The sequence below is a fragment of the Ochotona princeps genome, chromosome 26 (genome assembly GCF_030435755.1).
Source record: "Ochotona princeps isolate mOchPri1 chromosome 26, mOchPri1.hap1, whole genome shotgun sequence".
Classification (NCBI taxonomy): Eukaryota; Metazoa; Chordata; class Mammalia; order Lagomorpha; family Ochotonidae; genus Ochotona; species Ochotona princeps.
This window is the reverse complement of record NC_080857.1, coordinates 30,069,905-30,358,262: the sequence shown is the minus strand read 5'-3', so window position 1 is coordinate 30,358,262 and position 288,358 is coordinate 30,069,905. Positions and strand designations below refer to the sequence as shown.

At 44.8% G+C, this 288,358-nt stretch overlaps 2 protein-coding genes across 3 annotated transcripts; both read left to right on the top strand.

Moving 5' to 3' along the window:
- Positions 1 to 10,060: 10,060 nt before the first annotated feature.
- LOC101531770 (outer dynein arm-docking complex subunit 2-like) lies at positions 10,061 to 46,878 on the top strand. Its single transcript, XM_058655361.1, has 15 exons — positions 10,061 to 10,160; positions 10,318 to 10,434; positions 17,335 to 17,540; positions 19,060 to 19,158; positions 23,915 to 24,062; positions 28,686 to 28,832; positions 29,146 to 29,355; positions 32,609 to 32,851; positions 33,170 to 33,280; positions 34,927 to 35,081; positions 37,268 to 37,510; positions 38,975 to 39,089; positions 41,556 to 41,744; positions 43,244 to 43,465; positions 46,667 to 46,878. Exons 2-15 carry the CDS (start codon positions 10,423 to 10,425, stop codon positions 46,778 to 46,780), a joined length of 2,214 nt encoding a protein of 737 aa, XP_058511344.1. The 5' UTR covers positions 10,061 to 10,160; positions 10,318 to 10,422; the 3' UTR covers positions 46,781 to 46,878.
- A 68,073-nt stretch (positions 46,879 to 114,951) lies between these two features.
- On the top strand, positions 114,952 to 283,447 carry DAAM1 (dishevelled associated activator of morphogenesis 1). 2 transcript variants are annotated; one of them, XM_058655625.1, is made up of 26 exons: positions 114,952 to 115,082; positions 115,533 to 115,654; positions 178,102 to 178,321; positions 204,543 to 204,632; positions 228,221 to 228,292; positions 238,363 to 238,457; positions 240,213 to 240,546; positions 241,441 to 241,551; positions 241,661 to 241,764; positions 242,583 to 242,649; positions 242,880 to 242,997; positions 243,324 to 243,462; positions 244,127 to 244,185; positions 247,449 to 247,636; positions 248,061 to 248,363; positions 248,580 to 248,687; positions 255,469 to 255,575; positions 262,448 to 262,532; positions 266,376 to 266,482; positions 268,105 to 268,193; positions 269,270 to 269,438; positions 273,606 to 273,713; positions 275,341 to 275,401; positions 277,640 to 277,771; positions 281,896 to 282,066; positions 282,549 to 283,447. In XM_058655625.1, the coding sequence occupies exons 3-26, from the start codon at positions 178,139 to 178,141 to the stop codon at positions 282,756 to 282,758; spliced, it is 3,210 nt and encodes a 1,069-aa protein (XP_058511608.1). In that variant the 5' UTR covers positions 114,952 to 115,082; positions 115,533 to 115,654; positions 178,102 to 178,138; the 3' UTR covers positions 282,759 to 283,447. The 2 variants fall into 2 exon arrangements, with proteins under 2 accessions (XP_058511608.1, XP_058511607.1); XM_058655624.1 differs by lacking the exon at positions 114,952 to 115,082 and having other exon boundaries at positions 115,158 to 115,654.
- Positions 283,448 to 288,358: the final 4,911 nt, after the last annotated feature.

Below are 288,358 nucleotides of genomic sequence, written 5' to 3'. Positions count from 1 at the left end.
ATCTAATCAAATGGCTGTCAGATGCAAAAGCTCCTTTGAAATGTATTGCATAGGTCATGGGGGACACACCTTTGGGGATTCTAATGGGGAAACCAAATTTGTATCCTTGCCCCATCTCTGACCCCTTAAAAACCTTGACACACAGGTTGGAAGCGTTCTCTGTAGGCGTCATGGTAGGAGACAAGTCACACAGGGTCATGAGAGAACTTACCAGCTACTCCCAAACATGATGAGTTGACACCTTAACTACATTCAGGGGAACCAATGTGAGCCTACAGCAGCAGTAGGAGCTGCTTTACATTGCCCTACGCACATCACAGGACTCCCCATAGCCAAGCTGTTAACAGACCCGATGTGAGAAGTGACTCCAACGGCAGCCTCAAGATTGGTAAGACCAGCGCCCTTTTGAACTCAGTGCCATTTTCCTCACAACCGTGTGCTCCACCGATCTTCTGTAACCTCATGGCACCGTATTTGACGGCCCCCTCCACCAAACCCCTGTGGCCCCTCCGCCCTAGTGCCTGCCTACGGCTGCATCTGCCAATCTCCCATGACCCACCTATGTCCCTATCCACCAATCCCTCATGGCTCCATGTTACCTGCCCCCGGCCATAAAAGCATGACGTTGTATGTGCCCCCTTCTTCCAGAGTGCACACTCTCTTCACTTGAAGACCCCTGATGCCAATATGGCAAGAGACCTCTCTCCCTCTCTCTGCCTTCTGTCCCTTCCTGTGGCCTGCTTTCTCTCCCATTCCCCATGGCCGCCTCTCCCGCGGGAATAAAGTCCTTTCTGCGTGACTAGCAGTGTCTGGCATCTTGGATTAATGGCGAAAATTCCTAACACCAGGCAGGGTGGGTTAGTATGGGATATTGACAAATCATTAGCCACAAGAGGATGTCATGGGAAGGGTCTATTTACTCATGACCAGAAAAAGAGACCCCGAAAGACTGAAATCCCTAAAGAGCCTGCAGGAAGTGCCCAGAATGTAGAAAAGGGGGCGTGAACGGTTCTCTCTGGGGCACATCTTCATACCTTGCAAGTTCAAAACTGCCTCAGACTGGTTTCTAGCAGCTTCCCTCGGTGAAACCAAACCCCTCTTATAAAAAGCTTGGCCCCATCCACGCCTTTCCCCCTATCTCCAGGGGTCCTTGTCTGCTTTTATTCACGCAAGTTTTCCTTGCCTGCTCTTTTCCAAAAGTAGTTCACTAAACTGAGAAAAAAGAAAGCTGAGCCTATAATGCTCTCATCACAGGGAGTCTCCTGTTTGCAGAAAACAGCCTCAGTGGTCAGCATCTTGTCTCTGGGAAATCCTGGAGGAAATGGAACTACATTCAAGTACCCTGCGCCCTCCCCTCCCAGAAGGGCTGGAGCCCACCAGACCATCATAAATTCCCTGAAGATCACGTCATCACTGACCAATCAAGAACCTCGAACGTGCAGACCCCACAGCCCCCAATTTCTGTCTGTGAGAACTTGGGGAGCCCAGGAACTAAGCATTTCATAGCTGTTCAGCTGCTTGCCCTGCACGTTGCAATAAGGCCTGCGTTCTACCGCCATTGCATGTCAGTGAGGGACTTGCTGCACAGTGGGTGAGCAGACGCGGTTTGGAGGTTCTGCTAGGTTTGGGGGAGTAGGCTGTTGGCCTGAGCAAAGTGAATCCTGACCTCCTCAGGAGTGTCTGGGATGTCCTACAGGAACCCTTCAGACCTGGTGTCAGCCCAGCACCACGAGCCGCCCTGTGCTGCAGGCCACTTGCTACAGGTCACAAGCTTGGGCAAACCAACTTCTCCCATCCCCCACACCTCAGACGGTATTAAGGCCCCATGTTGTCCACCGTGGATGGCCATTTCCCTCAAGTGGTCACCATGTCATGTGCAAGTCGTGGACTGTCTCCCGCCAGGGTGCTCACCTGACTGTCAGATTCTCTCCCCTGATTAATAAAACCTTTTGCCTACACTTGAGCCTCTCTCTCCATCAGCTCTTAACGGAACAGGCTCTCCTTCGGTGCCTCCGACTGTTCGGGGCTGTTGCTCAGCAATAGTGGGGGTTCCGCACCCCGAGCACAGTGCTGCTGCTGTCGCCCCTGGAACATGCTTGACACACGAGTGGCAGCTTCTGATTCCCTGTCCCCGGGCCTCCCATTCCCACCACCCCGCCCCCCACGTCAGGGGTAAAAACAGCACCACAATGACCCCGGTTCTTATCTCAGATGAAGGAATGACTTCTACACAGGCAAAGCTCTGAGCAAAGCAAGATTTATTCAATTCAAATACCAGGAAGCAGGTCCCAAAATGGCAAAAACAACAACAAAAATTCAGAAGGGTGGAATCGCTACTGCTTTGCTATCCTCTGAATGCAAACTTGCTTAAGGTGGCTTTGGAGATCTTTTTTTTTTTTTTAAGTAAGTATAACAGTGGTGTGTTTTATTGTTTTATTTTTTTCCTTTTATTTATTTATTTATTATTTTTAATTCATTAATTACATTGTATTATGTGACACAGTTTCATAGGTACTTGGATTCTCCCCACCCCTCCCCAAACCCTCCCACCATGGTGGATTCCTCCACCTTGTTGCATAACCACAGTTTGCTGATGGTATGTTGGAGCTTTTAATTGATCGGGATGATACTCTGCTGGCTCTGTCTTCAGACCAGAGAGGGGTATACCTAAGAAGCCGTTGAACTTGACTGGACAATAAGATGCTGGACTCTATGTTTGGTATACGCTTGCAATGGGGGAATCTCGGCTTTTGGAGATCTTGCACCCTCTAAAACAGAGTCTTCCTCTTTGTTCCAACAGGGACCGTGTCAGATGGGGCAGAGCAGAAGTGATTCCACCGCACTGCCGAAGTCCAGCGGACACTCTCATGCAGGAGTGCTTGGAATGTCCAGTCGCACTAACGTTGTCTCTGCGCAGAAGGTCAACACCATGGAGCATCCCACAGACACCTGCGAGCGCAGCGGAGTCTCCTCCTCCCGTGCCCGGTGGCTAAGAGGTATAAAAGCTCGCTGCTGTAAACCCTGGGCAGCCATTTCCCTCATGCAGTCACCTGGCCAAGAAAGTGACTCTCTCCCCACTAATAAAACTCTTTGCCAAAACTGAAAGTCCCTGTTTCTCACCCGCAATAGCCTCCGAACCCAACAGACCTGACCCTAACTACCCATTAGTTCATCTTAACAGTACGTTCTTGTTTATAAAGGGAGGGTCCCTAGCAGGCTGCAGCACAGGTGGAGTACCCTGACCCCTGGGGTGGCAGCCCCAGCAATGTCCACCTGCTCCTGGGGTGGAATGTGGGGGCGGCGCCACAGCTCGGCACAGAGGTCTGTTGTTCCCAGGAGGAGGAGAACGGAGTGCGCCAGGGACGGAGGAGGAGGATGTTTACCGGTGTCCTGGCAACAGCGGTGTGGACAGGAGTGGCGCCCGGCGCGGCGTTGGTGCACACAGGTGAGCGCAGGTGCGGGGTTATGCTGCCTTGAGGCAAGAGTTTTGCAGCCTTTTGTCTGCTCGCGAACAGCCTCGGTTCTTCTCGCCGCCTTGCATTGCCGAAGAAAGGGATCTACCCGCTGCCCTTCTCCCTTGCGCCCCCATTTACCTGCTACTACCCCTGTCCGGTCTCCGGGAGTCTCGGCTGCCGCTCCTACCCTGTTTACTTTCTCAGTCACCTTTGCAGCGTTTCCTGCCGCTGCCAGGGTGGTCTTCCCTGCCTCTTCCCCACCCCTCTACTGCCCACCCTCACTGCCCGTGTCCCTGGGCGCTCAAGGGACCAGTGTGCGGGGGAGGGGGTGGATCGTTTATAGAATTTCATTTGCAAATCGATCGCATTGAGTCTGGTTTTGCTGTTTGCTTGTTTTGTTTTAAGAAAACACTACTTAGGATTTTTAAAAAATTCAGCTTGCATCTGCTTGGGTGTTATGGGTTTTATTTTACTGACGGTAGGGGGAACGCGAAGCTGACCCTCAGAAAGGGAAATAAATTCTTTTCGGATTTGTAGAGAAAATGAATAGTGAGTCCTTGTTTATGTAAACAAATAAATGCAAAAGACACCTTTTTTCCCCCCCTTATGCTTTAATCTTAATTTTAGTTGGAAGCTCTGTCCCGTGCAATTTTTTGTGTTAATGGCAATCCTTGTTCTTGGAAAAAAAATAACGGACTGGCAACAAGGAGAAAAGTGGAAACGTATCTTGATAAAAGACTTAGTTTTCTTATTTTTACTAGCTCAGGTTAAAACAAGTGCTAACAAATGAGCAGAGCAAATCTACATACGAATTGTAGGTACCTTATTTTTCTGCCCAAACATTTGTAGACCAATTCTTAATCCTATTTAATCTAACACATGATTTTTATGACATTTTATAATGCTGATTTAATATCAAGATGGAATCAAGATAGCAATTAATACTCCTACACGTACCATAAAGTCTTTTTGATGATTTTTAAAAAAACATTTATTGGGCCTGGTGCAACAGCCTAGTAGCTGGAGTCCTCACATTGCATGTGCCGGGATCCCATGTGGATGCTGGTTCTGATCCCAGCAGTCCCACTTCCCATCCAGCTCCCTGCTTGTGATCTGGGAAAGCAGGAGAGGATGGTTCAAAGCCTTGGAACCCTGCATTAGCATGGGAGACCTGGAGGCTCCTGACTTCGGATTGCCTCAGTTCCGGGCTTTATGATCACATTGGGGAGTGAATCAGTAGATGGAAGGTCTTCCTCTCTGTCTCTACTCCTCTCTGTATGTCTAACTTTGCAACAAAAATAGATAAATCTTTTAAAAACTATTTATTTTTATTGGAAAGTCAGATTTACAGAGAGAAGGAGAGACAGAAAGAGTCTCCATCTGCTGGTTCCCTCCCCAAGTGGCCGCAATGACCACACCTGAGCCCATCCAAAGCCAGGAGCCAGAAACTTCTCCCTGGACTCCCACGCAGGTGCAGGATCCCAAGGCCTTGGGCCGTCCTCGACTGCTTTCCCAGGCCACAGGCAGGGAGCTGGAAGGGGAGTGGAGCTGCCGGGACTGGAACCGGCGCCCATATGGGATCCCAGCGGATGCAAGGTGAGGACTCCAGTCACTAGGCTACTGCACTGTGCCTGCCCATATCCTCTTAAACACCAGTAATGTTTGAGTTGTAAAATGAACGGAAGATAATATACATAAAGTGAGATGTCAGCGGGTAGACCAGCCAGGGTTCCATGCTTCTCACCTCACGTAAGACTCAGATTCGTAAATCGCCATACATGAAAGCAAAGCTGTGTTCTTGATAAAGTTTCATACGAACTTAAATACCTACCACTTTTATTTTGCATATGTGACAGTTACAATCCTAGGAAATTCAATGTATATTAAATTGGTGGAGGAAAAAAATTTTTTGTGATTTTTTTTTTAGGACTTAGAAATGAACTCTGGCGCAGTGTGACTTGCCTGCCGGAAGGTCACAGCACAGTGCTTCCTTCCGGGGAAAGTTCCTTTCAAATGGACACCTTGCACTCTTAGTGGTTCTTGTGGCTAAATTCCAGTAATTCCAGTGATGTCCCCTTCTTATAATTTTTTTAAAGATTTATTTATTTTTGTTGCAAAGTCAGATATGCAGAGAGGAGGATATACAGAGAAAGATCTCTGTCCATTGATCCAACTCCAGCTATTACAGAGGGCTGGTGCCGTTGCATAGCAAGTCAAGTCACCACCTGTGATGCCAGAGTGCATTATGGGCACCGGTTTGAGTCCTGGATGCTCCACTTTCCATCCATCGCCCTGTCAATGCACCCAGGGAAGCAGCAGAAGACCCCAATGCTTGAATTCTTGCATCCATGGGGGAGACCTGGAAGAAACCCCTTGTACCTGGTTTGGAGTCAGCCCATTTCTGGCCTTTGCGCCATTTGGGGGAGTTAACCAGTAGATGGAAGATTTCCCTCTCCCTCTCTCTCTCTCTCTCCTCCTCCTCTCTCTCTCAAGTCTTCCTTTCAAATACATAACTTTTTGTTTTTATTATTATTATTGTATTTTGGCAATCTTTAGTTAATTGGGGTAAAAAGGTTGAAGGGCTATAGGAAAGTGGGTAAGACTATTATTTCCATATTGTTTCCTTTATGTATCTGAGGTAAAGGGGGATATTGAGGAAGAAGCCCCACCCAGTTTCCCAGTCACCCAGGTCCCAGATGTGGGGCATGCTCCAAGATTCTTGCTCAAGTGGTTTTGATAGTTCACCAATCAAATAACTTTTTCAAACAAGCAACAACATTAAAAGAAAACAATAACTTTTAAACTATAAAAACTGCTTTCAGTCTCAGAGGAAAACATAAGAAATTATGAAAATTACTGCTATTGACAATATGGAACAAAATCTTACTTTTTCCCCATATTATTTCAATAGTATAGTGCTCCATGAGCAGTCATATGTCCATCAGTCTGTTATTTAAGTGTGTCCTGACATTGCTGGTACAGACAATGCCAGATAGTGCAGCATCCTATTGTCAAGATAGAGTAAACAGATTCATTGGGAGTCCATCTTTATCTGGAAGTAGAGATGTATACTGCATTGTATCTTCACATCTGGATATGATAGTCTCCATTACACTGTCACTATACTTTCCTTCAAACAAGAAGCCATGAAACAAATTCAACATCAGAAATAAAGTTAAAAGAAAAAAAATTACAGCGCCATGGAGCTAAACAGCATGCTGCTGAATAACCAACGTGTCGATGAAGAAATGAAAGAGAAAACACAAAAGCTTCTTGGGTAAAATAATGCTATTGTGTGATCTATGGGTGAGTGGAGAATTTGATAAAAAAAAAAAAGTATTTGGAAGAAACAAAAATAAAAATAAAAAATAAAAACCCATGAATTGCAGTGAAAACAGTATGGAAAGCGTTATTGATCTTACAATTCACATGAAGGCTGCCTTATATCAGTGAGAACATATGTAATTTTTCCTTTTGGGATTGATTTATTTCTTATCATACTTCTAAAACTTAATTGAAGAATGCTAAGACTATAACAGAGCTCCATTCCAATTCTGAACAAATTAAGCAGCCTGTTTTCAAAGACTGTTAAGACTATTGCATGAATTACTGAGTTATAAGGCACATATCATATAAGATTTTGCATAGTTCAAAACTTTTAAATACCAAGATAACACTTTAATATTATTATTAGGAGATGAGGTTAACTTTTAACTTATGTTTAATGTTAATTTAACACGAATCACTGCTTCCTTGATATCTTGACAGTGTTGTTAAAAAAGTATACCATGACCGTGTTGAAATTTTAATTACCAAAAATTCTTTCTTAAACAGTGGGATGCTCGTGTGTCTTCTGTAGATTCTGTTTTTGATGTATTTACACTGAATTGTTACACATTGATTCCAGAGACATACGTTTAAATCCATGGCCTATGAAGAAGGCTTCTCAAACTGTTTTCAGGAAAAGGAGCGCAAAACAGTTTTGGAATCCATTGAATTCACTTTAGGCTTATGTCTCTTCAAGTTCAGTTTGTACCACATTTTCATAATTTTATTTTTGACATGAACTGAATGGCTACATTTAGAACTGGATACCTAGGAAATGAAACTTTAGAATTTCAATAGTATTTGTTTTGTGGAAGCCAGCATGGTTTTGCAAAACTGTGGTGCAGAAGTTCCTATTAATTTCTTGACCATTGGTTTCAGATTATGAATTTTCAAATGGCTGTCAAGCCCCACCTCGGAGACAAATTCATGGGGAAATGTGTTCTATCCTGGGGAAACCTCATGATGTGGAGACTTTGTGCGTTACGTGTAGTCTGGAAGGAGTGTTTTTAAATGGTGTAAGTAGTTGTTGAATAAATAACTGAGCCAGTTGACAGGTGATTAGCTAGACATGCATGAACGCTGGCGTGGAGCAGGTGTCGAATCCCCCAGGTGGCGAGACACTGTTTGATGGGTTATAAAAGGTGTGCATTTTCCAAGCAAATCCAAAATTGAATTAGTCAATTTCATTGTTGTGATCATTAAACTTGTCTTTTAAGAAAGGTGCTTTGGAATGACCCACTCATCTTTAATCGAGTCTTATGCAGGCATTAAAGAGAAGAAAAGGCAAGAAAGGAACCCAGAGGTAACAGAAAAATAGCAGCTGCAGAATTCATGTGCAAGTTGGAGGAAGGCTGAATGGGGAACAGGAACAGTTACACCGCTGCGGAGCTGGGATTCAGCTCTCTGGGGAGGGGGCCGGCGAGTGCTGGGGCCTCAGGAGCTTAGACCAGGTATCAGAATCTTTGAAAATGGAGCACTGGCCTATTCCATTTTCTGAGGGGATGTGAAGAGTTGAGTCTAAGATTATACAGAGGAAAAAATACCTGAAAACTAAAATCGACTGTTGATGTTGAAAGTAGTTTCAGCACCAGGGAATCCACTACTGGGATGATTCTTACAGAGCAGCAGGCAAACAGGAACACCCATGTGCCTTCTTCCTCTTGCAACCTGTTTTTTGGCAGATTTATGGAGGGGAGGACATACAGAAAGAAAGATCCTCTATCTGTTGATTCACTTCCCAAGTAGCCGCAGTGGCCTGAGCTGAGGCGATCAGAAGCCTAGAGCCAGGAGCTTCCTCTGGGTCTCCCATGCAGGTGCAGGGTCTCAAGGCTTGGGGCTGTCCTCAACTACTGTCCCAGGCCACAAGCAGGGAGCTGGATGGGAAATGGAGCAGCCAGGACACAAACCTGGAATCCTGGCATGTGTAACCGAAGGACTATAGCCACTAGACTACTGCACTGGGCCCCAGATTGTTGGTTTTGAACTTTCTGCTGATAGTTCCCCAATCCAATGCAACGTCACAATGTATCACAATGCAACGCCTAGCTAGAGCAGCTTCCTTCTCTATGCTGTTGTGCCCTCAGTGTCTTAATCCTTGATTTGAGTTGAGATAAAAATGCTAGTTGCCTGTTGCTGTCTCTTATGACGTACTTCTCATGCTTTTCTTAGTGGCATTATATTTCACTGATTTTTGCATATATGAGGGTTTTTTTCCTTTGGTTTGCTTTCATATTTTAAAAGAATGCACTCTTTAATTAGAAAAATGAAAAGTATCAGAAAGAATGATTTTCTTTGATATTTCAGGCATGTATGAAGACTCTGTTTCTAGCAAAGGCTATTGATTCTTGTACAAATGTCTATGTAGGTATAAAAACACCTAGATATTCCTCTCAGTTTTAGAAATAAAAGGGCAATAAACACTTTCATTGAGCAAATCCTAAAAACACACTGCAATTTATGTACATATATGTTAAATATACAAAAAATATAGATGCATGCACACTCCCTAGAGTTTTAATGGTTTCAAATGGTTTGTGGAACAATGGTATTATAATGTTACGTTTACAGGTGGGTACTGGGTGGAGCAGTTACAGTGATGTTGGTAAGGCCTATGGCACATATTTGAGTGACTATTTTCAAGTTTCTGCTCCTGTACGCTATGGCTGCTTGGGGTGTGTGTTGGGGGAGGGAGGAGGCTGCTCAATGGCCCACGCTGTGGAGTTTCTGCCACCTGCCCTGGAGACCTGTCGTGTGTTCCCAACTTCAGCTTGGCCCATCTGGGGAATGAAGATGTGGATGCAAGCTCTCTCAGTTTGACTTTCTCTCTCTCTCTCTCTCTCTCTCTCTCTCTCTCTCTGCGCCTCTATTTCTCTCTGCCTTTCACATACATAAAATATATTTTTTAAGCTCATGTTTTGGTGCAAAACAATTTGAAATCCATGCATGAGGTGTGCTCGAAGTTTATGAAAAATGTGTATAATGAAGAAATGGTGCTTGAATTTCAGATTTTGCACCAAAAGAAACTTATCTTTTATTTCATTGTATATGATCTTTTTGTAATACATTTGCGTGTTTATCTATACCACGGTATGACATAGATACATACTAAGTTAAGGATAATTAGCCTGCAGAACAAGCCAAAGAAAGAGACAAGAAGGAAGGGATTGGAGTGGGGAGGGATGGTCATACTGAGGTGACCCAGCCTTAGTGAGCATGAACCCTGCAGGGACAAAGGCCTTCTGTGACTTCATCAGGTCAGCCTTTTGAAGTCATAGTGCATTTCATAGAGAGGGGAGCAGGAAGAAGGAAACTCCCACTGTTTGCTGAATAGCTGGAGGAGCGTCTCAGCAAGTGCTTTCTGAAAGAGAGAAGGACAGAGTGAGTGAGTGGACAGCAGGAAGCTGGAGGGGAAGGGTTTGGCCTGCGCATGCATGGACACGGGCCACTGCAGGAGTCCCGAAGAAAAGCCAAAGCAAAAAGAAGATCTGTGTGCTTTTCACTTTGTTGTTAATCATGGCATCTGTTTCTCCCAAAGGGCAAAACAAATGATGAAGATGAAATTAATTATGAAAGAAAAGGAGCGATTTACGAAGACATTGTCACATGTTTAAGAGAAAACTTGGCAAAATTTTCAGAAAATATGTCTAAACGTGTAAGTTCTAACAGCCTCTTTTGCATTTTCATAATATTGTGTTAATTGCAGCTTTCTCAAGAGGAAATTGCATTCGACAACTGCAGAGTCATATTTATTTTTGAAACCTGATTTAATTTTTCACCATGTAATAGAGAAAAATATTGTAACTGTTGAGCTTTGAAATATTTCTGGTTTTATTTAGATTGTAGGTATAATTCTTGAAATGTTTTTAAGAGGACTTTTTCATCTTTGCTTCGGTATTAAAATCTACAATAAAAGAGTTAGCTCTGATCAGAAAGCCTAGAGATTTAATGCTTTTTATCATTATGGGCTTCCCGTAATTACTACCTTATTTATGTATTTATTTACATTGCTTACATAGTTGAAAGGAACTCATGCCCATGTGGCTCTCCAATTAGGGTTGGGGAGGGTTGAGTTATGGGGGAAGGTGGGAAGGACAAAAGTCTCCATTTCTTTGTCCTTGTCTATAGGGAGGGAGGTGGAGGGGCCACTCCTTGCTGTCAAACTACATCAGCAACCAGGAATAGGGGATAGTTTTTGACGATGACTTAGAAACTACAATGTGGGGAGAGTGTCCTGCGGGTCTGGCCTGGGACTTTGATGTGGGGAGCGTATCCAGTGGGTGTTACATGAGTGATTTGATAGTTCTGAGACATTGTTGGCTTTGTTGCACCAGGGTTGAAAAAATCCAACTCCAGACCTGGCGCGATAGCCTAGTGACTAAAGTCCTCGCCTTGTATGTGCTGGGATCCCCATTGGGTGCCAGTTCTAATTCCAGCCCCACTTCTCATCCAGCTCCCTGCCTGTGGCCTGGGAAAGCAGGTGAGGACAACCCAAAGTCTTGGGACCCTGCACCTGTGTGGGAGACCCAAAAGAAGCTCTAGGCTCCTGGCTTGGGATGGGCTCAACACCAGCCATTGCGGCACCTTGGAGAGGGAATAAGCAGATGGAAGATCTTCCTCTCTGTGTCACAACTCTCTGTATATCTGGCTTTCCAATAAAAATAAATAAATCTATAAAAAAGAAAAAAATCCAAGTCCACTTTAGTGCATCCACAGGCCCAGGAACATGTTGCAAAGCTTGGCTAAGGGAGTGGTCCAACCTGCTCTTCTCTTCATTCCCTGATAAGGAACCTCGACGTCCTCTGCTGACCTGGATGAGCTGGCAATTTGTCCCTGTGTGTATCTTGGGCATGCTGACCACTGCACAGACATCAGCAATTGAGAAGGTCCAGTCCCAACCCAAGCACTCCAAAATCAGGCCACATATCTTGTGATTTTCTCTGTGGCCACAGTTTGAGTGCAGTCATCTAGCTGGGGAGTACCCCAAGAATCTTCACATGGGGTCACCTCACACTTGACTCTTGTATGCACCAGCCAGTGCAGGGTGAGGTTTGATCCATCACCTGCACCAGTCAATTCTCACCATGGTGGATGCATCTGCCTGATCGGTTCTGCCCCAGCCCCATCTGTCATGTGAACTGATGGGTACTGCAGCCTAGCCCATCCCAGCCCAGCCAGCCACAGACCCAGACTTCATGCATTCCACTGTGTGCCACAGCCTAGCCAAGGAAATTCCCCAATAAACCCCACCAGGCCTGCTCAGTCCATTTTTGAAAAGATTTATTTTAATTTAGCTTCAATTTTTCTGGAAGAATTTGTAAATATTGGCTTTGTTTCTGTATTAAATATTTGGTGGAATTCCCCAGTTAGCTCTCTGTTACTTAAGTGACCTTTACACAAAAGTTTTAATTATAAATTAAATGTCTTTTTCTTCTTTGTTTAAATGCAAGACGTAGAGTGAAACAGACATTACTTTCATCTGTTGGCCCATTTTTCAGATGCCTCAATAGCCAGGAACTGGGCTGGGCCAAAGTCAAGAGATGATAAGTTAGTAATCCAGGACCCAATCCTTGGAGACATCCACTGCCTGCTGCCTCCCGGGGTGTGCACTGGCAGGAAGCAGGAAGTTGGAATCAGAATCAGGCATCCTAATATGGGATGTGGGTAGGCCAACTAACTGTCCCTGTGTTGTAGATTGTCATTGAAGGAATTTGTGGACTTCATGTATAAACATGTTAACAGTATTATCTTATGGAACTTTTAATACTAACAGATTTGTTGCCAATGTTATTATCATTCTTAATATTGGTCATTTGTATTGTATCTGGTTTTGAGCCATCTAAATAGAGGTCTGTCAGTTTTCTGAATTTTCTCAAAGAATGAGCTTTGGGGTTCATCGATTTTCTTTATTGTTTTTCTTTCTTTTTTTTTTTTGTTTTACTTTGATTTTTGTTATTTATTCTTCTTACTCAGACTTGCACTTGCTCCTTTTCCCCTAGCTTGAAAAATTAATGCATTTAATGTAATCTAGTCACATTTTCATGTAAATGAATTGTAAGGATTTCAGCTATGAATACCATTTTGTTTAGAGTACTATAGATTAAGGAAGCACCCAGTAGAATATTCAAATTTTTCAAAGAAATTTACTGTAATCTATATTCAGTATAAGGAATTAGGTTGATCTATTTTAACAGATCATCTCTATGTTCATTATATTTATACAGTCGAATAATTCAATTTCTTTCACAGATATGAAACTATTCCAATTTCATTTCCTGAACATTGGTCTTTCAATTATTTTTTATGTTTCTGTGTAGCTTATCTAATTTACTTGTATAGCAAGTGCAATATTTCATTACTGTCCTTCAATAGCTAGAGCGTCTGTTGTGAAGATTCCTCTTTCATTTTTAATATTTGTGTGGTTTTTTTCATTTTTATTTCTGATGATGTTTACATAGTTGATCAGGGTGGGAAGGTTAGGGGAAGTGGGTGAGGCCATTATTTCCAAATTTTCTTTTTCTTTTTCCTGTATTTGGGGAAAAGGTAACATAAGGGGAGAAGTCACACCCAGTCACCCCAGTACCCAGCGATTGGGAATGGCTATGTTAACCCAGGGTTCATGATATGGGCATGTTGCAAGGGTTCTGCTTAAGTGGTTTTAATAGTTCTGAAATGCTGTCAATCTCGCTGATCCAAGGATTAGGAAATCCTACCAACGTCTACTGGTTGACATTCTCCACCGTAGAGTCTCCCATTTGCCCAGATACTTGCTGTCATCACTGGGCTGGGGTAGTTGTCCAATTTATTCCGCCCTCCTTCCTCTGCTATTGTACTAGATGTCCCCTGCAGGCTCCAATGGGCTGCCATATCCTCCATGGGCATCTGTCCCTGCCGTCCACTGCTCTGTCTTTTCCAATGAGGAGGCCCAGTAGTGACACATGCACTCCACAGTCAGATCACCAGTCCTGGATGTGGGTCCTAATGTACCTGCATGCCCCAACTCTGCCATCCCCCAGACTCCCTAAGCTCAGTAAAGAGTTCTGCTAGGCAGCCAATGGACTTCTCCTGGTGCCATTGGCACCCCAGGCTGCCCAATCCAGACCCTACTAGACTCCCTGCTCCCATGGCTCACAGACCAGGTACTCATTGCACCAACAGGCATAATGACCCAGACCAGGTGACCTGGGTTCCCCTGGAACCCCCACCCCCAGGGATCACAAACCTGGTCACCTCTCCACCACCCAACATATCCTTAGGAAAAAGAAATAGAATAGGCTAGGCCACTATGCTGGCACACTGGTGTGGTTAGCACAGGTTTGGCATTAACCAGGTCAGGATGCCCACCAGCTATGAGCTGCTTTTCTCCCAGCAGTGTAACACCTGCCCAGGTACAAGGCAAGCTGGGCCACTGCCAACAGCTGGGGGTCATTCCTAATATTTATTATTCATGTCTTCTCTTTTTACTTTACCACTGTGGATTTTTTTAAAAAGATTGATTTCTTTTTATTCCAAATCCCAAGGCTCTGGGCCGTCCTCGAATGTTTTCCCAGGCCACAGGCAGGGAGCTGGATGGGAAACGGGGCTGCCGGGATTAGAACCGGCATCCATATGGGATCCCAGCACTTTTAAGGCAAGGACTTTAGCCGCTAGGCCACTGCGCTGGGCCCCACTGTGGAATGTTTTAATTTTATGGATATTTTCCAAAGATTCAGATAATTATTGTATTGATTTGGTCTTTTATTTGTTTGCTTTCTAGTTTTTTTTCTGCCCTTATTGATTTTTCTCATTTTGTTTTCTTTGTATTTAATTCTTCCCGTACCCACTTTTCTTAAATTTCTTGCATTAGAAGCTTAGAGGAATGATTTTTTTAAATTCCTTATTTAAAAAAATTAACTTATTTAATCTTGTCATGATATGCATCTATAGGCTCAGAGATTTCCAATTTCACCCTTCCTGTTCCCCCTCCCTTCCGCTTTCTCCCCTGTATTATTATAGCAATATAGTCCTTCAGTAACCGTCGTAAGTCCATCATTCTGCAATTAAAGTATGTCATGATAGTGTAGATATAAACAGTGATGGAAAGTCCAGCATCCTATTGTCAAGATATATTTAGCAGTCTTATTGGAAGTCTGCATTTCATTCAGGAGTAGAGATGCATTCTGGAATACATCTTCATGTCTCAGTATGTTGGTCTCCATTATACAGTTTGTCTAGTGAATATATGTATATACACGTTTACTTACCTTGCCCACACCCAGTCCTGGATCTGTGTGTTGATAGGTATTTCAACTCAGCCTGGCATGCCCTGTGCCCACCCAGCTTCAGCTGTTGCTGGTGGGTGTTGCAGCCTAGCTCAGCCGAACTTGGCCAACACCTTGTTCTGACTCTTGTGGGTGCCACTGAGTGCTAAGACTTGACTTATCCTGGCCTGCCCCTCAAAACCGGTCCATACACATGCAGACTAGTGCTGCAGCTTGCCTGGCCTGACCCAACCCTTGCCCCAGCTCTTGGGCTCCCCAGTGGGAGCTGTGGCTAAGCAGGGGGAGTTCTCCAAGTTCCCCAATAGGCCTTCTCCCAGCCATGATTCATGTACATGCCGGAGGGAGCCATGGCCCTGCTTGGCATGGTCTGTACTCAGCCCCAGCTTTGCATGTGCTGGTGGGTATTACAGCCCGGTTTAGCCCAGCCTCATTCCAGCCCTAATCCCCCCTCTTCCATACCACCCCACCCCACACCAATCTGGCTCTCTCATATTATGGTGGATTCTGTAGCCAACCTGACATGGCCTACCCACTGCACTGACACTTACTGGTGGATAGTGCCACTTAGTTCAGCCAGGCATGTCCCCAGCCTTAGCTTTTTATGTGCCAGTGGGCAGCAGGTGATGCCACTTAGCCCAGCCCAAGTCTCCCATATGGGCAGGTGCACTCTGTTCTTCACTGATCTAAACCACCCCATCAGCTCCCTCACTGACTGTGAGTGCATTGGCCCAATCCGTGGAAGCTCTCAGAAGGTCACTCCTTACCTGTTAAACATACGCTCAGCATTCTCCACTCCCAACAAACCCCCAGATGCCCTCCCCCAGGCAATATGCAGTTCCTCCCCTGGGCCAAGTGGCAGCAGGCAACATGCCTGTGGTCCAGGGTGACATGCCTTGGCTCGGTACCCCCACCTCCATCTGTGGTGATGTGTGGAGTTCTTACGATATCTTGAAGAAGGGTGAGGAAGAGTAAGAGAAGGAGGAGGAGCAAGAAGAAAAGGGGAAGGAGAAGCCACCACTCTACTGGCACACTGGTGTAGTTAACAGAGATGTGGCACTGATGAAGCCAGAATGCCCACCAGCTTCTGAATGATTTTCTCCCAGTACTGTAACCTTGGGTAGGTACAAGGCCTAAGCAGTTATGTTATAGTTGGGGCATAACTTTTTAAATTAAGGTTTTCTTTTAACAGTTTTCATTTGATGTAACTACTGATATAACTTAATTTTACTTCCTTTCTAGTTGTTTTTCATTTTTCTTATACTTCATTCTGTTTTCCACGTTTTTGCCCACTTTGGCAAAAAAAAAAAAAAAAAAAAACCCTCAATTGAGCTTTTAAAAATAGTTCTGCTTTATTCCCATCTGTATTCATGCATTAGTTTGTATTCACATCAACATTCCTTTCTTGTTTTTATTTTTCCAAACATGTTTTGTTACCTCAGTAAACCCGTTTGACATTTTTCCCCCACTAGTTTAAATATATAACATTTTAAATTATCTGGCATCTTGGGCCTGTCACGATAGTGTAGTGGTTAAGGTCCTCACCTTGCATGCCCGGGATCCCATATGGGTGCCGGTTCATATCCCAACAGCCATGCTTCGCATTCAGCATCCTGCTTGTGGCCTGGGAAAGCAGTCGAGGACAGCCCAAAGCCTTGGGACCCTGCACCCGGGTGGGAGACCCGGAAGAGGCCTCTGGCTCCTGGCTTCGGATTGGCTCAGCTCCAGCCATTGCGGCTCACTTGGGGAGTGAATCCTCGGACGGAAGATCTTCCTCTCTTTCTCTCCTCCTCTCTGTATATCTGACTTTCCAATAAACATAAATAAATCTTTAAAAAAAATTTTTCTGGCATCTTTTCTCTTGAGAAGTCTCTTGAGATCCTTAATGTTTCTTCCTCTGTAGGAATGCGACCTTCGTCTCTGGCTACTTTCAAGATGTTTCCTTTGTCCTTGTTTTAAGCAACTTGCACACATGGTGCCTCATGAACATAGACCTGGAGTGTAGTTTTCTCTAGTGGTGGTAAGGAATGCATACATTCACCCCTGCTGTTACGTCTCTACGTGTTGCAGCAGAGCCAGCAGTCAAGAAACACTGAGAACATCTCATTATCACCTGCTTAACTCAAGCAGAGGCTGTGGCTTGGAAGTGGCCTTAGGCATCTTTGCTATAAACTATAGAAATTAGATGTGTAAGAGATGTTTCTTTTCCTGAAAAGTGATCATCTTTAGGTAGCAATAGATAATTCAAAGGTATATCGATGTAAAAATGTTTTTTTCTTCATTTTTGCTTTATGAAGGCAACTAAATTCAAAGAACAAAAATCAATGGGAAGAAATGAACTTGAGGAGGCACTAAAGAAAGAGGAGACAGCTACATTCCCTAAAGCTGTAACTGGTTTGCGAAAGAGTACACTGGAGAAGAATCAAAATAATTTCATGAAGAATCAAATGAGCAGGAGACTACAGCCAAGCTTAAACTGGAGGTCTTCTATGGACATCAAAGCGTATGTAGATACTTGCCACACTTCAAAAAGCTTGTGGGGAAAATGGGATTAAAAGAAAAGCTTGCTTCGGTATGAGTAGCATGGGAAATCCACATATAACTTTTGTCGTTAACTTTTGTCTTAACATTCTTTTCCATCAATGCTTTTACGATCTCTCTTAAGCACAGATTTCAAAGCTTTTGGCATCAATTTTTCTTTTTTGCATAAAACTTTTGAAGGATGTTCATTGTATAAAAAGACTCGACATTTTCAAAAATATTAGTGGTACTGTGTAAATTGGTCATGTGTTCGATCTATATTATATGAAACTCATCCTATTTGGGATTCTCTACAAATAGGTGCGGAAACAAGGACAAAGTCCATGCTGCCTAAATATGAAGGCAGTCAAAAGCCCCTAAAGCACTCAGTTACATTTGGCCAGTAGCTCTCATGTTTTAACTTCGATTTAATATTTGCTTTGCCACATAGTTGGGTTGGGCACTATCTTCTGGGATCTGCATCTGCTGGAATTCTGACAACCACAGGATGGTTGTGTTTTATTTTGGTTTTTAAGATGTGTTGACTTATTTGAAAGGTAAAGTGTCAAAGAGAGAGAGAGGGGAGGGGTTCATGGTTCACTCTCCAAATGGCCGCAACAACCAGTACTGAGCCAGGCCAAAAGCTTCATCCAGATCTCCCTTTGTGTGGCAAAGACCCAGAGAAGAACCTAAGACATTTGCTGCTGCTGCATTAATGAGAGCAGGCCAAGCAAGGAGGAGCTGGGGCTGGGTTAACTCACTGTGCCACAACCCTGTCCCCCCACCCCCGACAGTAAATCATGGAGTTGTCCAGACAAAGTGCTGTGGGAAAGGAAGACACTCTTGCTCCTCAGGTTCCTGTTTGTTTTGGCCAGGCTGGCTGGGTTGGGCAATTCTGGTTTTCACCTTCTTTACTCTGCCAGTGCAGTGTTTTGGACACTGACTTTCCTGTACAGTTAACTACCAATGGGCAACACTTAGTAATTAACAGTCTGGCAATGAAGATGATGTTTGCAGAGCTGTTCACTGGAAAGTGCATTTCAAAATATGTCTTTGTGCAGATACTTCCTTAGATGATGAATTTCCTTAACAAATTCCAAATGAGAGCCCAGTATGTGCTAAAGCCTATCTCAGGAAAGACAGATGTCTTAACTGTTACATGTGGGAGATAAAATTGGACAGCCATCATATGGGGAGCTAAGTCCCTAGCATAGAAGGCAAAGGAAGGATTCACACAGCACAGTCAGCCTGAGAGGGCCTGTGTCTAGTGCAAAGAAGCCCCAGACAAGGTATTTCTTTAATAAACAAAATACAATGCTGTGCTTGAAGAGCAAAAGGAACATCTCCAAGTGACAGGTGAGGCTGGACCTTGTCATTCTCTGCATGAAGAAAATGTATTTTGTGGATGTGAGAATTAGAGAAAATCTATCTACAGTTCCATCTTTTACTTCCCATTCGTTATCGTAAGGCCATAAGCCTGATAGAAAATGTTTTATTTGCAGCCACAAAAGTCCTGCAAAAGACAGCCAAGAAGAAAAACGTGGCAAAAGATTTGAAAAAACAATGTCATCTGCTTCACATGGAAGAGCTCAGTTACTGAGGTATGCATCTTTCATGTGACCAGTTAAAGCCACCATCATCTATGGCTAAGTAGAGTGTTAACAACGGCAGTCATACTATAATAGTAAGATCCTAAGATTCTTATATTGAAGATGTGATAATATTAGTAGATGTGGATAATACTGGATAAAGATCTTCTGTCTTCTGGTTCACTCCCCAAGTGGCTGCAACAGCTGGAGCTGAGACCATCCAAAGCCAGGAGCCAGGAGCTTCTTCCGGGTCTCCCACGCAGAGGCAGGGGCAGGGGCAGGGTCCCAAAGCTTTGGATCATCCTCTACTGCTTTCCCAGGCTACAAACAGGGCTCTGGATGGGGAGTGGAGCAGCTGGGATACAAACAGGTGCCCATATGAGATCCTGGCAGATGCAAGCTGAGGATTTAGTAACTAGGCTATCACTCTGGGTTCAATATTATAATTTTTAAAACCAGCTGTTTAATGCACTATAGTCACTTGAAGTGTTGGAAAGTGCTGGCACTGGCCAGCTAAGAGAACGTATGTGTTCAGTACAGTGAGTTGTTAAGGACTCTGAGCACCATACTGATCCCTTAAGGGGTGAACATTCATGGCCCTGCAATGTTCTGTCTGGGCCTCGCTTTGCTCATAAACAACAACTCTGCCAATTCTAAAGTAATCCGTGCTATTCCCAGTTAAAATGAAGTGACCGTTCAGAACCCAGCTGGGTAACTTCTTACTTGATTCTCAGATTGATAGCTCCCCCATTTTCTGCTGCAAGATGGGGCTCTGCCCCACGTTCATTCCACGTACGCGCTGGTGGACAGCCGTCCACAGCCCCTGCACCTGCCGCTTCTGCCTGCACGTGGGTGGCTGGCTACCTCTGTGGATTCATCTTTGGTGAACCTGACTCGGCTGTGACTTGGCTTCGTTTCCTCTCTGTTCTGTGTCTCTGTTCCTGAACTTGATATCCTGTTTCTGTGTCTCTTCCCCAACAGTTTCCTGCTTAAACAACTTTCTTCACTCTTTCTGCTGTCGCTAATAGATCCTTATCTTTTCAGAATAGATTAATTTCTCCTGATAACAAAAAGATAATTTTGCTGGTATAGGATTTTGCATTATTGTTCCCCAGAACTTGAAAAACGTCGAGTATTTCATGTTCTATGATCACAAATTGCTGTTATTTGAATTGTTTTTTTCCTACACATAGTAATTTTTCTGGCTAGTTTCAAGATAATTCTTCATAGGATTTAAAAGTTGATTGTAATTTGTGTTGACTTGGGCTTGTCAATTTGGGTTATTAATTTGGCTTCTTGAATAGGGAAGTTTTAACTATTATTTTTTCAGACAACTTTTCAATTCCGTCTTTCTCTGTTCCTGGGATGCTAGAAACAGATGTTATACCTGTCCTTGACACTCCATTCATTTTCCTTTCTCAATTTATTTCCTCTAAGCTGTCCAGGTTGGTCTGTCCTCAAGTTCATTGCTTTTTCTGATCTGTTGATTCTATCCAGTGGGTTATTTATTTCACTATTGTAATTTTCTGTTCTAAAATTTCCAGTTGACTTCTTCATAGCTGCTGCTTCTTTGCTGAAACATTCTATTTTTTTTTAGTTTATTTCAAGCGTGTTTGTGTTACATGTTAAATTATTTTTCTACTGGAGGCTTCGTGTCTTCATCAGATAATTCAAGCATCTCGATCAGCTTGATTTTTAAGAAAGATTAAACTCATTTGAGTTACTAAGAGAGGATGAAACGAAGAAAGAGCTTGAACTCCCAACTGTTTCACTCCCCACATGGGCGCAACAACTTGTTTGGCTCAACTGAAGCCAGAAGCCATATTTTGCACTTGGGTCCCACTTGGGCCATCTTCCACTGCTTTTGCCAGGCACATTGACGGGAAGGCAGGGGCTTAAGCCACTGCACCACAGTGCTGGCCCGCTATCATCTTGCTCTTGACATCCAAATTTTTCTTTTCTCATTCAAGATGAAATCTTCCTGGTTCTTTGCACGGCAAGTAATTTTCAATAGAAACTGGTGCGTTTTGGTGATTGGGTTCATGAAACTGTTGATCTTGCTTAAATCTGTGTATAAGAAGACCTTCTCTGGCAGGCCTTCTTGGGCTGAAGAATTACAAGATGAGTTTTAAAGTATAGGCCATCATGGACCCTTGTCTTGGGATGGGGAGGTATGGGAGAATCAGGGCTCCACTACTTCCAGTTTTGTAGTGGGAGTTGAAGCTGTTACTGTCAGTGGCTGCCATGACACTGTAGCTGGGGAAAAGGATGGGGCAGACCTACTTTCTGTGGAGAACTTGTGAAAAACCTGACTCTTACTAGGTTTCAAACTAACAAGGAAGTTGCCGTGCTCGGCTACGGTATGGTAAGAGCAAGGCTTCGGATGTGACCTTTGCCGTAAAGGTGGAGGTAGACCCAGCATATTCTGTGGTGTGGATCACAGTAGATTATACACTGCCTGCAAGTTTTATGTCTTACAAGGCTCTTCCTTTCCTGGATCTTTAGTTGGAAGGAGCAGGCTTTTCTTGGGTGTGTTTTTTGCTGTACCAACTGGAGTTTCTACCTTGTTGATTCTCTCATACCCAGCGTAGGATAGATGAGGCAGAAAGAATCCATCATTGGATTCCAACAGAACCCATCATTGCGTTACTCTTGAAATCAACATATCCACAGCGACTTTTCATTTTCTTGTCTTCCTTTCAGAGACATGTTTGTCTTACTAAAATATCCACGTTTGAAAGTATTCTTAGTGGGAACAATAAGGAAAAACATATACGCTTCACCTTTCCTAAGTGAATATTTAGCCTAAAACAAAGTTTTCCAATTTCTTTTTTTTTAAAGATTTATTTTATTTTATTACAAAGTCAGATATACAGAGAGGAGGAGAGACAGAGAGGAAGATCTTCCATCCGATGATTCACTCCCCAAGTGAGCCGCAATGGCCGGTGCGCGCTGATCCGAAGTCAGGAGCCAGGAGTTTCTTCCGGGTCTCCCACGCGGGTGCAGGGTCCCAATGCATTGGGCCGTCCTCGACTGGTTTCCCAGGCCACAAGCAGGGAGCTGGATGGGAAGTGGAGCTGCCGGGATTAGAACCAGCGCCCATATGGGATCCCGGGGCATCCAAGGCAAGGACTTTAGCAGCTAGGCCACGCCACCGGGCCCAAAGTTTTCCAATTTCAAAGAAAATTTTAATGAGTTAGAGAACTTCAAGACAAAATTGTTATTTTCCTCGGCAACAACTCTTACTCATGAATAGAAGTTATAATAACTTCACAGGTTGGGTATTTAGCACAGTAATTAAGATGCTACTTGGGATAATGATGTCTCATATTGGAGTGCCTGGGTTCCAAAACCCTGCTCTGCTCCAAACTGCAGATTTCTGCTAATAAGCACCCTGAGAGGCAGCAGGTGGTTGCTTCGGTTTGAGTTCCCAGCTCAGAGCTCCCAGGCATTTAGGGAGCAAAACAACAGATAGCTAAGGCCTTATTTCTCTTTCCTTCTTCCTCCCTCTATATCTTCCCATCCCTCTCTTACTTTCCCCTGCTTGTTCTGTCTGTCAAAAAGAAATTTTGATTTTCAAAGTTATAGCTTCCCTGTGTCTAATTCTGCCTGAGTGGATACAGTAATGTAGTATGACTAGTCTTCTTCAAATTCAGGGAAAGAGCAGGTGGGTTGATGTGCTGCCTTTAGTCATGACACTGTTTTAAACACACACCTGAATACTGATCTTTTCCAGAACTGCTGTTTCTAGTGTTCTAAATACCTCCATCTGGACAATCAGACTTTTTCTTTCCTCTAGTCTACTCCTTCTACAAGAAAATGAATTGTATCTGTGACCTGTATGTCAGAAGTTTCCACTCCTCTTCCTTGTATTTACTAAAATTCTTTGGCGAGGGCAGAAGTTCTCTGTTCGGTATTCTTTTCTCCATGTCCTGCCTAACTACAGGACACAGGAACAGTGAGAAGCATTCTCTGTTCATCCTCTGCTCACCGCTTTGAAGTGCTTTGCTTTTTGTTATGCATGAGCTGCTTTCATTGAATGATGCAACCCTCTTTCCGCCTGGTTGCTGTCTTCTATGAATCCATGATCACTGGGGGTTTTAATAATGATTCATCATTGATCCCACTGTACTTACTTCTCATTGTTATCACGCTTTGACACCCCACATGAGAGATGAAGATGGATTGGCCTGGCCCAGTCCCAGTTTTTACAACCATTTTGGGAATGAGCCAGTTGATGCAAGGTTTTACTCTCTAGTGTCTCTCTCTCTCTCTCTCTCTCTGTAAATGTGCCTTTTAAATAAATACATATTAAGGAAAAAAAAAATAGGTGGTCAGAATCCGGGCTGGCTTGTATTACGGTAGCCAGTAGTCACGTGAGATTGTTGAACACTTGAAATATGGCTGGTGTGACTTCAAAACTGAATTTTTCATTTTCTTCGATTTTAAGTGTATAAACTCTAGTTTACACACAAATACCTGAAATTAGTTGTTAACATATAATACAACCTTAGGATGTTTAGTTCATTTGTTTGCTTATGTCTCACTACTTCTGTTGTTATTAGTCATGTACACATAACAATAACACTAAACCTTAACTGCTGAAGAGCAGTGGGTTATTTTCTTCCCCATGTAGATCAGAATAAACTTCTCAGAAAGTGTTAGTATCTGACCTGTTGCTTCTATACCTGGTGCTAAAATATTATTTGTATAGCTATGTCTATGTTGTAGCCTCTTGGTATAAACTAATGCTTGTTGTTGTCCTTAGTAAAAATGTGGATAAATTTGAAGAAATATCAAGCGAGAGCCCCTCAGAGAGTGAGGAAGATGAAGAACCAAGCGACCACCGTCAGGAGGCAAATGTGGATTTGCCATCAGAGTACTGGCAAATTCAGAAGCTGGTGAGATATTTAAAGGTAAGCAAAACTATTTTTAATTTTTATTTTTCATGATACAGTCCTATAGGCTCAGGGGTTACCCATCTCTTTCATTCCCCCAGACCCCCCTCCACGCCCGTAAGAAAAACTTTTTGTACTATGTAAGATCCATTTTAAATCCTCTCCCAAAGTTATACATTCTACTTCCAGGCTTACTGCATATATGTATTTTTTTTTTTCAATAGGGTTGGTAAGCATCCCTCCAGCTATTTAAGTGGCTATTTGGGGGAGGTGTTTCAAGAAGAAGCTTCATAAAGAAGCCAGGCTGCTTGGTAGCAGCCCTGTCTCCTGCCTGAGAAGTGGGACTGAGCATGGCAGATAGGAAATACTTTCTTTTGATACCGTCTTATGAGTAACAGTGTTGTGTAGTAGAATGAATATGAATTTTTGAAGATGAACGGCAATGCTATGCTGCTAGCAGTACAACTGCTGAAAGCTTGCCTGTATGAATTTGAGTCTTCCTCAACCATGAATGAAATTAATGATACCTATACAATGAGAATGCCTTGAAAATTAAAAAGAAAAAACACACATGTAGTATGGGCTTTGATGAATTGTACATGCTTCAGGGGCTGGCATGGTGGCACATCGTGCTAATCTTCCACCTGTGACCGTGGCATCCCATATGGGCACTGGTTCATATCCTGGCTGCTCTGTTTTTTATCCAGCTCCCTGCTTGTGACCTGGAAAAGCAGCAGAGGATAGTCAAAGTTCTCAGGTCCCTGTGTTCACGTGAGAAGCCCAGAGGAAGCTCCTGGTTTCTGGCTTTGAATTGGCTCAGCTCTGACCATTGTGGCCAGTAGGGGAGTGAATCACCTGGTGGAGGATCTCTGTCTCTCCTTCTCTCTGTCTATCGGCCTTTTGAACAAATATAAATATTTGTTTTAAAGTGTAGGTGCTTCAAATATGTGTTGTCCCAAATCCTTAAATTATTCTCAAATCAGGTAACAGGTATGAAAATATTTTACATGATAACAGTGTACTTGGATTGCGGGAATGCAAGAACAACAAGTCGTCAACCTAGATCATTTTTTCAAAAATTATTTGCTTGAAGGGCCAAGTTACAGAGAGAGCGGGGGGAGGTGGGAGAACGAGACAGAGAGACAGAGATCATCCATACTCTGATTCAGTCCCCATATAGCTGCAGTGGCCAGGGCTGGGCCGGAAGGCAGAAGCTTGGTTTGGTTCTCCCACATGAGTATAGGAGCCCAAGTCCTTGAACCATCTTCCACTACTTCATGAGACACATTGACAGGAGCTGGATTGCAAGTGGAACAGCCAGTTTTCAAGTCAACACTCACATAGGGCTCGAGGCACACAGGTCAAGCCCTCCTCTAAGATCACCAGTGACCCACACAAGTGTGAATCCATCTCCCCGAAGAGGCACATCCACCCTAAGGCTTCATCAGCTGTTTAGATCTCACAGCACGAGGCAAGAAAAGCTGGAATACTGCTTCTGTTTTCCAGTGGAGGTTGGGCAAGGGGTGGAAGAGACTATAGATGGTCCAAACAGCGTGGGCTTGGGCTAGTGGGGCAGAGCCATGAGATCCCGGCTGAGTTATAGTGCAGTGGGTCTGCCACCTATATTCAATTCCAACCCACTTCCCCAGGCCTACTTGGAACTCAAGCAAGAGTGACAGAGAAACTTTTCCCTTCCTACTTTCGTATTATGTTAAAAGCAGGAACTGTAGTCTTCCACTTGGCTGTTGAAAGGTTGCTTGGTGTGTGAATAGCTTTTCAGTTCTCTGTGGATGGGAAGTCAACTAACTTGGTCCCCTCTGTCATTTTAAAAAAGACTTATTTATTTTTATTGAAAAGACAGATTTACAGAGAGGGAGATACAGAGGAAAAACTCTTCTGCATATTGGTTTACTCCCCAAGTAGCTACAATGGTGAGAACTGAGCCAATCCGAAGCTAGGAACCAGGAGCTTCTTCCGGGTCTCCCACACAGGTGCAAGGTTCCAAGGCTTTGGGCCGTCCTCTACTGCTTCCCCAGGCCACTAGCAGGGAGCTGGATGGGAAATAGAGAAACTGGGAAGTGAACCGGTGCCCATATGGGATCCCAGCACATGCAAGCTGAGAATTTAGCCACTGAGCCTTTGTGCCAGTCCCTCCTCTGTCATGATGCCAGTCGCAATCAGTTACGTTTTTTTAAAAAAGATTTTTTATTTAAAGATTTACAGAGAGGAGACACAGAGAGGAAGATCTTCCATCTGTGGATTCACTCCCTAAGTGGTCGCAATGGCCAAAGCTGAGCTGATCTGAAGCCAGAAGCCAGGAGCAACCAGGGCACAAACCAGTGCCCATATGGGGTCCCAGGGAATAAGGCAAGGACTTCAGCTGCTAGGCTACCACACTGGGCCCATCAGTTGCTTCTTAGGATAATTGTTTTGCTCTTCTGCATGTCTTCAGGAATATAAATATATTTGCCAGAGTCTTTTTGTAACCAAAGCGACTAAGACATTTTAGTAACTGACTATTTTTTATAGCCATTTCATGGATGTTTTTTTAAAAATGAGTAGGATTCTTGCATTATTCCTTAATTCTTTCCTGATAAAAATTCTCCCCAACTGTCTACAACAATAACAAGATGTCAGATTTCTTTCTGCAAATAAACACACGTGCATATGAGCAGGTGCATGAAGCAGAATTAGCAGAAAGCTTTTTGGTGCAAAAAGTTTTTGAAATCTGTGCATTTTCACAGGTCTTTTAGAGCGTTTCTGTCTCTGAAACTATGTCCATTTTTATCTGTGGAATTACTGTTTTCCAATTTAAAATGCTCATTTCTGTCATGGGGTTACAAAAGCTGAAAGCAATCTCACCTGAACTGCAAGCCTCACGAAGGCTGGGATGGTGGGCACTGTTGGATGGTATGCTTCTCCCCTGGGCTGCTGTGCCACCTTCTGCCCTTCCTGTGGCCACCCTTCCTGTAACCTGTCATCCGCCAGGTAGCAAACCTGGCATTTTTTTTTTCTTCACAATATCATGGATGGAAAATGCTTCTCACTATAGAATTTAGCAACCTCAGGACGCCATTTTTTTCCCCTCTCCTATTTAAGAATTCTCACTTTTCTGCTAATGGAAAGTATGTTACAACTCGCGTTTGCCAAATGTGAACTGTCATCATCACTACTCTTTACTAGGTTAAAAGGCACTGGAGAGGGCGAGAGAGACTTTTGGTTCAGGCGAAGGGTTTTATTAACCATTGGAGAGAGTCTGAAGGACCACTTCCTGGCTAGACATGGCCCAGGACCACTCCCAAGTGACTAGGTGACCCAGAGGGAAATGACCACCTAAGGGATACAGCACTGGGCTTCTCTACGTCTTAGGTATAGGAGAATGGGAAAAGACAGCAGGTCCTCAGTAGGGCATTCCAGACATTTCTGACAAGATAAGACCAGATGACCCATAATGGACGCACTGTCACTCTGCCTCAGACCAGTAACCAGCTCTTCCCAACCTGAAACTCTTGAGTTCTGGGACCTTTAAGTACCACAAGTCCACCATCCTCCAGGATCCTCTATGTGTCCGGAAGCCCTCCCAACCATGTCCTCTTGGGCTTTTATGGGGTTTCATCACACAGGCATAATTAATTAAATCATTGTTATCTGTGTTCAACTAGATTTTCATCCCTTTTCAGAAGGTTGAGAAGGGTAGGATGGGATTAGAAAAATCCTAGATTCAATTCTGTCTGGGTCTTTTTTATAACCACCCCTAAACCTAAAGCTACGTAGAAGTGGCCAGCTTGTCAACTACCTCATTAGCATATGAGAATCACCTGGAGGGTTCTAAGGCTCTCTGTCTCAAGAGTTGAATACTAAGAAACCTGTTGGTCCAAGACCACATACACCTATTTCATAGTACCATAGTGTGTAAGATTAATACTTCAGATATCGTTTATCTTACTCTCACACATTGTTTGAGAACCACTCATTATTTCACATAAAATTTCCTGTTGGAAGGCCAAGGCTGTAGTTTAGCAGGTGAAGCTGCCACCCGGGCTCCGACATCCCATGTGAATCCCTGTTGCTCCATTTCCAATCCAACTCCTTGCTAACCCACCTTGAAAAGCAGCAGAGGGTGGCCCAACTGCTTGGGCCTTTGTACGTGCGTGGGAGACTCAGAAGAAGATCCTGGCTCCTGGCTTCAGCCCCACTAAGTTCCGGCTCTGGTGGCCATTTGGGGAGTAAACCAGTGGATGGAAGCGATCTGTGTATGTGTGAGTGTGTCTCCCTCTTTCTGTAACTATGCCTTTGAAAATTTTATTGAACAAATATCTTTTTTAGAAAAGAAACTTGCCATGCTCACTCACTATCCCAAGGCTTGCCCCTTCATGTATTAGCTGTTTAAAGGAGACAGAACACCTATTACTGTTGATTCTTCACTGGAACAGTGTTTAATGGTTTTCTGCCCAGCACTTCTGTTTTCCCTCTGTACCATTCATTGAATAAGTAACAATCCAATCAGAAAACTTAAAAATTTAATATGATGTGAATTGGGAGATCCATTTCCCAGTTCATCAATTCATAACCATTCAGTACATTTCTATGAAAAAAAAAAATGGTTTGACCTAACGTTTCTATGGCATTGCATCTTTGTAGGGAGGAAATCAAACAGCTACAGTGATTGCACTGTGTTTGATACGGGATTTCAACCTAGCCCATGAGACCTGCCAACTGGCAATCAGAGAAGTGGGAGGCCTTGAGGTTTTAATCAACTTACTTGATACCGATGAAATCAAGTGTAAGGTGAGTGGATTTGTCACAGTGGGCACAGTCTTCTCTCCACCTTGCCGAGGTGCTAGGGTATCTGAATCCCTGGCTGTCTGGGTCTGGCCTTTCTCTGCTATTATTGCTGCTAGTCAGCCTGCTCCTTTTATTCGCTGCACTCTTTCTATGCCCACCCCCCGGCCGCTTTTGTTTTCTCTTGCTAGTTTGCATTGGTTCCTAGTGATTTTTGTTTAAAAGAAAAGGGAGGAGAATTTTAGGTGCTCTCGGAGTTGTAAAAGCATGACACTTTCTATGTACGAAGCACTCATTCATAACTGCTTTCCTCGTGTAGATCGGTTCATTAAAAATCATGAAGGAGATCAGCCATAACCCTCAAGTCAGACGTAACATAGTTGACCTCGGGGGATTGTCTATCATAGTCAATATACTTGACTCTCCACACAAGATTCTGAAGTGCTTGGCAGCAGAGACGATTGCGAATATTGCCAAGTTCAGACGAGCCCGACGGGTGGTGAGACGGCACGGTGGTATTCCCAGGCTGGTGAGTAGCACAGACATGGAAGGTTCCCTCCTTCCTTCCCAGCCACTGGGGGCCAGGGAGTGTGTTCTGGAAGGCTTCTTTGTGTATCGCTTGTTTCCAAGGATTATTTGTGTGTACCCACATCAATGAGTGACCCCCAAAAAACTTTCAATCAAAACTCTCAAAAAGCATCAAATATTTGTAAGTGGTTAGTTGTCAATAACAGCATTGGTGTGCATGGCCAGTGGTGAGAAGAGGGGATTGTGGGTTAGGGACATCTAGAGTCTTAATTCCAGAAGCATTCTAAAGAGAGGCACAATACAATGTATTCTGTGAGATAGCTTGAAAAGTGAGGAAAACACACATATGCTTACGTGATGCTGAACCCCGGTTTTCAGGAGAGAGAGGTGCATCCTGGGAAAGGGTCATGTGAACGGCACACAGACATAGGGTGAGAGAAGTGTACACTCCTTAGTCCGGATGGCTGAGAACTCTGCTTCATGGAGAGATAGGAAACAGACCTGCAAACAGGCTAGTAGTTATTAAATTTGTTCAGTAAGATAGTTCACATGTCTTTCAAATACATCATGTTTTTATGGATTACCTTTTTTGTTTATTAAACCTTTTTTTCATCAGTTTTCATGTGACTCCAATACTAATACGAAGCGAACAGATTCAGCTCACCTGTTGAGCCACCACGTTGGTCCCCGCTCACCTATTGTATATCCAAGACACAGAAATACTAATACACTAAAGATTCCCGTGTGGCATAATCATTTTGGTTTTTTTTTTTTTTTTAAAGATTTTTTTATTTATTTTATTACAAAGTCAGATATACAGAGAGGAGAGACAGAGAGGAAGATCTTCCGTCCGATGATTCACTCCCCAAGTGAGCCGTAACGGGCCGGTGCGCGCCGATCCAAAGCCGGGAACCAGGAACCTCTTCCAGGTCTCCCATTTTGGGTGCAGTGTCCCAATGCATTGGGCCGTCCTCGACTGCTTTCCCAGGTCACAAGCAGGGAGCTGGATGGGAAGTGGAGCTGCCGGGATTAGAACCGGCACCCATATGGGATCCCGGTGCGTTCAAGGTGAGGACTTTAGCCGCTAGGCCACGCTGCCGGGCCCAAGGTATTTTTTTCTAAAAACAGAAAAAAAGATGAACAACTTAATAATTATGAACCCAAATTTTAATTTTTTAATTTGAAAATGCATTACATTTATTTGAAAGCCAAAACTACAGCAAGAGGACTTGCAAGAAAATCTTTCGTCAATGTTTCACTCCCCATGTGGCCACAACAGCCAGGGGGAGCTATGCACCAGGAGCCAAGAGCTTCTTCCAGTTTTCCCATGTGCGTTCAGGGACCCAAACACTTGGGGTATCTTTGGCTGCTGTCTCAGTGCACTAGCAGGGAGCTGGATGGGTAGTGGAGCAGCTGGGTCTGGAGCTGGTGCCCATCTGGATGCTGCTGCTGCTGCAGACAGCAGGTTAGCCTACTGTGCCACAAGATGGACCCCAATCCGAATTTTTAAAGACCATCTTACCGGTATAGCTTTTTTAAAATTAGAAATAAATATACAGAATTATTTATAGGGATTTTCTCTGAAGTGATTCTTGATTTTTCTTCTTATTCTTCTACATTTTCTGATTTGTCTACTATTTACATCTTACCTTCATAATCAGAAAAAAATTTTTACTTCATCACTGTTACCAAAAGAAACAATTAGCGTTCTTGTCCCCACTTTTGCCACATCAGGCAGGATCTTAAAAATATGGATGCAATATAGAAATGTGTTTTTATTCTCTGTAGTAGGGGTCAATAGACTTGTTCCTCCTACAGCCTGTTATCTGACTGGGTTGTCTCATTTCTAACCTTTAAATTCCTGAACATGGGGGAATTTGGTTGTTTTTTTTTTTCTCTTTGCTGTCTTCCACAGCACGTAGCCCAGTGCCTTGCAGTTATAAAGGATTAATAAACATGTATTGGGTTAGTGTGTATTTTACTGTGAATGTATGAACTGAGAAATGTATTCAGAAATTCGCGTTGGTGGCATAGTGGTGAGCATAGCTGCCTTCCAGAAATTCAACAAGAAATCCTGCTTCCACTTATCAGTGGGGACAAACATTGTGTCACAGTAGGTTAAAACAACACTGCAGGACCTGAAACTGGAGTGCCAGTTCTAGTGCCAGAGCCTCCACTTCCCATCCAGCTCCCCCACTTCCCATCCAGCTTCTCCACTTCCCATCCAGCTCCTCCACTTTCCCATCCAGCTCCCCCACTTTCCATACAGCTCCCCCACTTCCCATCCAGCTCCCCCACTTCCCATACAGCTCCCCCACTTCCCATCCAGCTTCTCCACTTCCCATACAGCTCCCCCACTTCCCATCCAGCTTCTCCACTTCCCATCCAGCTCCTCCACTTTCCATCCAGCTCCCCCACTTCCCATCCAGCTCCTCCACTTTCCATCCAGCTCCCCCACTTCCCATCCAGCTCCTCCACTTTCCATCCAGCTCCTCCACTTTCCATCCAGCTCCCAGCTACTGCCTCCTGAGATACAGCAGATGAGAACAGTAAACAAGTCTCTTAGGATGTATACATTCCATACCAGAGAATCGGAATCAAGCCAGGTTGTAGTATCCTCTCCACACTGTGGGAAGCAGCAGTGATGGCTTGAGAGGTTGGGACAAGCCACCACCTGAGCGCTACGATGGATTTCCTGGGTCCCAGCTTCATTCTAGTCCAGACCGTTTCCACAAACCAGTAACTGAAAGCCTCTCTCTCTCTATGTATTTATATACATATATATGTATTTATATGTGTGTATACACATATATGCATATATGTGTATATATATGCAAACATATATATATATATGCAAACACACACACACCTGTTTCTACATTTATCTCTGCCTTTCAAACAAATGAGAGTGGGTAGGGCATTCAGCTATCATTAGAAAATTCCTTTACAAGTATTATTACTGCAAGTATTGCAGCCATACTAAGAAATGATGAATACTATCTTAGTGAGATTAAATTTCTTAAAAGGAGGAAATGTAAGGAAAAAAAAAAAAAACCTCCCAAATTGAGAGGATCGTGTTTCAAGTGTTTTGTTTGCTTCTTCTCTTTCATTGACTTCTGTGGAGTGTAAAACTTGGTTTTTTAGAAAAGTATTGTTAGTTATGACAGAGGCAAGCTTGATAACCATCGGGTAGCTACTGCAGGATGCATTGATTTTGGAGAGCCCAGGTTTGTTGCCATCATGTATTTTTGTAGGTTGCTCTCCTCGACTGCACACAGAGTACCACAGAACCTGCATACTTAAGTCTCTATGACACCAGAGATGTGGAAGTGGCTCGCTGTGGGGCCCTGGCGTTGTGGAGTTGCAGCAAGAGTTATGCCAATAAAGAAGCCATCCGCAAAGCCGGGGGCATTCCTCTATTGGCCCAGTTACTGAAGACTTCCCATGAGGACATGCTCATTCCGGTGGTGGGAACGTTACAGGAATGTGCATCGGAGGTACCTGCATCAATTGTCCATCGCTTCCTTCCTTTCCTTCATTTCCGTTAGCCAAAAATAATTATTACCGTTAATGCTATTTTTCATCAAGAAGTCATCATTCTCTTAGAGAAGAACAAACTGACAACATATAAAACCAGTGCCTGAGGATATAATTCTTTTCATGTTGACTAATTCTCACCGTCAGATTCTCTGTCATAGGCTATGTTTGGTGTTGATTTGCTAAGATATTCCATCCAATCCGTTGATTAATAAATGCAAAAGTTTATTTTTATCTATGCATAATGCTCGTATAAATATTCAAGTTTACTTGTCTAGGAAAACTACCGGGCTGCAATCAAAGCAGAAAGGATCATTGAAAATCTGGTGAAGAACCTAAACAGTGAGAATGAGCAACTGCAGGAACACTGTGCCATGGCCATTTACCAGGTCAGTGAGCGCCTCCAGCGGATGCTGTTGCTCCTGTCACCTAGTGTGGTTTTTGTACTTTAAAAAAATGATAAATGCATTGTGGTTGATGTTTCCGTAGTTGAGAGGGATCCATGCCCATCTGGATCACCGGTTGGGGTGGGAAGGGTGGAGGAATGGGGAAAGTGAATGAGACAATTGTTTCCAACCTTCTTTTTTCTTTCTGTATCTGGAGAAAGCAGGAGGAAAAGAGGAGAGGGCTGTTTCCAGCAGCAGAACCGCATTAGTACCAGGGACTGGGGAGGGACACCCGATGTCATCCCAGGGTCCCCCATATACAGCATGCTCCAAAGGCTCTGCCTGAGTGGTTTAGATAATTCTGAAATGTTATTGATCTCACCACGCCAAGGATGAAGAAATCCTTCCAAGGTCCATTAGCTGATATAATCCACCTTAGAGTCTCCATTGGCCTAGATACTCACTGTCAAAGCTTGACCAGGAGATCCATCCAATTTATTCTTCTTTCCAGGTATCAGACATCCTCTGCAGGCCTCAATGAACTGGCTGCCATGTTTCCCATGACTCAGTATGCCAGTCAGTGTGGGGTCTGGCTCAGTTCATTACCTACAACAACCTACACACACACTGGTGGTTGCAGTCACTTCCCAAATGGCTGCAATAGCTGAAATTATGGCAATCCGAAGATAGGAGTTGGTATTTTCTTCTGGGTCTCCCAAGTGGGTGCAGGATCCCAAGGCTTTGGGCCATTCTCTGTTGCCTTCCCAGATCACCGACAGGAAGTTGGATCAGAAGTGAAGTGGCCAGGACTTGAACTGGCAGCCATACAGGGATGCTGGTGCCCTAGGCAAGGACTTTGCTATGCCATGATGCTGGTCCCCAAACATGTATCTTCCTTTGTAGAAAATTGCATGTAGTTATAATTAAAGTTATGTTACTCTGAAAAAAAGAACTGAATCTTTTTTTTTTATTCACCTCTGATCAATATCAGAAGATAAACATAGCAGACGCTTTCGTGGTTTAAATCATGAGGATTGCTCTGACTCTCCAGGTTGGCACGTGGCATCTCTGAGCCACATGGCAGCAGCAAATAGTCTGCCTGGGAAACTAACAAATCTACACTGAGAAATAATGGTTGTGAACATCCCTGCAACAAATATTACAGAGGGTGGTACAAACACAAACAAACATGTTTCAATAAATGCACGTGCCATCGTTAAGCCACTGCTCTGGGTCGAGCAATCCCTTGGTGAGATCCATCTTTAGAGTTCAGGCGTCTTTGACAAACTAATTCCCAACCACTCATCTATTTTGTCTACTAAATATGCCCGCAAGATCCCACACCGCATCACTACAGATTCATTCTCCATTCTTGCATGGAGTTTTCTGGGTTTCTTTCTGACCTCTACTGCTGTTTCCGAAGCAGCCCAGGCCACTCAAACTAGGCTTCAGAGAAGTGCCAAGAATATAGAAACGTTGGTCACTCCTAAAATTTTTTAAGGGAACAGAAGTATTGTTAGCTAGCTGCCAGTCTAGAGAAGAGTTTTATTGTACTTGCAGGTGACCTCAAAAATATCAACCTCTTGAGCGATCACTGAGGGCTTGGTACTCCTTGGTCCTTGACAGCTGTGCTTTGACCTCTTGTGTAGTGTGCTGAAGACGAGGAAACTCGTGACCTGGTTAGGCTGCATGGAGGCCTGAGACCCCTGGCCAGTCTGCTGAGTAACACCGACAACAAAGAACGCCTAGCTGCTGTCACGGGGGCAATATGGAAGTGCTCCATCAGCAAGGAGAATGTGACCAAGTAAGAGAATACCCTGCACTGAAAATACGGCCACCAAAACACAGCCTTGTTATTGAGTTCTGTTTTAGGAGAGAACGCATCCTAATGTTACAGTATACCGTTTTGGATGAGGTTGGCAGAATGAAGGGATATCTGAAAGAAAAAGACCCCTCTCCCTTCCCACCAATCCTAAAGGCAGTGATGTTACGTGCCTTGGTAGGTTCAGGGGCCAATAGGCTCTTTAATATAGAGCAGTCAGTTAAATCAGGTATGTCATTGGAAAGGGGATGAATTTTCCATGGAATCTTCTGAGATGGAGATGATTTCATTCTTTGCCTTTTTCTAAGAACAAATGAACCAGCTGAACGACAACATGTAAGAGTACCTTAGAGATAGTCATTTTCAAGCCATTTCCACTGAGTTGCATTTTAAAGTATTTACAAAATTTTATGTTTCATCTTATAAATACATAAGCTGGCTCTTTCTCTCATTATAGACTTCACCCTGATGACTTCCTTTAATACGAAATTCATTCATCCTAACACAAGCGAAACCTATACTCCTAAGATCAAAAAATGAAATAAAAGAATTTTTTGAGCCATTGCAGACCTAGCCAGAAAGGAGGAACTAATCTAAGGAGAAGTTCTCTGTTCTTTTCCATTCCTCCTTACCTCAACCGTTGGTAATAAAATTTAGGACATCTCTATTTTTTGTAATTATTTTACTTAGTTTATTTTACTTAAGAACATTTTTAAAATAATAGCTAAAATAAAAGTAACCTCAACTAATTAAACGTTTCTTTCAAAAGTAAAAGCCTTCTATATTACAGTACTTGAAAATAGTACTGAAACTTATTGGAAAGGTTAAAAAAATACCTTCCATGCAGAAATTCCCAAATATTTATTTTTTTTTCTTGAAAGGATAGCCATGGTTGCACTGTCATGCCTTCTTCCATTTCTTCAACTTGTTTTTAATAAACATTTGATTATTTATTTGAAAAGTAGAGTTACAGAGAGGGAGTGACAGAGTAAGCGATTATCCACTGGCTCACTAATGATTGTAGTGACTGCAGCTGGGCCAAAAAGCCAGGAGACTAGAACTCTGTCCAGGTATCCCATGGAGGTGGCAGGAGCCCAAGCACTTAGGCCATCTCCACTGCTTTCCCAGGTGCTTTGGCAGGAAGGTGGGTTGAAAGTAGGGCAGCTGGGGCATGAATGAGCATCCACATGGGATGTCAGCGTTGAAGGCATCCCAAAGACTGCCCCCAACACTGCCCTCCTTTTAAAATACCTAGTATATGATTTGAAAGACAGATGGAGGAAAGCAAACGGAGGGTAGCAGAAGATCTCCCATCCGCTGGTTCACTTCCCAAATGTCCGCAACAGCTGAGCCTGGGAATTCAAAATGGGTCCTGGGCCGTGGCCTAGTGGCTGAAGTCCTCGCCCTGAAAGCGCCTGGATCCCATATGGGTGCTGGTTCTAATCCCAGCAGCTCCACTTCCCATCCAGCTCCCTGCTTGTGGCCTGGGAAAGCAGTCGAGGATGGCCCAAAGCTTTGGGACCCTGCACCCACATGGGAGACCTGGAAGAGGTTCCTGGTTCCCGGCTTCAGATCGGAGCAGCACCGGCCATTGCGGCTCACTTGGGGAGTGAATCAATGGACAGAAGATCTTCCTCTCTGTCTCTCTTCTCTGTATATCTGACTTTGTAATAAAAATAAATAAATAAATATTTTAAAAAAGGGGGTCCTTCATGTGGGTGGCAGGAAAGCGAGTTCTTTCTTGTCTGTAAGATAAGTCTATAAGCTAAGGGAAAGAACTTACCAGATTGGAACCGTGGAAGCTCAGCTTCGGAAGAGGCCTTAATTTTCTTGAGGTTGCGCAGCATGGAACCTGAAGACCCAGGTCTGGAGCAAGCTACTAGGGGTAGATGCCATCCTCGCTACTCACCTATCTTCAGATTACCCACTGGATGATGATTAGATAACATTGATTTCATTGGGTGATTGTTTATAGCTGATTGAACTTGGTTTTGGCAGTAAAATTTTTAGCTATTGTTATTGCAATTAATATTTTATTAATATATTAATACTAACATTATACTAAAAATAATTGCTCTCTCTCTCCCTCCTTCCCCCCCCTCTCTACTCCCTTCTCTCTCTCTCTCTCTCTCTCTCTCTCTCTGCACACACACATGTAATGAACTTAGGTTTCGGGAATACAAAGCCATTGAAGCTTTGGTGGAACTTTTAACCGATCAGCCTGAAGAAGTACTCATCAACGTGGTTGGGGCCTTAGGGGAATGCTGCCAAGATTATGAAAGCAGGGTCATCGTCCGGAGATGTGGTGGCATCCAACAGCTGGTGAACCTTCTTGTTGGAGTAAACCAAGCACTGCTTGTGAACGTCACGAAGACGGTGGGTGCCTGTGCCCTGGAGCCCGAGAGCATGGTGTAAGTGACTCTGTGCATACTATGACTCCCTACGAGGGTGACAGGGAAACCCTGGAGTGGTCACGGGAGAGGGGCATCATTTAGAATTAGGTGCACAAATCATGAAAAATAAAACGTGAGACTGCCAAATCATGACTCAGTTAACCAAATGCTACTTAGGATGTAATGGGGGCTAATCTGGGCCTGGTGGGAGAATTTATGCTAGCCAATCATCAGTTTCTCATGTGGAAACATTAATATCCTCAAAAAAGAGCCATCTGTCTGTCAACTGGAAAAAGTAGGTCATCGATAGTTCTAGGGGTGTCCTCAGTGTTACCTTCCTGCTTATTTCATACCAATTCATTAAATCTATTTCGAGTACTCAACAGGATCTGTGAACTGATAAAGGGAAAACTAAGTTTTTTTTAAGATTTATTTATTTCTATTGGAAAGTCAGATATACAGAGAGGAGGAGAAACAGAGAGGAAGATCTTCTGTCCATTGATTCACTCCCCAAGTGACTGCAATGACCGGTGCTGTGCTGATCTGAAGCCAAGAGCCAGGAACCTCCTCCAGGTCTCCCATGTGGGTGCAGGATCCCAAGGCTTTGAGCCGTCCTCGACTGCTTTCCCAGGCCACAAACAGGGAGCTGGATGGGAAGTGGAGGTGCCGGGATTAGAACCAGCACCCATATGGGATTGCGGCATGTTCAGGGTGAGGACTTTAGCCACTAGGCCATAGCGCTGGGTGGCTGGTATTGTGAACTAGCAGATAAAGTTTTCGCCTGTAGTGCCAGTATCACATATGGGCACCAGCTAAGGTTCCAATTGTTCCACTTCCCATCCAGCTCCCTGCTGTGGCCTCGGAAAGCAATAATGAGTGGCCCAAATCCTTGGGACCCTGCATCCGCACAGGAGACCCAGAAGATGCTCCTGGCTCTTGGCTTCACATCAGCTTAGCTCTGGCCATTGCAGTCACTTGGGGAGTGAATCAACAAACGAAGAATCTTTCTCTCTGCCTCTTTTTCTCTCTGTAGATCTTTAAACAGAAGTCACTCTTCCTTTAAAAAAAAGTTAGATTAAGGACAGAAATAGGCTAAATAAGTCACGTGCTAAAATAAACATAGCCCAAATAAAAAAACCAGAATAAAAGTAATGGCACAAGTTTGAAGCAGATATTTATTTTGACAGTAGGCATTATTCTATGAAAGAAATCAGTGTTCTCACGTTTAGTTAACACTCTATGCAGAGTTAATATGTGACTTTTAAGTTTATGTGGACCCATAATTATAAGGCAGCTAGCTTCCTGGATCATGAATTTAAAACTGTAATTACAGTGCCAACAATTCAATATCATATATGATCCTGCTACTGGTGGTAATTTGCAAAAAAAATTAATTAAAATATGTAGCTAGATTAGCTATTGAAGTTTTCAGGTCTAACTTACTAATTACAGTTTATACCACTACTTTTGATTTCCCCATAGAATAATTGATCGCTTAGATGGAGTCCGTTTGCTGTGGTCGCTCCTGAAAAATCCTCACCCAGAAGTGCAGGCCAGTGCAGCATGGGCCCTCTGTCCATGCATCAAAAACGCTAAGGTAGGTATAGACTGAAAATCCAGCATTCTGGAATCTCCAGTGCTATATTCAATGATGTCACCACAGGCCACTAATTACTTTTTTGTTTATTCTTAGTCAGATTTACCTGCTAGAAAACAATGCTGATCAATGTTATGCCAGAATAATTTTTGACCAATGCCTGTCCTACTATTATACTGAGAGGAATGCGTGTCCATGTGGGCCTCTGATTAGGATTGGGAAGATCAGGCACAGAGGAAGGTGGGCAGGACAAATGTTCAGTTCCTTTTTGTTTGCTCCCTGTGTCTATAGGGGAGAAAAGGGAGGAGGCCACTCCTTCCTGCTGAACTACATCAGTACCTGGGGATAAGGGATGCTCATTTGATGATGCTTTAGAGACCTCAACGGGGGAAGAGTATTCCAGGGGTGTTACCTGAGTGATATTGAGAGTTCTGAGAAGTTGTTGGTTTCATCGCTCTAGGGTCTATTCGTTGACAAAGCCTACCTTAGTGCATCCACAGACCCAGGAACATGCTGCAAAGCTTGACAGAACCGTCCAACCTGTTCTGCTTTCCATCCTCTGCTGGCCTAGATGAGCTGGCTACAGTGTCCCTTCATGTGCAGCTGGGCATGCTGTCCACTGCACAGGCAGCAGCAACTGAGGAGGCCCAGTGGCTATACATGCACTCCAAGGTTGAGTCACACACCCTGTGATTTTTTCCTGTTTCCAGGATCCGAGTCCAGATGTATTAGTTGCTGAGTCCTTCAATAAACCTCACCAGGAGTGACCTCAGACTTGACTTGTGTGCCCGAGCCAGCGTAGGGTCAGGTGCGATCTGTCACCTGCACCAGCCAGTGCACATATTGGCAGATGCAGTTCTGCGTCAGCCACATCTCAAGTAAACCGATGAGTGCTGCAGCTCTGCCCAGCCAGCCCACACCAGACCCAGTATTCATGCATAGCAGTGGGTGCCATGGCCTAGTCAGGGCTTCCCCCAATTATCCCCACCAGACATGACTCCAGCTGCTGCTTCTGCCTAACCCAGCCCAGCTCACATTCTATCTGGCTCTTGTGGACACACATGGGTGCTGCAGTTTAGCTCAGCCCAACATGTCCCTCTCACCCGACCCTGCCTGGCCTGCCCCGAGTCCTGGTTCTCATTCTCACCGGTGGTAGGTACAGCCTAGCAAGTGGGTACCCACAGTTCCTGTGGGAACTTGGAACTGAATGGATAGCAGGCCAGGTACCTGAGCCAATACTTGCTACTTCCCAGGGTGCAATTTGGTATGAAGCTGAAATCAAAAGCAGAGCCAAGATAAAAACCCACACTAACTGTTATGGCAAACATCCACTGTACTTAACAGTTTTAATATATTTCAAGATTCTTGTCACTAAAGCTACTATCTCTTTTTCCGAAAACCAATAACTTTACAATAGTTCCCAGCAACACAAAAGATCTTCATAAAGGAAATAACATGACTTATAAGATTTGAATATCTTTAGTTAAGGACTTGAAGTTTTACTCTAATATGGCATGTTGATATGTAGCTTTCAAATTTGATTATATTATTAAATTTTTTTACAAGTAGGGGCATCAAATAAAAAGTGTTACCAAAGCAACAGTCCGTCCCCAAAGTAATTTATTTCTGTGATGCCAATTATGTCTCCTTCTACAGTCACTGAGCACAAACAGGAAAAAAAATCAAATGTTATTTACATGTATACATTCACATAAATGTGCATGTGAGAGCATGTAAAAATATGTACTTTTTACAATACACATAGATTTGCTTTATTAGCTATTTCATGCTAACAGGACTTATACCTTTACACGTTTTTATAGACTTCACCCTAGACTTAGTGGATCACATTCTCAGTGAATTAGTCCCAGGGTCCTGGTTATTTGCTCATGTTAGGATCCACTGATTCGAGAGGGATAGGTACAGGAAGTTGTAGCCCAAGCAGTGAGCCACATGTGTACCTTCCGGAAAGGTCTATGAGCCACATCTTGATATGAGGATGAGATCGCCAAATGAATGGCTTAGAAAGATCACTGAACTAAGATGTGGCCTCTGTTTTCACAAAGGATAGAATCTAATTTGTATTTGTGATGACTTGATAGAGCAAACTGCCACAAATAGTAAGAATGTCCTCCATTTTTATTGACTTCTCTATCCTCCATGGCAAGCAAAATGACACTCACATAATATTTGCTGAAGCTGAATTTTATGTATATGCGCTATATGTATAAATGTTATCATTCATATATATACATATATGTATATGTACATACAAATATATATATACATATTTATATTACATATAAATTAAGCTGGACTTTCTTTCATGCCAAAGGTATATCTCACAGTCTTATTGTTTGTTACTCTTTACCTAATTGTTACTTTCAACTTAATTGTTACTTTTAAAAGTAACTTTTCTTACTTTTTTTCATACTTGTTTTTGATACCGCCTCTATTTTCACCTAGGATGCTGGTGAAATGGTTCGCTCCTTTGTTGGTGGTTTGGAACTTGTCGTTAATTTGCTGAAATCAGATAACAAAGAAGTTTTGGCAGGTATATGTGCTGTGATTACCAATATCGCAAAAGATCAAGAAAATTTAGCTGTCATTACAGATCATGGAGTTGTTCCTTTATTGTCCAAACTGACCAACACAGTAAGTAGCATCTTTTTACTTTAAATTCCTACTGTATTAAGATAGCATGGGGTAGTGGCAAAAACAGTGAGCTTGAAATTGAGAGACATGGATTCAATTTTCGTTAACATCCATCCATCATTGAGGTATGGGATTTTTTTTAAACAGGCAAGATTCGTATACAAGAGAGTTTTTTAAATGTGTCATAGCAAAGAAAATACTACATTTTGAAGTGCCATTATGTATTAACTATCTTCACTGCCACCACTGTCATCATCATCTTCATGCCAGTGAGTGCTCCAACTTGACAAGTTTGAGTTGGTGCATTCTTGAGCTAGAAGACTAGCAATCGCTATATTATTTATAGAGTTGGGCTATTTAGAACAGCCTTGAGGGACGACTCCCCTGTGACAAGAAGTCATGTGATAGGCACGTGGACTAACAGGTGACAGCAGAGCAACCCAGCAGAAACTCAAACACCAGAAGAATGTTGTGTCTAGAAGATTTTGAGTTCAGGAAACTAAGTGTGGCCTTATCAAAGTAACAATACCATTACAGCAAAACATATCCTATTCAGTTATATAATACTTATTGGAGGTAGTCGCACGCAAAAAAACAAAGGAGCTAAGCTTGTCTTTTGCAACTAAATAGGTACAATGGCAAATATGCTTAGTGATCTAAGTCATTATCTTAAAGAAAAATATTGTGTGTGTTGCCTGATCTGTGGTAAGTAATACACGGAGAAAAAGAAATCTATACTCTATATGAGCAAAGATATCAATCTTTGGGACTTGATTATTGTTCACATTCTTTATCTATACTCCTGATGTTTTTTGTTTGCTGGTTTTTTTTCCAATGTGCTAAATATTGATATCTTTACTTAATGGATTGTTAAGCCTATAATTGTACAGTAAAAGGAAAATATGCCATTGTAAAAATAAACAAGGAAGAAGGCGGTTGGGGAATGCAGGCATCAGGAAGGACAGGGTTGAAATTATTGCTCCGATTCTAGATTTGTATCATGAAATATGTGAGATTCGTTCACGTTTTATAAATAAAAAATCAACACAAAAAGAATAGGAAAACTAAAGTAGAAAGCCCAAAAGAGGTCATTGTATTTGGTGCACTGCCTTCCTTTTGGAAGGGTGAAAATATAGAGCTAATCCACTTCTCCAGTAACCTGAAATATTTTAAGAAATTATCTAAATATTTGTATTACTTAGTGGTTAATTGCTCCATAATTTTGTGTTGTCCTTGGGTACATGACTGATGTCAACACCTGGTCACCCTTGAGTATATTAACTGCATTCATTTCATTTAAAAAAAAAAGGCAAACTCAAGGTTGAATCTTAGTCTGTTGTACCATCAAAATTCTAGTTGCATCAAAACATAAATGTAGTTATTGAGCTGTCCCTTCTCGCTAGACCCATGAGCGTCTTGGTAAAAAACATAAAGTGCAGAAAACTGATCTCACAGGAACATCTTAGCACATATCCCACGATTCATTTTCCTCTGCGCAGAACAACGAGAAATTGAAGCGACATCTAGCAGAAGCTATCTCACACTGCTGCGTGTGGGGCAGGAATAAAGTGACCTTCGGTGAACACAAAGCAGTGGCCCCACTCGTGCGTTATCTGAAATCCAGTGACATCAGTGTGCACCGAGCAACAGCTCAGGCGCTGTACCAACTCTCAGAAGACATCAACAACTGCATCACGATGCATGAGAACGGCGCAGTCAAGGTACATCCGAGTCACTGTATCGTTTAGTCCAAGTGTGGTACACGTGGACTGGAAAGAAATGGCGAACGCTGGTGTGCTACTACAGGGGGGCGTTTGAACTCACAAAACTGCCTCCCTCCTGGATGGGTGATGACTGCATTTGAGACATGCATTATCATACTTCATGCTTCAGGAAGTTTGAATAGAGATAGAATTTTAAAAAGCAAAGTAAATGCACTTAGTAAAATAAGCCATCGGCTCATCACTTGAATTTGATTAAGGAGAATGCAAAGCACATGCGCATTACGGTAGTGGTCACCAATGTATCTGACACAGCGCTTAACTAAAGCATTAACAAACTAAAAGCATTTTCTTCATTTTTTAAAGATTTATTTATTTTTATTTGAAAGACAGAGGTACAGAGCGAGAGAGAGATTTTTTTCCAGCTACGAAATTATACCCTAAATGGTTGCAACATCCAGGTATAGGCCAGTCCAAAACCAGGAGCCAGGAGCCTATTATGGGTCTCCAAAATGAATGCAGGGCTCCAGGGTCGTGGGCTATACTCCTTGGCCCTTCCATGCCATAAGCAGACAGGCAGATGGGAAGTGGAGCAGCTGGGAGAGGAACCAGCGCCCAATGGCATGCTGTCACCAGAGGGTGGAGGATTAACGTATTGAGCCATGGCACCAGCTAAAGACCAAGCCTTGACAGTCTTTTTTCTATTTTTTTCTATATCTTTTTAGTTGATACATGGTTATCATACATATTCCTGGGTGCACACTACAGTGTAATGTTTAAATGCATGTATCCAATATGTAGTTTATGGTATCAGCATATCTGTCACTTCAGAAATTTATCATTTCTTTGTGTTGTGATTATTCAAAATTCCCTATTTTGAAATGTCCAATTCTTATCAACTGTAGTTATCCTACTGTGCCGTACCCTTGTTCCAGACTCCCTCACAGCTTTCCTGAACTCTAGCAACCACTGTTCCTTTTCATACTCTATGAGTGCCATGTCTTAGCTTCTAAACATGAATGAGAACACATGATATTTGTGTTGCTGTGTCTGATCTGTTTCCTTTAACCTAATGGCCTCCAATTCCATCCATGTTGCTGAAAATGACAAAAAATGATTGGTTTGTGCCCACAAGACTTCCCAGGGCCTGTTGACTAGAGACCCAGATGTGCCTCACCTGGTGCCTGGCTGTGCAGATGAGCAGCTGGCTCTATCATTCACCCTCGCCTACAGTCTTGGACTGTTTTGGGACTCAGTGCCAGGCTGACACACCCCAGCATACAACCCTTGTTGCCAGGGCCATGCCTGCAGACAGAGTGTCTCGACCTGCTGCAGTGCCTTGTAAAGTTTCATGGTTCTAGTTGATCCTTTTAGATACCATCCAGCATCGCCAGGGGCTGGCAGGTGAGGCAGCAGAGAGAAGGCCATAGCCTTGAACACCTGCCTTCATGGAGAGGACCAATGTGAGTAGTCCTGTGACCATCCAGACTGCTCGGTACAGTGTGGTCAGCAAGTCTCATGTATGTGCTCAGAAAGTCCACTCATCCAATAAGTAACTGACATTTGGACAATGTCTTAAATGTACAAGATAGAGACCCAGACAAACAGTAGCAAATAAATAAACCCTTGGGGAGGGGAACAGAGTATAGCAAGGAGCATTTCATTATCACCATTAATATTCACAGTGTTATCAGAAATGTTATTGCATTCATGAAACCAGAACAAGATTTTAGTTTAAAAAATAATATTTAGAAAACACTCACTCAATAGAAGAATTTTCTAAATATAGGGAAAAATAGATGAAACCACAAAAATGTAATCTCTAGGTGAGATTAGCATGCTGGGAATTAACTGCTATATCATGAATAATAATAGGATTTCCTTTTTAATTTTAGTTTAATTTTTCCCCTTTCCTCTACTTGCTGTGTCTTGATATCTTTAAATACCCAAAGTTAAGCCTGTTACTGTGAAGTGAATGAATATGTTAGTGTAAATATTTAGGAGAACATAGTAAGTGGAGGAGATAGGAATGGAAGAGGGAAGTGGATTTCTTATGCTCCTTAATCTGTGCTGTGAAAACTGTGAAATCTCATCCTTTTATCAATTAAAAATCAGGATAGGAAAGATAAGTGGAAAAACAGTGTTGGAGATACAGCATCAGAATGTCACTCCCGAAAGGAGAATATGAGAAGATAGAAAGGAAATCTGAAAATTCAACAAAATCTTTCAGAACTGAAGTGCATGACGGGTCAGATTAAAAAAGTGCGATCAAAAAAAAAAATAGGTTCCATCAAGTAACCCACATACAATGGAGAAAAGCAGATCCATGAACATATACAACATCATGGCATGTTAAGCACAAAGAAATCCATAATCCCCAAGAGACAAATAGATACAGATGTATCTATATGGAAAGAGAAATGGTAGCTCCACCACACAGCTGGAATAAAAACTACTTTGTACTTCTTTCTGGTGGTAAGAAGTAAATTGTAGTAAGAAGACGATAGAACAATGCCTTCAAAACTCCTAAGTGAAACTGTGTTCAAACTAGAACTCTATACTCAAGCAAACTTCGTCATCATAGGCAACAGATAAATGATGATAAGTTACTTCCTTGCACATATTTCAAGAAGATAATGGTGGGTATGATTATCCTAACAGCTTTTAACCCTTCAAGTTAGGTTGGTAAGTCCAACTCATGTTGATGTAGTTCCGAATATAATCTAGGTGTTACATAGGTGATAGACTGCATTGCTTCTGAAGACAAGGGAAGGAAGTCTGTCCACCTTCCAGTGCGTGTGCAATGTTCCCCAATGTTTTCCTTCCACACCTGATTGCATCAGAGATATGGAAGCCAGAGAAGTAGAGAACCAACAATATTATCTTCTGTTACATTTCAGAAGATTGAGAGTACCTTTTTATGTCTTTAGAATTTTTCCTCTTACTGGTGAATTTCACAATGTAGAAAATTTCTCTGAATGCAGTACGAATGATTGCCTGTTAGAAGGGGACACATGAGAAGGCAAGGAAAAGAAGCTATTTTAACCTTACATGGGTGGTGGCAATAGCAATCATTTGAGAGATACAGAGGCAGTTGAAAGCGAACACTTTTGCACGTATTTACCTTTTAAAATTATTTTAACCACCTAATTTTGTGTCTTTAAAATCTTGTTTCCCTTGTCCTCCTGTCCCTTATGACAGCTTCTACTGGATATGGTTGGATCCCCAGACCAAGACCTCCAGGAAGCCGCAGCTGGTTGCATAGCCAACATCCGTAGGTTGGCTCTTGCCACAGAAAAGGCAAGATACACTTGAAACTCAAACAGGTGCTGCAAGCTACTGAATGTCACATGGTATGGGACGTGTCACTCCCAAATCCAGGAAACCTAAGTTGAGAAACTTTAATTGCTTAAACTCAAAAGAAAAGAGCAAAGGATGTTTTTCTTCTAAAATTTGAATGTATATATTTTTGTCCTATTTGAGTTTTAGAGTGCACAGGAAAACCAAATTTATGCAATGTAAGCGATCTCTCTTCATGAGGAAGTTGCTGCAAATAAGGCACAGTGGCTGCGTACCACTTCTGGGCCTTCCTTTTAGAAGATAAGGGATGGTGGCCTAATTGAATATTAAAATGGGGTGGAACTGGATGAGGACTTGAGTATTCATCATGGTTAAGTGTTGGGAACACATTGATTCAAAAGGATGGTTCAGCCATTGAATGAAAACATGTTTTAGAAAAACGGTTGATAATGTAGATGGGGGGTGAGCATTGTGGTGCAGCAAGTTAAGACACTGCTTGAGATGGCTGCATTCCATGCTGGAGTACCGGTTCAAATCCCACCTACTAGTTGCTTCTCATCCGGCTTTCTGCTAATGTATCTGCAAGGCAGCAGATGATGTTCAAAGTGCCTGGGTTCCTGTCCCCCACATGGAAGACACAGATGGAGTTGCTATCTCCTGGTTTTGACCTCGCTTAGTCCAAGCTTAGGGGGGCGCTTAAAGAACAAAACTATGGGTGAAAACTTTCTCTTTCTGTCTATATTTCCCTGTCTGTCACTCTGCCTTTCAAATAGCTAATTAATATGGCATTAATACTTAAAGGCATAGAAATCTTTTTAGGATATATTAGCTTGCAAAACGTGTTCTACAGCGGTATACTCGCAATGTCAACACATTTAAAATACTGTGTTTTGTCAACTACAATGACAAAAAGGTTGTAACATATATATCAAATTATAAACAGGTGATTTTTCCTGAGTAGGGAAAAACTGTTTTTGTTAACTCTTGCTCATCTAAGGTTTTTAATCTAATTTGCACATGAATTGCTCTTAAAAATGATTGCTAACAAGGGTTGTACGTATTTATAGTATTCAGTGCAACACACATATATAATACAACAATCAAATCATGGGTATAAACATTTCCCCTTGGCACTATTTTATGATTGAAACCTTGGAACTGCTGCCTTCTATTTGCTTATATTATGTTTTATAGATTATTGTGAATTAAAGTCACCTTACACTCTATCATGTTTACTGAATTACTTTTTTAACAATGAAAACATTCCTACTCGATTGGATGTTTTTCTCATTTGGAAAGTTCTAGGAAAGATAGTCTTCCTACTTCCTAACATGAACACACATATAAAATACATTTTTTAATATGAGGAAAATAGTGTTAAACATTAAGAGGTCCACCTGTTTGGTGGACCAGATCAAACAAGGCTACAATAGCTGTTGGCCTGCACGAAGCTGGGTCAAGGAAAAGCCAGGCTGAGTGAACTGTACCTACTGGTACATGTATAAGCAAGAAGGGATGAGGATTGGTTGGGCTTTGCCACAGCATCAGCTAGCAAATGCTGGCACAGGGGGAAAGCTCTGTCAAGCTAAACTGCAGTACCACCTGGAGATTGCAACATCCGGGAGTTGGAGTGAACCCAGTAGGGAAACAATTGGCACCTCCCACTTGTGTTGCCACTCCCACTGGTGAGCATGAGAAGCAGGAGTGGGACAGGCATGGCTAGACAGAGAGTGGCACCTGTCGGCACCTGTTCGGGCTTGATAACCAGTCTGGTTGGGTTGAACTAGGCTTCAATGCCCATTGACATGTATGAGAGCTGAATGGGATGCGGGATAGACAGAACCAGTCTGCTGTACATACTGGCAAGCACGGGAAGCAGGGCAGGCAGCAGGTATGGTGGGGGTTATTGTGAGTCACTTCTACTAGGCTCTAGCGCCCACTGGTTTGCATGGGGCCCGAGTATGTGGTGGGCAGGATCGGGCTGGACTGCAACATTCATTGGTTTGCTGGGGTGGAGACAACTGACCCAGCAATTGCAACTAACATCGCACATAGGTTGATTTGAGTGATGCACTGCGCCAGACGTTGTATTGGCATGAAAATACAAGAATCAGGTCTGGGATCACCTCAAATGAACTTTGTTTAGGAATCCCTACAACTGAACTACTGGACTCAGAAATCCAACCATGGAGAGAATTGCAGGTTCCCTGGTATGACCATGGAGTGCCTGTGTCAGGGCTGGGCCTCTTCAGTGGCTTAGATGGAGCAGGGGATAGCATGCCCAGGTGCGTACAGAGGATATGGCAATACACTGGAGCCTGCAGAGGACACCTGGTACCATAACAGAGGACAGAGGATGCAACCAATTGATCAGCTACCCCAGCCAAGTGTTGGCAGTGAATACCTGAGCAAACAGGAACTCTGAGGTGGAATTTGGAGAGATTTCATTGTGATTGGAGTGGTAAGATCGGCAGCAATACAAAACTTTTGAACTATCAAAACCACTTGAGCAGTGCCCTTGGGGCATGCCCCACACTGGGGGACCTGGGATGGTTGAGAGGCTGGGTGTGGCTTCTCCCCTTATCTCTCTCCTTCCCCTCAGATACAGGAAGAGAAAAAGAGAATGTGGAAACAATGGTCTCACCCACTTTCCTCTAGCCCTTGACCCTTTGCACCCTAATCAAATATGTAAAAATTATCAGAAATAAATTTATACAATAGAAAAAATCCCCAAGGCTGTTATCCTTAGCCCTCAATTCCATTTCTGTGCTCATTACGTATGTCATGACATTGCCAATACAAGCGATGGTTGAGTCTAGTATTTTGTTGCCAAGGTACCTTGAACAGTTTTATTGGTAGCCTTCGTCTCCCAGTACTCTGGTCTCCATTACACTGTTTATAAGATTACATGTGTATACTTATTTACCGTTACTTAATTTTGTCTTGTATTTCAGAAGAAAGTTGCCTTACATCAGAGGGAATGTATGATATTTCTTCTCTGGGGACTGGCTTATTTCACTGAGCACAATGATCTCCCATGGGAACCACTTTGATGCAAATGGTAGAATGTCATTCTTTTTCATCGCTGAAAAATATCCCATTGAGTATATGTACTAGTTTCTTCTGTGATCTGATTTCAACGGGCTCTAGGTTGTTTATGTTTAGTATTGTGGATTGTGTTTCTATGAATATAGCAATGCAGCTTACGTTCCCATATGTAGGTATCACTCCTGTCTGATATATTCCCAGGAGTGGGATTGCTGGGTCACAGGGTAGATACATTTTCAGTTGTCTAAGTAGTCTTGATGCTGACTTCTATGGTGGCTGAACCAGTCCACAAACAAGCAGTGGAGTGGAGAGTACCTTTTTCCCCTCCACAACCACTCCAGCTGGTGTTACTAATAGGTTCTGCATAATTGGCAGTTCTCATTGGAGTTAAGTGGAAATTCAATGTGATTTATATTTGTATTTCCCCATTCCTAGGGAGCCTAAGCATTTTTTCATATGTCTATTAACTACTTGAATTCGTTCCTTTGAAAAATGTCTACTGGATCTGGCACTGTTTCCCAGGGGCTAAATCCTCAACTTGCACATGCTGGGACCCCATACAGGTGCTGGTTTGTGTCCCAGCTGCTCCACTTCCCATCCAGCTCCCTGCTTGTGGCCTGGGAAAGCAGTCAAGGATGGCGCAAAGCCTTGGGACCCTGCACCCATGTGGGAGACCTGGAAGAGGCTCTGGGATCCTGGCTTTGGATTGGCTCAGCTGCAACCGTTGTGGCCACTTGGGGACTGACTCAGTGGATGGAAGACCTTTCTGTCTGTCTCTCCCTCTCTGTATATCTGATTTTCTAATAAAATAAATAAATAAATCTTTGTTTAAAAGAACTAGAATTGTGATTCTTCCACCTTATTTTTATCCTTGAAGTTATCTTTGGCTATTCGTGATCTCTTGTGCTTCCAAATGAATTTATGTATCATTTTTTTAAGCTCTCTAAAGAATGTTGTTGAGATTTTGACTGGGATAGCTTTGAATCTGTAGGTCACTTTTGATCATATGGATGTTTTTGATGATGTTGGTTCTACCAGTCCAGAAACATGGCAAGTTTCTCCATTTTTTAAAGTCTTTATTTCCCTTTTTAATGTTATGTAATTTTCCTCATAGAGATCTGTCACATTTGGTTAGATTTATGTCAAGGTTTTCAAGGTACTCAAAGTTCTTGATTATTTTGAATGGGACTGTTCTGACTAGCTGTCTTTCAGCCCTGCTATCGTTTGTGTATATTAAAGTCATTGATTTATTTTCATTTCTTTTGTACCCTGCCACATTGCTGAACTCCCTTATGAGCTCTAGTGGGCTCTGTATAAAGTCCACTGGTTCTCCTATTTGTAGAATCATGTCATCTGCAAACAGAGATAATTTGATTTCCTCTTTTTCAATCTCAATTCCTTTGATCTCTTTTTCTTTCTTATTCTAATAGCGAAGGCTTCCAGTACTATGGTGAATAACAATGGAGATAATGGACACCCTTGTCTAGTTCCAGATCTTAGTGAGGGAGCCTTCTAGCCTTTCCCCATTCAGGATGTTGCTAGCATTGGACTTATTATAAATCGTTTCGATTATGTTGTAGAATGTTCCTTCTACACCTATCTTGCTTAGGGTTTTATCATGAAGTGATATTTTATTTTATTAAATGATTTATCTGCATCTATTGAGGCAATTATGTGGTTCTGCTCTTCATTTTATTATTGTACCATGTCTATTGATTTGTGTATGTTAAACCATCCCCGCGTGCCAGGCGTAAATCCCACCTGCTGTGGGCGAATGAGACATCCAAGGTATTGTTGGGTTCTGTTAGCTACTATTTTGTTGAGGATTTGAGCATGTATGTGCATCAGGGATATATCAGTCTGTTATTCACTTTCTCTGTTGTGTCTCTGGTTTTGGTATTAAGGGGATGTGGCTTCATAGAAGGAGTTTGGAAGGACTGCCTCCCTTTCTATTATTTTAAATAGATTGTGCAAGATTTGAGTCAGTTGTTCTTGGAATGTTTGGTATAATTCAGCACTGAAGCCATCTAGTCCTGTGTGTTTTGTTGGGAGGAGTTAAATTACCGATTCAACCTCCATCTCAGTTTACAGGTTTAATTAGACTTTCTGTTACCTCGTGACCCAGTTTCGGCAAATGGTACATGTCCAGGAATCTATCCATTTCTTAAAGGTCTTCTGATTTGTTGGCATATAGTTGCCTATGTAGTTTCTGATTTTTCTGTTTCTGTCCAAAGTATCTGTTGTGTATTTCCTTTTTGTCTCTATTGATTTGTGTCCTCCTCTCTTTCTCTCTCTCTCTCTCTCTCTCTCTCTCTCTCTCTCTCTCTCTCTCTCTTTCTCTCTCTCTCTATTAGTTGGGCTAGAGGAATATTTATTCGGTTTATTTTCTCGAAGAACCAACTCTGACTCACTGATTTAACACATTGTTCTTTTGCTAGATATGTTACTCTGGATTGTTTTTGTTGTTGTTGTTGCTTTAGGATCTGAAATATGTCACTCCATTCTCTTCTGGCCGGAAGGATTTCTTCTGAGAAATCAGCAGTGAGTCTGGTTGATGTTCCCCTATAAATTATCTGATCTTTCTTATGTGCCTGTTTCATTGTATTTTCTTTGAAGGGGGTTTGATAATGATAGGTCCAAGTGAAGGTCATTTTGTATCAAATCTGTTTGGGGTTCTCTGTCCTTCCTGTGTTTGGATTTACCCTATGTTCCCCATGTTTGGCAAGTTCCCTCTTATTATTTCATCATATATTCCCTGCAGTCCCACTTCCATGCCTCAGGAACTCCTGTCATCCATATATTTAATTTTTTGATGGTGTCATTCAATTCTCATTAGTTTTCTTAGCTGTATTCAGTTCCTCTTCCACATTTCTGTCTGTGTGTCTTCAAATGCAGCATCTTCTAGCTCTGAAATTCTTTCTTCTAACTTGCTCATTCTATTGGTGAGGATTTCTGGGTTTCTTTTTCTCTATTGTATATTTCAGTTCAAGTATTTCAATTTGATTCTCTTTCATAGCCTAAATCTCCTTTGTGATATATTCATTCAATTCTTTATTTCCCACTGTCTCCTAAAAGCTTTTTTATAATAAATTTATTTCATTTTTGATTATGTATATTCATCCTCTTGAGAAGAGTGTGTACACCCAGGTGGACAACTGATCAAGGTGAGCAGGGCTGAGTTTTGAGTCCTGGGGCTCACAGACCTGGCACCCACCACCTGCAGACTGGCATGCTCATCTCTTCCAACCATCCACCAGTGGGTGTTTCAGTCTAGTTTGATTCAACTTGTCCACAGTTCCAGCTTCTGCTAGTTGGTGCTACAGCCTAGCCTTGCCCAATCAACCCCCATTCCTGGCTCCAGTGTGAACTGGCTGGTGATGTGGCCTGACTCAGACCCTCCTGCACCCCATCTTAGTTCTCAGATCTGCCAGTGGATGTAATGAACTGGCCCGCCCTGGTCCACTCTCTGACCTGACCAACATGTATGCCAGCAGGTACTGTAATCTGGTCTGGTTTGGGTTGCTCCTTGCTTTGGATCTTGATCTTGCCTGCAGGGACTGCAACCTGACAAAGGAGTTCACCAAGCTCCTCTATCCAGTCTCCTCCCAATAACAGACCCTGCACACACTGGTGAGTCCTTGGCCCAGGTAGACTTTGTCCACATCTTGTCCTGGCAGGAACAGTATCCTTGCCCAATTGGCACACACTCTTTCCAGTTCTTACTGTTGGGCGCTGCAGCCCAGTCACACCTGATTCATGCCAAGAAACAGTTCATCAGGAGCCAAAACCTAGCCCAGCCTGTTCTACATCCACCCTGACCCTCACAAGTACCAGTGGGTGTTAGAGTCTAGCCCAGTCTGGCCTTCCCCAAACCCAGGCCACACCCATGCCAGGGGAGATTGCAGCCATGGTCTGCTCAGCATATTGCACCTCTTCCAGCTATCACATTCACCAATAAGAATTCCTAACCAGCTAGACCATCTCCTTAACTCCCCAACCAGGCCTATTCCCAGCCACAGTTCTTGCATGTGCCAACAGAGATCGCTGTTCCACATGGGTGAGCCCACATACTCCTTCACAAATTCCACCCCAGAACTGATTCACTCACGTATTTGTTGACTTCATGTCCCAGCTTCACAGTACCTGTTCCCTTTGCTGATGCCCATGTTGTATCCCTTCATGATCTTGTCCATGGAAGTTCCAAAGAAGTCATTCCTCACCTGGACATGAGCCATTAGGTCCCTGCTCGTCCCCATCTATGCCATCTCCCAGACTCCCTGTAACCACACATCCCCAAGTTCCCACAACACACAGCTGGGGCCTGGGCCACACAACACACAGCTGGGGCCTGGGTCACACAGCCGGAATTCCCCCGGCTGCAGCCACGCATCTGGGAGAGCCAAGTACCTACAGCCTCAGCCCAGTCCACACTGTTTCTACATGTTATGGTGATGAGCCGTTTCCAAGACCTAAGAAACTCTGTTTCCAGAGACTTGAATTAGTTTCAAACTAGGGACTCTATAATGAAGCTTTTATCCACAGTGTTTTTCAACCGTTTCTAAGCAATGAGCATGTAGTCCTACTTTGAACACTACAAAGAAACTTCCTGGAAACAAACAATAGAAAGAGCTTGAGAAAGCATGATGCATTGTGTTTCCTAGTGAGTTACCTAATTAACCAGCCTAGGAAGTCTGTAATTACATCTTTGTCCATGGTGTTTGTTATTTCACAGCCTTGCACTGGCAGCCTCACAGTATCATGAAATGTTTTCTTAGAAGATGCATTGTATCCTACTTTCTGTTAGTGTGTTGAGCTCTACTCAAACACACTAACTAATAATATAGCAATGAAACATCTTACATTTTATTTGTTCATTTGAGACAGAGTCCAAATGCCTATAACAGCTGAGATGCAAAGCCAGGAGCCAAGAACTCAATGGAGGTCATTCACAGATACCCAGCTGCTTGAGCCATTGCCACTGCTTTCCAGAGTCCATCTTAGTAAGAAGTTGCAATCACCAGTCAACCTCGAAGACACCAGTGTAGGATGTAGGCATCCTAAATTGCATCTTAAACACTGGATAAACACTTGCCCCATGATAAAATCTTATTTCATGGTACTTTCCAGCCATTTTGAACAATGTCCATCTATGCCCATTATAAGCCCTATTCAGAGGCTTGGGAACACGAATCAAAAAGGCTTCTTAAAAGATGCTTTCTTCCCAGTGAAGTGATGTCTATAAAGCAGAGAACACTGTAATGCAATTTTGTACCATGGACTTTTGAGGCATTTCTGAGCATTAAGCATGGGTAATACAGATACTGCTGCTTAAGATATGTGGTGTGCACTGAGTTTTCATAGTGAATTGAGCTCTTTAGCAAGGTGGGAATTCTGGGATGAAGTCCTTCCAGCCAGTTTTGCACACACAGGCCCATTCTAAGCGGAACCCAGAGGACACAAGCAGGCATGAATGAGTGCACATTCATTCAAAGTTGCATTGTGTATCCTGTTGTCCCAGTACACTGAAGTCCACTCCATCTGGGCACAAGGTAATGAAATCATTTTCCAAGAGAATGACATGTATATACTTATCAGAAGAAGGATCCAGACACCTTCCAAAGCGTGGATCACAGGATGAATCTCAAAAGACGCGCTGTAAAGTGTGTTTTCCCCATGAATGGAACTCTTTACGCAGCAGTAAGCCTTTTTTTACATGTTCTTTTTCAGCTACTGCCAAGCATGCGCACGTCGGCCCAGCACAAGCACCCTAGAGAGCCCCCTCAGAAACATGAGTCAAATCATGTGTAAGACGTGTGTGTGTGCTGCTCTGTGCTTTCCGAGGAATTCACCTGTAGCAAACAAGTGCTACAGACTCTTCAGGATGTTTCTCAGCTATTTCTGAACATTGCACATACAAATCCATCGTAAGCAGAATCCAGAAAACATGAAAAACAAATCACAGTGTTGTTCTTAAAAGGTTACTCTGTGCCAGTTACATATTTTCCAGTCTGGGAGCCGTGTAATGAGTAATTGCTCCATGCCACTTTTTTAATATTAATGAGCATTTTATATATTAGCCCATTATAAACTATTGTTTATATATTTATGGAAGCATGGTGGAATATTGCACCAGAGCGTCTGTTTTCAAAGACGTGCTATGCATTGGGTTTTGCTAGTCAATTGTGCTCTTTATTAATCTGGAACTCTGTTATGAAGTAATTTTCCTTGGGATACAACAGCCAATTCCGAGCCATTAGGCCGGTTATAAGGAAACTCCAGAGACATGTGGAAACAAATAACCAGAGTATACTTCATTAAAAATGCATTGATTCGGGCCCGGTGCCGTGGCCTAGTGGCTAAAGTCCTCACCTTGAACGCGCCGGGATCCCATATGGGCGCTGGTTCTAATCCCGGCAGCTCCACTTCCCAGCCAGCTCCCTGCTTGTGGCCTGGGAAAGCAGTGGAGGACGGCCCAATGCTTTGGGACCCTGCACCCGCGTGGGAGGCCTGGAAGAGGTTCCTGGTTCCCAGCATCGGATCGGCACAGCACTGGCCGTTGTGGTCACTTGGGGAGTGAATCATCGGACGGAAGATCTTCCTCTCTGTCTGTCCTCCTCTCTGTATATCTGACTTTGTAATAAAAATAAATCTTTTAAAAAATGCATTGATTCGTTGTGTTTCCACAATAAAATCATTTTCTTGATGGTTTTGAGCATTCTGTGTATTTTCCAACAAAAATCAGAACCTGGAGACCTATCAAAAATAAGAGTATGCTTCCTTAAGAAGCATGTTACGTATTCTGCTTCTCCAGGGCATGCAACTCTTCACCAGGCTGGGAACTCCGCAATAAAGTCTTCTCCATTGCTCCTCACACCAATGTTTGAACAGTGGACGCATTGGCTACTTCCAGGAGCATATGCAGACCTCTTAGAAACATGGATCACTGCATCGCTCACTGTGCTTTCCCAATTAGCTGCACTCTTGCTCAACCTAGGAGTCCAGGGGTGAAGACATCTTCTCACTGTGGTGTGGACTTAGGGAGGGAATGGTGGTCCTGGAGACCCAAGCCAAGCCAAGTGCACTATCTCTGAAATGGAGATACCACATAGTCAGTGTCCAGTAAATTCTGTGACCTAGGAAACATCTGCTATACTTTAAGTACGAAGTTCTTCATCTTAGGACGATTGCATGACAAACCACTAAGAGCCCCATTGCTCACCTCGTCCTGTGTGTTGGTGACATTGGAATGTGGGAATGTACCGTAAGGTCTTTGTTAGTATCTCAGTCTGTAACTGTTAACACATAGCCCTCGTTGGGGGTTAACGTTGATGTGATTGGAAATCACAATACACATTTGTCTTGTTTAAACCTGACTCCAGGAGCAAAGCACCCTGTAAGAAATAAAACCTGTAACCAAATAAAAAGTATTAAGCAATCAATCCCAGTGGCTTGCAGGCTTATGCTCTTTCTTTGTTTGTTTGCTTTATTTAAGAAACAGAGAAACAGAAATCCCATCTTCCTGTTCTCTCCTATACTCACACAATAGTTATTAACAGGCCAAGCTGAAGCCAGAAATCGGAAATGCAATACAGATCTCCCAAATGGGTGGCAGGGACAAGGTGCATACTAGCTACAAGTTGGAATAAGGAGCTGAAAACAGGTACCAAACTCAGGTATGTGACATAGGACTTATAAGTTTAACAATCTTTGACAATTTGCAAAATTCATTCTATATTTAATATTATGCGTGTGTGTGCATATATACATAAACATACTAATTTTGGAAGACAAGGGTAGCTATAGTGATATCATAAAACATGGAATTCATGGCAATGAGTATAAAAGCAGAGAAGAAGATGTGTTTTTGTGTAAAGGTGTCATTCAGGGAAGACAACCTCTACAAATCTCTATATCCCAAATAATATGACACTCATACATTTTTGTATATAATAAAATATATTAAAATACAGCATATATATTAGCTTCCACATATGACAAGAAGAATATGGTATTTGTCTTTCTGCGTCTGCTTTATTTCACTTAGTATAATGCTCTTCAATTTCATCCATTTCATTGCAAACACCAGATGTTCATCTGTTTTGTGGGTAAAGTGATATTCCACTGCACACACATAGGCACACATACATATACCAAACTTTATTTATCCATTAACCCACTGATGAACACGTAGAATAATTTCATATAATTTGATATTGTGAAAAAACATGATAAAGCAGGTATCTATCTTCATTTTTTAATGTATTCCTACAGTGTAATAGCTGAACCACACGGTACATCCACTTTTGATTTTTTGAAGAATATTCATGCTGCAATAAACAGGGGACACTGCAGGTATTCTCTCATGTGCTGACTTAATTCCCCTTAGATACATTCCCAGAAGTGAGCGGTTTCGCTTATCTACAATATAGGGTAGACATGCACCCGCGTGGGAGACCTGGAAGAAGTTCCTGACTCTTAGCTTCAAATTGGCTCAGCTCTGGCCAATTGTGGCCACTTAGGGAGTGAACCAGCGGATGAAAGATCTTCCTCTCTGTCTCTCTTCCTGTGAATCAGACTTTCCAATAAAAAATAAGTAAATCTTTAAAGATATATATATATATTGAAGCATCAATAGCACTACAGAACAGTGTACATAAAGTTCAAAACCTTCATTTTCAACTTTTTAAAATTTTTACTTTTGTTTTATGACACAGTTTAATGCACACTGGGATTCCCCATCTTTCTCCCCAAGTTCCCTCCCCTCCCGACTGATTTTCCCTCTAGTTTTACAGTGGGTGTCTTTCATGAACAGTCATAAGTCCATCATGCTGTTATTGAAGTATTTCCCAACAATGTAGGCATGGATAACGTCGGAGAGTCCAGCATCCTACTGTCAGGACATCTTCAGCATTTCACTGGAAGTCCATCCTTGTTCTGAATGCATAGCGACACACTGCTCTCTGTCTCCACATCTAAACGTATCAGTTTCCACTACACTTCCATTATGCATCCCTTTAAATGCAGAGCCAGTGTGCACAGTCCACACCGAAGAAAAATAGTAAACTTCATCAATACGAAGTTAACAGACATGCAACGATCTACAACTTTTAAAATCAAAATTCAGATGTATTAATCCGTTGCTGTCAGAATTCCTTTCTCTCTCCATAATATGCAAATTTCAGAGTCAACTTTTCTTATCACATAGAAACTATTGGTAGAGGAGTGGGAAGTAGATGTGGCTTTTGTCGTTACCACCTTGCGGCAGAGGAGATGCTGAGATCTTTTGCTGGTCTAGTTCAATGGTGACATCTACCAGCAGTTCAGCGCCATGTGGAGAGTGTGGTGGCAGAGCCAACCTTATCCTGAAGGGATTCTCCGTGTCATCTCACACATCAGAAGGAGGCCAGAGTCGTGTGTTTGACCGCCTGGTGGCTTACAGGCATTCTATCTGTATCTGGAAACATGCCCTTCCCAAATTCAGCTCAGCTCTTCTCTCCTGGAGCCGCATCAAACCAGTTATTCAAGCTGAAATGCTTCTGTGTGCTACCACAGGCCACTCACCACGCTTTGGTTTCTGCAAACCACCTTGGAACGCCTTTGACCTCCCCAAAATCCAGGAATTGAAAGGACACAGCTCATCTACGCACTCCAGGAAACTGCCTGATCCCCGCTGTAGATCCTTCAGACAAAATGCACGTCTCTTGGGAGCAGTCTTCTCTAACGTAATCGTGAATTCAAAATATAGGGTGACTGCATAAGTGCAAATCAGTAGGACCCAAAAGAAAACGGGGCTCCCAGCTCCACGTGTTTGTCTTTACATAACAACATGTGCAGCTCATGGGGCGCTGATGTATCAGGTATGTTAGGGATTATCTCATCCTCTCTTCACAATAGCTGTATTTTACAGATGAGTAAATACCTAGCAATCTCCACACGGCCCTGCAGCTCGTGCATGGGAGAGCTAGAATTTGAAGCAGCTCTGCTTAACAACAAAGCCAACTTTTTAGGGAAAGTCACACAAAGTTGCAAACCCAAGTGGGGCAAAAGCTACACAGTTGACTCTACAGTAAGTTCCAGAAGAGAAGCTCCAGGAAATGGTGTGCACAGTGCAGGGTCACTAGGGTAAATATGGGAGTCCCTCAACAGGAATCCACATTGGCAGATAAAGGATTTTCTACCTTCGTTCCTACAGAGTCTTAATCTCTCTCAGTCATGCTCTTTAAGGAAGTCAAGTAAACTAAATTTTGGGTTACCTTCGGAACAAAGCAAGCAAAGAGAGAGGGCTCCCAGATCCCTCTTCCAGCTCACTGTCGAGTCTTGCTACAAAATCTTTAGTGGGAAGGCATAGTCAAGACTCTCACGCAAATACGAAACAAATGCCCAAAGGAGGCTTTCAATTAGTAGTACTTGCTAACAATTCAAGCTGAACTCCTGTCAAATAAATAAAGTACAATTGCTTAGGGATCCAGAGACTAGAACTCCATTAACAGAGTCAGAACAGCAAGCAAGCAGCGGAGACCTTGACCAATGGGAACAGTCAAAGTGGTGCTTTTGGTGAGGGGAGGTGAACTAACCCTCCGTTACGGAGAATTTATTTTAGTGTATGCAGACACGTTTGCACTGTTACTGCTTTTCTGTAAGTTAACATTGACCTCTACAGGATTTTACTGTTCTCAGGTACATATTCCTAAAAGCAGACAATCCCTAGCAGTCGTGAAATTCCCCCTGAAAGGCTGTTATATTTATTTATTTACTTACCTACTTATCTATTTATTTTTCGTGATACGAGCCCACAGGCATGGGGATCTCCCTGTTCCACCCTCTCATCTGCCTCCTGCTGGTATCCCCTATATTATTCCATGGTCTAGTCCTTCAGCAGCAGTCACAACTCCAACATTCTGCTAAGTGTGAAATCTTTCACACTTACGTCTTAAATACAATCTCACATGTATCCAGTGGGAAAATGAATAGGATTGACCCTCGAGCATTTTTCTTTACTTAGGGGCAGTTGCTTTAGGACTCCGTAAGAAAGATCCATGAGAAAGGGAAAATTAAATGGACAAGCATTTGCAATTAAGTCAACCCTTGAAAAGCCCCCATCCCACATCTAAGTTCCTGCTGGCTACACTGTTTCTGAGCCAATGTCCTGCTAATGTGTATCCTGGGAAACAGCCCTCTGCCGCTCAAGTATGGAGTCCCTGCCATTCACAAGTGAGACCCAACTAAATTCTGGGCTCTTGGCCCTAGCAGAGAATGGAAAGGCTCTGTTCTGCACGTCAAATGACAACGAATAACATTTAAGTGTCACTCTTTAGCCCGAGTCGCAACAGTGTTTCAGATTTGACTTATGGAAGCAGATATTAATTCACTCATGCAGCCAGTTCTGACACAGGAAACCCAGTTCCGGAAAACCATAGCTACACACGGGTTCCAGTGAACTGGTTAAGATATTGTAATTCAAAATATTTAACCTCAGATAAGGTGAACTAAATATCTGAAAGAAAAAACTTGAAAAATTCTATTCACTATTTAAATAAGCTGTCTGATCGACTTGTTCTCGTGGCTAACGATGCTTGTTGGGGAATTTTTTCACCATACTGCCCCTTAACCCACTTCCATATCTCCAATCCTAATACAAGAACATGCTTGGTATGTTAAGCTGTACTTAAATAAAACATCACAATGGGCCTGGTATAAACTTTGTTTCATTTCCAGACTTTGATCTCTATTCATATTATTTAGCATATAATCAAATAATGTTTTATAACGTATCACAAATAATGCATCATAAAATAATGGTAACAAAATTTCAAATCAAATTAAATCTGTATTGATGGAAACAAATTCTAAAAGTGTCAGGGTGCTTATGATGCAATCAAAGAAATGTAACATAGATATACCAGAAGGTGGCAGTGTTGCTTCTACTAATACCTCACTGGCCAGAAACGACTTTGAACCATGAGATCAGAAACCAGCGTAGACCACTTATTTAACTCATGCTTACTCTCTGTAGAAAATAATGTATCCGGGTTTGCTACAAAATTCACCATTATAGTAACTCTCAAAATACACATTTGAATGAAAATACACTAACATGTGATTAATAAAAAAAAAAAAAAAGAAAATACACTAACATAGTTTTTGTTGAAAAGTACAATGTGGAGACCATTGCTTTGGTGCAGCAGGTTAAGCCTGCACTTGCTACATCCCATATGAGCACTGGTTCCAATCCTAGTGGCTCTACTTCTGATCTACTGTGAAAGCAGTGGGAGATGCGCCAAGCACCTACATGGGGGATCCTGGTGGAGTTTCTGGCTCCTGGCTTCAGCCTGGCCCACCCTGCCCAATGCATCCATCTGGGGAGTGAAAAATCAGATGTAAGATCTCTCTCACTGTCTCCCTCTGTATAACTCTGCTTTTCAAAAAATATATATAAACCTTTGTTTAAAAAAAGAAACCCTACAAGTCAACATACTCCACAGGCTTCCCACTGGAAATTCTACGTGGCTGACACAGAGAGAGACCAGAGCTGAGTTCCGTTTGCAACACACATGGGAATACGAAATGCATTCATGAGATAGCCGATTGTCATTTGGAATTCTGATCCCAATCTCACTAAACACTCTGCATCTTTCCTCCTCTTAGACACTCAGATAGCTGCCTCCCTTCCAATCCATAGATCTCTAGTCATCCTTAGCCTATCTTGACCACATTGTTATCCATAATTCACTTGTTTGACTTGAAATATCTGCACATTTTATGCTTTTAATGCTGGAAGACAAGGAATAGAAATCTTAGGGTAACCCCTTCCTGGTGGAAAAAGAGGATATTTCTCAACCCTTCCTCTGAGATGGTCAGCAGCTCCGAACTTTGAGATCACAGTTCAGTGCCCACCCGGAGCCTCGCAACTCTCGCATGGCCTATTTGCCGACACACCTCTCAGCAGCCTACCTCCATTTAAGGTTTGTAAGCCAAGAATTTCTAGAAAAGAAGAAAAATGTGTCGCTGACATTTCCCACAACTTGAACCATTTGACAACCTTCCTGATAGCAATATACTTATCAAGAAAAGTGATTATTCTTTATTATTCTCCTCATAATTATTATGCTATTGTTATTATACAACTTGGAATTGTGTTATGATTATTATGTTAGGTTCCCCAATGAGCCTGAAAGTCCACAATAATGGCAATCTGCAAATGGTTTTAGATCTTATTTGGTCGTAATTCAATGCAAGTTGCTGTATGAACATTGTGTGTATGTTATAATGTTCTAATTTTAAAAGCTCATCAATCCACAGGCCAGTGTTGTGGCATCCCATATGGGTACCAGTTCATGTATCAGAAGCTTTATTTCCAAGTCAGTCTATTGTTAATATACCCGTGGAGTTTGGCCCAAGTGTTTGGACCACTGCGCCCCCATGGGACCCCTGGAAGAAGCTCCTGGCTCCTGGCTTTGGTCTGGGCCAACCTTGGCCTGTGCGACCTTTCGAGAATAAACCAGTGAATGGAAAAATCTTTCTCTTTCTCTTTCTCTTTCGTTGTGGCTCTGCTGTTCAAACAAACAAAATACATCTTTAAAACAAAGAAAGGGGGAAAAGAAAGCTAACTTATTCTCAGTGAATACATCTAGCACAAATTTTAGTAGGGATACATGGAGGGAATGGTTGTATGCCAGCTTATTTTTGCTAGATTGAGGGATAAAAAGAAGTCATGTGGCCAGCTCATGTCAGCTGTCCACTCTTCTCTGCACCAGCTCTAGGGGTTTGTAAATGCTTTCCTGGTTTAAGTTCATCACCGAGACCATAACAGGGCAACCAAGCCACACGCTCCAGGAAAGCCTGTTGGCATCGTTCACGGACTTCAAGGTTAAATGGCTAGAGAGATGTGACCGCAGCGAAAGAGAGAAGCTAGACTACAGCTAAGATTAAATATTCTAACCAATCATCCATTTTTAATGTGATCATTTGTGGAAATTGCCTCTTAGTGTTTCTGCAGTCTTTTCCCTCGTGGGTTATTTATGATGCTTTGGGCCTGGAAACAGCAGGCAAGTGGGAACAACGGAACAGAGGACTCACTTAACAACCAGCAACCTTGCCCCATCATACATTAAAAGAGGAAAGACCCTTGGCTCTTCAGGTTCTGCGGCGATACACTTGAAAAAGGAAAAGCTCTGGGATTTCATACTATCACAAGCCTTCCCAACCCAGAATTCCCAGATTCCCAGTCTGCGGGGCCTGAGCTTGCTGTTCATTCCCAGGGATTATCTGCCATGCTGTTTAATTGTGTCATTTCATTATTTGAAACGTGAAACACACACACACACACACACAAACTTTTAATAAAAATCAAAGAACTGATCAAGGCCTTTGACCAAATAAAAGTAGTTTAACGCAGGGAGACATATTAATACAAAGTTAAATGTTAACTTTAAGTTAATATTACTGGTTAGTTAATAAATGGAGGTTAACTATTCCTCATAATTCATGATTTAGTTCACATTAACTAAATAAGAACTATTGGTTGCCTTTTGAATGGTTATAACAAAATTAAGTCTGAGCGTAGAAAAGCAAGCCCAGGAGGAACGCTGGGCCAAGTCTGTGAGCCCTTCAGCTCTGAAGGAGGCCTCTCAAATGTAGACGTGTCCTGGAAAGTTAGCATGCAATTCCTAAGGAGGTTATTGCAAATCGCCAGTGAACATTGTCTTGGAATTCTGCAAACGAAATTGCTCCTGTAAGACTCAGTCATGGAGACCAGTTACGAAGACTCAAGGCAAAACCATCACCTATTTCATTGAACATCTCTCAAGTGAAGATGTGCTGTCAACGGCCATCCAGGCAGGTCCGCCATCTTCTGACAAGTTGAGATACACGTGGATCTGTCCTGAAACAAAAGATGAGCCCCGCTCCACAGCTGGGATAAACTCCAGAAATCCTGTGAGAGTTTGGTAAATAGGAAAGCTGGGACCTAGTGTGGGAATTTCATTCTGTTTCAGGAAGAGTCACTCGTGACCATTCTCACTTCCAAATTCTGTCTTTCTGAAGAATTCTACACATAAAAACTAACTTACGTGGTCTAATTAGCCAATTATCTACCAAGAATCATGGCTTTAGGGCCCGGCAGCGTGGTCTAGCGGCTAAAAGTCCTCCCGTTGAACACGCTAGGATCCCATATGGGCGCCAGTTCTAATCCCGGCAGCTCCACTTCCCATCCAGCTCCCTGCTTGTGGCCTGGGAAAGCAGTCGAGGATGGCCCAAAGCCTTGGGACCCTGCACCTGCGTGGGAGACCTGGAGGAGGTTCCTGGCTCCTGGCTTTGGATTGGCGCAGCATCGACCATTGTGGTCACTTGGGGAGTGAATCATCAGAAAGAAGATCTTCCTCTCTGTCTCTCCTCCTCTCTGTATATCTGACTTTGTAATGAAAATAAAATAAATCTTTATTTAAAAAAAAAAATCATGGTTTTGGCTTCTCTCCTGCCAGCCAAATAGTCATAGAAGGTTTTCTAAAAAAAAAATCAACTGCATTTTTAGCCTCCACCACTGGACTTTGAACCCTAGCAGCCGCTACCTTCCCTTGAGTCCTTTCTTACACGACATCTTTCTGCCATTCATGCTTGAAGCGCCCTGGACATGCGCAGATCTGGAAGAAAGCAGATAAGAAACAACAGAGTCAAAGGAAGCTACAAGAGCTGACACATTCCCCGAACTAGCCCTGCATGAGGCTGTGCTGCACAGATGGGCACAACACACAGGGTATTTCATTTATACGGATACATGGATTCCTACAGATCTCCGCTGGCTAGGAAGAGGATGAGGATCTGAAGGTTTAGCTAAAGCCATTTGGGGGGATTGGCTTTGTGGCTTAGCTGGCTGAGCTGCTACTTCTGTATCAGCATCCCTTCACCAGCCTGTCAGTTTGAGTTCTAGACTCCAGTTCTTTTTTTTTTTTTTAAGATTTATTTTATTTTTATCTCAAAGTCAGATATACAGAGAGGAGGAGAGACAGACAGAAAGATCTTCCATCCAGTGATTCATTTCCCAAGCAGCCACAAAGGCTGGAGATGCACCAATCCATAGCCAGAAGCTAGGAGCCGCATCCATGTCTCCCACGCAGGTGCAGAGTCCCAAGGCTTTGGGCCATCCTCGACTGCTTTCCCAGGCCACAAGCAGGGAGCTGGATGGGAAAAGGAGCTGCCGGGATTAGAACTGGCGTCCATATGGGATCCCGACACGTACAAGGCAAGGACTTTGGCCACTAGGCTACTGCACCTGGCCCTAGACTGCAGTTCTAATCCAGCTTCCTGCTTTTGTGCCTGGGAAAGCAACAGAAGATGGCCCCAGTGCCTGGGGCCCTGCCAGCCAGGATAGCGTTTCCAGCTCCAGCACCCAGGAGACGTAAGCATTAGGGAGTCAGATGGAAGATATTTTTCTCTATCTCTCCCCATCCTTCCCTCCTCTCCTTTTCTCTGACTCTGCATTTTCCTAATTTCAAAATAAATAAATCAAGCCTATGAAAAAAAAATTCTGAAAACACTCTGTATTGACACTCTGAGTCCTTGTGCCAACAACATTTGGACTGACATGCACTGATACAATTTTTTTAAAAAATCAAGTCAGAGTTACTTCTGATTCTGAGTCATAACACACGAATGCGTTCTGTGTTCACTTTGTGAACAATCACGTATAAATTGTACATTTCCGGGTGCTTTAAACAATGTTCCTTTACCCATCCCCCCACCAAAAAATGTTACACATATAGACTCAGCAGATTAGCCCTGAGGGACAAATCCCACCATCCAATGTTTTTATGACTTGTGAACCACGAATGATCTTATATTTTAAATGGCTCCAATAAAAGAAAAAAGAAACAGTAGTTTGTGACACATGAGAAGCACGCAAATTTATTGAAGTCTCTTATTTTTTTCTCTATGTAGTATCTATGTTTGTTTCATGCCACAGCACAGCTAAGTGGTCACGACAGGCTTGCAAAGCCTAAAATAATTATGCTAAACGTGTGTGTATTATATGAACATTACATTTGTGTATTTACATCTCATCCTCTACAGAAGTTTGCTCATCCGCGCTCTGGAGAACAGGTCAAAGTACACAGGGCAAGCACACAGTTTATGATTACTGAGGCATTTGATGGCAACAAAACATTGTGGCCAAGGGCATTTGAGAAACAGTCTTGCCAAGACAGACATGGCCTCTGTAATAAAGGAGAAGTTTACAACCCTGTTCTCTCTAGCATAATGAATGCTATTGTGGCCCTTTGGGCAAATGGATTTGTCCTTGGGAGACACTGAATACCCAATGCGGGAGAGTGAATCATGCGCAGCTTCCTTGCCAAAGTTGTGGATGTGTATGAGAAGAGCACATGTATTTATTACAAATGTGCTGAAAAGTTAATAACGTGTGTTAGGCAGAGGGCCTAAGTATGTTTATCTGACTTCTCTAGATCAGAAACTTCTCACAGTTTAAGGTTTAGGAAAACAAATGTAAGCCTAAAAACCATACTGATTAGGACAAAATCCATCAATCAGAAGCACACGTCAGTCGGTTAATACCAGCGGCCTGAGCACTGTCCTTCTACCTGCTCAGCAGTCGGTGGCTCAGGACTGTCATTCCTCAGCCCACAACTCGCATCCTGGTGGCTTCTCTGAATTCTTTCCTGTTTTTTCTGAGCTGATTGCAGACTGCAGGAGGCTTACCAAAGATGCGCTTGTTATTTGATCTGCACATGTGCAGTTAATACAGTGGGCAGTGTTTATCTTGTCTTCCCTCTGTAAGTGTATTTACTTTTGCTTAGTCATGAAAAATCCATCATCAACTTTCAGTTTGCATTTTAAAAGTTATTGAATTCTTTGAATCTTTGTTATCTCTTTAATCAGAGCAAACGCTTCACGTACCAGAATTAATACGTAAGGGAATCAGTCGCACACAATTTTCAGCCTATATTGAATCTGTGTATTCTTATGCAAATCTCTGTTCTTTTTTTAAAATATGTATCCGTTTATTTATTTGAGAGGCCCAGTGACAAACAGATAAGGCTCACTAATGAGCCTTAATGGCTCACTCCACAAATGGCTGAAACAGCCAGGGCTGAGTTGGGTCGAAGCAAGGAAGAGGAGCTGATCTGGGACACAATGCCAAAGCACTTCTCAGCATATTAGTAGGAAACTGGATCAGAGGCAGAGCAGCTGGGAGTCCAGCTGGCATTCTGTCCAACACAGGATGCCAGAGTCATAAGCTGTAACTTAACCCACTATGCCACAAGGCCAGCCCTAGGAATTTCTTTTCCTCAACTACAGTTGTACAAAGGCAGTCATTTTGAGGTTTGGGGACCAATGGAGGCATTATTGATCCTGAAAAGCTACATGAGGCTCTGCAAGGCCTCTACATTCTGTTCAGAATGACAGGTGCAAGCCTGGCGCAGTGGCCTAGCAGCTAACGTCCTCACCTTGAAAGTACCTGGGTCTCATATGGGCACCAGTTCTAATCCCAGCAGCTCCGCTTCCTATCCAGCTCCCTGCTTGAGGCCTGGGAAAGCAAGTCGAGGATGGCCCAGAGCCTTGGGACCCTCACCCGCATGGGAGACCTGGAAGATGCTCCTGGCTCCTGACTTTGGATTGGCTCAGCACCGGCCGTTGTGGACACTTGGGGAGTGAATCATCAGACAGAAGATCTTTCTCTCTGTACATCTGACTTTGCAATAAAAAAAAAAAATAGAATAAATCTAAAAACAAACAAACAAAAAAAGAATGACATCTGCCTGAGACCTTGCAGCTCAAGGTTGTAATGTCTTCCTCATGGCACGGCCGTGGCTCCCATGTCAGGGTGACTATCCTATCATAAGCTCTCTTCTATCAGTTTATTTTGGTTCAGGTTGTCAAGCAGAATGTCCAGGCTGTAGCTTCGCAAGGAAGTGAAAATGGCAGGTGCTATATTAATAAAGCGGATCCTTCCTCAAAGCAGAAATGTAGATCAGAAAGCAACTATTCCCTCTCCACTGACTGAGACTTAACGCAATTTCATTCCTGTCGGGAGCTAAGTTTAATTCAATGTAAATGTATGAAGCCAATTCTAAAAATAAAATTGGAAGCATTTCAGTTGCTGAAAACTTGACTCCAGGAAAGTGAATTCTACGAGTGTCTTATATTGTGTTATAGAACTTGGAGGGAAAAAATATATATTTTTGGTAGACCCCGTGCTGGTTTTCAGTTTGAATTCATCTAAAAATGAAGTTGAATAGAACTGTCAGGGGGGAATAATGACCATTCCTGGCAGTAAAACAATCATACATTGCCAACTTTAAACACATATATACACATTTATACTCGCTTTAGAAGGCTTACAGGATGGGGCCAGCATGATGGCTCAACTGGCTTAGCCTCTGCCTTCATTTGCTGGCATCCCATATGGGCACTAGTTTGTGTCTCAGCTGCTTCACTTCCCATCCGGCCCCTGCTTGTGGCCTGGGAAAGCACCAGGACTCTGCACCCAAAGGAGAGTCCAGGAGGCTCCTGGCTTCTGGCTTCAAATGAGCTCCAGCTCCAGCCCTTGCAGCCAATTGGGATTTAAGCCAGTGGATGGAAGACATTTCTTTCTCTACTTCTCTCTGTAAATCTACTTTTTCCACGAAAAACAAATAAGTCACTTTTCTTAAAAAAAAAAAAAAATAGAAAATTTACAGATGTGTCCACATCGAATGAAACAAACTTGAACACCAATGGCCCTCTGCATGCTGAGTCCTAGTAATCCACCCCTTTCTGTGACCTGATCAACTCCAGAGTCTAAAAAGAAATGGCAGCCGTCAGTTTCCAGGGATCCACATCTCTTCAGTTGACACTGAAGTCCTGGCCCCGGATAGCAGTGCTGTCTGACTCCAAAGAGACGAAGCTCTGATGGTCACGGAATGTTTGCTGAGCCCTCCTATTGCAAACAGAAGTGCTGGCACAGAGATAACAAATGACTACAGGAGACATTTTAATAAAAAAAAAATCAGTGGTCCTTTCACCGGGATTTGTGTCAGAAACACACGGACATGGTCTATCTCCCAAGATCCTGGCTCAAAGATTTAATGGTTGGTATAGACATTTCTATCCAGAGGAAGCTGTCCGGTGTTGTGGTCTCCAGGTAGGAACCACTCTTCTACTTGAATCTCACCAAAGAAACACATTAGGGACAAGGGGTATTGGAAAGGAGGCTAGTAAAGTCTAGCCCCAACTGCAGAGAACAGTAAAGCCACAGGTGTCAGAGACAGACTGCACCAGGTAGTCAAAAGAACTCATTAAGTTAATAATGTATCTGTGTGGTATAAAGAGTGCTGATAGAACAAATTCAGAGTAGATTGTGTTTCTTGCCATATTTATGAAAGAGAAAAAAAATAATCTCCACTAAAACTGTGTTTCCTGGTAAATGATGATCAAGAAATATTTGATACCTTTTTAATAGAAATTAAAATGCTGTAATTTCCAAAAAACAGTGATAATTTTCATAGGATGCTGCTCATGGGGTTCAAGCATGTCTCCTGTGCTCACAGAAGCCTTCCCACAGTAACGGAAGAACACACAGAGAGACAGATTGCAAGTACTTCAGAGGGAAAGTCTGTGAAATGGGCTGTCTCCACCCTATCAGCCGGAGCTGCAGGGTACCAAGGCCAGTTTTCTCTCTCATAGATCATGAAAGTAACACTACGCAAGAGGCAGAAGTTGCAACTTTTAACACACTTCATACCTTGCTATTTTCTTATAAATTTATATCTCTCTTCAGAGCAAATATATATATATATATATACATATATATATATATATTTCTGAAAAAGAGCATATTATTTCAGGCTGGAGACCAAAAGGAGACTTTGGATAGTGAAGGACTTAGAAAAATAAATTAGGAGACTCTTTATCTCTGGTTTGTAAATAATTTAGATAGATCATCTTCTGATGAAATGGTGCATTCATGGTTGTGGGAATGTGCTCACCTCTAGCTCAGAGACAGAGCCAAAGATTCTGCCCTCAAACATATGAGAGGAGTCATTGCTCCCCAAATAAAATAGAGGGTTAGAGACAGTGGCTGGAAGGCAAGTCTGGCCCCATATGTACTTAGACACTTACAGGGGGGGGGCGGGGTGTGTGTGTGTGTGTGTATTTCTCTCCAGGACAGCCCATCAAACCACCCTTTCTTGCCTATATTCAACAGCACTACACATTACTTTAGTGTCTGGTCCCTGAAGACAATTTAGTTGACCAGCAAAAGGCCAGGTTCAATGCCGTGTGAAACAAACTAACCACAAAACCACAGGTTCAATCAGATGGTTCACATGCAAGAAGTACATAAAAGACTCTGCTTCGGGTAACAAAGACCCCATCAAGCGGTGCCGGCCTGACATCAGGACCTTTATTAATCAGATTCCCTTGACTGATCCCAGATGGCTAACAAGTGTGCAGTCTTCCGCCCTGTGGTCAGGCAGGTGCGCACCACTGCTGCTGGGATCATCTTTTTCACGCAAAAACCAACTGATTCCTCCAGGATTCCCCTGTTCCTTTTAAAACCTGATGATCAATGGTCTTTATTTTCCTCCCCAAAAGTCATTTATATGACAGAAAAGTTTAATTTATCATGTGAACACTGCACAGCACCGGCAGCTTCATACGGAGCACAGCACATCTGGACCCCATTTCTCCTCTCAGGTTGGTTTTGACGGGATCACACACAGCTAAAATTCCAGCGTACCCCAGAGAATCTCATTGCTCAGATCCTGAAATAGGTGCTCAGCTGCCCCATCATCCGTTCCCTTTAACATAAATGGTATGTCCTGTTCTTTGACCAAAGCCCATCTCATTTTAAACCAGTTCAGACCTTTTGTGGCACAAGCTGTATGTTGCTAATCTTTACAGAAACAAATAAAGCACCCATTTTGTCCAAAGATAAAATGCCATGAGAGCTGCTGAAAAGTACAGACGAGAAGACCTCAGCTGGCTCGGTTGTTTTGTAATGCTAATTTTAATTCACTGAAATATTGTGCCAAAATTTGGTGCCTTAGCATATCTCATGAACAAAAAGTGTCATTGAACAATTAATCTAATTGGTCTAAAATGCAGTGTGTAGCCTCTTCCAGGACAATGAAAATAAGGAACCCTTGAAGATACACACTTGGAGACATCAAATTCTGCTTATCAAAGAAGAGGTCAAAGTAACACAGGGCTTAAGTTGGTGGAGTGGCACCTAGAGATTTGAGAATTATGTTCAAGCGATGCTCCACAGCTCTGGATGTTCAACATCCTCTGTACCAAGAAGACTTAGGACCACAGAGCCTTTTGGAGTGAAGAAAGATGAGCTGGTGTCTCAATAAGCATTTGTAGTCATCTGAGAACTAGATACTCCCTTCTGAAGCTTACATCCAAATTCCTGCACATTCCCCATTTGGATCAAACTTTTGGTAGTGAATGCATATTGTAACCAAAGCTTTGGCAGTTTTTAATTAATTGCATTCCTTTGTAAGATACCCTTTACTTCTGCAATTTATTTGGTCAAGCAAAATTAGCTAAATAATTAGCTAAATAATGCAAATATATATGACTGCATGATCACGGCTTCTATGCACAAATGACAAAAAAATATATTGCCCATCTCCAAGCTACATGGCAAAGATCAACACAAGAAAGAAAAAGAACATGAAATGAAGGAAAAGAAGAAAAACAGAGAGGAGATGTAGGAGGGAAAAGTCGGGTAGAGGAGAGGCAAGAGAGAAATTTCTGACAGTGGCTTTAGGAATACGGAGGCAAAGGCCTGCGGTGGGTATGACACGGTGACTCGGACAGAGCAGACTTGGCCCAGTATCACAGAGACAGGGACGGAGTCCGCGCACGAACACAACCCAACCCCATGCTGCATCCTTGGTGAATTGCACTCAGATGGCTTTCAAAGGGAGCCCCCTACAGGTGACTGCTGAAACACTCTGAACACCTCCGCTTTCCCACACAGTCCTCAAAGAATGGCAACATTGGTAAGTTGAGAACTACTTGGAAGACTTAAGTTTTCTTCTCTGAACAATTAGACACCATTGTGTAAGTTCAGTGCAAGCCAGACATGCGATGCCAATGAACCTTCGAAGAATCCCCTTTCTGCTTCAGCTACATTTCCAGGGCAATCAGTGTTGGCTGACATGATGTACTGAGACACCTGCTGGCTTTCCTGTTACGCTTTCCCTAGCAGAATAGATATGCTGTCAGTATTAACAGCTCTGATAAATTCCTCCCATTCAATAGCAAAACGCTATACATTACAGTGAATGCATCTTGGTTGATTTTATAAATGTTGCTGCACATGTAAATACGCAATTGGATTGTCGGAGAAACTTTCAAGTCAGAATGCAAAATGCATCTATATCTCAAAATTTTCTGATAGAAAATTTTTTCAATATTTGCAAAATCTTTGTATTATCAGCATATTTTTCCTTCAATACACATGTAAGGCAAAAACACAATTCAACAGTCTAAATTACAAAAATTTGGCTCAAAATGCATTGAAAAAGAATGTATAATGTGATCTATTTAACTAAATAGAATTTGTAAATCATTAGGGACATGTCCACTCAATAATCTGGGGAAAATAAAACAGCAAACAAATCACTTTGAATGAAGTAATGTTCTACAAAAGCCATCCATGAGTAAGTGTCAATAAAATGCTATTCAAGCATTAAGCACACAGAGTGCAGGATAACTAATAGCAAACTAAAGTGCTTTATAGTTGTGTTATAGTCATGTTGGGATTCAAGAGATGTGCTGAGTAAAATAACAGCCTCGAAGTCTGAAGGTCTAACTCTAACACAGCTGCAGTTTACAAATGACAGAATGCAAGCTAGACAAACACTGTGCCAAGTGGCTCAGAGAATCTCATTTGTTTGTCACAAAAACCTTAGCAGTACATGCTATTTTTTAATAGGCTAGTGGCTAAAATCCTTGCGTTGCACACTTCTGGATCCCATGTGGGTGTTGGTTCTAATCCTGACAGCCCTGCTTCCCATCCAGCTCCCTGCTTGTGGCCTGGGAAAGCAGTTGAGGATAGCCAAAAGCTTTGGGACCCTGTATCAGCGTTGGAGACCCGGAAGAGGCTTCTGGCTCCTGGCTTTGGATCAGAATGAAGCTCTGGCTTTTGCAGCCATTTGGGGAATGAATCAATGGACGCAAGATCTTCCTCTCTGTGCATCTGACTTTGCAATAAAAATAAATAAATATTTTTAAAGTATTCAAAGTAATTCCATGGATTTATGTGGTATGGCGTGATATTTCAATGATTGCACGCATATTGCATCGTTGGGGTAATTAACATATCTCCTTAATACTTAATGTTTGGAGTTCCATCTTCAACTTGTTTTCAAAGTATAAAATAGATTATCGCAAACTACAATCAGCTCAAAGAACTCTAAAATTTACTGGTTTTATCAATGTCCTAGTACCCTTTACTCAATCTCCCTCTAACCTACTGCCCCTACCCATTTAAATCTGCTAATATTCCCCTATTCTACTTTGCATGAACTTATTTTTAGCTTCCATGTGTGACAGAGAGCATTCAGTATTTGTGTTTTGACATCTGACACACTACACGTAATATCCTTCAGTTTCATTCATTTTGCTTCAAATGAAGGTTATGATGTTATTTCCAGCTGAACAATATTGCGTTATGTATATATGCCACATTTCCTTTATTCATCCTTCTTCTGATGGACGTCCAGATTGATTTCATGTCTTAGTTCTTGCTACTAGTGCAGGAATCAACATGGAAATGCAAGTGCCCCATATACTGCTTTCATTCTTGCCTGGGGTGTAGACAGCTGGGTCATTTGCTCAGTCTACATTCATTTCTTTGTAGAACCATGATACTTCTCCACCAGAGCTGTAATAATTTGCATTTCCCTTCTCTGTATGTCCTCACCAACACTTGTTTTTGTCTTATTCCGAATAGCATAACTGTGTTTTCATAAATGGTTTTCATAGCTAATGATGTCAAGCACTTTTTTCATATATTTGTGGACCATTGCGATTTATTCTTTTGAAATGATCTATTAATACATTTGTCCAATTATTACTTGGGATATTTCTTTTTGCGTTGTTGTTTCTTTTTCAGTTGACAGTACACTAATCCAGTCAGAAGTACTGGTTGCAAAACTATTCTCCCAAGCCAGCTTAGTCAACTGCCTAAGTGGCATTTTACCTAGGCAAGCATAACATTGCTAGATACCTGGCTGGAATAATGGACCTGGTTAATGCCAAATTTGTGTTAACTATACCAGTGTGCCAGCATATTTGCCTATTCCATTTTCTTAAAGATATGTGGGGGCAGATGCGAGCAGTCATGGGTCTGGGCAGGTGGGCAGGGCCCCAGGGCAGCATGACAAACCACTGGAGAACAGGGCTTGGTGATCTGTGTGCTCATGGACATGGGGCACACAGTGGATTGCTCAGGGAAGCAGGCCTAGGAATATGTAGGATGGAGGACTACTGAGGAAGAATGTGACAGGTGAGGAGTGACTTCTGTAGCGACTTCCACTAGCCAGGTTACTGCACTTGCAGGTAAACAAGAGGGTTGAGACGAGGTTGTTTAGAGGAGGGAAACCAAAAGACCTTTCAGGATCAAAACAATATACACACCCATGTGGGAGACCTGAGCTGGGCTTGTTGGTACCAACCACCTCCTACCGGTGCACACCTGGCACGGCTCAACCAAAATACTGGCCAGTGAGTGTTAGGGAAGGGAGTGGATCACAATAGCCTAGGCCATAACACTAGCCAGCATGTGAGGAAACTGGGTCTGGGAACAGATTCTATGAGACATTTGTGGGTTCATCCCTGTAGGATGACCATACCAGCTGGTTTGCTCAAGGGCTGGGAGTAGTGACGGGCCACATGAAGCTTGACCATGGAACTCACCAACACTCATGGGCACTGGGGTTGGGAATAGGCCAGGCTGGTTCAGGATGTAGCACCTGCAGGCACATCTAAGGATTGGGAGTCAAGTGGGCTAGGCATCCACCAGCACCCACAAAGGCTGAGGCTGGTGGGCAGACTGTGCTGGCTAAGGGCCTAACATCTGCTGGCATGTGTGAGATCTGGGTCTGGCAGTGGACCTGGTGTGGAAACATGGGGAGCTGCTCTGGTGGGTGGTAGCTTCTACTGATGAGCATGTGAGCTGTCTGGGTGTTGGCCAGGCCAGATAGGGCTGCTTTGCTTGTTGGCAGGTGTGTGGGCTGGCTTGGCACAGCAAACGAGGCAGACGTAGGCCAAATCATAGCACACTGGCACACATAGGATCCAGGATGGAGTGTGGTGCGTGCTGGGCTAGGCTAGGTTATCACACCTACTGGTTTCCATGAAAGCCAGGGATAGGGGCAGGCTGGGCAGTGTTGGGCTGGGTGTGGGCCAAGCCAGGCCAGGTCAGGCTGTAGGATCTGATGGCAAAGCCCAAGCCAGGGAATAGGTTATAGAATGCATCAGAGCAACCATCGGCACACACAAGATCTGTGGCTAGGGGCAAGACTGGTTGGAGAGCTCCACTGCTGTGTGTGTGCTGGGCAGGGATAAGCTAACCCGCAGCATCCATTGGTTTGTGCATGAGATGGGGCTGCAGACAGACCTGACCAGGTGACGGCAACACTAGTGTGTGTAGGCTGATGTGGGTGATGGACTGAGCTGGACCCCACACTGGCTGGCACACACAGCAGTCAGGTTGGGATCACCTCCAGTGAGGTTTCTTTGGACCACTGGACTCAAAAAATCACAGGATCTGGGGTCAGACCATGGAGTGCATGTGTCAGAACTGATCTCCTTGATTGCTGAGGCCTGAGTAGTGGACAGCATGCCCAGATGCTCTTGGGGACCATGACAACCAGGTCATCGAGGCCTGCAGAGGATGTCTAGTATCATGGAGGGTGGAACAAGTTGGACAGCTCTCCCGGTCCAGGTTTGACAGTATTTGGTGAAGAGACTCTAAGGTGGACTAGGTCAGCCAATGGACCTTGGAAAGATTTCCTCAACCTTGGAGCAATGAGGTCAACAGCATCTTGAACTATCAAAACCACTTAAGCGCGAGCCTCTCCACATTAGGGACCCTGGGATGACGTCGGGTAGCCATCTCCCATCCAAGGGGACTGATGCGGTTGGGTTGCTGGCAGAGATCCTCTCCCCTTCTTTCCCCACTTTCTCCACATACAGGAAGAAGAAAGTGATTGGAGGCAATTCCTCAATCCTCTCCACTCTATTGGTAGTCCACATGGGCATGTATCCTCCTCAACTACATAAACATCATCTAAACTAAAATGAATTCATTATGTAAAAAGATTATTCCTGGGGGAAGGGTGGGGTGATTCCCAGTTCCAACGAAACTGTATCACATAATACAATGTAATCAATGAATAAAAAAATAAAAATAATTTTAAAAATCCACAAATGAAAAAAAACTATTCCTCCATTGTGTCAAACATCTCTTTATTCTGTTTCCTTTGCTGTGCAGATGTTTCTTCGTAGGATATAATCCTGTCTTCATTGTTTTAACATTTGTTCCTTATTTATTTATTTGTAAGACACAGTGACAGAGATAATGGGGGAGAGCTGTTTTATCCATGGGTTCATTCCCCAACGGGCCATCACAGACGCTGTGACCAAGAACCATGAACTCTAGCCAGGCCTCCGTGTGGGTGGCAGGAACACAAGCTCTTGGACCATCCACTGCTGCCTTTTCATGCCAGTGGCCAAGATGGACACAAGCCAGCGCTCAGATTTGAAATGCTGCTGTCACAGGCAACAGCTTAACTTTCTGTACCACAAAATGACATCAGCAGTCTGGTGGTTTGGCTTTTATGGTCGATTCTTCTGGTGCCTCATTTTAAAACTTATTGGCTACTCCATTATCTTGAGGCATTTTCTGCCTATTCCTCCAGTAGTTGCATCATTGCACATTTTACATTTAGATATTTCATCCATTTGATTTGATTTTTTTCCAGGGTGAAAGGAAGGTCATGGCTCCATCTTCCAAATATGGATATAAAGCTTTTGCATACTATTTGTTGAAGAACCCTTCCTTTTCCCCAAAGTATACACTTTTGGTATTTTTGTCAATAATCATTTGGCTGCAGAAGTATGGGTTTATTTCTGGCATATTCATTCTGTTGCATTGGTCTATGTGCCTGATTTTATGATTGCACCATGTTATGGATGCTATAGTCCTGGATTGTGTCTTTTTTAAAAAAAGTTTTTATTTTTATTGGAAAGTTAAATATACAGAGAGGAGGAGAGACAAAGAGAAAGATCTTCCATCTGTTGATTCACTCCCAAAGTGGCTACAATGGCTGGAGCTGCACCAGTCTGAAGCCAAGAGCCTCCTCCAGGTCTCCCATGCAGGTGCAGGGTCCCAAGCCTTTGGGTCATCCTGAACTGCTTTCCCAGATCACAAGCAGGTAACTGGATGGGAAGCGGGACTGCCAGGGTTAAAACTGGTGCCCATACAGGATCCCGACACATACTAGGCAAGAACTTTAGCCGCCAGGCTACCACAATGGACCCTGAATTATTTCTTAAGTATCTTATTTTTATATTTACCTATTGTGAGTGGGACTGTGTTTAAGTTTTTTTTTCGTAAAGTTGGTTAAGAGTTTGTGTATGAAACTAATACTGATCCTTGTGTGTTGATTTTTATCCTTCCGCTTTACTAACGTTTTTCTGAATTTTGACAATATGTTGGTGGAGTCTTTACATTTTTTTCCTACATGAAATCATTGTTAGCAAACGCGGGTAACTTGACTTCTTCTCTCCCTATTCCGTATGCCTTTGGCTCCTTGCTCTTGTCGAACTGCTTCGCGACTGACAACACTGCATCGAGGGAGACTGACAAAATTTACTTCCTCATTGTGTTCCTTATCTTAGAGAAAACACCTTCAGGTTTTTCCCATGTAGTGTGATATTAAAAACTATTTATCACATATATATATATATGGTCCTCTGCATTGAGCTGTGATCCCCTTATGCCTGATTGGTTGAGGATTTTCATTATGAATGGACATTGAATTTTATTGAATGCTTTCTTCACATTTATTAAGATTTTCCTCTTCATTCTGTAGATTTATTTCATGTGCTGATGTGTGTACATTGAAAAATCCTTGCACCCCTCCATCTGTTGGTGGTATATTTGATGTCTGCTTGGATTCACTGTGTATTATTTTGAGGATTCATGCTCACTGGGGATACTGGTTGCATGTCCTGGTCTGCTTTTGACACCAGAATAACACTAGCTTCACACCGTGAGGGTGGATGTGATTTTTTTTTTAAAGATTTATTCATTTTATTACAGCCAGATATACACAGAGGAGGAGAGACAGAGAGGAAGATCTTCCGTCCGATGATTCACTCCCCAAGTGAGCCGCAACAGGCCGATGCGCGCAGATCCGAAGCCGGGAACCTGGAACCTCTTCCAGGTCTCCCATGCGGGTGCAGGGTCCCAAAGCTTTGGGCCGTCCTCAACTGCTTTCCCAGGCCACAAGCAGGGAGCTGGGTGGGAAGTGGAGCTGCCGGGATTAGAACCGGCGCCCATATGGGATCCCGGCGCGTTCAAGGCGAGGACTTTAGCCGCTAGGCCACGCCGCCGGGCCCGGATGTGATTTTAATTTGAAATTTTTTAATATTTACTTTTTTATATTGGAAAGGCAGACCTACAGAGAGAAGGATATATATATCTTTTATATATATATATATATTTTGTCTGCTGATTCATTCCCCAAGTAGCTGCAATGGCCAAAGTTGAGCTGATCTGAAGCCAGGAGCCAGGAGCTGGGTCTCCAAGGTGGGTGCATGGTCCCAAAGCATTGGGCCGTCCTCAACTGCTTTCCCAGGCCACAAGCAGGGAGTTGGATGGGAACCTGGGACACAACTGGTGCCCATATGGGATCCCAGTGCTTGAATGAGGAGAATTAGCCAACTGAACAATTGCTCCAGTTTTAATTTTTAAAAATGATTTCTAAAATATTGTTGAAATTTTCTCCTGAATATTTAGAAGATGTTAACCATAAAGCCATGTATACTGACATTTTCCATCACTTTTTATTTGAGATGTTCAGGTTTTATTTGCTCTTTCTTCTTCGTCTTATTATTATTATTAATCATTTTCCATGATGCAGTTTTGTAGGTATAGGGATTCTTCCTTCCTCTCCCCTTCTCTCCTAGTTGTTTTACCTTCTTGCCATTTTATCCACATTATCTTAGTATAGTCTTTTAGTAACAGTTACAAATTTTCTGTCCTGATACAGTCTCAAAGCCTGGAGCCTGAGTAATAGCACTACCAGAAGAAGGGTTATAGGAAAGCAACACATCCAGGAAGAAGTAGATGAAAGTGGCGATCATGAGTTCAGGTTTAGTACCTGAGCCCTTCAGCAGCTGGGTGGGCAGTGTTAAAGACAGTCAGGCATCATTGCTACCTGGACGACAGGTAAAGGCAAGGCAACAGGTAAATCGCTTAGAGAAGATATGTAGTTCTAGAAGGGGAAAAGATCAACAACTGGAACCCCAAGAAACACCAGCATTTTAGACATGAATGAAGAAAAGGAAAATAAATATAAGAGAATAGAAATTGAGCTGCACAGCAGCAGAAGTGGAGTTGTAAGCAAGAAGCAACACAAGATATTGCAAGAAGGAAGACATACAGGGAAACCATGCAAAATAGGATTGAAAGTAGATCCTTGGAGTTAACCCTTAAAGGAGCAGCTGGCACAGTGTACGTGGAACAGAGGCTGCCAATGTCATTTGAGAATCATCAAAGTCTTCTTGGGATTAGGAATTAGCTACTTTCATGACAGAAGAAGTGTCTCAATATTTCATCAGGCTTTTAAAAAAATATAGACCACATCTGGGTGTTTCAACAGTTACAGAGCTATAGAGATACATAGGTTCAAAATATTGACATTCGTCATCTAAATTTTTAAAGATTGACTCACTCTCTCCTCTCTGTTTGTGTGTATGTACCTCTCTGACTCTGATTTTCAAATAAATAAATCTCTTTTTAAAATTTAAAATCAAGGACCCAGAGTGAGAAGTCTTCAGTAGTAAATACTTTATATCCCATGATTATTTCTGAATAGGCACACATATACAAGATGTGTATTTGGAGGCCTTCTTGATTCCAGTACCATTGTGTTAAGCCATTTACAACTAGTAGGTCATTTAAAACGATCACTTACGAGAGGCCAGTTGGCAGCATAGGGTCCATACGTGTTTGGGATGATGGAGAGTCTTCAGAGAGAGTGAAGCACAAGGAGCAGATTACAGGAAAAGAGGTAGGCTCAGGACAGAGGGAAGCAGTAGCGATGGCAGAGCAACGTTGCAGTGAACAGAAAACCCACCAGCGGCCAGTGACTGACGATCCCGACTCCAGCAACAGCCTCAGCTTGGCTCTTGTGGCAGCCAGGTGGGAGCTTGGGTTCACGTGGGGAGCTCGGGAGATGGATGCAATCTGAGACCTGCCAATCTTGCTGAGTAGTTTGGCCCAGCCACAAGCAGAGAAAGAGCAACGGACTCCAGGAGATGGACCAGTGACAGGACAGAACTCACAGCATGGAGACCAGGCGCCATCTTGTCTGGGGAAGCAGAGTGCCGAGTTGAGGGGATGACCCAGAATGGGCTTGTTTCTGGCTGATTGCACTGAGCTGGAAAAAGTATGAGATGTAAGAGTTGTGGGAGTTCCAGAAGGTGCAGAAAGAGAGGCTGGGTCTGTCCCTGCACGATGGCCTAGTGGCTAAAGTCTTAACCTTGCATGCTCTGGGATCCCATATGGCCTATGGCTTGTCTCCTGACTGCTCCACTTCCCTTCTAGCTCCCTGCTTGTGGTCTGAGAAAGCAGTCAAGGATGGCCCAAAGCCTTGGGACCATGTGGGAGACCCTGAAGAGGTTCAGAGCTCCTGGCTTCAGACTGGCTAAGCTCTGGTCGTTGCGGCTGCTTGGGAAGTGAGTCAATGGATGAAAGATCTTCCTCTCTGTCTCTCCTCCTCTCTGTAACTCTGATTTTGCAGTAAAAATTAATAAATCTTTAAAACGAGAGAGAGAGAGCAGCTGAGTTTAAAAATCTATGTAATGAAATAATAAAGGAAGACTTCCCTAATCTGGAGAAAGAATTGAATTGGAAAACAATATCCAAGAGGAGCACAGAACTCCCAACAGAATTCACCAAAAGTGATCTTGACCACAACACATGATAATCAAGCTCTCTTCAGTCAAACATAAGGAAAAGATCCTTAAATGTGCACATGAGAAAAATCAATTGGCATATGGAGGAATGGCAATCAAATTCACAGCTGACCTCTCACAGGAAGCTCTACAGGCCAGAAGACAATGGAGCAACATATTCCAAATTCTAAAAGCTAAAAATTGTCAGCCCAGAATAACATACCTAGCAAAGCTTCCTTTGTCTTTGAAAATGAAATAAAATTCTTCCACAGCGAAGAAAAGTTAAAAGAATTTGCCTCTTCCAAACCAGCCTTACAAATGATACTTAAAGATGTTCTCTTGACAGAGAAAAGGAATAACACCCATCAAAACCAAAGGCAAATGTGAAGACCATCCCAGCAAAATAACAACAGAAGACTAAGTCAGTGAACAACCCATTGCTAAATGACAGGACCAAATCAGCACCCATTCATATTAACCCTGAATGTAAATGCCTTAAAGTCATCAATCAAACATCATAGAATAGTAGACTGGATTAAAAAACAAAACCCATCTGTTTGTTGCCTACAGGAGATATACCTCAGCAACAAAGATCAACAGAAACTATATTTCATGGAGTTTGAATTTTTCTTTTTTTGGTTAGTTTCACTTCTTCAAAACACTTTATTCTCATTAAATTCTTCAATGACTCAGATCATACAGCAGCATCATTTTCTTCAAGAAGATTCTTGATTTTCTGTTTCATTTATTCAGCAACACATTAGTCATTCAGTAGCTTGATGTTTAAGTTCATGGTGTTGTTAATTTCTTTTTTTTTTTCTTCCTGTTGTTGGTTTTGTTCACCAGATAAAATACCTGTCATATTTCAGACAAGAGTATCAACGACCCACTGCGTCTCCACCAGTTTTGAAATCATGACATCAATTTTTAGTTTAGGGATTCTTAAGGTTTTTTTTTAAGATTTATTTATTAGCTCATTTGTTACTTATTTATCTATTGGAATTACACAGACATTATTTCCCATCTGCTGGTTTACTTCCCACACGTATGCAGCCGCTAAGGGCTTGGTCAGGCTAAAGCAAAGAGGCAGGGACTCCATCTGGGAGTGGCATGTGAATGACAGAAACACACGTCCTCATCATCTCCTAGCTCCACGTTCAGGGGTAGGAAGCCAGATTAGAAGGAGAGACAGTACTTACTACCAGTCGTTCCAATATAAAACATGAGCATCCCAAGTCGTGGCTTAGCCCACTGCCCAACAATGTCAAATGTTATGCAGTAAAGGATACATTTGATCCTCTATAATTAGATAACTCAATGCACATTGGATGCAAGCAAACTGTTTATCTTAATGTTATTTCATTTGTTTTTGTTTGCCATGCACTTCATAAGTTTAATACAAATCTAATATATAAAGATGCATCAAAATATGGAAATAGTAATAAAAATGGGTCTAGCTTTATGCAACTTTTTATCTTTTTGTAATACTTTAAAACCCATGCATAGTTTTTTTCATGGTGTATAGTTTTCATGAATTTTCACAAGATATATTCATGTGCACGGATTAAAAAAAAATTTTCACAGCCAAAATAAGCTTATCCCTTAAATTCATTCTCTATTGTCTTACTGAAGGACCCTCACATATTATCATTAGCTTTAATAAACATATTGAAGTCATTTAAGAATATATTGCTAGGGGGCTGGCACAATGGCTCCATGAGCTAATTCTCAGCCTGCCAAGAGCCAACATTCCAAGGGGCACCAGTTCTTGTCCTGGCTGCTTCACCTCCCATCCAGCCTGGGAAAGCAGTGGAGACAGATCCAAGTTCTGTCTCTCCTCTATGTAAATGTGCCTTTCCAATAAAGATAAATAATTTTTTAAAAAAAGAATATATTGCTATTTGATATACTACTTGGCAAAAGTAGGAGAACTTGCAAAGTGCTGGTGTTGCTTTGAGCTCATTGCCTTGACTGGCTGTCTACCCTAATTCTCGCTTTATGTGAAGGACATAAATTATTCAGCTTTGTAGTTGAGTCCTAGAGTCTCTGAGGAGGCAAGAAGAGCAACTTGACTTATAGGGAGGTCAGAGGTTAAACCACAGGAAGAGAGGACAGGTTTCTGAGGGTTTTTGCATTTTTTCTTTGTGATTGTACAAATAGGTTGACTCTACGCAGAACAGTTTCTGCCAATTGTGTTGTTTAGAAATAAAGTGCTAGTCTTGTTCTCATGTTTATCAATTGGTAAATAACAATCTTACAATGTCTAAATGTATCTGCTACCTTAAAATTCTGTTTGCAATTTTGTGTAATATAAAAAATTACTGATGTGTGACTGGTCATTGTTCATGTGTTAAGAAAGTTCACCTTGATGTGGCTGAAACAGAGAGAGCATGGCTGCATGAAGTCATCTGGTTGCTAACAACCCACAGTCCCTGAAACTAGTTCTTTGAAGTGAGGAAATCTTTCAGGTCGGAAAACCGAAGACTTCAACAATGATGGTTCTCTCTCTCTTCTTTCTCTCTCTCTCTCTCTCTCTCTCTCTCTCTCTCTCTCTCTCACTTTTCATTCATTTCCAGTCCTGCAAAGACTGAAACCTACTGATCAGAACATATGGGACTGCAAAAATAAGCTTGAGCAACAGAAGGAAGTGGTAGAGGAAGTCTAGTTTCAAGCTAAAACTCTGTACTCGTGGATTTTCCTTAAGGTCATGCCGAAGACTTGCAGTTTGGCTTTATGAAGATGCGTACCCTGGTTCTCTCCAGAATTTCAGTACGTTCTTAATATACAGCATGAGGTTTTTGTGACGGTGGTGGTGACGGTAGTGGGAGCAACATTTGTAGCATGCTTTGTACAATACAAGTCATGAAAGAATGCTGTTCGGTCCAGAGCTAACTTGGGACATTGAAGACGTTCTAAAAAGCAACTATCTTCATTCTCTGCTTTATATTTCATCATGAAACAAACTGGAAAGCACAGAAAAATACAGACAAAATGTGCCCATATATACAAAAATTATTGCTGTTTTTATTTCTGAAAATTTTTTGAGGCTTGGGTATATGTGACACAGTATTTTTAAGTGAAGATTTATTTGCCTGTTCATCTCCTTGAGAAAGAAAGATATCTTCTAGGCATTGGTTCACTCCCAAATGCTCTCAGCAGGTGTGGCAGGGCCTGACCTGGGATGGTCACAGCACATGTGGCCGGGCCTGAGCTGGGCTGGTCACAGCAGATGTAGCAGGGTGTGGTCTGGACTGCTCTCAGCCTTGGTTCTGTGCTCACCTACAGAGACAGTTTTGACAGAGGAGTTCCCCAAGCTCCTCTCAGGTCAACTCCTAGTGGCAGATCTCATGCACACTGGTGGGTTCTTGGCCCAGCCTGACTTGGTCTACTTCCTGTCCTGGCAAGCACAGCATCACGCCATGCAGTACTGAGAGCGCCATGGTTGAGAGCAGTAACTGTACAAATGCCATTGTGCAAGACGTATTTTGAATTTCCAAAAAACAGGTCCAAATTTTTTCTCTACATTGAGTCTCAACAGTGTTTCATCATCATACTATGTACAGAATCACTGACGTACAGAAAAAAAACATCGAGTTTCATCCTATAACCAAAACAATACATAAGCATTTCATGTGACAAAAAGAGGGTAGAGCTAGAGCAATGCACAGCTAAGCACTCAAGAGCCCATGGTAGGAATGAGGCCCGATCCCACTACTGAGCAAGAAGCAACCTTAACAAGTGAGCTGACTCATGACATTGTTCCCATGACCTTGTGATTCTGGGAGTTTGCAGAAAAGTCTTTACGTGAGTACATGTGACAGTTATACTCGAGGTCAGGATGTTATAACAAAAATAGCCCAAAGTACTGTGTTTCAGCAAAGAGAGGAGTTGCTTGCTCACTTCCCAGAGGTGCTGAAGCATTCTGGGGAGGGAGTAGCTCTGTGTCACAGCCCAACAGTGAGCCAAGTTGCACTTAGCTGTTTCCCAACCTTGTCTGATGGTGACACGCTAGTACCAGACCCTTCTGCACTTCTCAAATGCACAAGGAGAAAGAATGAGAAGAGAATGAACTTCCTTTAAAACGATGTGCCCCAGACAGTCCAGGTACCACACAGGCTCACATCAAGATGCTAAGAAGCTGGGTTACGTCATCCAACATCTGTCTAAAACGCCAGGGGCTCACTGAGCAGCTGTGTAGCAATTGGATGTATTATTTTTATATAGGCAATTTTGTTCTTTTGTTCCTTCCATTCTTCTTCCTTCTTTTGTTTGAAACAGACAGACACACAGGAGTGACAGGAGGCGCTAAACCTGGCAACAAACAACAAGCACAGAAACTCCACATTTGGGGTTCTCCCAACTTTGTCCTGTGTGTCCTGGAGGGTTATGATTCCCATCTCCTGTGATGAAACTGTCACCCTAAGGATAGTGACTTTCTTTTTATTTTATTTTATTTTATTTTCATTTTTGATGATGTTTACATAGTTGATCAGAGTGGAAAGGGTTGAGGTTTAGGGAAAAAGTGGTGAGACCTTTGTTTCCAAATTTTCTTTTTCTTCTTCCTGTACCTGGGGAAGGGGGAGAGAGAGGGGGAGGAGCCACACCCAGCCTCCCAGCTACCTCATTACCTGGGAATGGGAAACAGCTACTCAGTGTCATCCCAGGGTCCCCGAAGTGGCGCATGCTCAGAGGGTTCTGCTAAAGTGGTTTTGATAGTTCTGAAATGCTGTTGATCTCGCACATTCAAGGATGATGAAACCCTTCCAAGCTCCATTGGCTGACTTAGTCCTCCTTAGAGTCTCCATGTGCCCAGATATTTACTGTCAATGCCTACCTGGGGTGGTGGACCAATTTGTTCTGCCCTCCTTCCTCTGCAATGGTACCAGAAGTCCTCTGTAGGCTCCAATGGACTGCCATATCCTCCATGTGCATCTGGGCATGCCGTCCACTGCTCCATCTAAGCTACTGCAGAGGCCCAACTCTGACACATGCACTCTATGATCTGATCACCGATCCTATGATTCTCCCCATGGTTGGAGTTCTGAGTCCAGCAGTTCAATCAGACGTATCCCCAAAGAAACCTCTTCTGAAGTGATCCCAGGCCTGACTTTTGTGTGTGCTTGCCATATGGGTCCAGCTCATTCTGTCACCCACATCAGCCAACACACACCCTGGTAGCTGCAATTGCTGGGTCAGTTCTGTCTCCAGCCCCGTCTCTTGTATAAACCGATGGATGCTGCAGCCAATCCTAACCCTGCCCATCACACACTCCGCCCTCACTCCAGTGGGAGCTGCAGCCTAGTGGAAACAGCCCTGAAAGGCCCTCATCAGGCCAACCAAAGCTCTGGTTCCTGTGCTTGTCAAGATGTGCAGCAGACTGGTCCAGTCTGTCACAGTCTCAGCTATCATACACATCAATGGCCATTGAAGCCTAGCTCAACCCAACCAGCCCCACTATCCAGCCCACACTCATGCTAATGGATGCCACCACCTCCTAGTCAGGTCCAGCCCAGCCCTGGTTCTCATGTAAGTTACAGCCCATCAGAGAGGTACCCACAGTTTCCCTACTGGGTCCACTCCAAGTCCCAGATCTTGCATTTTCCAAGCGGTTCTGCAGTCTAGCTTGAAAGGTCTTGCCCCTAGTTCCAGAACTTGCCAGCTGATGCTGCAGCAAAGCCCAACCAGCCTGCACTTACTCTGGCTCATGCCTGCCCCAGTGGACAGTCTGTTAGCCCAGCCTGGCTGTCCCCGTAACCCAGTTCACATGCAGATCTACAGGTGTTGTAGCCTTGCCCAGCCTGGTGTGCCCCTGATCACAATTCTCATGCTCACCAGTGGGAGCAGTGGCACATCAGGGGAGCCTGTGCTGCCCCCTACCGGGCTTGCACCACCCCCTCCCCAGGTCTCACATGTGCTGGTCGGTGCTGCAGACCAATCTGGCATGACCCATCTCACCTAGGCATTTGCCAGTTCATGCTATAGCCTGAACCAGCCCCATCTACCTCCAGTTCCAGTTCATGCTGTGGGTGTTACAGCCTGGCCTAGCCTAGCCCAGCCAGCCCCCAGTCCCGGCCCTAATGTGAACTAGCTGATGTTGCAGCCTGACTCGATCTGCCCTGCACCACCCTGTCCTAGTTCTCAGATCTGCCAGCGAGTGTTATAAACTGATTCAGCCTGGCCCACACCCCAGTTCCACAGGAGCAGGTCTACAGATCCCCCACAAAATCTGCCCCCATTCCTGGTTCTCTCTCATGTTGGTATCGAGACCCAGTCTAACATTACCCATCCCCTGTTCTGACTCTCACTGTGATCTAGCCTTGCCAATAGGCCCCCAGTGCTAGCTTTAATGTGGGCCTGTGAGAGGTGGTCAGCTGTAATTCATGCTAGTTAGCCCAGCTGAGATCTCCCAGGTGGGCTGGTGCACCTGTCTGACCCACAAAAGTTCTGTGGCTTCTCCCCTCCAAACCGCTTTGTCTCAGATCCCTAGCTTACCTGCAATTACTGTGGTCCTGTGGATGGGAGGCCCTCAGAAGTCATTCCTTACCTGCAACGTACATCCTCAGTGGTCTTTCCTCCCCCACATCCTCTTACCCCTTTCCCTGATCAATCTGTAGTCCCTGTGCCCAGGAGTGCATGGGTTCCCCAGGCCAGCCCATCAGTACTGCATGCCAGCATACTATTTCAGAAGTGTGAATATCCCAGCTAGCAACTGCAGGGAGAGGCTTGTGGAGATCTGTCTCCTTAACTTGTGGGATTTTATGCCAGGTTTAGGTGCCAGAATTTGATTGCAGTATGCCAGTTGATGTCACAACACGTATAAAATGCTCAGATAATACCTGGTATTCATGAGTGTTCCATAAAAGCTAAGTGCTATTATTGCTAGTGGTGTTAGTATTAATATCAATTTTAGTATCCAAGTTTTCATTGTCTAACTGGATTTGTAGACTAAGACATTGAAACAATTGCTCTGCAATGCTCATTAGAATTCCATGAGTGTTTCCTTCAACAGATGGATATATACAAACTTCTAGAAGAAAGTGGAAGCGAAGGCCTTGTATCTCTCCTAAGTGAGGAAAAAACGTAAGCCCACTAGCAGACCTCAGATGATCAACAAAGAGCACCTTTGATGGTTTCAGTTTAAAGGCCCACACATAAGTGATTCTTCTGAAGTGATGTAAGGAGGGAAGAAGCAAGCAGAAACTCAGGACTCCAGCTCCTCCCTCCAGCCTTGACAGTACCACCTAAACTCCTCCTCTCAGGCGGAAACCTCACCTCCCATAGCTTCATGGCTCAGAACCAGAATCAACCAAAAGCAATCGACATAGATACCAGTTGTGTCCTTGCATGACCTTTAGCTCATTACATAGTAAAAATTTCCATGACTTGACACATCTGCTACCATCAAGTACCTGAGGCCATGTCACTTCTGAGCTTCCCAAGAGAGGACAAGGAAATAGGCTGTCTACAAGCCTGTTCTGCCCTTACATGTATTCCATGAAACTTCTCCCAAACACCACCCCCTATATGATCACGAGGATCACACAAAGGGATGACCCTGAACTTCATTGGTTGGCACTCTCTCTTGATTATGCTACGTTATTATACTTTTATGCAAACAAATCTTGCTTCTCTGCTGAGATTCGCCTAAATCTGTATCTCATTCATGAATTTTTGCTTGTGTTGGAAAACAGGATCTGGACTTAGTTATTCCAGACTAATGGCTCACAAACTTAGCATAGCCTCAGAATTTGGAGCCACTGGAAGAGGAGAAATTGTATTGAAAGCAGGGATAACTTTTGCCTGATCCTCTGAGGGCTACCCCCAATAAGGAATGGTGGAATCCCAGGCACATTTGCCTGGCTGGCCAACACAAATGCTTTAATGGAACAGAGAAATGACCCAGATCAGGGTGAAATCATTTTAATTTGAACATTTTTTATTTGGCATCAAGAACTTCCATCTGCTATTTGCTCCCCAAATACCCTCAGTAGCTGAGGATGAGTGGGGCCTGAATCCAGACGGTGAGAACTCAATTTATGTCCCCCAAATGGGTATCAGACACCCAACTGCTTGAGCCTTCAACACTGCCTCCCAAGGTGTGCATTAGCAGGAAGTTGGAGGCAGATGTCACAGCCAGATATTCTGATATGGGATGCTGGTATCTAAAACATAAGGCTAAAATCCTCATTCTAGCAAGGTTTTGCAAAGGATGATAGATCAGAAACAGGTCAGTTGTAATTCGGCAGAGTTGTGCACAAACTTGGTCAATGCTACTAGTCACTTGGCTTTCATCCATCTGACTTTCAGCTATCCTTTTATGTAAAATGGGGCAGTCACACGCTTTCCATTGAAAGAAGCAATGTGATGCAGGTAGGCTTCTCTCCCCAGGACCAGACCCACAGAACACAATGCCCACGGCTTTCCCTGCATCTGACGCCTGGCAGAAGACAAGTCCTTCTCTTTTACATCCTGAAAAGCCTCGTGCAGAAAGCTTTCTAGGATCAGGTTACTAATTATTCTTTTCCTGAAAGGCAAGTCTTAGATTACAGCTTTACTGTAAACATCTCAGAAACAACGCAGACAGAAAGATCAAGGAGTTTGAAGTTTCTAGAAAACATGATGCTATCCCATGGAAGTTTACATTTCAAGGTTGATCTTCTGGCTGTTGCAGTTCCGTCATTCAGGGTTTCCTGCTCCCTGCGACTTCTTAGAAGATAATCCGTCCTTCACAGATTATTTGTCATAATGTGTCCTGTTGCCTGAATGGTATTTCCAAGCACTTTGGCAATTAGAAAGTTTCTGCTAGGTACCTGCTGTGTGAAGTGGAAAGAAACTCTTTCAATAAGCAATAGTCCCATTTATTTGGTTGGAGCTTTCAACTCTTCTCTCCGCTTTCCTAAACTCTTGCCTGCTAAGACTGTCAAGGCAAAATTGATGGCAAAGTTCAAGGTTGCTTTCAACAGAAAGCTTTCTGTATGGTGCCATGAAGAAGTGAGATAAAAAATGTTCAGAAATGTGTTACTGAGTTTACAACCATTGGTAACATAATACTAATGATGCAGTAATTATGTATATGTAACTAAAGACATATGTAAACCACAACTATAAAAATGTTTACCTTAGGCAGCTTCCAGCAACCTGGCAGTTGCTGGGGGCATCTGAGCCAGGTCGGACTCAGTGCTTTGGGGCCCAAGCCACAGCCACCATTGCCACGCAGTGAACAAACAAGTCCTGAGATTTTGGGTGGCAAGCGTGCCAACTGGCACCAGACTCCACCTGAAGGCCACCCAGCTGCGAGCTCTGGAATCTTGAGGCTGTGGAATTGCTGCTTAGGGACATCCATGGATAATGCCACTGTGTGTGTAGGTGAGGAGTAAATCCTGAAGGACGTCCAACAGTGGGGCCACTATAGTTACAGGAAGCGAGAGGACTGAGACCTGGTGGTTTGGAGGGGAGAGACCGGAAGATCTATATGGGTCAGACTACATGTGAGCACTGGGTAGGGCTTGTTATCATAGAACATTGCTGACCACCCCATGCCAGTTCATGCGAGAGCTAGGACTGGGGACCTGTCTAACAGGGCTAGATCTTAGTACCTGACAAAATGTCAAAACAGGGGATGGGTCACATTAGGCAGGGCCATGACACTAAACAGTACAAAAGAGAACCAGATCTGGGGATAGATTCTGTGGGGGATATGTCGTTCCAACTGTGTGGAAAAACAAGTCCTGCTGCTTAGCTCAGGAGTTGCGGTGGGGATGGGCCGAGCTAGGTGTGACCATGGAACAGGTACAGGGACCAAGAACAATCTGGGCAGATCCAGGCTTTAGTACCCGCATGTGCATTCTAAAATAGGATGTGGGGTGGGCCAGGCAGCAACATTCACCAGCTCATACAAGGCCAAGATGAAAGCGCAGACTATACCTAACACCCGCTGGCACGTGTGAGATCTGGATTTGGGAGTGGGCCACATGGGGGAATCTGGGAAACTCCCCAGGTGGGTCATAATTCCCACTGGTGATTACATGGTCCAGGCCTGGAGGTCAAGCAAGCTGGACAAAGTAGCTCTGAAATGTTGGCTAAGGTGTGGATTGGTTTTGGAAGGGGAGGACCAGGAAGGGCCAAGCAAACCTTAGCAAACCTTAGCTCACTGGCCAGAGCAGAAACCAGGCGAGATCACAGGTCACGCCAGGCTAGGCTGTTACACCTACCAGTTTGCATGAGCCAGGGATGGGAGTAGACTGAGTAGGGCCAGGTTCTATCACCCACTAGCAAGAATTGGGATGGGGGGCAGGCTACAGCATCCAAAGGCAAAGGCCATGACAGGTAAGGGGCTATGCCAAGCTGAGTCAGAGCAACCACTGGCACGTGCACAATCTATGGCTAGGAACAGGCCTGGTTGGGGAATTAAGGGGACACCCTGGCTGAGTTGGGGTTCCCACTAGTGAGTGCAGGGGCCAGAGTAGGAGCTATGTACTGATCTGGATATGGTTGCAGTGTCCCTTGGCACAAGTATGAACTGGGGCTGGGCACACCAGACTGGGTTAGACTCCAGCACCAACTGGTGCTCTGGAAGATCAGGGTAGAATGGGCTGGGCCAGGTCTCTGCCCCTGCTGAACCATGTGTGAGTTGTGTTTGTGTGTGGACCAGGCTAGGCTTTGCTATAACACCCAATAATAAAAACCAGAATAGGTTGAAGGCTGTTCAGGAAAGGCCATCATTACTGCTAGGACAGGAGGTAGACTAAGTAGGGCTGGCCCGTGGACCCACCAGTGTGCGGGATATCTGGCATTGGAAGAGATTCTGATGGAGCAGCTAGGGAAACTCCTCTGTCAGGGAACAACTCCTGCAGGTGAGCGCAAGAATGACAATAGCGATCTGCTCAGATCAAGTCAGGGAACGGTACCCACTGGCATACATTTGGCGCAGGTCGGGGCAGACCAGGACGGGCCAATTCACATCACCTGCTGGCTAACCCAAGCACCAGAATAGAGTGTGGGTTGGGCCAGGTTCGGTTTGCAACACATACCAGTACACATTAGGTAAATGGAATGCCTGAAGTTCAAGTTTCAGCTCTGCTTTTGTGTCGAGCTTTCTGCTTATGTATATACTGAAAGGCAGTAGGTGATGGCTCCAGTAGTTGGCGCTCCATCCACATGGAAGACCTGGAAGTTTCCGGTTCCCAGATTCAGTCTGGCCAGCCACAGTTGATCCAAAGTTGGACAGGAGTTCTCTGTTTGTCTCTAAGTCTCAGCTACTGACCCTTGGTTCCCTGGTTTAGTTCAAAAATAGAAATTGACAAAAAAGCCAATATATAACCCAGGATTGTATTGGAAGAGGGTTTATTGGGGGTTTATGCTCAAGCACAAGGGAGGCAGGCATGCGGAAAGAGGTTCCACTGACTGGCTCCATGAGGGGAACTCAGCAGGGATTTTACATGGTGAGGAGGCATGACAGTGCCCGCTTGGTGTACCGCACTTCCATCTGAGCCAGCCTAAAGTGCTGGCCCATTTCCTTCAATACACAGACCTCTGGCTTGCTTCTGGCTCGATGTAGTTCTATGATTTTTTGTTTTGCACACAATACACTCACAATGGCAACGATGCTCACTGCTACCACCTCAGGAAGGTCTATCAGTCACATCAGGCTGTTCTTAGCATCTGTGCAGGCCAGGGCAGTGCAAAGTAGGACAACAGGGAGTCCTCTGTGTTAAGTCAGGACACCTGTCGATCTTGATCGGCTTACAGCTGGAGATGGATCCGTGGTTGGGTCAGTGGTGGCTTGACTTACTTACTTTTGCGTTGCTTGTTTTTAAGCTGCTACATTGGCAAGACATCGATTTATTTTTATTTGAGAGGCAAAGTTATAGAGAGCGAGGAGGAGGAAGAAGAAAAAGAGAGAGAGAAAGAGAAGGAGAGAGAGAGAAATTATCCCTCAGGTGCTTTACTCCCCAGATGGCCACAACAGCAGTGACCAAGGCTGGACCAGGCTGAAGCCAGGATCCAGGACCTCCATCCAGGTCTCCAGTGTGGGTACAGGGGCCCAAGTATTTGGTATCTCCCACTGCTTTCTCCAAGATATTAGGGAGCTTGTTGAAAGTAGAGCAGACAGGGCTTGAACTAGCACCAATATGGCATGCTGGCATCACAGGCCCTGGCTTAACCCTTTATGTCAGAATGTCAGCTTCTCCTAGCCTGTCTCATTTCTGCTTTAAAATACATAAAAATGTTTAATCTAAATGTGTATGTGTTTCATTCATATGCATACTATGAATATGCCAAAGAAAATATCTAAAAGGATATGCGCTGAAATGCAAGTAATAGAATTACTGTAGCTTTTTCTTTGTTCTTGAATATAGTTGGCTTTTTCTATCATAAATATTCATCACTTCCATATATTTTAAAACATCGTGAATGGAATAATTTTCTGATCACTACACTACTCAATGAGTGATAAGAAAAGAATAATGTTTCACCAAAAAAAGAGTTTATCCACTGGAAGATACAGAATATAGGAAAGGAAACATTTAGCCGAGTACCGGAGTGCTGGTGTCTTAATAGATTCATCTCTATGGAAGACAACTATTAGCAAGCCATGTCTCGTTTCTGCACAATGTTTTCCATACAAACAAGCATAATAATATTCCACATTTTAATGTAGTATTACCAAGATTGGGTGCATAGCTGTTGCACATTCTGATCACAGGAAAACCCCACATAACTGTCAGCATGCCGGAATTCCATTAGTGATGGGAGCTATGGGTTTGCTGAGGGCATTTATTCATTTATAGGTATTTTATATTATTAATATGGCCTGGAAATCTTTGCATGCAGCAGGGAGAGCATTCTATGTGGGAAGTCTTGAGTTGGAGATTATTTCCAGCATGAGCCAAGAGGTTGTTTTGCTTTTTTGCTGGTTTTATATGTCTGGACTGTTTGGACTTACAGGAAAGGCATTGCTGAAGCCGGCTTTCAGCAAAAGGGAAATTACAGCAATGGCTGTGCACAGACCATGAAGATAAAATAGACTGTAGAACAGAAAGATACCATAAAGGCAAAGAGGTTAGTCGTTGACAGTCATTGTAACTTCTGTGCGAGGCTATATGGTTCCTATTCCTGAACCTGTGCCATGTCTGATGATGTGAAAAATGCTCTCCTAATCATTTCAGAAAAGCAGAGAAAAGGATGAGGGCTACCAATTGCTCCTTCAAATTAACTAAATAAAACCGAATAAGTAACAATGTTAATAAGCTTCAAATGGGTTTCTGAGACTCTCCTCCTGATTGATTCCATATCATGCTCTCTTTAAATCTGGCAGAAAACTTGAGTGCCCGCTATCTGAGTTACGGATGATAAACTGTCACCGTCCTAATTAGGACTCATTTTCAATTCAAATCTAATCCTTAAAGCAGGTATCCTTGATTTGACATTTAGTGCAAGAAAACCGCTGAAAGAAAAAGCAGTACACAATTCCCCTGAAAAGCCACTGTCTGCTTCCCGTTAGCCTGGGCTCACTGTCACTATGGTAACCTGTACTTAAGATGCAAACACCAAATCAAGGTCCTGGGCTAATGTGACAGCTCTCAAATGTCTTTGTTCTGTGTCTAAAATTCCCCTTCCTCCTCTTGCATCGTATTTCACCCCAAAGCCTCCAGGGACTTACTCACCGCTTGGGAGTGGGCAGAGAGCACTGTCTGGCAAGGATGAGCTGGGACACAGGCTACAGTGGGTGCCACCTGTCCGTTTCAAAAGAATCCTCTGTAGATGTCCAGTGTGGTTGGGAAGAGCCAGCCTCTGCCCATGCTGTATGCTGCTGCTCTGGGGTGCTGCTGTGCTGTGTGGAGGCAGGCTCTGTCTGCCCCTCCGGGCGCAAAGATCGGGTTAGGTTCTACACTGTCCAACCACAAACTCACCACAACCTTGCTTAGGCAAGACGTGCATTGGGACTGTGAAAAAGGAAGGACAGGTGATGTTTCAAGTGTTGAGTTCTAAGTAAAGAAAAGAGAAGGGAGGAGGAAGATAAGACAGAATTTATACCTAAGCATTTAGAAAAACAACAAGTTGGGAAAATGATTTTTATTTGGATCTAAATAAGCATTTTAGTTATTTGTTTTAATGACATATATGGGCAACGTGCTCAAATAAAAGAGGTTAAACAGAAACTATTTCATTTGGGTATTTTATTTTAGACACTAAGGGATGCTGATATTTGCACCAACTATGGCCTAAAACTGGAATAGTAATCAAGAAAAATTAGGCCACTTCAAAAACAAGGGAAATTATGAATGCTAAAATATTACTTTTAGAAGATGATGTGGGGGCCCAGCGCGGTGGCCTAGCAGCTAAAGTCCTGCCCTTGAATGCTCAGGGATCCAATGTGGGCACCAGTTCTAATCCCAGCAGCTCCACTTCCCATCCAGCTCCCTGCTTGTGGCCTGGGAAAGCAGTCAAGGATGGCCCAAAGCCTTGGGACCCTGCACTCGTGTGGGAGACCTGGAGAGAGTTCCTGGCTCCTGGCTTCGGAGTGGCGCAGACCAGCAGCCATTGCAATCACTTGGGGAGTGTGATTCATCTTCCTCTCTGTCTTTCCTCCTCTCTGTATATCACTATGCAATAAAAATAAATAAATCTTTTTTTAAAAAAAAAGACTATGTGAGAACTATGTGACATTAAAGGGCAGAGCATATTATCTTAGTTGGAATAATTTTATACACATAAAAAATTTAACCCAGTGACAAACTAATAATCCCCAACAATTTAAAGGAACATTAACATTTTGGTTATCAGATGTGCCCATAGGAAATGTGATATTAATATTTTGTTTCAACAGTTTCTATCTTTATGTATCAGCATGCTGTAGTTCAGATCAGATTCACAAATGGAAGAGAATGAATGCATTTGAGCTTTTATGAATTACTGTGTCAAAAGAACACTGATAAAAAGCATAAAGCTAGAACCATCTTGGACTTGAGAGCAAATTAAACAGCTTGACAAAAATGAAGCTAGTTAGGATACATGTCAGGAAAGAATCCATTAAGCAGATATGGGAGGATATGATATTACTCTTATGAAGAATATCATAACTGTGTAACAGCCCTGGACCACCTAAATTAGACGGGACCTCCATCCAATGATCTGTAGATAAAACCATAAAATCATGACCCATGACCCAGGTGTTTCTGGGCTAAATCATGACTTTGACTTCTCCGACTGGGGAAAAGGCTTATGTAAGAGTTGTAGAACTTATCTGTATGCTTGAAAAAGTAACATTTAAACCTAGGAAGTTCATTTGCTAGTTTAAGTTCATGGTCAGTATCCATGTAAGGGGCAGTTAGGGTGAAGGAATTAGAAGTCCCACTCTGTCTCTCTTCTGTTGTTATTGCAAAGCCTCAGAGAAAAGCAGCAACAGTTAAAGAGGTATAGCTGTTGCTCTTGCTTTTTTATTTCAATCAGCAAACAGAATGTGACTTCTTACTGCGAAAGGACAGATACTGTGGAATGTAGCCACTAGCAAAAGAAGGGTATACCTTATTGGTTGCTACAGTCAAGAGCTGTGCCAATTAGTTCTGTTCTTCTGCTACAGCACCAAATGAGCTGCCATATTCTCCTTTTACAACAGGGCCTGTGTCCACTGATCCACCTTTTTCATTAAGTAGGACATGTTCTTGCAGGCGAGTCCAAGACGCTGGGCCAGATGCCCCAAGCCCTGCGGATCCCCTATCCCCAGGATTCACGAACCTGACGCCCACCTAGTATGCGGGCCCTGGGACCCAGACCAGGAGAGCCAAGCCCCACCAGATTCCTCACACCAGAGTTCACGGAACCAACACCCACGTAGAAGGCAGGTCCCAAGATCTGGGCAAAGTGAACCCACCAGTTCCCCTGTACCCTGGGCTCAGGAACTCATTCCCCGCCACACATGTGGGCCCCATGACCTGAGCCAATCTACCCAAGCCCCGTCAGATCCCCTGCCCCTGGGTTTCATGTACCTCGCCCCCGCTGGGCCCAGGCTAGTATGACTAGCCTTACCTGAGCTTCCACAATCTTATTGCGTTGCCTGGCCTAGTCTAGTCTGCCCTCTATTCCAGCTCCTGTTGGTGGGTACTGCAGCCTATCTCAGCCCAGCCTGATTGCTGTCCGGTCCTAATGTGAACTGGCTGGTGTTAAGGCCTGACCTGGCTCGTCCTGCCCCCTGCACTGGTTCTCAGGTCTGCCAGTGGGTGTTACACCCCAAACAAACGATGACAGCAGATAATTTTGGTGAATGGAGACAACGGACATTGGGAAGGTGACGTCATCCTTAGATCAATGAAATCAGCAGCATTTCAGAACTATCCAAACCTTGGACTGAACCCTTGGAATATGTACACATTGAGACTGGGTTGATATGAGGTGGCGGCTCCTCATCCCTGGATACTGGGATGTGTGGAAAGTCTTGAGTGGTTTCTCCCTTTGTCTCACCCCTTCTGCCAGAAACAACAAGGAAAAACAGCAAATTTGGAAGCAATGAGTTCACTCAATTTTCCCTAAACCTTGGTCCTTCCCACCCTGATCCACCATGTAATCATTATTTTAAAAATAAAATTTATAAAATAAGAGGAAAAAACAAACAACACCCATATGGGATCCCTGCGTGTGCAAGGTGAGTACTTTAGCCATTAGGCTATGAGCTGAGCCCACCCCCTTGTATTTCTAAACTGTCACAGAATTACCTGAAGGGTTTGTTAAAAATAAAGCTGAAGTGGATGATGTTTGGGTCAGTAGTTAAAATGATGCTTGAAATGACAGCATCCCATATCACCGGCCTGGATAGCTGGTTCTGCTCTCATCTCTACCTTCAGGGACTCCTGGCTTGGGTGTGGCACAACCCTCATTTTGGATGTTTAAGGAGTGAACCAGTGGAGGGAAGATCTTTTTATGTCTGTCTCTGTTTCTCTGCCTATTTGAAAGACAGGGAAAAAAATGATAACTTCTTTTGAAACAAAAAATAAGCTAGGGACTTGTGTTTAGCCAAATGGTTAGGACCATGGGTAAGGATGCCCGTGTCCAAGATCAGAGTTCTGGACTCGATACCCATCTCTGGCTGCTGACTCCAGACCCTGCTAATGTGGGTCCTGAGAGTCTGCCACCCTGGGAGACCTGGACTGCATCCCAGGACTGGTTTCAGCATGCAGGGCCTGGCTTTGTGGACATGGGATCACACACCTCTCTCTTCTGCCCCTCAAATAATATGTATTTAACTTTATTTTAAATTTATTTGAAAGACAGAGTTACAGAAAGATGGAGAGACTAAAAGAGAGAAAGAGAGAGAGAGAGAGAGAGAGAGAGATCTTCCATCCTCTGGTTCACTCCCTCAGATGGCTACAGCATCCAGGGCTACATGAACCCAAAGCCAGGAGTCTGAAATTTCTTCTTTGTAACTCCTTCTTTGTCCCAGGTGGTAAGGACCCAAGAACTTGGGCCATCTGCTTCTGCTTTCCCAGCAGGGAGCTGGATAAGAAGTGGAGCAGCTGGAACTGTAATCAGTACTCATATGAATGCTAGCCTTGTAAGCAGTAGTTTAACCTACAGCAACGCAACATTGGCCCCTCATTTTTTTTTCTATTTCAACATTTTTTATTGTTATTATTCTCCATGACACAGTTGTGTAGGTATAGGGATTCCCCCTCCACCTCCTGTCAATTTCCTCCATGTTATTATAGTCAGTACCTGGGGATGGAGATGGTCACTTGGTGTCCTCTTAGAGACCCTGATGTGGGGAAGAACAGTCCGAGGGTGCTGCTTGAGTGGGCTTGATAGCTCTGTGATGTCTGTGTTGCAACAGACATTCACCGTATAAGACCTGTTCAGGAGAAGTATCCAACCTGCCCTGCTTTCCATCTCTTGACGAAGTACTCAGCGCTCTGTGTCGGCTTAGATGAGCCAGGTGTCATGACCTTCTGTGTATTTTTTTCCATTGCATGGGTGTTAGCAACCCAAGAGGTCCAATCCTGATACCTGCACTCCAAGGACAGATCACATTTCTTGTGTTCTTCCCGAGGCCAGGGTCTAAGTCCAATGGTCTACTTAAGAGTCCCCCATGAAACCTTACCTGGGCAATCCTCATACCTGACTCTTGTGTGTGCCAACGAGTACAGTGTCAGGTTTGGTCCATGACCTGCGCCAGCCAATGTACAAACCAGTGGACGCAGTAAACTGGTCAGTTCTGTACACCCAAGTCCCATCTCTCAAATGTGGGCTGCCCAGCTCAGCACTCCACAGACCTGACCCTCACTTAAACTGGTAGGTGATCTAGTAATCTCCACCATGCCTGCTCCCAGCCATGGGTTTGTGCACATCCTGGCAATTTCAGTGGCCTAACCTGGCCCAGCCCACATCCCATCCAGTTCTCATGTGCACCCATGGATGCTGTGGTCTAGCTCAGCCTGGTTTGCCTCAGACCTGGCCCGCATGCATTCCAACAGGCGCCGCAGCCTTGTCCAGCTCTGCCTGCTTCCAGCCCTGGCACTCATGCTCACCAGCAGGAGCTGCATATTATCAAGGGAGTGCCAACAGACTCCTTACCAGGCCTACTCCCAGTTCCAGGTCTTATGCATGCCTGTGAGTGCTGTGGCCTTGCCTGACTTGGTTCTCCCCAGGCCCAGTACTTGCCAACAGGCACTGAGAGCTGCTAGCCCAGCTGGATTGCACCCGTCCATGGTCCTCACCAGTGGGTGCTGCAGCCCAGCCCAACTCAGGGCCACTCCCCCTCAACCTCAGACCCAGCCCACACACAAACCCTGCCTGGCCCAGCTCTCATGCTAACTCCCAGGAACAGCAGCCTAGCAGGGAAGTCCCCCAAGTTCTCCCACCAGGCCCATGTCCAGTGTTGGATTTTGCACTTGTCGGTAGACCATGTCAGTTTAACACGGTTCACCCCGTGTCTCCGCACTCATTATCAGGCACTGCAGCTTAGCCTAAATTGGCCCACCCCCAGACCCAGTCCTTATGCATATTGACAGGTGCTGGCAGGTGCTACAGTCCAGCCTGACAAGGTGCACCCCCATTCCTGGTTTTTGCTGATGCCTGACCCTACCTACTCCCTACCCCAACTCCCATGAGTGTTAGTGAGTTCCAATGAACTTTGCGGTCTTGCCTAGCTTAGTCCACCACCAACCCCAGCACTCTAATCCAACTGGGGCTCCAGCAGATGCTGTAGTCCTACAGTAGTAAACCCACAAATCTCCTACAGAATTTATCCCACTTCCAGTTCTCTTGCATGCTGGTGGGTGCTGTGGCATAGCCTGTCATGTCCCACCCCCTGCCCCAACACCTGGCGGTGGGTACTAACACCCAGTTCTGCCAGGCCTGTTCCTCTGTCCCAGTTTGTGTGTGTAGGTGGACAGTGAGTGATGCTGCCTACCCCTGACCGGGTTGTCCATGTCGGCGCCCCAGCCTGACCCAGATGTGACCTCCTGATTTCCCTTCTGACCAACTCCATTTCAGTTCCCTTAATTATTTTAGAGTGTAGTGGCCTGGTCCCTTGGAGCCCCCAGATGTCTTTCTACATCTGTCAAACATGCCCTTGGTGGCCTCCACTCCAAGATGTCCCCAGAGCCCTTCCCCGGGTAATCTGTAGTCCCCTACCCCATGTCACCTCGCTGGGCAGGTTCCCAGGCAAGGGCTTTGGCAGCATGGTTCAGCCCTGCACCCTCTCACCCCTTCACCCCATGCCAGGGTCACGACCCTTCAAATATTTTTAAGAGATCATCTTTTTAGAAATAGCATGCAAGCATACACATACACACACCCTCAAAAAGAAAGCTGTACTTGTATTCTGACCTCAGGAGAGGAGCCTGGCTGCTGTGGTGAGCCATGCCCTTATGGATTTTTGTGCATGCTAAGAACTGAAAACCTCGGCAGATTACCGCATTTTTCCAGAAGACTCTATGCTTTATCAAAATGCCAGTCCTGAAAAACTGCTGCAAGGATGAGGACCTTGCAGAGGCTAGAGGGCGCTGGAGCCTCCTTGGAAAGTCTAAACACCAACTAAGTGGAAACCCTTGTGGTTGGTTCGACTGTCAGTAAGATAGAAAGAGGACTGGGACAGCTGGAGCCGCTTCCAAGGGTTCCTATCTTTAGATAGGCCCAGAAGGGAGAGATGTGTGTTTAGCAAAGCAGACTGTGCAGAAAGTCAGGCCCAGGTCTCTCAGACGGGTGATGAGCAAGGGTGTTCAACTCCCCGGTCTGCTGAGAATGCTTCTGCCCCTAAGCGCTTCAGGATGATAACAAGTACTGCTTATCAACACTCCAGGAAGTGTTCTGGTGTCTGAAGAAACTCTCCTTTTCTCGCGGACAACCGATTTCTAGAGGGTGGAGACAGAACTTTCAAGGAAAGAAGTCCCTTGTCCTCAGCAAGTGTGACCTGCACCCTCTGGAATGGAATGTTCTAGACCTGCATTGTCCCCGTAGCTGCCACTGGCCCTGGATCTTTATATCGAGCCCTAAAATGTGGCCATGTGGAACTGAGTTATCCCTACAAGTGTAAAATACACACTGATTCTGAAGAATTACTGTGAAAAAAGTATAAATTATGTAATTAGTGATACTTGAGTGTTATGTCCAAATGATATTTTGGGTACATTTGGTTGAATAGAATGTGTGATTAAGGTTTATTTTTCTCTGTAGTTATTTTCACATGGCTACTGGAAAGTTCTGAGGCGGTGGTGTGTGCGTCTATCCAATGGCCGTGCTCTAGAAAGAAAACTAAGCAGATACTGCACAGTAGAACACCAAGTGGCAAGTGGCCACACTATTGTCTCTTAGCCTTGCCCAAACACAAGCGCGGTTTCCATTTTGAAAATGTATCTTTTCCTTCATTTAAATCCCTGGAGATTTCTTCCCTTCTCTTTAGAGAAACGCCCAACAATGACATGAGAGGGGCACTCGTATTTTCACTTTGTCTCTCAGACATTCAAGGTCAGACGCCACAGTGCTTCTGTGTTTTGTGTGGCTGTGCACCCTTCACAAATGCAAGCTAGAGGTCTAATAGACTTGAGGTTGGAGCCACCATGACCGTAATCTGTGCAAACTTTCTCCTATTGCAATACTTCATGGCGATCGCCAGTGTTTACGGTTGTTCATTAGTACTCATATTTGTACATGAACAACAGCTCAAGGGGGAGCACCTGTTCCCAATGATTTAGAGATGTAACAGAACTGTTAGCTCTAACGCAATTCAAACACCAGAAGACACCTGTTTTGCAGAAAACTCATGGGAGTGTGTGTTTAACCAGGAAGAAAATAAGTATAAGATCAGAATTGTAAATATGTGTCCATTCGTTGTGGCAGCAAGGCCTCGTTCTGGAATGAGGACAGTTAGACAGAAGGAATTTGAGACATGAATATGGATTTCAGAGTTGAGGAAGACATGTCTCCTAAATTGAGCAGAGCCAGAATCTGTCACAGCTCTTGGTGTATTTCATTGCACAGCGAGCTCTTGTTAGAGCATGGCAGTGTGCTTGAATACACGTATCCACAAGCTGGCCCACCATGTGTGTGAGACCCACCAGCCATGCACACAGAGTTCAGCTCACCACCCTCCCTTGACAATGGTCCCTTAAAGAATATTCCCCTAAGAACGCGTGGTGAGAAATGTGGGGGATTTTCAAGTATGAATCTGAAAAAAAAAAAAAAACTGAGAGAATTGTCATGTTTAATCTTGAAACACTTCTTCTTCTGGGGCTGCTTGTACCAGTGGGCAATTATCAAAACAAGGATTAGCCAAAATCCAGCTTCGGGCAGTTCAAGGAAATCTGTGAAGATTACAAATTTAGGAGAATTAAACAATTCAGTAAGAGTGTGCTTCTGTGGGACCTGCCCCATTTCTCCTTTGCTCATACTACAATCTTTCCGAAGTCTCACTCTGTCTCTGGTTTTTCTTTTCCATGATTATATGCCAACAGAGTTCCACCGCTGGCATTCAGAGGGGCCTCAAGAACATTCCTTATGGCAAATCAGAGTAACAATGAACAAGTGGTGATTGATTTCTTACCTTTCTTTCCAACATATGGAATTTACTTAGAATTTTTAGAAAATATTTCGTTAGTTAATTAGTTTATTTAGATGAAAGGTAGAGTTACAAAAAGAGGGCATAACAGAGACAAGAAGAGATCTTCCGTCGGTTGATTCACTAATCAAATGGCTACAGTTAGTGAACTGTACCAGAATGAAGCCAGGAGCCAGGAACCCAACTGAGATCTCCTGTACGGGTGACAGGGCTCAAAGCCCAGGGCCAGGCCATTTGCTTCTCCAGGTGCACCATTTGGCAGATGGATCATCAGTGGACCAGTTGGAATGGAGCAGGAGTTCAAATGGTATGCCATTGTCACAGGCTGCAGCCCAACCCACCGCATCGCAGCACCAGCCCCTGGAATTTGGTCTAATCACGAATACCATCTTTTTTTAGCAGCTGGTTCACATATCTGAATTTTTTAAAGATTTAGCTTAATTTTTTACGGATTTCTTTATTTTTATTGGAAAGGCAGATTTACACAAAGAAGGAGATAGAAAGATCTTGTGTCCACTGGTTTACTCCCCAAATAGTCGCAATAGCTATAGTTGAGCCAACCCAGAGCTAGGAGCCAGGATCCAAGAGCTTCCTCCAGATCTCCCACGTAGGTGCAGGGTCCCAGGGCTTTAGGCCGTGCTTGACTGCTTTCCCAGGCCACAAGCAGGGAGCTGGATGGGAAGCGGGGCAGCTGGGACACAAACCCCTCTGGGATCCCAGTGCTTGCCAGGCGAGGATTTAGCCACTCAGCCGTAGCACTGGGCTCAGATCTCCTGAAATGTGACGGCTGGTTCCTGTAGGGCAGTACCATGGGGCACCTGTGGCTACTCTTGTAGATTTGCCCAGAGCAGGGGACAATTGCCTGGACGTTAACTGGGGATGTGCATCATGAAAACACTTTCTGAGGTGACGGTAGAACAGATCCAAGCTTCCTGAAATTCTGTATTCATCTCTGAAACAATTGGGTTCCTTTGGAGGCACTCAACTTGCACATTCTGGTGGGCTTATCACCAGAAAGGGTGAGGCTGCAAGCAGAATTCTTGCACACGCATAAATAGAGGAAAGATTCCTTTGCTTAGGACCATTGCTACACATATGTTAAAGGTAACAGGGATACATTTCACTTGCTTTAACCCTGTTTAGATTTACATAAGTATGATTGCGCTAAAACAACAGCATAAATCCAAGAGGAAAAAAAAACTGGCATTTACAGGAATGCAAAGCCAGAATAAAGCACTGTTGCCTTTCTCCTATCCCCTTAACTGGGTGGCTAGTCTTCTAACCATCCAAAATATTATTTTAGGACCTTGAGACAAGCAAGAGGCACAGACAATAGGAGAGAAGATGCTATAATTACATTTTGGTGAAGAGAAAATTCTCCCACAAATATAATATGCAGTGCCGTATTGTATTGAAGTGCGGCTTTCGCAAGAAATTCCACATCACAAAATTCTCACATAATACGGGACTAAAGTGCTTTCTAATCTTTAAATCCAGGGCCTGAGTGCTCGCATAACCTGCCGTGAGACAAGGCTCTTATGTAAATCCCCCACTCCGTAGCATTTTTGCGATAAGGGGGAATATATCTACCAGGATAATTCTCAGAAAAGAAAGCTACAAAAACCCGAAGAATAAACAGAATTCTCTCTCTCTCCGTGGAACACCAACCTTTTACTTGTACACAAGATTTTGTCCCGTGTGGACTTGTCATGTTCGGGTTAAAGAGCCCACGCAGAGAACAAGAAAATGAAACATGTGTGATACCCTCAGCAGGGGAACGTGGGATGGGCAGGGAGTTTTTTGCCAGTGGAAGGTCAGGAGAGTCTACATCTGAGAGTCCCTGATGAAGAGTGACAGGACTGTGTATCTGGAGGCAATATTTGGAGATCTGAGTCTTCAAAACCCTTGACAAACCACATTAAGGCTTTCACATAACTTAACTCAGGAGGCCCTGTGCATCTTCTGTCCCTGTCACTCTTGAAACATTTCAGGCTGTTAGGTTCCATTCTTAGGTCCTGTCTTTATTTCTTGTTCAGCTGTCCTAGCCTGTATGCCGAAGACATTGGTGGCAAACATTGGTGCTGAGTTCAACAGAACAAACCATCTTTTGGTTAGGTTCACTGAGTGATCTGGATTGAATCGTACGCAGCTCTTCCTGCACCACCCCCAGGTTCATCTGTTAACGACCTCATCTTGGGATCTTAGAGTTTGGTTTTATTTCAAAACATGATCTTTATAGCAGTAGGCAAGTTTAAAATGAGCTCATTAGGGTGAACTCTAATCCAGTAAGGCTGATGTCTCTGTGACAGGGGGGTATCTGGCCAGAGGGACAGACATGTACAGCGAGATGGTGATCTGCTGACACAGAGGCAGCAGATGTCCACCCAGGGACAATGGAACGAAAGGATGCTGAGCTAAGGCTTAGCTTGGAACACTGACATCTCATACAGGAGCCCTGGTTCGAATCCTGGTTGCTCTACTTCATACCCCACATCTTTGTTCCTGTACCTGCTAAAGCAGTGAAACATGATTGAAATGCGTGAACCGGCCCATGTGGAAGACCCTGGCTGTTGTAGCTATTTGCGAAGTGACCAGTAGATGGGGTCAGAGACACTAACAGCTCTCCTTTCTCTCCTCTCTTCCCGCCTCCCTTACTGTTGCTGGCGGCTAGGGAGTGAACCAGCAGATGGAAGACAATCTTTTTCTGTATAACTCTGATGTGTGTGTGTGTCCCTATCTATAACTCTGATTTCCAAACAAAATAAATCGATCTTATTTGTTTTGGTGCAAACAATTTCCGTATTTATACATAGCTTTCTAATGAAACACATTGTTGTTAAATTTCTGAAGACTGTTTCTATACACTGATTTCAAAATTCTTTTGTATCAAAACAGATGTATTTAAAAATCTAACAATTAATGAATTACTCCAAAGGCAGAAAATCAGAGACAAATGCATCTTGCATGTCCTGGCTCACTCTGCACCAGCCGAAACGGCCTGGTGAGCTAGAATTTCACCCATGTCTGTCAGATGTGCGGCGGGGACCCACACAACTGCTGCCTCCCAGGGTGCACACCGCAAGATAGAGTGAAACTGAAAGTTGAACAAAGACTTGAACAAGGTACTCCAATATGGGATGTAAGCATCCAAATAGCATTTTAAAAATATTTATTGGGGCCCGGCGGCATGGCCTAGTGGCTAAAGTCCTCGCCTTGAAAGCCCCGGGATCCCATATGGGCACCGGTTCTAATCCCGGCAGCTCCACTTCCCATCCAGCTCCCTGCTTGTGGCCTGGGAAAGCAGTCGAGGATGGCCCAGTGCATTAGGACCCTGCACCCGCGTGGGAGACAGACCTGGAAGAGGTTCCTGGTTCCCGGCTTCGGATCGGCGTGCATAGGCCCGTTGCGGCTCACTTGGGGAGTGAATCATCGGACGGAAGATCTTCCTCTCTGTCTCTCCTCCTCTGTGTATATCTGGCTGTAATAAAATGAATAAATCTTTAAAAAATATATATTTATTTACTTCGAAGTTCTGAGTTTCAGACACACACACACACACACACACACACACACACACACAGATCATTCATCTGCTGATTCATTCTGCAGATGGCCACAACATCCAGAGCTGAGCCAGGTGGAAACTAGGAGCTTCATCCGGGTCTCCCACATGCATGCAAGGGCCCAGGGACTTGAGCCATCTTCTGCCGCTTTGCCGCTTTGCCCAAGCCAACAGCAGAGAGCTGGATTGGAAGTGGAGTGACCACAACATAAACTGGCACCTTATGGGATGCCAGCATCACTCTACCTGTTTTGACACGCACAAGTAGCATCTTAAACGCACAGCCAAATGGCTGCCCTTAAGTGTGTCTGTTAACTCTGTTATCCACGAACTTCTACTTCCCCTATAAACTCTGCAAAGTACACTCAGATGAATCAAGCTGAGACATCGACTACATATCCTTTCCTCGTAACATTAAGGGGAACCAACAGTACTGACAGGCTTTGCCTTGGTGTCAGTAGTCTTAGGGAGTAAATTCTGTGGTCTTCTGTTATCACGGCCTCTTTTTCCTGACAGTCATTCCCACCAGAATTCCCTCAATCATCCTATTAATGGTATTACAATTTGTCACAGTTTTGGTTGCCTTTGGGACATGATTTAATTTCCTCATAGAGGACAGACCTCTTTTTAATGTGGGCTAACAGGAAGCAATAATCATAATATCTATAGAAATAATAGATGATGATGGGCGGTATGTATTTAAAGTATCTGAAAGTACTTATTTTCCCATACACTATTTTTCTACTTTTAAAGACATAATCATGGATGGGTACCAAAGTGGAATTAGGATGTATATCAGAGGTGCTGAAAGTACCCCCAAATTGGGAATGAGGTGTTCTGTAGTCGGTAATGGATTAAAATGTCGCTAATGTAAATTCAAAAAAATACCAATGACAGGGAAGCAGGGAGATCCGACACATTTGGGTTCCAGAATACATTCTAAAAAATTTCTCGTGAACTGACTTTGAGCCAACTTTGCCCAGTTTTAAATTGCATGAACATTTATTTTATGTAATGTCCACGTTTAAATGAGCAAAAATCGTGAACATACTGTGTGACAGATTTCCACAAGTTGAAGCATCTGTGCATGGAAGAGGCAGGTAAGTAATTTGACGACAATGGCACACCACGCCCTTGCCAGACCTCTCACGGCCCCTCCCCTCACTCTCCCCTAAAGTGGTTAGTACTCTGCCTTCTCCAAGCATCCTTGGTTTTACCTCCTTTTAGAAGTTTTATGTGAATGCAATCAGATCATGTACACTGTTTGTATTCAAGGTTATTTTTATGAGGTCCATCCATATGTTTACATGTAAACATGGCTGATAGCCTGGAGTGGCCTGGATCCAGCTCAGTGCAACTGAACTTGAAGTTTTATTGGAACGCCAGCCATGCTCATCCCTTCCTATCTGTGGCAGCCTTCATATTACAAGGGCAGAGTTGAGTAGCTGCCACAGTTAGACAGCCACAAAGATAATTCAAAAACTTCAAGGAGAAGGAATTAAAAGCTTATTTTGGTATGTATTGAAATCCATTCAGCTTTTTCTTTTAAATGGACATTTTTTGTTCAGTTTTTAAAGACCCCTTCATTTATGTTATCCGCCACTTTATAGAAAAAGTTTGCCACTTTCTGCTTTATAGTATACTTCCATGCCTAAGCCACAATCTTAAGAAGCTACTCTAGTGGAGGTGACCAACTGATTTAGCAAACACAAAACTAAATAAAAATTTTTTTTAAAAGTCCATAGTGTCTGGTTAAGTCTGAATTTCAGTCAAACAACAAATAATATTCTTGCTGTAAGTATATCCCCAATGTTGCATGGCAACGGCACCGATAGCATGAACATGTGCATGATTCTGCTGGGTACATTCCTAGAGTGAGATGCTGAGCTGTAAACAATGTATTTGTTCCCACTAAGATGCTAACAAAGGTTTTTCCAAAGCAGTTAGAGCAACTGACAATCTTGACAGCAGTGTTGAAATTGCTTATTTGCCAGTACGTAATATAATTGGTTCCTTTATTTTTAACCATTCTAATGAATGTGTGTGATAGTATCCCCATGTGGCACTTATTCAAATTCCCACAACAACTTGTGAATCTGAGCAGCTTCTCGTACGTGTATTGATCACTTCCTTGTGTCTGTGTGTATTCAAGATTTTGAGCCATTTTTGGTCATTGTTCTGTTTTCCATTGACTTTCTTTTTAATTGCGGTCAGTAGTTTATGGAATCATTTCCCTTAAAATGTTTCTCTTTCTCTCTTCCTCAATACATACATATTCTTTCCGGCTTTTGATTTGGGAAAAAAGGAAGGGGTAAAAGCATAGCACATTTTAACTTCTTTTTAAAACTTTTTTTTTTTTAAAGGTTGAGTTCCAGAGAAATTAAGGCAAGAAGAGAGATCTTCCACCTGCTGGTTTACTTCCCAAATGGGCCAAAGGCCCACAGCGGGCTGGACTATGTTATCCCAAGGTCGAGAGTCATGAACTCCATCTGGGTTTCCCAGGTAGGTGGCAGGGCTCCAAACACTTGGGGTATTTTCTGCTGCTCTCGCAGGCATATCAGCAAGCAGCTATATGGCAAGTGTAGCAGCCAGGACCTGAACTGGTTCTCATATGGGACGCTGGTACTGCAGGCAATGGCTTATCGTGCTATGCCACAGGGCCCGCTGCTAAGCTTTCTTACGAGCAAAAGTTGGCTGTCCAATAAAAGTGATGGGAGGCTTTGCACCTCTGATCTGCAGGATGGTAGCTACTGGTCTCCTGCAGTTACTGAGCACTTGAAACGAGGCCCTTGTGACGGAGGATCTGAATTTGTATATTTTATTTCATTTTCATTCAATTTCGATAGCCACATGGGTACAGAATCGGACAGTGCAGGTGTCACGGGTGAGTTGCCTCAGCCAGTGAGGCAGACCCTGACACCAGCGAGAAGCGAAGCTGCGTCAGAGGAAGTCTGTCTTTGGAACCTGGAGGAACTGTTCTGATGGGAGCCACCTGGGACAGCCGTGAGTGGCTGGCGCTATTTCCATCTCTCTTGCTGCGCTATTGTTACTGCTCTTACATTTCCATATGACTCCGCTAGCCCCTATACCTGTCACTGGCTTTTCAGCGGTCTGAGAACTCTATTAAACCCAGGAAAATGTATCTTATCCAAAGTGCCTTTGCAACCACTCAATTGAATAGCTGGCTCGCAATGCTACAAAGTTCTCTCCCTCAGGAAGAATACTTTTCTTTTCACTGTGACCATGACAGGTTTACCAGCTCTACCCAACACCACTTGGGGTGCCTGCCAGATTCCCAACTCACAGGTAACCTATCTGAGCCACTTCAGGGCACACTGAGGGCTTGCCAAACTTCCCCGTGTGCCAGCATCAGCGGGGCAGACTTGAAAGCACAAATTGTGAGACCATCCCTAAAGTTTCCTCTGGGTGAGGCCCAAGCATTTGCATTTCCAACAGGTTCTGTGGTGCTACTGGAGCCCACAGCCTGGGGAACACCTCTAGGCACCACAGCCTTTGATAATCAGCTTGGATAGGCACTCCGGAATGTGAAATTCGAAACAGAGGGGCACAGAGACCGAGGGCTATGCGAATTCTGAGAAGGAGCCCTGATTCGGTTCCCGGAGCTGTCTGTTCTCTGTTCTTCCTTGAGCTCTGCCTGTTTGCCACTGAGCAAATCCCACTACAGGCTTTCTTTGTTTTGTTATACAGTGGTGGCATGAAACCTTTGCTGCCTGGCCCTAAAATATTGAGCTAAGACACGAGTATATCGTTTCCAGGGTTTCACCAAGAAAATAAGAACCATTCTAAGTATTTAAAATACAGATACTATAGTACAGTGACAATGCGAAAAGCCAAATGTGCCACCCAGAGATTAGTAACAGCAGGGGGCTACCTCCGTGGCCTGGCTGGAGGGACATGGGAGAAGATTTTTTTTTAAAGATTTATTTATTTTATTACAAAGTCAGACATACAGAGAGGAGGAGAGGAGGCAGACAGGAAGATCTTCCGTCCGATGATTCACTCCCCAAGTGAGCCGCAACGGGCTGGTGCGTGCCAATCCGATGTCGGGAACCAGGAACCTCTTCCAGGTCTCCCACGCGGGTGCAGGGTCCCAATGCACTGGGCCGTCCTCGACTGCTTTCCCGGGCCACAAGCAGGGAGCTGGATGGGAAGTGGAGGTGCCGGGATTAGAACCGGCGCCCATATGGGATCCCGGGGCATTCAAGGCGAGGACTTTAGCCGCTAGGCCATGCCGCCGGGCCCGGGAGAAGGTGTTTAACAGGGGTCAGGGACACCTGGAACAGGCTGGGACAGACAGATCCGAAACACCCATAGGGGAGGTGTTGCAGCCCAAATCACCCACCACTGCAGCCTTGAACAGATGGACAAACTCCCTGGCTTCTGCCTTGCTCCTGCCTCCCATTGCCCAGCAGTGCCTCTCCACGCTGGGAAACTTGGCAGAGGCTCATGGTGACACAGAAGACACATGGACCCTGCAGAGGGACAAGTTACGGATGTGAGAACAAACCGAGACCCGGCTCCATGTAACTCTCTGCAGCTCTCATCTTTAAAGTACATTCTGATTCGCACCAGTCCGAGTACGATGCGGACATGCTCTGTGAGTTCTAATCATTAACATTTTTTAAGATTTTATTAATTTATCCCACGATCACACTGACATTCCTGATATATTCTTCAATGAAAGATGGCAAAGGACTAGCATTTGTGTAGTTTCTTCAGTCTGTGACAACTTTTACCGGCTTCCTCCTATTCAGTCTTGAAAAGGTTGTTTAACAGTCACATTGCTAATCACATTTGATAAACAAGAAAACGGAGGCTGGGGGGGGGGGGCGGGGAATAAGCAGGACAGATAAGCACAGTAACGCGACTGAAAATGATAAAATGGCAAAAGTCCAAACCCGGCTCAGCACACAATCTTAATCGTTGCAAGACACCGAACTATTGTGTGGAAATACATGCAAAAAGCTACAAACTTGAAAATTCTTTCTCTCTGTTGATATCTCATTTCCTGCTTTATCTGAAACTCTGTATCTAGAGTAAAACCTTGTCACCAAAACAGGGCCAGGCTTTTCTGAAAGATCAGTAAAATACTCTCTGGCACTCCTCCCCCCTCCCCCTGCTTTTATACCTGGTGGATTAAATCAATTCCCAAAGGACATACAAAGTTATTGCTATTATTATTATTATTACTACTACTACTGGAAAGTCAGATATACAGAGAGGAGGAGAGACAGACAGGAAGATCTTCCGTCCGTTGATTCCCTCCCCAAGCAGCCCCAAAGGCTGGAGCTGCAGCCCAGAAGCCAGGAGCCTCTTCCGGGTCTCCCATGCAAGTGCAGGGTTCCAAGGCTTTAGGCTGCCTTCAACTGCTTTCCCAGGCCACAAGCAGGGAGCTGGTTGGGAAACAGACCGGTTGGGATTAAAACCAGTGCCCATATGGGATCCTGGGCGTGCACAGCGAGGACTTTAGCTGCTAGGCTACCACGTTGGGCTCCAAAGTTTTGTAATTAATAGACCATGGTTACTGGGATGGAAGAGTATTTCACAAGGTTATTCCAGAATAGCAACATTTTAAAACGAAAAGAAAAAAAGGGAAGAAATCCTTTTCACTGGAGAATATAAGCTGGAGAGAGTGGGTGTTTCCAATGGTTAATGATACTACTCTGTTACCTGGCAAGGAGACACGGGAATGTATGGGAAAGTGATGTTTGTGTGAAAGCTTGTGTGTGTGTGTGTGTGTGTGTGTGTGTGCGTGTGGTTCGGTAGAAGTGGCTAAGGTCCCTCTGTTCCCACTTCTACATATAGCATTTCTGATGTTAACTAAAGTATCATCTTTGTTTCCCTTGGTTAGCAATGAACTGGAGTGCAGGAACAGGTTCAAATATTTTGAAACCCACTCTGTATTCTCACACATGTGCACACACATGTCTGCGCTGCTGGTGCATGGTGTGTGATATTCTTCATGCAGGCAGAAGAGCTTTGCCACAGGGAACCTCCCTACAGCACTGTGACAGCGCAGGGGCTTTCTTCTTTAGCCAAGTTTTATCCACTCCAGTGCTAAAGAACCAACACAAGTGTTGGCTGTAAGGTTACTTCTGTAAGACTAGTCCCCTGAGAGTGTCTTACTGACATATTTTATCGATAAAAATAAACTGCCAATCTTCTGTAGGACAGCCCAATTCAAATGATGAACTCAATGTATTCCACGCTCACTGGTTATGCTTCCATCTGCAAGTTTAATTGTAAAACTTGGAGTGCCTCTGGAATCAGCTCAGGTCATGTATATATATTTTAAAACAATGCATGCAACACATTAAGCCTACCCATCAGCAACTATCGCAGACAGCATCTTTGATTCTATTGTTTGGGTTCCACTTAAGGTAGTGTTTGAGATGAGCAGAATAGCTCAGAACAACATTTGAAGTTGTGTTCTGTCCTTGGTGAAAATCGATCTGGTCTATACACTTTAAAAAATATATATCAAAATTCAGCACAAAAACATGGCAAACAACGCATCTCTCTACCCCTTCTCCAAGATCCACAACTAGCTCCATGAATATGTTCCACTTGAACTAAAGTGAGTGTTGTAGGACCAAAGGAGAAGGGTAGTAGTAAGATTTCCCCCAGCAACGGGGTGTAGAATTGTTGGCAGCCTTAACCGTGACCCCTCCTGCAGTCTTCTAGGGATTTTACTAGTGGGAACGGGGAAGGCGTGGATCCTCTTATGGGATCGACACACATCACAGGGCATTATAATTTACTCCAATATGTTAACTCAAATAACTAAAGGCATTGATTTTTTTCTTTAAACCTAAAAAGACAGCCGCAGCTATACACTTCCCCCTAGTATTTGGTATTCATTGGCTAATGAGAAAATGCCTTGGAAACAATAAAATGTTATTAAAGGGCCAGGGCATTCTGATTACGCTTTCCTTGAAATAAGCATTAAGGTGTGCTGAGATCAGAGCGACCCAGAACAGTCCTTGAATCCTTGAATGCTGCCTGATGTCTGGTCTTTCGAAAACATTTGAAGACATGGAAAATAATGGGAGAGTGTTGTGGATTTCAAACGGTGTGGGCACACATACACATCAGTCACGGAATCCCACAGGGGTGTGATCTGCCGGGGGAGGCTGCGGCAAAAACAAAAGCAGGGCTGCCTGATAGCCTTATCGCAGCAGCAGCAGCAGCAGCAGCAAAAGGCGGCGGCGACTATCTCGTTTACGCGGCCACATTTTTATTAAGTGACAGGCTGACCACTGGAGCTCTCCCTCGCCTTGGCTTGGCCACTCGGGTTTCTGTTCAAAGGAAAGAAGGAAAGAGACTAGGGGAAAGGCGAGCTGTACCAAGCTGGGTACTGGGAGATTCCCTCCTTTGGGGGCGATGTTGCCCCATCCTCGGGGACGTGGGGGGAATTCCTGGACCGTATGTGGATACCAGTTGAGTCCCGGGAACCGCTTCCAGCGCGGGGAAGACATAAAGAGGATCAGGAGTCCCTTTCCAGGTAGGGGCCAGGATAGCCTGCTGGGTCGGAGCTGCCTGGCCCGTGCGCCGGAAGCCCTCGGGGCCAGCGCTGGGCAGCCAGGAGGACAAGTCAAAGGGCACGAGTACAGGACGCCCCTCTTCCTCCCAGATCTGCAGCTCAGCTCCAGCACGACCACCGCAGGCGCTGCAAAGCAGGAGGGCGGGGAGGGGACGGGCACCGGAGGGGGTGTGCCCAAGGGCGGGCCCGGGGGACCCAGGGGTGCGACGGGAAGTGTATTTCCGCCAAGCCTCAGCTAAAAGGCTTGCGACGGCTTCACCGGCCGGAGAGGGACTACATATCCCATGAGGTCCGTGGCCGGCTGAGAGCGCATGAGCACTGTGCGCTACTTTGTATCCTATCGTAGGAAGAGAGAGTGATGTCACCTGCGGGTCGGTAACCTAGGGCGGCTGCGAAGGAAACTGTTTAACCCGATCCTTTTGTACCCGGAGCGGAGACCTGCCTTTCCAGCATGCAGGGGCTGCCCAGGTAAGGGGGACGCACCGCCTCGCGCGCCGCACTCATTCATTGCGGGCCGCCGCGCGGTGGCGTGGGGGTGGGCGTGCTTCCGAGGGTCGAGCGCTGCTTCGCGGCGCGCCCTCCCGCTGCCTCCCGGGCGCTCCCGGGCCGGTAGGTAAATATTAAACCCGTCCTTCAGGTTGGGTTTGGGTGGGAACGGGACTGGAGCAGCTCCCGACTGCCAAGTTGGGGATGGGGAAAATGGCTGCAGCCGCGGCGCAAAGCGAGGCGAGCCGGCTGGAAGGTGGTCTGGAGGACGGGGGTGCCTCCCTCTCCTAAGGGGGAGCCAGCCACAGAGTCCCCGCCGTCCGGGGCTGCAGGCCTCCCGGGGCTGCGGGCTGCGGGCTGGGGCGTCGGCGCCGCAGCTTCGACCGGGAGAACCCCGAGGCAGGCTTGGTGGACGCGGAGCTGGGGACGCGGAGGGTGGGGCTCCTGGACACCACTGCGTCCGAGGAGACTGGCACCCTCACTGCGAGCCCGGTGCTCGGGAACGGGGTGGCCGAAATTCAGCCAGAGTTGGAGCTCGGTGTCAAGTAGGAGGGAGGAGGAGGAAGAGGGCCTGGGCGCTGCGGGGCCGGCGAGGGGTGTCGGGGACCGCGCCGCCTGCGGACGCTTGCGGGGGGCCGCGAGGCTCTCGTGTGCTGTCCCCCTAGGCCCAGGGCGCCTGCGGCAGAGGGACACCTGGGCTGGGGCTCAGGTGTCAGGAAATCTAGTGACAAGGTTCACCGTGTGCGGCAGCAGGGCTGGATAATCGGGTTGACCCAGCAGGTGCCGAAAACCAGCGGCCTGCCCTTTTGCCCTGGGAACTCTGGAGGCCTCTGGCTGTCCCGTCCTCACTCCCAATAGCTTCTCGTTCCTGTACTCACTCATCCATCACAGTCCGCTAAGGTGTCTCGTCAAGTTGTGATCTGAGTTTGGGTGCTCCGTTCTCTCCCCGTTGTAAAATATTTCAGCGGGCTCAGGAAGAGGATTTTACACGCCATCTTCCCCCTCGCCCCCTTCACCCTCAGGCGGGCGCCAGGACACCCATGAGGGCCTTGAAAATTCGAGTTGGAGTTGGTGGTTTCCTGAGCTTGGAGCAGTACCTAGTGAATTGGAGTTTGCCTGGAGAGGAATCCCGTTGCCATGGTGACCCCTGTCTGTGGAATCCTAACTGCTCCCACGGCTGCTGGGATTCACTGTGGCTCTGCAGGCAGCTGGGAGGGCGTAGCCAGTGGGTGTGGCCGGGTGATAACCCTGGGCCCAGCTGCTGGGCTGTCTTCCCCAACCCCTTGCCTTGGCCTGGGACTCTAAGGATTCTCTTGTAAATGGCCTGGCCATAGTTCTCTTCTAACACTCCTTTCTCTGCCAGCTCCGTGCCTTTGACATAGCTTCAGTCCACCTCCCAACTTTAAAACTTTCCTGAGGCGAACTCTGAAAGTTAACAGTTTGAAAGTGTTTGCCCCTTCATGCATTATTTCCCTAATTTGGTAGGGAATGATAGAAGAGGAGGCGCTTTCCTAGGTCACTGGTAACAGTCCGAGTTTGCCTTCGGTGCAGTGGATGGGGGACAATTGAGGACTGCAGCTGAGTTTTGCAAGTCACTGCTGTCCGCTGTGGTTGTATCATGAAATCCTCCCTGGAGGGTGTAGGCCCTTGATGGTGTGTGTAGTCTCTGGCTGGGATTGGGCGTCCTGGGCCCTGCTGTGGCCTGCCATTACTAGCTTCCTTAGTCTGTCCTAACTGCCATGGGGTCCTTACTCTCACCAGTAGCAAACTGGAGAGAGGGGTGAGTTTCCTAAAATTGATTTTTGGTGTAAAATTTGGGCACTCTTACGAAGCACCCGATGTTTGCTGTAAAGTTATCTGAGCCAGTTTCCGGCCTCAGTTTAAGATCCCTGAACTTTACTTGCATGGCGGAATAGCCAGGTACTTTGTAGATGCCCTTCAGAATGGGTGGGGCGGCTGTATTACTATTTTTAATGCTGTTTATGCCACTGCGATTGTTACTCCTGTGGTTAGAGAACTGAGATCTGTATTATTATCGAGAGTCCTAGTTTCCATTGTGATGTCCTTCAGCTTTCTCTCAATTTCAGCTGGCTATAAACCCAGACTTCTGTGGCATGAAAGACCCACCATGTACTTGAAGTTGGAATATATTTCATCATCACGTGCTTTTGGAATACATTCACCCAGATACCTTTTTTCTGTTTTCTTTTAAAAATTCGATTTCACTTTACTGAAAGGCAGAGGACTTGGAGAAAAAGAGAGGACGATCTTACTTCGTCTTGTTCCCTCTCCGGATGAGAGCAACAGCTGGGGCTAGGCCAGGCTCAAGCCAGGAGCCCACAACCCAGTCGCAGACTCTCAACGAATGGCCGAGACACAAATATCTGAATCCTCATTTACCGCCTCCCGAGGCGTGCGTTAGCGAGAAACTGGAATCTGGAACTAGAAGTCCCTGTGATGTGGGTGTGGGTATCCCAAGTGGCCGAACAATTGCTTTTCTCTCTCTTTTCATATATGTATACACACACACACATATACATCTATTTATATATGTGTGTGTGTGTATATAGTTTCCTATTACCCCAAGCTTGGCGTGTCTCGGTTTCTCTGAGCTTCATTCTCCTTGGCCCAGATAACTTCCGCAGGAAGTGTACAGCAGGAGACTAGACAGAGAGAGCCAAGGCAAAGCCAGCCGGAGGCTTTTGCCAGGGAACCAGTGGCTCCCAGAAGCACTGGGAGACAGTCGTCCTGTCATCTCCTACGGCGTTACGTGTTCTGTAAGCACGGTTGACTGTCCCAGGCTTGCAGTGTGAGAGAGAACTTGTCTAGTATTTGAAACATTGTTCTGCGGGTTTTGGGAACTATGAATTGGGAGATTTGATAGTGGTGAGGGCGGGAGGTGACTCATTGCTAGGTGGTACCTCCAGGAGCGCGGTGAGTAGCTGCTGGGGAATTTGGATCCCGGATTCTCTGCTTTTGCACAAGGTCTGGGTGGTTAGAATGTGCTTGTGGTTGGATTTGAACTACTTTGCTTAAAATAGCGCTTTTAATGTTGATCCTGAGGTCCTCAAAACAAGTGTATTTACAAACAGAATAGTTAAGCTGGAAAGTGTTTCCTTTCGTAAATATTTGTAAAATAATTGAGAGTCTTGAGGTCTCCTCTGAAAACACTGTAGACACGACAGCTGTTGGGTCAGAGGAAACATGCTTTTTCAACAAAATGTGGTGCCCCCGAGAACCTCAGGTGTTGAGCTCAGGAAGTAGTGAACTGAACGTGTGACTGCTGAGGGACCCTCTCTCTAACGCGGGTGCCTCTCTCCTCCTGCCTGAAGCATGTGTACCACTTAGTTTTGGAGTTGTGATTTCTAACATGATCATGAAGAAGACGTTCGCGGAAAGTCTTGTCTTCATGCTCACCGTGTCTGGTCTCGGGGGGGGGGGGGGGCGGTTCCTGGAGAGACAAAGACGAGAGGCAGCTCATCTCGGTGTGGCCAGGAGTTGGTCCTGAGGACGGGGATGTGAGCAGGGCGTGGGTGACTGAGCAGGTTGCGCAGCTGGGCGAGAGGGTGCAGCTCATGGGGTTACGCTGATGGGGAGTGCACAGTGCCCTGTGTACGTGGTGTTACTCAGAGTGGCGGAGGCTGCTGCTAGAGACCAGATTCGAAGCGTGGGTCTAAGGTACCTTCCTCCCTTGTTGCAGCCCAGCTCTCTGTGATCCACCAGCTGTACCCTGAGAGGGGACAGATGAAGTGAGATACAAGCTGATCTTGGTAGTTTATATCCTGTAAGCAGATGCTTTCTGCAGTGGAAAAAGGGTCTTCCCCTCCCCCCCCCTTTTTTTTTCCTTTTCCTGGTATCCTTTCCAGGACAGGAAACAGCATGTCCGAGGTAAACGTGAAATCCTAGGAGCGTAGCAGCTGTGTACCTAGACGCCACCCTCTCCTGCGATTCATCCAGGCTTTCCACACGCACTCTCACCATGGCGAGCTTATTTTCCTAATTGAGGCTTCAGGGCGCCTGGTGTTCACACGTGTGACTCAGCAGCCAGGACTCCCCTCTCTCGTTTTCTCTGATTTCTGTGCTTTCAGCTCCAGCACAGGTGCCAGAGCTCGCAGGAAGTGTTCCCTGATTGTCTCTGCAGGCGCACCACCATCATTACCCACCTCTCTCTCTCTCCCCTCCCGCCAGTGCCTGCCGCGCCAGGGCCAGGGGTAGGGGTAGGGGTGCTGGGTCTATGAACGCTCCAGTGACCGGAGGGAAAGTGCTGCTAGATGGGCTCTTATAGTGTGATTTTCTGGCCCAGAAAATGTTGCATTTGAGTATGTTAAGGTTAACACCTTAGAACAGCTTGATGGACTTGTGACTGTTCATGAAGGACGTCCATTGTGAAACTAGAGGGGAAATCAATGAAGGGGAGAAATTTGGGGAAGGGCATGGGCAACCCCAGAACCTACAGAACTATATCATAGAACAAAATAAAATATTTTTAAATGTAAAAAAAAAAAAACAACTCTTAGGACAATTTTTCTGCCCTATCTGTGTAGAGGGGCCAGTTATTTGAATAAAGGACGTGTTATAGACCATGTCCAAATATTTCATTTGTCTAGCATTAGACCCTGGTTCTTAGATAATTATTCACTGCTTCAATTCCTTATCTGATGAAAGGCTAACCCAGAAAAGGGCCAGAGATACCTCCCTTGAAAGTCTAGAGGGTTCCTAATCCCCCAGCTTCCACTCTCTGTTGTTTTAAGCACAAATTACAGAATCTCTGTGGGAAAAAAAAATAATGAAAACTTGAACACCAATCAAACTTGTAACCTACTATTGGAAAGCTAGGTATAAGGGACAAGCACTCTTTCCCTACGGAAGAGAGGCTGTTATTTACTCTGACAGTAGAAGAAATTTGATGTCAGCTAAACAGTAACCGTAATTCACAACTATCAGTGTGAATTAAATGTGGAAAACTAGAGAAGCAAATTCAATTTCCAATGTAGTTGATGTGATTTCCTGACATACATTTTTTCCCTTTTGGCTGAAGACTGGACATTGTGCTGTTCTGACAGTATTTGATAAGGACAATGGATTAAGCACAGCCATGCCATTTAGGGAAGTAATAGCTAAGCTGTGTCTTGACACTGGATTACCAGGGAGAGAAAATAAGAAGCTTGTATTCAGGCTACTCCATAGGACTTACTCAATAGATACTGACTTCAGAAGTTTATTTATTTATTTAAAGATTTATTATTATTGGAAAGCCGGATATACAGAGAGGAGGAGAGACAGAGAGGAAGATCTTCCATCCGATGATTCACTCCCCAAGTGAACCGCGATGGCCGATGCGCGCCAATCCAAAGCCGGGAACCTGGAACCTCTTCCGGGTCTCCCACGCGGGTGCAGGGTCCCAATGCATTGGGCCGTCCTCGACTGCCTTCCCAGGCCACAAGCAGGGAGCTGGATGGGAAGTGGAGGTGCCGGGATTAGAACCGGTGCCCATATGGGATCCCGGGGCGTTCAAGGCGAGGACTTTAGCCGCTAGGCCACGCCGCCGGGCCCAGAAATTTATTTTTTAAAATTCATCTTATACTTAAGTATGCCACTCACCTATATGAATAGCCTGTGCCCATTCTGTTCTGTGAATGGAAGCAGAAATTGAGGTGAAAGCTGTGTTTCCACCCAGCACGCAGTTAGGTTATCTGTTAACACTGGTGTTTGCCCTTTCATTTCTGACAACGGTGTCCATGTGCTGGAGTCTCAGACTTACATGAGTGGATAACCCAGACCCAAAGTGCAGGTGTTTCTGGGGCAACAAGCATTCCTGTCTTTTATTTTTTGACATAGGTCCTTATGTCCTGGCTTGTTGGCTAAGGTCCTTCTTACTGACGCACAAACCGGGTCAAGGCTTTGTCCTGTTTTGGAGCCACAAGCTCTACCTGTCACCCTAGGCATCAACGGACACAGAGACTGAAGAATTCCTGGTGACTAACTCAGTGCACAGCTGTTTCCAGCAGGGGCCAGAGAAGACACTCTGTTAGAAAAGAAACTGGTGGGCGTATCAGTTTCTCCAGGTCCTGTAGCTAGAAACAAGACTTCGCTAGCAGTTTGCCAGTGATCAGTGTGCTAACGTGTTCTGTGGAGATGGGTCAGCGCCGGCTTCCTCACAGTTTGTCAAGGTCCATAGCCCTGTTCCGCTCTCCTCCCTCCCTGCCTCCCACCTTCCCTCTCCACCTCCCACCTTCCCTCCCTCCCTCTTTCTTTCCTTCCTTCCTTCCTTTATGCCTTTCCTCCTCCTTTTTCTCTTCGTCTCCTCCCCTCTTCTCCTCCTCTTCCTGTGTCTTTTCTTGGACAATGACTGATGCTACCAGTCTGCTACCAGCCACATTGGGGTCTGGGCTTAAAGTCTTCATTAAAGCATATGCAGATTTGTCCCTAACAAAAGAGTCCAGTGATGGTCAGTGTTCCTTGCTGGGTTACATGTGCTGTTTGTGTGCCTCATCTTAAACCAAGCAGTGTAGTGTCTGAGCCAGGTGAGGTGAGAACCAGCAGTTCTTGCGGGACATTCGATGAAGTGACAAGGACAAGTAAAGCCATTGGAAGGACCTTGGCCGCATTCTGCTTTTGAAACTCGGTAGACTCAGATACCAGTGTTGTAGTGTAGTGGATGAAGCTGCCGCCTGCACTCTCGTATTCCATTTGATTCATGGCTCAGTTTATGTCTCAGCTATTCCACTTCTGATCCAGGTCCATGGTAGTTCCACGAGAAAAGCAGCAAAAAATGACACAAGTGAATGAGTCACTGTTCCCGCGGAAGACGCAGATGAAGCTCCTGGTTCTGGCGGAAGACGCAGATGAAGCTCCTGGTTCCGGCGGAAGACGCAGATGAAGCTCCTGGTTCTGGCTCGGCTCATTCCGCCTGCTCACGGCAGCCAGCTGGGGGAGTGAACCGGCCGATCGGAAGAACTCTCTCTGTTCCTTTGTTAACTCTGACTTTCAAATAAACAAATACGTCTTTTTTTTTTTTTTTTTTTTTTTAAGGAAAAATTCATGAAGTTGTAGTTGTAGAAAATGCCTTACGGTTCTATTCAGGGCAACCACTTGGAATTGTAAAAGTATTTATTTGAAAGGAATAGTAATGAAAAGGGCCAGGAAGAGGTAGAGGGTTGTTGGAGAGAGGAAGGGAAGGGGAAAGCTGGAGAGGTCTCGCCTGTCCTCAGATTGAATCCTCAGTTGTCTGCGCAAGGCGAGGCTGCACCAGGCTGAAACCGGAAGCCGGGAACTGCATGGGGAGACCAAGTCCTCGGGCGGGCTGTCATCTGTGGCCTGCGGCACCTGCAGAGGAAGCTGAACTTCACAGGGAGGGTGAAACTGCGGCCCAGGCACTTCATGTTGGATGCAGGTGTCTAAGGATAAGCCGCCTGCAGTGCCCACATTTTGTAAATGTTGCTTCAGTTAACCGAGTGTGAATGGCTATTGTTTGATTTAGAGTAATTGAGACAGAAGAAACAGCAGTCAACTGTTTTTTTTTTTTTTTTTTCTTTTTTAATCTGTCCTGTTTGGCAATCGGATTTGCATAAGACATTGTCCTCTGCATTGCTCAACAGTGTCTGATAATTGAAACTAAAAGAGAGGGTGTAGCATACTTTAATCCTTGGCATCGAAGCCAGTGGCTGGCGCTGACTGCAGAAGGCTGAGGGCAGGCCGGCTGTTGCATGATTGAAAAAAAAAAAAAGAGAGATTAGTTTGTGCCAGAAAAACTTGACCCATTTAGGTGATAAAGGAAGCTCCTGCCTTGCTTATGGCATTGTCTGCTAATGCTTAAGTAACAATGTAAACACCCACGTAGGCCGCACACACATGCGCATGAACACACAGAGCCCAGTTTGGAAAATTGTAAGATAGTGTACTAATCAGTCTTTTGAAATCCATGCTTATGAGGGATTTTGCAAAAAGTTCATGCAGAAATGTGCATTGTGAAAAAATGTATTTGTGGATTTGGAGAATGTGTTATACCAAAGTGGACATCTGTTACACCAAAGTGGACATCTTTTAATTCCGTTTTTGCATGAACTCCGAACTTCTTCATGTATGTGCTTTGCGGTTTGATTCAGTTTATCTTGAGGTTGTGACTGATGTTAACTTTTTCTCACTTTACCTTTCCTTATGGCACTCCCTGCGTTGTCATTTGCCCGTTTTTGTTCTCAGCTTCCCTGTGGGCAGTGTGAGGCAGCTGTCCACCCTTCTGCCAGGTGCCGTGCCCAGGGCACCACCATCACTGACCTTCCCGCTTCGCCCTCTAGGGTGGAACAGGAGCTGGTGGGAGCAGAGCAGGGCAGCCAGGAGAGGGGAGGATGCAGGGAGCCCTGGTGTCCCCTGGCCTTTGTGTATCCCATCCCTCAGGCTGGCAGTTCTCCCAGCAGAAGGCACACCGTACACACGGGGGACCTTTAGCTGTGCGTTTCCCTGCTGCGTGAGTTTCATTAGTGACTTGATTTTCCTTTGCTGCTTTGGCTGAAAGGAATGCTCAAGCTATTGAACCCATTCCGAGTGCTGATTTTAGGCTGCGAAGAGGTCTTAAAACACAGTAACTTGGGGAAAACCTATTTTTGGTTTTTGTCATGTTGAGAGAGGAGAATGCTGAGTAGGTTTAGATAAATTTTACTCCCTAAGACTTGGGTTTGGTAGAGACTTTAGTTCTGAATGGTATCTCGAATACAGTCTCTCTGTTGGTGCATTGGGGTTGTGGTACAGGGGAAGAAGAAACAGATTGGTTTATTTTTATTTAAAAGGCAGAGTTAAGAGACATGGAGAGTTAGAGAGAGAGAGAGAGAGAATGAGATCCTCCATCCACTGGTTCACTTCCCAGGGCTGGGCCAGACTGCAGCCAGTACCATGGAACTCCATCCGGGTCTCCCACCTGGGTGTCGGAGCCCAGGACTTGGGCCATCTGCTGCTGCCTCCAGGAGCATTCGGGAGGAGCTGGATCTGAAGTGGAGCAGTCAGGACTTGAGCCATTTGGGAAGCCTGTGTCACAGGTGGTAGCTTAACTGGCTGTGCCACCCTGCTGGCTTCCAAATGCTCTTAAAATAGTGATTTCCCCTCTGTGGCATTGTATCACGTGATGTAATGTCCCCGGGTTTCTCTAAAATGGAGATCAGCCTTCACTCCTGCCTTGGCACAGTGTGGCTGAGGTCCTTCCTGCAGGAGCAAAATCTCTAAAATCAGGTCTTTCATCCCATCTTCTCAGCTGAGCTGCTGCGGACATCCCATTGGATGTCAGGATGAAGGCAGACAATGTCTTTGGGGGATCCTTCTGTCTACTTAAATGATGAATCAGAATTTGACACCTCGTGACCCACAGAGTGAATGTAGCCAACGGTCATATTTTATTTGGCCAGTGCAATGTTATTAAAAAAAAAAGTGATTTCAGAGAGTGTATATGCCCTGATTTGTCTTACACTTCGCCATACTCTAGTGCCTCATGCATAACCATTGAGTTAATGTGGTATTTCCTTACCTTTTTTGATTCTTGAAGGCATTAAATTTATGCTGCTTATTTTAAACTGAAGTAAGTTGGGATAAAGTTCTCTGAGAGTTTATCCAGTAGTGGACCGGCCAGTGACCCATTTTAGACTTGAATCTATGGTTTCAGAACCTCAGCACTGTTGAAACTTGGGACCCACCACATGTCTGGGCTAGTCACAAGAACCAGTAGCACCCCCTCCTCTGGTCCTAACAGACATGACCAGTACCTCCTGGGAGGCAAGCTGCCCACAGTTGACGGATTTTTGGATGGCCTGGGAACCAGACTTGGTTTCTCAGGAATAAATTGGAGTTCATTTGGGAAGCAGAGCTACCCTGCTATTTTTATTTATTTGGGCAGTTGGTTAGAACAAAGTAAAAGTTGGTAGCTTCGACCCTTTGGGGTCGTTTTTCCATTCTTCCATGACCACAGCCTGGGAGGTCAGCCACATTTTAAGGACATGTTCTTGGTCACAACGGGGGACTCAGTGAGAGCCTGATGCTGGGTCAGGGTAAGCCAGCAGAGCTATTGGATAAACAGCTTTGAAGCGCACAGACCCTGTCAGTAGGTCAGTAATGTTATTTGTGGACAAAAAGGGTGTGGATTTGGAGGAGGAAAGGCGGGCTCTGGCATTATTATAAAAGGCCAGAAGTGTGTGTGTGTTTGTTTTATTATTTTTTAACCCTTCAGCCATTAAAAATGATAGCTTGCTGCAAATCAGAAATGTGGGAAGAGCTCTGAAATGTCTTAAAGATGTGATGTTCTGTTTTTTGTTTGTTTTCTCCTCTCCCAACAAGAATGCCTTTTTAACTTGACTCTAAAACCTGGGCTTTGGCAACATTCTGACTTGTCCTGCCTCAGAAAAACATTGATAAAGTTTCAGTGCAGGGAATGTGAGAGTGTTGGAAGGTTTCAATTAACCAATCCCGTCTCCTCTCTTGAGCAAGGAATTCAGAGATTATGCTTAAAGAAGAACAGGGTTTCAGCTAAAACTTGAACCAGAATCCCTTTTCTGAGGGCTGGCTAGGTGAGACTTTGTGGACCTGCCCCAGATCTCCTGTGTTCCGTCTTCCATCTCTCCACCGTGGGGGCATCTGGGTTTTCCAAGGTGCATTTGTAAAATAGATGCCATTAGTTGCTGATTCATGCAATCAGCAATTAGGCGCAATTTGTATAATTCTTAAAGCTCCTTAGGTCATTTCGGCTTTAAATCAGGATTGAAAACAACTGGAAAGAGGAAGATTGTTTGGTTTGATAAATGTGGTTATAGCTGCCTGTGTGTGCTGGGGCTGGTTAACTGGCTTTGTAGTTTAAAAATCTATATATACCTGGGTGGGAATTTGGCTTCACAAGACACTGCCTGGGTTTTCTTCTTAACTCTGGTTCGTGATTCCAGTTTCCTCTTCCTGCTGAGCCTCAGAGAGAACAACCTTGGATCAGGTAGTTGGCTCCCTGCTGGCAGACCTGCCCTCTGTCTTGAGTGCCCCCTTGAGTGTCTTGTGGACCTCTGGAGGGTGACCCAGTACACAAGGTAGTGTCTCCGTCTCTCTCTGTCTCTCTGTCTCTCTAACACACACACACACACACACACACACACATGAAGTCTTATTTATGAGATAAAATTTTTAAAAATTTCATGTCTGTGTTGGTGTGAACCTTATTTTCATTTATTTCCTTGTAGCAGTTTAAATGTCTGAAGAGGAACTGTGTGTTCTGCCTGGTGTGCTGGACATCCATACCCTGGACTTGAAACTTTGTTCAATTTTGGCAGATAAACCAGTGGAAGTCATTCAGTCCTCATGATACTTCCCTGGGAGCATTTAGTTTACATTTTAACTTTTTGTTTCTTTTTGTGTTTGTTTTAAAAGACATGTCCTTGAGATTAAAAGTGAATGGGAGATAGTGAGTGCTCTTCACTGTTCCAGAAAGGAACCTAAAGTAATGTTGGCGTGATCTAGGTTGTTACACTGTTGGCTTCCTATCAGACTCCTCTGGCTTCCTGGGCAGTGGGTAGGCTAACTTGGTGTAAGCTTCCTTCCTGAGTGTGTGCTTGGGCCAGCACCACACCCTGGGAGGACCCAGAGTGAGAACTGTTCGGTGCTGGGAAGGGGGGGGGCTAGACCTGGGCGAGTAGATCAAATACACTGACCTTTTTTTTTTTTAATGATAGGATTTCATACCCAACTTACAGTAATCATAACAGAGGCAAAAGCATGACTTTTTTTTTGTAGGAGGGAAATATAGTGAACAATTTATAGACTATCCTGTGGATATCTATAGCTGTGGAAGCAACACCTGAAGATGCCAGTGATCGGTTCATTTGTTATGTCAAAATATTTGCATCGAGTCAGGGTAGGAACATTCCAGAAGGCTGTGGTGTGCTCTTTGAGAATCCTCAGATTTTTTTCCTTTGCAATACAGAAGTCTTGTTTAGCTGGAATGCATCTCAGGCCATCCTCTTCAGACTGCGGGAAGCAGGTTCAACCCCCCTGTGCAGTGGTAGTAGGTCGTATGCTAGTGGCAGGCTCTTGGTTCCCTGGCAAGTGGTTTCACGCCTTGCCTCCAAGGAGCGTGTCCATTTTTTTAAAGGAATGTTTATGCTATGAGTGATAGGAGGTAATACTTTACAATCCCCGCTCAGTTTCTCACTCCACCCCCCCACAACATTTGTTGTGCTGGTGCTCAAATATTGTACCCCAGTTCTTCCCTAAATGCCAATTTTGTGTCTCAGATGTTCGAAGTTATGCTAGAGAAATCTGTTAACCATGACATGCTATCAAAGAAAAACAGTTTAAAAAGTTAATATGAGTTTTCTTTTTGGGAGTGATGAAAATGTTCTAAAGATAGTGATAATACTTACACAAGTTATGAATATATGAAAGCCACTAAACTTTATACGCTATGTGGATGGCTCGTTAATTTCAATTTTTTTAAGACTGTCTAAAAAGAACCTGATTAAGTAGAAACAGATTTTTAGATCTTAGAGATATTTCTTTTCCATGTATTTTCTTCACATACACCTGTTTCTTCTCAATCAACAAGTGTGTAACATGGACAAATGGTTATAGTGATTCCTTGATATTTATGGCCTAATAGAAATATGAAAAGCTTTGTTATAAAAGTTTGTTTTTTGTTATACCTAATCAAGAGCTGAGCTATAAGAAGATAAAAGGTTTTATTCTGCTTTCTACCTGCCGTAATGAGCGGCTAAGACTTTGCCGATGCGTCTGGCTTAGTCACGATTTGTTTTAAACTCATGCCATCTGATTATTTTGCAGGGTTGATCTGCTATATAAAAGCCTTTATAGAGTGAAAAGCATTCATGTGTAAACTCTGGCTTGTAAAGCTAACTGTGTGTGCTAGATGTGAAATATGTGTCAGGAATTATATAGTTCAAAGCTTCTCAAATCTGGATTCAGGATCCTCTGAATCTGTATTAAAAGCTAAATTGCTGAATGTTTAGGAGCTCACTTGGTGCCAATGGGATTATAAGCCCACATATGAGGAAGGCCTTGACCTACTGTAGTACTGTTCACTTTTAAGAGGCTTATCCTAGCATATTTGCTGCAGTATTGAGTGAGAAATAACCAATGTAAAGTGGCTTAGAACCAGAAGCCTGGACGTGCTGTGGCGTATTCTCTGCTGAGTTTTAGCAGACTAACATGTGAGCCAAGACAACTGTTCTCGTCTGGGCTCAGGGACAACCTCCAGGCTTCCTGGTGGTGGGCAGAGCTTGTTCCCTCGAGGACTGCTAGCTGGGGCCAGGGCTGCCTGCAACCTCTAGAGAGCCACTTTGCACGCCATGTGGCCCGTGCTCGCTGTTGGTGGTGGGGATGGTTTCTTTCCTCCACGCTGCTTCTGGTAAATCTCCATGACATTGTTTTCTGCAGTCAGCCAGAAGGAAAAAAGCTAGTTGGAAGGGCTCACCTGCAGAATTCAGGCACCCTGGGATAATCTCCCCTGGGGTAGCACAGAGGGACTCCCCTGAAGAGTTCAGTCCCCTAGGATAACTTCCCATAGTGATGGTTGGTCACACGCGCTGCCCATAGGCCAGGGTAAGAGTTAGATAATGAAGTGTCTTCCTGTCATGGCTACCAGCACAAATCATGCCCCTTTCCTTGTACTGATGATTAAAATGAGCACACAAAATTCAAAATTCATCAGAATAATGCTTCTTGGATGCCCCCAACTTCCAAGAAATGCACACCTCCATGACTTTGCTGCTTCCCACTGCTTTCCCAGCGTCAGGAGAAGTACAGACGAGGAGTTTTTCTTTCAGAAGTTTTATTATTGAAAGGTTCTCACCTACAAGCAAGCACATACGAGAGTCTAATGTGACTAGTGTAAGAGTCTTTGATGTACCAGCAGTTTCACTGTGAATCAGTTGTTGACTAATCTTTCAGTTGTGCGTGTTACCACTTTCCTTCAACTCTAGGATGATTTTTAAGTTCAGTTACTGTGCCCTTTAAATAAATCTTTTTGTAAAGTCTTTGTGGAAATTGTGTGTTAGGAAAAAACTACCACCACTAAGATTTTTTTTGGCACAAAAGTAATTTCTTTAATTCTGTTTTCCTACAATCTTGTTATGGTCCCTCATGTTAGGAAAGTGTTTTTATATTATTGTCACTGAAAGGAGTAGGCTTACCTGTTTTGTATTTTTATTTTGGGGCAGAAGGTAGCATTGGATTGAGATTAATTACATAGCAATTTAGAGCAAAAGAGGTGGCAATCTTTCTATAAAGTTCCAACTAGTTAACACTTCAGAAGAAGAAGAAATCTTTCAGACTAATCAATTCGATTAGTGGTAGCGATGACTTTTGAGTTTTTGTGTGCCTGAGTGGTTTTCTGTGGTGTCGAGTCGTCCTCAGAGTAGAAAACAGGGAGTTGATATGTAGTTTTTCCACTGGGCTAAGCCTGTTTGGAAGAGTAAGCTGTGGAACAATGAAATAATCCAAATATTATGAGGAGAGAGGGAGAAGTTTATGTTACAGTGGTTTATTTGATAAAAGAAATGTTACACTAGGAACGTTTTATTTATAAATGGTTCTGTAAGACAGATACCACAATGCTTAGCTAAAACAGTTATAACATTACCTGTATAGTACCTAATTTTACAACATTCTTGTTTTTCAAGATTTATTTCTTTTTATTGAAAAGGCAGGTTTCGAGAGAGAAGGAGACACAGAGAGAAAGATCTTCCACCCTCTGGTTCACTCCCCAAGCAACCATAATGGCCGAAGCTGAGCCCATCCAAAGCCAGGAACTTGTTCCAGGTCTCCCATGTGGGTGCAGGGTCCCAAGGGCTTAGGCCATCCTCTGCTGTTTTCCCAGGCAATAAGAGAGAGAGAATGGGAAGGTGCCCATATGAGATCCCAACACGTGAAGGGGGATTTCCCAGTTAGGCCATTGCCTGGGGTCCTAATTTTACAAAATTCTTCAGTCATCATAGCTAAGTTGTCTTCAGTTCAAGTATCCCAAGTCTGTGTGTGGTTAAATAGGTTTTCTCTTACTTAAGTGCTTTAGGTTTATTCTAATTCATAGAAATAAATCCTCTTGGAATAAATTCTAGATGGCAATGGTTACCCCAGTATAATAGAACACAGCGTAGCGTTTCCCGAAGAAGGCAACTTATTGAGTGTCATGGTTGTGTTCAGATTTCATTTTCTGGGACTCCTATGTTGAGGTGCTGCTTCTGTCTCTGTCTTACAAGTAAACACAGGCACCTGTCCACACTGACACACCCCTACCTCACAGAGCTCTCTGGAAAGACAGGGGTTACAGGTGGGTCCCGTGCCGCTGTTGGGGAGTCACGTGTTGACCCAGTGCCGTGGGGTTGTCTGGAGAAAGGGCTGGGTGTTGGGGCCAGGTTAGCGCTCTCCTTGCGCAGAGTGAATCATGGCCTTCCTGCAAACATGGACATTTCTGCTCATCTGATTGGAGACCCGACACATCTCAGGAGAGATCTGTAAACGCCTCTCTAAAATCGACTGCAGCAGATGCCTTCGGAATAAAACATCAGTTCATAATAAAACTGATTTCATTCACATTCTGTGAATAAACATCCCTGCTGTAAAGTGAACCATGAGGTGGTGTGTCTTAATTTTCTGTATTTTCTTGACTTGCAATAACATCATATGGAATATCTTTAAAATTACACGGAATAATTATTATAAAGCCCCTTTTCTATAGCTGGCTAAATTCTAGGCTAAAAATATTCAACATTTTTCTTGATAATGGTTCTGGATTCCATAATATTTCACAGTTTTATCAAATATTAAATTAAGAAATATTAACTATTCCCTGTCATTGTCTTGTACATCCGTTCCTTATTGAAGTCTTGCTATGAAAGTTTTAGATATTATGTTTCTGATGGATTCATGTTTTATAACATTTATATATGTATTATTAAAAGGGTCAGTCCTAAATAGATCAATTTTTGATATATAAAACATTTTATTTTAAAAAAATTTTACCTTTAGTTTTGTTTATCTATCTGAGAGGGATACATGGGTTTCCGATTAGCATGGGGAGGGTCAGGTATGGAGGAGGGTGGATGGGGAGAAGGGAAGGGCTGCTCCTCACTGAGAAACTTTCCATCCACCAGTTCACTCCCAGGTACTGCAACAGCTGGAGCTCTGCTGGTCCAAATACAGAAGCCAGGAGCTTCATTAGGGTCTCCTACATGGGTGTAGGGACCCAGGGGCTTGGGCCATCTTCTGCTGCTTTCCCGATGCATTAGTTGGGAGATGGATTGCAAGTGGAACAGCTGGAACTCTAACTGGGCCAGGCCTTAGCACCCCCTGGCATGCACAAGAACCAGGACAGAATGTGTGTCATGCCCAGCTGGGCTGTGCTGGGCTGTGCTAGGCTGCAATACCCACCAGCAAGAGCTGAGATTGCAGATGGGCCATGCCTGGCTGGATCAAATACTTGGCAGCACACATAAGACCCAGGGCTGGGAATGAGCCTGGTAGGGGAATTCTGGGGACTCCCCTGCTTGGCTGGGCTGCAGCTTCCACTGGTGGGTGCAAGAGCTAAGGTTGTAGGCAGACCAGGTTGGGCAAGGCTGCAGACCTCAGCAGCATGCATGTGGGCTGGGTCTGGGGACAGGCCAAACTGAGCTAGACTTCAGCACCCTATGGTGCTTGTGAGAGCCAGAATGGGTATGGAACAGGACAGCCTAGTCTGTGGTACCTGCCGGCTCACACAAGAGCCAGGTCTGGATCTGGGCTAGGCTGGGCTGGGCTAGGCTGTAGCACCCGTTGGTGACCAGAATGGGTATGAGCCAGTTGAGCTAGTCTGCAGTACCCACTGGTGAGTTCCAGGACCAGGGGCTTGCTACGTGAGTCAGGGCAGCAGTACTCAATGGCACACAAGGGATTTGGGGCTGGCAGTGGTAGGGGAATTTGGGGACCTCCCCTGCTAGGCACAGCAACCACTGGTGAGTAAGAGAGCTGGGGCTGGGAACAGGCTAGACTAAGCTGGACTGCAGCACCCATTGGCACATGTGTGAGCTAAGTCTAGGGGCAGGCCGGTGGCACTGCAGGTGGCTACTTGGCCTGCTACAGCCAGTGCTGCCTGTCTGCTTAATTTTGAATGAACAAAAAGCTGATACCACAGGGGGAATAGAGTTTGTTTGCTTTTCTCCTGTTGCTATACTCCTTCTCTCCCTGTATTAATGGCATCATTACCTTATGTTAATGTTAAGTGTTTTTGAAGCAGAATGCCTTTTTGCCTTCCTGAGTTTTGTATCTGACAGCGATCCTGGGTCTCATGTTTTTCAGTAGTGGTCACCCACTGCCAGTTATCAAATCAACATACTGCCAGATGTGTTCAGATTTGATTTTTAACTTAACTCCTCTCACTTTTTATTTTCTTTATTTATTTTTAAAGCAACGTCTTTTTTTTTTTAAAAAAGATTTATTTATTTTTATTACAAAGTCAGATATACAGAGAGGAAGATCCTCTGTCCGATGATTCACTCCCCAAGTGAGTGCAATGGCTGATACTGCACCGATCCAAAGCCAGGAGCCTGGAACCTCCTCTAGGTCTCCCACTCAGGTGCAGGGTTCCAAGGCTTTGGGCCGTCCTCGACTGCTTTCCCAGGCCACAAGCAGGGAGCTGGATGGGAAGTGGAGCTGATGGGATGAGAACCATTGCCCACATGGGATCCCAGCGCATTCAAGGTGAGGACTTTAGCCACTAGGCTACCGTGCTGGGCCCCCACTTTTTCTTTTGATCTCAGAGTACATGGTGAGACTTGGCCTTAGGTGATCCTAACAGTGACAGGTGTCTCGAAATGGTTTGCACAGGGTGCTAAGTGGACCTTGTTTCGTATCTGCAATGGAGCCTCGTCCTCTTTCTTGTTCAGCATTGGCCCGTTGGAGGCACTGCTCGCGGAGGGCAGAGGAGGCAGGGCCACGCTGGCTGTTCTTGCAGATCTTTTCCCAACTTCATTCTTCTCGATCCTGGAGAATGTCATGTCGCCTGTCAGTGCGCTGTTAGCTGGGACAGAGCCCCATGCTCCCTTCCTTTCCGTAGAGTGTAACGGATCGGACCGAACCCACCCCAGGTAGCCACACATCAGCTTCCACTCTGTGTGGGTTGGCCCATTCTGGACATTTGATAGAAACGGGGTCGCATGTGATCTTTTGTAAGCCGCTGTTTTCCGTGATAGGATGCTTTCCAAAGCTAAGCCCTGTCATACCGTAATTCATTCCTTTACACGTGAGATCATCTTTCATTTTGTGGATGTGCTGTATTTTGTTTATTTGTAAACATTTGGGTTATTTCTACTCCTTGGCTGTTATGAATAATGCATCCTCAACATTTGTATAGAAGTTTTTATGTGACCATATGTTTCCGATTCTCCTGGGTAAATACCTACGTATGGGATTGCTGGCTCCTCTGGAAACGCCGTGTTTGGCGTGTTGAGGTACTGCCACACAGTTTTCTCACAGTTACTGCATCTGTGGGTGTTCCACCAAGACTGAATATAGGTTCCAGTTTCTTTACATGTCAGGTGTGTTTTGAACGCTGCCTCCTGATTGTGTTCATGAAATGTTTCCTCTTGTCTTGGTGGGCGGGAACATGGAGCCGAACGCTAATTTTGGAGGAAATGAAAGAAATGAACATCAAGTCAATTACTTTCAGCTAGGCTGTGTGTGGCTCTGGAAACCGTTCAGCCCTGAGCCTACAAGCCTTCCTGTTGGACTGGATATGACATTACCAGGAATTTTACTTTCCTGCTTTTCTTCTCCCTGGAGAGAAAAAAAAGAAATATGTCTTTTCTTCAGCTAGACACGGAGGGTTCAAAGAAGCATGAAGCATCGCTGAGTTAGCTACCAGTCCATGGGCATGTGTACTGGGTTTAGGCCCAGGAGAGCTTCCTCTGCGCTTCTCGCCACCAGAGCGTAACAGCAGAGCTGAATCAAGGCTCGTGCAGTCAGTGTTTGCAAAAGAACCTGTGTTGGGTGCCGGTCAGCTGGCTCAGGCTGCTGGCAGGGCTGCCGCATGACTTGTGTTTGTAGTCAGCTGCTGTAGTTCAAGGCTTGCACCAGGCAGAGGGTTTGCGTTTGTCCTGAGTTCGGGACAACAGGATCTTTCATAAGCCAGTATGGAGGTACATAGGCAGGACCAGGGCTCCTGAAAGTGTCCCAGTACCCAGCCAAAGGCAAAGTTGCAATTCCTTTGCTCTGTGTCACGTGAGGGAATTAGACAAGGCTGGGGTCTTGGGTAGATCAGGAAAGGGATACCGAGCAGCGTTTTGGCTGCGTAGGTGTCTTCTGACCACAATGGATTACTGTGTAGACAGGAATCAGTTAGGTTGTGTTGCCTGCTCAAATGGCACTGTAGCTCAAAAGGCTAGCCTCTTAGAACAGTCTTTCTTACATTTCCCCCATTTGGATTCTTGCAAAGAAGGCCTTTGTAAATGAGGGTTTGTTGGCAAGGATAGGTTCTGTACAGGTTGCTAGCTTGTCACTCTCCTTGGAGGCAGGGTTCACAGCTCCTAGGTAGAGACTAGAAAGTGGATCTTGTTCCAGCTCCTCCCTGGCTGTCTAGCCGAACTTCTCCTCGAGCACTTGTAGGTCTTACCTTTCCTGGCATCCCAGGGTCCCTCCCTGAAATGCCTTCCTTTTTTGTTTTTAAGATTTTATTTTATTTTCATTGGAAAGTCAGATACACAGAGAAGAAGAGCTTCCGTCCGATGAGTCACTCCCGAAGTGGCCACAATGGTCAGAGCTGAGCCAATCTGAAGCCAGGAGCCCAGAGCCTCTTCTGGCTCTCCCACATTGTGGAAGTTCCCAAAGCTTTGGGCCATCCTTGACTGCTTTCCCAGGCAACAAGCAGGGAGCTGGATGGGAAATGGGGCCGCTGGGACTAGAACTGGTGCTCATATGGCGAACTGGTGCGTGTAAGGCAAGGACCCCAGCCGCTAGGGTAACAGGCCGGTCCCGAAATGCCTTTTTCTATAATCAGGTTGGATCCCATTTTGCTGTCTCCTTCCCATAAAAAGCTGTCCATCTGAGACGCGTGCCTTTAGTGTCCTGCCATGTCTCTGAAATCAGTGTCTTGCTTCCATCCTGGGGAGTTTGGCTGCAGGTGTGTGATATATTTGAACAACAGCATGCTTACCTTTGCAATTGTTTTACCTTCTTTATTAAGCCATATTCAAAACAAGATTTTAATACAGCAATTCCCTTTGAAATTTACTTTTATATAAAGTGGACAGTTTCACAATACAGATTTAGAAGCCTAATGATGCTTTCTATGCTCCTGCCTTCATTTATTTCAATTTCTCCCCCATTTTTTTTTAAACAGTGGAATTCTTGATTTCATTTCACAATCACAGGATTAATACTCCATTAGGTAATGATACCAATGGCTATTAAGTCGAAAAAAGATTTTCCTCAGGGGTATGAAGAAAGGTTGTATGCAATAATCAAAGCCCAGAATGTCAATCTTGCTTATATTGGTTACATTTTTTGTGCTCTGTGTACTGGTTATCACAGATCAGTGAAAACATGATGCTTGTCTTTTGGGGACTGGCTTATTTTATTCAGCATAATGATTTTCATTTGCATCCATTTTGTTGCAAAAGACAAGATCTCGTTCTTTTTTTTAATGGCTGAGGAGTATTCCATAGCATGTACATGTCATATTTTCTTATCCAGTCATCCATTGTTGGGCGTCTGGGTTGATTCCATATCTGAGCTATTGCGAATTAAGTTGCTATAAACATTGGAGTACACATTAACTCTCTGAAATGCTGATTTCATTTTGTTTGGATAAATTTCAGAAGCTGGATGACTAGGTCATAGAGTAGATCTAGTTTCAGATCTTGGAGAAACTTCCCCACTGATTTTCACTATAGCTGCAATAGTTTCCATGCTGCCAACAGCGAATTAGGGTGCCTTTTCCCTTATATCTTTTCCAATATTTGTTGTTTCCTGATTTTTGCATAATAGCCATTTTAACAGGGAAATATGTAAGTTCATATCATGAAGTACTGGTGTATTTGAAGATTAGAGTAACAAGTGAAATGTTATTCAATTAATGCATCTGTATTAGTGATTCTACTTGATACTGTAATAATTGGATTTTTTTTTATTATTTTTATTACAAAGTCAGATATACAGAGAGGAAGAGAGACAGAGAGGAAGATCTTCCATCTGATGTTTCACTCCCCAAGTGAGCCGCAACGGGCCGGTGCACTCTGATCCAAAGCCGGGAACCTGGAACCTCTTCCAGGTCTCCCACGCGGGTGCAGTGTCCCAATGCATTGAGCCGTCCTCGACTGCTTTCCCAGGCCACAAGCAGGGAGCTGGCTGGGAAGTGGAGCTGCCGGGATTAGAACCGGCGCCCATATGGGATCCCGGGGCTTTCAAGGTGAGGACTTTAGCTGCTAGGCCACGCCGCCGGGCCCAATAATTGGATTTTAAATATATACAATTTATATATATTTCCTTTGGCTTGTCTGTAACCCCACTTTGTTTAGACTTGGTTGGTGGTTGACAGTGCCTTCACAAACCCTCCAAAACAGGAGTATCCACCACCTTTTAATTTTGAAATAAAATTTTTTTTGGAAGACAGAGTTAGAGATCCACTCTCTTCACAAAGACTAGGCCAAAGGCAGGAGCTTGAAGCTTCTTCCGGCTCTCCTCTGTGATTGGCAGGGGCCCAAACACCTGGACAATCTGTTGCTGCTTTTCTCAGGCCATTAGCACGGAGCTGGGTTGAAAGTGAAGCAACTGGGACCCGAAACAGAACCCATATGGGATGTTGGTGGTGGCTACAAATCCAGCCCTTTGTCTGATTTTTTAAAAACAGGTATTTGTTCATCTTGCATTGTGTTTGACGTGGTGTTGGGAGAAAACCCTGCAGTGCCTAGTGCTCATGGAACTGGAGATGAGGTCGGGGACACCGGCCTTCCTAATCTGTAAGAGGGCGCATTTTGTGACGGATCAGGTTAGGCTCGGAAAGGCAGCACTTCTGACTTGCCAAGGTCCCCTGTGTGTATGACTGACTGCCTAGGGCAGGGGGAATTCAGAATTTACTGAGCACCAGTCACTGGGCTACTTCATACATCTTGCAAATAGATTATCTGCATTATACTTCCACTACCCCAAGTCTTTGCTTTATGCTGTTTGACACCTTCACCTTTGATGGGCTTCTGATATTAGTGTGGTTTGTCATGTTCTGTGCTGTCCATCTAGTTCAACAACCACTGTCCATTATAATTAAAGTTATATTGAAATTTACTTCTTCAATCACACTGCATGTCCATTGGGTACTATTGGACCAGTGACTACTCTATCAGATAGTCCAGGATAGAGATCCACTTCTCGGGCCAAGTACGGTGGCCTAGTGGCTAAAGTCCTCGCCTTGCACGCACCGGGATCCCATATGGGCGCCGGTTCTAATCCCGGCAGCTCCACTTCCCATCCAGCTCCCTGCTGATAGCCTGGGAAAGCAGTCGAGGACAGTCCAAAGCCTTGGGACCCTGCACCCGCATGGGAGACCCGGAAGAGGTTCCTGGCTCCTGGCTTTGGATCGGCACAGCACCGGCCATCGCGCTCACTTGGGGAGTGAATCATTGGACAGAAGATCTTCCTCTCTGTCTCTCCTCCTCTCTGTGTATCCGACTTTGAAATAAAAATAAACAAATCTTTTTTTTTAAAAAAAGAGATCCACTTCACAGAAAGCTCTGTTAGACAAAGTTGAATGTAAACTTTTTTTTTACCCCCACTGCAGAAAGACCAAGCAAGACATGAATTCCAGAAAAACAAGGGCTTTCCTTGAGTGAGTTCAGGTGTGTGGTCCAGGCACACTGCCGCCCGTTCCTAGTTTAGAATGAGAGAAGGCAATGGGTACATCGCTTTGCTCCCGTTTCTTCTGGGTAGTCTTTCCTTGTCCGGGTTTCATCTTTTTTTAAGTGCTGCATGTACCCAATAATGAGACTTGCTCATATTCACGTCATACATAGTCCCAACTTAGAGTGGCTTGAGTTACACTTTTTCCAAACTTATATGGATTTGTTGGGGCACTAAATGAATTTTTGATTTATTACATTTTTTCATAAGATTTGTTTATTTGAAATAGTTATACGTGCAAACACACCATGCAAGAGAGGTTGATTTTGCATTCTCTGGTTCACTCTCCAGCTGGCTCTCCAGTACTCTCCAGCTACTCTCCAGTAGGCAGGGCTAAGTGAGGCAGAAGAAAAGGAGCCTGGAGCTTCTTCCAGGTCTCCGTGTGAGTAGAAGGGACCCAGGGTTTTGGATCACCCTCTGCTGCTTTCCCAGGCCATTATCAGGGAGCTGAATGGGAAATGGAGCAGCCAGGATGGAAACTGGTGTCCGTTTGGGATGCCAGTGCTACAGGCAGTACTTTGCTTGCTACGCTTGCCCTGATTTACAATGTCTTTGACTTCTGATGAATTTATTGGGATGCCTAGGCAGCATAAGTTGAGTCATCATAAGTTGTTCTTTTCTACCATTTCTTTCTACTAGAGCTGATCCTCTAATTCTGTGTGTAAGACTGATCTGAGAATAAAGATATACATGAGTATGTTATCATTATTGTCCTGGCTGTTTGTATAATTTTATCTTACATCGGTGTTCTACTTGTTTTGCAGTTGTATTTCTTCTTGGTGTTGATGTAAGCACAGATCTGTATGAATATCTGTCTATATATTTCTTTCTCTTTTTTTAAAAAAGATTTATTTATTTTTATTACAAAGTCAGATGTACAGAGAGGAGAAGAGACAGAGAGGAAAATCTTCCGTCCGATGATTCACTCCCCAAGTGAGCGCAATAGCTGGTGCTGTGCCGATCTGAAGCTGGTAACCAGGAACGTGGGTGCAGGGTCCCAAAGTTTTGGGCCATCCTCGACAGCTTTCCCAGGCTACCAGCAGGGAGCTGGATGGGAAGTGGAGCTGCCGGGATTAGAACTGGCGCCCATATGGGATCCCGGCGTGTTCAAGGTGAGGACTTTAGCGGCTAGGCCACACCGCCAGGCCCTAAATTGCTTTCTAATTTGGCATATTCTATATCCAAGGTTGTGATGTTAAAGAGAACTTAGTATCTGTGGGGAGTGGGGTGCTAAAGCCACTCCTGGGATTGGTAGGGGCCGTTGCAAGAAGGCGGCTGGTCCAGGGCTAAGAGGCAGAGTTGGTCTCGCCAGCAGGTAAATGGGAAGTCACAGGGATAGGCTAATGCCCTCGCTGCGATTATGTCATTGCTACTGGCCTATCACATAGTGCCAAGTGGACCCACGGGGAGAAGTGATTGGTGGAGAACGATATAAAAGTAGCCGGTAAAAGCTAGGGCGCCCGAACGATGGAGAGACTATGATGAGAAGGACGGACGAGGAGGAGAAAGACTGGGGGACGATGAGGAGAAAGACTGGGGAAAGAACGAAGGATGGGTGGCTACAGGGGCAGCGGAGAGAAGGATTTAAACGCAGCTGCTTTTGGCAGTGAAGGGTCCGGTTGACGTTCTGGCTTTTCCCAGACCCTCAGAGTATGCCTCGTCATTTTAGTGTTGCTGCTGGTCAGTGACAAGTATCCACCATCTGCAACACCCAACACCACCTTATTGTCGGCAAGTGAGGTGGCCTGATTTTGTGGTAGTTTTAAATAGTTTTCCTGAGGGTTAGAGAGATGTCTTCCGTGACAGTTGGCTGAGGATTGGCGTAACCCCTTGTGGACCCGTGGGTCTGCTTTGGTGAGTGCCCTGCTCCTTTTCCTCCTGACTTCTGGAATCAAAAAGGAGCACATTTTATTTGTGTCATGGCACTTCTGGAAGCATCTTATATAATCTCACCTTCATATTCTTGGCTGTTTTGTTGTTTTATAGTTGTTTATCGTTGGTGTCATCTGTATTCCATCTGTTATGCATTACTCTTCCTCCAAGAATAAAACTTGGGGTCAATTAATGTCTAGAAAATTAGAATTTTTCTTTCCTAGAACCAAATCTTAGACCTAGCCAAGACTTAGTGCCAGTGTCTTATATGCTTACAAGCTTGCAGCTAAATAATGTCTAATTTGAATTTGAACTTGGGCACCATGCGTTCTTGTTCATCTGTGACTTTACTATAAGATCGTGCTTTGCTGTTGTCCCTTAAGGGTCCAGTCTTTTGCCTTGAGAACCTTGCCATTGTAGTCCCAAGGCTTACATTTTTCTGGTCCAACATCTTGCTCTGAAGGCTTACATTTCTCTAGTCTAGGTTCCAGCCATAGGTAATGTTCCGGATCATGATAGGTTCCTGCTGTAGCTGTAGCATTTTGTTTTGAAAAACATAGATCTTTCCAAAATTTTCACTCATTGTCTATTGTTAACGCACCATGTAAAGTATTGTCTTGGTTTCGTTCTTTATTTTTAATCATCTCAAATCACAAGGCCCATGTTTTTGGGATTTTGTTTTACCAGAAGCTTCTGGCAGGAGATGGAATGATCCAACAAGAGATACAGCTGTCAGAGTATTGGCATCTCTGTTCTATAGATGTCATAGATCTTAGCTAAATCTTAAGCTCCTGAGAGACAAGGGCAATATAGTTTACTTTATTATCTATACTCAATCTATGATTGGTGATTGATTAAGCCTAGAGCAAACATGATCAATGTTTATTATTTTTGTTAGCAGTTAAAAGTGCTAGAAGTTGAATATTCTATAATAAAATACATTTTGACTTGTTTTGAACCATGAACTGATTTATGATGTGAATTCATTGACTGAATGTTTACTTTTTAACCTGAGTTCTCTGGAGAAGCAATCAGGTGGAAGCATGCGGCATTACAAGAGGGTATAAGACCCACAGTGTGCCATGTGCGGGCTGGAGGATGAGGAAGATGGTGATATAATTCGATCTGAATCCAAGGATATGTGGACTAAGGGAACTGTTTTGTGTGCGCATGTTTGGGGAGGGGATATGGCAGTGAGGGCGCCAGACAAATCTCTATCACCTGCTGACATTTCAAGCACTGTTAGCTCTGCTAGATCAGATTGTCCAAGTGCCAAAGCAGGTTGCACAGCAGCAAAGATCTGTGTAAAGAGAAGCTATTTTTGCATCCTGGTCCCCGCTTGAAAGTAGCAATTTCTCATATTACTTATGTAGATAGGCCAGAGTAACTCATCCAGCTGGGGTTTGTGTTGCCTCCAAATCCCAAAGCCCCTGGATTACAGTTATACTTACTTAGCTCTCATCTCACTAGGCCCTAGCAGCCAAGTGTCTTCAATGTAATGGACCAGTGTGATGTCTTGTGGCATAGGGGAGGATGATCCAGATCGAATTGCAATACATTCACTGGGCTGGAGAGTCAATGCGGTCCCCAAGGTTAGGGCAGTGAATGTGTGTTGCTGGTTTTGCAGCTCAAAGCAAACTGGTTTTGATGGGTCTTTTGGTATCATGAAAAAATTGTCAGATAACTAGCAGCATACCAGGTCCTAGAAGATATGCTAATCTGCTCAGGCATTGAAACCACATTGAGTGCGACAGATGTGACTGGAGTCGGCATGATTAAGCTTACAGTCATCTACTGGCATTCCTCGGGATCTGTCCTCTTGCTAGGCCAGATAGGAGAACTGAGTGGCGATGTGGTGGGAACTCTCACTGCTATCTTTCAAGTCCTGAGCCGTGGCGCTAATCGGCTGTGCCTTTAGCAACGTGGTATTGCACTTACTGTTTTCCTGAGCGTAGATAGTTCTGATGACTTTGGTTTTCCAGTACTCTGGAATCTCCTGTATGCTAAGGGGAATTTGCCTCAGAGTAAAACCCATTAGCTCACTTAGATGTTGTTTAAATGAGACTCTGGACTTTAAATTTCTGAGTAGATGTTAAACTATGACTTTCGTGGTTAACTGGGGTGGAAAGAATGTATTTTTCAGGTGAGAAGAGTATGAATTTTGGGTGGCCAGGTATGGAATGTTATGGTCTGAATGTTTTTCACTGAAATGAGTGTTATGTTCTAATGAATAAGGTGCTGGTATTAGGAGGTGAGATGTTTGGGCATTGGGAGGTGCTGGTATGAGGCGGTGAGGTGTCTGGGTATTAGGAGGTGAGATGTTTGGGCATTGGGAGGTGCTGGTATGAGGAGGTGAGGTGTCTGGGTATTAGGAGGTGAATGTTTGGGCATTGGGAGGTGCTGGTATGAGGCGGTGAGGTGTCTGGGTATTAGGAGGTGAGATGTTTGGGCATTGGGAGGTGCTGGTATGAGGGGGTGAGGTGTCTGGGAGGTGGTTAAACACAGGGTTCCGCCTTCAGGAATTGGATTAGTGCCCTTACCGGACAAGCCCCAACTAGCTCCTTTGCCTCTGGTGTACTCCAGGAGGACACAGTAAGAATTAATTCACCATGCCATGAACCAGGAAGTGATCCCTTTCCAGGGACCAGATCTACTTTAAGGAATAAATTTACGTTTAGAAGCTACTCAGGTAATTTGTTGTAGCAGTCTGGACATATGTTAACTCAGTATGAATCTGTTACGACGGTTAATTGCGCTCATAGCCAAAAATGCACGTGGTGTGTGAGGCCACGCTGATAAAGCCATTTCCTCCCTTCTAGTGTAAGATCTGACTTAGGCTGCTTCTTTGTCTTTGCTTTCTCCTCTGATGGAAGATCTCTCTCTCTCTCTTTCTGTTTCGCTCTTTCACATGCACAGAGTGCCTCCAAGATGAATCAAAACACAGGTTTTCTTAAAGATATTAGTGCGTCATCATGAGAAACTACCATAGCTGGCATACAGTGCTACACCATCTCGGGTGATACTTAGGGCTGCATGAAGTTATAGCTCCCTACAGAGTTGCAACTCATAAAAAAGCAGCAGCCAGAGAACATGCTGGCCTCGAGGAAAGTTCTTCCAGATGAAACAGCAAACAAGTAAGGAACAGCGTTATTTCCCCAGTGACTCTGCTAAATCGAGAGCTCCGCTGCAGAGGCTCAGGTGTGTGAAATGGCAGAGACGAAAGATGCTCTGGAGAGGAATTGCCAGAACAACCTGTGCTCGTGCTTGGACTGTGCTCCTGGGCCAGGCCCCGTGAGCAGGTGAAGCCCGGATGGACTCCCGCTAATGATCAGATGCCACGTAGTGAAGGCAAAGCCGCCAAGAAGAGACGGGTCAATCCTTCATGCACGCACAAGTTTCCCATCTGTTTGGGAGTTTCTGTTTTTATCCTTAAAAAGTCACCTGAAGTAGTCTGAGGTTAACAAGGTTTTATTTTATTTCTACTGATCTATTTCCTTCCTAGCCTCCCTTACAAAATGCACTCTGCCATTGCCCAGCGGGAGCCCTCATTCTGCTGGTGTAATGAGGGCCGCCCAGTTTCCTGAATCATGAATAAAAGCCAAGAGGCCTATAATTAAATTTGTTGACACTTCTTCATTTCAGTAATTGCCGGCTGCTTAGTTACAAATATGCATAATTAAATCTTCATAAAAAGGAATTTATTAGACTAGTTCTCCAGCATTTTCTAAATATATCTTTTAAAAGTCAGTGGAAAATTAAGGTGTTTCAGAGCTCAAGGGGGGGCATATGGAAACAGTATTTATTCAACCACTGAATTGCCACTAATAACCAGGCAAAATACGTTACTTGAAACAGGAGGTAAGTCCAAAACAAAGTAACCTTTTGATCTACAACACTTGGGGAAAAGGAGGGAGCGACAGGCAAGGAAGAAGCCTGATTTATTCAGATTGCAAACTGCCATGTGCACTGAGTGCCTTGGCCTCCAGGTGCTTCTGGGTAAAGAGAAGAATAAGGAAAAGCAATTAAGCACAAAAGTCAGAATAGGACCCTGTCCCCTGGGGGAAAAATTCTGAGTAATAAAGCCCAAATATAGGCGAGTGCAGCCTAAAAATAGCCTTTCTGCCTCTGCCTAGGTATTTGCTTTTCAACATTTCGTTCAAAATGTGTGGGAAGATAGTCAGTCTGAGTTAAGTGAATTCCCAGATTTTGTCAAAAGTCAAGGGACGCTCTGAACTGAAGTAGTAGTGAAAATACAATTTCCCCTTCCTTTGGTTGTTTTCTTATGGGCTGGGAAAAGGCAACAGTTACATTTCTAAATTTTATGAGAAGCTGATATTATCTCTGGGTAAAACGTCTTAATTTTCACATATGTAATAGGAAACCATTAGGTCTTTGGCATTTTCTCAGCGAAAACACCATCATTATTGTTTCCCATTAGCAAAATGAGTAGAGGAAGACAGAATACCGACATTGCGATTACATCATCTATGGCAGCCGTAATTTAGAAGATGTAATTATTAATTCCGTGAGTTTTTTTTCCTTTCCCTTAAATTTAAAAATGTGATAAGCAATGCGAATTTGTAGGTTGAGGCATGTTATTATAGCAGTACTTCAAAAAAGTTTGAGTGGATGGCATTTACTGTCGCACTTAAGGTGACATGGGGATGCCAGTATCCCGTGGCGGAATGCCTGGTTCAAGTTCTGGTTCCTTCACTTCCCCCCCACCCCATGATATTATGGCTTTGTAAAGTATAGGGATTCCCCCCACCGTTTCCCCTTCCTTCCTCTCCGTTCTCCAACCCCTCAGTACTTTCCCCCATATTATTACAATAGTATAGTCCTTCAGCAGTCACAAGTCCAGCACTCTGTTATTGAAGTGTTTTGTTCGACTTCCTGGGAGGCAACCGATTGTGGCTTCAGTCCTTTGTTTCCTGCCACCCACGTCAGAGACACAGAACGCATCTGTATCTGCTGGCTTCAGCCTGGCCCAGGCTCAGCTCGTGTGGGAATCTGGAACGTGAAACAATAGCTGGGACAGCTGTCACTGTCTGCCTGTCTTTCTCTCCTCATCTTTCTCTACCTTTCAAATAAATAAATACGTAGTTTAAAAGGTTGAAACTACACCTACCAGTAACCAAGCTCCAAGTCAAGAGTTCTAGCTTCAGGCCAATCCTTTCCCAGGGACAAGCGTAAAAGACAGCCTTGCTTCCTTGTCCACGCTGTAAAGTCATGTATGGGTAATGCAAAAAGCAAAACAACACAGAGCACCCCTGGCATGGTACAGGACCCACTTCACTATAAAAGAGCAGAGAGGAGGTACATGGGGTTGTGCTTAGGTCCCTGGCAACCGCACTGCTAACTCAGCTGCTCAGTAGGACATAAGAGGCCGTTGGTAATGTCTGGAGTGAGAAGTTACTGGCGTCAGGACAGCCTGCCTCTGGACCAGTTAGGACTAGTCATTCACTGGTCCTGCTGTGCTTTGCTGAATCCAAGCACAAGCTGACTACACATTGCGCATATGCCCAGCACTGATGTACGTCCAGTCTGTCCCTGCCTGCAAGAGGAGTCAGGTGCTGGGCAAGGCCTGCAGTGTGAACTGCCCTGCCTCATTCAGCTCAGGGATGCCAGATCTGATCTGGGACACTGGGAAAGGTACAACAAGCGTAAGGTTACGCATAATCAAGACAATAAACATGGGGAGAACCCAGGCCCTGATTCAAAAGCTGCCCCCCCTTCCTACGCACTTCATGCAACACACAATCAACACTACAGGAATCTCAAGTGTTAGAGCAGATTGATACCTGGTCATCCTAAACAGGTCCTCCAGGACATGTGCACTGACACAGAGCTTGCACTCTCAGTGGGAGCCTCCTGGTGACACTGATGACAAGGAGGTGACCTACAAGCACAGCTGGTTGATAGGGAATTGCTAGAGGCTTCTGCTCTGTGTCGGCACATTCAAAGGACGAAGGGACAGAGGGAAGAAAGTACAAAGATACACCCCACCCTCCTGGCTCACATGTAAGCCCATTTCTGCACGGCTGGCCACTTCAAATCACCAGAATTTCCAGAGAGTCTGTCTCAAAAAAAAAACCAAAAAAACAAGTTAAAATGAGAACACAACACACGTGAGATCCAGGAAGGGAGAGGCAGAGCTGGCAGGGGGATTAAGGGGCTGGTCCCCTCGCCGGACAGCTACTCCCACTGCAGAGCGTGGGCTGGGATGGGGACAGACCAGACTAAGCAGGGCTACAACACCTGTGCGCTGCATGTGGACTAGATCAGGGAAAAGCCAGGCTGGGCTGATTGTTCCTATTGGTGCAAGCATAAATTAGAGTGGGTGAGGGCTGTTAGGGCTTTGCCACAGCATCAGATGGCAGAAGCTGGCACTGGGGGCTAGTTCTGTCAAGTCAAACCACAGAACCACCCGAAGAGTGCATCAACCGGGATTGAGAGAGACCTGGGAGGGAAATAGTGGGTTCCCCCCTCTTGGGTTACTACTCCCACGGGAGGGCATAAAAACTAGGATGGGGGCTGGGATGGCTAGACAGAGAGGCACTCAACAACATCCGTGAAGGCTGGATGGTTGAGTTGGTTAGATGGAACTAAGCTTTAATATCCATTGACAAGTACAAGAACTAAATGGGATGGGGGACAGGCTGGACTAGTCTGCTACACATACTGGCAAACCAGGGTAGGGGGCGGGCCTGGTAGGGGTTATTGTGGGTCGCCCCGACTAGGCTGCAGCTCCCACTGGTTGATGTAAGGGCTGAGTATGTGCTGGGCAGAACCAGACTGGACTGCAGCACCCATTGGTTCCAGTGCAACTCGGGACTGAAAACAAACAACCCAGCAATTGAAACCACCAGCTGATCAGGGTGATGGACTGTGCTGGGCCCTGTGTTTGCTAGAACATACAAGAATCTAGTCTGGGAATACCTCAAAGTGTCTTTGGAGATCTCCCCAATCGAACAGCTGGACTCAGAACTCTAACCAAGAAAAGACAGAAGACAGAACAGGTCAATCATTCATATCAACTATATGTTGGCAGCGAAATATGGGGCAAACGGAGACTTTATGATGGACCATATCAATCAGTGGACGACCTCATCGAGCGAAACTGGCAGTGATTCATAACTGGAGAACTATTAACACCACTTGAGCAAATATCTCAGAGCATGCCCCACATCCGGGACTTGCGGTGGGCGGGAAACCGTGTGGGGCTTCTCCCTCAATATCCCCTTTACCTCAGATACACGATGGAAACAATATGGACATAATAGTATTACCCACTCCCCTATACCCCTGAACCTTTTCTTGTAACCGTAATTAACTATGTAAAGATTGTCAACAACTATACAATAAAATAAAATAAATTTAAAAACAAATAAACTAGATGGACAACACACAAAAAAAATGAGAACACAAGAGAAGAACTTTAATGTTGGACCTTATAGGAGTATTAGATTCTGCAGAAATCAACATTTCAAATAAAAATAATGGTTAGGAGTTTTACCAGAAATTCTGTACTCATGATAGACACTTACAGTAGAGAAGAGGAAAAGAATCAGACATGAAGAGATATGGAAAGGTGGAAACCGTGGCTTCGTTCAACTCCAGGGAGTCACTCAGCCAGCTCTTGATGCTGGCATTGGGCAGTGTCGGCTTGTGTAGCCACCTCCTGCCCTTTAAAATAATACAGGATGCCACTGAGTGCCACAGCCCAGTTCTCAGATCTAAGAGAAAGGCCTTCATATGGTATTTTCAGGACAAATGCCTTCAAAATACAATGATGACCCTTCTCTCTGATTTTCACAACTCCTGTCACTGCTCTGTTTCGCTGCTTCCCATGGCTTCCCACTGTCAGAGAATTGAAAATCCTATCGAAGTCTGCTACGGGTTTTACACTCTGATTTCACGGGGGATAACCCAGTCCTACCCCGTTGGTATTACACTGAACTCTCAATCCCATCACAAGCGTGCCCTTTCTCAGCACACACCTGTTTGGGGACCAAGTAGATGTTTTCTCTGAAGCCCTAAATCGCCAGCACCACCCTATGCTTTCTAACAACCTTTACAGATACAAAGGCCACCCTAGATTAGTCTAATAAATCTTTTGTTATTTTTCCCTTTGCTTAAATTTGTTTTTTCTTGCTTACAACCAGATTTTGTCTTTCTTGCTTCTTGCCAAAACAATTATGAGAAATGAGTTAAAAGGAAAGCAGATAACCATTTTGGTGCTAATCCGTGCTTCCTCTCTGCTCTGACTGTCCAGTTCAGCTTAGCAAGCACACTTGCAGGACAAGAAGGACAAGCAGATCAAGGATGTGAGGTATCAGGTCAGTATCTTCCACCCAGAGGGACCCAGGTGACATTCCCATCCTCCCCCCACCCCGCCCCCAGGAAAATGTCCTGGGCTCCAGCCAGCCTCCAAATACAATCAGAGGCACCAAATTGACCATTCAAGTGTAAGAAAAACAAAACAAAACCACTTAAAGCATATGTTGCGTTAGACCCCTTTCAATTCTTAGTTGCCACAATTATCATAGACTTGAGCTTTTTGAGATCTCATTAAGAGTGTTCAATTGCATATAACCACTAGAGCATAAATACATAAAGGGAGCTTATTGCTACTCTTAGTGCCAAGAGCCTACATTTGTAGCACTTTACCCGATGAGTTCATGTACTTATCAGTTAATGTTCATAAGCCCTCTGGAAGATAAGCATCTTAACACTCGTTTTACACAAGAGGAAAGTGATTTTCAAACTTTGCCCAGAATCAGAACTAGCAACAACAGCAGCTACCTCAAATCAAGGTCTCTGTCTACCAATCCCAGCATCCTACCAGTCTGACAAATCAAGATTAACTCCCACTGGCTAATGGGAGTTAAACAAATGGGTTAAACAAATCTGTGGAATAGCAGGTGGGGAAGCAAAACCCAAGCCCTAAGTAGCTCTGTGATCCTGGTTATTTATTTATTTATTTTTTAAGATTTGTTTTATTTTCATTGGAAATTCAGATACACAGAGAGGAGGAGAGTCAGAGAGAAAGATCTTTCGTCCATTGATTCACTCCCCAAGTGACCACAATGGCTGAAAGTGAGCTGATCTTAAGCCAGGAACCAGGAGCTTCTTGTGAGTCTCCCAGGCAGGTGCAGGGTCCCAAGGCATTGGGCCGTCCTCGACTGCTTTCCCAGGCCACAGGCAGGGAGCTGGATGAGAAGCGGGGTTGCCGGGATCAGAACCGGTGTCCATATGGGATCCGGACGTGTTCAAGGCGAGGACTTTAGCCGCTAGGCCGGGCCTGCCTCAGTTCATTTTTTTTTTTTTTAAAGATTTATTCATTTTATTACAGCCAGATATACACAGAGGAGGAGAGACAGAGAGGAAGATCTTCCGTCCGATGATTCACTCCCCAAGTGAGCCGCAACGGGCCGATGCGTGCCGATCCGAAGCCGGGAACCAGGAACCCCTTCCAGGTCTCCCACGCGGGTGCAGGGTCCCAATGCATTGGGCCGTCCTCACTCAGTTCATTCTTAAAGAAGTGGGATGAGAATCTTCACCACCTCTTTCAGTTCTCACAGTGGATGAAGTGAAACAAAGGGTCATTTTTAGAAGCACCTTGCTCTTTCTTTGAGCAATTTAACCCCTGCAGCATCACATCTCTATACAGAAGAGAATAATTGTGAATGAGGTGCGGGGGGGAGTGGGGGAAAGGAAATTGGTGATTTAACAAAACCAGAAGAAATAGTCTCTAAATCCAGGATTAAAGTCTGCACATAATTCCTTAATCTATAAACAAGGCACCTGATTTCTCACCCTTAAAATGAGGTCTGTAATAGCCTCATTATTTTCACCTTTGCATCTGCAAAGGGAACCCCTCAATCAGACTGGACCTAGGGCTGGGAAATCTGCACAGGCCCACCAGCGTTAGCGGAAAGACATTGTAGCATCAAACATCTGAAGAGTCCCGAGAAGGCCCTCAACTCCTTTTCATCTTTGAGAAACAAATCTGATTAGAGAAAGCAGGAAACGCTTATATTTGCACTATTTGACACTATCTCTTCGCTACAGTTACATAATTGGGAAGAAAAATGATAGTGTGCTGGAGGAGTCCCTCTTGTAGGAGAGAAAACATGATGTACATACATTGTTTACTTTGTGTTTCCACTGTCATGCACCGCAACTGGTGAATAATCTGTAAATATAGAAGTTCCCATCAGGAACTTATTCAGGCCTTATAGAACACAGTGTCGGTGACATAGTATTGGGTCCAAGCCAAGGCCTTGGGCACATACTACCTGTGGCTGCTTCCTGGACAGTTGTCACCATGATCTTTTGGCTCCCAAAATCTAACCCATTCACTGTTTTTTTTTTTTTTTTTTTTTTAAGATTTATTCATTTTATTACAGCCAGATATACACAGAGGAGGAGAGACAGAGAGGAAGATCTTCCGTCCGATGATTCACTCCCCAAGTGAGCCGCAACGGGCCGGTGCGCGCCGATCCGAAGCCGGGAACCTGGAACCTCTTCCAGGTCTCCCACGTGGGTGCAGTGTCCCAATGCATTGGGCCGTCCTCAACTACTTTCCCAGGCCACAAGCAGGGAGCTGGATGGGAAGTGGAGCTGCCGGGATTAGAACCGGCGCCCATATGGGATCCCGGGGCTTTCAAGGCGAGGACTTTAGCCGCTAGACCACGACGCCGGGCCCTAACCCATTCACTGTTTAGCACCTCACAGAACAACCAACCGAACAAGCAACAAAAAGCAGTATGCTGTCCCCTTCTCCACGTTAACTACATTGATTAAGTTTCGGAAGTTTTCAAAACCACTCCTATTACAAACAGAGTAGTGTATTGACAAACATACATTGAACACCTCCAGGCACAGTTCAGGTGCCAGAGATCTAGCAGTGGTCCAAACAGTCAGTGTCTAGGTTCACAAAGGTCAGAGTCCAGTGAAAGAGACAGACATGAACTGACTGACTTTCAGACAGAAGAAAAAATAATCAGGATGTTTCCAGAGAGTAGCCGGGGTATTGATGGATTTGTGATTCATTAAAAGACACGGTTGAAAAAGGCATTTTATTAAATGCTCCCGGTAAGGTACCTGGTGGGACATTTAATACTGTTTCAGAGTGCCTGGGCTTACTGCTGACTGCAGCTTCCAGCTAATGCATACCCTGGGGGGCAATAGATACTGACTCAATACTTACATCTCTCACACCCATGTGGGAGACCTAGAGTTAGGGATGCCTGGCTTTCAGTCTGGCCCAGCTTGGCAGTGGTAGACATTTCGGGGAAGTAAGCCCACGGATGGGAGATCCTCCCTCCCTCCCTCCCTCCTTCTCTCCCTTCCTTTCTATGTATATAAATGCATATTTCAAAAGATATAAAGTTCTGAGGATGTTGCAAATGCCTTTGCAAATGCGAGTTGTGTAAGAAGCCAGCCATGCAACCATTTGAGGAAATTGTGCCAGTCAGAGGAAGCGTTGAGGGGAAGAAATGGCCACACGCATTGAAACATCAGAAGGCAGGTGTCCCACCAGTGTGATGGACAGGGAGAGAAGCGTGAAAAGAGGTCAGGAGGTGTGTGTCAGGAGCAGAATCATCATCCTTCTATTTTAATGTCTACCCTTTCATATGCAGAAAATTGTCAGAGCCTTCAAGTGCCTGGCAACCCAACAGCTCGAGAAAGAACACTCCATTAGGGACCGTTTCTACCAAGGACACGATAGCCCCCTCAGCCCCAATCCTAAAAGAAAACAACACCAGTGACCTTCTGATTGATTGTAAAGACATAATGAGACCATTTCATAATGAGATTTATAAAAAGAAATCGATTTCCTGTGATTAGATCTAATTAAAGCCTGTTTGCTTGGATCGGCTGGGTTGCTTGTTCAGTGAGGGGGCATCTGTCTGCCTAGGTACACCAGCTCCACGTATGCTCCACCATTGCTTCTCAAAGCAGTTGGTTGGTCTGCATGGAAGCTCATATTCCTCTAAAATCTGCACCTACACACCTTTTGGCTTTATTTACCATCTCCAAACTAAATGCAGGCCAGTTTCAGAATAGAGCATTTCAACAATTTGGTGAAAACTGCCATATCAGTCTCCCTCGTTGATGCCCTTTCCTAACTGCAGAAGATTTGTAAACCTGTAAAGGCAACTTTCCATTGTCCAGTCCAAGGAGGAAGGAAGTGCAGGGCATTCTGGGGAAACGATAACAGACAGAGGAGTTCTGATAAAAGCATGTCTATATGTCAACAGTCTAAATTTAGGAAGAATCTGTAGTTACCTCTGGAGATAGGACAGCCAACTATTCTTCAGTAGTACTCTGAAGCTTCAACCTGCAAACCTGGCTCTTGACGGTGCATGCTCTGTGGGGACAGGCATGGGTGTTTACAGCCACACCTGAACAGCCTGGAGCAAAAAGAAATGATCAGTTTTCTTCCCCTGGAAAATGGGGATAAAATAAAACTAACCTTCGGCTGCAAGAAACTTCATTAAGTGTTCAACAGATAATTTATTCACCTAATTTGCCTGCCAACTCAGATGCTGTACTTCACTGAATCCTCCTTGAGTATTCTCTCCTGCAGACACCCTACCTCTAAAACACTGGGCTTGGGTTTTCCACCCAGGGACTTTGGAGGGACGCATTTGGTACATTGCAGTTGATGTGTCTTCTTAACCTACTTGATGTTGACTAATAATGTAGTGGAAGCTAAAGTTTGTTTCGTAAGCATGTAAGTACTGTATACCAGGAACTGAGTTCTTCCCATGGGTGGGAACATTTGCTCGTGGGCGTATGAAATCATTGGTCTCAGCCACAGGAGGGATCCCAAAGTCAGCAAGTCTATATGGCAGGTTAATTTTGAAGTTGACACTTTTCTGAGGCCCACAAACGATATTATAAATATTCAGATGGCCGTTAGCAGAAAGATTCCCCACCAGAGAAAAAGTTACCTCGGGAAATTCTAACTGAAACTTAAAAGATAGTTTTGATTTTTGGCATTCTAAAAAAAGCACTTTTGAAAGAGAGAGAGAGAGAGAAAATTTTCTTCTCCTGGTTCACTTCCCAAACAGCTATTATGGCCAGAGTTGGATCAGTGTAAAGCCAGGAGGTTCTTCCAGGTCTCCCACATGGCTGCAGGGGCCTAAGCACTTGGGCCAGCCTCCACTGCTTTCCCAGGTGCGTTGACATAGACCTGGATGGGATGCCAAACAGCTAGAACTTGCAGGTGGTCGCTGTATCCACTGTGCCACAAAGCTGATCCCTATTTTTGGCTTTTTTTTTTTTTTAACCAGTAAGAATCTGAATCTCAAAGATCAAGAATTCAGGAAAGTCTCCTAAAAGAATAACAATAAACAGGGTTTTATGAAATGCCAACTGATTGGTTATGAACATGCAACTTTTCATTTCTAGGCAGCAAGATCAACACTCACTTTGCCATGGTCTCCAATCCTTGTCCTCAGCGTCAAGGTTAGGCAGCATTGGCCATCTTTCATCATTACTAGTCTCTCTTTTTTTTCCATGTAGCCAAATTAGGAAGACAGCAAACTATATTTTGTACTTGAGTTCATGTCAGAGTAGGAAAACACAAACAGAGGTGCTGTAATTGGGGCCTGGCGTGGTAGCCTAGAGGCTAAAGTCCTCACCTTGCATGTGCCAGGATGCCATATGGGTGCTGATTCTAATTCCGGCAGCCCCGCTTCCCATCCAGCTCCCTGCTTGTGGCCTGGGAAAGCAGGCAAGGACGGCCCAAAGCTTTGGGACCCTGCACCTGCACGGGAGACCTCGGGGAGACTCTTTGCTCCTAGGTTCACATTGGCACAGCTATGGCCATTGAAGCCGCTTGGGGAGTGATTCATTGGACAGAAGCTCTTTCTGTATCTCCTCCTGTCTGTGTGTCTGACTTTCCAATGAAAATAGATAAATCTTTCAAAAAAATTCTGTAATCATGCACACATACACATACATCAGATGATCAGCGTGTACTCCATACATGTAAACCACTGTGGCTTTCACTTTAAGACAACCAGCGTAAAGTAACCATTTTTTTGGGCCCGGCGGTGTGGCCTAGCGGCTAAAGTCCTCGCCTTGAAAGCCCCGGGATCCCATATGGGCACCGGTTCTAATCCCGGCAGCTCCACTTCCCATCCAGCTCGCTGCTTGTGGCCTGGGAAAGCAGTTGAGGACAGCCCAATGCGCATTGCATTGGGACACTGCACCCACGTGGGAGACCCGGAAGAGGTTCCAGGTTCCCGGTTTTGGATCAGAGTGCACCGGCCCGTTGCGGCTCACTTGGGGAGTGAATCATCGGACGGAAGATCTTCCTCTCTGTCTCTCCTCCTCTGTGTATATCTGGCTGTAATAAAAAAAAATGAATAAATCTTAAAAAAAAAAAGATTTAAAGTAACCATTTTTAAGATTTATGTATTTGAATGGCCGAGTTAAAGTAAGAAAGAGAATCTTCTACTGATTAGTTTGATGTCCAAATGGCTACAGTGGCTGGTGCTGGCCTGGGCTGAAGGCTGGAGTTTCATCCATGTATACCACATGGGTACAGGAGCCCAAGCACTTGGGCCATTCTCTGCTACTTTCCCAGGCACTTTAGCGGGGAGCTAGATAAGAAGTGGAGTAAGTAAGACACGGATTGACACCTCTGTGTGATGCTGATGTCATAGGCAGTGACCCCTAACATCTCTGTTTTAAACAAAATACCATGCAGTGCAGTTTGGAGCTAAGTATGAGACCAGTAGAATTGAACAATCCTGTGTTTGATATGCAAAGTGGGTTAGTGCCTGCCCAGTGGAAACATTTGACCTCTACTGGTCAAACCTCAGCATCATCTTAACCAATAAGAGACTTTCTGAGAGCAAATTAGCAATTGTTCAACAAAGAAAAACTTTAATTCTCACAAGGATGGGAGGAAGACTCGTTTGACATTGAATAATGCTTTTTAATATTTTTTAAGTTTTTTTTTTATTGGAAAGACAGATTTACAGAGATAAGGAGAGATGGAAAGAGCATCCGTCCACTGATTCACTCCCCAAGTGGCCACAATGGCTGGAACTGAGCTGATCCGAAGCCAGGAGCCAGGAGCTTCTTCTGGCTTTCCCACGCGGGTGCAGGGTCCCAAGACTTGGGGCCGTCCTCAACTGCTTTCCCAGGCCACAAGCAGGGAGCTGGAGCAGCTGAGACACAAACCGGCCCCATATGGGATCCCGGTGCGTGCAAGGCAGGGACTTGCACGCTGGGGCCAGGATAATGCTTTTAAAATTGATAGAATTCAAAAGCCTTTAGTGAATTTCACTACTATTTACTTTTTTAAGTGTTTAGTTGGCATGAATAGAAAGAAACCCAGGCACAGGAAGAGGCGCCTTGTAACTACTTCCCAGGATGAGGGAGCCCCAACTTGGGAGAAGTACCTCCAAGCTCCACCCCCATTGCTGCACTGGCTGCACCCAGTGGCGCTAGCCTGTGCCAGAGCAGGCTGCTAGCTGACAAGGGCCACCCAGCCACTGGAGGGGACCCATTGTACGGGGACCTTGTTACTTGTTCCATCCACGTCACAGCTGAAATTCCATGGGCAAGGGTAAGAGAGTTCATGGTGGAACTTCAATTTAAAAGCAACTGTTATTTCTGCTGATACTGTGACAAAGCTAAATGTAATTACCCTTATCACTGTTCCATTATGTCCAGTGTCCTGATATTAAAACAGGGTGCGGGGGAGAAACCTAATTGGAATTGATGTCAACCCAGTGAACTGTTATTTATAGGCAGAAAAACAGGAGTGACTCGGGCTCCCCAGCAGGGTGGAAGGCATGGCTTGTCTCTCTGAAGGGTCTCAGGGAGATTGCCTGGGACAGAAACTGATGTTAAGCCCGCTTTTGTTCAATTTCCAACTAGATGTTAAATCCAGTGGTTTTCGTACAATGTTATTTGCTCCTACAAAGTTTTTAGAATTTAGGATCATGCTGCGGACTGCTTCTTAGGCAAAAATGGGTAGAAATCTCTTTCTACTGTACTCACTTCAAAAATTAGAGTAGGAAAAACACGGAGAGGGCCAGAAAAATAACAAGTCAGTGTGGCGCTTTTTAATCATGTTTGCATGTTTTTAATACTCAATCTCACCTCCCCTTTAAGAGTTATGTGAACCATGTTTCAAAATCAAGCATAGGACAGGAATTTAAAGATGTCAGTATGGAGTTGCGACCCATCCATGTGAGAGACCCAGGTGGAGTTCTAGGTTCCCGTCTTCCGCCCATGCTACTGAAGCCATCTGAGAGTGGACGAGTGGAGACCGTGTTTGTCTAGTCCATGGCTGTTTTGTTTGGTTTTGTTTTGAGGTGTAATTTTAACATTTTGTCCCAAAGTCTTTGTGTTTCCTTTATTACTCATCGCAAGTGTAAAGTCTTTGAGGACAACAGCTGAAGTGGCCCCTTTTTGGTCCCATAGAGATGATAGTAGCATTAGCAGCAGCAGCAGTTATAATAAGCACCTTCGTAAGAGCTTCTTATGGCCAGACGTGGTTATTTAGTCCAAGCAACAACCCTTAGTGCTATTATTTTTGTTTTACAGCTGAGGAAACTGAGGTGCATACATCCAGGACCAGGAGATAACATGCAGAAAGCACTCGATAAACATTTGCGGAATGAATGAATTTTTGAAGCTTTCAGAGAAGCACGTTTGTACTGTATAATGTGGTGACAAGTCAAGGGAGTTATTCTGGGGAAGTAGCTGAGTGAACTTGACTGAGGTTAGGGAGCAGGTTTGAGCTGAGTTCTGGACCAGCCGGTGTCATCGGTAAATTTCTACAAAAACAGGTCCTCAGTGAAATCTGAGGTAGTACCTGGAATATATTTCCCCAGAGATTTGACTGGCCCAGCAGGCTTCACTGCTTTGCCTGTATCTGGATTCAATCTTGTGTCAAGACTTCCTTTAAAGACTGTTGGCTGTACGTTGACACATAGTTCTGTGGGATCCCTGAGATCATATTGAAGATGCTTCCAAGCTTTTTTCTAGAGCAGCTGAGTCTAGGCCCTTGATGGAGTTTTCTCAATGATGTATGTGCTATGGAACACTGTGATTTCCCAGGCCTGTGTGAGCTCCAGGTCTACTTGCAGCTCCATCTCTGACCAGCCTGGGAGCTGCCTTGGCCTCCTTGGATTTTTGCCTCTAATCCCTCAGCTCGGTAGGACTGCTGAAGGTAGTTTAGTTCATCTTCTGCGCACCCGCATGCAGTGAGCTGGGCTTGGCTCGCCGGCTTCCTTCCAGCCATCACCGTCCTCATTGCCTTCGTTCGTCCAGTGGCTGAATACAGTTGCTCGTATATTTTCGTCCATTTCTGTACTTATTGAGGATGGATGATAATTATCAGAGTAGTTGCTGCTCCATGGATAGAAATAGAAGTCCTCTTGGAAGTTGTAGCCATTACCCACCTTACCCACCCTCTGCCACTCCCCCCACCCTGCCGCTGCCCTGCTGTAGAAACACCCAGTGTCTCCTTCTTTTTACTCCCCGTCCTCACTGCTCCACATCCAGGGGAGCATGAAAGTTATTGGTGAACTGAATTGCTGTTTGTAGCTAACGGAGTGTTTGCTGTTGTCTTGAATGTGAGGAGGAGACCTGACCGTCTCTTCTCTCATACACTCTGCACACAGCACCTTCCAGGAACAGTTGTGTCCCAGTGGCTGTGAAGGCCAAGAGCATACTGGTCCAACACTGAGCAGGGGAGTGAGTGCCCGTGAGGACCTTGAATAAATGAGCGAATGCATAGAAATATTCACATGATCACACATACACAAGATTGCAAATTTGGGGTTGGTGTGAATGTGTGTGTAGGTGCTGGCTGTGGACTGCCTGAAAATTGTGCCTTTGAGGTAAATACCGTTTGACACACCTCTGTGCTTTGAGCCGATATCTGGGAGTACCTCTGTCCCTGTTGCTTTTCCAGTATGAGCAAGTGTAGCTGTTGATGAGCATATTTTTTCACAAAAGGCCAAGGTTTTATGTGGCATTACTGAATGAGGTGGGGCAGTGTTTCAGAGGAGTGACCAGGAAGCAAGACCATTTGTCACAGCTCTACTTACTGCCAATGAATAGGTGAGACACCTAGTCAAAGCCAGCTATCCAACTGACTATCTTCATGGAATGCAGCCTGGTGCCTTTAAAGTAACCTGTGATATCGGGAGTGGATGGGAAGGGAGGATGTGGAGAGGGAGGAATACGTCTGTAGGTAGTATGAAATGATTTATGAATAAGAGGTAAACATATTCTTATGTCTTCAAGCAGACTGAGTTGCTTGATCGCAATGCCACGCACACTTTTCCTCGCCTTGTTATTCTGAGGTCTTTTGGCATTAATGTTCTTACCAAAGAATAGCCAGTGACGTTTCCATTACCCATTATGGCCACCTGTTATGTTTCCGTTGGGTGCCCTTTTTGTAGTTTACATTTTCCACTGCCGTGTTTGCCGGCCTGGTGGAAGTTAAAGTCAGAATCTCTACCATTTCAGTAGCTTTAGAATCCGGCTGTTAGGAATCGGGACTTTGAGAATGCCGAGTGAATTCATGTCTGTTGGATCAGATTTCCTAAGGAGTATCTAACAAAGAGTTCCTTCCCAGATGTGTCTCATCACAGTGATTTTTCAAGGGACTGTCAATTTAAAAAATTAAGTGAAAATGAAACTGTGTACCCAGTCAACAAACACTTTCCCTTCCCCGTCCAACCAGCCGCACTGCTTTCTGTTTCCCTTCCCCGTCCAACCAGCCGCACTGCTTTCTGTTTCTATGGAATTGGCTGCTTTGGATGCCTGATACAGTGTCTTTTTGCGACTGACGTGGTTCAGACAGCACAGTATCCAAGGTTCACTCGCATGGTGGCCTACGACGGGATTTCCTTCCTCTCGAAGGCTGAATAATATTCCAGTGTGTGTGTATATTACATTTCATTCATCTGTTCTAGTTTGTTTGTTTGTTTTGTGGAAAGGAAAAGAATAAGATGAAACCTAGGCTTCTTTCTTCTATTTCATTCTCTAGGAGTTTTGTTTATTATAACATGCTAGATAATTTCTTTGCGTGTTTAAAGTATATCCATTTTTTAATATATGATATGCCATGTTTATTATGAAACTAAACATATGAAAAAAGGTGCTTTATTTTAAAAATTAAGACATAGTTGACAAATAAAATGCATATATGTTTATGGTGAGCATAGCTCGTTAACTTTAATGGCTGTGAAGTATTTCATTAAATCGAAGTGCCCTGAATCATAAAACCTCTGATGAGTTTTAGCTGTTTAATATTATTCCTTGGACTCTGAAGTTCAAATACTACCCTTGTCCAAATGCCTGGGCTTGGGGAATGAGGAGGAGTAGCCATTCAGATCAGCTTTCATGTTACTTCATTTACAACAAATTTTGCAAGAAAACCAGTCTGCTTAATGTGTAGTCTCTTTCAATTGCCCAATAAAGCAATTAGTGCACACACCTACCTATTTAGAAATGACAGAGTTGGGTGGAGAGGACTCACTGTATGGGATTACCTTCCTTCCCATTTCTATTTTGATGACTACAGAATGATTCTTTGTTTTGGTGTTGGTTTTTTATTTTTTTTTTGGTCTTATGTTTTTGTTTCTTTTGGACCTACAGTTAAAGCAAGAGTGTTGTAATCCAGTTATCCATGAGTTAAAACAGTAAAAATCTTTCTTATTGATTAGCTTCTGAAGCTCGTTTATTTTGAATTTGTTTTTCTGTAAAACCAAGTGACAGACAAAGCAGAAGACAAAGAAAAAAGATCTTCATCTGCTTGGTTCATTTCCCCCGACAGCTAGGACTGAGCCAGGGAGCCTCAAACTTCATTCGGGGGTCAGGTGGCAGGACATTGATACGTGGGCCAGTGTTGGCTGCCTTCCCAGGAATATTAGCAGGAAGCTGGGAAAGCAGCAGATCTATGTGGAACCTATCTGAGATGCCAGTGACATAATCCACTATGCCACAGCTCTCCCTGCTCCGGCACGTTTAGAAGTATTTGTTTATGTGAACAATTGTCCAAAGACATTTAGCACATGGAGAGGAATTCCAATGTGAAAACACATGTTTTTCTGTAGCTGCTGATAATTTCTATTTCGGTTGTTATCCTTGTGGAATGAAAAGGGCTGATGCACATCTACTGATTCCCTCTGCTCCGTGCACTGACGTTCTGGGTGCATTCCCACGAGCTCTCCTAGCCGCTGCCCCTTCCTGTGCGTTATCTTCATGTAGGAGAAGCAGTTTTGCTGTTGGCATTAAAAATGAAGCAGACACACTGAGCACACACCTTAGATTTGTATTTCTTCCAATCTGGGGTTTTGTGTTTGTTTTTGTGGCTTCTTCTTGATACAAGGAAATGACATCCTCACCCAGGTTGTAACCTCGTATGGTTCCGCAGGATACTTGACACTTAGTTTTCGAAGGAGCTAACCCCGCAGTATCAGTACACGTTTCTGGTGTGTTCGGTACTTCCCCATATCCCTTTCTTGCTGTGCCATTTTTTTTTCAGATCTGATTATGATTATCCTATAAAGCAGAAGTAGTGAGGTTCATAAAAATCAACTTTTGTTTTCCAATGGACATTTGTTTCCAAAATGATAGTTAACTGTTTTCATCAACACTGTTGGATGTATACTGCTAACTCGTTTCTCAGTTTTCAAAATCTTTGGTTTTTCCTCAGTTGTCTACCAATAATATTTGTAGCAGTCAGATTTCAACTCATAAATATGGCTTGGCCCGACTGGCAGGAATTAGAATCCTATCTCAAATGACCGTTAGCAACCTCTAGACCTCAGGTGTATAAAATCTCCTGACTAAATGTTGAGCCTGAGACACCAGCTCTCTGTCCTTCTAAACTGAAATGATCAGTTTATCTTTTCATTCTATAAAGCAGTGTAGCAATTAAGAAGACCCCAGACATCACACCCTGCACTTGGCTGGCACCACACCCATGTCCCGGCCTTTCCTAGTGACAAAGGGAGAAGTCGCCCAGAAACTGGCAGGGCAGGTGATCGAGTCACATTATGGAAACTGGAGCTACCCTTGAAAAGAGGAATCCTGCTTCTCATAAACACTTCACATTTAAGCTCTATGTAATACATCTTCAAAAGAGGCTTATGGAAAGATGACAAGAAAAATTAAAGTTGTATGCAAGATGAGGCATTGGACTACAGCAGCAAAGAGGATGTTTATTCTCCCGTTCTGCGCTGGCACGTGCAATGCTGGTCTTCAATCAGAATTACTAAATCCTTCAGGAGAGACACACAGACCCTTTTATGGTCAAAGTGAAGACATACCTTTGTCATAGCAGTCTATAAAATTTACTCCCGAAGATACAGCACTGTTTCGATATGGGACTTGCCCCACCTGCCTTCGTATTGGGCACTGCCATGAGCATGTACACACACAGCCCTCCAAAAACGAAGCCAACTTTAAGAAGGGGGTGAAGCGAGCAGGGAGATGACCAACCTCGAGTGAGCAATGGGCAATCAAATGCCCTGGGAATGGGCAAGCGATCCTGCTGCCTTCGGGGAGGAGAGCTGATGGTGTTTACTGATGGACTAATAGGCTAGTCCTTGATTCACTTCTCAGAATTCCTGGACTCCATGCATAGGAATATAGCCTACAGAGAGACACAGAGCGAGGTAATTGCTACAACCTTTTCATGGAAAGGAAATAGGGACTGTGATTTGTACCTGGGTGATCTTTTTTGTTTTTTAAGATTTATTATTATTGGAAAGCCGGATATACAGAGAGGAGGAGAGACAGAGAGGAAGATCTTCCATCCGATGTTTTACTCCCCAAGTGAGCCGCAACGGGCCGGTGCGCGCCGATCCGATGCCGGGAACCAGGAACCTCTTCCTGGTCTCCCACGCAGGTGCAGTGTCCCAATGCTTTGGACCGTCCTCGACTGCCTTCCCAGGCCACAAGCAGGGAGCTGGATGGGAAGTGGAGCTGCCGGGATTAGAACCGGCACCCATATGGGATCCCGGGGCATTCAAGGCGAGGACTTTAGCCGCTAGGCCACGCCGCTGGGCCCGCCTGGGTGATCTTAGTGTTCTCAGGTATGCCAGTGCCAAAACTGGGCCTCGCACTGTGAAATCGGAACCTGTGTGAAAGGACCCACACCTGGCTGGGTTTCTATGCCTTGCAGGTGACTCCAAGTATGCACCCAACTCTGAGCGGTAGTCCTGGAGAACTCTGTGTCTGAGGTTACAGAGAATGTGCTAGGCAGTTAGCATAGTCAAAGGAAAAGGCCAGAGACAAACAGAAGTCAAGTACATAGCAATAGAGATGTGTCACCATGTTTTATAAAACTTAAAGTAATATGCAGTATTGGTTGTTAGTCAGCCCTCCAAAAATCCTATAGATGATCATGATCGGGTCATGCTAACATGGTTTAAAGTATCAACTGTGATGTAGCTTAATCGTCTAGTCAAGTTCTTGGCGCACAGATGATGTTCAATAAGTGTAGCTATTATTTCCACATGTGTCTGAGTTTGTTTCTGGAGCTTATCGGAAGAGTGTCAAGTGGGTGATAAGCTTTCAACGTTCATGATGCAGGCGTCGGTATACCAGTGAAACGAAGACCTTTACAAGTCTTCTCAGTTACGTCATGGAACTCAAGCAAACCCCTGAAAACTCATGAGTTGTTTTATTGACCTTTCTCATTTAAAATTACAGCTTCCATTTGCCGGAAACTTGAAACCCATGCTCATAAATGTAGATAGCTTCACTGTCAATATTACATGCATTTGTAGATCCAGCAAAGTGGATTAATGTTTTTTTTCTACATGAGGCAACAAGTCTCAAAATCGGTGTCGTGCTAGGTGCAGCATTGGTGAGACAGCAAGGTGGAATCTTCCCAAGGTGGCAGGCACCAGACACAGAGGTGAGACACTTGAAGAAAACCCATCTATTTATTTTATGTTTCATTTGAAAGGTGGAGGTGCAGAGAGGGAGACACAGATCTTCCATCTGCTGATTGACTCCCTAAATGGCTGCAATGGACACAGCTAGGCCAGTCTAAAACCAGGAGCCGCGAGCTGCATCCAGATTTCCCACATTGGTGTGGCGGCCCAAGGACATGTGCCATCCTTTGCTGCTCTCTCGGGCCACCAGCAGGGAGTTGGATCAGAAGTGGAACTAGCACGACTCGAACCGGTCCCCATCTGAGGTGCCGGCACCACAGGTCGAAGCTTAGCTAGCTACACCACAGCGCAAAGCCCTGAGCTAATGCACTGTTAAAGTGTTCAGAATTCTGCCTGTGCTGAGAGGCAGTTTGTGCAGAGTCTCAGGCTCACTAAAGCTACTGTGTTGGAAGTTCCTCACGTGATTCATAATAACGCCAGTTAGAAAGCGGGAGATTCTATTTTTCTGTTTCAGTTACACTCCTGTGATGAACCAGAAATTTTAAGGGTACCACAGAGGTAACCCGAAACAAGAGGCGGCAGGGTGCTCGTACGTGATGAGGTTAGTAGTGGGTACAGGTTGTAGATGTCTGAATATATTTGAGGCTTGTCTCCTTTTTCTGTAGAAGTTTACTGTGCATTTTTCAATCTAAAAATGAATGTGATCAAGCTTATGAAATGGATAAATTCTCATCCCATCTCCATAAAATACTGTCACCTGCAGTGTCTCTCTCCTCCCTCTGGGCACCTTGCAGCACCCTGTCCCCCGCCTGGGAAGCGAGGACTGTGAAAAATGTGCTTGCACACAGGCTGGCCACACTGCCTGAGTCGATCGAGCTGGGTGCCTGGCCCACATCTGGCACCCAGGGACTCTGCCCGCCAGGGGAAGGGGCTGGCGTGGCCAGCAGCCTCTCCCCAGGAGGAAGCGGGTTTGGTTCTGGAGGAGCAGGTGGGTGGGACAGCTTTGGGGGACAACAGGGAGGGGTGGCTGTGGTGATAGCACCAGGTAGGCTGCTGGCCTTCCCACGCGTACCGGGTCGTGCTCAGTGGGGCCTGGTCACTCAGGGTTGTGGATGTGTTAGGAAACGGTGAATACTTGATTGGAAACAATCAACAGTACACACTGGGTTTGTCTTGATAAGAGTTGAATGCAGTACAATTTGCAGAACCGTTCTCTGTTTCATTCTCATTGGTGGTTAGTACCCCTTGGCAGTTTTTAAAGTTTCCTATAGTAGAAGTTTACTGTAGGGAGTCTTGATTCTAACACTGTCATCTCAGGCCTGGGTCATCATGCGTTTCGCTTTCTGTAACTGTTTAGATTTGTAATGGCAGAGGTGGCTGAAGGCACGTGTGTTAGAATGACCTAAGGCATCAGTGTAAAAGCCGTGGACCCTGTGTGCTTGTAGGTTTTCTAGCATAGTGACCAATTCACAGTTACTTCTCTGGCTAGAGAAGGTAGTGTAAGACTTAACAACAAGAAAAAAGATGAGCTTAGTGGCTGAGGAAAATATACAAGGGAAGCGCTTGGTATTGTGAATGTCCGTGTATTGCCTAAATAACCTGCTCCATCTTGTAGTTTTGACCTGAGTGGTTGGATTGCAGTATTTAAGGCCTGTCAGATTCTTTCAAGAACAAGGGAAGCTTTTTTTTTTTTTTCCTAAGATGTATTTTCTTTGCTGCCTCAGAAGCCCTCAGAAAATGTCCTGTGGTTTGGAGATAAGCTGGCTAGCCTGCAGAGCTCTTGGTTTAGTGGTTAAGCTGCCCTTTGGAGATTAAACCAGCCTCATTCCAGGAGCTGGCTCTGCTTCCACACCCAGGAATGTCACAGGGACCTCTGGCTCACATAGCCACCAAACAGTAGTTCATGAATATAAATGCGGCCTCTGCCTCTTTACTGTAGCGCTCCCTCATGTTTATAATGTCCCCTTCAAAGTCATTCGACATGTCCCGGAGTGCTGGGCAGCTTGAGGAGACCCGGCTCACCGTGCCTGTGGACACTGTCCCAGGTCTGCCTGGGCTGAGCAGTGGACGAGAGCTGCAGGGGTTTCCTCTGAGCCAGAGCTTCCCCAACTGGCTTCTCTAAACCCCTGGGCGTCTCCCCATCTTGACATTTGTCTGTGGACGTTCTGGTTTCTCTGTGTTTTAATCATTCACTGTCTCAATTCATCTTCTTACAAAAGAAGGCCAAAAAAAAAAAAGCACAGCTTTTCCCACCCCCATCCCACCTCCGTGTTTGCCATTGATGAAATTGTTGGGGAATCCAAGGTGTCTTCCAAAGTTGATGCATACAGATACACCCAAGGTGAACTGGTATCTTGGTGAGCCGGAACCCCTAGTGGCCTGTTCCTGGGTTTCAAGACAGAACTCTTCCTGAGAAAGGTGGGGGGCTTGTCCATTGTTGCTTTTTAATGAAGAAACTTTGTTATACACGGTGTTTGATTTTCTGCTGTTGCAGTTAGTCACTTGGCATAAAAACAGAACATAACGAGAGGAAAATAACTAGTGACTTTTAAGACATGCTTTCAGTAAACATGAACATATAAGTTTCTTTGAGCAAATTTTTTCTGTATTTTCAGTCCAGTAATGTATTGTCTTCCAAATATGCCAGTAGCTCATGTTCTGCATAGAAGGTTGGATAGCAATAAAGATTACACCTACTGGAGGGTAATGAGCTGTCTTGATAAAATACAGGCGTGACATTTGAGGAGTCAAATCCTGCTGCTTGGGCAACTGGGAGGAATAGCGCTCACTTCTCTAGGGGCCCACTTCTCTGGGGCCGCATCTTTTGGCTTCCTTGGGGGATAGGCTGAATGTTGCAATCCTGCGCCCCAAAGCCCTCCCTTCCTGCCCCACTCATAAGTAAGTGAAAAAAAAAAAAAAAACCAACTAAGTAGGTATTTGGCTAATTCCTTCATGCCCAAAATCTGCCTGAATTATTTCAGCTGCGAGGTAGTTTGATTTCGTTTTCAGCCACAATGTCTTTGCATGTCCTCTGGATTTCCTGTGGAGATTGCTACAAAGGGCTGGCTCCTTGTCTGGACAGATCTGAAACCTCCAGTGCCTGTCCTGTGCTCAGGGTAGAGGGGCTTTCAAAGAGTCAGGGCTTATTCAGGTCTAGTCAGCGGAGGGGCGTGCGGGGCTGCAGGTGAAGGCCTGTGTCTCACAGCCAAGGAGCGTTCCTGTCCAGTGACTGATGGTCCTTTCTGGAAGAGGTGCTGCTATCTGATTCGGGAAACTCCTTTTGTGTGTTTGTTCAAGCACACAGCCCAGTCCCTAGGCCTGGAGCACTTGGATGCGACAAAGGCGCCCATCCAGGCATGGCTAGTGTTTAATCTCCGTATGTAAATTTGTCTTAGGATAACCTTTCAGGCTGTGCCCATAGGAACCCGGATGAGCAAGGTGATTTGCATTTCTTTTGGCTGCCGCTTGAATGTGTTTATTGACTTCACTCCTAGACTACACTCCCAGCAACAGATCAGCTCTCTGAGGGCAAACCTTCTTGCCAAGACTGTGACTTCTCTAGTGGGAAGTTCCAGTGACATTTTTGGCTTGGCCCTTTTCCCAGATGATCAAGTTGAGATGTCCTCCTTTGCAGACTCCGGTGTCTGACACGTGAACAGCCCTTCCTAGCATGTGAACAAGCTTCCTAACTCAACAGCTGTGTTACCCTGACGTCAGGGATTTGTATCCAAAATTCAATGGTGCAAGACTGGAGTTGTGATACAGGATAGTTTTTTTTTTTTTGGAAAACAGTGCTTTTTACACCAAGGCTGGGAAGTAGTGTTTGCTGGCCACAGTCTGTGCGGTGCGCTTGGAGAAAGACTGAATCCTGTGCTGTGGTTGAGGCTGGGCTGGCCCGAGGCGGTACACACGCTGCCTTACACCAGAGAAGTGATGGGAGGATTTGAGGCAACGCTGGGTGGATTTCAAGGAGCCACTCTAAGAAGTGTCCTACAACCACTAGAACATCCTTTTAAGACCAAGTGTGTGGACAGGCTGTTCCTCCACTGGACACACAGAGAAATGCCCTTTCCATTTCCGGATGCAGAGCCTGTTGAAATTTGTAGGGAAAACACAATTCCCTTACTGACATCATTTCTGCAGTCCTTAGACTCCTCCTGTATTTTTTTTTTCCCCTTTAAGCTCCAAATAGTATTTGGCATTTGGTGTCCTAGGGAAATGAAACCAGACAGGAGGAATGTGAGAGGAGAGAGAGATAGCCAAGGAAAGAGGCAAGGCAAGTTTCCCTTCCAATTTTTCCTGATAAGGAGACCTTGGGTGAGCATTGTTTTGTTGTTGCAATCCAAATAAGATCTCAGGGCTCTTTGAAAAAAAGTTGCAAAATGCAAGGAAGATTGCGCTTCCGCACAGCGCGGGTGTGGCAGCTGAAGGCCAGCCTCTCACTCCTGTTACAGTGGCTCTCACGACATTTTTTTGGTTTGGGTGCTCTTGTTTTTCTTTTGTCTGTGACATGAATTCTGTTGCTTCAGAGATTCCAGAAACCACTTAGATTACAGAAACAATGACTGTGTTTTAGCGTTGAGATCATAGCTGAAGAATTGAATGTGTGCCATATTGTCTATTGGAGCTGGTACGGTGACAATTCGAGTTAAACCTCTGCTTGCAGCACCACCATTCCATATGGGCTCCGGTCCATGTCCTGGGAACTCCATGTCTCGTCCAGCTCCCTTCGAATGCATCCGTCAGTGGAGCCAAAGATGGTCAAGTCCCTGTATCCCTGTCACCCATCGTGGGAGACCCACAAGAAGCTCCTGGCTCCCGGCCTTTCGCCTGGCCCAGCCCTGGTCATTATGGCCTTTTGGGGGAGTGAGCCAGCAGACAGAAGATCCCTGCCTTCCAAATATGTAAACAGATCCCTTTGAAAAAGAAGCGCTGTCTCTCTCCGGTAAGTCAGTCGAAAGGGAAAATAAAGTCCTCATCACGCATCAAGAGCACATTCTTTTTTGTTTTTTAAAGATTGATTTATTTTATTACAAAGTCAGATATACAGAGAAGAGAGACAGAGAGGAAGATCTTCCGTCTGATGATTCACTCCCCAAGTGAGCCGCAACGGGCCGGTGCACGCCGATCCGAAGCCAGGAACCAGGAACCTCTTCCAGGTCTCCCATGCGGGTGCAGTGTCCCAAGGCTTTGGGCCGTCCTCGACTGCTTTCCCAGGCCACAAGCAGGGAGCTGGATGGGAAGTGGAGCTGCTGGGATTAGAACCGGCGCCCATATGGGATCCCGGGGCGTTCAAGGCGAGGACTTTTTTTTTTTTTAAAGATTTATTCATTTTATTACAGCCAGATATACACAGAGGAGGAGAGGCAGAGAGAAAGATCTTCCGTCCGATGATTCACTCCCCAAGTGAGCCTCAACGGGCCGGTGCGCGCCGATCCGATGCCAGGAACCTGGAACCTCTTCCGGGTCCTCCCACGTGGGTATAGTGTCCCAAAGCCTTGGGCCATCCTCGACTGCTTTCCCAGGCCACAAGCAGGGAGCTGGATGGGAAGTGGAGCTGCCAGGATTAGAACCGGCGCACATATGGGATCCCGGGGCTTTCAAGGTGAGGACTTTTAGCCGCTAGGCCACGCCGCCGGGCCCTCAAGAGCACATTCTAAAATCCTCAGCATTGACCCATGTTGGTGGCAACAAGAACTCACCATCTCTTGCACTTTCCAATCAACCCTCCCATCATCAGACACATCTAGGCTGCTGTTTCCTTTGTGACCACTCTAGGGTACCTTCGCCAGCAGTCTTTTAAGTGCGTGATGTAAGTCCCTGGTGAACCAATTAAAAGGGAGTATGTATCAGTTTGAATCTCCCCGGTCATCACCGCCTTCCAGTTGTGTTAGATACCAGTTGTGTCTTGCTTTATGAAAAGCAAGCTTTACCCGTTACAGGTATTGTGATTTGTCGTTGTCAAAGGAACAGCAGCGAGGGTGAGCTCTTAGGTTGTTCTCTAGGTTTGTGTCATCACAGTCATCAACGTTCCCCCAACTGTGGCTTCCTTCTTTTTCTATAAACTGTCACATTTGGAGCCTTGTTTGTTTTGTTAAAGAGCAGCACACATGACTGTGACTTTGGGCTAGGCCACCACAGATGGGTTGAATTTCTTATTTGCTAAGCAAAATGTACCTGCTCATGAATCCGAAGTAGCATTTGAATGGCTTCCCTGTGCTCAGCGTGGCAGCAGTCCTCTGTAATGTTACGGATGCACTGATTGTTGCATGTCCCAGTGATGACTTCTCCTTCTGCGCCAGGGCCAGAAGCTGCAATTGGAAGATGTGTTCCGGTTGAGGGCCCAGCTGTCATGGTGGAATGAAGTCCTTCCTCTCAGGCTGATCTGATTAAAAGGGAGTCAGTCTGGAAACAGTCTTTAGGAGCTGCACTTCTATTGGCAAGAAAAGGACCAATTCTTTGGTGTCCTGATTGTCCCACTGGTCTCTCTCGTTTCTTCCTGTGTGTCCCTGGCAGCTGGCTGTGCGTGCCTACTGCAGACATTCTGGACAGAGAAAGCTGAGTAAATGAGATCTTTCTCAGGCTGTGTGTTCCCTGAGTGTAAGATATTGGGGAATGTCCAGAACATTGTGTCATTGGGTCTGTTTCCAGTGGAGCGTACTTAGGAACAAGTTGAGAAAACAAGCGTTCGTGAGGTCAGCCAGAAGCTCTTTGCATGAAGGATGCTGGAGGTGGCTGAGGAGGAAGTGCATTTGTGAGGGCGTGGTCAGCGTCATGCCAGGAAAGTGGCCGAGCAGATGTAGACTTGGTGGCTTCGCCCATTTGAAGGATTGTGGAAAACAGATTTTCCAAATGACTTTAAGAACAGCCAGTCACACATCTCTGAAATTCAGAGGTGTGGCCATCTGCTCACTTAGGCGGTTTTGTTTCTGCATCTTTTGAGAACATGCTTTGTACCAGGAATGGAATAAAACTCAGTCCCTGCCTTCAGAATCATGTAAAACTAATGAGGAGAACCTGGTACAGTAGCCTAGCAGCTAAAGTCCTCCCTTTACACTCGCCAGGATCCCATATGGGCACCTGTTCTCATCCTGGTGGCCCCACTTCCCATCCAGCTCCCTGCTTGTGGCCTGAGAAAGCCGTCGAGGACGGCCCAAAATCTTGGGACCCTGCACCCACATGGGAGACTCAGAAGATGCTCTGGGCTCCTGGCTTTGGATTGGCACAGCTCTGGCCGATGCCGATGCGGCTGCTTGGGGAGTGAACCAGCGGACGGAAGAGCTTCCACTTTGTCTTGCCTTCTCTCTGTATATCTGACTTTCCAATAAACAAAGCAAAACAAACTAATGGGGAAACGTGCTAACTTAAGTTTAGTAACAGTAAGGCATACAACTGTGTGTGAGGGTTCTTCACAAAGCTTATGTAAAATAGAACTTAAAAATGTGGTATGGACAGCTCTTGAAATGCATAGTGCGGGTTTTGAGTAATGCATATTTTCCAAGAACCTTCAAATATGGGGTGAGAAATGACGAACATAGCATATGGTGACTCCTGAGGAGCCTCAGGCCCATGAGGCAGGAGTGTTGGAGCAGGATCTTGAATGGGCTGCCGGGGGCAAATAGAGGAGAAACACGTGAAACTAAGGGACACCTGCGGGCCGGCTCCTGACTTCTGCCGCGTTCCTGCCCGCTGTCAACCAGGGCAGGCTGCTGCATGCCAGTCTCGCTTCACCAACAAACCAAGTCCCACCGTCTTCTCTCTTCCTCGTGCCCCCTCCCTCCTAGGTGTGCTCTGCGAGTTGTGGATGTCGGGTGGGTATGTGCTTATTAGATTGTACACAAGGCAGTTGCTGGCATTGGTGCTCAGAGAAGTACTGGAGCAGTTAAGGAGCGGTCTAGGTGTCTTGCCACCCCAGAGGGGCAGGAGGCAAGACTTTTTTACTTCCTGAGATGAAGTTCTGAGAAACAGAGTTCCAAGCATGTATAACTTAGTTGCTTCTTAGATATCTACCATCTTCCACTGGGGAGGGGTGAGTGTGGAGCAGCCAGCATGAAATGGGCCTGGTGCAGTAGCCTAGAGACTTAAGTCCTCTCCTTACATGCGCCGGGATCCCAAATGGGCACTGATTCTAATCCCAGAAGTCCCACTTCCCATCCAGCTCCCTGCTTGTGGCCTGGGAAAGCAGTGGAGGACAGCCCAAAGCCTTGGGACTAGCACCTACGTGGGAGACTGCGAGGAAGCTCCTGGTTTCTGGCTTCGGATTGGCTCAGCTCCCACCGTTACAGTCTCTTTGGGAGTGAACCAAGATCTTCCCCTCTGTCTCTCTTGCTCTCTGTATATCCAGCTTTCCAATAAAAATAAATAAATCTTTTTAAAAAAGAAAAGAAAATGTGACCTTTGGGCTTTCCTAAGGGTTTCAAACACAAACTGCCTATGAAAGGCACTATTTTGATCTTTTAAAACATTTTTTAAAATTAGGTTCTGAAATATAATGGGTCCTGTATCTTATTATCCATCTCAAAATTAGTATGTTTATAATCTTCTGTTTGTAGAACTGCGATACTTTGTTTTGAAAACTTGAAAAATGTTTTGGCTTGATTTTGTTTGTTTGTTTTTGGTGATAACCTAGCCCTCTGCTTTTCCATACAACCAAAAGTATAACTGGCTCCTGAGAGGACTATACAGTGCCAAGTAAAGCCGTTGTATTCTCTATTCATCTTGGAAATCTGGTGGTTGTCCTGTGTGTGAGGCACCGGGCGACAAGCTCCCTAGCACTCCACCTCCTGGAGTTGACTGCCCAGTGACAGGAAAGTTCTGTCAGCCTTGGTGAGGTCACGGACTCTTGTTACCACTGGCTGCGCATCATAGGGGTCAAAAGATGCTAAGTGGGCCCAGACCACATGGAGTAGGCTAGATGAACAGGACTTGGCCAGAAATGAACTTGACGAATGAGCGTGGACCAGCTGGTCTTTGTTAACCTACTTTCTTTCTTTGTTTTTTTAAGAGCTATTTATTTGAAAGGCGGAGTGACAGGAGAGAGCCTCCCTGCACTTGCTCATTTCTTAACTGACCCCAAAAGGAGGGGGCTGGGCCAGACCGATAGAGGAGACCGGAACTCCATGCGGGGGTCAGAAACCCAAGTACTTGAGCCATTCATCAGCTACCTTACAGACGTGTTAGTGGGAGCTTGAATCAGAAGCAAAGGATTTGCAGGCTCCCCAAGCAGTGGCTTAACCCGTTACACCACAGCGCGTATCCTATCTACTTTGTTTCTTAAGCTCGTCTCCCAGTAACTGGACACTTCACCCCTGCCCTCCACATGCACATAGTCACTGGTACTTTGACATGAGCAGTCTCTCTTCACTTTACTGATGGGGTGTTTGGGACATTGGCCTGCCTCGAAGAGGGCTGTGGTTCCTGCCTGAGGACACACCCTGGAGACAAACGTTAACAGCTGGATTTTCCGGAGATGAGTCGTAATTCCTGCTGCTTAGTGCACACTGGTGCCTTTGCTGCCCACTCCCGCTAAGCGTGAGAATTGAAGGTTTGGCGCTTAGAGAATCTTACGTGACATTGCTGAGACATCCATTTTTAATTCGCGAAGCTGATGCTCACCATGACTTGGTTTTTTTTTTTAAAGAAAACTCGACAGAAACTTACACTCCCCAAGTGCCTGCAGTGGTTAGGCTGGGCCAGTGCCAAAGTTAGTGCTGAAGCTGGGACTTACTCCCGCTTGGGTGGAAGGAACTCGGTCACTGTTGCCTCTCGGGGTCTGCACTGTTGGGCGGCTAAGTCGGTAACTGGTGTTGGAATCCAACCCCAGCACACAGGCGTGGGGCACAGGAGTCATCACTGCTCGGCTGAATGCCTGTTCCGACTAATATTGTTTTGTTAAGGACATTCGCCTGTACTCGTATTCCTCTCTGATACAAGCAGATAGCACTGTCAGCGTGTCACAGGGCTAACTAGTTTACATTTTGGTACATTTCTCTTTTCCTTTTTTCCTGCTCATGTATGGATTTTTTTTTTTTAACAGAAGTGGAGTATTATGTACCTGCTCGTTATGGCATAAAGATCTGCGTGCCACTGAATGTTCTAGAAAGAATCGCGAGGTGATCTGTGACCTACTTGTACCATGCTTTGCTCTTTTTAAAGGGTCCTCCATGAGTGCTGTCAGAGAAACTGAACCAAATTCCAGCTATCACCAGCCAGCAGCACATGGCCAAGTGTCTCAGGAAGACTAACGCAGGCAGGGGGAGAGAATGTTTACAGACCATGATAAGGGCAGAGGGGATGAGTACAAAGCTTGGAATCTTGTTGACATAACTTAAGGCTGCCAAGACTTGTATCCTGTGGCCAAGGATGAATTAAAAAAAATAATATATGTAAATATATATATGGAATAATTTCTTTGTTTAAATCAGACATTATTAGAGTCCAATATTCATTCAATAACCATGTTGTTATCTGTGTCCCATGTGCTGTTTTGCATAGGAATGAAGCAATAAGCAATATATGCCCTTATAGTGTGATACAATCAGATAATTTCAACTGGTGACAACTTCTATAGAAGATATCACACAGTGTAAAGGGGTAGAGGGTGATTAGCTATACAAATATTACTTCTGCAGATAAGATAGGAAAGGACTCAAAAAGTGAGAATCATTCTTTTTTTTTTTTAATTTATTATTGGAAGGCAGATTTACAGAGAGAAAGACAGAAAAGTCTTCTGTCCACTGGTTTACTCCCTACATGGCCACAACAGCTGGAGCTGAGCCAATCCCAAGCCAGGAGCCAGGAACTTTTTCTGGGGTCCCACTCGGGTGCAGGGTCCCAAGGTTTTGAGCCATCCTGCACTGCTTTCCCAGGTACAAGCAGGGAGCTGGATGGGAAGTGGAGCAGTTGGGATATGAACTGGCGCCCATATGGGGTTCTGGCACGTTCAAGGTGAGGATTTAGCCACTGAACCATTGCACTGGGCCATTCAGAATCTTCAAGAAGATGAAGCAATCAGCCATGCAGAGATGTGTACCTGGACGTGCCAGCCATGGATGCATTGGTGCAAACGCCCTGGGACAGGAGCTAGCCTGACCGATGTGGTTAAAAGTAATGTGACTCATACAAACTGTGCCATGGTAAGGTGGAGAGGCAAGCAGGGAGCGCCTGGTGGAGGCCTTGGCAGTTGTGGAATGGGCTTTGCATACTTTTATCATTGTGGTGAGTAGCCACAGAAGGATTTTATAAGTTTGTCAGATTTATACGATTGATAACTTGATAATGTTAATAACGAGTGGAATGTGAAACCCAAACCACCAGTTTCTGGAAATCTGTCTCATACCTCTTTTTCCTATCAGCAGCTATAGTAGGTGGTTGGGATGCCTTTTGCCTTTAGCTTTTCTAACAGGCAGCAAAACCTCCTGGTCTAAAGACACCAGAACTGGGGACGTCTTCCACCTTCTCTTGCTTTGAAGTCATTAGCAAGTTCTTCCTGGGATGAGTGGTTGGCACATTTTTGTCACTTCTTGAAATGCCCACATCCCATCCAATGGCAGAATGCCTGGTTCAGGTTCCAGGCACCTGCTTGCAATCCAGCTTTCCGCTGCTAAGCGCACTGGGAGGCAATAGGTGATGCTCAGGCATGATGAAAACCCAGACTGAGTCCCAAGCTTCTGGCTTCCGCTTGCTGCAGTGCTGGCTGGAGAGTGAGCCAGTGGATGTAAGGTCTCTCTCAGTCTGACTCTCTCTGCCCTCCAAGTAAAAATATGGAAAGAAAAAAATATTGTAGAAGAAAATGTTCTTCCTGTATCAACCGAGTATCTGCCAGTCTCCCTTGGGTGACACAGCTGTGATTCTCTGTCTTCGTAGCAGCCATGAAATCAGCCAAAGACAGTCCTCCTCTGACCTCGTAGGAAATGTCTGCGGTTAGAGCCGGGCGCTACCAGGACAGACACGGTTTGTCAGTCGTTGCCTGTCTGTGACATTGATTACGTCTCTTGTGATCAGCAGTCTGTAGTGTATGAGATGTGTAGTGTTCATTGGTGCCTGTTCAGCAGTGTCACCTCTCATGATTGTAAAAGATGGCAATTGAGAGCCAGACACATCTGCTTCCTTAAGCAGACGAACTGCAGAAGCTTGTTGCTAGACAACGCCTCTGTTTGCTTGTGGATGAATCCAGATGCATCAGCCAGGCTGTTGTTTGACTCCCTGTGGCTCCTGCACTTCCTGCTTTGTTCCACCACCTTCCCTGCCAGCCTTGAATAGCCAGTTCCCATCTTGTCTCTCCCCATCCTTTGAACTCCATCTCACTAAAGAATAAAAAAATCTATGAAGTCACATGTGTGCGCACATTACTTTTAAAACAATATGGAGAGTTTACTTTCCCCAGTCCAGTGTGTCACTGAAGTTTGTTATGTAGCTTTCCAAACCATTTGATCTTGCTGTTACGTGTCAAAAATTAGCGTTTCTTATGAAACTGTTTAACAGAAACAGATTTGAATAATTTGCACACATTACTTTTTTTTTTTACTTTCTTTTTTTAACGTAACAGCATTGCTTATGAATCTTTAGCATATAGTTGTAGCTTTGAAAAAAAAGACGTGTGTGGGGAGGGCACTGTGGTACAGTGAGTTAAGCTGCTCTTTGAAATGCCAAGGGAGTTGGATGGAGTCTCATTGCTACTTCCCATTCAGCCTCCTCTGATGCACCTGTGCTGGGGTGGGGGCAGCAATGATTGACCAAGCACCTGAGTTCCAGACTCCACGCTGCAGCCTGGCCTAGTCCTAGCTATTGTGGACATTTGGAGAATGAGCCAATGGGGGAAAGATCTCTCACTCTCTCTCCCCCCCCTTTAATAAAAATGTTTAAACAGTTATTACAGTTTTTTTTTTTTTTTTTGTGGAAAAATTCCGGTAGACTGTAAAATGAAAAGAGAGCTTTCCAACTCCTGTTTTGGTTCTGAAGTTGCTGCTGTTAATGATTCTTGTACGTATTCAAAAATACCCATAAGCATTATTTAAGTATTGACAGATAGTACCTGCACACTTTAAAATGTGTAGTTCTTCAGTGCATTGTGTACAAGAGGACTTCTAAAAATGTATGGAAAACATATTTGAAACTACACATGGATTTCCAAAATCCTCATCTTTTGATCAACTTTTCATGAACTTTTAAAATCACACTTGTCATGTAGCATCTTTTAAACATGTTTATTTGAAATGCAGAGCACACAAAGGGAGGGAGAAACAGAGAGATGTTGCATCTTCTGGCTCACTCTGCAACAGCTGGAACTGTTCCAGTCCAAAGTCTGGGCTTCTTCCTGGTCTTCCTAGTGGCTGCAAGTCAGGCACATTGGCAGGGAGCTGGATTAGAGCTGGAGCAGCTGGTACGCGAACTGGTCCCTCATGGAATGCCAGTGCTGCGGGTGGCACCCTAACCCACTGTGCCGCAGAACCGACCCTACGTCTTTAACATTTTCTGCGTGTACATGCGGAGGTGCCTGTTCCTTTCCGTGAGAGCATAGGTAGTATTCTGTGTGAGTATACCATAATATGGTTAGCCATTTTCTTATTGACGAACTCATTTCTTCTTGTGTTTTGTTTGAGAATCTCTGATTCATCGAGCTTTTATGTTCAGTCCCTCTGCTCTGTTGTGAATTTCATTTATCCAGTGCAGTAACACACACTGTCCGCTTCCTCTCATTCCAACATGGGGGAGGATGCTAGGGCCACAGAGCTCATGCTACACAACACACACACCTCTGTGGACACATACACACACGTGGACACATGATGCGCTCATACATATACACACGTGGACACATGCACACACATGTAGACACCCCGTGGACACATAATATGCACACAAGACCCATGGACACACACACATATACACATATGGACGCACACACCCCCGTGGACATACACGTGGACACATACACTTTTGAGTAACTGAAGTCTGACAGGAGGACATGTTCATGGAAAGTTTAGTTGTGATGTGTCTGTAATGAATATGTGTGCCTGAGCATCTGTGCAGTGTTATTAATTCCACTGAATGATGTTTTATAAAGAAGAGAAACTAGAATTTTAAAGGATAAGTAGGAGCTTGTCTCGATGGTAAGAAAAAGAAGGTCACGTTGTGCAAAGAATACAGCTAAATAGGTGAGCAGGAAAGGGTTGTGGCACACAAGGATTGCAGGCACAGCTAGGGCTGTCCCCAGAGCTCAGCAGTAGGTCTGAGGAGACAGCTGAGAAGTGACGGGAAGGCAGCGCTCTGCCTAACTGTGCCAGACCCCTTTTAACCTGGCTTTCCTGTGTTGTGTAAGGCAGTCATGATGCCAGCGGCATGGGGATTTCTTCAATTGCTCCAATTCCTCCAACATTGTTTTTTTATCCATTCTTTGATAGAAAATGCATTTTATGTATTGATGGAAAGGCTTACCAAGTGAGCAAGGGAGAGATACATCTTCCATCTGCTGGCTTACTTCCCAGATGACCTCAAGGGCTAAGGCTGGCCACAGTCAGGTGCCAGGTGCCAGGTGTCACGTGTGGGTGCAAGTGGCCCAAGCTCTTCAGCCGTCTTCCACTGCTTTCTCAAGCACACTGTCAAGAGCTGGATTAGAAACTGAGCAACTGGAGCCTACACCAGTGCCCCTGTGAGATGCCGACACTGTCTGTAGTCAGTGCTTGGTACCATCACACCGCTCTGCTGGCCCCCTTCCCATCCACTGGTAAACTCCTAAGTATGTCATTTCCTTTTTTCCCACAGAGTTTAGTTACTTCAAGCAGTAGAACAGAGTTCGGCCATGGCCCCAAGGAAGAGAGGCGGAAGGGGGATTTCGTTCATCTTTTGCTGTTTCCGGAATAATGACCACCCCGAAATCACTTACCGCCTGCGAAACGATAGCAACTTCGCGCTTCAGCCCATGGAGCCAGCGTTACCCATGCCCCCTGGGGAGGAGCTGGATGGCATGTTCAGTGAACTTGTGGTGAGTCCTGGGTCTCTGTGCTGGCGTTGGTGGCAGAGGACCCATGGGGGAGAAGAGTAGAGAAGGTGGTGTGTAGGGGGTTATGTCTGATTTCACATGGACTTTTCCTTTTTCAAGGAAATAGCTCCCTCTGCTTTTCCTGTCTGTTCTCTCCCATCAGCCCCGAGGCTGTGGTTAAGAGAGAACAGAGGGAGTGTTTGTCTCTGTAAGTGCCCTGCTGGGGCCTTAAGTGCATATCGTGGAACCTTTAGGTCTGTAAAGACAGTATCCTAAGTTGCCTTTCCTGATCTATACCCATCAAGTTCATGAAAAGTGAATTGAAGGGTAGGTTTCTTTTGGCAGCTAAGACACCCTTGATTGGATGCGAGTGTGTCTGAGTTTGGTGCCAGCTTCGTCCTCGTGTTGATGCTCGGTGGCAGCAGAAGTGGGTTAGGAATAGGTACCTGTCACTCAAGACCATCCCGGGTGTTGGAGGCAGATAGAACCCTTCTGTCCACTCCACCCCACCCCACCCCACCCTACCCTGCCTCTCAAATACAAAGAAATTTTTCTGTGAAAGATTTTGAAATCCTTATAATATGCTTTTCCTATGACATTAAAGGCAGTCGCTTTAGGTTTCAATTTGTTTGAAAGGAAAAGACAGAGGGAGAGAGAGAAAGAGAGAGGAAGGAAGGGAAGGGAAGAGGAGGGGAGGGAAAAGGGAGAGGGGAGGGACGGGGAGAGGAGAGGAGAGACCTAGTACTTCTCCCATCCTTGATTCATTCCTGAATGGCCTGCAGTAGCCAAGGCTGGCCAGCTCAAAGCTGGGGAGCCACATGGGTCCCCTATACGTGTGGCAGCACCCAGTTCCTTGAGCTGTCACCTCTGCGTCTCACGCTGTGCGTCATCAGGAAGCTGTAGCAGAAGTGGAGTTGGGACTTGAACCCATAACTCCGATAGAGGGTATAGGTGTCCCATGTAGTCTTAACCTCAGCCAAACGCCTACCTCTTCTGGACCTTTTTGAAGATTTCTCCTATGTGGGTTTCAAAATTTTTTGTTCCAGGATTTCTCCTTTAATTCCATCTTGCACAAACTTTTAAAAATTGCACATATAATTACACATTGAAATTTTTGTTTTTAAAAAATATTTGTTTATTTGAATGGCAGAGATACCGAGGGAGGGAGTGACTTACATTTGTTGGTTTATTCTCCACGTGGCCGAAGTAGCCAGAGCTGGACTAGTCCAAAGCCAGGAGCCAGGAGACCTGCTTTCAGGTCTCCCATGTGAGTGCGGGGTCTGAGGGCGTGTGCTGTTGTCTTTGTGTTTTCCCAATAGCATTGGCAGGGAGTTGGTTTAGAAGTCGAGCATCTGGCACCTGTAAAGGATGCCAGCCCCACAGGTGGTCGCCTTACCTGGCATACCACAGTGCTCACTCCACATGTTACAGTGCTATCCCTACAGGGGGGATAAGCTGCTTCCTTCATCTGCTTCTCACCTTTCGGAAGTCCAAAGGTTCCCCTACTGGCAGTTTCCAATGTCTAGTAGTCATTTATGTTTTTAAATATGCTTCCTCTCTTTGATGCTTTGAAGAAGGACATTATTAATTAAGTACAGAATCATTATTTAGCCTAATGATAGGATTGGTATAATAAATGCCGTGGGAAACTTTTTAAAGATACTGTCTTAGTTTAGAATCCACTATCCTCAGATGGAATGAGTCGTAGTATAGGATACGTCTGCAAGAGAAATAAGGTTCCTTTTCAGTTTAGTTTCTCAGGCACCTCCAGAGTAGTGTTTCTTTACGCTGCATATTTCAGAGGATGTTACAGCATGGTGTAAAAGATACTGGCGTAGGTACTAAGACTGTGCTCTAAGTTAGCACAGAATCATTACTGTACTGGGCCTGTTTTTGTTAGATAATGGTGACATAGTTGATTCACGTGGGAAGGATCCAGAGTTAAGAGGAGGTGGGTGTGATCATTGTCTCCCAATTTTTCTTTTTCTTCTTCCTTTTTATTGAAAAGTGGGGAGAAAAGAGGAGAAGCCATACCCACTTTCCCAACTGCCCCAGTGCCCAGGGGTGAGAAACAGCCTCCCGGTATCAGCATGTCCCAGTGTGGCACATACTCCAAAGGTCCTGCCAGGGTGGTTTGATAATGCGGAAATGCTGTCAGTCTTGCTGATTCAAGGATGAGGAAGTCCCTCCAATGTCCTCTGGCTGACATGATCGACCTTACAGTCTGCATTCCCCCAGATTTTTGCTGCCATCGTTTGGCTGGGGTGGTTGTCCGATTTGTTCTGTTCTTCCTCTGATGTGGCACCAGATGTCCTCTGCAGGCCCCAGTGGACTGCCACTTCCTTCATGTGCATCAGGACCTGCTCTGCACTGCTCTGTCTTTTCCACTGAGGAGGACCAGTTCTTATGGGTGGGCCCAAAGGCCTGGGCCAGGTGACCCCTCTCCCACTGGACCCCATACCCCTGGGACTCTTGGACCTGCCACCCCTGAGGCTCATAGACTCTGCACGCACTTCTCCCCCCTTCAAACCCCCCTCCCCCGAATGGCATGGCTCGCCTCACCTTGGCATCCACCAACAGGTGCTACAGCTTGGTTTCGTCCAGCCTGCTCCCATTCCCAGTTCATGCTGCGAATATTACAGTCCAGCCTGGCCCAGCCAACCCTTAGACCCAGCCCCAATGTGAGCTAGCTGGTGTTGCAGCCCAACGCAGCCCGTCCTGTACCCTGTGCTGGTTCTCAGTTGTCTCAGTGGATTTATGAATTGCCCCAGCCTGGCCTGCACCCAACCTGAGTCACTGTATGCTGGTGGGTACTGTCACCTGTTCTGGTCTGGGCTGTTCCCAACCTTGGTTCTTGCACTCACCTGTAGGGACTGCGTATAAAGGAGTTTCCCAAGTTCTTCTATAAGGTCTCCTCCCAGTGACAGATCTTGTGCATACCAGTAGGTCTTGGTCCAAGTTGACTTTGTCCACTTCTTGTCCTGACGGGAACAGTGTCCTTGTCCGGTTGACCCACACCCATTCCGGTTCTTACTGTTGTGTGTTATAGCCCAGCCACACCTGGTCCACACCCAGACATAGCTCTCACGTGGCTCATGGGAGCCAAGACATAACCTAGCCCATTCTACACCCTTCCTGGCTCGCATGAAAGCCAGTGGGTGGTAGAGTCTAGTGTGGTCTGGTGTTCCCCCAGACTAGTCCACACCCATGCTGAGGTATACTGCAGCCTTGTCCAGCCCAGCCTGCTGCCCCCATTCCAGCTGTCACACTCAACAGTGGGAACCCCAACCCAGCTGCAGCATCCTGTTAGCTCCCTAACCAACAGGGGTGAGCCCACATACTCCCCCCCAACCCCCAGATCCTACCCCTATCCCTGATTATCTCATGTTCTGGTTAGTGTCATGGACCAGCCTAATATTACCTGTCCCCTGTTCCAACTCTCACTGATGGGTACTGTGCTCTAGCCCTACCAGGTAGGCCCCAGCCCTAGCTTTAGCGTGCACAGTGAGTGGTGTTCGGTGGTTGTCAATGCCAACTACCCCAGCTCAGTCTCCCATGGTGCTGGTGCCTCTCATTCCCCCTCCAGACTGCTTGGCTTCAACTCCTCATTTACCTGCAGGAGCAGTGGGCTTGTTGATGGTGTTCCCTCCGTAGTCATTCCTCACCTGGATGCGAACCCCCAGGTGCCTGCATTCAACACCCCGCCTCGAACCCCAGAGCAAGCTGCGTCCCAGCCTTGTGCATGTGGACAGAGAGGGCCTAGGCTCTGCATCCAAGCTCCCACTGGGCTGCCCCTCTCCAGGGCCGAGTTGCCCAGCCATTCTGTTTCTTTGAATACAGAGATAAAAGGAATAGCACCTCGGTAGGTTTGAGGTAGTATTTTAATGAGAATAATGCACAGTGGGAGTGGCCCTGTCCTGGCCCTGAAAATTACGTAGTAAGTACATGAGTTCTGTGTCTTCGGTCACTCCTGGCATTTTTGATGGAGTTAGTTCTCATCACATCATTTCTGTTGCTTAACAGTTCCTTGAGAATGCCATCCTTTTCATGGCTCTTAAGTCAAGAAAATAATGCAGGCCGTGTCACTGCCACTCATGGATATTATCTTAGCTAACCATGTCACTCCAGCTCTTAGAGATTAGACTGAAGATCAAAAGCAGAAGCACAAGCCAGCCTTGAAAGCTCAGGCTTGAGCCCTGGTCTCGTGGAGGCAGTCATGGGAGGAGTCCACGGCAGCACTGACTGGGAGGCGGAAGGGATGACTCCTGTCCGTATGCTGTAGTTGGTGCTGTTGAATGTTACGCTATCTCCTTTCACTCATCTTCACTGTGTGCAGAGCTCAGTTCCAGGTGTTAAGGAGCAGGTTGGGAAGAGAAAGCTGCAAGCTTCCCCCTTTCAGTCATGACAGCTATGGTAGCAGAAGGGGACCAGTGATGGAGGAGTAAGTACTTAGCACCCCACAGAGGTGCTGCCGGGTGGAGGGCAAGGTGCTGAGCAAAGTGGCCAGGGAAGACTTGCCGGAGGGCGTGGGCTGTCCATAGGAATGGAAGAGGAGCAGGAGGTGAAGGGAGGAGTGTTGAGGGCTGTCTCCATCTGGAGCTAGTTTGCTCTATGGTGCAACACCCCAGTGGCTTCACAGCAGAGGCGTCTCCCTGGCAAATGCTGCCTGTCCACCGTGGGTCATCAGTGTTCTGTTCTTCGTTGTCTGCCCTCCAAGGCTCAGGCCTGGTGGGAGAGGAAAGACAGACACAGACGCTTGAGAAGGCTCTAAGCCTGTTATAAATGACATGTGCCATGGTAGCCGCATTGATGGCACATGTGTCCTGGCCACACTGAGTTCGCAAGGTGAGGAGGTGCCATCCTCCCATAGGCACTGGCACCTCAGGTGGCATGGCCCATCCTGAGGTCACCTAGTGTGTTCTCGGGGAGGGGCTGTGACTCATCTGCCCTGATGGCAAAGAAGGGCAATGATGGTCTCAGGAGATGGTATTGCTGAGAGCTGATGGCGGGTGCTAGAGCCTGTGGGCAGAGCCAGGACCCACGGTCATCCGTCCAGTTGTGTTGGCAGCTCCCATGAGACCTATGCAGGAACCTGTGGTGGCAGTTCCACATGCGTGAGAGAGAGGATTCTACTGCCTCAGCCTTTGAAAAAGGTTTAAAAGTTTTTAATAAAAAATTTAAAGCATAAAAATTACAGGTATTTGTGTGGTATACTATGTGATTTTGTTATAGGCATGCATTGTGTACTCTTCAATCTGGGTAAATGTATTTATCGTCTCAAGCAGTCAACATTTCTAGAGAAAGCATCCAAACCTTATATTCTAGGTTGGTTTTTTTTTTTTAGATAGAGAAATATACAGTACTTTCATATTATCTGTATTGATGTCTCTATTCTATGTGAAAATTGCCTACAGATGTTAGTTGTTAAAAAAAAAAAAAAAACCTGTGCCAAAGCAGAACTTCAAGCCAAAACCAATGAAAAAGAAATGATTTTGAGGTTTGTCTTTGCCCTGGTGAGTGACAATGGGTATTTGTGTACTCCCAGATTCGGGGACTTCAGACCGCAATTCCACCCGTCTGCCCAGGATGGCCTGGGTGGGGCCAGAGAGGGAGCTCAAAGTCATGGGAAACTTCTGCCTTGAGTTCCCCCAGTGATTGGAACCTGATTGTGCTGTGGTCCTTGTGTAACAGCAAAACAGGCGCTGGGATTGTCAGTATTGCTGGCCAGCTCTTGCAGTGTAGGGAAACTTGTATTAAGTGAATTCGGTAGAACTGGGGACCCTGCTGTCCTTCTGATGGGGCTCTTGTAGGGGTTAAGGAAGACAGTTTCTTTGAAAGACTGACACTGTGTTGTAGTGGAGCCAGAAAGAGGAGGGCTCCTTTGGGTGTTTCTGGGTGCAACGCTCTCTTCAAAGGTTCCAGACCTTTCTTTTCTCTTTTCCTGCTGTGAGCCAGCCAGTGTGGGGCCCTAGCTTTTAACTTTTATATCTGTTGGGAACTGTCTCATCCTTCAGAGCCAGTGGTTCTAAATTCATGTCCTTTCCCTTGTCCAAAAAACCCATTCATTTGACATTTTTAAATGTCATACTGAGTTTCTTTCATAATTGCACATTGCAACCTTGCTGTCTTATTAATAAAGCGAGCCAAAGACAGGAGGTTCAGTTATACAGATCTTTAAGGATGCTCTAGGAGGTGTGCCTTGTTCTGCAGCAAACCCCTGCCACAGGTGGGGGAGCCAGAGTGGTTCCAGCCTCAGGACGTGGTGGTTTGTGGATGTGCCAATCCCACAACCGGCCTGTGGTTGTTTTTGAACAGCAGTCTTATTCATACACCACATAATTCACCTATTTGAAGTGTGTAATTCAATGACTTTTTAATATTCATGGAGTGGTGCAACCAACACCAAAGTCAGTTTTAAAATATATTTGGTTTCCCTAAAAAGAACCCTGATCCCCACTGACCGTGCAGCCTTACTGTCTGGGAGATTTGGGCACTCATCTCTTTGGAAGCTTTGTGACTGACTTAGTGTCAGGGTTTTAAAGTTCACCTGTTACATTGCGTATCAGTTTCAGTTCTTGTTGCTGAATAATCACAACATAAAACACACATTCTGTGTGTGGCTGTTTCACATCGGTTCATTCACCCATTTATCACTGATGGCTGTGGGGGGTGTTTCCAGTTTGGTGCTGTTAGGAATCATACTGCTGTTAATCCCTCTGCAGGTTGTTACATAGAAATACATGTTCAGGTCTTGTGGGTGTATCCCGAGGGTTGAAGTTGTGGGTCCTGTGGCGATTAGAGGCGCTGTAAGATGGGAGATCACTCCCAAAGCAGGTGTAGCGTTTTTTTTTTTTTAAGATTTATTCATTTTATTACAGCCAGATATACAGAGAGGAGGAGAGACAGAGAGGAAGATCTTCCATCCGATGATTCACTCCCCAAGTGAGCCGCAACGGGCCGGTGCGCGCCGATCCGAAGCCAGGAACCAGGAACCTCTTCCGGGTCTCCCACGTGGGTGCAGGGTCCCAATGCATTGGGCCGTCTGCAACTGCTTTCCCAGGCCACAAGCAGGGAGCTGGATGGGAAGTGGAGGTGCCGGGATTAGAATGGGCGCCCATTTGGGATCCCGGGGCGTTCAAGGCGAGGACTTTAGCCGCTAGGCCACCCCGCCGGGCCCGCAGGTGTAGCGTTTTACGTTGCCACCAGCAGTGCGTGAGGGCTCTGGTCCCTCCACATCTCTGTCAATGCTTGTTCTCATTCATTCACTCCCAACGGCTTAACTGGCTGCTTTGAAGTCTGTTCTGTAGCTCTTTAAAGAACGGAGGACATGCAATATGGAAATTATTCCTTGGGAGTTCTCACATAGAAGTGAAATGCTCCCGGCAGCCATGTTGAAATTCTTTGAGATGTAGTGAAACATGGAATATCTCTTCAGTCTCACATATTTTATCCCTTTTGAACTTTCTTTTTTTTTGCTGTCATCTTCCCCACCGTTCACCCTCTCTTCTGCTCTCCACTTCTCCCTGTTTGCCTGTTGCCTCAGACAGAATAAAGCAGTTAGGGGCTAAGCCTGGGCCCCTCGCAGTGAGACTCAGTTGTGTTGCTTTTTTCTTCAGACCCTGAAGGTCTCGGGATTATCCCAGTCAGTGTACTGGAGGAGCCTTAGGCATGACAGTTCGTAAAATGTCCTCACCTCAGCAGAGTTCCCTGTCTGGATAGCCACATTGGAGATCTCCCTTGTGATGCACAGGAGAAGGTGTGGTCCCAGACTGATGGGTAATTTGGAGGTGTGTGTATTACGTGCCTGTCTATGCGAGCTCCTGAGGTAGCTGGTGGCAACAAGGCACGACTCCTAAGCACGTTGTGATCTAGCACAGTGACAAAGCGGAGCGTACAGTCAGAGCAGATGGTCCCCAGTGCGCAGCGTTGTGAGGCAAGCGGCCAAGCAGGCCATTTTGTTGGAGAGGACCCTTGGTCCCCTCTGCCCCTGCATAGGGGTCACCTTCCCATCCAGTCTGTCCTCTGTCACCTCTCCTTTTTCGAATAGGCTCAGTGCAGTCCCTCTTCCTGTTTCTATGCTTGAACCTGATGTCAGGAAGTACATGCTGCACGTTGCGCGGGAATGAATCCCCTGCCCTGGGATGCTGCGTGTCTAACTCAGCAGCTAGCTCTCCATAGGCCTCCTCCTCTGCAGAAGTGAGCGTGTTCGCCAACATCATTTTCATGAGTAGGAGAGAGTATGTTTTGATTTACACTTGCACGATTCCCTAGCTTTCTGGGAAGTAGGGTGTTATTCACCGCCATTAGTCCCAAGTTACCTAACCTGGTGGGAAGGTCCTTGAAAGGCTGCCTGCAGGAAGTAGTATTGAATGTCAAGTAGGAATTATTCTGGTAGGAAGGAGACTAAAAAGTGATACGGAAATAAGAAAAGCATGAAAGAGCTGGGAGATGAAATGTTACAGACAGGGAAAGAAGTTCACCTTGGACGGAGCATAAAAGTAGAGGTGCTAGGGAAAAGTGGAGACTGTGGAAGGCACGCCTCAGGAAGGGGTGTTGGTTCATGTGGTTCTCTCATATTCTGCCTCAAACCAGGTGTAGCCAGGTGGCTGGCTGGCTGCATCTCCAGAAATACCCTCTATACACTGTGGTATGTTGCTAGGTTCGGTGATGGAGAGTCTCTTGGAATGGCGTTTTTTTTTTTTTTCTTTTGTTTGTTGTCCTCTGTTGGTAAGGTGTTTTCTTGCGATGTCATACACTCCTCTGGCAACTTCAGCTTTGAAATAGAATAGTAGTAGGTCCCTTGTCCCCCACTGTGCCGTGAAGCGTGCCGCACATAGCCCAAGGGGTAAGGGTTCCTACAGAGTCAGCCCCTGCAACAGTGATCCTGGATTGGCTGTTCCCGCTCACACTTCCTGTTTGACATCCTTCTTTGCTCTGTGAAGTGTGTGAAATGTCAGCTGCTTTTTTTTTTTTTTTAAGATTTTATTGTTATTGGAAAGCCGGATATACAGAGAGGAGGAGAGACAGAGAGGAAGATCTTCCATCCGGTGTTTCACTCCCCAAGTGAGTTGCAACGGGCCAGTACGCGCCGATCCGATGCCAGGAACCAGGAACCTCTTCCGGGTCTCCCACGTGGGTGCAGGGTCCCAAAGCTTTGGGCCGTCCTCGACTGCTTTCCCAGGCCACAAGCAGGGAGCTGGATGGGAAGTGGAGCTGCCGGGATTAGAACCGGCGCCCATATGGGATCCCGGGGCATTCAAGGCGAGGACTTTAGCCGCTAGGCCACGCCGCCGGGCCCGTCAGCTGCTTTTGCTCGGTTGGATTTTAAGTTTGCAGCAAAGGCTGGCTATTATTTTTTAAGTATGTTGTATAGTAAGTTTTGGCTCTCATAGCATACATGTGTGAATTTGCAATCTGTTTCATAGCCTTTTTAGAGCAATGCTTTCATTTCCCATGCTGTACGGCAGTGTGAATTTCAGCTAGTTGGCTGTTTAGTGATGTCTAGCTGGTTCGAAGTAATATGCAGATGAATCCCAGTTCTTCTAAGCCTGAAGTCTTGCCACTTATGTTTTTTGTTGCTTTCTGATTAATCTGCTTGTTTTCAAATTCAGTTCTTTGTCTTCCATTCCTTTGGCTGATGGGTCTAATTTTTTTTTTAAGATTTTTAAAATTTTTATTGGAAAATCAGATATACAGAGAGGCAGAGAGACAGAGAGGAAGATCTTCCATTCGTTGATTCACTCCCCAAGCAGCCACAATGGCTGGAGCGGAGCCCATCTGAAGCCAGGAGCCAGGAGCCTCTTCTGGATCTCCCACGCAGGTGCAGGATCCCAGTGCATCGTCCCATCCTCCATTGCTTTCCCAGGCCACAAGCAGGGAGCTGGATGGGAAGCAGGGCCACTGGAATTAGAACTGGCACCCATATGGGATCCCGGTGTGTGTGAGGCAAGGACTTAGCCACTAAGCTACCTCACCGGGCCCATGTTTTTTGGATAATATGGAGTGCTTATGCCTTCCAAGAAAGGAAAACTATTCTGAAGAATATTCTTGGTTTAGTAACCATGAACTGTTTTAAAAAGATACTACTGAGGTTTGTCAAGAAAAGCTAAAAAAAATCTCGATGGGAAGATAGTAACCATAATTACCATACGATAAGGAGATTTGCATCTTCAAAATATAATCATCAATAAAAATAACTACTGTAGGCTGATCCTAAGTAATGAAGGACTGCAGACATTCTCAGCGTGAGTAGCCAGCACAGACTTTGAGAAATGCGAGTGGTGGCAACGAGAGAGGTTAAGTGCTACATCAGAGCCCGGTGACATCACTGGGCCTGGTGACGTCACCGTGGAGCCTCCCTCAGGGGTGTCTTCCTTTCCCCAGGTACTCTAAGTCACTTTGCTATGGAAGGAACTATAGGAATCCAAGTTAGTCTTCAAAATTTTCCAGAGTAAAAATTCTGTTTCTATTAGCCCTAGAAGCTGTCATCCCTTTTGTAAAATTGTCCACACGGTTTCTCTTGGTACTAAGGCTATTTTCAACTGTCTTTGATAATAGAATTCTTCTGTTATCATTCTAACCAATGAAAGCTTTCAATACTTTTTATTTCATTGAGAGAGAGAGAGAGAGAAATTGAGAATCCATCTGCTAGTTCACTTTCCCGGATAGCTGCAGTGGCCAGGGGAGGGTCAGGCTGGAGTCAGGAACTTCATCCAACCCTTGTAGTCGGGTGACAGGGTTTCTGGCCCTTGGCCCATGATCAGCTCTTCCTGGGCATTAGCAGGGAGCTGGCTTTGATGGGAGTCAGACCCGCATGAGAAACTGGTACTACAGGCGGCAGCTCTGTTCACTCCCAACACTGATTCCTGTCTTTGTCAAACTTGTCTTCCGCACTAACACCATGACTCAGTTCCCAGCGTCTGAGAAAGAGGCAAACATGGGGTACCAGGAACATTTAATTTTGAACTAATTGGAGGAAAAGAACTGGTTGTAAGGAGTTACAGTTTTATGTACTGTTTCTTAGAGTCTAAAAATAATTGCCTGGTAATTAAGCAGAGGAAATCAGAATGGAGAAAGACTTCAAAGGTTTATCTAGAAAAGTCTCAATGTCTGTAAGCCAAAAAGTCAGAATCTAATGAAGCAATTGATATTAAAAACCGTTCTGTTTCCGTGAAGTTAAAAGTCCTTTTCAAATGACAAACCTAATAAGGTCAAGAGTGAAATTTCTGTTTAACTAAAGGACGTGATTATGTGACAGGAAAGAAAAGCTTGAGTAGAAATTTCTTTGACGCCGTGACATTTTTAGATAAATCAGCTTGATGAGTTCATAGAACAGTGATTGGAACACTGTGAAAATATACAGTACATCACAATGGGAAGTAGGAAGGCAGATATGGGCATTCCCAATTCTGTATAGTCCATATGAACTGCTGCCAAAGCACAGTCAACCTAAAGGCGGCCCCCCCAAAAAATTGCCTTAACAGCCAGACTTAATAAACAAGTTATTTGGCTCTGAAAATAATCGGTGATTTTTAATACAATCTGATCTTAATGTCAGTGATTTTACTTGGTTTAATGAGGGTACTTAAAAAAGTTCATGGTGGCCACAGCTAACCAGGTTAAGCCACCATCTGGAACAGTGGCATCTCATATGGGTACCAGTTCAAGTCCCAGCCACTCCACTTCCCATTCTGCTCCTTGCTAATACACCTGAGTAAAATTGGGATGATGACCAAATCCTTGGGCCCCTCCCTGCACCAAGTGTCAGAAACTTGAATGGCATGTGGCCTGCCACAGCGCCAGCCATGTGGGGATTGAGCCAGTGGATGGAAGGTCTCTCTCTCTCTCTCTAAATATATATACCTCTGAAACTCTGTCACATAAATAAAAATACATTCTTTAAAAGTTTATTGAAAATGGAATGAAAAGATGTTAATTTTGGTGCAGTTTTGAAATCCATGCACTTTTTGCGTGAGCTTCCCGAAGACCCCTCACTTTGAAGCGAGGCAGTCAGCAGTGGGTGTTCACCCTGGGGGCTGTTACAGCTGTTCTAGGTGGAGGTCACCTCTGTTGAGAGGCGGCCGAATGATCAAAGTGGCTTCTTCAGTTTCCTTGCAGTGCTCTGAACTAAGAGCATCCATAAACCCTATGGGGAGACCACAGCATCATTGTATTTCTTTAGGTACATTTGTATTTTTACCTTGCCACGTGTGTTCAGAATGTCCTTTTCTAGAGGGTGTTAAGTTTGGATTTTGACTAGTGTCGAGCACCTTGTTGGCATTTCTTTATCGCAGGCTTCTTGCTATAAGGCATACAGACTCCCCAAGTGGTGAGTACCAGCATGCAACTGCATACTTTAACTGTGGTGCTTATCCTGCTAGGTGTAAATTACTAAGTCAATTTAATGTACTGACTTGCCTACTCTCCGCTGTTCCTTATAACCCACTGTATGAAGTGGCTGCTGTGTGAATAGTGTGGTTTCGATAAGTTTTCAAGCCTAACTTGGGAACGTTCGTGATGGCGACAAGGGATCTGATTGTTTTTTCAGATAACTCCCCATAAAAATGTATCTTGGTGCTCATGAAATCATCTAATCTCCATGATCGTTTTAAATGCTCAAAACATTGAGAGTGTACTTCAGGTCTAGACTGTTCTAAAATATTTCTATCTGCTGTGTTTGGAATCCTCCCCACCATAACTCTGAATTCCCAAGATCCCTCCGGAATCCCAAACTATTTCTAAAGTTTTGGTTTTTTTTTCTGTTTCTGTTTGAAAGACAGATAGGGAGAGAGATATTCCACCTGCTCCTTTACTCCCCAAATGTCTACAAAAGCCTGAGCTGGGCCTGACCTAATCAGGAGCCAGGATCTCCTTCCTGGTCTCCCACATGGGTAGCAGGGACTCAGTACTTGAGCCATCATCTGTTGACTTCTGGGTGCGCAACAGCAGGAAGCTGGATTAGAAGCAGAGGAGGTGGGATTGAAGCAAGCATGCTGAGGGGATGTAGGCATCCTAATCATGACACAAAGTGTTCATCCCCAAACACTTTCTTGATACATGTTATAGGAGCTCAGTAATTATCTACATATTTTGTTTGTGATTTTTCTTACAAATGATGGGCCAATTCTTCTTAAAAAAAAAAAAAAATCTAGGGCCTAGTGCAGTGGCCTAGAGGCTAAAGTCCTTACCTTGTCTATGCTGAGATCCCATACGGGTGCCAGTTTGTGTCCACGAGGCTCCACTTCCCGTCCAGCTCCCTGATTGTAGTCTGGGAAAGCAGGAGAGGATGGCTCACAACTTTGGGGACCTCCACCTGCGTGGGAGACCCAGAAGAAGCTCTTGGCTCCTGGCTTCAGATGGGTTCAGCTCCAGCTGTTGTGGACACTTAGGGAATGAATCAGCAAACAGATCTTCCTCTCTGTGTATCTGACTTTTCGATAAAAATGAATCTTAAAAAATGTTTTTAAAAACCTAAAACACAAAATCCCTCAAACAAGTTGTGTTTTTCCTCTGGTCCAATTTTAAGAGAATTCATTAGAAATATTCCAAAGCTGCTAGCTACCTATTCTATTACACAGTGCAGTATATTTAAGAACTAAATTAGATCAAATGACTGAGATCTCACTTGGTTTGTTTTTGGGAAATTTGGGCACTCTTGAATCTTGAGGGAAAAGTCAAAAGTCTTTGCCATTTTTTCCCAAGATTTGTTTATTTTATTTGAAAGGCAGACGTACAGATAGAAGGGAAGGAGAGAGAGAAATACATCTTCTACCTGCTGGTTCGGTCCCCATATGGCCTCTACGCCCATGGCTGGGCCAGATGGAAGTCAGGAGCCTGAAGTTCCATCCAAGAACTTGGGCCACCTTCCACTGCTTTCCCAGGCACAGAATCAGGAAGCTGGATTGGAAGCAGAAGAGCTGAGACTTGGATAAGCACCCATAACAAGTGCCACTGTCATACGTTGTTAGTACTGGCTTAACCTGCAGAGCCACAAGGCTGGCCCCGAATATCTGTTCAAGAATCAGATTGTCCTGAGTTTATTCTGCTATGAATAATTTACTGTGCTCAATCCCATGATGAGCTTAAACCTCTCATTCTCGCAGAATTGCCCAGTCAATAGATCTGGCTTTGTCACACTCGGATCCCTAGGGCTAGAGCAGTGTCTGGACCAGGTAGTTGTTCAAACACTGCTTGTGCCTGAGCAAGTGGAAGGATCGCTGGTCAGAGGAACACAGCACATGAGAGGACTGGGATGTATCCGAGAAAGTGCTTAGTTCATGTGTGCTAGCATGAATTCATGACCACCTGCTGCTCCAGCAATAGTGTTTGTCCATTGAGTCATTCTGAAATAATGCTGATGGGTTTCCCACCTACCGACATCCTCCTCCTCATTAAAATGTGCTCCACATGAAGGGAGGCAGATTAAAAGGATAATGATGATGATGTTAATGATGCTTTCTGGCTTTCCAAGTCTCTGTACCATGTAGTACATAGCAAGTCCTTTTTCTTACTGGGGGAGGAGACACATTGTGCTAGATCGTCTTTTGACATGATTAAATTGGAGACATGTTAGATTAGCTGTTGAGCTTCCAGACAAGTCTCTGGAGGACGTGGGAGAGACCGCACTGGCAAGCTGTTATGGCGGGAGGGGATGTGTGTAGTGTGTGGCTTCAGAGATGCCCACAGGGCCTCAGCATGTCCTGCTCCACTGCCACTTTTATAACTGCCTCTGTGTCCTGAGAGAGACAGCCCTGCAGTCGGGCAGACATGGCTTAAAAGTTCTCTGTTAAGTTTTATTCACTGATGCCATACTAGATTCGAGATCTGAAAATTTAGATGGATATATAGGTATGGGAAAATTATTCTAACATACCAGGTCACTTACATAGTTTGGGGAAAATGGACTGAAAAGATGAATTTGTTTTGGTGTAAAACATTTTTGAAATGCATGTTTAGGTCTGTAATAGTTCACATTTGGTATGAACTTTTTGAAGACCATGGGACTTATCTTTTCCTTGTATTTCCCACCAACGTTTTGATGTGCTATGTGCATTTAGATCACAGGTGCTTATTTTAGTTACTGGAAAGCTCTGGTGGTGATGGGGATTAAATAGAAATTAAAGTCACTCTAATGAGTCTCCAGTTGAATCACAAAAAAGACAAAAATCAACTGAATAAAGTGTCTTGGAAATTTAGCTGCAGAGTAAGATTCTTGCAAACTGAATGTAATTTGCATTGCCTGCTGTCAAGAGAAAGAAATGCTATGAAGCATTCAATTATCGGCAGGAAGGAACTAAAAATTATTTCTATAGACAGCCCTTGGTTGGGGAGTTTCTCACTTCTTATTTTTACATTTCAAATGAAAACATGTCTGTCAGGCACAGAGAATATTACTGTGTAGTTGATGGCAAGCCCCAGGGTGGTGTTTTGGGTACGAAGAAGAGGGCGTTGGCAGAGAGCTGAGATCTGAGAGCTTTGTCCCCTCTGAGTTTGCATTCTTTGGAGCGTAGAGCGCCCCGTTGTCTCCTGTCTCCTGCCTTCCTGACCAGTTAGGGGCAGCGAACATTCACTAAATACACCCCTGTTTGAACTGATATGAGTCTCGCCTAGTCTTCAGGTTCTAACTACCAGCATGAAAATACAGCACCGTTGCCAGGGTCACTGTGGTTAAATTTTAAGGGCAGTGTTGACAGATGGTGGCTCCTGGATGTGGCTGTTGTTTGCTTGGATTGGGCTGGATGTCCGTAAGTGTAATAAGTTACCAGTGCTTGTTCAAGCATCTCTTTCTTTTCCTGCCAGAGTGTCTTCAGTGAATGCCCATTTGCTTTTTCTGGCCTTTCCCCTCCATGTTTTATTTATCACAGCATCTTTGACTTTAGGGCTAGGCCCTTCCCTCTCTCAGGGTCTCTCTTGTTTCTTTTACGGATGAGTTGTGGGTTTGGAGGAAAGGGTTAAATCCACAGAAGGTTCTGCTGCGTGGTGGGATGTCCTAGAGGTCTAGTGGAGGAAACCTTTCCAGGAGGGTTAGGACCCAATGGGATTGGGCCTCTCTCTCGGGGTCTCCCGTCCCGCGGAAGAAATCACCCGACACTCCAGGCTCTGTTTCAAGAGGCACTTTATTCTTCCAACCAGTCGATTTCCCAGCCCGTCAACTCGACTTCCTTCCCTTCTTCAACTTCTTCTTCTTCCTCCTTTTCCCTCCCCTCTAGCCCGAACCCCCACCGCTTATATACCATCCTAATCCAATCATCTTAAAGGTCACCGATGCACACCTGCGGGCACACCAATCATAACGCTGATCACACATAACACACGCGTCAGGCATGCGGCTACGGGCCAATCAGAAGGTACTTCCTGAAACCTGTTTACCGCCCCTCCAAGAGGAGGAACGGTCTCGGCGCCATCTTAGGGCAGGGCACTCGTGCAGTGCTCCCAACACCTCCCCGCTCTGGAAAGACATCTACAGCAGCTAACATAAAGGAGAGAGATCAGACTCGTTTGAATGATAATATGGTTGGAGAGTCTGTGGATGCTATACATTGAGTCAGGATGATTACCTTATTAAATTACACTTAAAAGCCACACACACACACAGGCACGCATGCAAAACAATGAAGTGACAGGGACCTGTCACCTAAGACCTGTCTTGAACTTCCTCCTACCCAAGATGGGAAGATTGAAACAGAGAGAGCTTCCATCAACTGGTTGCCTTCCCAGCTGCCTGCAGTGGCTGGGCTGAGCCAGGCAGAAGCTGGTGTGCTGGGAACTCAGTCCGCTCTCCTACGATGGCCAAAGATCTCATGGTCTCCAGGAGCTGTGTTGCCTGGAGGCTGGAGGCAGAGACCAGAGGTCACCCCAGGTGCTCCAATTTGAGTATCCTAACTGGTTTCCTAACCTTGAGGCCTCCTGGGGTTTCTTACTTTCTGTTTTCCTCAGTATTAGTTAGGTAGCCTTCCAGCCCCTTATAAATAACATTGCGGAATTCCTGAGAGAGTGCTTTCTTCTTAACCAAAATTGTACTTGTTAACTAGTTGAAATCTATTGACTTTGGTCATTTTTTCAAAAGTGAATCTGCATAAATATTGCTTTGGAGGCTTTTATGATAATCCCATAATCTCTGAAAACAGATTTCTGCTAAAAATAAGTGTTTATCTTTCATCTCATTAAAATCCCTTATTGTATATTATTTCAGAATTCCTTCCCTTGCTCTTCCTGGCGAATCAGGTTGATGTGTGCTGTGCTGTTTTCTCATTTATGTAGATTTCTCTGTGGAGCTGCCTGCTTATTCCAGGCTGTGGGGCTGGTGAGGTCTCTGCACAGAATCTTTCGGAAGTGGAGCTTAATAAAGTATTTTTAAGATAAAGCATAGAACTGTAGTTTCTATAACTGGCTTTGCCTCAGAGGACCTTTCTTCTTACATAAATATGTAAGAACTGTCGTTTCTCTAAGATGTTATAACATGCAAGTGTCCTCACAAATTTTCATGGAAATGGAATTAGAAGAGGTTAATTTAGCACATATTTTTAAATCTGTGCGTAGTGTTTTTACAATATACATTTTTTCAAATAAATCCTTTGACGGATCTTTGTTTACATAGATTTCAAATTTTTTAAGCTAAAATATATTTGTCCTTCAACTCCATTTTCTATGACCTTTGTGAATTTTTGTTAACAGAAAACACACCAGCATGCCATATAGGCACTGGTGCAAGTCCTGACTCCTCCACTTCCAAGCCAGCTCTCTGCTAATGGCCTGGGGAAAGCAGCAGAAACTGACCCAAGTACTTGGGGTCCTGCTGCGCGCTTGGAAGACCTAGCAGAAGCACCTGGCTCCTGGAAGTGAGCCAACGGATGAAGAGAGCTAAGTGGGCTTCATCTGTGGCTTCACTTCCCGAATGCCTACAGTAGCTGGAGTCTGGGCAGGGCGGGACAGGGACGGGGTGGGCGGGGTCTGGACTGGGCTGAGCTGGGCGGGGACGGGGCGGGGCTGGGCAGGCCTGAACTGGGTGGGACGGGGCTTTGCTGGGCGGAGCCTGTATGGGTGGGGCCTGGAGTGGGCGGGGTACGGCCTGGGGAGGGGCAGGGCTTGTATGGACAGAGCGGGGCATGGCCTGGGCGAGGGCTGGGCAGGTCTGAGGTGGCTGGGCGGGGGCGGGGTGGACCTGGCTGGCTGGGGCGGGGCCTGGGCCGGGCAGGGCGGGACTGGACAGGCCAGCACTGGGTGGAGTGGGGCTTGGGCAGGCGGGGCCTGGGGTGGGGTGGGCGGGGCCTGGGCCAGGGCGGGGCTGAGGGGCAGGACCTGTGTGGGACGGGACAGGGGCTGGACTGGCAGGGGCCTGTAAGGGGCAGGGTGGGGACGGGGCTGGGCTACACTGGGCGGGGCCTGGTCTGGGGCGGGGCCTGGTCTGGGGCGGGGCCTGGGCTGAGCTGAGTGGGGCAGGGCCTGGGTGGGGCGGGGCCTTTATTGGGCAGGGGCGGGACAGGGCTGGGGTGGGCGGGGCCTGTATGGGGCGGGGCGGGCCTGACTTGGACCTAGCAGCACAGTCCAGGTCTCCCTCCTGTGTGGCAGGAACTCCAGTACTTGAACTCCCAGCTGCCTCCTAGTATGTGCATTCGCCAGAAGCTGGGGTCAGGAGCTAGCCAGAAACTGAACCCAGGTACTCTGATGCAGAACACAGCTATCTCAACCAGCAGGTCACACGCATACTCCCTGTCAGGTTCTTAGAAAACTTTCTCTGGATGCTTAGCGCAGTCTTTCTCCTTTTGTCTAATTCTGCTTGATCACAGATCTCAGTGGACAACTTGGCTGTTACAGAGAAGTCTGTACCCTTCTGTATGTGACATTCCTAGCAGGAGAAAAGTGGCAAGAAATGAAACAAAAAGTTCTTGACAGCTTCTGGTTAATACTAATTCATCAGTTAATTTCCGTAGTAAGGGATTTTAGGAAAACAGTGCCTTTGTCTTAGCCTAAGAGGAATTCATGGTGATGGAAGTTGTGGATTTGCAAAGAAGGGGAGAGGAAATTTCATGGGAGTGTTGAAGCTGTGTGTGAAATGGTGACATTTGCTGGGTTCCTCTGAAGGGTGCCTCCGTAGGCTTGCTTTTTCTAAAAGTTTATATAAAGAAGTGCTGCTTTGAGATATGTTGAGCCTAATTGCTGTTTTATAGAATTGCCTCTCTCTCTCTTTTTTTTTTAAGATTTATTTACTTTTATTACAAAGTCAGATATACAGAGAGGAGGAGAGACAGAGAGGAAGATCTTCCGTCCGATGATTCACTCCCCAAGTGAGCTGCAATGGCTGGTGCTGTGCCGATCCGAAGCCAGGAACCTGGAACCTCTTCCAGGTCTCCCACGCGGGTGCAGGGTCCCAAAGCTTTGGGCCGTCCTCAACTGCTTTCCCAGACCACAAGCAGGGAGCTGGATGGGAAGTGGAGCTGCCGGGATTAGAACCGGCGCCCATATGGGATCCCGGGGCTTTCAAGGCGAGGATTTTAGCCACTAAGCCACGCCTCTGGGCCCCATAACTGCCTCTCTTAATATTTTAATTATTAAAGCAAAAAATGTCTTAATGCAATACTATGAAGTAAATTTAGCACTTAAATTAGTTTAAGAGTGATTTTCCGATCCGTTTGTGTTCCGTTCTTTCTTCTATGGAGTGTGCTTTTTATTTCCTTCCTTGTGCAGCAATGTATTTAAACAAAAATAAGGAGCCGAGAAAGAACAAAGGCAAAGCAGTCCAACTCTTTCATAATTCAACAACTATTCTTTGTTATTCAAGAGTGTCACCTGTGAGAAGGACTATGCATTTAGAAAAGCTAAAAGAAAACGTGACATTTTTCAGAAGCCATAGCATATCTTTTTGACTTGCAAGTCACGAAGATTTATTAAAGAGAATTAAAATGAATAGCTTCCTGATGAAATCTATGCATACAGGGGATCTATAAAAATACGGGGGAAATGTATGTTACAAAAAGACTGTGTTTTTTTTTTTTTAAGATTTTTTATTATTATTGGAAAGTCGGATATACAGAGAGGAGGAGAGACAGAGAGGAAGATCTTCCGTCTGATGATTCACTCCCCAGGTGAGCTGCAACGGGCCGGTGCGCGCCGGTCTGAAGCCGGGAACCTGGAACCTCTTCCGGGTCTCCCACGCGGGTGCAGCTTCCCAAAGCTTTGGGCCGTCCTCGACTACTTTCCCAGGCCACAAGCAGGGAGCTGGATGGGAAGTGGAGCTGCCGGGATTAGAACTGGCACCCACATTGGATCCCGGAGCGTTCAAGGGCAGGACTTTAGCTGCTAGGTCACGCCGCTGGGCACAAGACTGTGTTTTGATTTCAAAATTTTTGTAGCAAAACAAACCTGTGTTTCGATTTAGGCTACCTTCATCTAAAATAAAAATATAAATACATTAGGTTTCATCAGAATAAAAGAGTTGGTGATCAACATACATTTTAGCTAAGTGAAAATGCAACACATGGGCTGGGAAAGCATTTTCAATGTATAATTCTGATAAAGGACACATTTCCAGCATATATAAAGAGCTTTTTAAAACAACAAGGATGGGACAGACAACTTAAAAAAATGGCCAAAGGACTTAAAGGGTACAGATGAATGGCCAGTGAAAATGTATGCCCAATCCCTGTTGTCATCAGGAGAATGTGATTAAGACTCAGCTGAGAGAGCAGCCCGTGTAGACTGGACAGCATTGGCAGGTGTTGGGGCAGAGTGGGTTACGCCTGCACTCCATCACCCAGGTCCTGTGTTGGAGTGCCTGGAATTGCATCTTGCCTGCTCTTCACATGCGGACTCCCTCCTGTGCTCCACAGTCCTGTGATTGGCCCAGGTGCTTGGGCCACTGGCACCCGCAGGAGAGGCCCGGAGACCTAGCTCTGCCTTCGGCTTAGCCCATTTTGGCCAGCATCTGGAGAGTGAACCAACAGATGAAAAAAATCGATCTTGCTGTCTCTCTGCCTTTCAAATAAATAAGCTTCTGGGGCCCTGCACAGTGATTCAGTTGTCTGACGCTCCGCCTACAAGCACCAGCATCCCAGAGCTCCTGTCTAGGCTCTGGTTCATGTCCTGGCTCTTCTGCTTCCCATCCAGCTCCCTGTTTATGGCCTGGGAAAGCAGTGGAGAATGGCCTAAAGCCTTGGGACACTACACCCATTTGGGAGACCTGGAGGGGGCTCTGGCTTCAGAGTGGCTCAGTTCTGACCATTTGCGGAGTAAACCAGTAGAATGAAGATCTTTCTGTCTCTCCTTCTATCTGTATATCTGCCTTCCTAATAAAAAAAAATAAATGAATATGTATTTTTTAAAAACACAAAAAATAAGCTTTAAAAAGAAGACCACCCATCAAATATTGGCGCAAATATGTAATGACTGAGACTGTAATTTTGCTGATGAAAATATATGGTGGTCCCAGCAGTGTCGAAAGTGTCAGGTGCTCTAACTGCTTGAGTATACACCTTTTCTAAACTCCGAAACTGTATTTTGACTTTTCCCTGGATGGACACTTTATCTCAAGGAAACGAAGCAAAAGGTTGAAAGAGAAAGAGTTGGTTTTAATCTTCACCGTGCTATAAGGCATCTGTGGAGAACAGAATTTAAATAGAAGTTTTGGAGGGGTGCCACAACTATGAGATAAATGCACGGATAATTCTTTCATGACACCCGTGTTCCATGAGCTCTCTTTGGAGATCCCTGGCGCGCTACAGAGTGGCCATACCCGTTTTCCTCTCCTTCCAGGTCCCCATGTTTTTTTTCTTTCTTTTTTCGCTTTGCTTTTCTGCTAAGTCAGATACTCTTCTAGGGAATAACAGTTGATGTAAACATGAATAGAACGAGTTGAATTCTCTGCCATAAGGGAGTCCATAAGGGAGTCAGAGATGTCCGTTACACAACTGTGGCTGTATGGTAAGTGCCGTAAGGAGGAAGGTCAGGGTGGCTTCCTGGAGGAGGAGGCTTGGAGTGACAGGATCGTGTCTCAGATCTGCTGCTCAGGCTCTCTGAGAAGGAGAAGAGTGTGGGCAGAGCCTCGGAAGGTGGCTGCTGCTGGTTGGAGCAGGAGGAAGGACAGCCAACACCCTGGCTGGCAGGAGAGTCTTTCGCCTCTTAGGAAATTTGGGCTTCCTGCTGAAATGAAGGGGAGCAGCCAAAGCGTTCAGTCATCTTGTATTCCTAACTAAATTATAAATTCCTTGAAATCAGGGTCTGTATTCATTTTTTTTTAATTGTGCCTGGCTCTGGTCCCGGAGTGGTCAGCACCCCAATTAGGTGTCCATTGGTCTCTTACGGCTGCGATGGGCTCTCAGCATCTTGCAAGCTTGATTCAGACAAACTGTTATGAAAATAGAATCAGAGCAGCGATGCCTTTAGAATGGAGGGGTTGGGGTCCTCTCTGGGCCTCATGCCTAGGCACTTATTGCTACGATGATGATGTTAGTTAACCTACGTGCCCTGCTCAGAGTCCACCAATGACCTTCGATTGCTCGTAGGATGAAGACCAGGGTCCTTTGTGTCTTTCGAGCTGTTGATGAGTCTGCAATGCTTCGTACCTATGTAACTCCCATTCCTCTGCACGTTTGTCATTTACCTTTCCCGTCCTACCTTTCACATTATCGGACTTTCACAACTCAGCCCAATACAGTCATCCCCGGGTTAGTATGATTATTCAATGTCCCTTTTACTCCCAAGAGAATGTACCGCTTTGTCCTCTCTGCCGATCACAATGCCTGGTGTCCGGTAGTCACTGGGAAAAAAATTTTTTTTTTGAGTTTCATGAATGAACCCTTGAGAGAACTATGAAGAGTATGTTGTCCTCTGACATCAGGTGAAGAAATTGACGTCAGAGGCTAGGTCACATTTCCTAAGCCCCAGACGTAGGGCAGGGATGCGAGGCAAGAAACTCCCCTGTGGCCAGCCAGCACTCGGCGGATGGATGCTTTTTCCTGCTTGCTTCAGGGACTGTTTGACCAAGCAGCACAAAGGGAAATGTTAGGAACATGAATTACATTTCGGGAAGTCGGGATCCAGATCCTTCCTTTACTGTTTGTTAGCTGTGTCACTGTGAGCAAACTGCTTAATCTCTCTCTGATTCCATCTTCAGGAAAATGAAATAATAATATTGTGCATATAGGAATTTGAGGGTTAAAATAAATTAATGCCTAGGAGGCATACTATTTATTAAGCCAGGGAAACGGCACAATTATTAGCCGTCGTTTTGTTCATCTCATTTTATTTCTTTTCATTTTCTAACTGTAATCCCCAATTATATCCAGAGACCTTGTAATTTTTTTCTTTAATCTCCGAACTTTTGTCTTGAGTGCAAACCTGTGCCCCTGGGGGTCCTAATTCATCTGTGAATTTTTTAAGTTCAAAGCGAGTCGTTTCTTCATCTCCTGGAGGCGGAAGCTCCTGCTTCCAAAGGCACAGTGTAGTGTTATAAACATCCTGCGCTGGGACCCCAGGCTTCACACCCTGCTTCGCACCCCTGCTTAGTTAACAAAAGCTGGTGAATTGTAGCAAAAGGTGAACTATCAAAAGCCTTTCCCCAAACTAAATCACACATTATTGTACTGCTTGAATAACCGACCTGAATGTTGCAAAGTGATTTATGTCACCATTATTTTTGCCGTTCATCAGTACGCGAGAGCAGGTGTATGCCTCACAGGAAATTTAAAAAGGAAGAAAGGAAGAAAAATAATTACTTCATATATATAATAGTCGCGTGCCAAAATTCTAGCATTTTAACATGTTCCCTGGTAAGGATGTTTTTTCTAAGATCTTTCATTGCTTTCTTGGTTGTTTACTGTTTAAAATTTTTTTTTTTTTTTAAAGATGTATTTAGGGCCAAGCATGATAGTTTACTGGCTAAACCTTGCATGTGCTGGGATCCCATATTGGCCCCGCCACTTAGTGTCCGAATGCTGCATTTCCCTCCCAGCTCCCTGCTTGTGGCCTGGGAAAGCAGGGGACAGCCCAAAGCCTTGGGACCCTGCACCTACGTGGGAGACCCGGAAGAAGTTCCTGGCTTCGGATTGGCTCAGCCCCTGCCATAGAGGCCACTTGCGGAATGATCCAGTGGATAGAGATCTTTTGTCTCTGTTTCTCTCTCTCGGACACTGCCTTTCCAATAAAAGCTCTCAGAGTTAGAGAGAGAGTTAGAGAGAGAGAGAGAGAGAGAGAAACACTTCCATCTGCTGGTTTACTCCCTGTAGGAGATTTGGCCCCATCTCCTACATGGATGGCAGAGACCCAAGTACTTACCCTGCCACTATGCTACAGTGCCAGTCCCTCATTGTTGAAATTCTTAATAGTTTGTTTCTTTTGTGGGGTGTAATCTTAGCTGTGTGTAGATTTTAGTGATTTAATGTTCACCTTGCTTATAAAAGAGAGGAAGAACTGACTTAGGCTTAGATGGATGCCTCATGCTTAGGTGATGTTGCTGATCCTCTTAACAGCCTTGCAAGGTTCCCAGCCTGGAGCTGGGGAACTAGGGGTTATGTGAGATCAAAGCATGTGGAGGAGGAGGCGCTGCCGCGGCCGGGGCTACAGGGACACTGGCACCAGAGTTAGTTGGGGTTATGCACGGAGGACTTGAAGGCTGCCTGAAGAATGAATGGGTAATTAAGAAGGTTGTGAGGATCTAAAGAGTTTTGCATTTGTTTGTTTGGAATGGGGCCTCAGAGCATCACAGGTGTTGTGTTTTTAAGGTAGTGGTTCTGAAATGTGGCCTGCAGATTGAACAGCATCCGTAACGCCAGTACCTCCACCTCCTCCCGCTGCTCACTTATAGGCATGGAGCAGGCAGTGATGTGAGAAGCCCTCCTGTTGACTGTGAGACTCTCTGCATTACAAACGAGGGTTTCAGAGAATCCTGGCAATGTGGAATAGGCAGCATGGGAAAGGCTACAGCCGGATGCTAAGAGAGACGTTAAGATACCATATTTAAAAAACAAACAAACTTGTGAGTCATTTCATTGACAGCGAAGCAAAGGGAAAAAATTGTTATTATTATTCTTGAGGTAAAATGGCAGGTGCCTAAGTGGGGTTAGGAGGGGAAGACGCCGGGCTGATATTCTAAGCCAGGGGTCTGGTTCATATTTCAGGGTTCTCAATCTCGCTCTGCTTTTAGTGGGTCTTGCTCAGATCCAGAGCAAATGGGGAGAAGTTTATCACCCTCAACAAGGTCACCTTTCCTCTGGGAGTAATGGTATACCAGCTACTTACTACCCTGAACGGCATTTTTGACCGTGTAGTGAGCTCTCATTAACTGCCAAGAATTTTATGCACTTTGTATTTTTCATCCTGTTATCGGCATTAGTTGTATTTGTAAGTTGGCTGTCCTTTGGTGTCTAGCCTGGACTGTACACCACTGGAAAATCTTGTTTCCAAGCTCGGAGAGGGTGGACGTCTAGGCTCTGGCTTCGGGCCCTTCATTTAGAGCTCACGTTGTTTGGAGCCATTGGCTTTACCCAGTGTTCAGCCTAAATTTTCCCAACTGTGTTGTAATCGGAATGTAACCATGAGTACACCTGTCGTGCAGACTCAAAAATGCCGGCGCAGAAAGTCCTGAGCGAATGTTAGGTGGGATTCGTGGCAGTGAAGGCTTCACTCCCTCGCTCAACATGCTAGTGGCTCCGTTTTCGAGATCAGGAGCTCCTTAGTGTGCCGTGTAAGCCTTTCTGCACGTTGGTTGTTCCCTTCCTTCTCGCACTCCTTACCTGACAAGCCTTTGCATAAGGCTCGTGTTTCGGCTAAGTTGCCCACGATCACCCAAGGCCTGTGAGTCCGAGGCAGCAAGCACAGCTGTCTTGGGATTCTGTTGGTGGCTTTCTTCCCCAACCTGGGCTCCCCAACGCCAAGTGTTTCAGGGCCCCTCTGACAGCATCCACCACCAACTCCATTTCACGTGGTTAATCCTCCTGAACTTTGGAGACTGGGGCCTTTCTCCCTCCTACAGACCACACGGCAGTGGTTCAGAGTGATTCCGTCCACAGAGCCTACCTCCCCGCAGCCTTAAATGGCTCACTTCCCAATGCCCTCTCTTGCCAGCAAGGTGCTTTCTCAGTGGCAATGAGCTGTGTCTTCATGTGGCTTTCTGATTGTTTTTAATTTCATCTAAATACCCTTTGGTAGCATTTCCCTTCCCTGATAATACTGATGATGTTCCCTATAGGAATATTTTAATCTATGACATACTAATTATTTTATTTCCTCTTAGGATGAACTTGACCTCACAGACAAACACAGGGAGGCCATGTTTGCACTTCCAGCTGAGAAAAAATGGCAGATCTACTGTAGCAAAAAAAAGGTAAGCCATTCCTTGCGATAACCGGAAGAACTGTATCATTTTGGATTCCCTCAGCCATTGCACTTTGCCATTGGAACTCAGCTTTCTGTCGTCTGAAAACCAGCCTGAATGGGTCACGTTGTGGCCCTGGTGCTGAGGCAGCAAAGGGCCGACTCCTCGGATGCTGTTTCGACACGTCAGTGGATTCTCTTGACCCTGTAACCCTCGTTCGTACTCGTGCGTACTTTGGCTAACACAGGTCCAAGCTTCCCCCGGCTCCTTACCTAAGCTCACATACCATGGTAGGTTAGGGCTAGTATTGCAGTTCACAGGCCACGTGACCACTTTGTAGCCTGCCATCTCTAAGATGTGCCTCGTCTTTGTGGTCCAGGGTGGCTCTGAAGCCATTACACAGTTCAGGCTAAGGATGAAGCAAAGGGGAGGAAGGCACAGCGTCCTCAGCCTCACATTTAGGGACATGATCCAGAAGTTATCTACCTGACTTCCCCTCACACTCTGCTATGAGGAGCATGACTGCAGCTTATGACAGGGAGCGAAGTGTGTGTTCTGGGAGGTCACTTCCGTGATCTGGGGATGCAGAGAATACATGTAGGCTCAGAAAACACGCAAAAAGCTCCCATCCTCCAGGATCCATGGCACTGGACCTCATCGCTCAGCTTGCACATCCTGCAGTCCACTCTGCCAGCTCTCTCAGACTCTGCGGACAGTTCTGGGACCAGTCCTGCTCACAGCTACTCTTCCTTTAACTCCAGCACAGCCTGGAACCAAGATGAGCCTATAGGAGGAACAGGACCGACTACCTCTCTCCCAACAGGCAGTCAACCCTCAGTGATTGACTTTGACCCCAGAAAGCATCAACACACACGGCAGTCTAGTACCTTCCACTTTGAGCTAGGGGCAACTCGTGTGCAGTGTGCTGCTCTGTTTTGTCAGCAGAGCTGTCTCAACTACCTTGTGTAGTTGGCGCGCAGTCTGCCAGATCTTCAGATCCTCCAGCACTCACTCTATTGCAGTGAGCCCGTGTGCGTCTCTCCCATTCGACTTTGTGGGGACCCTCGTCTTGCCCATCCTCGGAACTTCGGCCTCACTTACTTGGAAATGAATGAAAAGTGACCGACCCACTGAATTGTCATTAGCGTTTTATTGAATTCTGTCAAAAGCATGGCAGCGTATTTGCTTTTCCACCTGAGCAGTTGTGATTGGTAAAACTGTGTCACCTTCGATTGCAGCGGCCTGCTATGATAGATGTGTCCAGTGAGGTGACCCCCAAAGCAGAGTCCAAGGGAGGGGTTCCTCCTCGAGTGCTAGCCAATCAGGTGTCTTTTTTTTTTCCCCTTGAATTGATTGTGATGACACAAGATGATTTATTTAATACACTGGGAAACGATTTTCAAAGGAAAATGTATTTGGTTCTAAAACTAATGGTATTGTGTGGTCCTTACAAACCGGACAACTTGTCATGCTGCTATCTTAAAGACCAACTGACCCCAACCCCACTGCTAGAAAGGAGCAGGAAGCGCTCTGAAGTGCCTGTGTACACAGTGTTGTCGATTCTGGCTCATGCGAGCGCAAGACTTTTTCTCAAACTTAGGAAGTAAGACGTGGTGGGGCTTGAGGCTATGCACTGGGGGGGAGGGGAGGTTGGAAGAAAGGGGGCCTCTCGCTGAGGGGAAAAGTTTGCCTCTTTCCCAGACCTGATTACACCCTTGACAGCAATTGCAAGTTAATCATAGAAACCGCTGCCCTCGGATTAGAAAAGGCAAACCCTGGAGGATAGGCCTGACCTGTGGCTCACAGCTGCTGCTCATTTGTCAGTTTCCAGCCAGGACAGATGCCTGCAGCCCCTGTCCCAAGCGCGCCTGGTGGGGTTGGCGTATTGCAGGAGTCTGGCTGGGTATGGATGTGGCCACTGGCCTTAGAACTCCATTTCTTGGTAGAAGAAGACCCCTGCTTGCTATACCTTGCCAGATTGCACAGGTATTTGAGGTTCAGCAGCTTGGTTTCCTTTTGAGAATGTAGAAACCAGGAAGACAGTATTGCGCTCACCGCTCTTCGTAGAACATCACCTCCTGAGGGATGGGTTGGCCATTCGCAGAATGGAGCCCCGCAGAGGCCATCCATGGTGTTAAGGATGAACTTTTTCCCCTTTTCAGGCCAGGCTTACCACCAGAAGCCACAACATATCCATTTCTGAGGCTGAGGGAAAGCAGTACACCCCGGGCTCCTACACAGTTTCCATCTTCCAAGATTAGAACCCAGGGCGTTGCTGACACAGTGAAGCCGGAAAACAGACACAGACAGAAGCAGAGCCAACAGAAACACACACAGCACAGGCTTGCAGAAAGCAGCCTTTCCGTGCAGGCGCAGGAGGCTGGGATCTGCAGGCCAGGCCAGGAGCGTCTCAGCTCGGTAGCGCTTCTCTGTTCGCTGGGACTTCATCTACTGGTGGCAGCCACTTGTGCTGGGCATTCGCTTGTGGAACTTCTCTAAGTCTCGGGTTGAAAAATCCACTCCTAGAGCCAAAATGAAAGCACGAAATGTATTTCTGTAGCTAAAATGATTGGAAAGGAATGAGTTGGAAGTTTGCCCAATTGAGGAATCTGAGGGAGCGTAAGTGATGGATGTGGTGGCCTTGTTGAAAATCCAAACCAGTCTAAAAGTCACTGGCCCAGTTGGTCAGCCAAGCTTCGTCACAGGCAGCAATCCCCCTGTCACATTTTCAACTTTCATGAAAAGTCCAAGAAAGGTCCCCCTTGCTGTATTGGCAGGGGTATTTTCAAATAGGAAATGTTTGTGGTTCTTATCTTAAAAGGTAATTCCCGTTTTGGTTCCAATCACAACATACTCTTTTGTTTAAATGAGGTTTTTCCCAGTCTCCAGCCAGAAATTGCATCTGTTAACAATCTTTTGGATTTTCAGCTGAAGCTTTTTAAACAATGAGCCATCTGACCACGAAAGGCATGCTGTGTATGCTTATTGTTAACATGGGTTTTAAATCCTGGGAAAAGCAAGGAGTAGATCTTCAGAGAAGAAAGTAAAGGGGTATAGATGCTGTCCTATACAGGCAGCAGTCTTACCAGTGAGGGAAGAAAGCTCTTTTCATTGCTGTTGCTCCCAGGAGAGTGTTTGCTACCTGCGTCTCTTAACCAGTCTTTAAAGTCCCAGAAAATGCTTTTCGCTCTTTCTTTCTTGGTCTCCTGATTTGCAGAGTCCATGAAGGCAGGGCTGGGCTCTGGAAAGGTACCTGTGTCAGCTGTAATGACATCAGCTATTTTGAGGCAAAGGTCATGACTTGGCAACTGTGCCTGAATTGTCCTCCTTTGTTTCTTCTTCCTGAAGCCAAGGTGTTTTGTTGCTGTGTGTTTTGAGGTCTGCTTTGGAATGGCTGGATTTTAAGCCCTGCTGATAAGCATGTGTTGCTTCTAGCTTGACTCAGTCATTCCAGATTTTTGCCTAGCCTGGCTACAGCTCATGCGTTGGGATTTCTACAGACTGCTGATCTGGTACTAGGTACATTCCGAAGACATGTTAGGAATGGCTCAACATTCAGCTGCTGCTTCTCATGCATTCCTTTCCTTTGGCTGATGTGTCCTAATTGGATTCATTCTCCACCCTTCCCCACAAAAGGGAGTTCTCCTTTCAACACAAGCAGAGAAAGATTAGTTGTATTGTGTGTGGTCATCATACTGCAACTCTTTTAATTCCTCGAGAGGTGAGGCCTGTTTTCTTGCAGTGAGGGAGGGAGTGGTTTGAACAAAACACTGTGGAATATATGCTAGCCTAGTGGAACTAAAGGCAAAAAACAAAACAGAAGAAAGAAGCAAACTCATCAGTTTCTTGCACAGCTGTCAGACAAACCTGTTGGAAAATAAACAGGTGAGATGACACCTCACTGCTGGTTGTTTGCAGGACCCTAATGAAACCTGCTATGCATAGATCTGGAAGAAGCAGTAGCTGAGCTCTCGACTTAGAGATCAAGAGGACGTGGAAGTTGGATCTTTTCTTGCTGAGCTTGGTTATGTACACAGGCGAGCAAGCATTGGATATTCAGCACTCATTTTGCTACATGTCAGTCATTGGCAGAAGATGCCAGTAAGAGAAAGAAAGCTAGACATTAGTAACTGTGTCTCTAGATTTCTTTAGACATGATTTCATCTCCTATCATTGAACTTTCAAGCTCTGTGATGGGTTCAGATTGACATTTGACAGTGGCAGATGCAGTTGATTAGAAGTGATGGGACCAGGGGTATGGCACAGATGGTAAATCCACTGCCTGCCATGCAGGCATGGCATACGGACTCTAGTTTGAGTCCCAGCTGTTCCATTTTCAACCCAACTCCTTACTAAGGTGCATTGGAAGGCTGTTGGAAGACAGCCCGAGTGCTTGGGTTCCTGCACCCACGTGGGAGATCTGGAAGAGGCTCCTGGTTTCTGACTTTGGCCCAGGGCAGCTCTGGCCATTGTAGCCATCTGGGGAGTGAATCGTTGATGGAGGAATCTCTGTCTCTCCTCCTTCCCTAATCTAACTTTCAAACAAAAATAAATAAATCTTTTAAAGAATGAAATGAAGTTAGTCTCTCTTTCCCGCTTTACCTTGCCAAGGAATATGTAGGGAGGCTCCCCCACTTGACAAGATCTGGAAGAACTCACTGCTTTAGCCATAGGTTCCCTGGCATTGACAGGTAAGGATCTGTATTGAGTCCCAGGTTGAAGCAGTAAGAAAGAGCAGGCTCCAGAGCTGTGCATTTTGAGTCAGTTAAGCAGTGCAGTTGTTGAAGGGCAAGCTGTCACCGTATGGGTATTGAGACCTCCTCTGGGAGAGTCTCTTGTTTAGTCTGAGTGCTTGAATGAGTGCGTCCAGTTTCCTGGAATAGATAGTGTTGGAGGAAGAAGCAGACGGAATCCAGGGATGGTCAGTTGTGTAGCAAGATGAGCCGATCGCATTTGGGGCTTCAAGGAAGAAGCCATGAACCTCTTGGTAGGGGAGAGGGGGTGAACTGAAACCACTATTCCTTTGTGCTTTGGCCCGTACGCTGCCAGTCGCATCCTGGGGAGGGAAGCCCCAGGCCTCCCTGCCCTCCTCCCCTGTGGCTGCTTGGGCTGCGTTCACAGGTACTAGGCATCTTCCTTTGTGATTTGCATTTTGTCCTTTCTCCTGTTGCTTTCCCTCTTGATCTAATCTGGTTTTTACTAAGAGGTTTTAGAGTCTAGGAAATCAAGAGCTTCATCTTGAAAAATGAAGATGTTGCAGAGAAAGACTGTAGGAACAGGCTAGGCTTGTCATGCCTGGGAAACAGAAAGTCAACTACAGTAAGGCTGTATGAATGCTGTGGTGAAACTATTACCTGTCAGTACGTATGACCAACTTTTCATTGAGGAGCAGAGTCACTGCCACTCTGCATACTTCCTGTGCGAGTCTTCTGCGGCTCACCCTACCCTGGACCCACAGCAAAGGACGTCATTCTGTTCCCCACTCGCAACGGTGGGCCCACTGCTTGGTGAATTCCAAGAAGGTGGCTAAGAGTTGTTTTGCTGAGTTGTTTATTTGCTGCAAATTAAGAGTCCACGGGAAATCACTTCTGTAGCTGTAACCTACAAGCAGGGACATGGGCATCTTGCCTGTCTCCTTCGGTGCTTGGAGAAGTGAACACATCTGAAACCTTGAGGGCAGCTTTAGGAGACATCTGTTGGGATGTTACATTCTGATGTTCCACGTCCTGGTTGGGGGTGGATGATCCGGGATCTGCATGTGCGTTCCTTAAATTATATTTGTTCTTGGTACTTGATCTAAACTTCATTACAGTAAATGTGTGACGCTGTTTTTCTAAGTCATACGTATGAAGATCTGTTATTGAAGGCCACCCAGAAGGTGACCTGAGAAGACAGGGTGCCATTTACTAATTTCATGATTTTAGGGACATTGCGTAACCTCTTTCAATGATCTCTCCTCTTCTATAGAAGATCAATTCCAGAGGGTGTTGTCAGTGTGATTTCGTGGTTTTGCAGAAGTAGCCTGTAATCACTGGGCCCCTTCCGTAACACTGCCGTGGGCTCTTTCTGTCTTTACCCCTTTTGGGGTTTGAAATTCATTTCCATATTTTTCAAAGAGGTTCCTGGCCTTCTCACAATAGTGATAACAGTTTCAACATCACCTTTCTCTAGTTGAACCACAGAACATTTCAGAGATAACAATTTAGGAGGATACGGTTTTTAGAGAAGGCTAGAAGCTCAGGAAGTTCTGTTGCTGAAGCGGGAATAAAGCTAGACGGTCAACTAGTGATGGCCATGATCTTGTGGTTGTTAACGGTTTGTTTATTTATTTAAAGGTAGAGTGATAAAGAGATCTTTCATTGGCTGGTTTACTCCCCAAATGGCTGCCAGCAGCCAGTGTCGGGGCAGGCCCAAACCAGGAACCTGGAATTCCATCCAGGTTTTCTTCTCAGGATCCTCTGCCTTACTTCCAGGCCATTAACAGGGAACTGGATCAGAAGTGTAGGAGGCAGGACAGAAACTGGTGCCCACATACAATGCCAGGTCCCCCCCCCCACCCCCCCGTGGCAGGTTTACTGACTGTGCCACAACACCGGCCCCCCACTGATGGAGTTGTAAGGTCGTAATCCCCAACATTTGGTCCCTTTGCTCCTGAGCAGAGCCGCGAACCTGATTTGAGAAACACCCTCTGTTCTCACTTGGGAAACAGAGTCTCACAAGAAAGTCAAATTCTGCTGCTTGCTTTTCCCCCTCAAAATGCCCTGTATGCTGCTTCTGTGCCCTGCTGAGCAGGGTCACCCGTGGAGCGCACCGCTCGGGTCCCCAGCAAGCCCTGTTTCCACAATGGAAGTTAAATCAGGAAAGTGGGGCATAGATAGGATCTAGCTGCATTTCAATGAGACTGCAGTTCCTGCTCTGACTACTGCCTAGAAAAGGTGGGTTGTACGTTGACTATCCTTGGTCAGGAAGTAAAAGAATTAGAGAGTATTTTGACTGAAAATACTGATTCAGCTATTGTTTGCAGTGGCCAAAAAAAAAAAAAAAAACCCTTCATCTACCACAGCACCAAGAGGTTTCAATCATTCAGCCAGTTTGCACAAATAAGTAACTCATTAGGTGGAAGGGAGCCAGATTTATAAATGCCCTGCCCAGCCACAAAGCTGTTAAAAGTTGCAGCATTGTAATTTAGTGGATATTTGAACTGTGTTATTTCTGAAGTTAGATTTACTAAAGTAAAACTTGAGTGTTGGGGGCTTGATAGAAAGTCTCAGCACAGTTGTGGATAGTGTTTCTGTTAGGGGTACTAAACCTGAAGTCCAGAAGATTCCCTGGATTCGGATCAATCCTGTGCGCTTACATTTCTGATAAAGAAATAACCACCTCTGAGAACTTTCTTAAGTCATACAATACTACTTCCTGCTTAATTATCTGACTTCGGTTGTTCATTTTTTAAATATACAAAAGTGTAGTACATAATAAGCACCCATGTAAAGCAAAGCTAATATTTTATCATATCCGTCTCAGATATTGTAGTGATCTTAGTTCTGAAGGTAGCATTTCTTTTTTTTTTTTTTTAAAGATTTATTTTATTTTTATTACCAAGTCAGATATACTGAGAGGAGGAGAGACAGAGAGGAAGTGGAGCTGCCGGGATTAGAACCAGTGGCCATATGGGATTAAGGCGAGGACCTTAGCCACTAGGCCACGCTGCCAAGCCCTGAAGGTAGCATTTCTTTCTCCGTATATGCGTGTACCTCCTCATGCAGGTGCTGGTGTTCTTAATATCTGAATGCTGTAGGTGTTCCATTTTAGGAGCATACCACAGTTTAAATATTTTTAGAGCAGGTGAACAGTGCTCACTTCCAATTTTCTGTTGCACCGAGCCTGCTTGTGCATATGTGCAAGAATTTTGCAGTTCGGTCCATTACCCTTGTAGTTCTAGAGTTGCTTGGCCTAACCACTGTCACCTTCATTGTTCAGGGTGGTTATAACAAGGTGTATAAAGAGTGAATTAGTTGTAACAGTCTGGGAAGTTGGTACTTCTGAGGGAGGGCAGCCAGGACCTTTTTGCTCAAATCAGTTTTATTTAAATGTGAATGTTCCTAGAGCCAGAAGTTGTCACTGAAATTCTTCCCTATTTATCTCACAAATCAAATGGAAGTAAAAATTAGTAGAATAGGTAGTACTCAGTAAAACACACAGACACAACACACACACACACACACACACACACACACACACACACACACACACACCCCAAGGGTTAGAAAGTAAAAAGGCATTCCATTAAATACTCACAACATTGTATGAAAATACAAAGTATCAGAAGAGTATACAAGTGGGAAGGTCACTGAGTAATGTGTTTATTTAGTGTGCATTCTTCCTCTGCTGAGGATTCCTTAGCATCCTCGGCCCCAGACCAGGCAGTGTGTTTCCATCCTTAGCAAGCTCTTGGCTGATGCATGCCATCCCCAGCACAGGAAGTTCCTCCGTGCCATGTGCCACTTCCCTAGCCAGGGGCTAGAGCACAGGTGCAGAGTGGGACCATCAACACACACACACACAGAGACTGCAAAGCACACGGCCCCTCCTCCTGTACCTGGAGCATCTGCAGCTCAAGGAGCTCTTGATACACGGTTTGAAAGGCTGTGTTCCTTGGACCCCTTATTCCTTGAGCATTTGCGAATGCAGAGGTTCACGTTGTCTGTCCCCTAAGTCTGAATTCCGAGCTAGTTCCTGCGTGTGCAAGTCAGTCTTTGAATTTGGGAGTTGTTAATTCTTTGGCCTGTAAGCACTTTGTTCTTTGTTGCATTGTAAAATCATGAAGTTGTACCTGCTTCGTATCTCTCATTTATGCTCCTAATATTTTGGGTTTCTTTAGTAAGTAAACCCCTCATATAGGATTTCGTTCTGTCTAAATAGGGAACACCAGGTTTGGAAAGAGTGGATCAGAATCACCCTATCCTTCCCCCATCCTTTTTTTTTTTTTTTTTTTTTTTGTTATAAGTAAAGTAAGTAGCTGATATACAGCTGAAAAAAAAACAAGCAGATTATATTCGTTAGATTAGCCCAGTTACTACGGAGTGAAGGTGGGACACTGAGATTGTGTGTCCTATGAAGCCCTGTTTTCCCCCTCTTTCATGGAGAGAAGCACCTGCCGTGGCTTTTACTTGGTGGTTATCTTTCTTGTGTGCCTTGGTGCTGCAGTGTGGGGAGAAAGTTCTGCCTTAGTTCCAACGAGAAAGGCTTGGGGGTTTGTGTTGGAGCGGAAACCCTTGGAAGGCAATGACTGAGCCACCCCAGATCATGAAGTCTTACGCGTGTCCCTTTTACAGCTCTGATAAAGGACCAATTCCAGTGTGTGTCCTTTGCAAAAGTAGGAGGCCGTGAGTGTCCCGGATCCTCCAGCAACGTTGGCATTGTAGAACCAGGTTCCTAAGCATGGCCTGAGCCCATTGATGGTTCCTGTGGAAGCACATAGGCACAGCTTTCATTTGTTTCCAGGTCTGGAATTGCACTGAGCAATAACTCGGTCTTTTAGTGCCCAAAGTGAGCCTCGTGAGAGAATCCGAGAGAGCTCAGTGATGACAGATGTCTGATGGAAAGGAGTATCGCTGTATCTCCCTTCTGAGAACCTGCAGGCTCTGGTGACCAGCACCCTAAGGTGGCGAAACAGCAGACCACTGCGCACTCTTGGTTGCACTATTTCTTTTGGATCCTGGCTGCCTGCCCTGGCCAGCTGAGTGTGCTTCAGATAACCTCAAGCAGAGTTGGCAGCCAGGTTTACGTTGATAACTGTGAACACTCCTGCAGGGTGGAAGCCTGGTGCACTTTGGGAAGCCTGAAGAGGTAGTGAATGGTCTTAAACAGACTGATGATTGGGCCGCAATGCCTGTCATGGCACGTGATGAGAGCATGAGGCATGTATAGCAGACATTGGGCACCGTTTCCTTTTGATTCTCTTTGTCCCTGAAGATGGTCAGCATTAAGATGCACATGTTAAAGTGCTTTTGCTGTGCCATCTTTCTGGTACTCAGCACGATCTCAAAGTTCGATGGCACCTACTTTCTTAGTCTCCAAGTCTGCTGGACATCCCTAGCTCCAGAAGATGGGTTTATGAAATCTATCAACAGAAGGAAATTCCCCTTTCAAAAGAGATGAGCAAAGAATAATAACAGTAAAAAGAACACTTTTCCTGTGCCTTCCAGATGTATATATGTGCACACTTGTGTATATATATGGGAGAGACAGCTTGTGTATATACATGGGAGAGACACACTTGTGTATATATATGGGAGAGACAGCTTGTGTATATACATGGGAGAGACACACTTGTGTATATATATGGGAGAGACAGCGTGTGTGTGAAGGCAAGCTCTGGTACACCCATGCTGTTGGATTCATTTCATTCTGGATGAATTTTATACCTTTTTTTGAAAAGAAAATGTTGTGACGTTCCAGTGGAAGTTGGAGTGCCACAAATTTTGTGAAATAAATTTCTATTATTATCATTATTTTTTAATTAATTGAGATGCAGACAGCCAAGCAGAGATCTTCCACCTGCTGGATCACTCCCCAGATGCCTACACCAGCCAGAGCTGCCCCAGGCCAAAGCCAGGAGCCAGGAGCTTATTTCTTATGTCCCATATGATAGGTAGCAGGAATCTGCCTCGTGCCTCTCAGATACCCATTAATAGAAAGCTGGAAATGGGCCCGGCAGCGTGGCCTCGTGGCTAAAGTCCTCGCCTTGAACGCGCCGGGATCCCATATGGGCGTCGGTTCTAATCCCGGCAGCTCCATTTTCCATCCAGCTCCCTGCTTGTGGCCTGGGAAGGCAGTCGAGGACGGCTCAATGCATTGGGACACTGCACCCGCGTGGGAGACCTGGAAGAGGTTCCAGGTTCCCGGCTTTGGATCAGAGTGCACCGGCCCGTTGTGGCTCACTTGGAATAATAGGACCCAGCACGATAGCTCAATGGCTAAACCTCACCTTGCATGTGCTGGGGTCCCATATGAGTGTCATTTGATGTCCCGGCCGTTCCACACTGCCCGTTCAGCTCCCTGCTTGTGGCCTGGGAAAGCAATAGAGGACGGCCCAAAGCCTTGGGACCCTGCAACCCATGTGAAAGACCCAGAAGAAGGTCCTGGCTCCTGGTTCAGATCAGCCGAGCTCTGGCTCTTGCTGCCATTTGGGAAGTGAACCAGCAGACGGAAGATCTTTCTGTCTGTGTCTCCTTCTCTCTGTAAATCTGACATTCTGCTACAAATGAAATAAATCTTTTAAAAAAGAGGCAAGCGGAGTAGTAATTTGGACTCGGGTGCTCTGATATGGGATGCAAATATCCTAAACAACTGTACTGAATGCCTTCCCCAAAGCACTGAGGCTTGTAATGGGAGTTCTCAGAACATTGGATACTCTTAGAACCTGTCCATCTGGGGCTCTAGGAATGAGTTACAGTGCAAAGCCCACTGAAGAACACCAGCCTTGAATTAGGGTGTCCCACATCCTGTTACTCTCCACTGTGCGTCAATATGACATTGGACTTGAACAGATTTCAGGACAAACACTGATCTGTCCCCACAGGGAAGAAACACTTCGTTTCCACAGAGATGCAAGTCCCATATATCTAGATTCAGATTCTTTTTGATTCAGTAACATCATTTAGGGAGTGCTTTTCCTTTTTCACTTTTTTGCCAAAATTTATATCATTAGTTTATTATGCAGTCCATGATGGCTTCAAATTAGAAATACAGTTATGAGTCTCCTATGGGACAATTTAACCATATATTAGCATTTTTTGAAGTGATCCTAAAAATACGTCCCTGCGTGGAAAATGACTTTGATCTTACTGTGTCTCCTGATTCTCCTCTGTTTAATTTTTGTTTTCAAAGAGCCTTCCCCTATTGTAGCTGCATGTTAAGCAGTATATTACTAATCATGGTTATGTTGACTTGGAGAAAACTTACCGTTCACTCTCCAGCACTCTGCTGGGTCATTTCTTCATCATGTGTGTGCCAGTTCAGCGTCCGTAAAATATACATGGAAAGCAAACTGATAGCCCTTCCCGTGATCCTTGGCTACGGAAGTAGAAGTGGCATCTGACAGTTTCTACCCCCAGACGAGTTCTGTTTCTCTCTGTGAATGTCTTCCAACATTCATGATGCTTATAGACGTTTATTCTTTCCCCTTTGTTCCAGCCGTAGCATCAGTTTTATTAACAGCTTCGGTACATCCTTTAACACAAGTTCATACCAAACCTTTCTCTTTTACAACAGTGTCATTTGTCAACATCGAATTTTAAAGTAAGACAACTGACGAAGGTGATCTATATTACTGTAGATGACCTAAGATCTTTTTTTTTTTTTTTTTTGTCCCATGTTATGTGATATCAGGAGGCTTTCTTTGGGATAATGTAGCAGTCTGTGTCAGGCCTCCCAGGCTTTATAGACAGAAGTGGAGGAAGTAAAGCTCTCACATCAGAGATGTCAGGCTTCACACCCCACAGTGTATGAAGGGATGGGTAGAGCAGAGAGGAGCCGAGACTGTAAAACTGTAACCTGGGAATCTGAAAATACTCTAATGGGACATAAACTTTCCAGTTTCTTAGTGAATGCGGAGCCTACATCCTATCCAACGTTTTGATCCCTTTTGTTTAGATTTATAAAGATATTCCATAAAGTGTGAAATATATATTATCTTTATGTAATTTCACATTCCATTATCCTCAGACTTATACTCAGTTTATGACCAATATTGTTGAAATATGTATTTGGTTCACTTGCACCTTTGCTTCATATGAAAGTGCCTTTAATCTGAAATCAGGAACATAGTTTTTTTGAGTTTTTTGGTGAGCTATTTGACAAATGAGGGTTTATCTGTTTCCTCTTGGAGAGATGTGTGGGTCAGAACTTTTGCACTTGCCCCTTGATAGAGATGCCTGGAATTGTGTGTCATGGACACAAACAGGTGAGCATGACCCTTTCCTGGGAATTTTAAACATATTTGTTGGTGTTAGCTCTAAAAATATTGTTCACAAGAATGTGATAAATGTATGGGAAGTCTGCGATTTGCCTATGAATTGAAGAAGAGAACTTTGTGCTGTAGAGCCAGTGGGAAATGGTTTTTTGTTTTGTTTTTGTTTGACTTGGAAAAGAGATTCTGTGGGAATATGTTACTTTGTTTGAATTATTTAATGATTTGTAGAGTGTGCATAGAACAAAACCAGGCCAGCAAGTGCTTGACATGACAGACACATCTGTCCATTTAGCAGGAAGAGAATTTTCTAACAGTCCATGAGAGCACTGATTCCAGAAGACAATGGACCTCTCTGGAAGCTTCTCTCAGGGGAGAAGGAGCACCTAAGGTGACCTTCTAAGGGATCTCTGTGGCAGGGGAACCCTGACCAGGGTTTTCTGGGATTGCAGAGCAGCCATATGATTCTATGACAAATAGAGACATCTCATAACACCAGGAAAAGTGGGAAGAAGCTCATTCTTCCATGATTTCCTAGACTAAATACAAGAACAATTGATATTGCAAGTTATTCTGAAATATTTATTGGAAGAATGGCTGGCGTCCTGGGGCTTGAGACAAATGTTGGATTTCCTGGCAGGTGACGAAGCCACTGTTGTGTAATCATTCTTTGTGTGGGCCCAGCTGGATTTGGGCAACAGATGTGTGTTGAAGTATGATTTTGGCAGTGGCCAAAAAAATGTAACCAGAACTGACAACCCCGGGGACAACATGTCTACATCAAAACATGACAGCCTTCTTCCTTTGGTAAACTTCAGGTGTTAGGATGTAGATTTTGCCCACTCTAAGGGATTAAAAATAGATGTTAAAAGCAGTGAAGGACAGCACAGTTTTGGGAACTTAAATTGATGGACCACCTAGCTTCCTTTCCTATGAAAGAATGAGATATAAATTGTTCTTCCTATGAAAGAATGAGATATAAATTATTTAGGATGTTAAGTACCTAAAATGCTTTCCTAGTTATTGCAGGGTCAGTGAGCTTAGCAAGAAGGTGGACTATGGACACATGTACATCAAGGTCGCTCTTAAACCATGCAGATTATTGCGGAATTCCAAGCACTCTATGGGTTGATTCTGATTTAAACCTGAGACTTGTTAGAGATGCAGATAGCTTCAGGAAGAGAACAGAGTGTAGAAAATAGTTAGAAATGTGTTTTGTCCATCTTCAGAACCAGTCTCAGTCTAGGACTTAATAAACTGTGGGCCAAATTTGAGCAGTCGCCTATTTTGGCAAATTTGAGTATCACTGAAACATGGCAAGGCCCAGTTGTTTGGGTGTCATCTATGCCTGTGTTCACACTAGACAATGGCAGAGCTAATGACAAGACAGACTATGTGCAGTCTGCAAAAGCTAAAATATTTCCTGTGCACCCCTTCATGGGAAACATTTGCTAACCTCCAGTCTGAATGATTGGTCCACATTTTGTCATGACCAAGTTTGAGAAGACATTGTTTATATTATATGGAGCAAGAAGGGAAAGTTAGCAGAAGTTACTAGCAAAATCTCCCCAATTTTTTTTGTTTCATTTTTCACCTTATCTGCTGTTGCTTCTGTTTTGTTTGGACTTGATTTCATATTCATATTCTTTGTAGTTTATATATGTTCTCTTAGATGCCGGACATCATGGAGACGTACTTAATAAACCCTTTAGGTTCACGTGCCCTTCCCTATAAAAGTACTTTTCTGTGAATTTCTAGGGATAGAAAAAGTTTACTCCTGTGAAATGCAGGAAAGTACTGGCAGTTTAATACAATAAGATGAATATTTTGCTTATTGACTAGGACCTGTATCTGGTGTCAGTTAACATGAATTGTATGATAGCATTTCTTTCCACATACTATGAGTTTTTTTTTTTCTTTAAGATTTATTTTTATTGGAAAGGCAGATCTACAGAGAGAAGGAGAGACAGAGAGATAGATCATTTGCTGGTTCACTCCCCAAGTGGCAAGAACAACCAGAACTGAAGGTCTGAAGCCAAGAGCCAGGCATTGCTTCCAGGTCTCCCACACGGGTGCAGGGTCCCAAGGCTTTGGGCCTTCCTCAACTGCTTTCCCAGGCCACAAGCAGGGAGCTGGATGGGAAGTGAAATGGACCAGCTGGGACATGAGCTGGCATTCATGTGGAATCCCAACGCATGCAAGGCGAGGACTTTAGCCACTAGGCTAATGCGCTGAGTCCACAAATACTACAACAGCTGGAACTGAACCGATCTGAATCAAGTAGCCAGGAGCCAGGAGCCTCTTCCTGATCTCCCATATGGATGCAGGGTCCCAAGATTTTGGGCTATCTTCCACTGCTTTCCTAGGCCACCAGCAGAGAGCTGAATGGTAAGTGTGGCAACCAGGACACAAACCAGCATCCACATGGGATCCCAGCATTGAAGGCAGAGGACCAGGCAGCCAATTAAACCATTATGCTGGGCCCTGAATTAAAGATTTGAATTATACAGAAGTTTTTAAGTAAAAGATACTCCCTATTGCTACTCAAAGTGACTGCTAAGTTTTTCTGTTTGTATTTCTGGAAATGTTGGTGTGTAAGATGTACACCTACTTTCCCCTACAAACAGGAAATAATACGTTGAGGCATTTTCCCCTCAATAGTATAATTAGCCGGCTTTTTGTCATTATATAATCCTTGCTCATTCTTTGTTATTATTTTTTTAAAGATTTATTCATTTTATTACAGCCAGATATACACAGAGGAGGAGAGACAGAGAGGAAGATCTTCCGTACGATGATTCACTCCCCAAGTGAGCCGCAACGGGCCAATGCGCGCCGATCCGAAGCCAGGAGCCAGGAACCTCTTCCGGGTCTCCCACGCAGGTGCAGGGTCCCAGAGCTTTGGGTCGTCCTCTCCTGCTTTCCCAGGCCACAAGCAGGGAGCTGGATGGGAAGTGGAGCTGCCGGGATTAGAACCGGCACCCATATGGGATCCCGGGGCTTTCAAGGCGAGGACTTAAGCCGCTAGGCCACGCTGCCGGGCCCATTCTTTGTTATTATTATTTAGTAACTCATTCAGCCATCGTCTGTGTGTTTCATTTTTGTAATCATTGCTAATTCAAACAATGCTGAAGTGAAGAATGTTTGTGATACACATGTGTGTCAATGTGAATTTGAAAGTAGAGGCTAAACTCCCTGCAAGCGGATTTACAAAACCAAAACACTGTTTTTTAAACTCAGACCATTGTTGCCAGAGTTTACTTCGCATGGTGGCTGCAATATTTACAGTCCCAGTTATAAGGACATAAAATAGTCATGCCTGAAAACTCTGGGATAGTATAATCAGCATCACAATCACCATTTATACAACATGTTCTGGGTGTCTTACTCCTCATGCTTATGTTGTCTGTATAACTTTCTACATCCTTGCAATGACCCCATATGACAGAAGCCAGTTTTACAGATAGGAACATCAAAATTGGTAGCCATGAGCTTATGTCACTTGCCCACCAAACAAGTCACATAATGAGTAAGCAGCTTATGGATTCAGTGAATGGCGGCAAAATTTGAAACTAACTTGAAGTTGGTGAGAAGATGTGATAATGCCGGGGGAAACCTAAGACCAGGATATGGCTCAGAAAGAATGAAGGCAAAGAAACAACGCAAGGTGCTACTGAGAAAAAAGTAAATGCACCTTTGTGCATTTAAAGGGAAGGAAGAGAATCCCTTGGAATTTTTATATTAGCCGTTGATGAGAGATTTGGAATGGAAGGTGTGTTTTGAAGAATGAGTTTCGAAAGACTATTTGTATGCCTTCAGACTGAGTTGAGTGACTGGAAAAAAAAAAAGAGTCTTCTCTCCTGGACGAATTTCTCTTACTAGCAAAGCTTTCAACCCCAGAATTTGAGCTATTAAAAACCAAATAGGCATCTCAGAAAATTGGAAACAGTAATTAGTGCACTTGAAAGCCATGGGCAAAGCGTCCAAGGCAAGTTCCATCCAGCTGGAAATCTTGTTCATAAATAACCTGTTAAACTTTTAGAATAATCTCTTACATTTGTAGAGCTCAGTCACCTCCTGGAGAAACCGGAATAGTTGGATTAGCAAAGCCATAAAATAGTTAATATTATAATCCCCTCTTCTCCCAGTTACCTTGCAAAAGAAGTAACTTGAGAAGCTTTATAACAGTCAGTAAGCAATATACAGTTGTTAAGTTACTGATTTTAGAAGTTGAGCCATCAGAACAAATATAGAGTATACTGTGTTCCTTGGCCAGTCACTCTTGGAGTCACATGAAATCCTAAAAATATCAGCTAAACAGTTCAGAAAGTATGTTTTGAGATAACATCTTCAGATCTGATAATATTCCCATCACATCTTCTCTTGAGAAATAAACGGCATTTGTAAATATTCTCAAAAGCCAATATTCAGTGGCAAATTTAATGTGAACGTTTCGAATTCTAATTACCTAACAGAGTTTCTGAAGAGAGGGTTATAAACTCAAATGCCTATAACACCTTTAAGAGGAGAGAAGGCTAGATTTTTATACAAATTATCCATTTTGCGTGTAGACCTTTATTATGAATGATAGCAATTTATCTTTACAAAGGGCAGTCTTCTACAGGTGCCACCAACTGTTGCTAGTAATTTGTTTTAAAAAGGGAGAAATGTTCTTTTAAAGATTAGGATTATTGTAGTGGAATTGGTGAATGAGGTAGTCAAAAGTAAAATTAAGGATATGTGGATTAAGGTGGTATTTATTTGCAGTTCCAGCATCCAGATCAGCTCAAGGTTAACAGCTAATTATCAGGTGTTCTGGAGAAGTCCCCATAAAGGTCCTGGTGTGATGACCCAGTGGCTAAATCCTCACCGGTTCATATCCCAACTGCTCCACTTCCCATCCAGCTCCTTGCTGTGGACTGGGAAAGCAGTGGAGGATGGCCCAAAGCCTTGGAACCCCGCACCTACATGGGAAACCCAGAAGATACGCCTGGCTCCTGGCTCCAGATCGGAGCTCAGCTCTGGGCAATATGTCCACTTGGGGAGTAAACCATCAGATGGACCATCTTTCTCTCTGTCTCTCCTTCTCTCTGTGAATCTACTTTTTAAATAAAAATAATAAAGAAATCTATAAAAAAAGAAAGAAATCGCCATGAAGGTGACCTTGTACACGTGATTTAGGTGTACAAGAGAAGATAGGTTAGGAAAAAGTTTTGTGTGAAAGAGTTATAGAAAAAGAGAGGCAGAGGCTTGGAGAGTGAGAGACACTGAGAAAATGACTCTTGCACCTGCTGGTTTGCTTCTCAAGTGACTGTAACTGCTGGGGCTGGGTTGACCCAGGGGCTTCATCTGGGGTTCTCCAGTGGGTCCACTTGGACCAGCTGCTGCTGCTGCTTTCCAGTTGTGTTGGCAGGGAGCTGGATAGAAGGCGAGCAGCTGGGATTGTAACCATGACTACGTAGGATGCTGGCACTGCAGGCAGTGGTTTCACTTTCTGTACTATGCACTACATTGTTGGCCCCCAGGACAAAACTTGTGCAAGTGTTGTTTGTAAGTAGATGTAATACATTGCTAAAGGGATGAAGAGTAGAGGCGTTCTCACAGAAGGAGTCTAGAGAGGGGGACCAGAGGCTACCCAGGGCAAAACATAAGGCCTTTGAATTACGCTCAGTGATACTGAATGTGGCCAAAAACAGTAGTAGCGGTGTAAGGAAAGGTGATCTCTGGTTTGCCCATTAGCCATGCTTTTTGAGTTGTCTGATAGTGAAATAGCTGAAAGTGAAATCCAGCTGTGTATTTGATGTATATTGCTCATTAACGTGAGGTTTAATCTTTGAAAAGAGGTATCCATTCTTTGCCATTGCCTCTGAAATTTTAACAATACTTGCTTTGGCAAGTCACCTTTCCCTTTCACTCTTGCTTTTCTTTGCTACAATTGGTGTAGTAACAGTTTCTATCTCATGGGGTGGTTTAAGAGCCCCACGCTGGAAACACCATTGGGCATATAATGAGCTACTTAAGTATTAGATGTTGCTGTTGTGTCCATTACAAAGAATTAAGGTACACAATCGTATATAATTTTCTGTTTCCTGAGAAGAAGCAGAATTGAGAGAGATGGGCCAAAAATAATCCTCATATTACATAGAACCCAGTTGTCCCCCAAGAAGATCTTATGAAGGGATTTCAAAAGGTTTGTGGAAGTGGTACTCAAAACCGACTTTGGGGGGCTACATTGTGGGTTAGCATGTGAATTGCTGTCTGTGACACTGGCTTCCGTGTGGGTGCCAGTTCACGTCGTGGCTGCTCTGCTTCCTGTCCAGCTCCCTGCTCATGGTCTGGGAAAAGCAGCAGAACGCAACCCAAGTCCTTGACTACCTGCCACCCCATTAGGGGGACCCGGATGAAGCTTCTGGCTGCTGGCGTGGCTGCTGTGTCCGTGTGAGGAATGAACCAGGGAAGAGAAGATCTCTTTCCGCCTCCTCATCTCTCTGTAACTCTGACTCTCAAATAATAAATGAATCTTTAAAGGAAAAAAGGAAACAAGAAAAAGCCAAGTTTGGTTTAAAATGCTGCACTTTTTAAAAGTATGCATAGTTTTCTCATAATAAACATTTTCCATGGGCTTTTCAGAGACTTCTCATACACTTGGATTTCAGAATTTTTTGCACCATAATAAACATCTTTTAATTCAACTTTTGTTGAATTTTGTAAATACAGTTATGCACATTGCATAACTTCTGCTAAGGAGCTTCATTTGCGACCTTCTTGGGAAAGGGTCTCCCTCTTAGCATGTCTCAGGGTCCAGCGCTGCTTATGGAACCTCCTCCATCCGAGAGAGCAGTTCACCCATCTCTGCCCTGTGCCTCTGCGGAAGCACAGCCTCCAGCCGCCACACGAGCTAGAGGGGAGAGCTGACCCCAGAGGGGAGTTTTGCTTGGCCGCTGCAGCGCACGTCTTTTATAAAAAGACCAGGACTGCACTGCAAACTGGAAGTATACTGCCAACATGAAGAGCTGTGCGGACCAGTTCCCAATAACGGGGTGATAACAATTAGTACACAGAAAAGAAGCTTTCACACGCTTCAGCAAGAACACATGAAGAAAATCAAGCCTGTTCGCCTTACTTGGACCACAGTATTTAGATTTGCCCTCAATGTGTTTGCATTGTTAAAACACTTCCAAAGCATAAAGATTTCCCTGTGTTTATGAGTGTCCACTTTCTTAAGTGCTCGCTGCTGTGTAACCATGACTATTGTATGCTTACAATAGTCAGGCTCTTGTGAGACCGTAGGGATGGGACTTGATTTTGTTTTAGGTTTGGCACTTTTCCCTAGTTTTGGGAAATAGAAATAATCTGGCAGCTCTATTTTATTTTATGGGTTCAAATACGATTGAATATCACTGTGGGTTTTGTCTTGTTAAATACAGTGCTAACAACAGGGCTTGGCTAATTTTAATATTCCCCCATTTTTTAAAGATTTATTTGTTTTTATTGGAAAGCCAGATATACAGAGAGGAGGAGAGGCAGAGAGGAAGAGCTTCCATCAAATGATTCACTCCCCAAGTGGCCACTATGGCCGGAGCAAAACTGATCCAAAGCCAGGAGCTTCCTCCAGGTCTCCCACGCAGGTGCAGGGTCCCAAGGCTGTGGCTGTCCTCAACTGCTTTCCCAGGCCACAAGCAGGGAGCTGGATGGGAAGAGGGGCAGCCGGGATTAGAACCAGTGCCCATATGGGATCCCAGCATGTGCAAAGTGAGGACTTTAGGTGCTGGGCTCTTAATACTTCATTTTAAGAAGAAGCAAGGATGCAGCATTTATACTACCATGTTTTAGCTATTTTACTAACATGTTAAATTATAATCAAGGACTATTCTAAAAACTCAATTTCCTAAATGTTTTTAAGTGATGGAAGTATTTCCATGCCACTGCTGTAGCCTTTATACCTGCCTGGCTCACAGTGTCTCCAGAGGAAGCTCACGCAGCTGCCTGAGTACACATGTCAGTTTCTGGCAGCCATTAAGGCACTGTAGGCAGTACTTTGTCCATTTGCTGTGACTACTTTAAAAAATACTTGTTTAAATGCATCTTCTTTTTATTCTACCCCAGGAATCCAAGTAGACCTGGCTAGAAAGATTGTCTTAGGGAAAATGGTTTATGTTGTTTTCTTTTGAGATGACTATTATGTTTTGAAAGGCAGGGTTAGAGGGAGAGACAGAGAGAAATCTTCCATCCACCTATTAACTCCCCTGATGTCCACATCGGCCAGAGATGGACCTCTCTGAAGCCAGGAGTAAGGAGCGTCTGCGGATCTCCCAATGTGGATGCAAAGGACCAAGCACTTGGGCCATCCTCAGCTGCTTTCTCAGGCACATTGGCAGGGAGCTGGATGGGAAGTAGAGCTGCCAGGACTCACACTGGTATCCATATGAGATACCTGCACCACAGGTTACTACCCACTATTCCACATTGGCTGCCCCAAGGGCTTTTGGTTTTTGAGTTTGTATAGGACATAATTAAAAAAACCCATGATGAAACCACTCTCAAAAATTGGAATTCTGACTCAAAGGTTAAGTCAGAATGTGTAGTATTTTGTTAGAAGTTGGTAGCTTCTTGTCCTTGGTAACGCATCCTCAGCAGGACAGGGTATATTAATTATGCAAGGTGCTCTGAATATGAAGCTGGGGCTAGCTGAAATTTTCCTTTCCAGCACTGACCTCCAGTCTCATAAACAGGCCTAAGAACATGGGCATCCCCTGACCACAGTGACATCTGATTAACTGAGTGGTCTGGTGGAGTGGAGACCACAGCCAGTCGATATCTTTTTCTTTTTCCTTCTCTCTCTCTCTCTTTTTTTTTAAATTAATTACATTGTATTATGTGACACAGTTTTATAGGCACTGGGATTCCCCCCACCCCTCCCCAAACTCCCCCCATGGTGGATTCCTCCACCTTGTTGCATTACCACAGTTCAAATTCAGTTGAGATTTTTTCATTGCAAGCATATACCAAGCAGTAAGTCCAGCATCTTATTGTCCAGATAAGTTCAACAGTTTCTTGGGGAAACCATCTCTGGTCTGAAGGTAGAGCCGGCAGAGTATTGTCCCAATCAATTAAAAGCCCCGACATAACATCAGCAACAATTTATAACGTTATGGAATTAATTGACATGTTATTGAGTAACCAGTATGTTAAAAAAAATGCAAGTTCTTAACCACATCCTGTGACTTCTTCATTGACATTTCAATTTTAGTTTATATACAGCCAGGTTCTATGCACCTTAAAATGGCTATAGATTACTATTCAGCTGTCTCGTGTCTATTTTCATTTTAGTATTTAGCAGTTTATAGTGTTGAAGCATGATTTTGCTGAACCTGGCTGTTTTTCGGGGAGTGTGAACTGGCTTATAACTCTAACAAGACATGTGTCAACAGTTGAGGTGCAGAACAGTTTTAGGAGGGGTGTGCAGAGAAATCTTCAATACCCTAGTGAGGGGTAACTAATCTTTGTGTCCACCTAGTGAGGTATAAGCGAATCCACGCTGATCATTTCCTGTCTAATTCTAAGCTTTTCTTGTTGTTTTCCATCTATTCTAGAATTTTGTTTGTTTGTTTTGAGGGGTTTCTGGAGCGATCCTGATGGTCATTGCAAGAGAGGGTGGGGACCCAAAGTTGGAACCAAGCAAGAACCAGAGAGAACTCCGCTCCCTAGTCCCGAAGGAAGTTTACTGTTCTTCTATTTCTGCAGACCGCTCTGGGCTCCTGGCTGTTGTTCCGATGACCTTGGATCCTGCAAGGCAGGATTTGGGCTTCTTCCATCCCATGTGGTAGATCCAAACGAGGGTGGGTGACCTCAGAGTTCTCGGCCTCCGAAGGCACTCCAATTCCCCATGGTCTCTTTGGCAGTTGGGATGTAGTCCTCGGTGCTCGTACTGATAGTCCTTGGTGAGGATCTGGGAGTCTCCAGGGTTGTTTCCTGTTCTCTTTAGACATTTAGATTCAGCTGGCGCAGATCCGACATCCACAGAACCCTGGAGGCTCTGGCTGCAGATCATCTGGGTTAGTAAAGTGTGAGCTGGTTATGGTAGTTTAGGATAGGCTCTCTCCATCCCTCGAGTTCTCTAGGGTTTTGTTGCGTTTTGGTTCTGCTTTTATTTTTTAATAAAGCCACTGAGAGTCTGATCAGCAAATATCTCACTTAAGACAGCTTTCCTCGCATAGATTCGATCCAGATGTGCAATCCAGATGTGACACAAGACCTCTTGTCCGTTTGTCCTAAGTGCCCTTCTCAATGCAGTGTGCTCCTGACCAAAACCAGCTTGTTTTACCTTGGCATGTCCAAATTCCCATTTAAATTCCTCGTGAGTGGTGAGTTGGAAGTTGTTAGACATGACAAGGGGGTCGTGTCTCACTTGCCCTTCAGCACTCTGTAAAGAGGGGTCTGGGGATACAATCCTGGTCAAGTAGTCAACTTAAAGCAAACATTTGAAAATGAGTCTCTCTTACCCCGTTGTGTTTTAACAGTTCGTGTGGGTGACTGTAAATGTTTTGGAAGTCAAATGTGATCTTTCTGCTGTTACGTGTAGACATCTGGTGGTATATCATTCGGTTTCTCTTTTCCTTTTTAGGACCAGGAAGAAAACAAGGGAGCCACAAGTTGGCCTGAATTCTACATCGACCAGCTCAATTCCATGGCTGCTGTAGGTATACTTTATGCTTTACGGCACACAGTTTAAAATGCAAGTCTGGTACAAAGGACACACAATCGCACAAAAAAAATTTGGAGAAGATCTACTAACGCGTTACTTTTCCAAGCTCCATTCTAAATACTCAGTGTTGGAGGAGTTAGAGGAACAAAAGAAATACTTGGACAGGATTATTTCTATAATTTTTTTTTTTTTTCGGAAAGTCAGATATACAGAGACGAAGGTCTTCCATCCACTGTTTCACCGTCCAAGTGGCCATAACAGCCAGAGCTGGACAGATCTGAAGCCAGGATTCAGGAGCTTCTTCCGGGTCTCCCACGTGGGTGCAGGGTCCCAAAGGTTTGCGCCATCCTTGACTGCTTTCCCAGGCCACAAAGCAAGGATCCTGATGGAAAGTGGGGCCGCTGGGATATGAACTGGTGCCCGTATGGGATCCTAGCTCGTGGAAGGTGAGGATTTAGCCACTATGCCACCACACTGAGCCCCTACTATGTTCTAAATAAAATCTAGTCATGGCAAATTATAATTAAGTTTAATGTCACAGAGGAAACATAATATCAAATCTGGTTTATGCTCAGCTTTTGCAATTGCTTTTAATAACTTGGAGCTTCGTAATGGCAACACTATTCTAAATGTTAATATTTAAAATAGTATGGTTAGGGCCTGGCACAGTAGCCTAGTGGAAAGAGTCCTAATCTTGCACGCACTGGAATCCCATATGGGCACCAGTTCTAATCCTGGCAGCCCGACTTCCCAACCAGCTCTCTACTTGTGGCCCGGGAAAGCAGTCGAGGATGGCCCAAAGCCTTGGGACCCTGGACCTGCATGGGAGACTTGAAAGAGGCTCCTGGCTTTGGATCAGCTCAGCTCCAGCCATTGTAGTCACTTGGGGAGTGAATTATTGGACAAAAGATCTTCCCCTCTTACTGTTCTCTCTGTATATTTGACTTCCCAATAAAAAAAATAAATAAATCTTAAAAAAAAAATAGTATGGTGAAATGATTTCTTCACTGTTCCTGTATTCTGTCTCGCGTTTAGTTAGCCCCTTGCTTCTTGGTTTTACCAGGGTCATGGTGATCCTTTGTACCAGGGCAGGACGTCAGGCAGTGAGTGGCTGACTGGAAAGGTGTCGTAACAGTAGGGTAGAGATGTCCTCGGGAGATCCTTGGTCCATGGATTTTTTGATTCAGTAATGACTTTAAGTGCATTCTCAATGTCTGAGATAGGCATTTCAAGTATTGATCAGCAGAGAACAAGTCATCATCTTTGAGCTTGGCAGATTAAACACTTTTAATAGAAATTTGAAAATTTTGACAACAGTAAGCAGTTTCTTGCACTCATATGCACATTCATGATTGAAACAGTTATATGAGGATACTTACAAAGTGCGTAGAAAAAGGAACTATTGTGACTATTTTAGTGGGAAAAAACTGAAATCCAGCCCTATTTTTTTCATAATATGCATTTGTTTGGATTTTTTGAAGACCTACTGTATTCAGTCTTGAGTTTACAATGTCCAATAGCTGGTGTGGACACTGATAGCACTTTAATACCTTTGTCTGCCTTTTTCCTGAATTCTCCAGCGTCGTTATATAGGGCTGACTTCTTATCAGTGCAAGCAAACATTTTAAATCGTCTCATCCTTTGTTGCTGGTTAAAATCTAACCAGAATACATGAATCATCACACTCCAGAAACTTTCTGTCTTCTAGTCTTTTCTCTGATGATACTTCTGTTATCATACAAAGAATAATAGGCAGACTGCAGAAATGTGAGTGGGGCTGTATAAATTATAGAAGAAACTGCGTAAGCTGATGCTGAGAAAATTTCTAGGCTAAAGGCATGGCAGAAAAGGAAAGAAAATAACCACTAGATTCTTCTTCATTCCACACAATGCCCAGGAGGACAGAGGATGGTCTCAGCATTTGTGGGACTTCTCGCGAGAACGGAGTCTGAGATGTGTGATGAGCACGAGGGACCGCTCTCTACGTCTGCCTGTGTAGTAACGATCTGAAGTTTTGCTCCTGGCTGCCAGGAAAAGAACTGTCTTGTGTAGTAGCTTTCCTTCTAATTAAGTCAGCATTATTTGCGTCTAATCAGAGAGTGGAGTCTTTGTTATTGAATTCCCTTCTATAAGTGGGGAAGCACTAAGTACTATGTATTTTCCTTTGTTCAAATATCCGGGTACTTCAAATTAATTTGTCCTTTAAAGATATAATTTCTACCCTGCCTGGACTAGACCTGGCTCATTCCTGTGCTGTCTGGTGCCAATATGTGACCCTTCTTTAAGTCCTTGCATAATTCTACATTATTGAGTAGTCTGTATTTTAATGATAGCTAGTTCTTTTTTTTTTTAAAGATGTATTTTTAGTTTTATTGGAAAGGCGTATTTGCAAACAGAAGGAGAGATAGGAAGAGCTCTGTCCGCTGGTTCACTCCTTAAGTGGCTGTGGTGGGTGGAGCTGAGCTTTCCCAAAGCCAGGAGCCAAGAGCTTCTTCTAGGTCTCCCATGTGAGTGCAGGATCCCAAGGCTTTGGGCCACAAGCAGGAAGCTGGAACATGAAGCAATGCCCATATGGGATCTCAGTACTAGCAAGGCAAGGATTTAGCCACTGAGTCATGTCGTAGGGCTCAATATTTAGTTCTGAACCCAAGTCCTCCAAAGGCGTCAGAAGGTTGCCTGCTTGCCAGTGAACTTGCTGTTGTCTTTATATTTGATTCCTAACAGAGCACTGTGTTTTTAAGAGTTATTGATTTATCTGTTTGAAAGACACAGAGTTGTCAGAGAAAAAGAGAGATCTTCCCAATTGCTGGATCCTCCCCAAATGCCACAACAGCCAGAGCTAGTACAGGCTGAATCCAGGAGCCAGAAGCTCCCATGTGGCTGGCAGAAACACAAATATTTGAGCCTTTGTTAAAGAGGGCCAGGCCAGAACTCTGCACCCGAAACAGCACCTTAACCCACGGTGTCACACACCCCACCCTCCCTCTAACGGGCCTTTTTAACACTCCTTTTAAGACGAAGCCAACATATTTTCAGGATCAAAGAGAAAAGGCCGTTAATTGTCTCTGAATTACTGAGGTCTCAAAACTTCATAATTAATACACCAAAGAGGTAATGAAACCAGACATCCTATGCTGGGTTTCGTGCTGTCTTCACCACATTGATTGCCTTGCATGAATAATTCCAGCTAATTGGTCATCTGCATTGGAGAAGTCCCAACAGTGCATTGGAGAAGTCCCAACACACTGCCACTACATGGGCACAGAATTCTTCCAAATTCTTTCCGGACCCCACCCCTTGATTCTTTAGCTCTCTGCTTGGGGAATTGTTGAAGTGGCATTTGTCTGTGTTGGCCTCAACCACTGTCTGCAGCATCAGTAGCGACGGCTGCCGTTGAGTGCGTCTCACGTACCAGACATTGTAACAGGCACTTCTGTGGTGGTTTGCAATCCCTGTCAACACTCCATGGTGTACAAGCTAATTTTGGATGAGGCATCTGTGGCTCTGAAAGGATGCCTTGGCCAAGGTCATCTAATTAGGAATTATAACCTGTCGGTATGAACCCAAAATCTCCATTCTAGTTTGTCTCTTAATAACTTGACTTCTAAGGCCTTGTGACATGTGAAAGAGGTCTGAGGGTCTCACCCCTCTGAACCTGCAGGCCTGCTGGGGGCAGGGCAGGGGGGAGGAACATCTGTTTTGTTTCAAGTCTCAAGAGTTTAATAAATGGTCCAGGTCGAAAGTTGCAGCACTTACAGGCTGTTTGTGGAACAAGTTCACTTATTTTATATAAGCCTCTTAACAAAAATGCTCTGTTCCTTAAAGCACTCCTAAGTGATCAACGTTGCTGCTAAAAAGTAAAAACAACCACAACAGCAGCAAAAACAATAACAGCAGTATAATAAGGCAGTGCAACCAAATAGGTTCTAGCAGGAACTGACTTTCTTTGTGTGTGGCTGCTATTGCTTTCTCAGATAGAAAAGATGTGAAGGAAAATTAGGTCAGCTAATGAGCTGGTTTACCGATTTCATACCAAGGAGAAAAAACATAATTTTTTTGGAAAGGAAGTGAGAGAACATGAAAGAACCCCCATCTGTTTGCATGCTCCACAAAACCCCACAGGGATCCTTAGCTTGAGCCAAAGCGGGGAGCCAGAACCTCAATCCAGTCTCCCTTGTGAGCCGCAGGAGCCCCCAGTCCCTGGAGTCCCCACCATAGCTTCCCCTGGAAGGCAGCATCAAGAAGCTAGAGATGGGTGTTAGACCCGGCAGACCCGGGTGTTATTACCGGAATCTTCATTTCTAGGCTAAACATGCATCACTCAAGAAAACATTATGAGGACCCAACACGACAGCTCAATGGCTAAATCCTCACCTTGCCCTTGGATCCCATTTGGGTGCCGGTTAGTCCCGGCTGCTCCTCCTCCCTTTTAGCCCCCAGCTTGTGGCCTGGAAAAGCAGTCAAGGACTGCCCAAAGCCTTGGGACCCTGCACTTACGTGGGAGACCCGGAAGAAGCTCCTGGCTCCTGGCCAGGAGCCAAGTGTTGTAGCCATTTGGGAGGTAAATCAGCAGATGAAAGAACTTTATCTCTCTGTCTGCTTCTCTCTGTAAAATCTGATCTGGTTTTCCACTAGAAACATAAACAAACTTTAAAAAAAAAGATTTTCAAATGAGAGCTTAGTCGTAGGACTGATTTCTGGATCATGTTGGCGCATCTCAGAGCTGTATCTTTGACAAGAAGATACTCAGCCAGCATGCACTTTGTCCTTTGCCCACTTCCAAAAAGAGCAGATGTTGGATAAGCGCATAGATCTTCCAAAGAGGCCAGCACAAGGCCTGTGCATATTAGATGAATGGCGTAGCCATCATCTTCAAAACGCTGGAGCATCTCCATTGTCTGTGACACATTGCAAGCCAAACTTTCTTCCTGATGTGATGCTTGGAAACTCAGTACTTTATACAGATTATTTTAACATTTGCATTAGAATCTCAGATCTGGCTCTGTATCCTCCGTCTTCTCAGCACAGCACATGGCATCCTAGATCTCTGATGTGGCAAAAGCTTGAAGTCGCTTCTGTCTCAAAAGGAAGTCAAAGTTCCTTGTATTGGGAAAGAAAGTTCCAATTTACTTTTCTGAAATATTCCATGAATCTCTCAACTCTGCAGATAGTAAGGAAAAACTTGATGTCATCTCCCTTTATGGAGATGTTTCTCCATCTCCAGAGCTGCGAAAAGATGAATACACTCATCTTTACTTAGTATTAGTGATCCACGATAGAATATGCCACCTTTAAGTGTGGGGTAGTATTGCGAGTGTTTTCAGGAACTAGGAATGGTGTCAATGATGCGATACTGATTGCTTGAGAGTCCAGGTGAGTTCCGCTGACGTAATGGAACTTACACATACCTGACTGGGTTTGTGTGGAACCTCCCAGCGAGCCAGTCAGTCTCGGGGAGCTTTGAGATGTTCATCGTGTGTTCCTGCGGCCAGTTTCTTTGCTACCAGCCGCTAGTGCCAGCTGCCTAGGTACATCACAGCAAGAGGACAGCTTTAACAGAATAATGTTTAATCAAAGATTTTGCTTTTACCTTTTTCTGAAAGATTTATTTTATTTTTATTGGAAAGTCAGATATAGAGAGAGGAGGAGAGACAGAGAGGAAGATCTTCCGTCCATTGATTCACTCCACAAGTGACCACATCGACTAGAGCTGTGCTGATCCAAAACCAGCAACCCAGAGTCTTTTCTGGGTCTCTCACCCGGGTGCAAGGCCCCAAGGCTGGGGCCATACTGGGCTGCTTTCCCAGGCCACAAGCAGGGAGCTGGATGGGAAGCGGGGCTGCCGGGATGGGAACCGGCAACCATAAGGGATCCTGGCGCATGCAAGGTGAAGATTTTAGCTGCTAGACTACGGCACCAGACCCTGCTTTTCTTTTTTATTAACAGCCATAAAATACTGATTATTCACTTCTTTTTGGCCTTGCCATTCTTAGTATAATGTCAGATTTGGGTTCTGGTTAATGTTTAGTTGCTTTATGTTGGTGCTATTGATTAAAAAAGAAAAGTGTTAGCTTATGATTTACAGTCCTAAAAGGAATGAATAAACGTGTGTGTGTGTGTGTGTCTGTCAACACACGTGCACTGTTCCCCAGATCTGTTTCCCAACCGAGTGTTTAGCGATAGTTAGTAGCAGAAAGAGAAACTGAGCTTCGGTAAACACGCATTCAGATGAGGATGACAAAAAGAAACCAAAAGTGCCATGACTGGTGACACGGAAGGCTGCTGAGCCAGGTGATTGTGGACCGGAAAGGAAAGGAAGAGACTGGAAATCTCATTGGCATTTTTGAGTCTATAAGATAAACTGAGACTTGCTTGCCTGGAGTTTTGCTCCTGCAGCTGACTGCGGCGCAGGTGCCTGGAGATTTTTGAGAAATTCCATGCTCGTGCCTCACCCCACACACACCAATTCGAAGCCTTCATTAAAAAAAACCAAAAAAACCAAAATCCCCTGGTGATTTTCCAACCCGCAGTGGCGTTTGAGGACTACTGCTGTGGCAGATCCCTGGAGAGGAAGAAATCACACATGTGCTCCATGTCCTGACTTTTGACCTCATTTCATTTAACCGATCAAACATTTACCCTGGAGGAATTGTCCATCTGGCCAACAAGTCAAATTTAATTGTGCCTCTGGAAGATAATTCAGTGTCACCACATCTATTTGGTTTCCACTTTCTTCAATGAGGAGTGGGGAGAGTAGCATGGGAAAACTGTTAACTACCTTTTCTATTTGATCGAGTTACAGTACTGCTAGCTTTAATTGCTGAAATGTATTTCTGTCAGATTTCTACATCGGACTATAGCTATAGAATGGGTTTTTACAAACATTTGGTCATTGTGATCTCTACCAAGATTTCTGAACCATTCCTTATGCTCCAGTGTAGGCAGTTGCCTAGGTTGCGTTGAACCTAGCCAAGGGTTAACAGCTGGAAGAAAAGCAGCTAACAGCTGATGGACGTCCTGGGCCAGGTTAATGTCAATTTATGTTGACTATACCAGTGTGGCAGCTCAGTTACCTGTTCTTTTTGTTGTTGTAATTGTTGTTGTTGTTATGTTTTAAGATATGTTGCGGGATGGCAGGGGGAAGTAGACACTGGCACGCCATCATTCAGGGTCTGGGGGCTCATGCACTAATGTGTATGGTCCTGGGTAAGCAGGCAGGGCCCCAGGCTGGCACTGCACAACACCAGAGTACCAGGCTTGGGAATCTATGTGCCCGTCGGTGTGGGGGGCTACAGATTGCTCAGGGAAGGGGGTCAGGGGTGTGTCGGAGGGTGGACTGCTGAGAGAATGTGACAGATGAGTGACTTCAGAGGACTTCTACCAACCTGGCTACTGCACTTGCAGATAGATGAGGGGGCTGAGATCTGGTGGTTTGGAGGAGGGAAACTAGAGGACTTTTCAGGGCCAAACTAGTACACCCACCCACTTGGGAGAACTGAGGTGGGATTGTTGGTATCAAATACCATTGACCAGCACACACAGAAGCCATGGCTGGGGGAGGGGGCTGCCTGATAGTACCCTCCAGTGAATTTCGGGACAGGAAATGGACCATGTAAGCCTGGACCGTGACACTAACCAGCATCTGAGAAGACCGGGTCTGGGAGCAGATTCTGTGGGGTTTTACTCCTGTGGGACTGCCAAACCAGCTAGTTTGCTCAAGGACTAGGGGTAGTGACAAACCGGGCATGACCATGGAACTCACCAACACTCCTGGGTCCTAGGGTTGGGAACAGATTGGACTGGTTCAGGCTGCAGCATCTGCAGGTGCACCCAAGAATATGGTATGGTGCCAGACTGCAACATCCAGCAGCTCACACAAAGGCCAAGACTAGGAGGCAGACTATGCCGAGTAAGGGCCTAGTACATGCTGGAATGTATGAGATCTGGGTCTGGGAGTGGGCTTTTTTGGGGAACTTGGGGAACTCAAGGGCTACATATCCAGCTGGTGAGCATGGGAGTCAGGCCTGGATATTGGTCAGCCTGGGGAAGGCTGTTCCACTTGTAGGTAGGTGTACAGGTTGGCTCTGGAGGTTTGGACTGGCAGGGCTAGGCTGAATGGGAGCACACTAGCACAGGCAGGAGCCAGGATGGGGTAGGGTAGGCTATCACACTGGTTTGCATGAAAGCTGGGGATGAGGGCAGGCTGAACAGGGCTAGGGTGCTGCACCCACCAGTGAAAATTGGGACTAAGGGCAGGGCAAGCCGGGCTGCAGCATCTTATGTCAGAGACTGGAATGGGTGATGGTTTATGCCAGGCTAGGTAAGAGCAACCATCAGCATGTGCAAGATCTTTGGCTGGGAGCAGGCCTGGTTAGGAACAAAGGGACGACCCTGTTGGGCTGAGGTGCCCACTAATAAGCTCAAGGGAATGGAATAGGGGCCGTGAGCTGTGCTGGACATGGCTGCAGCTTCCCTCGGCATGAGTGTGAACTGTTCTGTGGTGTGCCAGACTGGTCTAGGTTCCAACACCCTTGCAGGAGCCAGGTTGGCGTAAGAGGCTGGGTTAGGCTAGGCAGCCAATGAATCATGTGAGAGCTGGGTCTGTGGGTGGACCAGGCAGGACTAGGCTTTAGCATCGAACAGTAAGAACCAGATTAGTATGGGCTGCTTGGGAAAGTCCACTGTACCTGTCAGGACAGGAGGTGGACCAAGTCATGCTGGGCCAAGAACCCACTGGTGTGTATGAGACTGGGAAGTGTCTGCGACTGGGAGGTGACCTGATAGAGGAATTTAGGGAATTGCTCTGTCAGGACACAGTCCCTGCACGTGAGTGCAAGAACCAAGACTGGGAGTAGCCCAGACCAGGCCAGGTGACAGTGCCCACTGGCAGATGTGTGGGTCAGGTCTGGTAGTGGGCCAGCTTATAACACTAACTGGCATATGAGAACTAAGACCAAGTGTAGGACAGGCTGGGTTGAGCTGCAACACCACCCAGTTGACATTAGGGCCAGGACTAGGGGCTGGCTAAGCTGGGATAGACTACAGCACCCACCAGCATGAGCTATGACTGGGAGCAGACTGGGCTGAGCCAGGCTACAGCACCTGTCGGCAAATGCCAAGGTGAGGCAAGCCATCCTTGCCTGGGCTACAACATCTATCAGTACAAATATAACTCAGGCATGAGGTAGGTGGAGGGTCTGATAGTGAGGCTGCCAAGAATCTCCTGCTAGGCCACTGCTTGGCTGGTAAGCATGAGAACTGGAATGGGGGTGCAGACCAGGCTAGGAAGGGCTCAACACCAGTGGCCTGCATGTGAGCTGGGTTAGGGGGAGAGCCAGGCTGGGCTAAGAAACCATATCCACTGGTAAGTGCAGGCTGGTTGGATTTTTCTGCAGCCCTGGCTAGCAGGTGCGGGACTGGTGGGAAGTCCTGCCAGGCTAGACCACAAAACCACCAGAAAAGTAGGGAAACTGTGGGCATCTCTGATGTGCTGCTGTTCCCACTGGTGGGCATGAAAACAAGGTCTGGTGGTAGGCCTGGCTGGATAGGCGTGGCATCCGCCAGTAGTAATGTGGGCTGGAATAGTGGGGCCAGTTGAGTTGAAATAAGCTCCAGTGCCCACTGATGTGTCTAAGAGCTGAATGGAATGGGGGACAGACTGGACTAGTCTGCTGCACATACTGGTGTGTGCAGGAACTGAGGCTTGAGGTGGGACTGGTGGGGTTGCTGGGGCTTGCTCTGACTAGACTGTAGTTGCAGCTGTTGTGTGTGAGGGCCAAGTTTGTGGTGGGCAGAGTTAGGCTGGACCACAGCATCCATTGGTTTGTGTAGAAGATGGGGTCAGGGACAGAACTGCCTGGGTGACTACAACCACCAGTGTGTGTATAAACTGATGTGGGTAACAGACTGAACAAGACACCGCACTGGCTGGCTGGCTCCCACAGGAGTCAGGTCTGGGGTCACCTCTTGTGAGGTTTCTTTGGGGATCCCCTTAACTGCGCCACGGTGCTCAAAACTCAAACCACAGTATTTAAGATGGAACTTGTGTTTTCTTTACATAGAGGAAGTCTTTGCTGGCTCTAGAAAAGGAAGAAGAGGAAGAGAGGAGCAAAACTATCGAGAGTTTGAAGACAGCACTAAGAACAAAGCCCATGAGGTAACTGTTCCCTGCCTTCTCTCCTCATTCTTACCGCACTAGGTCACGTTCCAGAAAGTTAGTACTTGTGATCATTGAACCTTTGGAAGTTAGTTTTCTTCAACTAAAAGATATGCAGAGAGCCACTAGAATGGTTAAGGAAAAAAAAAGAAATTCACAGGGATGACAAGAAGTTGCAAAATTTTGGACCCTCATTCATTGCTGATGAGGTGGTAAAGAGGCACCAACACTGGAAAATACTGGGCAGCTACTCCAAATGTTAAACAGTATGCCATGGGATCCGCGTGATTCATGAGTTCTTCTAGGGCATAGCCAAAGAAACAACGAGTTATCCACACAGAAACCTCTACACATTTAGTATTTCAACATCATCCTTAGTGGCCGAAAAAGTAAAAAACACCACAGATGCTCCTCAACAATGACACATAGTATATCCACAGAGTGGATTATTATTTGGCTATGAGTAAGTCACAACATGGGATAACCTTTAAAGTGTTATGCTAAGTGAAAGATGAGCCAATCGCAAAGAACCACATACTGTATAATCCTGTTTATATGAAGTGTTCAGTCCACAGAGAGAAAATATTCAGTTGCTATGGGTTGGAGAAATGGAAAAATAATATGTAGAGGATGATTAAAATGTTCTAAAATTAGATACTATAAATAGTTGGACAGCTTTGTTAGTAGATTTTAAGCCACTAAATTGTTCACTCTAAAAGGGTAAATTTTATGCTGTTTGAATTATATCTTAAAGCTATTTCCAAAATTGGTGGGCAAATTTTCCGATCATAGTTCATTTCTGTTCTGGTATTCAGCCACTATTGTATGTCTTCCATTCCTTCATTTTCTGTTAGTACTTCCGGGAGTGTAGCAATTCTCACAGGGGTTCTTCACTAACACAGCTAACTCGGTTATCCAGCTTGGCTACATCTGGGTCATGTGATTGGGTGAAATGGCGAGAAAATTAGGATTCCCTTTGTTTTGCTTTAAAGTATAAACAAGAAAAACCTGATTTAACAAGAATACTGTCCAGTCACATGTCAGAGGTCTCCCAGCCTATCCTCACTTGATCGGTTTTCCTCAGCTAATTTTGCGCTGTCAGATACTAGTAGCTATTTCAGGCTTAAGTTTGGAAGTTTCTGGAGTACTCAGATTAATAAGTTACATTACTTCTGAGCCTCTCAGAGACCTTCATATGTACATGTGCATGGTGGGCTCTTCTCATTAACATTCAGTTGTACGAATAGTAATAAAAATCTACAGTAATAAAGTATTATTTTTATCTGCTCTCTATGTTGAGTTTCTGCTTGGCATACAGAAAGTTTTGCTACAAAGCGCTGTGGATGTAGATGAACATTTGTTGGAGAGCAAGCCTCCTGGAGTTGGAGGGTCCTTCTTGGCTCTCACGGACAGGGACAGTGGCCAACGTAGCCAAGTGTTCAGGAGCTGGAAGCTTGCAGTAACAGGGTTCACAGCTAATGTCAAGCTGAGACAACACCTCTCTCCTGCATGTCCTCTTGTTCCTGGTCATTGATGGACGTGAGTTGCCAACTGGTTGCTTGTACCCGTTGAGTTGTATTCACCTCGAATGGACTTTATTTTTCATACTCTGGTTATACCTGACCCGAGTCTATGTCAAGAAAGGGGCAAAGAATTAAAAAGACTCCAAAAATGTACTCTTTTTGGTAGCTTGGGAAGGACGTTCTCTCTGTGTGCAAAAGCGCCTTACACCTGATGCGTGTCTCTTCACGACAGGTTTGTCACCAGGTTCATCGACTTGGATGGTCTGTCATGCATTCTCAACTTCCTAAAGACTATGGACTACGAGACCTCAGAGTCTCGAATACATACCTCTCTCATTGGGTGTATCAAGGCTCTAATGAATAACTCTCAAGGCCGGGCTCATGTCCTAGCACATTCTGAGAGTATTAATGTGATTGCTCAGAGTCTGAGCACAGAAAACATTAAAACAAAGGTGGCTGTCCTGGAAATCTTGGGCGCCGTGTGCTTGGTTCCTGGTGGCCACAAGAAGGTTCTGCAGGCCATGCTGCACTACCAGAAGTATGCCAGCGAGAGGACCCGCTTTCAGGTGGGTGCTGTGGCAGCTGCCTCTTTGTGCTGCTTCGAACTCTGCCTTCGCAAACACCGTTTCAGGCTTGCAGGGAGTGTATGACTTGAGATGCTTCCCACTGGTAATTACTTAACTGTCATTTCAAACATTCTCTTCCCCTTAAGTTTAAGTATCAGAGAATATACTTTTTTGTTGTTTTTTTTTTTTCCCCCAAACAAGATATTTATTTTAATTTGAGAAAGAGAAAGAATGCTCTCCTCTGCTGGCTCACTCAGTGATCTCTGCCATAGCCCTGGTGGGGACTGTGGCCAGAGCCAGGAACCTTTGAGGTGGCCCACATGGAGGGGCAGGTACACAACTGCCTGATTTGTCATCACTGTATCCTGGAGCCTACGTCGGCAGGAAGCCAGAGCCAGGAGTCAACCCCAGGCCATGCAGTGTGGACCCTGGGCAGTCTCGCTGCTATGCTACGCGCTCACTGCACTCCTAAGACAGACTGTATGGTTGCACAGCGTGGGAGTTTAGATTTGCTGAATTGGAAAATACAGCCCTCTGTTCTGCATGTTATACTGCTATAGCACACATCTTTTGAGTGTACTAAATGGAGATGTTCTTTCGGAATCAATATGAAGAGTGATAATATGTAAGGTGTCTACTCAAATGTTATAAAACAAGCAGAACCAATGAAGCAAGCTATTTTATCTTTTGCACACATATATGTGTGAATATATGTAATGTCGAAATTTATTTGAATAATTCAAAAAAAGAGATAACCTTCTGAGAGTCATTATAATTTTAACTGAACAATTAAAGTATACTTTTACTTATTAGCTTCTGAGTATTAAAGATCTCATTAAATAGCCATCTAGTTAATAATTCAGTCATTTGTTTTTGCGTTTGCATCCTTGATAGACATTAATTAATGACTTAGATAAAAGCACGGGACGGTATCGAGATGAAGTGAACCTCAAGACAGCCATCATGTCCTTCATTAATGCAGTGCTCAGCCAAGGCGCCGGAGTGGTAAGAACCTTCCATGCTATGATGTTAAAAATGCATCATCAATGAATAAGTTAGATATGATCTGTCATGTACAAAGTACAAATCTATCTCATCACCCTTTTACTTCCAGGACAGTTTGGACTTTAGACTTCATCTTCGATATGAATTTCTTATGTTAGGAATTCAACCTGTAATCGACAAATTAAGAGAACATGAAAATTCAACGTTAGATAGGTAAGTCAGCGTGTCATGGCCTGAGATGGTTTAGACTGTTTTTCTACGTACAGCGCTTTAGCAAATATTCTGTGGACTACTCCTTAGCTGTCTTAACACGAGGGGCCTGTACCCGAACGGTAATTCAACTAATGATGTTTTTATAATAAGAGTTTGGCAAGCAGCTCTTTCACTGTGTGGGTCTTGCCATCAGACCTGTATCCACAACCCATCCTGTTCCTGTCTCTTACTTCCTAATGCCCAGTTTTTCTGAACTTGACTGTTTTTATACCTGTCTAATCAGTGTTGATAGTGACAACTGTCTTCCAGGTCTGTTATGAAAATTGACTGGAAATGTGTGCAAGTGCTTCCTACCTGTGATCGGCCTTGTGTGGATATCCGTTTTGCGAGTTTTTTGTTCTTTTGCCTTTTTTTGTGGTCATGCGATTGTTTCTAAGATCTCTCTCCCAGATCTTTCCTCCTGCCAGTCTTCATCTTCATTCATGCCCTGTGGCTTGTTCCTCCTTCTTATTCTGTGAACATGGTGAAAAATCTCCGCTCCAAGGGCTTTGTACTCAACACCTCTTTACCTTCGAAGGATCTTCCAGAGATAATCAAACTGCTTGTTCCCTACAGAAAGGCCTTTTCAACCACGATTTGTACGTGGCTTAGCTCAGCTCCACTCATGTTCCATTCCCTTCACCTGCTGTATTTACCTTCACAGACAATAAGTATGCAAAATCCATGGTTGATGTGAATGATGCAGTGACCTGCCTGAACTTGTCTATCTGTGTTTCTGGAATGTTCTACTTGTAATAACTGCCTCGATTATCTTTCAGGCATTTAGACTTTTTTGAAATGCTTCGAAACGAAGATGAACTAGAATTTGCCAAAAGATTTGAGCTGGTACGTATGCTTACACTCCTGATTGAAATCACCGGCTCCCAGCATTTCCCCTCTGTGATGGGTCCTGTACAGTGGACATGGGCTAGCGGGGTCTGTGAATGAAGTCAGTGTTCTGTTTTATTGCTCAAGTGATAACACTTGTTTGTGTTCCCCTTGGATTTACTCACCTTGTGTTAAGGGAATCAAGGAACTTAGATCTTGGGCTTAGGTTTATTTTTCCTCTGCAACAGGTTCATATAGATACAAAAAGTGCGACACAGATGTTTGAGCTGACCAGGAAGAGGCTGACCCATAGCGAAGCTTACCCTCACTTCATGTCCATCCTGCACCACTGCCTCCAGATGCCGTGTGAGTGCGATTGGGGCTTCATGGGTGGCGATGAGTGCTTGGACACTAGCCACAGAGCTCTGTCCTTTGAAGAATGCCGAGGAGACTGGGTGCTGGGTGCACCCCAGGGATTCTGATCCTTGGTTTTGTGCCAGCCCAGTGTGTGTCTCCACCCAGCTTAAGTCAAATAAGTGATCACCGCATGTCAGGGTTCCACCAGCGTCGTGAAGTATTTGTGAAGATGCTGTAAACATCCCTCTAGATCTGTGGCCACTGAGGCTGACTCCTGCTGCAGACTGTCCTAGTGTGGAATCACTTAGAGATGCTTTTACACTTCTCTTTTGCAGATAAGAGGAGTGGCAACACTGTTCAATACTGGCTGTTACTCGATAGAATTATCCAGCAAATAGTAATTCAGAATGACAAAGGACAGGACCCTGACTCCACGCCATTAGAAAACTTTAATATTAAGAACGTTGTCCGGATGTAAGTCTCTTCTCGTTTCGTTACCTGTGTGGTACCAATGACAGGGCAAGAAGTACATCCCACTTCAGAGCAGTAGCTGGGAGAGATGGAATATTGTAGGGCCCAAAGATGAGTTTCTGTGGCTGCTTATGCAGCCCAAGTTTAAATGGGTTTTCTTAGATTCACCACTTGCCAAAATGTTAGATTCGCTGACCACTGGGGAAAGAATAACTCAGCCGAATATGAAAAGGATTTAGGTGGCCTTTATTTCAGGGGACCACGGTCACGGGCTGCCCTTCCCCAGGCAGGAGAAAGGACAGACGGGAAGGCGTGGGCTGCAGAGGAAGAAGAGTGTGAAAGAAACGGGCAAGGGACTTTTTAAAGTCTCCCTGACACGGAAGCTGAAACGGGGGTCACCTCGGCCCTTATTTTGGTGGGGGGTTATGGATCTGTGCCCCTCATTGGTGCACCAGTGGTCTTACAGCCTGAGGGGCCTGCCAGAATTCCGCCACCCGTTCAGGGTCTGGATGGAGGCAAACTCCGCCCTTCTCCGGTTACCATGGTAGCTATCAGGTTTCAAACATTGAGGGTTCTCTGGGCACTAGACTTTTTATACCCAAGGAGGTTCTATTTAGTCCTAGGCCTTTTGTGTATTTTGTAATGAATGTTCCTTGTTGTTATACAGGTTGGTTAATGAAAATGAAGTTAAGCAGTGGAAGGAACAAGCAGAAAAAATGAGAAAAGGTAAATGATGCAGCCATGCCAAGAGCGGACAACGTGCTCTGGTACCTGGGTGACCTTGCTCTGTTTGTTTTGGAAATTTGCTCCAGTTATGGGAAACATTTCTCTTTCCTTGTCTTGAGGTCATTTTTCACTTCTCTTTCTGTATTACAATTTTTAATTGTCATGCTAATTCCATAATAATTTGTCTTCAGTATAACCATATAAACATTTTTTAAAACACACGTAGCATTTGCTGTTCAGTGCTCTTAGATTCAAATTTTCTAGATTACTGATGTTGCAGAGTGTGAGAGAGATCACACTGGATCCAAGTGTAGGATGTTACGAGGAGTCTTTATTGCCCAAGCTTGGTGACAGCGGCTCCCACTATGCTCCAGGAGCCGCTGCATAGAGCGGCAAAAGATAGAGGTTTTTAAACTCTTAGCCTCCAGTCAGATTGAGAATCACACAGTACAAAATTTCCCCGTGCAGGAGGCAGGAAGGAAGTTACCAGAGCCCCAAGTTTTCCTGTGGTTCACCTAATAGGCGGCAGGAGAGGCCAGGTTTGCAGAGCCTCTGGAGTAATTTCCCCACTGTCGATTGTTTTAAATAGTGTGGAAGGCAGGAGGGGCGGGGTGCACTTTTCCAGCCTTCCGTTAGCTTGAATGGCTCAAGAGGAGGTAGGAAGAGCCGGGTGCGGAAACTCCATCTCCAGGCCCTGTCCGCTGTCAAGTAACCTGATGAGCAGGTGTGAGCCATCAATGGCTGCACCCCATCACACTGAACATCCCAAACTTTGGCTCCCTGTGTACCTGCTCCATAAAGTGTACAAGATCTTCAGAAATATAATAAGGGACACTAGGGGCTAACCAAATATTTTAAAGAGAAGCACCAGCCACTAGGTTTTACTACCCTGATTCACTCTATGAACTGAAGGCACAAGGTATGAGAAGGGAAATTCAGGGAAGTGAGTGACACATTAACAGCTGGTTGTTCATGCATGTTTGGATATATCTTCAGATATAATCACTCAGCATTACTTTACAGGGGAGGTACTTGTGCCAGCCACTCACAGAAATATATATCTATTTCTCTCCCTCCTTCAGAATAGTAGCAAATCAAAGCTGTCCCCTTTGTGAAAAGTCATACTCTCAGCTACTACTTTCTTACCATGCTGGTTAACGTCTTCATTTTTCCTCCTGAAAGTAAGTTGCTTTCGTCGCAGGCAGTGGAATAGCTCTCCCCCTGGTACTGCAAAGAGAGTCCGAGCTGCCTACACATTTCCTTTCCTCTCATCCTGTCTGTCCTTTTCCATTGAATGGAAAAGCAAGTCCACCTCTGACCCCGCAAAACAACAACTTTGAATCGCCAAGCATTATGCGTTCCTCGTAGGATTTGAATTGCCCTCCAATGAGTGAGGTTACGGAAGCTGCTAGAGGGATAATAGGCACATTTACTGAAGGTTGTGATTAATAGAAAATGATCCGAATGAGATGTGTATGCCAGCTGATGTGACCCGTAGGCCCAGCCAGGCATTACTCAGTGTAGACCTCTGGAGACAAGCTGTGTGCATACTCTGACCAGGGATGGGCTGAGTGTCCTCTGTGCTGCGGCCTCCTCTTCTCCAACATGAGCCTTTAAGCTCTCCCACAAGGTGGTTGGACGATTGAGTGATGACCCAAACATGAAGGAAGTGTCATGTCTGGAGTGTACCATCTACACAATAAATGTTAGCAACCATGACAGGATGCAGGCTCTTGAAGTGATCCAAGAAAAATCCCCAGTCAGTAGAAGGAATGGGACAGTTGAGACTGTAGAGAAAATCAGTTCTTTTCTGGAAGCTTCAGATAGCGAAATTATATACTAAATAAGGCACATGTTAATAAATGATCCCAAAAGTAGAGGCTTGAGGACAGGTGTACATGGTATAGGAAATACTTAGTACAAACAGTGTAAATGGATGTCATTTGTACAAAGAGTCCTTTAGGCCGAAGGTTCCCAAACGTAGCACTCTATCAGGATCATCTAAGAAACATTCGAAAACCACAGGTTTCTGAGCCCTTCCTTCAGTCTGTAAGGAAGACTTCTTTGGTTAGGAATTCTGGCAGGTACTTCCTGGGTGATTCTGAGGGCCAGCCCAGATTGGTCAAAGGTCGATGACCTGGGAGATGAAGGCCAAATGCCTGTATTTAGAGTGGTCAAAGATGAATGAACTGAAGTTAGAAAAGGGCAAAGAAATGCAATTAAATGGTTTTTAGTTATGCGTCTGAAAAAGAGAAGAATTCAAGGAGTGGTAGAAGTGGGTTTTGGTTATCTGCACTACAAGGCTGGTGAAATCCGAGACTTCTAGTTGCTCAGATCCTTCTTTGCAAACTTGTATTTTTGAGGACACACAAGAGAGGACAAAGTGAACATTTAAATGTGTCACCAAATTCAGAAATAGAGGCTAGCTCTGTGTAGCTCGGCCCCAGTGGATTATGTCTCTAGTGGATTTATTGATATAAAGAGAGTAGGAATTGGGGCCAAATATTTGAAATAAAAACCCACAGCCTGAACTTCATGAAGTCTGTTCTAGAGTTCATCACTCCTGTCAGCAAACATATGTTTGTTGATATGAATAATCCGTATGCCAGACTGGATGCCCTCTTCCCTTTAGCACATTTGGGAAAGTCAGGAGAATACAGCTGAGAGCTAATGTTTTCCTCCCCGTATTACCATGGTTCTGATGCCCAGCCAAGGCCTCTGCCCGTACGATATGTGATACTGATGTTATAACATTTGCTTTCACAGGTCTTAGCAGTCATTTGCCAGAAGCATGAGTTACTTCTAATAGCCTTCCAAGAACACAGTGCAAGGTCCTTTCCATCAGCCCTTCTGCTTCGCTCAGTCCCATTTCTAAGCTTTGAAAGAAGCCTTTGAATATTCATGTTTGCTAGTGTTGCTAAAAGGCCATTTCTATGGCAGGATTCTGAGTTCACTGCCAGCTAGGTCCCATCCTTCTCCACAAGTACTCACTGACACTCTTGTTTGATGTTTAGATCTGTCGGGGGCAGGGTCCCTTCTTCAGCCTTCTACAAATGCAATTAATGGGTTTCCTCATCAGAAGCCCTTCCAAGCAGGAGCATCGCTTAGCCCTCAAGTCACTCCCTTTGATGGGAAAGGGGTATTATATTTACTTCATGGAAAGTCTTCACAGGCTCTGCCCTTATCCTCAACTTACTTTTTAGAAAAACCGTTTCAGCCTTGAAGAGTCTTCTGTTTTCACGTCCAATTGTTTTCCTGTGTAGAGCACAATGAGCTGCAACAGAAATTGGAGAAGAAAGAGAGAGAGTGTGATGCCAAGACCCAAGAGAAGGAAGAGATGATGCAGACCCTAAATAAAATGAAAGAGAAACTTGAAAAGGAGACTACTGAGCATAAGCAAGTGAAGCAGCAGGTGGCAGATCTCACAGCCCAGCTCCACGAGCTCAGCAGGGTGAGAGCTGTCAGCCGGGTCCTCTGTCTGACGTGTGTCATGACGGGTTGCGCCACCTGGGAGGCTCACCACCTCCGCAGCCACGTAGGCAGGCAGCGGAGGCGCGCGGGTGGGGGGGTGTGCAGTTTTACATACGATCCCTATGCTAGGAACAAATGAGATCACATTAGCTTCTTAAGACAAGAGCTGATGTCATGAAACCCAAAGTGTACACTGGTGCAAGAAATGGGAGAGCAATGAACACTCCGGAGATGGGCATTTAGCTGTCAGGCACGGGGGTGACCCAGTGGAGTTCACAAAGACCTTTGGGTGTTCTTGCTGCTCCTTTAAACCCACCTTCTCAGAAGTGTGAAGGAGACAAAATGCCGAATTCTTAGAATCACGCGATGAATGGACTTTTCTTTTCCTGTGTTTGTCTTTGCAGAGGGCAGCCTGTGCCTCCATCCCCGGTGGACCCTCCCCTGGAGCTCCTGGAGGACCCTTCCCCTCCTCCTCCTCACCTGGGGCTTTCCTTCCTCCCCCACCACCTCCACCTCTGCCTAGTGGACTGCTTCCTCCTCCTCCGCCTCCGCCTCCCCCAGGAGGCCCTCCTCCTCCTCCAGGGCCCCCTCCCCTGGGGGGAATCATGCCACCCCCTGGTGCACCAGTGGGCCTGGCACTCAAGAAGAAAAACATTCCTCAGCCCACGAATGCCCTGAAGTCCTTCAACTGGTCTAAGCTGCCTGAGGTGAGCCCATCCCTTTGTCTTTTAAGAAGAACATGAGCAGCTCATTGTAAAAAACCCTGCTGTTACATGCTTGTCTAGTGTGGCCCCAGAAAGTAAGTGGTAAAGCTTCTGACATTGTTGCAAGCCAGCTCTCTGTGAACCACTGGCTGAGACATCATGCCTGTTCTTTTTCTTTATGACTATAAACCGTAACCCTTGTTAACTTGATTTTTATAGAACAAACTGGAAGGAACCGTGTGGACTGAAATTGATGATACAAAAGTCTTCAAAATTCTAGATCTTGAAGACCTGGAAAGAACTTTCTCTGCCTATCAGAGACAACAGGTAAACAGCATATGTCCTGCAGATGCTGTGAAGCATGTCTGCTTGTACATGATCCCTGTGCCACCTGCCGTCATCATGATGCAACAAGGCATCTACCCTGGTGGTTCCCACAGGGCAGCACGGTGTGTCCGTGTTCCTGTGTGTCCCTGTGCCTGTCGTGATGTGAGTAAACGTGTAAACAGCCCTTGTCTGCACTCAAGACCGGGTTCCTCCCTCCAAAGAGCTCTCCATGTTACTCTCACAATCTAGCCAAACTGAGTAGCCAGCAGAAAATATTTTTTTTAGGAAGATTATTTTTGATTTGTATTGTCACTTCACAGCACTCATTTCTGAAGCCATTTCGGTGTAAATGTGAACCAAATGGTTACACTACGAGCAGAAGGCCTTTTGAAACCGATGGTACCTTTAGAAGGGGGAGGGCTGGTAAATGACTGGGATTGAGTAACCTAGAGACTTTCAACATCCGTCACCAGCACTCAGCAATAGAATTGCATAGAGGGAGCAAGCGTACCACAGGACCAGCGAAGCTGCTGGAAAGTACACAGAGGTTTGTGATACTGGAAGCACACAGGGCTTAAGGTTTGCCAGCTAACCACAGTGATGTGGTTATGTGTATCTGCCCGCTGTTAAGTCCAGATCCCATCTGCACGGTCCCCGCTCCTTGTCAGGAGGCCATCTCCGTAGGACCTCTTAAGAACAAACCAAAGAATTTCAGAGAATCAGGAAAGGTGGAGTAGGCTCCCAAGCAGTTCACCAGAGCTCTAAGAAAAGGAAAACTGAGTCTAAAAAGTAGCAAGGATGGTAAAGAGTGCTCGGTGTGTCTTGAACAGGAATCATACATCCTGAGCAGCTATGCAGGGCTTCCTTTGGCTCTCCTGGAGTCCCCATCATCAAGCCCAGGGTAGAGCATCCTCAGACAAGCCCAGACTTACTAGTCAACCTACCTGGCTTTGTCCCCAGAAAGCATCTTCCAGGAAAACGAAGCGCTCTGCACCAAGAGAGAAGATGGACAAGGGCTGTGACACACAGAACCTAGGATTTGAGGAAACTTTCTGGTTTGTTTCAGTATGGCTTTTGGTACGTTTGGAATGGAGGAGAGAGAATGATAGCATTGAACCAATATATTGTCTGAAGGAAAGCTTCTGTGCAGTGCTTTTTGTGCTAGCTTAATGACACACACACACACACACACAACAACAACAACAACAACAACATCCCTCAGCTTGGCCCCCACGAAATTAGGAAGACAAGCCTATACAGTATTACTCACGCCCAAGCCAGGAGAAGGCATTTCCACTAGAAAACGAGTTACTTTTTACAAAAGACAAAGGGTGTGTTTAGAATCTTCATTTGGCAGGTGCCCTGCAGCTGTGTGGCTCAGTTTGCTGCTGATTCTCTTCTCTTCTCTTCTCTCTCTCTCTCTCTCTCTCTCTGTCCCTCTTGTCTGTCACTGGAAGTTATTCCCCAAACCTAGACATGAGCTCATGGGACATTGCAGCAAAATTTCTAGTATTCAGATCTGACATGGTGAAGTATCCCGTTGGTTTCCTCTTATCAGTTGCTAATGCTAGTCCATGCTGATTGTCTAAAGTGAAGACTTGGGAACTCAGAGCAATGTCTTACAGAAGGGAAAACAACAGCTTTTCCAAGTGATGATATTCAAGTCTGAGCATGTGGGTTGTATTTACTGTGAAGGCAGGTGGTTGAAAGGCCCAAGTTTCTAAGACTCATAATTAACAGGCTTTCAGCAGAAGGTGCAGAAGAATGCTGCCAAAATGCTCTGGGACAAATTATGTGGACAGTTCTCAAGAGCCTTGGGAAACAGGATCGCAGAAAGCCTTGCAGTTGGGTAACTGTCTCCTAGCAACCAACACTGTTTACGTAATCAGTAGTCATTCCAGTGAGGAGAGACCATAACATTTCAGTAGAACTGAACACTAAGAAGACGAGGAAGTTGAAGAATGACCATATTTGCAGTGACACTTTCTGGAAAAAAAGATTCCAACACACCTACCCAGCCTGAGCATTTCAAGGGTGTTTTCGTTTTGGGTATAAGAATTTGAGATGAGAATTTTTTCTCGGGTGGTGGGGGGGAATACGTGTTCCGAATAAGGATCATTTGAGCCATTCTGTTGGATATTATGAATGTTAGGAGACAGAAAATTTAAAAGGTGCAAGCATTTTAGTTATAACATGTTGGCCAGAAAAAAGGAAATGGAATTTACTGTGATTGAATGTGCCTTTGTTTAATGGCTAATCGTAGCATCAAAGGCTCATGTGTTATCATTTCAGTCTTTTATTTTACACTGTTCTCCTTTCTACACCAAAATGACTATCGAGAATTCACTGTTTCTATGGTGTTTCCAACTTTCCTCCCTCAACAGTTACGATGTCTTGGTCAGATTCTCTGGATTCCAACCAACTGTTGGGCTAAAAAAACTTCTCAAAGAAACCCATGGGGGGGGGGGTCCCTATGGTGGAGTAAGGGTTTAGTATCATGTAGATGAGTAATGAGGAATGACACTTTAATCTTACATGTATGACATACACACATGGTTGTAAGGAGGGGTCCATCACGATGTTCATGAAAATGCATTATGAAAGCACAAATCTCAACAATTTTTCCACCAAAATAACAAGCATCTTTGGATTCCATTTTGCATACATTGTCCCAAATCTATTCTTATGTAGGGACACACATCTGTACATATGCTTACACACTTCCATACACAGAGCATCCGTTCAGGTGGTGTGAGACACCTCATATTATTAAAGTCAGAACAGGTATTTACCTGTATTATCCACTTTGTATATGAAGCACTCCAGAGGGCACAGATGTGTTCAGCTTCTCTCCACAGTACAAGTGACAGTATAAAAGAAGAGATAAGAAAAAATATCCATAATATGGATTTAAGGATGATAATCCATGTTTCGTATCCTTTCTGTTTTAGTCCTGAAGCTGAACACATAGTCCCCATGTAATACTATAGTTGCTTTCTTATCTGATACTCAGCTCTGAAATAAGCATCGTTCCCATTTTACAAAGAATAATATGTGATTGGTGTTTTTTCATTGTTCCAACAGTTGGGACAATAAAGTAGTGTAATTCTCCATTTCACTTTTTCTTTTCTCCATGGTTTTGCTTATTCATGAAGGTCAGATTTCATAGATGGTTTTCTTTAACTATGATTTTTTGGAACTAAGTCACTCCTAATTCAGAATTTTTTCCCCAGTGGTGATATCAAAGGTGTATTGAATTGATTATGTGAAACTTAGGTGCCACAGGACATGGAACTTAATGACAGGAAGCTGTAACCCACATTCTAAAAGTTCATTAAATTGCTGGCTTTTTAAATTTCAGGACCTCTAATAGAAACTACATTATACACGATTCTAGATCATCCATAGTGACGTACTTTAATGTGTGTGCTGCATAATAATTAAAAGATATCCATCTCATTTTTATGGGAGATTTTCATTCTGAGATAATAAAAATTTATTTCTTCCTGCCCATGCAATTGAGCAGCAGGAAAACAAGCAGTTTGCTGAAGAGTCAGTTCTGAAGCAGTAGGTTAGTGGCGTCTCTTCCTGCTGCCTGCTCCGTGGTGAGGGCGCTTGTCTCTTCTTCCTACCTGCTCCTTGCTGAAGACAGCCCTTCTAAGCTTCAAATCATACACCCAGTTAATAATAGCCGTCTATTCCATAATCCAGTACCTGAGAAACCTTAAATCCCAGGCACCGGAAAACCAAAATGTAAAGCGAATTGCTAGGGAGCCTCACAGTGCTTTTTTGAAAGTCAGACTGCAAAGACAAGATCTGGATTGGACCAGCAACTGTCTCTCTAAGTGATGGTGGGCGGAGGGCTGGAGAGGGGGAGGCAGGTTAAAATGACCTCCTGGAGTTCACTGTATTCCAATAAAAGCTACTTGTACTGGAATAGCACTCAGGCGCTTCAGAGCTGAAATGACAGTTACAGCAAAGACAAAAGGCAAGTGGAATAATCAGAGCAGAAGAAAGGTTTCGTGTGATTATCAGTTTGTTCCTTAAATGCTGGTCTAGAAAAGCAGTCCCTCCTTTTATGGATACAACAACAAGAGGACGGCACATTCTGTTTCCCACTGAAAGAATTATGCGCAGCAGCTCATCTGTGTCAAATTGGCTTTGGCAGGGCTGCCGAGACCAGCGAAACCTTAAGGAATCTGCTGAGCAAATGCTGCCTGTGCAAACGGTTGGCCCAAAGCCTGAGATGTGTTTTGCACACCAAAGCTGGATTTGTTCCAGCATTATAAAACTAAGCAACAAACTTTTTTTTTTCATTAGCATGTCAACTACCTCTTATTTCACTTCAAGTCTTTTTTAAAACTATCTCAAGAAGGGTCTGTGGACAGGGCCACCAATGGCTGCACAACCACAGGAACCATTTCACATTGTGTTTTTCCTTAGACCCATCTCCAGCACCTGCAGGCATTGTTAGTACACTGTAAGCAAACCGGAAGTTAATAGTACTGGCTTAATTTGTTCAATTTATCATAGTCTTTCCTTGTGACACGAAAAGACGATTTCTTCCAAAAATGTGTATTTTTCTGATAGTCCATGCCAATCAGAGTCCTCATATGATGAAACATGTTTAATATTCTCATGCCTCAAGTTATCCTATGGAAGAAATATAGTCCAGTGGCCATTTCAAAGACGTGTTCTTTTCCCAGCTTGAGCCTGTGTGGGATGCTTTAAGGCTTTACTTTTCTGAATTTCATCTCTCACCGTTGAAGGTGATCAGCAGCCACTGCTACGGTCTTTGTCTCTCCTGAATACTTACGGCTCGGCTCTTGGTGGTTTGCAGCCAGCCACTTGCCCTTCCCAGTTCTCACTGATGGTCCTCCAGCACGTGGGTCCTCTGTCCCCCTGCACCACTACTCCCCTTGACTGCTTCTGCCTTGCCTGTTTGTGGCTGTGACTTATGAACTGCGTGTGTCTGATTTGCCTTTTCCATGCCTCTGCCATGGCTGTAGGATTTCTTTGTGAACAGTAACTCCAAGCAGGTAAGTGAGCTGCCATCTAACACCATGATTGACTCACAGTGAGCTTTACATTGTTTATCATTGTTGGAGGGTTTTTTTTTTTTTGTTTACATAGTGTAAAGCAATGTTTGGGTAGTTCCCAAATATTAATTAAATATCTAGAAACTTGTCTGAAATCTCAGCATATCAAGAGACAGTTGATGCTTGGTCACATGGCGCTTCATTTAATACATTCATTATTGCCTTTGCTTCCTAAACTACAGTCCAGTTCCAGAGCTCTTTTTTTCCTTATATATTTTAAATGTTATGTTACTTATTGATTTATTGGTTTGAAAGAATTTCAGATAGAAAGGGAAAGAGACAGAGAAAGAAATTGAGATTGAGGGCCTGGCACAGTTGCCTAGTGGCTAAAGTCCTCACCTTGCATGTGCCAGGATCCCATATGGGCACTAGTTTGTATCCCTGTGGCCCTGCTTCCCATCCAGCTCCCTGCTTGTGGCCTGGGAAGGCAGTAGAGGATGGCCTGAAGCCTTGGGACCCTGCACCTGCACGGGAGACCCCGAGGAAGCTCCTGGCTCCTGGTTTTGGATCAGCTCAGTTCTCACCGTTGCGGCCACTTGGGGAGTGAATCAGCGGATGGAAATATTTCTGTTCTCTGTCTTTCCTCCTCTCTGTTTATCTGACTTTCTAATAAAAACAAATCTAAAAAAAAGAAAAAAGAAATTTAGATCAAGCTAATCCATGCAGGGGTTCATGCCCCCAGTGACTGCACTAGCCAGTGCTGGGTCAAGCCACAGCCGGGGCCCGGAGCTCCATCTGGGTCTAGCCCATGGGGAGACCATCACCCATTGTTTTGCCCAGGCTATCCAGCAGGGAGCTGGATTAGAAGTAGAGCAGCTAAGGTACATTTCAGTGCCTACATGGCATGCTGGGGTTGTAGGCAGCGATTTTATGTCCCCAGGCTGGCCTCCATAATCCACTGTTTAATCAGTCCTGGCTGCAAATGAAATCACACTGCCATTTGGATCTTGATCTTTTTATTGTTATCGGTGTTATTGTTATCGGTGCCTCTGGTCCCTGGTACTTATACTCAGTGTTTTGTATAGACTCATTTTATGTCTCTTATGACTGGCCACCATGGCGTACAGCTCTCTGTCCGGCAACAGAATGTGCAACTAGTGTTTATGGTAAACTTAGTTAACTGAGCTAATGCCTCACCCTGCCTCCTCCCCATTGTCCATCAGCCTCTAGGGCAAGGAGAGCTACCGTCTGGCCTTGGGAGCTCCCCACTGCACATAAAGATGTTTGGGAAGTTTTATTGCTCAGCATCTTTGAGTGCTCAACTGCAGCTAGGGGCCGAATGGGCCCTTCCAATGGCCACAGCAGCAATGGCAAACCTCAGTGGAACTTGATTCATAGTGACAGTTCTTCTGTCTGCTGCCCGGAGGGTTCTGGGGGACAAAGGAGAGGCATCACTCCCTGAGGATTTATGCACATTTCACATCTTCAACTTGGAAACCCTTTGTTTTCCCAAAGAATGCTTCTTAAATGTGGGTGGTCGGCCCCCATTGTTATTTCTCTTTTTGCAGCTAGATTGCGGCCTTTGTGTCAATTTTGCCTTCTCCCTATACCACATTTTACCGTCTCAGCTCTGCCCATTTGTGTCTGTATACTGTGTGTGTGTGTGTGTGTATGTGTGTGTGTGAAGTCTTCTGAGAATGTCACTGTCGGGCTTTGATGTGTTTCTTTCATGCTCATTACAGAAAGAAGCGGATGCCATTGATGACTCACTGAGTTCCAAACTGAAAGTCAAAGAACTCTCCGTGATTGATGGTCGGAGAGCTCAGAACTGCAACATCCTTCTCTCAAGGTATCGTTGGTGTAGAACAAGTGTTTCTACTAGCACCGACTTTTCTGTCTTAGCCTTCAAAACCACGTGCTTGTAGTTTGTTCTAACAGTGCCCTGCCAAAGGGAGGGCTTTGAATTCCCTCCTGTTCAAGGTGGGGAGAACTCGTGGTGCCCACTTTCCTAGTGAGAGGCAATGTGTGTGGATGCCTGTGTCCTTAGCATGCAATTTCCTCAGGTATCTCAGTTGAAAAGGAAAGCGTCAGAAGTCAATGTTTTCATTCTGAAAAACCTGCGGAAGTAATTCAGCTTTTCTTCACACTTTTTGGCCTTCAGGATTCTTTGGGTTGTGAGTGACCAAATGGGGACCGACATGGCTTTGTGTTTCATGTTGACTTTCTGATACCATCTTTGTACATTTCAAGGTTATATGAGCACATGCTTTTTTATGAAGGGCTAAAAGATACGTAAAGCTCAAACCTCAGTGAAATGCTGATTTGTCCAGTTCTGCCCTGTTTGGAATCTTTCTCCTAACCATCACTGCCTTGGGACTTGAAAAGGAATGGGTACAGGAAATTTCAGAGGCAGGAATTTGCTGCCTCAGACAGTGTTATCAAGGCATTCTCGACATTTCAAGTCGCTTTTCTGTATCTATGTTTTTGGTTTTTTTTTTTTCCAAAGGGGACTTCATATTAGGAAAAGACGCCTAATTCTTATGAGTTCATGAAAATAAGAATCTTGAATATTGAGACTGTGAATGGAGTGCTGAATGTGCCCTGAGGCGAGCATCACAAAGTGTTTCTGTTTCAGGGAGAAGGAAGAAGGAAAGAAGTGGTCCTGTATCTTAGATAGTCGTGGAATGCGTTTCTTTTAATACAAAGAACTCCTGCTTGGCTTTCAGCGAGGAAGCCTGATTGTTAGCCAGATATATGTTACTTTAGGGAGCAAATGTCTTCTTCTAGTAAAACAGAAATTGAACCTTAGTGAATGTTAATGCAGCTTGAAAGGGAACATGAGCCAGTATGCTAGCGTTCGTTTCTGCCTCAAGCAGGAAGCTATGTGAATGGCCAGGCTCTGGGTTTAGTCTGACTTTCTTTGCCTAAACGGTGTTCAAGTTAGGTAACTTCGCCATCTGCTTAGGAAAACATCATTCAGCAGAATTTGAAGGCATGTTTATTTTTCTTCTGCAGTGTATTTAATGTATTTTTGATGCCTTTTGCAAAGACTCTTCTTGCTTGGAAAATTAAATGGGTATTTTTAACTATCTGAAATTGTCCCTATAATGCGTGTTTTCTCCAACTGGATGAACATTTCAAAGTAACTTGACAAAAGGGGGCTCTCTGAATTCCGTGCTGTTGAAGTGTTTCTGGAGTGAGAACTCCGAACTAGCCCCTCAAAGAGGGAATCTTCTTCCTGAGTGCCAGCCACGGTCATTACCCCCTCTAGACAAGGTCGTAACTCTTCCTGGTGAAGATCTCCCATATCTTCATTGGAGGAATTGTTCCATATTTGTAGTATGTAATTCTCTTGTGACCCTAAAAGTGTCAGGAGCCTACATTAACTGAGAAATTGTTTAAATGATATCTAGACAACAGTCATAAGTCAGTTTGCCTCATGTCTGTTATGTTTTAAGAATCACTTTAATGAATACATAGTATGATGAAATATCATGTTGCGGACAACACACTTTGAATCTAGCTGACCTTTTCTTCATGAGGTTATATAGAGTCTTTGTTTATTTTCTGTTTCATTGTTTTGCAAGCATCGGGCTTCCTCCCCCCATCCCCCATCCCCTTCTCTCCCTCCTACTGTCTGTTACATAGGATGCTTTTAAACGCTTCCTGAAAAATCACGTGAAAGATAACTTCAGTTTTCTACAGAAAAATTTTGACACCTGTGCGTAGCTTCTTCTACTGTGCGTTTTCCATGAGCATTTCTGAAGCCCTTTCCTATCGATCAGGTTTTAGAATCTCTCTGGCAAGCAGAGAGGGACAGAGAGAGAGAGCTCCCTGCTACTGGTTTACCCCACAATGCTCGTAGCAGCCAGGACTGGGCCAGGCTGAAGCACATCTCACACACAGGGAACAGAAGCCCAGTGACGTGTGCCCTCTCTGTCTCCCAGAGTCCCCATCGGCAGGAAATTTGAACAAGGAGACCGAGTTGAGAGTTGAACTGACTCTGATGTGGGACAATGGGTGTCTGGAACGTTGAGCCAAATGCATGCTCCCCACATGAAATGTTAGTGTGTATGTATTTCATTTACTTAAAAAAAATTATTTATTTTGTTAGCGTTACGAAGGGAGAAGAGGAGATTTAAAAAAAAGTTTCCAGCTGCTGGTTCATGCCCAAATTGTGTACAAGTGCCAGAGCTGGGCCTCTCTGAAGCACGGAACCAATAGCTTCTTCCAGGTGTTTTAAGCATGTGACTTGGGACACCTCCCGCTGCTTTCCCAGTCCAATAACCGGGTACTGGATCAGAAATTAAGCAACTAGGACTTGAACCGGCACCACTATGGGAAGCCAACACCACAGAGACTTTTCTGGTTATAACAAGACACCAGCCCCTTCATTCTGGTTTTTAAAACTGTTACCAATTTAACGATCATCCTCTCCTCGGAATCAGCAATTCACTACTACACGTGTGAGGAGCTAGGACAGGCTAGTGAGCCTATCCATTGTTTACCTTGCCAACAGTAACTGATTTCCCAGCTAGGTGGCTGCCTCCCCAGCGTCCATCATGAAGACATGATATATTCTGTGGGCTATACAAGGATACTTCAGAAAGTTATAGTTTTGAAAATGGAATTGAAAGATAAGTTTATTTGGGTGCACAACATTTTGACACGCATGCAGAGTTTGTGTGTGTGTCATGCACATTTCTTGTTTGTTCCTAAGTGTGCGTGTTCACAGCGTTTGGTTATGCTCTGGAACACTTCCTTAGTGGGCTTGTTGGTCAGACCACCTGCCACAGGCGGGACAGAAGGCAGTTGGCAAGAGGTCAAGACAGGGCAAGAGGTGCAGGCTGACTGGGAGAGGAGGATGTTAATGTGTGGATGGCCAGAGTCACCCGGAACTCACTGAAGGGGACTACCTGCATGTGTGAATGGTGAGTGCCAGGGCACCGTGTCATATGTTTCATACATGTGGCAAGAGTGAAATGCATACAGTGTCCCTTAAAATGAGTGTTTTCTTGGGTCCTCAGGCCCTGGATGAGAGAAGCAACTTTTTTCCCCATGAGTGTACAAGAGTGATGGGTAGCAATGTGGTTTAGTCCTTAAAACAAACCTCTTCCAACAAGATAAGAATGGAAGTAGGGTGAGGTTGTACAATTGACCCATGGAGGTAAGAAACCTTTCCCCAATCTTCCTCTGCAGATGCTCCCTGGGCATGGCACAACGGATGCAGTAAACCACAAAAAGCCACTTGAAAGCAGGGGGATTTGACCTAGACCCACTGAGGCTGAGCGAAGGTTGATCCGCCACCCATCCTTAGCCTATTTTCATTATGCCTACCTGTTCCAATACTCTGGGCAAATTTTTGAAATGCTTGAGGAAAGCGAGGTGGAGGTAGATACTGTTTTCAGATGGCTGGTTTGTTTCCTGCCTCGGAAAGAAGGTTGCAGCGAACGCCTTGAAAGCCGCCACCCTCCAGCGCACCAGAACACTGCCAAGCTTGAAAAGCAATTAAACGGCTAGGCTTGCTAGGCTCCTTAAATTACAGAGATTAGAAGCTCATTCCGTAGATGACAGATGACATTAAGAACTCTGCAGCCTATGGGGCTCTCCCGGAGGAGGGCGGGGCAGCTCTCCTTTCCTGTAAAGTAGAAGGGCTTTGTTCCATGCAGTAGGCCACGTGCTTGGCCTTATGTTAACAGGGAGATTTTCTTAAGTACTACCTGTTAAAATCTCCATTCACTTTTTAGGCCACGGGAAAACAAGAATTTTTAGGAATTTAGTATTTAGTCCAGACAGCCTCTGGGGATTGAAAAGCATAAATATATACAGTTTCAAAAGTCAGAAGTTCTGCACTCCATATGGAGAGCTCAGGAAATACGAATTTGATACTTGAAGTATCGTTCTCACTATGGTTTTTCAACTCTTTTTCTTTTATATGCAAAACAGGAGGGACTCAGCAGAGCCACACCATAAAATGTTTTCTTCAACTTGGTGTAAAAAGGACAATTAATTATTATTTTTTTTTTCTTTTCGCTCATACGCAGAGCACTTTTCATCCTGCTTGTCAATGCTTCCGTAGCCAGTGCTTTGATCGGTGGCAGTTTCCATCTTTCCTTGTTTCGCTGTTTCCTGGCTGTGCCTGGCCACTTTATGGTGTCTGCACTGCCTTCATCCAGAACCTTTAGCATCCCTGACCTCAGGCAATCCAGGGGCTGTGCGATTGGGACCTTGATGATACGTGCCACTGTTTCTAACTCTACTCTGTGTATACCATGCCCATGCCAGCTTAGCTAAGTTGTTCCATAAGGATGGAGATTTTCCATCGAGATGCTCCAGTGAAATATTCATAAGACAGTGACTATAACAACCTGGAGAAGTTTGCCAGGACTGGGGTTGCTGGACAAAGCATGAGTGCCACAGTGCCACCATAGCTCAATTCAGTAAATGGGAATTTTTCTTTTTTTCTTTTTTTACTGGTATAGATAAGTTGACATTTTGCCTAGTTGTTGGATTTGGATTTGATAGTATGTGACAGAAGAGAATGGTGTTTGATGCCTTCACATTCCCAGGTTTTGTTCTTCTCTTCCTGACTTATTTGCACAAGAAACATCCCATTTAAATAGGAGTGAAGAAAACTAGGGGAGATGACTGTGACAAAGTCATTTTGCAATCTAGAGAAAAGGGCAAACCCATATTTCCACCACGAGTGGTGTCTTCCACAGCTTCCCGTGGGTTCTTTTCTGAGGCCTTGGAATTCATTCATACTCTTACTCCACACTCGCAGGCCAGTGTGCTTGACAAGCCTCACTCAGTGTGGATTCACGTTACCCTCTCCTTCGCCCAGGGATCAAAACACCTTGCAGCTAAGGAGTACATCTTCTCATTCTGTTATAATGCCCTGGGACCTAATGCATGTCGCAGAGTGGAAATGTGTGGAATAATGAGTATGAGTGCTTTGGAAAAATTCACAGTAATTATGCTAAGCACTGGTTAATGCTTAGCTGTAAATCCATATTAAAGTTACAGAAGTACCTCTACTGGTTTTTTTTTTTTTTCTGATATAGAAAATCTTGCCTTGTAGTGCACACATATGAGGGGTGCTTCAAAAAGCTCATAGAGGGGAGGGCATTTGAGGTGCAGTTGGTTAAGCTCTCATTTAGGTAGGGCCACCTCTTGTATTAAAGTACCTAATTCAAGTGCCTCCTATGCATACTCCAATTCCCCTCTCCCCACTGGTTTCCTCTGTTTTATTGTAATAGTATGGTTGTAAGAACGTCATTCTGCTGTTCAAGTGTATCCTGACATTGTAGGTATAGACAATGGCAAAAAGTCCAGCATCCTATTGTCAAGATGCAGTGAAGAGTTTCATCGGAAGTCCATCTCTATTCAGGAGTAGCGATGCATGTGCAATATGTCTTTACTTCATGATATGATATGATATGATATGATATTCTCTATTATACAGTTCTCTAGATGACTAAATGTCCATGAATGTTTACCTATGTATCTATGATCTTGTATTTTGCATTGAATGTTGCTTGATATCATAGAGAACATATGATATTTGTCCTTTTGGTATCATCCCTATTTTGTAGATAAGGAAACTAGGCTTGGTAAAATTTCGTTCAAGGTCACACTGGCATGAAAGTATCAGAACCAAAGCTGGGGCCCGGCTTCAGAAGTGACATCAAGCACTATTTTTGTGTGTTCACTTCTTTATCTCTACTTCCATTGGTGATTTTTCTCAAAGAACATTGACGAAAGGAATAAATCAAATGATATTGCTATGCCACATTAGTGGTAGATTGTAGGAAATTAGGATTTTAGAAGTAAGTCTGGGTCTAATGCCTATGATCAGAATAAGAAAATGATTCTGTTGTCACAGCTAATGATGTTTAAGACTGTTGCTGTGCCTATGAAGAAAAATCCTTGCAAGTGTGTTTCTGTTCCACGATACGTATATTGTATGGGCAACACTATTATTCTGGCTGTGGCACAAATGCCTAATTAAATTCACAAACCATTTAAGTTCATGGTAGATAGAAAACAGATTTTGCGTTTTTCGTAAGTCCTTGCCTGTGCAATATTAATGGAATAAGCAATATTTATAAAGAATTTGAGATTAGCCACCAGAAAGCTTTGGTTTGTGAGCCCTGTTACTTTATGGATTGGGGCAAGTTACTTGGTTCTTATGTGTTTTTAAAAAGTGATCCCAGTTATTTTGGGAATGAAATGAACTATGTGAAAATGTCGGAACTATAGAGTGCTAGCACATTTTATTTTACCTTGTCAACTTTTTTAATAGCATAAAGTTGTTAACTATTAACCTGCCAGAGAACTTTCACACCCCTGACATAAAACCAGGCCAGGGATTCTGTTTATCGCTTTCGCCTGCAATTCATGGAAGCTGCAAAGAGAACAGCCGTGTGGGGTATTTTCCCTGCTTATCATCTTCCTGTCCCTTGCTTGGGGAAGCTAAACCACAGAACATAGCTGCTTTGTGCTGTGTGTTAGCAGAGCATTACAGCACCCCGGAAGAATGTTAAAGCACTTTCAAAATCCTATTTTTAGGTACAATACTGTTAAAAAGTGAGCTTCCACTGAGAGAGAGATTTTTTTTTTTTTTTTTGAGAAAAATGGTACGAGAAATTCAGCATCTGGTGTAGCTGGATTGCCTTGTGTTAGATTACAGTGGTAACAAGTGACCTGTCCTGTCTCCAGGTTGAAATTATCCAACGATGAAATCAAGCGGGCAATCCTGACAATGGACGAACAGGAAGATCTGCCCAAGGACATGTTGGAGCAGGTGAGTACCAGACGTCTGCCGGCATACCTGGCACCTGACTGCCAACAGAGCGTAGGCTCGTGGCTAATGAATCATGCACTCATCTCTGCACTGAGGAAGTTGAACCATGTTTCCACCTGTTCTAGGAAAATACTTTATTCCTTCGTTGTTCTTGAGAAACAGCGGCTAAGAAGGAGGTTCACAATTTGCTCAATGCCTGGGATATACTGCACCAGATTTCATCCCTCAGGCTGCATTTAAGTTAAAGTCCCAGTGGGTCAGACAAATACACTGGCTTTATTCAAAGGTCTGAGTTTCTCAGAACTATTGATAATCTCACTGGCATCACCACAGGCAATGCTACGTGAATGTATTCATTACTGAATTCCTGGTATAGTTCATATCTGGTCTTAGGTCATCATTCCCCTGACTACAAAAGTCTGTTTAACTTCCCTCACAGTCTATCATCTGTATTTCAAAACTTGCTTGTATCACAAAATAGGTTGTAAATTCCTCGAGTCTAAGTCTGTTGTCTGACAGTGTGACTGCACAATGTATTTAAGGACAGTGTTGTGCAACTAGTACATATTGAAGCAATTGTCAGCGGTGTCTGCCCCTTGCTCTGAACCTGAATGTGTTGGTCTTTGTGATAATAGTCTCAGAAAGTTCAACGATTACCGACTCTTTTTGTTCCATTTTGTGTTGCGATAGAATCATATTTTGAGTGATTTTGGTCATGAGGGCCATGATTGTTGGCTCCAGGTCTGCTTATAAGCAACACAATTTTAGATTGAACTTAACTCATATGAACACACTCAAATCCAGGAGCAGAGCATAAGGGTGTTTTGCACTGGATCAGTGACGTGTGTAGTTTCACACCTCCATAGGGTTGACCTTTCCCGCCATCACATTTACCTTGGGTGAAAACTCTCACACAGGAACAAAAATCCTTTTGATGGTGTCCTTTAATGGAGTGATTTTGTTATCAAAAGAGTTAGTGGCATTGTGCTCAAGTATCCTAGGGTGCTCTGGGTAGGAATAAGTTTAAAAATACTCCTTCAACCTCAAGTTCATCTTCTGCAGAATTTGCCTCTTCTGCAAACACTTCCATAAACCAGTCCAGTTAGCTGCTGCCCCGGAAGTTTGAAGCCAGCTCCTGTCTGCCTCCACCCAGCTCCCTGGTGACCCTGCCTCCCAGTGATTACCTGGAATCAAGAACTCTGGAGAGCCGCCCTAGTCCCTCTGTCTCATCCCCTATCGATAAGGCTATATGTTTAAAATTCCACAAGATCTGTGTACTGTGAAATTGCATCCAGCAAAATTCTTCCTTGAGGGAAAGGATTTCAAAATCTTGCCAAAAAGACTTGCAGTGCAAATAGAATGTACTTCAAATAAATACAAGGGAATCAGTCTACTGATGCACACTCCGGCCAAGAAGGGTGTTTCTGACCTGATCCTTCCTGATAATTGTGTTTACATTACTCTGGTCATGTCCCACGCTCTTTCTGTTCCTCCATGTTTCATATTCCTCTTCTGCTTCTTTTTCCATCATTGAATAGTCTTAGCAGCAGCTGAGGGTACCAGCCTCTGGCTCCTCTCTCTGTGACTTGGTTTGGACCACAGTCCTTCCTCCACTCGAGCTGCCCGGAGCACTCAGGACTCCAATACTCTTTTCTAAAGGGACCGTCTATCTACTGATACCTTGGGCTCTGCTTGCCTCCTTTTTATTCTTTGAGAATTATGTACACACACTCTCATGCTCAGCTTCCCTTTGAGGGGGATTGCCTCTTTTAGCCTGTCCCTTTTGCAATGCTCCTGTAACAACAACAACAAAAAAGACATGATTATGGTGTGATCCTCAACTTGGATAGGGCTGGGAGTGCCAAGCTGCAGGTTGACATCAGCCACCTTGACCTCAGGTAAAAATCCAAACTACATAGAAAATAATGCTTTTTCTCCCTCTACTCCATTCTCCTGGTCCTATCTGCTTCCCTCCCTACACTGAAGAGAGACAAGAACATACCCATCTTGAGCAATGTCACATTTGAATACAGGAGCAGAAAAGCCTGGGAGCCATCAAGGCCGCAGACCTGTGAACCTCCTGGCATTCCCTGCCACCTACCGTGCCCTCAACAGCCACCCCTTCCTTTGCCCTTTGCTTTGGTCCCGTCCTTAATTATCAAGGGCCAAGTTATCTTCACAGATCTTCAGTCTTACCTTCGCTGTTCCTCAAGTCTCAGCCACACGAACACCTGCCCCTTAGCTCTCCACATCGCCATCATTGCTGCCTGTTCTCTTTTTGACATGGCTGTTGCTTGGGAGCTGGTCCACACTCACCTGGCTTTTCACTCTTCAAGCCCTTACAGTCTGTCCTCTAATTTCCATAGACCTATCTTCGCCAAGGAAACACAGTGATTCACAGTTGTAAAGCCAGGGCATGTTCTGCAGAACTGGTCTTTCTTGATTTCTTAGTGGTTTGTGACCCCAGTATCCACTTGCTTTTCCTGGCCCGGTGGTGCTAAGGAGGCCTCACGGGTGGCACCTCCGTCACCTTCTGGGTAGGCTCATCTGGTTAGCCTGGTCCCACGAAGACTGGTTATATTCCATCTTAGTTGCCCTTCTGTTTACACATTTCTGCCGCTACGCATGCCCTCAGCAGCATGCCTATTGCAACAGTGCATCAGTGTTTTGTCTTCCAAAGAGCTCTTTTTAGGGTCATTGCCATGTGTCACCCGACTGACTGACCGCTAGAAATCACCACTTGATCATTCTTGGGTTCTTTTGAGAGTGTTTCAAACCTTGCATTCTCCTTCGTGTCCTTCCTCTGTCCTCTGTCTAGGCTTCCCATCATTCTGTGTAGGTCACTGACTAAGCCGGAAGCCAAGGCTGTCTGTCTTCCTCCGCCATTGATCACTGTCCATCCGTCAACAAGTCAGGCTGTTCTGTTCAGCCCACTAAGTGGCTCTGGTATGCTATCATCCCCCAGAGAATACCTCACCCCACTATCTGATCACAGCCACTTAATAGTTGCAGGTCATACATTCTACCTCCTGTAAGCACAATGGTCTTTTACAAGGCAAATTCATTCTCCTACATTTAAGGAGCATCTGGTGCACCCACATGAAATACTAGAATCTCTGTGAGGCCTGTGTCTATGCTTGTCCTCTGCCATTACCCATAAAGCATCTCACCTGTATAAAATCTGTGTTGTCCATTCAGAGCCCAGGACCTCAAGTGACTGCCTACCACATGCCTCCAACCTGCTGTCATTTCCCTCCAGCTGCTCATGCACCCTTCCCTGTGCTTCTGATTCTCTTTGCTCTGCCAGCGGCACCCAGATTATCTGCTTTCTCTGAGGTCCCTCAGTGAAATCCAAGAACCATGTTGAAAACCTAAATGGGCCACCCAATGCTAGCATCAAGGAGAGGATCCAAATATATTGATCTAGAAAACCATGTACAGATACAGACCCCCAGTGTACACACGTGTACATACATAGATACAACTACGTGCATTGAAAGGAAATCAGACACATACGGATGTCTGTTTTCAGTATTACATACCATAACACATTGTCTGTCCATGTCATCCTCCTAACTTAATATGAAATCAGAGCATCGGTATCTATGTTTCTATGGATCAAAGATGAAACAAAAACCGGGATGGAATTAGGTAAGCTGGAGGTAACAAGCCAATCACATGGAAACAACACACAGAACTGTTCATTCCAGTATGCTGCAACAGGAAGCAACTGTGAGCAAAGTTAATAAACTTCATCTTGGGACCAGTGAACGGAAAGGGTGAAAAATTCCTGCAGGGATTTAAACTTGGAGCCTCATTGTTATCTCTGTGTGTACTTTTTAGCTTTTGAAATTCGTTCCTGAGAAAAGTGATATTGACCTGTTGGAGGAGCATAAGCATGAGTTGGATCGGATGGCCAAAGCGGACAGGTTCCTTTTTGAGATGAGCAGGTGAGTTTGAAGTTGCCTAAGCAATAGAGATGCAGAGTAGACATGTAGCTTAATGGTGAAGACTCTGGTTTATGCACTTACGTCATGGGGCTGCCATGGTGACGGGGCTGCCATGGTGACAGTGAAGCCATCACTCAGGGTGTCTTCTTCCCTTATCACAGTAATGGTCCAAGTCCTATCAACTTGGCTTCTGATCTACCTCCCTGCTAATGTGCATGGGAAGTAATAAATAATGGCATTAGCCATCTATGTGGGAGACTTGGATAGGGCTCCAGGTTTCCTCCCAGCCCTGCCCTGGCTGTTGCAGATGTCTGGGGATTAAACCAGCCGATGAGACATTGAAAGACCTCTATTTCTTTCTCAATCCTCCCCCTCTCTCTTTCTTCCTTCCTTTCTTCCGTGCCTGCCTCCCTCCCTCCACTCTATGTCATTCTTTCAAATCAATCAGCCTTTTAAAAAAAATATTTCCATCTCACATCAGCGTACCTCGGTTCATTTCCCTACCCTAGCTCCTGACTACAGCTTCCTGCTAATGCATACTGTCATAGTTCGATTCCTGCCGCCCATGTTGGAGACTTGGTCCAGCTCTGACAACTAGAAGCTCTAGAGGAGTGCGCTGTTTGTATAAAGAGAGAGAGAGAGAGAGAGAGAGATGAGGGAAGGGAGGAGGGGAGGGGAGAGGAGAAGTGAGGAAAGGTGAGTCTCTCCCAACAAGTCTGCAGATGCAATCAAGGTAAACACGCCTTGTGCTTTGCATCTCTGTCTTACCCAGACTTGCTTCGTTGTTTCATGTCACCTTGCCATTTTTTTTACACTACTGTACCACAGAAGAGGACTTTGAGATTTTAACAGAAGCACCCAGCAATCCTTACTTCAGTAAATGCCACTTAGCAAGCACCTGGTTCTTTGTACACATCTTCCCATTGAATTCGGTCAGCTCTGCCTAGGGGACTTCTGAGGCAGGACCATGCTCTTCCATCCACCTGCAAAGATATTGGAGCACTTGTGGAAGGTTCCTATTAAAAGGTGAATCTGGGATACAAATCTAGGTCTTTGTGATTTTAAGGTTTGGAGGAGGAGGAGATTAGGACAGGCGGAAGCCAGAGCCGCTTATCTTGGTGGGGATCAGTGTACTTCCTGTCTTGGGAAGCAGAGCTTGCGTGCCCTGAGGGAAGACAGGGGATTAACTTCCAAGGGAGAGAAGGTGCTTAAGACAACTCTTTATTATTTTTGCCAAGGGCAAAATTTTGTGAAAAGTTAATAAACCTGGGAGAAACCTTATTTTGCAATAGGATGGAGAAGTTCCATTTTCAATCTTTTATCTCTTGTAAGTTCAGAAGGGCACCTGGCACTCCAAGACTCAGCATCAGTTAACACTAGCGGGCTCTTTCTGTCCCTTAGCAGTTGCCTGATTTGACCAGAACTAAGAATTCTGCTGCAATTGCCCAGGTACCTCACATAGGTCACATAGAAACAGATTCTTCAGGCACAATTGGCCTCATGTCCCGGTCTTGTGTGCGTGTGTGAGCGGGTGGCGTTCTGAGCTGTTTCTGCCTCCACGTCCGCTATGTGAACATAGGCACATTATGAGAATGCTAACTATTTCATGCTTGCTCTCACAGGATTAATCATTATCAGCAAAGGTTGCAGTCACTGTACTTCAAAAAGAAGTTTGCAGAGCGCGTGGCAGAAGTGAAGCCTAAAGTGGAAGGTAAAGTCAAGCCACCCCAATCAGAAGTGCTACCTGTCTGAAATGGCTGTTTCTTCCATGTGGGTCTGGTAAACTTTGGTAATAATATTTTTGTTGTTGTTCAAAATCTTTTGAAATCATGATGGATCACTGCCTAGGATCGGTACCAGGTACGCTGGCCTGGCCTAGGCTCCAGAGCTCATGGCACACCTCCTGGGCTCTCACAGGTTTGGGCTTTTGACCCTGTGGGTAACCACTGATGGCCCTGTAATTAGCTTTCTTGCAATAGGGTTTAAGATTTTTCTGATTATATTTGAAGCTACTAAATACCTAAAATTTGGAATGTGAGGGCCCAGCACAATAGCAAAGCAGCTGAAGTCATCACCTTGAATGCACCCAGTCCCATACAGGCACTGGTTCTAATCCCAGCAGCCCTGCTTCCCATCAAGCTCCCTGCTTGTGGCCTGGGAAAGCAGTTGAGGATGACCCAAAGCCTTGGGACCCTGCACCCGCGTGGGAGACCCGGAAGAAGCTCCTGGCTCGTGGCTTCGGATCGGCGCAGCACAGGCCATGGTGGCCACTTGGGGAATGAACCGTCTTTGTCTCTCTTCCTCTCTGTATATCTGCCTTTTCAATAAAAATATATAAATATTTTTTAAAAATTGAAATGTGAGCAGGACCATTAAGGAGCACAACTGCAGAATGACTGGGGGAATCGGGAAACTGGTTGAGCCGAGGTTCCCGTTAAGACACCTGCAAGCTGTAACATGTAGCAAATGTGACATTTTCTGGAACTGCTCACTGATCTTGTAACACCAGGCAAGAAAGTGCTTGCAAATGAATGTTGAACTTGAGAAGCTATTCTATGTATCTTTTAAATGCTTAAAGTTGCTAAGCCAGGAGTGATTGCACTAACAGGTGTGTCTGTTGCGCCCTGGTCCCTCGTTCTTGCCCTCCAGGGTGCGTGTATGGAGGATGCTGGCTGGTATTCTGAAGCTTTGCAACTTTGACATATGTGATGTTGTGTGAATATAGCATGGGCAACGGTGATAAGTCTTGGTTGTAATCATTGTGTCTTTATGTATTTTCTTTTGAAGCCATTCGTTCGGGCTCGGAGGAGGTGTTCAGGAGTGGTGCCCTCAAGCAATTGTTAGAAGTGGTTTTGGCATTTGGAAATTATATGAATAAGGGGCAAAGAGGCAATGCCTATGGCTTCAAAATATCCAGCCTGAACAAGATTGCTGACACCAAGTCCAGTATTGACAAGTAAGTGCGGCATCTTTCAACATTTGGAGACTGTGATGCGTAGGTCAGGGTTTGAGTTTGTCTTCCATGGTCGCTGTGACACAGGAAGATCTTGTTTGAACTCTTTCTTACCAAAGCCCTTTCTTTCCTGGATGCTTACTCGTTTCTGGTCTCCCTGATAACCATGGCATCCCTGCAGTCCCCCCGGCCTGGCATCACTTTGAGACTACAAGAATGTCATCTGTCCAAATGTTCTCTCCTCGGTCCTGCCTTTCTCTTATGTAAACTTTGTCGGCTGTAGTACAATATCCGAAAAGAAGTCATTAATCATAAATGTACTGCCTGATGAACTTTATGTTTTTGAATGCCCCCACATAACTAACATGCGTGGAGGAAACCAGTATTCTAGAATTCTCCTCATGACTCCTGTTAGCCACAGCCACTCCACTGTGTTGCATAAGAAAACATGAAACTGGCAGCTAATGCTAACCTGTGAAGCTTGATGGGATGTTCAGTTACCGTTTCCTTCTTTGTTTGGAGCTGCCGGCGAGATGAGAAACTTCTGGGACAAAATTTGGCTGTTAGCAGGCTGCTGCTTCTCCCAAAACTCGTGAAAATGCTTGCTAGAAAGTTTACCACACTGGGGTTTTAGGTAAACAGATTCTTCGTAGGGAAAACACCAAAATGTGAAAATGCTCTCAAGTCGTTAACAAGTAGGGTGATTAGGCGGATGAACTTCAGTTTCCCGGAAAGCTTTGTCCTTTGAGGTTCTCAGTGACTTCAAAAGTACTTGCACAGTTGTTTCTTTTTTTTTTAAAGATTTATTATTATTGGAAAGCCGGATATACACAGAGGAGGAGAGACAGAGAGGAAGATCTTCCATCCGATGTTTCACTCCCTAAGTGAGCCGCAACGGCCGGTGCTGCGCCGATCCGAAGCCGGGAACCTGGAACCTCTTCCAGGTCTCCCACGTGGGTGCAGGGTCCCAAAGCTTTGGGCCGTCCTCGACTGCTTTCCCAGGCCACAAGCAGGGAGCTGGATGGGAAGTGGAGCTGCCGGGATTAGAACCAGCGCCCATACGGGATCCCGGGGCATTCAAGGCGAGGACTTTAGCCGCTAGGCCACGCCGCCGGGCCCACACAGTTGTTTCTGAAGCAGGCTTGTCTGTGCCAGATTCGTGTTAGAAATAGGGCTGTTCTCCCTAATCGTTCTTCACAAATGAGGCTCTTTACCCTGTATTTTCCAGAGGGTTAGTGAAGCTTAGGGGCATGCAGCCCTGATTCTGTCCTAGAAGAAATAAGCAGGATAAATGTGTCGTTATTTTTGCATCTCGTAAAGATAGAAAAATGCAGAGCCACCTCCTTGTTACAACTCCCCCTCCTTCTCCGCAAAGACTTTGAGCTCTTTCAGAACACGTTCATGCAACTTTCACAACAGCCTGCCAGTACAAAAACCAAGTGCTGTTATCACTTGTTGTTCGGGAGGCAGGCATGGGGTTCAGGGAGTGAAGCCACTGGTCGGAGTCCCCACATTCCAAATTGGAATCCTGGCTGCTCCACTTCCATCTAGCTTCCTGCTGAGCGCCTGGGAGGCAGCAGATAACAGTTCACATACCTCGGTGTTTGCCATTCAGGTGGAATCCCACCAGAGCCTGTGGCTCCTGGCTTCAGCCTAGCCCAGCTCCAACTATTGCAGGCATTCGGGAAATGAATCACCAGAGGAAAACAAAGCTCTGACCTTCTCGTTCTTACTCTGTCACTCTGCCTTTCAAAGAAGTAAATCTGAAAAAACAAAAAAGAAATAAAAAAGATAAGTAAAGGAGAGGAGGGGAGTGAAACTAAGTGAGGCCGGGTTGAATGGCTCACTAACTGGCCTGAAGGCTCACCATCGGGTGAGCCAGCACCTGTGCCATGCGCATGCCCACAGCTCTCCCTTTGTCTACAGGTGAACCTTACCTGGAGGTTGTAGTTGATGGCCTCATGTTACTTACGCACCTGTAAGCAAGTCACTCGCCCCTGGCACTCAGGACTGGGTGCTTGTTGGGATGACAGAACCCTCCCATGCACAGGTCTTTCCAGAAGAAGAAATGAAAGCTGTTTCTCATCTCTTTCATTTTCCTGTGGGTTTTTTTTGCTTATGAATATTTGGTCCCCAAGTGCCTAACAGAGTACCACGCTAGTAAATAAGCAGTTGGGCTTTGGTCAACTTTGCTCAACCTGCACGCTGAAATGGAGGAACCCTTAGTAGAAGGAAGCATTCCTTCAGCATTGACGGCTTGAGCTCCAAACAGCAACCAGGGGCCAGTCACATGTGCGGTTGCTCTGTGCTGTTCCTTCCTCAAGAATTTGTGTCTAGTCAAGCGAAGTGTTACTTGGTTACCAAACAAATATGGAAATATCTGACTTGGCTTCAAACCTTTTACAGTAAGAAAGGCATATGTGTTTAATGAACTCCATTGAAATTTCTCTAGCTCTCTAAGAAAATAGCATTACTCTTTTCTTGTGACAACAGTTGGCGTTGTGTTCCTTCTCTGTCGTGGATGTCGGAGGTCCGTGGGCACACAGGTGGCTCAGGAGAAGGGCACAGCTCAAACAGGAGGACTCCATGAGCACTGGGAAAACGAGCTGCTTGCAGTATTAGCCGTTGTGTCTCTTTGCTGGTTCCGTGTTCTGTAATGATGCAGGAATGCCCTCAGCCATGGAGGTCATGGGACAGTAACCCAGCAGTCAGGAGCTCCATGGCTCTACCTCTAGGGTCAACGTTGTGGTTCAGTATGTTAAGCTGTTGCTTAAAAAGGTGGCATTCCACAGTGAAGTGCTCATCCGGGTCACAGCTACTCTACTCCGGTCTACCTGGGCTGCCGCCACCCTTATGGGAGGCCCAGATGGAGTTCCTGGCCACAGCCTGGTTCAGGCCTGGCTGCTGGGGTCATTTGAGAAGTGAACTGGTGAATGGAAGATTCATTTTCTCTGTATGTGCGTGTGTGTGTGTCCTCTCTCATCATTCTTTCAAATAAATAAATACACACACACACACACACACACACCCGAAAAATACTAGAATGTGAGTCAATTGACTTAGGCATCAAGTTGTATTTCTCTATGCAGGTGCCAGAATAACCAGAAGTGATGTTCATTGTTATGGAAAAGAGAACTGTTGGACAACTTGGATTCATTTTAGTTAGGGTTGACCTGGGACTGTTATGACTTAGCATTGTGAATTAACAGACTGCCTAAATTATGGAGATAGTTTCAAAAAAGGCATCTGTGTCATCCTGGTTATGGTAACTTATATAAACTAGCAGTTCATGATCCTGTTAAAATCACCAGGGGTTGGGGGGTTGGTAAAAAACAAGTATAGTGACCCTATATCATTCCAGATTCATGACTCAGGTTGGACCAGTGAGTGACAACTGGGACCCACTGAACACAGCTTTGCATAAGACATAATGTTATCAGACACGCCCTTTCAGTCCAGGTCAGTCAAGGTTCAGCCCTGTCACCACTAGAGAGAAACCTGGCACCATCAACCCTTGTAAGTACTAAGGGTTCTGTAGTGAGGAGCTGAAGTGTGGTTAAAATTAGCAGGTGCACTCAGAACTACAGAGATGCCCTATACGTGACAGCATCTCTTTGGGCTGCTTGCACATATTACCCAGACAGGAGACATTCTCACTTTCTGACTTCACTTTGGATGAAGCTTTAATATGATTGTCACAGTTGCTTTGAGATTGGACGCATACTTCAGATACTAATGTACTTGAGAGTAGCTGCCTTATTCAGTGGATTTCAATATTGCTCACTTCCCCCCCACCCCCAGCCTGGTTCTCCTCGGTATGAATTTGCAGAGCACACCCGGGTGGGGCGTAGATTTGTGAAGGTGAACTTGAACTTGTGTTCATTGGCATGGCTCAGTTTGACTTCCGTCATTCGTCACGTTGGCCAGATTGAGAAGGAGCTTCTTTATGGACCCAAGATGTAATCCCTCTGCCCCACCACTCCTTCAAATGCGTCCTTCCTTTAGACTTCGTTTTCTGAGCCCATGTTAGCTCGTTCATTATCCCTGCTTTGAAGAGTGCTGGGCCCACCAAAACCTCCACATTTTTAAGTGAAAGAAGAAACGTGGATTCTGCCACTTGAGCATCTGTGTTGTGTATTAACCATGTTCTACCGCCGTGTTTCGTCGTAGGAACATTACCCTTCTACACTATCTGATAACTATTGTGGAAAGCAAATACCCCAAGGTGCTCAGTCTAAATGAAGAACTGCAGGACATCCCTCAAGCAGCCAAAGTGAAGTAAGTACCCACAGTGAGTGACTCTGCTTTGGTCAGCCTTTGCGGGCGTGTACAGGAGGTCGTTAGTCACTCTTGCATCCATCGGGTCCTTCTGTTCTCCTTTGAGCATTCCCTGAAATAGAACGTGAAGTCGGCTGGGAAATGCCCTGCCCCTTCCCTCCGCACACATCCGTCCTCAGACACTCATACGCTTGCCTGTGTTTGAATCATGTCCAGTTCACTCAAATCTGTTACAAGTTCTTGAGTATATGTTTATTTTAGTTCCTCTGCAAGACCATTGCATGTGGTTTTGAACTTCGATTAAATCTGATTTTCTGCGTTCCTGAGAAAAGAGGAAAAGCACACGGTTTCACTCGTATTCTTAAGAGGCAGTTACATGAAGTCCAGTTTGGAGACCCTGGGTTACATGAGGCTAGATACCTGATGGTTAAGTCAAAAGTTGACTTACCTGGACAAGTGTTTCTAGTTTCACAATTGCACACACTCCTGAAGCCAAAGCAGCCCTTTAATGGGAAGCAGTCTTTATTGCAAATAAAGCAACTAAAAATAAAATGGAAAGTTGCCAAAATTCTAACACAAGCTGCAAACCACATTTCAGAGACTGGATAACAGACCATTTTCCCTGCTAGGTTCCCCTCCCCCGTTTGACTCTCTCTGTTTAAATGTCTGTCCAAGCTGCCTGCTTTGTGCAGTGCATTTGAAAAGTGTGGTTAGCTGGCTGATGTTTTCCCTCTGTAGAAATTGATAAAAAATATACTTGCGCAAAGCATGAAAGTATTACAGTAAAAGAGGTTTAGGTGGATTTCTTTATATGGTGTGAATGAGCTGCAGAAATTGTTTTTATTTTCTAATGTTTAAAACCTTCAAAATACAAAGCATAAGGAAGAAGTCCAGAAGTCTTTTATCAAGACAATAAAAACGAAAGCTTGTTAGTACAACGCTAATATTTTTTTAATTTATGCCTTGAGCGTTAAGCCATTGCTTGTAATATTCATATTTCCAAACGCTTGATTCAAAACCTTCATGCTAATTACAACGAATGCATTGTGAGTGTGATTATAGAAAACCCAGTTTCTTTGTTTTTCTCTGAGAATCCCAAATATGAAAAAAAAAATTATTTCCACATAACTATGGTACTTTAAAACATTTGTGGAAAAAAGACCAATTCTTAGTGCAAAAAAATTGAAATCCATTCGTAAGAAGATTTTCAAAATGATCATGGAAAATACATATTATGAAAAATATGAATGGACTTCAAAAAATTTTACACCAAAATAACCACATATCTTTTAATTTCATTTTCCATAAATTTTTTGAATTACCCTTGCATAACAACTTGACAAAGTAATATTTTTGTGAGATTGTAACAGTATGTTTGTATTAATGGGAGAAATTTCTGTTATTTTTAATCCCATAAAATATACCTTCTAGCCATAGAAAACAAAAAATGATTCAGTACTTGAGTTCTGTGATATCTGCCCTATAAAGGAAATCATAAATATTTGAAATAAACTATTATGGACTTCCAAAGTACAAAAAATATATCCTATATTGAATACATATAAAGCCGCATATTGATTACTAACGTGCTATTGTTTGATTACTAAACTATTATTATTTACAACAGCATGACTGAGCTGGACAAAGAAATAAGTACTCTGAGAAGTGGCTTGAAGGCAGTGGAGACAGTGAGTATTTCTTTCTTCTTCCAACTCCTGGTCTTCCCTATCTCAAGGATTGGTGACTGATGGAACACTCATTCCTTGGCCTGTAGTATGCCCTGGAAAGACCTTTATGGTTTAGAAAAGTACAACCACCTCAAGGAAGCAGAAGCTGGCAGTGGTGAGCCTGTCAACTCAATGGCAGCAGCAGGGCAATGCAGGTGCCACTGGGCAATGCAGGTGTCACTGGGCGATGCAGGTGTCACTGGGCGGTGCAGGTGCCACTGGGCAGTGCAAGGACATGCAGGGTGTTGCAGGTGTCACTGGACCGTGGTCCTAGAGTGCTGCCAGTGTACGTGGGAAGGAGGACTCATGGGAAGTGGACTGGCCTCGTTCTCCATGTCATCTCAGTCTCCAAGGTCTTTGAAGAGATTACTTTCATTCTCAAAGCACTAGTACTTCTCTGTGGTCTTTGGGAAATGTTTACTGAGCAGATACTTGGGTTTATAGCCTGTGCAGAAAGCCTGGAGCATTAGGATTCAAAATGCTCACCCCATACATGTGAAATGGTGAAGGAAAGTCCGTCTTCTCCACTTGGCCACATGCAGATAAGCAGAGATCCTAAGGGTGCTGTGAGAAAGTGGGCTTGCTGGACACTGAGCTGGAGGTCTGTGAAACAATGGCCTGTATTTGGAAGAGCTGAACTTGGAGCTATGGCCTAGAAAGAGGGTGGGTGTGCTTAGGTGCCTGGGAGGGAGGTTGTCTCAAGCCAGCCTAAACACCAGCCCCAGGAGAAGAGGAGCAGGTCACGCCTCTAGAGACGGGGGAGCATGGGTGGGATGAAATATGGCTGTTAGTGCATGCCTTGTGGGGTAATACGCCAGTACTGCCATCAGTGAAAAGGACCCAGAGACAAGGACCAGCCAGGATCATGGTGGGCGTAACTTAGAGGTATAAGCACAGCTTGGTTCTGCACAGATGGGCAGGCAGCTTGGAAAGGTACCCTGCTGTTGTTAAATATATTTCAAGTCCTTTACCAATAATGCTATGAAGATTCTCCCCTCCTTTCCCTTTTTCACCTGAAAAAAAAACACCTATCCCCACCCTAATGATTCAATCAAAAAGCTGCCCTCTGGAGGCTTTCTTGAGACTGGTGACAGTTGGTTCGTGTAAGCTTCTGACCCAGTCTCCTGGTCTAACCCACAGCAAAGCCGAGAGCAGGTGAGGGAAGAGGTCCAAGGATGTCTTTTGAGTTTTGGTTTGTTGAGAAAAATCTATGCCCTAGGATCTGCCTATTGCCCCATACTCTAAGCAGTGTAAATGCCAAGATGCAACATTATAGGAAAGCACCGCCGGGCCACCTCTTATCCCCATTCTAAACATGAAACACTGAGGTCTACAGCCACTCGCCGTAAGTGAAAACCCAATCCATGGCAGAGCTGAGTCAGAAACTATAGCCCGTGACTCCTTCTTTGCTGCCTGTTAGTAGCTCTGCAGGTACCAAAGAAAATCCACTCCAAGCAGAGTTGTCCCTGAGATCCTAGAAGCAGCCAGGTCTGAGTTCAAATTATAGCTCCAATACGGATCTGCTACTTTGAGGAACATATGTAATCCCTCTGCAGCTTAATTTTGTGTCTGTACAGGGGCTGGGGAGTATTGACACCTCCCTCATGGGGGCTAAGGGCATTCAGAAACAAAGTGTACCTGGGAGTAGTTGGAATTCATTATTAAAATTTCGTTTGAATCATCTGCGTGTTCCTTAGCGGACCTGGTGAATTTAGGAAATTACCAGGAGACTAATTCCTCCCTTCCTGTTCACAAAACCCAGGCAGACAAGAAGAAAAATGGTGGATGAGTAGTAATAGTCCAAATGCTAGAGTTAAAATTTTGCTGCCCTAAATACCAAGGCTTAGGACATAAACATCTTGATGTAAGGAAAAGAAAGAAGTCAAAGCCCCAGGATGAAGAGCACAGACCCTCCACCATCACACTTCCTCTCACCAACTCTTGGGGTCCGCTTGGCCCCCATTGGTTGCTTGGCCTCCATTCATTTTGACCAAATGCTAATGTATATACCTTCCCAAAGCACAGTGACGAAGGGCTCTCGCAGTTGGTTGGATCATGATTGCAGATGTGTGTGCGGGCCCCTAGGCACGGCTCAGGCATGGGACAAGAGCAGGGCGGTGATAGAGTCCCAGTGGCTTTAGATGACTGCTGAGAGGTGTCTGTGAGTCAAGGTGTGTCTTCCCGTTGCCTGTGTCGCAGGAGCTGGAGTATCAGAAGTCTCAGCCCCCGCAGCCTGGAGATAAGTTCGTCTCTGTGGTCAGCCAGTTCATCACAGTAGCCAGCTTCAGCTTCTCGGATGTTGAAGACCTTCTAGCAGAAGCTAAAGACCTGGTAAATTTCTCCCTGAGCGGTGTTTCATAGCGATTGGTTTTTGTTGACACTTTCAGATATTATGCCATTTAGGAAGCAGCAGGAATGTGTGCGTGTGTGTGTGTGTGTGCGGTGTCCATGTAGAGCTGTGTGTGTGTGTGTGCGGTCTCCATGTAGAGTCTGTGTGTGTGTGCAGTGTCCATGTAGAACCTGTGTGTGTGCAGTGTCCATGTAGAACCTGTGTGTGTGTGCATTGTCCATGTAGAGCCTGTGTGTGTGCGTTGTCCATGTAGAACCTGTGTGTGTGTGCAGTGTCCATGTAGAACCTGTGTGTGTGCAGTGTCCATGTAGAGCTGTGTGTGTGTGCAGTCTCCATGTAGAGTCTGTGTGTGTGCGTTGTCCATGTAGAACCTGTGTGTGTGTGCAGTGTCCATGTAGAGTCTGTGTGTGTGCAGTGTCCATGTAGAGCCTGTGTGTGTGCATTGTCCATGTAGAACCTTGTGTGTGTGTGCAGTGTCCATGTAGAACGTGTGTGTGTGTGCAGTCTCCATGTAGAACGTGTGTGTGTGTGTGCAGTGTCATGTAGAGCTGTGTGTGTGTGTGCAGTGTCCATGTAGAACGTGTGTGTGTGTGTGTGTGTGTGTGTGTGCAGTGTCATGTAGAGCCTGTGTGTGTGTGTGTGCAGTGTCATGTAGAGCCTGTGTGTATATGTGTGCAGTGTCCATGTAGAACCTCTGTGTATCTCTGTGCAGTGTCCATGTAGAGACTGTGTGTGTGTGTGTGTGTGTGTGTGTGTGCAGTGTCATGTAGAGTCTGTGTGTATATTTCTTTCCAAGCCCGGGATTACCTGCAACATGCCCCTGTTGTTCCCTGGCCTGCTGTGAGTTAGGAAGGCTTTGCCTGCCCGAGATGTCACAAAGCCTGTAAGTTCTGCAGCCGTCCTGTGAGCTGCTCTGATATTTTTCTCGGCGTCAGAAAAAAGTTAATGAAGACAACAGTGGCAGGTAGTTGAAAGCCCTTGGTCACAGTGCTCATCTGACGCGGAGCCCTGCGAGGACAGAATTTTACATCTGTGTATCTCCAGCAGAACTCCCTAAGTGCCTTTTAGTCACAGCCTCATTACAAGAGATTATGCTTTTAAATGAGAATTTTCGTGAATGATTCCTGTGATCTCAAAATTGTTTTCTAATAGAGGAAAAGTTTTCACTTGTTAAGAACTGAGATGTGTACCCTCAACCCTTCTCTCTTCCCTCTCTTTTTCTTATCTCTTCTTTCTTTCTACACTTCTCCAAAATGTATTTGCGTTCATGTACACACACACACCTACATTCTTTTCTCTCCCTCTCATTTTTTGTAGATGGTCTTCAGGCCCTTCTGTCCCAGTGGGTTCTTCCACACGGCCTCTCTGCTGCCAGCACATTCTTCTTTTGCTCAAATCTTTCCTGTGAAACAATTGTATTTGGTGTTCAGTTCAGTAATCACTGTTGAGTTATACAAATGAATATGTACACCAGCTAAATTGCAGAAATGCGCTGTATTAACAGAAGCCTACTAATGTCAGTGTTAAGCAAACTCTCCAGCCTTCTTACATCAGTGAGAAGGTGTGTGCAGATGACCGCCCGCAGAGGCCCAGCTAACTCCTGAGATCCCATAACGATGGCTCAGCTGCCTTGACAGCCTGGTCACACACCTGTGCCGTTCATGTTTGGTCCCCTCCTTGGAGCAGGCATCGTTTAAACGAAAACAGCGCCCTAACCCAGCATCCCGACATCACACCTGCTTCGTCAAGGAACTCATTTTTGTTATAAAAATTCACTGGGTGCTTAATTTTTACTCAAACACACACAGCCTATTTTTTTTTTTTTTTTTCAGTGTGGGAACTTTAATCTGGGCCTAGTTTTTTTCAGCTGTCCGAGACTAAAATACACATGACTTCATCACCACTGGAATTCCTAGATAAAAAGCCCATTCGGGATGACATGACGTGCACTAACTTAAACGCTTGAGAAACCAGCTCCAGAGTGTTTGTCGGTATTTTGTTCGTGCCAGGGTTTTTAGAAATCTGACTTTTAAAACCATGAAGCAAGCCGAAGCAGTATCTGTGATGAGGGAAGAAACTGTGTTTTTCCCTCAAGAGCTCTGTATTCTCACGGAGTGTTTAGAAGTCAGTAGAACGTTGGCAACACCTCCAGAAAGAGAGAACAGGTAGAAAGAGCCCTTCATTCCCTGTGTAGATTGTGATGCGGGTCATCCCACACGTGTACAGGTAGCAATATGTGTACCCGTAAGGCAGTTCTTCCGAAAGAAAATATGTCTTGATGCAGCATCCTTTTGGAAACCCATGCATCTGAGAGTTCTTCAAAAAGTTCCTGGAAATGCATATTATAAAAAAAAGTATATATGGATTTCAGAACGATTTTTCCACCAACATAAACTTATCTTCTTTTTTTTTTTAAGATTTATTCATTTTTATTACAGCCAGATATAGAGAGGAGGAGAGACAGAGAGGAAGATCTTCCGTCCAATGATTCACTCCCCAAGTGAGCCTCAACAGGCCGGTGCGCGCCGATCCGATGCCGGGAACCAGGAACCTCTTCCAGGTCTCCCACGCGGGTGCAGGTCCCAATGCATTGGGCCGTCCTCGACTGCTTTTCCAGGCCACAAGCAGGGAGCTGGATGGGAAGTGGAGCTGCCTGGATTAGAACCGGCGCCCATATGGGATCCCGGGGCTTTCAAGGCAAGGACTTTAGCCGCTAGGCCACGCCGCCAGACCCATAAACTTATCTTTTAATTCCATTTTCCATTTTTTGAAGTACCCTATTACGTTCATCAGAAAACTGTTTTATTACAAAGTCAATATTGAACGGTTTCATTGTGGCACACAGTATTATCAAACTATCACAGAAACTTAGCATTATAGTTAATAGCAGATGAAAAAGAAAAATTAATTAGAAACTGTTGGCTTGGAGGCTCTGCATAAGCCCTTCATGGTCTAAAAATAAAGATTAAAAACATGAAAAACATTACGCAATTGATTAGGACTAGGAAAGGAATTTGATGTTGAAGCTGGGAACACACTTTGGTAGCTTAAGCATTAGAGTGACGTCATTTGCATGTGTATAATAATACTGATAGAACTAGTTAAAACATACTGTCTCGGCCCAGTGGCTAAAGTCCTTGCCTTGAACGCGCTGAGATGCCATACGAGCACTAGTTCAAATCCCAGCAGCCCTGCTTCCCATCCAACTCCCTGCTTGTGGCCTGGGAAAGCAGTCGAGGATGGCCCAAAGCCTTGGGACCCTGCACCCGCGTGGGAGAACCAGAAGAGTTCCTGGCTGTGATCGCCACAGAGTGGCCATTGCAGTCACTTGGGGAGTGAATCATCAGACGGAAGATCTTCCTCTCTGTCTCTCCTCCTCTCTGTGTATCTGACTTTACAATGAAAATAAATAAATCTTAAAAAAATAAATAAAGCATACTGTCTCTAGTATTGATGAAAATCACTGGGTATACCCTTGTTCATCTAATCTTTTAAATTTTTTTCCTTAATATTTTATTTTTGTCTATTTTAAACAGATGAACGGATTTAGGAAGAGTTTGACAATAGGGTTTGGAGTAAAAGTTGTATTGGTCAGAAATATGGATTGCCTTAATGATTCCACAATCAGTTAATGCTTTTTCATTGAGACCCAGGAAATAACCTAACCGTAGAACATTATTTACCATTAGGAAAAGCAGCTAAGAAGTACTGGGTCATTTGCTGTCATTATTAACCATATGGTGCCAATAAATGGTATTAAAGGACTTAAGAGAAAAGCTAAAAATGCAGTGTTCCCTACCCATACGGCATTTGCTGTTACTTTTGTGTCTTAGATGTTCAGCCCTACAATATTTTGTTTTCTTATTTTTACTATTGTATAGTTAATAAGAATTATAGGAGGTAATCATAGGTGTGAAACTGAAATAAGGTGTACAGCAATAAATGGCTTCACAGTTGAGAAGTCCTAAAATGTTTTTACTGTAGAAATAATTAATAGTCGTGTTCAGCATGATTAAAGATAAACATAGGCTCATGAGACTCTATCAAATTATATTTGATTTCAATTTGAGTAGAACACTCAAGTCCTTAAACCTTTCTTTTCCAGTTTACTAAAGCGGTGAAGCACTTTGGGGAAGAGGCTGGCAAAATACAGCCAGATGAGTTCTTTGGCATTTTCGATCAGTTTCTTCAAGCCGTGTCAGAAGCCAAACAAGAAAATGAAAACATGAGAAGGAAGAAAGAGGAGGAAGAACGCAGAGCTCGCTTGGAAGCTCAGGTAAGAGTTGGTCAGGGTTTGGTTTTTCTTTTCCATTCGTTATTGTTCTTGATTGTTTTCGTGAAGCCGAGAGGTAACAGACACAGAGAGATGTGCCCATTCAGTGAGTCACTCCCCAGATGCCCTTGACAGTGGGGTGGGATTTGAGGCTGAAGCAAGGAACCCAACTTGCCACTAAACCAATCTTTAACATCTATTGAATCGTCACAACGCTGCTTCCGGTGAGGATACACCTGTTGCCTCCATCTCTCCCGTGTCAAGGGTATCAAGCTAGTTGGAAAGGGTCGAGCCACAGAGGAGTGCTCATTTTTATTGCCTCTGTAGTCAGACTCGAGTCTCCATCGCCCGCTTTCCTGCTGTGTCCACAGCTCTCCGGGAGCTTAGCCACTGTGAGCGAAGCTCTGCTCCAACCTTAACAGGCTTCATCTCCAATGAAAACGAAGATCTTTTTTTTTCTCTAAGAGGTTTCCTTCTCTTTACAGCTCAAAGAACAACGTGAAAGAGAACGGAAAATGAGAAAAGCAAAAGAAAACAGTGAAGAAAGCGGAGAGTTTGATGACCTCGTCTCGGCCTTACGCTCAGGAGAAGTGTTTGACAAAGACCTTTCTAAACTGAAGCGAAATCGCAAGCGCATCACCAACCAGCTGAGCGACGGCAGCCGAGAAAGACCAGTCACGAAACTTAATTTCTAGTTTCCTTTGAATACTTTTTTTTAGAATGCTCGTTAGCGGCCCTTTGAAATGGCTAGGGCATTTCATCACACTGCCTTGCAGTCCAAACAATGGCAATCTCTTCATCTGTGAGTGGATGTGTATGTATGTAAATGTACGTGTGTACATATGTGTATTTAAAATGTATATAGAAGCCAGAGTGTTGTCTGGAGAGCTGTCCTGTTCGTGTAATGTGCTCGGAAGCCGTTTGTGATGCCTTCGTGTCGAGTGGATGACTTTCTCGCCCTGCCCACCACAACTTTTCAGAAGCACAATACTGTCTCCCAAATGAGAGGACAGACATTCCCTGGTATTTAACAAAAACAAGGAAGAAGAAAAGAAAAGAAAAAAAAAAAGGCTTACAAAGTATTTCATGGTTTTCAGACTTGGTATACTTTCAAATTATTTTCGTGGATGGTACTGGAGTTGGGAAAACTGTAACTTAAAACCTTTTTGGTAGTTAACAGTGTGTTACTGGCCATGAGAGGGATCACATTAGCATTTCTGATATTGGTTGTGACAATGCCTGTTGAGGACGTCTTGTACACAATTCCAATTATGTAGAATATCAGAATTATTTTATATATTTAAAGTTGAACATTCATTTCCCGCCCCCGACTTCAGTGAGTTTTCTGCCAAGCGCTCTTGATGAATTCTTCAAATTGCTTTTTTGACAAAAAAAAAAAAGAATAAAATTATTGATCACAATACAATCCATACCCTTGGTAAGGAACAAGAGTGACGGAATGTGCTTATTACAACAATATAGATACACGAATCCTAAAAGCAATTTCCCACCCAGGACTTGGAGGAATTCTCTGAAGGTATTAAGATTATTAAATTTTGAAGGGGTGCCTTTTTTGGGTGTTTTCTATCTTCTGTTTTTAGTACCAACTGAATCTCCTGTAAATACAGACCTGAACTACACGACACCTCTGGGATGCGCAGCGTCGGCGGAGATGCCCAGCTCTGTTTATCTCTAAGTGTGTTTGAAGTGGTTTCTTGTTTATGTGTTGTCCTTTTCAGTTGTGTGTGTGTCGATAAAGCTACCTGTAAAATTTCAGTCCAAAAAATAAAGCTCTCAGGGAGAAAAAAACAATAACAAAAAAACAATGAACATCAGAGGATACGATGTCAGTGCTTTTACCGTTAAGCTTCCAACTCTTACTATCCTTAAATTATATGCTATAGAAAGAGGACTGTTACTTTTTTTTTTTTTTTTTTTACTTTGGGGTTTTGTGTTCTTTCTTTTTCTGCTTTGCTTTATTTATTTGTAGTGGGGGAGGGGGCCCAACGTTTGCTCTTCCCTCCGTCCATCCCATTGTGGTTTAGTTTCCTGTGGAGAGAGCAGTTTGTCCAGTCGCGCTAGAACATTAGTTACTTGCTAAAAATGGAGTTTTTCAGTCAATTCATACATACGTATTAAGCACCTGCTATGTACCATGCATAGCAGGGCTGCGGCAAAGAGACAGGTTACCTGTCCCCAAGGGGCATGTCTTCTAATGGGGATGTTAGGGGAAGAATGGAGTACCAATGTGCACACTGTACAGGAATCCTATATTCAAAATCATTTGTAGAAACCCTAATGCTTAGTGCGGATGGCATCTGTGCTATGTGGAAGCTGTGAAATAGTGCTCTGAGAGTTGTCAAAAGCTGTCGTTTTTTTTCCTCATTGCAAACGTCCCACCTTTCTGCATATATGAGAGTAAACAACTCTTGCAAATAAAAAGTCACAAGCGCAAAGCAGAGGTGGCTCTCTCCTGTTCCCCAGCTGGCCGGTGTCTGCAGGTGCACCCGAGTGGACGCGCGGAAGGAACGTTGACTCAGAAGGCTTGGAGATGAGAGGGGATGGGACAGCACGATGGTTTGGGCTGTTCCTCAAGTGCCTCTATGTGTATTCTTTCCTATTTCTATCAAGAGAAGTTTGATCTGGCTCAGCTTTGCAAGTCTGTTTTGAAGATGGCTTTGTCTTCAAGCTTAAGGAGCAGACGGAGGGAGGGAGAGTTGCGTGAAGGAACAGCTCTGTATCCGTGTCCCTCTTCCCATTTTAAACATTCTAATTATCAAGCGGCCATCCTGGGACGTCTTCTTTGCCATTTCCCACTTTCGGTTTCCTTTCCCAAAAAATTGTGCGCAGGTAATTTATGTGCCATTGTTGGAAAAGAAAAAAAAAAAACACTACTTTTTAGATTGGTGCTGGTATAAGTAGCCACTTTTCTCTCTTGGGTGTGTATTTTAAAGATTTTTTTTTTTTCTAAATTAATGCCAAAAAGAAAGAGCATTATAATTTGTAAACTTACCTGTATGTCTTGTATCTTATTAGTAGTAGTTAGAACCACTAGTCTTTAGGTGCAGGACTGTTGTTATAGTACCAAGAAAAAAAAAATATGTTATATGTGTTATGAGACTGTACATTTTTTTAAAAAAATAGCAGTATGCAATAAAGAGATGAAGTCATTGGGTGTTACATATGCTTTCTAGAATTCTTAAAAATGCATCATCGAACTTTTTTCTTTCCACCATTGAATTCAACACATTTTTCTTTTCATTTGAAAGAGATCCTCAAATGCCCTCGCTAGCCAGGGCTGGGCCGCGTGGAAGCCAAGAGCCCCAGAAATCAGTCCAGGGAGTAGAGACACAACTGCTTGAGCCATTGCTGTTGCCTTGCAGGTGCCCAGTAACTGGAAGCTCAACTTGCAAGTGGGGCTGGGGCTCCAACCTCAGCACCCCAAAATGGTTTGCCAGCATCCAGAGCAGGCTTTGACTTGCTGCCTAAAATGGCTCTTCGGTACCCTCTGCCATTGCTTTTTTTTTTTTTTTTTTAAGATTTATTTATCTGAAAGGCATAGTTACATTGGTTCACTCCCGCAAATGGGCGCAACAGCCGGGGCTAGGCAGGCAGGAGCCACGAGCTTCATCTGGGCCTCTGCCTTAAATTGGAAGCCCAGAACTTGAGCTGTCTTGTGCTGCTTTCCCCGGAGCATTAGCAGAACTGGACTGGAAGTGCAGCAGCCAGAATTCAAACTGGTACCCCTATGGGATGCTGGCATTACAGCAGCAGTTAAACCATTTATACCACAGCAGTGAAAATTGTTACTAAACCAACATAAAAATGTGTATTTAATCTTCCCAGTAACACAAAATCCTGACAAAACTAGAATTCATATATAACCCCAGGAAGAGATATTATATGATGTTATACAGTTTTGTGCCATGGTTTTGTGTTACTAGTGGATTTGTTTAACTGGAACTATAGAAAAGAATCTCCAGCCTACAGGATCAAAACTTCTCATTTTGCAGATTTTGCTCTTGTCATCTTTTGATTCGAGACAGTATGGGAAATATCACTTTTACAGATGAAGAAATGTTTTAGAAATATTCTCTGAAAGTTAGGGTCTTTCCCTTGGTTCTGCTTCAGTTTGGCTACCCATCTACCTTCAACTCACTTTGATTTTAATAATTAAAAAAAAATGTTTTGAAAGGCAGAGTGGGAGAGTAAGAGGTGTTCCATCCACTGGCTCACCCCCCCAAATGGCCACAATAGCCGAAGCTGGGCCAGGCTGTAGCCAGGAGCCAGGAGCCAGGAGCTCCATCTGAGTCTCCCTCGTGGGTGTCAGGGCCAAGTGCCTGGGCAACCCTCTGCTGCTTTCCCAAGTGCATGAGCAGGAGCTGGGTTAGAGGTGGAATAGTTAGGGCCTGGCGCAGTAGCCTAGCAGCTAAAGTCCTCACCTTGCACACACTGGAATCCCATGTGGGTGCTGGTTCATATCCTAGCTGCAGTAGAAGATGGTGCGCAGCCTTGGGATCCTGCATCTGTGTGGGGGACCCAGAAGGGGCTTCTGACTCCTGGCTTCAGATCGGCTCAGCTCAGGCTGTTGTGGCCGCTTGGGGAGTGAACCAACAGATGGAAGATCTTTGTTTCTGACTCTCCTTCTCTCTCAGATATCTGTCTTTCCGATAAAAATAAATAAATCTTAAAAAAAAAAAAAAAAGTGGGATAGTTGGAACTGAAACCAACACCTGAGTGGGACGCCAACACTGCAGGTGGCAGAGTAACCCGCTACTCATTTTCCTCAACTCATTTGAAGTCAAGCCGAAAATACTACCTCCATGGTGGCCTAGCAGGCACTCTGTGGCCTCTGGAAGGAGCTCCTGCTGTGCTTGTAACTGTAGATGATTGTGTCGTTGCTGAGTCACCGGGTAGCGGTGGTGTATTTCTTCTGTGTGTTAACCAGCTGCTACATTCAAAACACATCATATCCTGTTTGTATTCAGTTTCCGCGAGTGAATCATCATTGGGCCACATGTGCTTCGGTCGGACACAGGAGTGAAATTCTATGATCCACCCAGAACTTGGCCTGTTTTCTCTAACCAGTCGAAGGATAATCTTGATTCAACTGATTCAGACACAATTATTCAAAAAATCAAGTTCTAAAATAGGGAGACTTTTTTTTTTTTAATCACACGAGCTGTTTCCTATCAAATGGAAACCACAGGCTTAACAGCTACTTGATATGAGTTCCATTAAACCCTTGCTTTGAAAAACCACTGGCCCGTGTTTGGGAGATTTGATGCCAGGGATCTGAGGCATTGTGCATGGGAGTTGTTCATGCTTCATAAATGAGGATATGCATACCCTTGTTCCTGTTGGCTGGTGTTGTGACTTAGTGGGCTCGGCTGCCACCTGCAGTATCAGCATCCTGCATGGGTACTACTTCATGTCCCGTCTGCTTGTTAGCGACCTGGGAGGGGAGGCCGAGGATGGCCCGGGTGCCTGGGCCTCTGCTGCGCATGTGCAGTTACCTGGCTAGGACTCATGGCCATTGCAGCTGTTGGGGGTGTGTGAGGGGGGATAAGTGATCAGGTGGAAGATACCCCCCATGCACTCTTCGTCTCGTCGCCCTCTCTGCGGCTCCCACTTTCAAAATAAATAATGCCTAAAAAAAACCAAAAAGACCTGGTCTGTCTGTTACTAAGGAGTGACTTTAAACCTATGAACTCCTTCTCTTGGGAAAGGTTTAAGGAAAAGCAAGAATGAGTGTATGAAGAGTTCAGTGTTTTCCACAGCAAGCAACAGTCACAATTCTTTTCCTGTGGCTCATGGGGACAATGCCATCTGTCTCTTCCCTCCCGTGGATTATCTGCTGCAGTCAACTGCGTTTCCATGGCAGCAAACAAACAAACACGCTCACAGGATCTGCAGACAAAGGCCATCCTTCTTTTGATCAAACCTTGGTTTCTCAGGAAAGAGAGGTTCCCATGTAGGACATTTTTCCACATCATTCAAATAAGGAATTTGTTTTCTCGGCCTATTGTTTCTTCTGCTGGGAGGAGGAGAAAAAAGGAAAGGGTTGTATAATAGTGATTTTTTAGTAACTTTTTTTTTTTTCATCTCATTTACACCCGTTATGGCCTGGCCAAGGAAAGTGACCCCTCGTGTGACAGACAGACCCTCCCTCCCAGGGCCCATGTTGTAGTGTTGTGTGTTTAACTGCCACTTGCAATGCTGACGTCTCATTGGCGTGCTGGCTGGAGTCCCGGCCACTCTGTTTTTGATCTGGGTCCTTACTGATGCGCTGGGG

Coding starts and splice junctions, on each gene's coding strand:
- LOC101531770 (XM_058655361.1), top strand. Junction 33,281..34,926: donor GTGCCATGGCCATTTACCAG/GTCAGTGAGCGC, acceptor CCTCTTGTGTAG/TGTGCTGAAGACGAGGAAAC. Junction 35,082..37,267: donor AGCAAGGAGAATGTGACCAA/GTAAGAGAATAC, acceptor TAATGAACTTAG/GTTTCGGGAATACAAAGCCA.
- DAAM1 (XM_058655625.1), top strand. CDS start 178,139: ATGGCCCCAAGGAAGAGAGGCGGAAGGGGGATTTCGTTCATCTTTTGC. Junction 178,322..204,542: donor GCATGTTCAGTGAACTTGTG/GTGAGTCCTGGG, acceptor ATTTCCTCTTAG/GATGAACTTGACCTCACAGA. Junction 277,772..281,895: donor TAGCAGAAGCTAAAGACCTG/GTAAATTTCTCC, acceptor TTTCTTTTCCAG/TTTACTAAAGCGGTGAAGCA.